Below are 288,358 nucleotides of genomic sequence, written 5' to 3' on the forward strand. Positions count from 1 at the left end.
CTCGTGGTGTGGCCAAAAAATAAAATAAAAATAAAACACTTGCTTAAATAAAACAAAAAATGTAGTGATAAAAAAAATTATTAAGAAATTGAATCAATAATAACTTCTCAAAAAAGGAAGCTTCAGGACCAGATGGTTCACTGGTGAATTACACCAAATATTTAAGAAGAAATTATACCACTTCTCAAAAATAGAAGCAGAGGGAATACTTCCTAACTTATTTTATGAAATCAGCACTGCCCCAGTACCAAAACCAGACAAAGATATTACAAGGAAGGAAAACTACAGACCAGTATTCATGAACACGGATACAAATATCCTCAAGAAAATATTAGCAAATAGAATCCAATGATGTATTGAGTTGACCAAAAAGTCCACTCAGGTTTTTCCATAACAACTTACGAAAAACCTGAACGAACTTTTTGGCCAACCCAATATAAAAAGAATTATAGGGCTTCCCTGGTGGCGCAGCGGTTGAGAGTCCGCCTGCCGATGCGGCGGACACGGGTTCGTGCCCTGGTCTGGGAAGATCCCACATGCCACGGAGCGGCTGGGCCCGTGAGCCATGGCCGCTGAGCCTGCACGTCCGGAGACTGTGCTCCACAACGGGAGAGGCCACAACAGTGAGAGGCCCGCGTACCGAAAAAAAAAAAAAAAAAAAAAAAAAAAAAAAGAATTATACACCACGACCAGGTGGAATTTATTCCAGGTATGCAAGACTATTTCAACATTCAAAAAATCAATTAATGTAATTCATCACATGAACAGGCTAAAGAAAAAAATGACATGAACACATCAATAGATGCAGAAAAAGCATTTAACAAAATCCAATACTCAAGATAAAAAAACTCTCAGCAAACTAGGAATAGAGAGGAACTTCCTCAACTTGATAAAGAAACCTACAAAAGGCCTACAGCTAACATCATCCTTAACGGTGAGAAACCAAATGCTTTCCCCCTAAGATCAGCAACAAGGCAAGGATATCCCCCCTCAGCATTCCTATTCAACATCATACTAGAAGTCCCAGCTAATGCACTAAGAGAAGAATAAAAGGTACACAGATAGGGAAGGAAAAAAATTTTAATGGTCTTTATTTGCAAAAAACATGATCAACTTTGTAGAAAATCTCAAGAATGACAGAAAAACTCCTGAAACTAATAAGCAATTATAGCAAGTTTTCAGGATACAAGATCAATATACAAAGTCAATTGCTTTCCTGCGTACAGCAATGAAAAATTTGAATTTGAAATTAAAAACAATACCATTTACATTAGCACGCCCCCCAAAATGAAATACTTAGGTATGAAACTAACAAAATGTGTACTTTCTCAGGTGAAAGAAATCAAAGAACAAAATAAATGGAGAGATATTCCATGCTCCTGGGTAGGAAGGCTCACTACTGTTAAAATGTCTGTTCTTTCCCACTTGAGCCATAGATTCAGCACAATCCCAGCAAGTTATTTTGTGGCTATTGTTACCAAACCAGGTTCGTTTTGCCGAGCACACAGCAAGCCAAAACGCTGACAGGCCGAGGTTTACCTGCAAGGCAGCCACGCGAGGAGATCGGAGGACAAATCTCCAATCCGCCTTCCCGAAGGTACTTATGAGATAAAGAATAGAAGCAGGGCACGGGGGGCGTGGGGAAAAGTGATTGGGAAAAGGTGCAGTAATTATCATTCTGCACAGGTGTAACTAGGCTATGGGCCTCAGCAAGTTTGGAGGGTGGAGTTTTCGGCCCTATGATGGCAAAAGGAGCCGCTCGCGCATGCCCAGTTAAAGGGTTGGGGAGTCCTATCCAGTCTTAACCAACTCAGCTGGAACTAGAAGCAGCTGACTCCAAGTTCCTAGACAATAACTCAGGCAAACATCTTACTGTGTAGGCTGTGTGCCACTTGGAGGACAGGCACGTCTTAAAACAACCTTGATTAGTGAAGGGAGGTGAAATGGATTAAACCCAGGAACGGCTTCAGTATCAACAAACTGATTTTAAAGTTTACATAGGAAAGCAGAAAACCCCGAGTAGCCAACGCAGTATTGAAGAAGAACAAAGTCAGAGGACTGATACTACCCACCTTCAAGACTTACCACATTGAAGACAGCGTTGTAGTGGCGACAGAATAGACAGAATAGATCAATGGAACATAATGGAGAGCCCAGAAATAGACCCACTGATCCTTGGCAAGGGAGCAAAGGCAATTGCACACAGAAAGGCTCGTCTGTTCAAAAGATGGTGCTGGAATACTGGACACCTACATGGAGAAAAATGAATCTAGACACAGATCTTACACTTCTCACAAAAACAATTAACTCAAAATGGATCTAGACCAAAATGTAAAACACAAAACTGCTACAAGATAACAGAGGAGAAAATCTAGGTGACTTTGGGTTTGGCATTGACTTTTTGGATAAAATGCTGATAGCACAATCCACAAAAGAAAAATTGATCAGCTGTACTTTATTAAAATTAAAAACTTCTCTGTGAAGGGCACTGTTAAAAGAGTGAAAGGCAAAGGATTCCCTGGTGGTGCAATGATTGAGAGTCCGCCTGCCGATGCAGGGGACACGGGTTCGTGCCCCGGTCCGGGAAGATTCCACATGCCGCAGAGCGGCTGGGCCCGTGAGCCATGGCCGCTGAGCCTGTGCGTCTGGAGCCTGTGCTCTGCAACGGGAGAGGCCACAACGGTGAGAGGCCCGCGTACCGCCAAAAAAAAAAAAAAAAGATTGAAAGGCAAGTGACAGGCTGAGAGAAAATATTTGCAAAACACATAGCTAATACAGGACTTAAACCCAAAATAAACAAGGAACTTAAGTCTCAGTGATAAAAAAACCAGACAACCCAATTTAAAATAGGCAAAAATCTGAACAGGCACTTCAACGAAGAAGATATACAGATGGCAAATAAGCAGATGAAAAGTTGCTTAATACCATATGTCATCAGAGAATTGCAAATTAAGAAAACAATGAGATATCACTATACAGTTATTATTATAGAATGGCCAAAATCCAAAACCCTGACAGCACCAAATGCTGGCGAGAATGTGAAACAACAGGAATTCATTCATTGGTGGTGGGAATGCAAAATGGTGCAGCCTCTTTGGAAGATGGTTTGGCAGTTTCTTACAAAGCTAAACATACTTTACCATCCAGCAATCATGCTCCTTGGCACTTATCCGAATGAGCTAAAAAATTATGTCCACACCGGGCTTCCCTGGTAGTGCAGTGGTTGAGAGTCTGCCTGCCAATGCAGGAGACATGGGTTCATGCCCGGGACTGGGAAGATCCCACATGCCGTGGAGTGGCTGGGCCCGTGAGCCATGGCCGCTGAGCCTGCGCATCTGGAGCCTGTGCTCCGCAACGGGAGAGGCCACAACAGTGAGAGGCCCACATACCGCAAAAAAAATAAAATAAAGAAAAAGATAAGGGAGGAGGAGGAGGAGGAGGAGGAGGTGGGGAGGGGGAGGGGAGGGGAGGGGAGGGGGAGGGGAGGGGAGGGGAGGGGGAGGGGAGGGGGAGGGGAGGGGGAGAGGGGAGGGGAGGGGAGGGGGAGAGGGGAGGGGAGGGGGAGGGGAGGGGGGAGGGGGAGGGGAGGGGGGAGGGGAGGGGAGGGGAGGGGGGAGGGGAGGGGGAGGGGAGGGGAGGGGGAGGAGGGAGAGGAGGAGGAGGAGGAGGGGGAGCGGGAGGGGGAGGAGGGGAGGGGGAAGAGGGGAGGGGGAGGGGAGGGGGAGGGGAGGGGGAGGAGGGAGAGGAGGAGGAGGAGGAGGGAGAGCGGGAGGGGGAGGAGGGGAGGGGGAAGAGGGGAGGGGGAGGGGAGGGGGAGGGGAGGGGGAGGGGGGAGGGGAGGAGGAGGAGGAGGGGGAGCGGGAGGGGGAGGAGGGGAGGGGGAAGAGGGGAGGGGGAAGAGGGGAGGGGGAGGGGAGGGGGGAGGGAGGAGGGGGAGGGGGAGGAGGGGGTGGAGGGGGTGGAGGGGGTGGAGGGGGTGGAGGGGCAGGGGTGTGGAGGGGGTGTGGAGGGGGGTGTTGGGTCGGGTGGAGGGGTGTATGGGAACTCTGTAATTTCCACTCAACTTTTCTGTAAACCTATATAGTCTATTAATTTTTCTTTTAAGTAAAAGGGAGTCAACCTAATGTCTCCCGAGTATACAAAATCCCTCAGGTATTTCCCACTCTTCTAGGTCTTTTAGTAATCCCTTCTTGATATTCTGCAATCTATATTCTAAATTAGGGGTCAGCAAATACAGCCTGTGGGTCAAATCCGGCCTACCGCCTATCTATATGGCCCTTGGGCTAAGAATAATTTTTACATTTTTAAATGGCTGAAAAAAATCAAAAGATGTACTTCCTCGGCTGTCCAGTAGTTAAGACTCCATGCTTCCACTGCAGGGTGCATGGGTTCGATCCCTGGTCTGGGATCTAAGATCCCACATGCTGCGAAGCATGGCAAAAAAAGTCAAAAGAATATTTCATGAAAGTTACACAAATTCACATTTTAGGGCCCACTCTTGGCACCCAGATACGATCGCTCATTCGTTTATGAACTGTCTGTGGCAGCAGAGTTGAGTCACTGCAACAAAAATCGAGTAGTTCTCAAATCCTAAAATACTCGCTATGTGGCTCTTTTTTGGGGGGGGGGACGTTGAAGAGTTTTTATAGTTTTGTGTGGCTCTTTACAGAAAAAGTTTGCCGACTCCTGTACTAAATGACAAATTTAACCACAGCCAATATAAAATAATGAGGGGAAAGGAAAGAAAAGAAAATTATTTAAAATATAGAAATGGATGCACGACATATCCAAAAAGTAAACACAGGTAGAGGCTGCGGTCCTATTTTATTATAACCAGTCAAAAGGCCTCGGTTGACTTTATTCTTCCCTCCTATGTATGGCATCTATTTTAATGCCATGCATAAGTAATACCTCAGTGAAGCTCATTTTTATTGTTGTTTTTTTTGTTTTTGTTTTTGTTTTTTGCGGTACGCAGGCCTCTTACTGTTGTGGCCTCTCCCATTGCGGAGCACAGGCTCCGGACGCGCAGGCTCAGTGGCCATGGCTCACGGGCCTAGCCGCATGTGGGATCTTCCCGGACCGGGGCACGAACCCGTGTCCCCTACATTGGCAGGCAGACTCTCAACCACTGCGCCACCAGGGAAGCCCGAAGCTGATTTTTAAAAGGAAGTTTCTGCAGGCCACCTGTTATCAAGCTACAAAACAATCATTATGTTCCTAGTGCATGAGGACGCCAGCAGGAGCTGGGGGACCTGCTTGGACGATGGGCGAGCATCCAGGCAATTCAGGACAGCCGGCAGCAGATTCCAACCTGCTGGTGGAGGGGGAATCTAGTTCCCTCAGGTTCGGTGAAAGGAGCATGGCACTGCCTCCCCAAGATGCTCTAAGATGGGGGACTCCCCCAAAGTAGAAGTGGGAGGCTGGGAGGAGGGCAGTCAAACAACCACAAATTTCTGCTACACATGTTCAAAATGCGGTGTCATGACCTGAGGAGGATTCAAAGATGAACCAGAGGTGAACCAGACACGGGACTTGTCTTCAAGAAGCTTCACAACCTAAGTGTCCATAAACAGATGAATGGATAAAGAAGATGTGGCATATATATACACACACACACACACAATATATATATATACATATATGTACAATGGAATACTACTCAGCCATAAAAAAGAACGAAATTTTGCCATTTGCAAGAACATGGGTGGACTTGGAGGGCATTATGCTAAGTGAAATAAGTCAGACAGAGAAAGACAAATACTGTATGATATCACTTATATGTGGAATCTAAAAAATACAATAAACTAGTGAATATAACAAAAAAGAAGCAGATTCACAGATAGAGAATAAACTAGTGGCTACCAGTGGGGACAGGGAAGGGGGAGGGGCAAAATGGGAGTAGAGGATTAAGAGGTACAAACTATTATGTATAAAATAAGCTACAAGAATGTATTGAAGAGCACAGAGAATATAGCCAATATTTTATAGTAACTATAAATGAAGTATAACCTTTAAAAATTGTGAATCACTATATTGTACACCTGTAACTTATACATCAACTACAGTTCAATAAAAAAAATTTTTTTTAAAAAGCTGCTTCAAGAGTTACAGAAAGCCTCATTTTTAATGCTAAAATCCAAATTTAAATTAATCCAGCTTTGTTGCAGGAGTACCAGCTGTATGAGGCAAAAATCCCAGGACTTGAAATGTAGGACGTTTCATTTCACCACTAACATGCCAGGCAAATCAAAGCAAAGCAAAGCCACACAAGAAAAAAAAAGAAAAGAAAAAAGAAGCAAAGCACCTGCACCTCTTGGTGTGGACCTGCCGGGAGTGTGCATGTACAGGACTGCCCTTAGCAGCTTTTAACTGTAAGGGCCAAAAACTATAAACAGCCCAAAAGTCTTTTCAATAGGAAAATCAACAAGCCATGGCGCGTTTCTGTAACAGAGAACCGCGTGAATGAAAATGAACAAACTACAAACGCAGATGAATTTCAAAAACTAGAAAAGCCAGACACACGAGCACGACTTTAACTCCACGTATACAAACCTCTACAACAGGCCCAACTACACTGTAGCTCTTTTAAAAAAAACTAAACTATAGCATTAGGGGTCAGAAGAGTGTGTACTTTGGGGCGGAGGGAAGAGGGGGTGATTGTAAAGGGCCTTCTGGGGGCATCCCTGGTGGGGATCAGATGGGAGTTTGCTTTAGGAAAGTTTACAGAGCTGGACCTTCAGGTTTTATGCACATCCCTAGAGATGTGTTATATTCACAATGAAAGAGTTTTACCAAAAGGCAAGTGGAGACAATCGGGTCCTATGGGAATCAAAATTCCTAAGACAGAATACTGATCCTTAATTCACACTTTCCAGGAAACCAGAACCTGGGGATATTCCTAAGAAATGCAAATTAGAACAACCAGCAGGTACTGCATCCCACCTGGTATCTATTATGAAACCCAGGGCGGCTGGGCTGTGATTCTGAGTGGGCGCAGCCAGGATGTGGGGAATCACCGGGAACTGGGAGTGAACCTGGGATCCCCACTCCAGGGCATTCATCCTGAGGTGACAACTCAAAGAAAAGAGCTCCAAGTGCAAAGGTGTTTATACTGGTGTCATTTATAACAGGAAGACCGGTGGGAAGCATTCAAGCCCAACCACAGGGGACTCACCACACCCAGGGTCCTAAGTCCCCTCTGGGGCCATTCTGCAGCCCCCCAATCGATGAGCAATTCCCTCCCCCAGTCCTGAGTTTACTTCTATGAAAAATCTTACACAGGCTTGGATATCAAATATCATTCAGTGAATCACCTTTATTGGTAAGGCTCGAATTACTTGAAAAGAAATGAACAATTCATGACCACACACATCGGTGGCTGCAACGTGATGCTACCTTTGTCATTTAGCCGCCATTAAAGTTGACTGTGGGGTCTTTCAATGACCTTTTAGTCATCTTAATGTTTTTCCTCAAGCATCTCTTGGCAAGAAATCTGAAAAGTCTCTCAGAGGATCAGTGGTTCTTCCAAACCAGAAACTTGTGCCAGAGCCAACAATGTCACTGTCGCCTGGCGAGGGCTCCAGGCAGGGGCATCTTAGCCTGATGGCTGGAGGTGCTGGTGCCCCAGTGAAGAAACTCTGCCGGGACCTGTGACTATCTGAGGACATTTTCTTCTCCTCCTCTTGGCTATCTCTTCTTTACTAGAATATGATTTGGGACATAAGGCTCCTGGGAGATATCAGTAGGAGACCAAATGAATGATTTAATGCTGCCTCTGTGCCAGCCACAGGCCAGGCTCAGTGAAGGGGGTTACACATGTCAGGTCACCAGCCCTGTAAGGTCAGTATGTTGTCTGAATTTTACAGATAAGAACATCAGAGATTCTAGGAAGGGTGTGACTCTCACTACCTTCTTGCTGTGTGACCTTGGACAAGTGATTTAACCTCTCTGGGCCATAGTGTCCTCATCTGTAAAATGGAGGTAATAATTCATACCCCTATCTCCCAGCTCAGTGTGGAGGACTCTGAAGTCAGACAGATGTGGCCTGGCATTGTGCCATATGTTGTGACTGGGGGGCGGGGGGGGGTCATTTCACCCCAGAACCTGGAAACAGGAAATAGTGCAGTACCTGCTACACCTGTAAGGGATGAGGTCAGTGGCCTCACACCGGCCTGGTTTAGTGCTCAGTGACTGAGTGGTTCCCTCCACCTCAAGTGCCTTTCCTTCCCCTTCGAAGCTCACCTTACACCAGCTCCTCCATTGGGGCTGCCTCCTCCGGTCCCCACCTCCCTGCTTGGAGCCTTGAGGCTGGGGAGGGAGGTGCGGGCAGTGGGGAAGGGCACTGCAGCCAGCTACGTCCTCCTCTCCTCATCTGTAAAGTGCGCGGTGAAGCTGCGCTGATGCGGATGCCCCTGGGGCGAGCTGCTCTCTGCACCCCCTGTGCAAGTGAGGTGAAGAGAGGCGGACAGGGCACTTGTAAGGGAGGGAGCGCCCTGGGCCTTCTGTCTCCTCTGCAGTGGGGAAATAGTCACCATAAACGTCAAAGGATGTGCGACCTCTCTGATGAAAAAGCCAACTTCTGCAGGCCTGGGCTGCATGCCCGAGCTAGGGACCCGGCTAGGCAAGCGAGGGGCTGGGCAGGAGCACAGCCAAGCCCCGGGCAAGTAGTCCAGGGCCAGAGTTTGGGCTGAGACCAGGCAGTCCTGGGGTCCTGCCCAGCTCTGTCGGTACCATTTCGTGTCTCCGAGCCGATTGTAGGGCGGGGACGGGCTAGTGATGCCCTCACTGGGCCGTTAGGACATCGCAGAGGCTCCCACGCCGGGTGAGTCTGACTCCACCCTCCGCCCCACGCCCTCACCCGGCTTCGTCCCCAATGGTCCAGCCACGCCCTTTCGTGTCCTCCCCCTCCCCTGACCTCCCCGGGCGGAATCCTTTATGTCGTAGGCAGCCTGCGGTTTGCAGGGAGCTCATCCGTGAGGACCGAAGCCCGGCGACCCCAGGTTCCCGATGAGGGCCCGAGGTGGACACCTGCGCGCCCAGGATCACCGCGTGGGGAGTCAGCGGAGAGGCGGGATTGGGCCCCCACTTCTCTGCTCCACGTGTGGCAGCGCCGGGACCCGCAGGGGTAGCCGGTGGCCTGGGTGCAGTGCCGGGACCTCGCCGCCAGGAGGCGCCCACACAGGCCCGCCGCATCCAGGCTTCCCGGAGCAGCCGGTCCAGCGGCTCCCCGGCTCCACTGCGGCGTCTCCTACATGTTTCTCATCTCCCCTCTGCCTCGGGCCTAGGTACCAAGCCTTCCGCACGGCTCGGAGGCAGAGGATCGCCCCCTAGAACTGGAATCCTGCCTCACTGAGATGGTGGAGGGTGAACTGGGGTGCCTAGACTCATCATTAGGCTGTGTAACCTTGGACATGTCACTCACCCTCTCTGAGCCTGTTACTTTATTTTGACAATTTACAAAGCATTGCATTCAAGATCTCTGGATTCTGGCACTTGACCCCATGTTACAGACAGAACTGGCACCAGTCCAGGGTTGCAGTGCAGGGGTGGGAGAAACTGGACCATATGATCTGAGAGCCTGAAGAGCCGCTGTCTGCAGGACTGGGGTGACTGATACGTAGATGGACAGACAGAGTCCCCACTGGTCCCTGGCTCTTCTTGGCACAAAGGGTGGGAGGATGGCTGGCTGGGCGTGCTGCCATCCCCAAGGCTCCCCTGACCAAGGGGCCTGCCCTGCAGGAGTCTCGCCTTGAATCCCAGGCTCCAGAGGGGCCAGCCTCTGCTCCCTACCCCCACTACCGGTGGTGTGGAGCCACTGCCTCATCTGTAGTGTGATCTGTCACCAAATGGAGGTGCCACGTCCCTGCTGCTCCTGTGGCAAGAACTCCTAGCTGTCTCCCAATATCCACTTCCCAGCCTCCCTTAGAGCTGAGTGTGGCCATTTGCCCTGGGTCTGGGCTCTGCTCTAAATCACTTCCTTCTCTATCTTCCTTCACTCCTGTCTCTGAAAGAGGTGAGGAGGGCCCCAGGGGACTACGCAGGGATAAAGCAAGGGAACTGGGAGGGGTCAGGGTGGGAGGCGGCCAAAGCAGCTGGCTTCGGAAACTGAGCCATAGGACCTGGGAGGTAGGGGACTGCTGTTTAGAGATCCTTTTTCCCATGGCTGCCACGGGCCTCATCTCCCTCTGTAGGTGGTAAGTTTCCCAACCCTACTCTTGGGTCAGCCTCGAGCTCCACATCATGCCACTGCTCTTCCGTGCTCTCGGAGAAACAATTCAAGGTCCCATACTGACAGTTTGTAAAGTCCTTCCCAGGTAAATACAGGTCAAGCCACTCCTCTGCTTTAAAACCTCCCATGGCTCGCAGTGCCAGGGGCTTGAGCCCTACATCCTGAGTCTTGTGTTTGAGATGCTCTGCAGTCTGGCCCTGACCCCCTTTCATCCCATCCCCCGCTCCCCCTCTAGCGCCTGACCCCCTGTCCACTCCTCCAGGTTGGCTGCATGCTGCCTGGAATATCTTCCCGCTCTGCAGCCTGGAAAACTACCCTGACCCTGAGACCCAGCGGGAATACTCCCTTGTCCAATACTCCCTGCTGCCTGCCCCCCACCCCACATGGAATCAGCTGCTGCTTCCTCAGCTTTTGGTGGATGGTCTGTTTACCCCAACCCCTGAAGCATCTGGATGAGGCCAGGGCTGAGTCCTCTCTGGTCCCCAACAGCCAGCCCAGAGGAGGTGCTAAAGAGATACAATCGCTAGCCTCAGCTTCACATTTTATAGGTGCAAGAACCAGCTAAAGGCCAGAAAAACCCTAGCATGGGGCTCCATCCTCATTATAGCCCTTTGGAGCTGTTGCTACCATTGTCCCCATTTTGTAGAGGAGGAAACAAGAGCCATAAAGAGGTGAACTGACTTGGCTGCAGTCACAGGGCCAGTGGGAGGTTGTGTAGCATTGTGGTTAAAACCCGGTTCCATCCCCGGCTCTGCCATTGACCAGCTGTGTGACCAGTGGCAAGCCTGGACCTCACTGAACCTGTCTCTGTACGTGTGACATGGGGTGACAGTGGCGCCTCACTCTCGTGGCTGCCTTGCACACTTATGAAGGTAACGGGTATAAAGGGCCTGGTAGCCAGGGGGAGCTCGGCGTGATGGTGACATTTCTGCTGTTATCCCTCTGCCTAGGGGCTCAGGTGGGAGGCTGGCTTTGCTCTGTCCCCAGGAGGGTCTCAGCTCCCTGCCCTCCAAGTGTCACCCAGACTCTTCTCTGGGCTGCAGAGGGCAGTGGAGACGGGGAGCTCATTCTCCCTTAGTGGCCCAGAGACACACAGTGAGAAGCCCAGTTGCCCAGCTGAGAGCTTCCATGGGTTAGAGGAGATGGACTTGGGGTTTGTATCCCAGAATCCTCTGAGGGCCTGAGCCCCAGTGGGACCTGTGACTGTGGGGCTCGAAGCCCAGCTCTGCCATTTACCAGCTGGGTCACCCTGGTCGAGGTACCGCCCCTCTCGGGCCATTGGTTTCCATCCGTGTAAAATGGGGCATCAGCACCGGGCTTCTGGATTCTACCTGCCCATCGGTTCTCACTGAACTGGCACACCAACCCTTCCTGAGAAGGACATGTTACAGTGGCAGGGGCTGTGCAGGAGTGCTGTGATGTGGCCAAGGGCACCCAGCAAAGGACTGAGCAGCATAGTCAAACCTGGGGCCCAGAGCCAGGCTCTCGCCTCTGAGCCCGGGTTCTGAATTCTTACTGAGGTCCTGCTGCAGGGGAGCCACGCTGGCACAGGGCTATGATGGTTTTAGAAACCCCTGGGGCTTGGGCAGGAAATCCAGGGCAGCCCAGCCCCAGCCAGCTTGGCTGTTCCTAAAGTGAAGATGAGAGAAGACGGATTCCCAGGTCCTGCTGATCTATGGCCCCAGGGTGGGGCTGCGACATGCAGAAGGTGACAGCTGCTCCCTCCCTGTAGTGGCTTCTGGAAAGGACATGGAGCCTCAGTTAGGCAGGGACCTCAGGGACCTCACTGTGTCTGGTTCCCTACCTTCACAGAGAAGCTTCCGGGCAGCATGCTGACCACCCTGGTCCCTAGGGGACAGCTCGTCCAGGCCCCTCCTGGTTCAGAAGTGAAGGGGTCCAGGTCACACAGAGGCCAGAGCACATTCAGGAAGGGATCAGTGTCCCAATATTGAGACACTGGCTGTCTACACACCTGCACATCCACAGGGCCAAACCACCAGAGGACGTCCCTCCGTGGAGGATCAGGGGGCACTAATCAGTCTGGCTGTGTGTCGGTGTTCAGGTCTCTTTACCTCTCTGAGTCTCATCTGTAAACTGGGCATAACATTGACCTCCCAGAGCCCTCAAGAGAATTAAAAGGGGTTATGACTAGGAAAGGGGACCCTTCTCTCCCCGATCACCCCAAATGACCAGGGAAGGTTTCTACAGCCCCCAAGCACTGCCTTGTGGGCCTGATACCCATGGTCAGAGGAGGGAGTGGCTGTTCAGTGGACATCCACTTTGTGCCGGATGCTGACCATGGGTACTCTAAGCTTGAAAACAACACTGGGAGTATCACTCCCTGCTCTTCCACAGATGGGAAAAGTCCTCTTTACCTCCTGCTGCCAGAGCCGGGGCTCCAGGGGTGGGAATTAGGAGGGGCTCCAGGGGTGGGGGAGTCGAGGGCCGGTTGTGGGCCAGTTGTGGGCAGGCACTGAGCTGGGCAAAGGGCTCCAGGGGTGAGCAAGACACGCCGAGTCCTGCCCTTCAGAGTTCATGGCCATAGGGAACACAGGCAGGAAACAGACTCAGATCCCAAACACCGAGTTCAGTTCACCTGTGCGCAGTGCTGCTGCGGGGGGGCTCATGTGCAGGAAGGCTCGTGTGTGTGTGGGGTGTGATGGAAAGCTAGAGGAGGGGCTGGTCTGGGGGCCTAGAGAAAGCCCAGGGCAGGTCTGAAGGGTGAGTAGGAGCCAAGGGGATGAGCAGGGGAGTAGGTGCTCGTTACAGGAGGCAAGGCAGGTGCCAAGGGCAGAGGCCAGAACACAGAGGGTTGGGGGATGGAAAGAAGCTCAGCTACCCAGGAGGCAGGAGTGTGAGAGGGCCAGGGCCAGGGCCAGTTAGTGGAGGTAAGAAGGGATTTAAACTCCACTTGGACAACACTGGGGAGCCACTGAGGGATTGAAGCAGGGAGTGAGTGATGGGTTCAGATTCCGTGTAGAAGGATGCTTGGTGCCTCCCTGTGGAACTGCGAGGAGGGCCTGCAGAGGGACAGGGGCCCTGGGGCGGGAGAAAGCGGCTAATGCGAGATCCCAAGAGCAGGGTCCACCGGACTCGATGGATTAGACAGAACGAGGAGAGAAAGGAGCCTAAGGTGACCCCCGGTGTAGTTGGCCTTAGGGTGGGGGTGGGGCCGTTCACAAAGTGGGGGGAACGGAAGGCGCAGCAATGGGGCTGATCACGGGGCCCAGGGATATGGCTGGCTGCTGGAAGCGCGCCGCGCCTCGTGGCCCAGGATGGAAGAAACCCCAGCACTGGGGAGGGCAGAGCGCTGAGGACGAGGAAAGCCGGGAGGGGCAGGCGGGAGCAGCAAGTGGTAAATGCCAGGGCAGGTGGAGTAGGGGGACAAGGACCGGGAGACCGTCGGGCTTTGGCCTCTAGCGTTGGTGTTTCCCAGGAAGAGCAGTGAGCGGGGAGGGGCAGCGGTGTCGGGTGGGGTGCTGGGGAAATGCTGAGAGGGCGGAGGTGGGGTCAGTGTGTGAGGAGTAGACCAAGTGCAGAGCGAGGAAGTAAGGGGTCTCCAGAAAAGAAAACAGCGGAGGCAAGAAGTGGGAGGAGGCAGAAAGGAAGCCGCTGCCTCAGTGGAGCCCAGGCAACAGCCCGGACGCGAGCTCAGGCCGCAGGAGCCCTGCGTGCCGCGCGGGCGGCAGGAAGGCGACCGCGGCCTCGCTCTCGGACCCGCAGGGATGAGGCCCCGGGCGCCGAGGCTCGACCCCACCCACTGTGGCCTCCTCGGGGACCCTGGCATCCTCGCGGTCGGCCCACCGGAGGCCCCGCCCCCAGCGTTGGCCTCGGTCACTCCGGAGGATGTCCGGTCGCCGGGAGCTGGCAGAGGGGCTCCCGGGGTCGCTGATGCCACCCCTGGTCTCCTCCGCCGAGCCACAGGGCCGGAGCCTGGGTTCGAGGCCCAACTGTGCAGTGTGGCTCCGGGACCTGACTCTGCCACGCGCAGTGGGGCTGGGTGGCCCAGGCCGGCGACTTCCTCGAGTTCCCCCTCCCCGCCCCGGGCGCACAGCAGGGTCTCATTACCGCCCATCCCCCTCCGCTAGCGCCCCGCGTGCCGGGGGGTCTCCGCGGCCGGGGGGAGGGGCGGGTTATAATGAATCCCAGGCCGGAAATTCCTCCCGAGGGGCCCGGCTGGGCTGCGGGAGTGGGGGGGGTCCGGCGCTGAGGCTGGCAATCTGCCCGCACCACCCCTCCTCCTCCTCCTCCTCCGTCCCCCGCATCATGGAAACTGGGCCGCCGGCCGACCCCCCTGGCTCCGCTCCACATTCCTGCCTCTGGGGGCGGGCGGGGCACGAAAGCTGCGCTACCCCCTTCGGGCCGGTCCGCAGGGGGAGCCGCGGACCTCCGAACCCTCCTTATGATTTGGGACGAGCACCGCCTCCCCATTCCAGCTTGGGCAGATCTTCGGGGAGGTTAGGGAGACCGGCAGGACCCGCGACACTCCATTCGATTCAATCAACTCTGAGAACCTGGTTCATCTCTAGTTACCCTCCCCCCCCCCACGTGATTACTCTTCATTAAGCGCTTGTGGGCTTACCCCGGGCTGCGCCCGTATTGTGCGCCCAGCCCTCAACGCCGGATTTTCACCTCTCAGCATCTGGCGAGGCAGACACCATTATGCCCATTTTACAGGTGAAGGCAGTGAGGTTCAGACAGAGGAAGGTTCAGATAGTAGGGTCGGGTGGAGCAGGAACTCCGGCCACCTCCTCCCGGAAGCTCCCCGGACGGCGCTGGGCATCTGTAGGCTCTCAGATGCCCCCAGATTCCTCTCCGGGGCGACTGGAAGGAGGGACTCTGCGAGACGGGGGAGGGCGTGCGGGCTTCGAATCCTGTCTGCTCGCTCAGGCTGTGGGGCTGGGTCTCAGTTTCCGCACGTGGGAAGAGGGCGCCCTCCCAGGCCTTCTGAACGACGTTAGCGGGGGACTCGAGCCCCCGGATCCTCCGAGTCACCGGGCGCGCACACAGCGCTTACCTGCGAGCCTCAGACTTGAGTCGCTGCCTCCTTCCAGCCGTGGGGCCTGGCCGGGCCCCGGCCAGACTGTCCCTGGGGCTCCAGGAGGGCGGGGCCAGGGCAGCGCTAGGCGGGGCCGGGCCAGGGGGCGGGGCCGGGGGCCGGGATTCCTAGGAGACCGCGGCAGTGCCGCGAGCCGCGGCGCGTGGACTCGGACCCGGACCCAGCCGGGTGCGGAGGCGGCAGGTGAGCAAAACTAGGAGCCTGGGGTTCGTCCCCCACTTTCCCCAACTTTTTGTTTAGCCTCTCCCTGCAGATGGGCGCTGAGTGGGGGGTCGGGAGCCCGGTTCCCCCTTTCCCCGGAGTGTGGACGCGCGGGGAGGCGGGACCCCGGAGTGTCCGGGATCCAGCCCCGAGCAACTTCCCGAGACATGGGACCTTCGGACTGTGTCTCCAAGTTTCTGCCTCTCAGGGGTCCCCAGCGTCGACCCACGCCCTCCAGAGTCTCAGGGTCTCTGAGCATGTCCCCATCTCTCTGCAAGCCTCCGCTTCCCTTCCCGCCAGGACCCGCGGTGGCTCAGGGGTGACCTTTCCGGAGCTGGGGCCGGAGCGCCAGCTCTGGCCTGGGGCGGGGTGGTCATATCTCCAGTTTGGGGCTGGGGAAAGGGCTCCACACTCAGAGACCGGGGTGGGGAACGGGGCTCGCCTCCTCCCAGGACGCTCCCGGGTCTGAGCAGAGAAGTGACCAGCGTTGGGTCCTAGTAGAGCCCCCGTCCTGTGTGGCCTATGACCCTGGCAGGCCCCTCCGCCTCTCCGGGCCGCAGTTTCCCTCTGTGAACACCAGGCTTTGGACGCGGAAGACGCCGGGGCTCTATGCTAGGCCCTGGGCCTTCAGCGCTCCTGTCGGAGGCAGGGATGGGGTGTCCTGCTTTGAGCTTCGGGGGTGCGAATGGGGAATGAGTAGGGTAACAAGGCCTCCTTCCTGGGGCCTCGACTATGGGTTCCAACGTTGCAGCTGTGGAGAAACCAGACTGGGGCAGTGAGGATGCACCACTGGACAGCGAGGTGCTAACCCTCCTCTCCTAAGGCCGGAGCGCCCCGGCCGGGGCACGGTTTCCTCCCACATCCTCCCTTCCGTGGGGGCCACACCACACGCAGCCCCGCGACTCCTGCCCGGCCCGGATTCACTCCTCAGGTCGCAGGCCAGGCCGCACCAGCAGCCGGGAGGGGCTTAAGCAGGGCGGCCCAGACCCTGCGGCAGCCAGAGGTGCAAGGGCGGTGCTGCTCCGGCCGGGACGCGGGCCACTGAGGCCTCGGGCGGTGGAGGCCGGAAAGGAGGCCAGGCGGCTGGAAAGGGGGATGTTTCATCCCGAGGAGCCCGAATTGGAAACGCTGCAACCTGGGGGAACAGCGTTGCCCGGGCTGACAGGAGAGACAGGAGGGGAGCTCACTTGGCAAGGCCCGGCGCCCGGCACCCGCAGCCCCCTGCTTCCTGCCCTGGCGTTAGCCCGGCCGCTGGAGGAGGGGGCGGCCTCTTCTTCGCGGAGTTTAAAGAAATCCTGGGCCAAATCTGCCACTTGTTTTGGTCAGAGCAGTCTTCTCGGAGTCTAGCTCAAGTCTCTCTTGCTGCATGCAGCTTCAGTGCTGACTGAGGAGGTCTGGAAGGAGGAGGCGGGCAGGAAGAGGCTGGAGGCCGCGACACCCACTCCTTCCTTCCCTGCGGTACTTGAAGCGCAGCAGAGGGGAGGTGGGGCCCGCGAGCGACCCCAGCGGACCCGGGCGGCTGAGTGCCCCCTCCCTCCTTTACTACGGTGCAGCCACCTGCGGGGGTGAGCTCGAGCTCGGGCGGCACTTACCCTGGAGACTCCGCTGCCGGGGGCCCCACACCTCCCGAGGCCCGGGACCCGCAAGCTGGCCAAGAGGGCGCAGGCGGCCGGAGCCCCGCAGCCAAGGATGCGCCAAGGAGCAGCCCGCGACCCCCTCCCTGGTCTCCGCCCGCGGGCCCGGCCAACTCTGGCTTCTGCCGCGCGTCCCTGGCTCGGAGCTCCGCTGCGGAAAACCCGAGCGGGGGCGGCTCCCCGCCTCGCAGCCCGGGAAAATCCGGGGGTGGCCGCCAGGGATCTCCAAGCGTCCTGGGCCAGGCAGCCCCATCTTCCCTCCCGGATGTGGGCCCCCGACCTGGCGCTCCGACCGTAGGCCCGTCGGTTCAGTCCCTGCCTCCCACCTTCTCTCCGCAGAGCGCCAAGACGACTGAGAGATGACGGCTGGGAGCCCCGGAGACTGCGGGGAGGTGCGGAGGAGCCCCGAGGGCCGCGTCTCCCGCCTGGGCCGCCGCCTGGGCCGCCGCCGGCGCCCGCGCTCCCCGCCCGAGCCCCTGCGGGTGCGGGCGCGGCTGCGGCTGCGATCGCCGTCGGGGGCGTTCGCGGCGCTGGGGGCGCTCGTGGTCCTGGTGGGCATGGGCATCGCAGTGGCCGGCTACTGGCCGCACCGCGCCGGGGTCCCGGGACCCCGGGCTGCAAACGCCAGCGCGCCCCCGCTGAGCGAGCTGCGGCGCGAGGGTCGGGGCGCCGGCCGGGCCCACGGCCCGCACGAGCGGCTGCGACTCCTTGGGCCCGTGGTCATGGGCGTAGGCCTGTTCGTGTTCATCTGCGCCAACACGCTGCTCTACGAGAACCGAGACTTGGAGACTCGACGGCTTCGTCAGGGGGTGCTGCGGGCTCAGGCGCTCCGACCCCCGGACGGCCCGGGCTGGGACTGCGCTCTCCTCCCCAGCCCCGGCCCCAGGACTCCCCGAGCCATAGGCTGCGTGGAGCCAGAAAGCTGGGACCTGTCCCCGTGTCGGGGTACCTCACCAGTCCCATCAGTGCGGAGTCTGCGTTCAGAGCCTGCTAATCCTCGCTTGGGGTTACCTGCCCTGCTCAACAGTTACCCGCTGAAGGGCCCAGGGCTGCACCCACCCTGGGGTCCACGGACCCAGACTGGCCATGTGATTATCACCGTGCAGCCCTCTGGTTCCTGCATTGAACATTCCAAGTCTCTGGATCTGGGCCTTGGGGAGCTCCTGCTTAGGGGCCCAGCAGCTCGGGACTGTGCTCACCGAAGCTGGCCACGGCTGGACCGCCTTAGTCTGGGGGGTTACGCCAAGTTGGGAGGAGGAGGGGACTTGGGGGCCCGGGTCTGAGGAGCAGGGGACAGCCTGCTATGAGGCTGCAGCATGGACCATGGTACCGGACTAGGATGGGAGTCCCAATGTCTAGTAGATGCTTCAGTCACATCCCAGACTGGGGACGGATGCTCTGGCCCCAGCAGCTGCTAAGGCATCCTGACTTGCATGTCAGCAGAGAAATGCCAACTGCACAAGGGTTCAAAAAGCCGGAGAGAATGTGTTTTAACGTGGAATCTGGAGACCAGCATGACTCAGCCTTAGGAATTCCTTCAGCCTCCAAAAGTGGCCTTAGCCCTGGACAGGTACCTGAGGGGGCTGGAGGTCCAGGCCAGGGTGATTGGGAGATGTATCTGGTGTCTTGGCAAACCCAAAGTGGTGGGCAAGGACCCTAAGACTTGGAAGGTAGGTTGTGATGTTACAGGCTGGGACAGGCTCCCTCCAAGGTGGCACTAGTGATAGGGTTTGCGCCTCTGGGAAGACGGGCAATGGGGTGGAGCTGAGATGTTCCACCGCCATCTGGGATGGAGACTGAGCCTTTAATTCCTACCACGTCAAGCCCTCCCCCCCTCAGCCATGCAGGGTATATCCCACGAGGGCTACACTACTGCCAATGCCTTCATACTGAGGGTCTGGCCCCTCCCTTAAAGAGGTCTGAGAAGCCCCCTTTCTCTCCTTTGTCGTGGCCTGTGCCACAAAATTTCCCTCCAGTTGGCAAAAAGCATATGCCAGTTCCCAGAAATCCTTTTATATGTTGAAACTGCATTTTGGTCAATGTGGACACCTTTAGAAAATGGCTTGGATTTGGGTCTTCCTGTCGCACGTTTAATTTTTCCCGAGTTGCCGGTAAGAGAAGAGAACTTTAAAAGTTGATCAATCTTCACAGAGTCCTTTTTTTTTTTTTTAAGTTTATTGAAAAATGCAATACAAGAAGAAGCAAGACCAAACAGTATCTAAACACTACCACCACTTCTCTAACTACAAAAGGCCAAAACGGCAGACCTAATTATTGCCTATTTAATCTAAGGATTTTGCCAATTTGATTCGGCTGGCATAGTTCCTATTTTGTCAAGAAATGTAAACAACTACTTGATATGATTCATAATTTTTCTTTTTTAATTTACAAAGCTCCTTCATTTTTGTCACCAAAATAAAACATTTGAGAGAGATCTGTAAAACCAACCAGCCTGGGGCTAAGATCCTGGACAGGTATTTCCCACGAGCCTTCCTTGGTGTTGGTCAGGCCATAGCCCTGGCTCCATTTCCCGAGGTGGACTGTTGCTCCCTCACCCTCAGCTGCCCCGCAACACACGGTGGGGGGCTGGGGGCGGGCAGAGGCCCTGACAGGTCCCTGCAGCCAGGCTCTGTGGGCCCTCAGCGGATAAATTCAGGTCCTGCTTTGTGGGTGGGTTGGGTAGGTGGGTGGCAGAGACCTCACGTGGCTTGGAAGAAATCTTTGTTGCTGAAGTGAGATAAAAATAAAATTGCAGTGAGAGTTGTTCCTGTGCTGTGTCTGAGTCACTTTAGGAAAACTGCCAAGTTGTTGACACTGGAAATGAACTCTTCTCCCCTCTTCACCATTTCCACTTGGACAGTCTGTTTTTCTTCACACACACGCACACACACAGTGGCAGAAAGAAAAAAAAAGATCCAAACAATTGCCAGACCCCAAGTTCTGTAACCAGAGAGGGAGGAAAAGGAAAGAGGCTTGGAAGGACACCCCTCGTGTTGGCTTGTCCGAATCATGGCTTCTCAGCGCCAGAAGGGCACTGGAGATCTTCTGGTCCGACTTATAGACAAGGAAGCAGGGTGAAGTGAGTTGGTGACAGATTGAGGGGAAGTTCAGGCCCCTGATTTGTGGTCCTAGGCAGTGGAAGTGGCCACACTGACCTGGATGGCACAGAATACTCAGTGTGCCAGGTTCCTGACGTGCATGCTGTGCCCTCTTCCTTTCCCCATCTTCATTCCACAGGTTGCAGCTCTGCAAGCTCCGGCAGCTCTTCCAGCAGGACAGCTGGCCATTGGCAAGTGAGCTCACATCGCAGGCCTATATGATGTGAGCTGGATTTCCAACCTCACCACCGCTCTGGGCAACAAAGCTCGGGCTTGGGCACGGCCTGGAAAAGCCCCATCGCTCCAGACCGTATGCCCCAGGCTGTCTGTCCCTGAGACAGGGCACTCTCCTTCCCCCCGAAGCCTGTCACATATCCCACCTGAGCTCTTCCTGTCCCTGCCCAGAGAGAGCTACCTGTTGGTTAGTAACAGTCTCAAGTAAGTACTAAGAGAAAAACGCACACTCGTGAAAACAGTTCAAACCAACTGAGTTTGTCTAAACAAAGGTCAGCCAGCAGAGACTCCGGAGACGTGCTGCGGGCTGGGAGCAGAGGCTGTAGACTTCTCTCCTGCTCGCCGCCCTGGAGCCCCCAGCCACTGCTGACTGGGACCCACTGTCCACCTCAGGAAGCTCACTTTCTGTCCTAGAATCAGGATTCTAAGAACTTGTAGGTAGATCTGTTTGTGGGAAGCAAGCTGGAAGATCAGAGAGGCCCTACTGAATAAAAATGTCCCCTAATCTTTACCAGGAATAGTGGGATTGGGGACATCAGTCCTCATTTTCAAAATCAAAAACAAAAAATTAAACCCAAACCCACCACAAACATCAAGCCACAAAACCTGACAGACCTCAGATGGCAAGTGGGGATGAGTGGAGCTGGTGTTTGTACCCCTTGTCAAGTGGGGTTTTGTGGGGAGCGTGGCCCCTAAAAGCCAATTCCCACGCTCCAGAAGCGTCTCTGCAGGCAGGGGCCGGTCTGGACCACGATCGCCTCCTCTCTCAGTCACATCCTCTCTCACCCCAGGATTAAAGAGAGAGGCTCAGGGATGTTCTCCTGGAAATACTTCTTAGCAGGATCCAACTGAGGTAAACTCCACCACTCCCCTGTGTGAAGTGCACATTCCCAGAACTAGAAAACCTTTAAAAAAATCTCGTCAACTTTCTTTGTCCAAATCACCACTAAAAATGTGCGGTCAGTGCTTTTGGCCCAAAGTGCCTATTTTTCTGTGAGTTTTGGTCTCTCCTGAGATGGGAGGTGGGGGGAGCACTTAGCAGAGCCACTGCTTCTGATGAGGTAAAAGGGGAGGGAGAGCAGGAAGGTGAAGGCCACGGATATGTTCAAACATTCACAGTATCAGATATATCTGAAGCAACTTCTTATGTCTTTGATCTAAAGAAGCTCCAAAAAGAAAGCACAGGAGAGAGGAAGGAAAACAATACTACATTCTTCCAGAGGCCTCTGCCTCCCCACACCACCCTCAGCAAAGGGACAGGGACATCTTCCTGGGGTCTCTGGATCAGGGCAGCCGCCCTGCCTGACATTCTGATAAAGTTACATCACTGGCTCTGAGAAAGGGCTGGTTTATGAAGTTTCTGCTGCCATCTAAAGGGTATAAACTAGGGGAGGAGCAGGGAAGCCCCATTAAGCTGGCTTTGTCCCCCAGCACAGCTGACAGAGTCATTGGAGGATTTCCCGAAGAATGCTGGGGACCCTGCCCGTGTAAATGGGGAGAGGCTGGGCTGAAGGGGTTACAAACCACCCCATAAAAAAACAAAAGGCTCTTTAAAAACAGTCCAAAGAGTGAAAAGTTGAACAATTTCTGGTATCACAATATAGAAAAATGTATTCAAAAGGATCAGTGATATCTAGAAGACTTTCTTGGTATAAACTCCAAATAGAAAATGAAATTGCTTTTCTGGTGGTTTAGAATCAATCATTTTAAAAGTCTGAAGTCTGACTATTGCAGGTTAGCTTCTTTATCATTCTGCTGGTTTTCTCTGGGACGGGAGATGGGCAGGGAGTCGGGGGAGGGGGGAGGGTAGGACAGTTCCTAGAGGAAAGAAAAAAGCAAAGTTTTAAAATCCCGCAAAGGAGACTGCTACCCAGTCCCAGTGCCAAGTTCTTGTGGCCACAAGTGACAGTCAGGGCCCGAGCGGTTTTACAGGGCCCCGTCCTACCTGGTGATTGATGGCTTCTTCACGTTATTTGTAAACTACTTGTAGGCATGACTTTGTCTGGAACCCTGGCTCCCAAAAAGCAGCTATCTTGCTTCCAACTCTCTAGTCTGGCCCCAGAGCTTCAGCCCTTTCTTTCCTATCCCCCAAACCCTCATTTCCAGACAGCTAGCGCTGCTTTTCTTGGTTTTGTTCTTCTCCTCTGGCCCTCCCAGGTCTAGGCTCAGAGAGACTTGTGACAGCAGAGAGTAGAGCAGCAGGGAGAAGTGGGGGGAGGTGAGGTGGAGAAGCTGGAGGATGCATGAAGATTCAAAAGGTGGGTGGGATTTACATCCACGCTTGGTGTATCTCTTCCACCCCATCACTGCCGGCACCGCTGAGGGCAGGAGGAGACCTAGCTGCTTTAGTTGGAGCCAGACACTTAATGACCTCCCACATCCTCCTCCTCAGCCTTCCTCTGCCTTCGGTTTATCAAGTCCCAGCGTGGACACCTCTGGGAGGATGGCTCCACTCCACAAGCACGGCCCATACCTGAGCTCACTCCTCAGAGATCTCGGTTTCCTGATGGACGACCACCTTGGTCACTGACATGTCTGGGTGCTGCTCCTTTGCCTCCTTGATGGCCTGTACGAGGACCTGAGAAAGACAGAAACAACGTCCATCAGGCAGAAAGCAGCCTGGCTGGTGAAAAAGGCAGGGGTCATAGGACACCATTTCTCTGGCAAGTTCAATCTTTCTGTCTGCAGAGCCAGAGCAGCATGTAGGCTAAGCCAAGCTGACGATGGCCGTACCCACCCTATCCTGCTTAGGGAGGCTCCTGGACTGAAAACACAGACACAGGGAAAGCTTAGAGCTGTCTCCAAGGAATCAGGGAGGGCCTTGAGGGCTGACAGCCTCGGTGGCTCTGGGAAGATTCACTCAAGAAAGGGAGTCTGAAGAACAAAGGGAAATCTGTGTTCAGCGTAGGGTAACCGGGAAGCTCAGGACAGGAGAGGAAACTAGCGAAGCAGCTACAAGAAGGAAGAGATGTCTCTGGCTAAAGTAGAGACAAGAAAGGAAGAAAGAGTGGGAGGGCCCATGACACGCCACATACTGGCCTAAGTACATTACTTATTATGATTTACTTGATCTTTACAACAACTCAATGAATTAAGGCAGGATCCTTAATTTCATATTTTAGACGTGGAAACCGAGGTTCAGTGGTTAAAGTGCTTAACGTTTCACAGCTAGTAAGTAACACAATGGGGATTTTCACTTAAGTCTATCAGACTTTCCTCTTTGCCACACTGTTTTTTAGTTTCAGAGGGAGGTGGAGGGGATGACGACCCTATTTTAGTATCTGGAGGAGTTCTGATCATTTTAGAAAAGCTGAAGGGAGCAGAGGGAAAGTCAAAGAAGAACAATGACACGACTACTCCCCTTGGGCTGCAAGTCGCTGAGCCTCAAGCTCAGAGCACCCCAAGGTGGAAGAGCCCAACACAGACTTTGGGGGATGGTGGCATGGGATTCTCAGTGACAGGCCTCCATCGAAAAGGACTCTAGCTAGATTTGACCAGCTGACTGTTAACCCTGGCTGTTAAGACTACTTCTAGGAGGGACGGGAAGAAGGGAGATCCCTCTTTTGGTCTCTTGACTCCATGAAAGCCGTTCTTGGCACCGCTACCTCTACAGGCCCCTGCTCATCCTCTCAGCTTGTTTGCTCAACCAGTCTGCTCACGCTTCAAGGCCCAGCCCAAGCCCTCTCTCTGGTTACTCTGGCCTACACCCCTCTCTCTCTGACAGCCTGCACCTTCTTAAAGTGCCCACTCCCCATCCAGAGTGCACCACATCTTATCTCTTCCACATGTCCCTCATGTCTCAGAGACTGAGGGACACTGGAGCACCTCTCTGAGCTATCAAGTATGCTTGTCCTTTTGTCCCAATAACCCTGAAAGAAACCTATGATAATCTTTATTTTACAGAGGGCAAAACCACAGCTCAGAGAAGTAAAATAACTTGCTCAAGGACACACAACCAGTAAGTTGCAGAGTCAGGATTCAACCCAGGTCTGTCTCACTCCAAAGCCAAAACACCTTCCTATGCCATCTAGCACAGATGAAGCACGTGGCAGGGGCTCAGATCACATCAGGCCGCGTAGGTGAGTGCAGGCTGGTAACACAGCAGCATCCCTTGCGCTGGGGCAAACAGACTGCAAGGCCTCCCACTTGGGCTTTTTGCAGCCTTGTTGCTGGGACCCTCAGCCCGGTGTTCTCAGCTGTAAGTCTCAACCCTGCTACCAAGGGAACTGTCAGCACTGCCGCTCAGTCTATTTCTTCTTTTTAAGGCACTCAGCATATCAGCATAAAGGCCACAGAACTATTGCTCCAGCACTCCTGTCAATGATTCCAGAAGCATTTACATGCAGTCTCTTCCACCCCCGCTTCTCTGTAGCTTTACTGTTCTAACCTCACCCAGCAGAGAATTGGGAACATTAATCCTGACCTTATTATTTGCTAATTGCTCGAAGCACACAATTAGCACCTAATTAACATAAAAGCATAGAATTTTAGCACTCAGAGGGCCCAGAAATTAGCTAGATCAACCTACTCTCTTTTAGGAGAGAACAAAAAAAAAATATATGGGAGGTAAAGTGATTTGCCCAGGGTCATACAACAAGTTAGTGATAGATCTAGGACAGAAATTAAGTTCCAGGTCTCCTGAGTTCCAGCCCCATGACACTGTGTCCCTTCTAGCTCGCCCCTCTGAGGGTAGAGACTACATGTTGGTTTGATATCATCTACTGTCTCCAGCACAGGTTTGGGTACATGATATCCACTGAACAGCAACAGCTCTATTTACTTGGAGCCCACCACATGCCCCACAATGTACATCTGTATCTCACTTGATTCTCACAACCTTGAAGGAAGATGCTATCTTATAGATGAGGAAACAGAGGCCTAGGGAGTTAGGGCTAGAATATGGTAAGAACTAGGATTTGAGTGTAAAGCCCATGTTCTTTGCATTACACTTCCCTGCTTCTCCAATCTATGGCCCCCATCCCACAGGCCTCAGTGATCCGACTCCCTTTGTCCTTCTTCTCGATTAAGAGCTAGCTAAGGAGCCCCCTTGGAGATAAAGCTGTTATCTTTTTTTTTTTTTTTTTGGCGGTACGCGGGCCTTTCACTGTTGTGGCCTCTCCCGTTGCGGAGCACAGGCTCCGGACTCTCAGGCTCAGCGGCCATGGCTCACGGGCCCAGCCGCTCCGCGGCATGTGGGATCTTCCCGGACCGGGGCATGAACCCGTGTCCCCTGCATCGGCAGGCGGACACTCAACAACTGTGCCACCAGGGAAGCCCCGTAAGCTGTTATCTTTTGCAAGCCAGTTTCGGTGTCCATCAGTGATCCTTCCCCAGAACCTCTCCCATGCCCAGGATCTCAGCATTCCCACCTGATCATGGTCAATATCGGCATCTCCTGTGATCACAATTCGCTTTTCAATCCGGGTCTCTGAAATCCCACCTTTTACAGTCTGAAACAAAAGGGAGGTGACCATATGAGAAAGAAAGAAAGAAAAACCCAAACAGCAAAACAAAACAACAGCAAGAAATTAGTCTGAAAACTATACTCCAAATTTTAATCTGCTGCTGGGTACTGAATAGGGGAGCTTTCTCACACACTTGTTCAAAATCTTGGCTGGACCTGCTAAAATGAGCACACGCCTATTCCCTAGTATTGCTAAAACCTTTAATAAGCTAAACAGAAAGTCATAATTCTCTATTATTTATTTTTACCTTTTTGTTCCTCCCAAACACCAAAGAATTTCTGTGAGTAAACAAAACAGGTGTTCCTGTTTGCTCTTTTCCTATATATTTTGATTGTTTTCAAGAGGCAAACAAATCAGAAGACTATGAACAAAAAATGTCATGAAGCTTGAAATTAGGCTCTTTATTTTAAGACATTTTCATATTACTGATGTCAAAAGGCCCTCAAATAATCCCCCCAGGGTAGGCAGGTTTCCCTACTTCACCGATGAGGAAACCATGGTCTAGACATATTAAGTAACTGGCTTCCAGCCATCTGTGTGTGGATGATGGAGCTTGGTCAGCAATCTAGATTTCTTATTTACAAGAAAATGCTTTTTCATCTAGTGCTACCGCCAACATGGATTGTCTCTGATTTTCTGGGAGTAGTCCCAATTTTAGATACTTTGTCCCTCTTGCCCCCATAAACAATATTCTAATAATTTCAATATTTTAGCATCCAAACTACAGTTCCCATGGCCTTGATCCTGGACATGACATAAAAATTCTTCGTGAGACCCTGAGTTCTGCTATTTGGCTTGGAAAATATGGTTGCTTAATAATACCAACAACACCTGCCCTTAAACGGACTTTTTTCTTAATAGATCTTTATTGGAGTATAATTGCTTCACAATACTGTGTTAGTTTCTGTTGTACAACAAAGTGAATTAGCCATATGCATACATATATGCCCATATCCCTCCCCCACTCCCTATCCCACCCCTCTAGGTCATCGCAAAGCACCGAGCTGATCTCCCTGTGCTATGCTGCTGCTTTCCACTAGCTAACTAGTTTACATTCGGTAGTGTATATACGTTGATGTTACTCTCACTTCACCCCAGCTTCCCCTCCCCCACCGCATCCTCAAGTCCATTCTCTATGTCTATGTCTTTATTCCTGCCCTGCCACTAGGTTCATCAGTACCATTTTTTTTTTTTTTAGATTCCATATATATGTGTTAGCATACAGTATTTGTCTTTCGCTTTCTGACTTACTTCACTCTGTATGACAGACTCTAGGTCCATCCACCTCACTACAAATAACTCAGTTTCATTTCTTTTTATGGCTAACATTCCATTGTATATATGTGCCATATCTTCTTTATCCATTCATCTGTCGACTGACATTTAGGTTGGTTCCATGCTCTGGCTATTGTAAACAGTGCTTCAGTGAACACTGTGGCACATGTCTCTTTTTGGTTTTTTTGTTTATTTATTTATTTATGGCTGCATTGGGTCTTCGTTGCTGCGCGCAGGCTTTCTCTAGTTGCAGCCAGTGGGGCTACTCTTTGTTGAGGTGCGTGGGCTTCTCATTGCGGTGGCTTCTTTTGCTGTGGAGCACGGGCTCTAGGCACATGGGCTTCAGTAGTTGTGGCACATGGGTTCAGTAATTGTGGCTCAGGGACTCTAGAGCGCAGGCTTGGGCTTAGCTGCTCCGTGACATGTGGGATCTTCCCGGACCAGGGCTCGAACCCATGTCCTCTGCATTGGCAGGCGGATTCTTAACCACTGCGCCACCAAGGAAGTCCCCGTGTCTCTTTTTGAATTATGGTTTTCTCAGGGTATATGCCCAGTAGTGGGATTGCTGGATCATAGGGTAGTTCTTTTTTTTAGTTTATTAAGGAACCTCCATACTGTTCTCCATAGTGGTTGTATCAATTTACATTCTGACCAACAGTGGAGGAGGTTTCCCTTTTCACCACACCCGTTCCAGCATTTATTGTTTCTAGATTTTTTGATAATGGCCATTCTGACCAGTGTGAGGTAATACCTCATTGTAGTTTTGATTTGCATTTCTCTAATAGTAAGTGATGTTGAGCATCTTTTCATGTGCCTCTTGGCCATCTGTATGTCTTCTCTGGTGAAATGTCTATTTAGGTCTTCCACCTATTTTTTTAATTGAATTGTTTGGTTTTTTTTGTATTGAGCTCCATGAGCTGGTTGTATATTTTGGAGATTAATCCTTTGTCCATTGTTTCATTTGCAAATATTTTCTCCTATTTTGAGGGTTGTCTTTTTGTCTTGTTTATGGTTTCCTTTGCTGTGCAAAAGCTTTTAAGTTTACTTAGGTCCCATTTGTTTATTTTTGTTTTTATTTCCATTTCTCTAGGAGGTGGGTCAAAAAAGATCTTGCTGTGGTTTATGTCAAAGAGTGTTTTTCCTGTTCTCCTCTGAGTTTTATAGTGTCTGGTCTTACATTTAGGTCTTTAATCCATTTGGAGTTTGTTTGTTTGTTTGTTTGTTGAGTTTATTTTTGTGTATTGTATTAGGGAGTGTTCTAATTTCACTCTTTTACATGTAGCTATCCAGTTTTCCCAGCACCACTTATTGAAGAGACTGTCTTTTCTCTGTTGTATGTTCTTACCTCCTTTGTCAAAGATCAGGTGACCATATGTGCGTGGGTTTATCTCTGGGCTTTCTATCCTGTACCATTAATCTATATTTCTGTTTTTGTGCCAGTACCATACTGTCTTGATTACTATAGCTTTGTAGTTTAGTTTGAAGTTGGGGAGCCTGATTCCTCCAGCTCTGTTTTTCTTTCTCAAGATTGCTTTGGCTATTTGGGGTCTTTGTGTCTCCATACGAACTGTAAAGTTTTTTGTTCTAATTTTGTGAAGAATGCCATTGGTAGTTTGACGGGGATTGCATTGAATCTGTAGATTGCTTTGGGTACTATAGTCATTTTCACAATATTCATTCTTCCAATCCAAGAACATGGTGTATTTCTCCATCTGTTTATGTCATCTTTGATTTCTTTTATCAGTGTTTTATAGTTTTCTGAGTACAAGTCTTTCGCCTCCTTAGGTAGGTTTATTCCTAGGCATTTTATTCATTTTGTTGCGATGGTAAATGGGATTGTTCCTTATTTTCCCTTTCTGATTTTTCCTTGTTAGTGTATAGGAATGCCAGACATTTCTGATTTTTTTTTTACATCTTTATTGGAGTATAATTGCTTTACAATGATGTGTTAGTTTCTGCTTTATAACCAAGTGAATCAGTTATACATATACATATGTTCCCATATCTCTTCCCTCTTGCGTCTCCCTCCCTCCCACCCTCCCTATCTCCTGATTTTTTTTTTTTATGTTCCTGATCTTAGCAGAAATGCTTTCAGTTTTTCACCATTGAGTATGATGTTTGCTGTGGGTTTGTCATATATGGCCTTTATTATGTTGAGGTAGTTTCCCTCTATGCCCATTTTCTGGAGAGTTTTTAATCATAAATGGATGTTGAATTTTGTCAAAAGCTTTTTCTGCATCTATTGAGATGATCATATGGTTTTTATTCCTTAATTTGCTAATATGGTGTACCACATTGATTGATTTGCGTATACTGAAGAATTCCTGCATCCCTGGGATAAATCCCACTTGATGATGGTGTCTGATCCTTTCAATATGTTGTTGGATTCTGTTTGCTAGTATTTTGTTCAGGATTTTTGCATCTATGTTCATCACTGATATTGGTCTGTAATTTTTTTTGTGATATCTTTTTCTGGTTTTGGTTTCAGGGTGGTGGTAGCCTCGTAGAATGAATTTGGGAGTGTTCCTTCCTCTGCAATATTTTTGGAGAGTTTGAGAAGGATCGGTGTTAGCTCTTCTCTAAATGTTTGATAGAATTCGGCTGTGAAGCCATCTGGTCCTGGACTTTCGTTTGTTGGAGGATTTTTAATTACAATTTCAATTTCATTACTTGTGATAGGTCTGTTTATATTTTCTAATTCTTCCTGGTTCAGTCTTGGAAAATTGTACCTTTCTAAGAATTTGTCCATTTCTTTGTGGTTGTCAATTTTATTGGCATATAGTTGTTTGTAGTAGTCTCTTATAATCCTTTGTATTTCTGTGGTGTCAGCTGTGATTTCTCCTTTTTTCATTTATTTTATTGATTTGCATCCTCTCCCTTTTTTTCTTGGTGAGTCTGGCTAAGGGTTTATCTATTTTGTTTATCTTCTCAAAGAAACAGCTTTCAGTTTTATTGATCCTTGCTACTGTTTTCTTCATTTCTATTTCATTTACTTCTGCTCTGATCTTTATGATTTCTTTCCTTCTACTCACTTTGGGTTTTCTTTGTTCTTCTTTCTCTCATTGATTTAGGTGTAGGGTTAGGTTGTTTATTTGAGATTTTTCTATTTCTTGAGGTGAGACTGAATTGCTATAAACTTCCCTCTTAGAACTGCTTTTGCTGCATCTCATAGGTTTTGGGTCACTGTGTTTTCATTGTCATTTGTTTTTATGTATTTTTTTATTTCTTCTTTGATTTCTTCAGTGATGTCTTGGTTATTTAGTGACACATTTTTTAGCCTCCAAGTATTTGTGGTTTTTACAGTTTTTTTTCCTGTAGTTTATTTCCAATTTCATAGCATTGTGGTCAGAAAAGATACTTGATATGATTTCAATTTTCTTAAATTTTCCAAGGCTTGATTTGTGACGCAATGTGATCTATCCTGGAGAATGTTCCATGTGCACTTGAGAAGAAAGTGTACTCTTCCACTTCTGGGTGGAATGTTCTATAAATATCAATTAAATCTACCTGGTCTATTTTATCATTTAAAGCTTGTGTTTCCTTAGTTATTTTCTGTTTGGATGATATGTCCATTGGTGTAAGTGGGGTGTTAAAGTCCCATACTATTATTGTGTTACTGTCTATTTCCACTTTCCTGGTTGTTAGCACTTGCCTTATGTATTGAGGTGCTCCTATGTTGGGTGCATAAACATTTATAATTGTTATATCATCTTCTTGGATTGATCCCTTGATCATTATGCAGTGTCCTTCCTTATCTCTTGCAACAGTCTTTATTTTAAAGTCTATTTTATCTGATACGAGTATTGATACTCTGGCTTTCTTTTGATTTCCATTTGCATGGAATATCTTTTTCCATCCCCTCATTTTCAGTCTGTACGTGTCCCTAGGTCTGAAGTGGGTCTCTTGTAGACAGCATATATATGGGTCTTGTTTCTGTATCTATTCAGCCAGTCTGTGTCTTTTGGATGGGGCATTTAATCCATTTACATTTAAGGTTATTATGTATGTTCCTATTACCATTTTCTCTTTTTTTAAATTTATTTATTTTATATATTTATTTTTGGCTGCGTTGGGTCTTCATTGCTGCGCACAGGCTTTCTCTAATTGTGTCAACAGGCTTCTCATTGTGGTGGCTTCTCTTGTTGCACAGCAATGGGCCCTAGGTGGGCAGCCTTCAGTAGTTGTGGTGTGTGGGCTCAGTAGCTGTGGCTCGAAGGCCCTAGAATGCAGGCTCAGTAGTTGTGGCGCACGGGCTTAGTTGCTCTGCAGCATGTGGGATCTTCCCGGACCAGGGCTTGAACCCGCGTTCCCTGCATTGGCAGGTGGATTCTTAACCACTGCACCACCAGGGAAGCCCCCTATTACCATTTTCTTAATTGTTTGGGGTTTGTTTTTGTGGGTCTTTTTCTTCTCTTGTGTTTCCCACCTAGAGAAGTTTCTTTAGCATTTGTTGTAAAGCTGGTTTGGTGGTGCTGAATTCTCTTAGCTTTTGCTTGTCTGAAAACCTTTTGATTTCTCCCTCGAATCTGAATGAGATACTTGCTGGGTAGAGTAATCTTGGTTGTAGGTTTTTCTCTTTCATCACTTTAAGTATATCCTGCCACTCCCTTCTGGCCTGCAGAGTTTCTGCTGAAAAATCAGCTGATAACCTAATGGGGATTCCTTTGTGGGTTATTTTTGGTTTTTCCCTTGCTGCTTTTAATATTTTTTCTTTGAATTTAATTTTTGTTAGTTTGATTAATGTGATTAATGTGTCTTGGTGTGTTTCTCCTAGGGTTTATCCTGTATGGGACTCTCTGTGCTTCCTGGATTTGGGTGACAATTTCCTTTCCTATGTTAGGGAAGTTTTCCACTATAATCTCTTGAAATATTTTCTCAGACCCTTTCTATTTCTCTTCTTCTTCTGGGACTCCTATAATTCGAATGTTGGTGCATTTGGTGTTATCCCAGAGGTCTCTGAGATTGTCTTCAATTCTTTTCATTCTTTTTTCTTTATTCTGCTCCTCGGCAGTTATTTCCACCATTCTGTCTTCCAGCTCACTTATTGATTCTTCTGCCTCAGTTATTCTGTTACTGATACCCTCTAGTGTATTTTTCATTGCAGTTATTGTGTTGTTCATCTCTGTTTGTTTTTTCTTTAGTTCTTCTAGATCTTTGCTTAACATTTCTTGTATTTTCTCAATCCGTGCCTCCATTCTATTTCCGACATTCTGGATCATCTTTACTATCATTACTCTGATTTCTTTTTCAGGTAGATTGCCTCTTTTCTCTTCATTTATTTGGTCTTGTAGGTTTTTACCTTGCTCCTTCATCTGTGACATATTTTTTTGCTGTCTCTTTTTTTAGTGGTGTGCGGGCCTCTCACTGTTGTGGCCTCTCCTGTTGCGGAGCACAAGCTCCAGACGCGCAGGCTCAGCAGCCACGGCCCATGGGCCCAGCCACTCCACAGCATGCGGGATCCTCCTGGACTGGGGCATGAACCCACGTTCCCTGCATTGGCAGGTGGACTCTCAACCACTGCGCCACCAGGGAAGCCCTGCTGTCTTATTTTTTATTTTCTTTTTTTTATGAGTGGGATTGTGTTCCTGTCTTACTGGTTGTTTGGACTGAGGCTTCCAACACTGGAGTTTGTAGGCTGTTGGGTAGAGCTGGGTCTTGGTGCTGAGATGAGGACCTCAGGGAGACCTCATTCTGATGAATGTTCCCTGGGGTCTGAGGCTCTCTGTTAGTCCAGTAGTTTGGACTCAGAGCTCCCACCGCAGGCACTTCAGCCCAACCCCTGGCTCATGAACCAAGATCCCACAAGCCCATGCCAGGCGGCAAAAAAAAAAAAAAAAGGAGAACAATAACAAAGTAAAAAATAAAATTAGACGAGGTAACTAACAGATATGTTAGAAAAAATATAAAAATAAAAATATAGATGAAACAACAACTGGAAGGTACAACAGAACCATAATAGTAAAAAAGAGGAGAAAAAAAGTGGAAAAAGGCCTTGGCTGTGGAGGGCGGGCCTAAGCAGGGGCGAGGTTTGGGTGGTGGGCGGGGCCTATGCTTAGGACCCACAGGGCTGGAAAAGGCCCTAGGAAGGAAGGAGGCATGGTGGGGCCTAGGCTCAACAGAACAGAAGGGGCCCAGTGCCTCCTGCCTCCTGCCTCTGGTCTCAGAGGGCAGTGAACCCCCTTGGCTTCCTGGGCTCGAGTGGGCGGGACAAACACCCTTTGCTCCTTTCCTGCTCCTCCGGTCCTGGAGGGTCCCTCCCACCTGCCTCTCCTGTTCTCTCCTGGCCTCCCTCCTACGACCCCAGGACCAACCCAGCCCAGAGGGGACCTCTGAGGGCGTAGGAGCCACCCAAGAGCCAGGCAGACTTCCCCGGCCCATTGGGCAGGGGAAACGCTGGGCATGCTCCCCCCTGACCTGAGACCCCGAGGGTCCCTCCAGGCATCGGAACCCCTCCCCCTTCTCAGCCACCCCTCAGGGGCGCTGGTCCTGTCCAGCCTCCACTTCTCCTCCCCCCTCAGTCTCACCACATCCTACCGGTTCGCTTGGGGGTTCTTCCCATCTCCTTGGGCATCAGGGTCCCACACCAGCATTCGGCAGGCACCCTAGTTGTGGGGAGACGCGAACTCTGCGTCTGACTTTTTAAACTGAATTTTTAGGCTGACCTCCACAGCCAGACAGGGGACTCACTGACCAGGGAGACAGATGAATGTGTAAAGAGAACAACCACATGTGACTTTAATGAGACCATGAAGTAGACAGGGATGCTCAGGGTCTCCCTGGGTTTATTGCTGGGGAAAGCAACAGGGCCTTTTCACCAGGGATACTGGGAAAAATTTGGCTCAGTAGGGAAGAAGCTGAAAACCCTTGCTTATGGACCAGGGTTCTTGCAGAGAGGCAGCAAGCTTGGCATGCCACTGGATTTCAGAAGGAATTTCTAGCTGTCTGTTACCTTGGTAATTTGAGTTGTGGTGGTGCTGCTGGTGGTCTCAGATGTGATGGTCTGAGCTGTCAGCAAGACTCCTGGGTCCAAGTCCCCGTTGCTGTCGTCAGTCTGCAGAAGGAGACACAAATCGTCACCATGCCCCTTAGGAAACCTCATGGGCAAATGTTGTAGATGCAGCTTTGCTCTGCAGCTGCACGTTCTAAAGCAAAAATCCAATTCCCTTACAGTAATCTCTTAATTAATAAAATTAATCCTCTGGGAACAAAGCTCCTTCTAAAATAGTTGGACAAGTCCAGTTTCCCCAGCATTGGGTCAGTGACAGGAGTGGATGAGAAAAAGGAGGCAGGAGTGTAACCACAGGTTCAACAAGAGTGACAATAGCTATGCACATGTATACAGCATTTTATAGCTCATAAATGGCTTTCAAAACTTTCTTTTTTGATGCTTACACAAGCCCTATGAATATAAATAGAAAAGGCAGAAGCTTATTAGCACTCCCAGGTAAGACTCAGGCTCAGAGAAAGCGAGTGATTTGCCCAAGGACTCAAAACTACTGGTATTGTACACTGACTCAGAGGGGCATTTAGAGAATTGCGATTATTTTCATAAAGAATTCTGCAGCAAGCAATGTGCTAGGTTACCATCCTTCTCCACCTCTTTATATAAGTCATTTGCATTATAAGCAGAGGCCTCCAACTTTTTTATGAGCAGGGCCACATTTCATTGAGGCAAAACTTTGAGATACTGTGGGGAGGGCAGAAGGAGGAGAAGAGAATTAGAAAAGAGAAGAGTCCCTGGCTGGATTCACTTCCAGGTAGGAATATGGACAAAACAAAGAGAGGGAACATGATTGTGTCACCTAAGTCTTTCATACACGTCACCCTCATACCAGGCATATTATTGGCTAGTTTACTAACACTTTCTTCAGCCCAGACATATTTATCTACCTTAGATTCAGACTCAGCTAACATTTATTGCACTTGTACTATATGCCAAGCACATAATGCAACTATTACCTCAATCACACCTCTCAGTATCTGAAGTAGGTACTCACTGTATATTATTATACTCACTGTATAGTTCAGAAAAGTGAGGTCCAGAGAGGTTAAATAATTTTCCAAAGGGATTTCCCTGGTGGCCCAGTGGTAAAGAATCCACCTTCTAATTCAGGGGATGCGGGTTCGATCCCTGGTCAGGGAACTAAGATCCCACATGCCACAGGGCAACTAAGCCCGTGCGCCACAACTACTGAGCTCATGCACCTCAACTAGAGAGCCCACGTGCAACAAACTACAGAGCCCATGTGCCCTGGAGCCTGCACACCACAACTAGAGAGAAGCCCATGTGCTGCAACAAAAGATCCAGTGTGCCACAACTAAGACCCAATGCAGCCAAAAACATAAAAGTAAATAAATTAATTAAATAAAAAGAAACCTTAAAAAAATAATAATTTGCCAAGGTTCTATGCTAATAAGTGCTTGAACTAGGACTGAGGGCAAAGACTTCCTGTCTGAAGATTGGGGTTCAGGTCCCAGCTCAGACAGTGGCTGGCTGTGGAACCTTGGGCAAGTCATTCTGACTTTTCTGAGCTTTAGTTTTCTCATTTTTATAACAGGCTACCCTGTAAGATGTGCTCTGCCTCCACTGTAGCACTGCTGTGAAGATCAAAAGAGATTTTAGAAATAAAAGCACATTATAAGTTGTTATTAAGAATTTGTGTGCCAATATATACACAATGGACTATTACTCAACCATTAAAAAGAATGAAATAATGCCATTTGTAGCAACATGGATGGACGTAGAGATTATCAAGTGAAGCAAGTCAGACAGAGAAAGACAAATACCATATGATATCACTTATATGTGGAATCTAAAAAAATGATACAAATGAACTTATTTATAAAACAGAAATAGGCTCACAGACATAGAAAACAAACTTATGGTTACCAAAGGGGAAAGGGTTGGGGGGAGGGATAAATTAGGAGTTTGGGATTAAAATATACACACTATTATATATAAAATAACCAACAAGGACTTACTGTATAGCATAGGGAACTATACTCAATACCTTGTAATAACCTATAATGGAAAAGAATCTAAAGAACAGATATATACATGTATGTATAACTGAATCACTTTGCTGTACACCGAAACACAACATTGTAAATCAACTATATGTCAATAACAATTTTTTTAATCCAAAAAAAAAAGAATTTGCGTGCCAAGAGGGCTAAACCTTTTTGAAAAGCTCCTTCTCTACTAACCCTAAGAATCTATTTTTTTCTACCTCCCTCCCACCCCCTTCCTCCTCCTTTTCTGTCTCTGAAGAAGGTGGAAGAGGGAGGAGACATTGTTATGATTTCCAACTTAACACTCTTTCCACATGGGGCCTCTTTTCTTACCAGTGTTTTCTCAAAATGGTACTGTAGCTTTCAGTTGCTTATAAAGTTAACCATCCCTTTATCCTATGACACAGCAGTTCCACTCTTAGGTGTTTACCCAAGATAAGTGAAAACATATGTCCACAGAAAGACTCGCACATGAATGTTTAAAGCAGCTTTATCCATATTTGCCCCCAACTGGAATCAACTCAACTGTCCATCAACAAATGAAAGGATAAACAAATTGTGGTATATTCATACAATGGAATACTACTCAACAATAAAAAACAGTGAACTATGGATTCATATAACATGGATGAATCTGAAAAACATGTTCAGACACAAAAGGGTATGACTGTATACTTCCATTTATATGAAGTCCAAGAACAGGTAAAACTAAGCTATGATAACAGAAATCAGAGCAGTGGCTGCCTAGAGGGATAGGGATGGACTGGCAAAGGCTATGAAGAAAGTTTCAGGAGTGATGAAAATGTTCTGAACCCAAATGTGTCTTGGTTACACAGGTAGATACATTCGTCAAAACCAATAAAAAATTGAACTCTTGGGCTTCCCTGGTGGCGCAGTGGTTGAGAGTCCGCCTGCCGATGCAGGGGACACGGGTTCGTGCCCCGGTCCGGGAGGATCCCACATGCCGCGGAGCAGCTGGGCCTGTGAGCCATGGCCGCTGAGCCTGCGCGTCCGGAGCCTGTGCTCCACAACGGGAGAGGCCACAACAGTGAGAGGCCCGCGTACCACAAAAAAACAAACAAACAAAAAACTGAACTCTTAACGTCTGTGCATATCACTGTATGTAAATGTTACCTCAGGTACACATACATGCACATATATGCAAACAGTAAAACCCTATTCTGGCTCCCCACCTCCTCTCGCCATGTCCCAAAATGTAGGAATTATGGATGGATTAAAAAAAGGTTCTCAGTCCGCCTGCCGATGCAGGGGACACGGGTTCGTGCCCCGGTCCGGGAAGATCCCACATGCCGCGGAGCGGCTGGGCCTATGTGCCATGGCCGCTGAGCCTGCGCGTCCGGAGCCTGTGCTCCGCTACGGGAGAGGCCATAACAGTGAGAGGCCCGTGTACCTCAAAAAAAAAAAAAAAAAAAAAGGTTCTCAGGTTTACTTGTCTGGAAAGATAATAAAAACACAAGCAGAAATAATTATAGTAAATAAACAATAACAATAGCAAATAATTATCTGGTGCTTATTATGTGCCAGGCACTTTTTCTACAAATTATTTACAGCATACTGCACTGAGCTTTTTCATTTACCAGTTTATCACGTAGATATTCCCAGCAGAAGCTTTTAAAAATAACTGTAAAGCATTACCTTAATGGGATGTACTATAATTTATTTAACCTGCTCCCTATTGAAGGACATTTAGATTGTTTCCATGGTAGTGACAACTTAATTTGAAATGCACATTGTGAAACTCACATTTTATGTACATTAACTCATTTATTCCTCTCAACAACCCTATGAGGTACAACTATTATTAGCCTCATTTTACAAATGAGGAAACTGAGGCACACAGTGATTCAGTAAATTGACTGCACACTAGTAAGTGATGGAGCAGGTTCAAACCCAGAAAATCTAATTCCAAAGTCAATACTTTTCCTCACTATACTCCACTGTCTAGTCAATAAGAAGTAATTTGTATCTTGGCTGACTGTCTTAGATGTATAACAATATAATATCTACCATTTTGGAATAGCCACTATGTGCCAGGCAAATATTATCTTTATCTCAGTGACCTTAAAAAGGTATTTTTCAGAAGAGAAGGCTAAGGCTCAGAGGTTAAGTGACTTGCTGAAGGTCATGAAACTAGCAAGTGTTGGAATGAAGATCCAGGTCTCTCTAACTCCAAAGCCCACATGCTTTATCTTGTACTTCATAATGCCTCTGTATTTCTCTTACATGCTAGGATATTTTAAAATGACTGCTTCCTTTCCCTTTTTTGTAGGGGCTATACTCAAACCAAACATGGGCTTCTGTGGTCAGGATGGCCCTAACAACTTTTTTAATAATTTACTTTGAACGATTAAAAACATTTTTTTTTGATATGCACATGCTACAAAATTTTAAATCTTTAAAATGGAGATCAATGAATTGTTGGTCTCCCTCCCACTCCTAACCACAGCCTGCATCCCAGGCCTCTTCATCCCAGGCCACCACTGGTGCTTTTTTGTTTTTGTTTTTCTAAGTACCCATTCAGAGTTAGTATATTCACATATAAGCCTATTCATACATAGCTGTACATACAACCCTTTTCCCTCCCATAAACAGTAGCATATTATTTATACCATATTGCACTGCATTTTTTCATTTACCGATTTATCACGTAGATTATTCCCATCAGAAGCTTTTTTTAATGGCTGCACAGAATTGCCTTAATTGGATGTACCATAATTTACAAACATGTTCCCTACTGATAGACAGTTAGGTTGTTTCCATGGTAGTGACAACTTAAAGGGTTCCCTCCCATCTGCAAGTACTTCTTTTCTAAACATCCTTGGCTCATTGTGTGCACAATCTTAAAGGAATGTCCCCAGACTTCCTTTGTAGTCCGCTTCACAGCCAAGTCCTTTTCATCCATCAGTGTCTCTCCTGACGCAGCTCTTTCTTCTTGTTTCCTCAGGCTACACCTCAGTTCTTCACAAGTAACCCCCCAGACTTCCCGTAGCCCTATTCCTGTCTCTAGGCAGCCTCTCCTTTAATAGGTGCAGCATACAGCTTTAGGAACCATCTTCCAAAACCATTGCTTTAATTAGGCCACTTTATCACCACTGCCAGAAAACTTGAAGCAATTTCTCATTATTTACCAAACTCAAATTCTACACTCTGGACCACAAGAGAGAGACACGGGAAGTATACTAATGTTAACTGAATGTCTATGAATGCACCAAGCGCTTTACTGACATCATTTCACTCCATCCTCCCTCAAATCTTGCAGTGGTATGTCGTATTATCCCCATTTTACACACAGGAAACAGAGGCTTACAGAGATGAGCGATTTGTTTAAAGTTATCCAGCTAGTACATGGTCGAGCTAGGATACAAATTCTACTTGTCTAATTGCAAAGCAAGTGCTTTTAATTGGCAAGTTACATGGCTTCCTAAAGGTGGATATCATCATCCAGTTTATGGTGATGTGAGGATTAACTGAAAGGATTCATGTGAAAACACCCAGCCAGAGCTCCATGTAGCTGTCTCCTTCCCATTATGCAGGCTTCAGCTAAAATGTCACTTTCTCAGAGGGGATTTTCATGACTATTCTAGCCCCAAAATAGCAACTTTTCATGTTATTCCACATTGTCTAACTCTTGATCCTATTTAATTTCTTTATAGCACTTATCACTGTCTGAAATTCATACATTTATGTGTTTTATTGCCTGTCTCTCCTGACTAGAATGTCAGTTCCAGAGCATAGGGCCTGTGTCCACCCTGTACACTGCTTTGGCCTAACATATAAATGCTCAACAAATACTGGTTGCAGTAATGAATTAACAGCTCAGTTTATAGAAGGAAAATTTTCTCTCAATTTTGGCATCTGTGAATAAGAAAGACAAGAAAAACAACTCAGAGGGCAGGCAGCAGAAGCAAGAAGAACAACAATCCTGCAGCCTGTGGGACAAAAGCCACATTCACAGAAAGACAGACAAGATGAAAAGGCAGAGGGCTATGTTCCAGATGAAGGAACAAGATAAAACCCCAGAAGAACAACTAAATGAAATGGAGATAGGCAATCTTGCAGAAAAAGAATTCAGAATAATGATAGTGAAGATGATCCAGGACCTTGGAAAAAGAATGGAGGCAAAGATCGAGAAGATGCAAGAAATGTTTAACAAAGATCTAGAAGAACTAAAGAACAAACAAACAGAGATGAACAATACAATAATTGAAATGAACACTACACTAGAAGGAATCAATAGCAGAATAACTAAGGCAGAAGAATGGATAAGTGACCTGGAAGACAGAATGGTGGAATTCACTGCTGCGGAACAGAATAAAGAAAAAAGAATGAAAAGAAATGAAGACAGCCTAAGAGACCTCTGGGACAACATTAAATGCAACAATATTCGCATTATAGGGGTCCCAGAAGGAGAAGAGAGAGAGAAAGGACCCGAGAAAATGTTTCAAGAGATTATAGTTGAAAACTTCCCTAACATGGGAAAGGAAATAGCTACCCAAGTCCAGGAAGTGCAGAGAGTCCCACACAGGATAAACCCAAGGAGAAACACGCCGAGACACACAGTAATCAAATTGGCAAAAATTAAAGACAAAGAAAAATTATTGAAAGCAGCAAGGGAAAAACGATAAATAACATACAAGTGAACTCCCATAACGTTAACAGCTGATTTCTCAGCAGAAACTCTACAAGCCAGAAGGGAGTGGCATGATATACTTAAAGTGATGAAAGGGAAGAACCTACAACCAAGATTACTTAGCAAGGATCTCATTCAGATTCTATGGAGAAATCAAAACCTTTACACACAAGCAAAAGCTAAGAGAATTCAGCACCACCAAACCAGCTCTACAACAAATGCTAAAGGAACTTCTCTAAGTGGGAAACAAAAGAGAAGAAAAGGATCTACAGAAAAAGCCTCCAAACAATTAAGAAAATGGTAATAGTAACATACATATCGATAATTACCTTAAACATGAATGGATTAAATGCTCTAACCAAAAGACATAGGCTTGCTGAATGGATACAAAAACAAGACCCATATATATACTGTCTACAAGAGACACACTTCAGACCTAGGGACACATACAGACTGTAAGGGGATGGAAAAAGATATTCCATGCAAACGGAAATCAAAAGAAAGCTGGAGTAGCAATACTCATATCAGATAAAATAGACTTTAAAATAAAGAATGTTACAAGAGACAAGGAAGGACACTACATAATGATCAAGGGATCAATCCAAGAAGAAGATATAACAATTATAAATATATATGCACCCAACATAGGAGCACCTCAATACATAAGGCAACCACACACAGCTATAAAAGAGGAAATCGACAGTAACACAATAATACTGGGGGACTTACCTCACTTACACCAATGGACGGATCATCCAAAATGAAAATTAATAAGGAAACACAAGCTTTATATGAAACAATAGACAAGATAGATTTACTTGATATTTATAGGACATTCCATCCAAAAACAGCAGATTACACTTTCTTCTCAAGTGCACACAGAACATTCTCCAGGACAGATCATATCCTGGGTCACAAATCAAGCCTCAATAAATTTAAGAAAACTGAAATCATATCAAGCATCTTTTCCAACCACAATGCTATGAGATTAGAAATCAATTACAGGGAAAAAAACATAAAATCACAAACACATGGAGGCTAAAAAATACGTTACTACATAACCAAGAGATCACTGAAGAAATCCAAGAGGAAATCCAAAAATATGTAGAGACAAATGACAATGAAAACACGATGATCCAAAACCTATGGGATGCAGCAAAAGCAGTTCTAAGAGGGAAGTTTATAGCTATACAAGCCTACCTCAAGAAACAAGAAAAATCTCAAATAAACAATCTAACCTTACACCTAAAGGAACTAGAGAAAGAAGAACAAACAAAACCCAAAGTTAGCAGAAGGAAAGAAATCATAAAGAACAGAGCAGAAATAAATGAAATAGAAACAACAGCAAAGATCAATAAAACTAAAAGCTGCTTCTTTGAGAAGATAAACAAAATTGATAAACCATTAGCCATATTCATCAAGAAAAAGAGGGAGAAGACTCAAAACAATAAAATTAGAAATGAAAAAGGAGAAGTTACAACAGACACCGCAGAAATACAAAGCATCCTAAGAGACTACTACAAGCAACTCTATGCCAATAGAATGGACAACCTGGAAGAAATGGACAAATTCTTAGAAAGGTATAACTTTCCAAGACTGAACCAGGAAGAAACAGAAAATACGAACAGACCAATCACAAGTAATGAAATTGAAACTGTGATTAAAAATCTTCCAACAAACAAAAGTCCAGGACCAGATGGCTTCACAGGTGAATTCTATCAAACATTTAGAGAAGAGCTAACACCCATCCTTCTCAAACTCTTCCAAAACATTGCAGAGGAAGGAAAACTCACAAAAACTCATTCTATGAGGCCACCATCACCCTGATACCAAAACCAGACAAAGATACTACAAAAAAAGAAAATTATAGACCAATATCACTCATGAATATAGATGCAAAAATCCTCAACAAAATACTAGCAAACAGAATCCAACAACACATTAAAAGGATCATACACGATGATCAAGTGGGATTTATCCCAGGGATGCAAGGATTCTTCAATATACACAAATCAATCAATGTAATACACCATAGTAACAAACTGAAGAATAAAAACCATAAGATCATATCAATAGATGCAGTAAAACCTTTTGACAAAATTCAACACCCATTTAAACTCTCCAGAAAGTGGACATAGGGGGAACCTACTTCAACATAATAAAGGCCATATATGACAAACCCACAGCAAACAGCATTCTCAATGGTGAAAAACTGAAAGCATTTCCTTTAAGATCAAGAACAAGACAAGGATGTCCACTCTCACCACTATTATTCAACATAGTTTTGGAAGTCCTAGCCACGGCAATCAGAGAAGAAAAAGAAATAAAAGGAATACAAATTGGAAAAGAAGAAGTAAAACTGTCATTGTTTGCAGATAAAGAATCCTAAAGATGCCACCAGAAAACTACTAGAGCTAATCAATGAATTTGGTAACGTTGCAGGATACAAAATTAATGCACAGAAATCTAATTAATGCACAGAAATCTCTTGCACTCCTATACAGTAATGATGAAAAATCTGAAAGAGAAATTAAGGAAACACTCCCATTTACCACTGCAACAAAATGAATAAAATACCTAGGAATAAACCTACCTAGGGAGACAAAAGACCTGTATGCAGAAAACTATAAGACACTGATGAAAGAAATTAAAGATGATATCAACAGATGGAGAGATATACCATGTTCTTGGATTGGAAGAATTAATATTATAAAAATGACTATACTACCCAAAGCAACCTACAGAGTCAATGCAATCCCTATCAAATTACCAATGGCAGTTTTTACAGAACTAGAACAAAAAATCTTAAAATTTGTATGGAGACACAAAAGACCCTGAATAATAGCCCAAGCAGTCTTGAGGGAAAAAAATGGAGCTAGAGGAATCAGACTCCCTGACTTCAGACTATACTACAAAGCTACAGTAATCAAGACAGTACGGTACTGGCACAAAAACAGAAATATAGATCAATGGAACAGGATAGAAAGCCCAGAGATAAACCCACGCATCTATGGACAACTAATCTATGACAAAGGAGGCAAGGATATACAGTGGAGAAAAGACAGGCTTTTCAATAAGTGGTGCTGGGAAATCTGGACAGCTACGTGTAAAAGAATGAAATTAGAATGCTCCCTAACACCATACACAAAAGTAAACTCAAAATGGATTCGAGACCTAAATGTAAGACCGGGCACTATAAAACTCTTAGAGGAAAACATAGGAAGAACACTCTTTGACATAAATCACAGCAAGATCTTTTTTGATTCACCTCCTAAAGTAATGGAAATAAAAACAAAAATAAACAAATGGGAACTAATGAAACTTAAAAACTTTTGCACAGCAAAGGAAACCATAAACAAGATGAAAAGACAACCCTCAGAATGGGAGAAAATATTTGCAAATGAATCAACGGACAAAGGATTAATCTCAAAAATATATAAACAGCTCATACAGCTCAAAATTAAAAAAAAAAACAACCCATCCAAAAATGGGCAGAAGACCTCAACAGACATTTCTCCAAAGACATACAGATATCCAAGAAGCACATGAAAAGCTGCTCAACATCACTAATTATTAGAGAAATGCAAATCAAAACTACAATGAGGTATCACCTCACACCAGTTAGAATGGGCATCATCAGAAAATCTACAAACAACAAATGCTGGAGAGGGTGTGGAGAGAAGGGAACCCTCTTGCACTGTTGGTGGGAATGTAAATTAATACAGCCACTATGGAGAACGGTATGGAGGTTCCTTAAAGAACTAAAAATAGAATTACCATATGACCCAGCAATCCTACTACTGGGCATATACCCAGAGAAGACCATAATTCAAAAAGGCACATGCACCCCAATGTTCATTGCAGCCCTATTTACAATAGGCAGGTCATGGAAGCAACCTAAATGCCCACTGACAGACGAATGGATAAAGAAGATGTGGTACATATATACAATGGAATATTACTCAGCAATAAAAAGGAATGAAATTGGGTCATTTGTTGAGACGTGGATGCATCTAGAGACTGTCATACAGAGTGAAATAAGTCAGAAAGAGAAAAACAAATATCGTATATTAATGCATATATGTGGAACCTAGAAAATGGTACAGATGAACTGGTTTGCAGAGCAGAAACTGAGACACAGAAGTAGAGAAAAAAACGTATGGACACCAAGGGGGGAAAGCGGCACGGGGTGGGAGTGGTGGTGTGATGAACTGGGAGATTGGGATTGACATGTATAGACCGATGTGTATAAAATGGATGACTAACAAGAAAAAATATATATATATATATATATATATATATTAAAAAAAAAAGAAAACTCAACACAAGCAACCCGAGCTCATTCAAATTACTAACAATGAAGGAGAAATATTACTAAAAGTAGGAAGTAAACAAAAATTTTAAGTACTAAATTCTTACATGATTTTAAATTTAATTGTAATAAATTGATTATAATTATTATAGCTGTTTCTTATTTACACTTTCAGGCGTGGTGCTCAAGTTGATTCCATACAGTACTGTATTTTATATAAGCTTTACAACAGAATCATCAAGTAGATACTAACATCATGTGGGTGGAGGTGGGGTGGCGGGGGCATCAGGGCTCACAGACATTCAACCACTTGTTTAAGTTAGCAAATGAAGAAGCTGGGACCTGGGGCTTCCCTGGTGGCACAGTGGTTAAGAATCCACCTGCCAATGCAGGGGACACGGGTTCGAGCCCTGCTCCGGGAAGATCCCACATGCCGCCCTGGTCCGGGAATATCCCACGTGTCGCGGAGCAACTAAGCCTGTGCGGCCACAACTACTGAGCCTGCACTCTAGAGCCCGCGAGCCACAACTACTGAGCCCACGTGCTACAACTACTGAAGCCCACACGCCTAGAGCCCGTGCTCCGCAATGAGAGAGGCCACCGCAATGAGAGGGCCGCGCACCACGGCAAGGAGGGGCCCCTGTTCACCACAACTATAGAGGGCCCGTGCACAGCAATGAAGACCCAACACAGCCAAAAATAAATTAATTAATTAAATACATTTTTAAAAAAGCTGGGACCTGAACTCAGGTTTGTTTGACCCAAAGCCCATGTTATCAACCATTACACTAGTCTGCCTTCCCTAACTGAATTGGGTGGATATAAGCAATCAGATCCAAGATAATGTTGCTTTTGAAAAAGTATTTTGGGACATCTTGAGATCAGTAATCTCTTCTGAAAAGAACTGCCCCAGAAAAGCCTAGCATTATTTGCAGGAAGTGATTAGCAACCCTGTGAAGAAAGGTTATTTATCATGTTTACTGTAGTCTTTGGTTCTGAAACATCAAAGTGTGTCCTACCTGGGGAGCCTCATAAGTGATGGTCTTGGTCTCAGTGTGGACTATAGGGACGTCTTTGGTTGGAATTTCACTTTTCACAGCATTGGCAGTGTCTGAGATGGTGACGGTCTGAGTCTTCACCAGGGGAGGCTGTGAAGCAGTAAAGAAACAGAGTTACCGGAGTCTTCCGAAGGCTGTGGAGAACTAACCTTCTGACATTGAGCTGATCAAAGTGATTGCTCTAATCAAGCAAAGGGCTAGCTCAATCTCTGCCCAAGACTTGGACACTATTCCAAAGTAGCCCTGACAAGGTGTCAAATCATGAAAGATATTAAAGAACAGCATTACGATAATCACTTTCATATGCTTAATGGAAAGCTATGATATCAGACAGTTACGATTGGTGACACAAAACACTTCAGACTGACCTTCAGAATTTGAATATAAAGCTACTTGCCAAATAGCACTCACTTTTGTTTGTCCTTGTGACTGTACCATCAAAATTAAGAAAATCAGCCACATTTCCTCCTCTATGTACAAATGGTACAGGAAATAGCAGTGGCTCGGAACACATTACCCTGGAATTCATTAACTTCTTTCAAATCAATGTCAGACATTCACTTTGGAGTTATTGAAAAGAAACAGTATTTGGAAAACTGGAGAGAAAATAATCAGTTCTACCACCACCTGGTGATTAATCTCAGAATTTCAGAAGAATGAACATGAGCGAAATACCAAAGGTTTCTTGTCCATCAGCTCACCTTCCCCAAGACTATAAATCACCCTAAAACTACCATTTGATTGTGGTAAAGTTAATTACGGCCATCCACCTTAGCATAGGAGATTAGTACCTACAATCATGGAAGCTCCCGTGAGCGGGGTCAGTGGGAGTGGTGGGCTGCGCTATGTGGCTGCAATATACAAAAAATTATTTGGGGCCTGACTCCTTATTTAAAAAGTCAGTTACCCCTTGTAATTAAGAGTATTTGAATTTTTTGGGCTGGGTCTCAGAACACTGAGGGCTCCTCATCACAGAAGTCTCAGAAATTCACCTCTTTACACAGCCCATACTTGAGCAAGGAAAAGAGGAACATACTTACACCAGCTTCATAAAGATAAACAGCTGTAGTTTACCCCCAAGAGTTTTGTTAAGTCAACAGGGGAGAGAGCATTTCTAGCCTTGGTGTTAGTGACTCTGAATAAATTTCTTTGTAGTAATCAAGGACTTCAATTATATTCTGTGATTTTGAAAAAAAGCCAAGAGGCTACTACCCTCACCACTGCCACCACCACCACCTCCTCCACAGAATAGATTCTGGCCCTCTCCCAAAGTGAGTCATTAGATCTGCACGATTGAATCAGTTACTACCTGGAAACTTCGAATGAGGGTGGGGAACTGGTTACCCACACGAGAGTCAAGAAATGATCCATTTTGCTCTCCAACAGGCTCTCCTGGTATAACATGTTCTTCACTACTCTCTGCTTTTTTTTCAGCAAGTTGCAGCTGAGAGGAAGCTGGTGATATTGAGGACTTTAAGGCACTGGCCTGTTCCTCCACTCCTACACATTCCCCACTTGGACCTCTCGACATTTCCTTAATATCAAGATAGCCAGTTGCCCCCTGCTCCTTCTCTTCCGTCTCCTTGCTGCTTATAGAGAGGGAGCCAAAGTCAAAGTTTTGTGGAGACTCCAACGGGGTAGTCATTTGGCTCTTACTAGGAATTATTGAATGCTTGGGGCCCTCCCATTCAGAGTCAGGGTTGGTAGATGGCCCCTTGGTCATGGCTGCCACCTCCTCTGTGCGAATGCCATTTATATTCTACAAATGAATGAACACATACAAAAGCAAGATTAGGAATTCGTGGGGAATACAGTGAACTCTGAGAATCAACAATGATTTCTAAGAGGCCTCAAAAATATTAATACTGGGCTTCCCTGGCGGTACAGTGGTTGAGAGTCCGCCTGCCGATGCAGGGGACACGGGTTCGTGCCCCGGTCCGGGAAGATCCCGCATGCCGCCGAGCGGCTGGGCCCGTGAGCCATGGCCGCTGAGCCTGCGCGTCCGGAGCCTGTGCTCCGCAACGGGAGAGGCCACAGCGGTGAGAGGCCCGCGTACGGCAAAAAAAAAAAAAAAAAAAAAAAAAAATTAATACTAATATAAACCAAGAATCTTAACTCCTGAGGTGGTCAAAAGGAAGAATTACTGTTCACTAAACATGTCAGCAGCTTAAGTGATTCCAACCTCATTTTGGTCATATTTCTACAACATGGTTAATCTGAGAAACGATTTCGATGTGCCTCACAAGCACTTCATATTACAAGCATTTCGTATTACTATGGTGTTCTCTGTATAACACATATTCCTAAATACCTAACTCATTACTATGCACAGGACACAATGCAATTTATGAGTCAATAAAACATATTCTTGAGGAGTCTGATCAGATTGAAAAATATTCCACATATCTCCAAGCCATATGTATCACCATGCTGGCCCATAATGGAGAAGCTAAAATCTAGACTTTGGTTGGCAGAGATATGGAAATTGAGTACCTCCAGCACAGACTTAATCCAATCATCGTCAAAGAATTAACTATAATATCAAAAATAGTGAAACATTTCTTTGTAAACAGAATAAATGCAACTGAGCAGCTGAGAAGTATTTCTCCACAGATGAATGACATATCTCCAACCCCTAAGAGAAATAAATCCTGGAAACACAGAGTTCCCTCCTGGGCTAAATGCCTCACATCACAGGGAAAATAGATCTAAAATAAGAACTTTCAAGAGAATGTGGAGAGAAGATAACATCACAGTAGACCTACTCCTAAAGTTTAAAGAAAGGTGCTGTAGGTGGAAGAAAAGTAGGAATTCACACTATTAGGAAAAGAATAGGAACCATTTGAGAAATGAACAATCTAATAGAAGCCAAATGTCAGGAAAATCTGCATGTGCTCACCAGAGGGCTGTACATAAGCCACTTAGGTCTGAAATTTTGGTAAGATCAATTTACCATATTACATGCTTGCCATAAAGGAACTTAGCAGAAAAGGACTCTTTTCAAAAGGTGTTCCTGGAGTAGATGACGTACGCTTGGAGCAGCCTACACGTTTTAGTGCTCACATCACACTACACATATTATACTTCTTAAAAAATCGCTGCTGCTCCTTAAGTTGTAAAACAGCCTACATTTTGATGAATATAAACCAGTGGCCAAGAAAGGTAAGAAAAGATGCACTGCGCTCAAGAACTCCAGGCCAGCCTTACTTCTAGAAACAGTCAACTCAAGAGCATCTCAAAGTGGTACAAGTTGAACTCACATTAGGCAGGTCTTTCACTGACTGATCATGAGTATTACTTAGCACATGAAAAGGTGGAATTGAGAGATGACAAGAGAAACTGTCTCTGTCTGCAGAGGTATCAGAGATACATAAACTACTCTTGCTAAGGGTATATGAATTTCCTCGTGTTTAAAATGAGAGTAATACTTGGTTTGGCTCACAGGGCTCTGAAGATCAGATACAATAATATATATGAAAGCATGTAAATTCTGTAATTGTCAATTACCATTAGGTTCACTTAATTCAATCAACATTACCTGAGCACCTATAATAGGCTAGGGCCTGGAGGACACTAGAATGAGTTTGTTGTTATGTTATTAACACACTGTACTACTTTCTAGGGCACTTATCTCACCATTTCTTTTGAGTCAGACAAGCTGGTATGGAGCTGCCCAAAAATAGACCAGCTGGTAATAAACAAACAGGCTTTCTCAAATTGCTATATGCTAGCGCTAGCGCTGTGAATAGCATATCCCCACCCACTCACATGGAGAGGCACTTCATGGCTTCTCCAAATAATTCTGTCACAAATGAGAAGGCTGATTAATAACCAGGGGAATACCTAAGATAATCAAGTAAGAGCCAATTTTATACCAGTCTGCTCAAGTGATAAGTAGTGGTCTGTCATCAAGAAGCCATTTGTGAATTAAACGTTGCTTAGGCCAGCACCACCTGGCCCAAAGTTGCCTACTGCTGAGTAAAATTAGATAGATCAATCATGTTTTTCAAAGCAGGAACAGACGAGACCAAGGGTAAAAGCTGTAGCCACAGTAATATCAATTCAGCAAATATTTACTGATCACCTAATATGTATTAGTCACTGGAAATGAAAGGAAAACTGATAACAGTTGGGTTGGATTACCACTTAGAACACTCCCACATATGGTCAAATCAGCCGCTCCAGTTGGCTCTGTTGTCCAGATCTCTTGGACAACACAGCCAACTACTTACTGGACACTCTCCCAGGCATATGGAACACAATATGCCCCAAACTAAACTCATCTATTCCACTTTAATATCTCCCTTATCTGTCTACTCTTCTCTATTCCCACACTTACTATCTTCATTCAGGCTCTAATAGTGCCTCACCCCACTTACTACTAATGCCCTAAACAATTTTTCTTCTTTTCTTTCTTCCTTCCTTCTTTCTCACCTCAAACCTTCCCTGAACACATCCTATATTCTGTCATGAAAATATTTATTTCTAAAATGAAACATTGAAAATTCCATTTTTCAGGTTAAAATCCTTCAGTGGTTCTTCATTGCCTTCTGGATAAAGTTCAGGTCCTTTATTAAGACATAGAAAATACTTTAAAATATGACTCCTACCTCTCTCTCCAGCTTCACCTTGCTATAACTTCACATACATCCTTCTCTCCATTAATTCAAGACAATTTGCAGTTCCTAGAACAGAGCATGCTTTCTTTTGTCCCCGTGCCTTTGTCAATATAGTATTGTTCCTTCTGCCTGCAAGTCCATACTCAGCTCAGGTCAGTTCTTCTAGAAGTTTCCCCCAACTGCCTAAAGTATATTTAGATACCATGCCTCTTTTGTTCCCATTGTACCCTGTCATTATTGGTTTACTCATCTGTCTTTTCCATTAGACTGATAAGAACTTGCTATGTTCCTTAGCTCTGTTAATCTCTCTTGCACAGTTTTTGGCACGTAATAGATGTTCAGTAAAAACTTGTTGAAATTATACCAAATAAATCCAGGAACCCTAAGAACTGCTTTGACTTGTGCTATTCAAAAATTAAAAAGGCTTGGGACTTCCCTGGTGGTGCAGTGGTTAAGAATCCGCCTGCCAATATAGGGGACAGGGGGGTTTGAGCCCTGGTACGGGAAGATCCCACATGCTGCAGAGCAACTAAGCCCGTGCGCCACAACAACTGAGCCTGCGCTCTAGAGTCTGTGAGCCACAACTACTGAGCCCGTGTGCCACAACTACTGAAGCCTGCGCGCCTAGAGCCCACGCTCCGCAACAAGAGAAGACATCGCAATGAGAAGCTCACACACTGCAATGAAGAGTTAGCTCCCGCTCGCTGCAACTAGAGAAAGCCCACATGCGTCAACGAAGACCCAAGGCAGCCAAAAATAAAAAATTAATTAAGTAATTTAATTAATTAAAAAAAACCCAGAGATGCTCTTTCAAAAAAAAAAAAATTGAAAAGGCTTGTTTACAAAGAACATAAGAAGTGGCCCACTTGACCAGACCAGCATTCTGGTCCATCATTCTATCTCCTACATCAGTAAAATAAGAGGAAAACTAACATTATTGCATGTTCACTGTGTGACAGTCACTCTAACATGTTTTCTCATTTAATTTTTCACAACCTCACTATGAGGTAGTCACTATCTCTATTTTATAGATGAAGAAACAGAGAGGGTAAGCAAGTCAGACCTAGGAAGTGATGGAACTAGGGTTTAAACTAAGGTCAGTGTTTGATTCAAAAGCCCATTTCTTCCCATGGCAAAAGAAAGTATCTCAAGTAGGCCCAAAGGACATGTCCTATTATGTTCAAAAGAATATACACTAAACCTGACTATTCTTTTGGGAAGCACAAAGTTGTCCAAAGTCCTTAGCAGAGTCTGGTTTTAGTGGCCGACACCATACTTTGAAATATAAGGAGAAGGCTGTAAAGCCAGAAGAAAAGATTGGGTCAAAAAGAAGATCTAAAATCCCCATGACATAAGACACCCACAATTTGGCATCTAACGTGAGTGAGGAATTTTAACTGACAGTGCTGTGCCTTTGGCTATGACCATCAGTATGGACCACTGGATTATATAAGATTCTGCACAGCTGCATATACCAAACTGGCCTGGAAAATTTAAAGGGATCTTCTCAAGGATATGAATAAATATATGACTGCGTCTGCACCACCCACAGTAACAGATAAAATTGAGATCTGATGTGTTGCTTGTCTGGCCTGATGCAGGATCTATAAGAAGGATGCTACAATACAAAGACCAGTTGCCTGTATAAAGTACCACAAGGCTGTCTAGTTGGTTTCAAGAATATGAGAAGGGGGACTTCCCTGGCGGCGTAGTGGTTAAGAATCTGCCTGCCAATTCAGCGGACACGGGTTCGATCCCTGGTCTGGGAAGATCCCACATGCCGTGGAGCAACTAAGCCCGTGCATCACAACTACTGAGCCTGTGCTCTAGAGCCCGTGAACTACAACTACTGAGCCCGTGCGCCACATTCTCATTGTAATGAGAAGCCCGTGCACCGCAACAAAAGAGTAGCCCCCGCTCGCCACAACTAGAGAAAGCCTGTGCTCAGCAACGAAGACCCAAGGCAGCCAAAAATTAATTAATTAGTTAATTATTTAATAAAAGAATATGAGAAGGAAGAATGTTAGACCAATATTTAAGTGAGCAGGAACATTATTTGATTGAAAATTCTCAATTTTACTTAAAACGTCAATGGTTCCTGCTAAGTATGATAATCCAGAAATCAAGAGATTTTTTTTTTCCCCCTAAAGGCTTTCTCTTGAAAATGACTTATTCAAATGGATTATGTCACAGGATCATCAAATCCTGAGTATGTATGTGACTTTGTGAGTTATAAATAACCTCTCCCTTGACTTAGGGATTACAGATATTAAGAGCAGGATATGGGTGTTTTATAGGTATTTTGCTGCTACTCCATTAAATGCAATCCAGAGTCTTTCGTTTTAGGTTATTTTTGAAGGAAGGGATTTATATATTTGAAGAGACTATTGAGAGAAGTACAGTTATGCTGACAAGACTCTCTTATCCTATAAGCAACACAATGAAAATAAATCCTGAAAATCTTTCTAAAATTTTGCTACATAAGCAAGAGCCATATAAGTTTTTTTCTGGAGGGCCTATGTGGTAATTTTCCCCACACACATTTTGTCCTTGTTCCTTGCTTAATGAAGTCCAATTTTACCTTTAGATGGCAATAGGAAAACAATTCCTTTCTCTGTTAAAAAAAAAAAGAAAAGGAACCTGCTATTGTCTCATTTTAGCTTCCTATACATTAAAATCCTGGGTAGGCAGTTAAGGACCAAATGAAGAACAGCAGCTCTTTCCCTGGCAACCTTGTCATATGATTTCAGGGTCATACTTTCATTTCAGGACCATGATTAGATTGTTGGAATAAGGGAAGAAGGCAAAAATGCTAACTTCAAAGACTAAATCCCCCTCTTAATAATATATGCTATGTTTTATTTCTTACCAATTTAAAAATTATATTTTCCAATGTGTGTAATTATATACACGAAAAAGATGTCAAGGTATACTAAAATATCAGTAGGGGTAGGACTGCAAATAATTTGATTTCTTTCTTCGTGTTTTTCTGTATTTCCCAACCTTTTTAAAATGAATATGCATTACCTTTGTAATAAAAATGCTATTAAATAATTTTTCTTATGCAGGCTTTTACACGGGTTTCCTAATGAAGTGGTCTGTAAAACCCAAAGAGTCCGGTAAACAATTTATGAAGGAAGTGCTGATAAATCCTTAATATACTCCAAGCCTCTGAAAACAGTTAAAAATAAACCTTAATGGTTTCCTAAATGAAAAAGTAGTTAATGGAAAGAATGATAAGAAACGTCAGTAACTGGTAAGTAGTATAAAAATTTTCTTTTATATGGAGAATATAATATAAAACTGTAGTAATTTAGTGAGTGGATTTTGAAAGTCAAAGTCAAGGATGATGGACAATCTATCTGAGTGGAGAAGAAATAGCTCAAATTTAAGGTGTAGCTTCATTACATTTTGTTTAATGCTTTCTGATTTAGAAATGGCAGGGATATTCTCAGGAATATGACTAAAAATATGGTTGTATCTGTGAGTTGTCACAGAGTTTCTGTGAATTTCTTATTAGACATCTGCTTCTGAAACAGTAAAGACACTTAAGGAAAATTATCACTCTCTTGCCAAAGTCATGATAGCAACTGGGAATATAAAATATTAAAGTGTCCAAGACCTGATTTGAACATTGACTCTAGATTAGTGATATAGACTACAGATAAACACTATCATACTTCACATCAGAATGCTTTATATTCCTTGTGTGTGTGTGGTTTTTTGTTTGTTTGTTTTGGCTGAGTGCCCTACACCTCAGGCTGAGACCTTCTTTCACTGAAATTAAGTATAAGACAGCAGAATGAAATGACCAAATTCCATAAAGAGTTGTTTAATTGCCACCTCAGAAGAGAATCCTCTTTTAGGTGCTTTTGAGATAAATAAAAGAAGGCAGTGATCCATTTTCCAGGGTACTTAGATTTAGCTGAATGAAGGTATTAACAATGATATGTACAGATAGCAGTTACATATATCTGCATAATAAACAGGGCTGTGTGGTGGTTGGGCAATGGTGGAACCCTGGGGAGAAAGCAAACTTTTACAGTGTCTTGTTATTTTTTGTGCCTTCTCAGGTATTATAACATTACACTAAACACTGGAATAAGCCAGTCAACAATGTTACTGAGTCCACCATTAGCAGAATTAGACAGCTGACAGGACAATTTTAAAAGAAGGAAGAAAATACAGTGATATCAGTTACAAAGCTAACTTCTAATGAGAGTCTTGGAATCAATATATGTTTAATATTAGGTTTTCAGGAAAACCCTTTTTCTTCTTATTCTACTCAGTATTTTCAAAGATCTATTTTTAGAATATCTGTGAAAATTTTATCATCATATATATATGCATGTTTAAACAGACATTATAGACAAATTAATAAATATGGGTTTTCTTACTTGCTGAAATTATACAAGACAAATTTTAAGAGAAGGGCAATTAACATGCTAAGGTGACATTTTATTTTATCAAAATGACTAAATTGAGAAGCAGGAAACACAAATGATGACTGCAAAAGAATTTTCTTAGTTTGGCCAGACCAAAATACAAATTCTCTCACTAAATTACAGAAATATCCTGTCTTAACCCACTTTACCAGTGCCATCTTAAATAGTCTCAAACATTCCCTTCCAAATCAGCAAGAGTTTCACTTTTACATAAATATACTTAGAGGCTCGAGCACAGAAAACCAAAAATACTTTCTTTGATGAAGAACAAATAATTATTAGAATTATAAAATGTCATTTGGTTTGATGACAAGGTGTTTTTGGTTTGTTTGCTTTTGGACACCAATCTAATTTTCCTCAGACCTGGTACTTGAGGTTTGATTTAATTAATGGGAATTTGAACTATTGATCTATTTAAATATCCCCAATAAATACATAAAGGAAACAACTATTTTCTTCTAAAAAATTCAATTCTTTTTATTGAATGATTTTTAAACCAGGAAACAGATTATCCCCAAGGCCAAACAAAAGCCCTGAGACTCTGTCTCAACAGTAGGAAAGACCTCATTTCTTACTCCCATCTTCTGGTTCCTACTGACTGAAAGATCCTATTTCAGGTTCTGGGACATTCTGTGAAACAACCTGAGGGATTTAAGGCAAGTTAAGGGCAGTCCAGTATTAATAAACCAACTCATTAGTGGTTTGGGGATCTTAGAGCACCATTGTTAATACCTAGTTTTATAAGTCATTAGAGCCTCACAAATTCCAACCCTCTCCTTAATTCACTTTCTGTAACTCTCATCACATTTTCACTTGGGGACTAAGCGACTTAGGATATAGCTGTGTCATAACAGAATATCACTGGACTGAAACATGAAAGACCTGGATTTAGCTCCAGTTCTCTCACTTAAAAACTGCTTGTTCTTAAGTAGGTCCCTGAGCCACTCTGAGACTCAATTTTATCACATAAAGCAAGAACACCACTACCGGGGCTTCCCTGGTGGCGCAGTGGTTGAGAGTCTGCCTGCCGATGCAGAGGACGCGGGTTCGTGCCCCGGTCTGGGAGGATCCCACATGCCGCGGAGCGGCTGGGCCCGTGGGCCATGGCCGCTGAGCCTGCGCGTCCGGAGCCTGTGCTCCGCAACGGGAGAGGCCACAGCAGGGAGAGGCCCGCGTACCGCAAAAAAAAAAAAAAAAAAAAAAAAAAGGAACACCACTACCTACCTGATATGGTTACTGTGAGGGTTAACTGTGCAGAGTGTTCAAACTGAGGTGCTAAGCAAATACTAGATATTATTTGTCATTATACTATATTTCTTAAAATATTACTTTTTGCAAAGAAACATGAACCAGAACCAGTCCTTATGGAAGTGTTTCTTGAGTATCCAAATTAGCCAACCCTATGGATTTAACTAAGGCTGGTCTTTCAGCTAAGCACGTTCTGAGCCAGGTTCTCACTATATTTTAGAGGACATCACCAGGTAGAACTTAGAAAAAAACTGTGATAGAAGATAAGAACTAAAATTGATACACTATGAGGATATTTAATTATTTCTGAGCCAGGATTCTCATGAATAACACTGGATAGGCCATTTTTAATAGTTTTGAGAACATTTCTGATTAGTCACAAAATTTACAATCATTTTAAAGCTTAATAGATTTATTGCTGTTTCTAAGCCCAAAGCATATCTTTTTATGCTACGACCCACAGATTCTGCTTCCAGAAATTCCTAAATTTTCTGTAAAAAGAGACTCTGAGATTTAGCATACTATCTCTATAGTCACTTTACCCAATGGAACCCTAAATCCACCACATCTATTAAACTACCATTGGTTTTCACATTCTCTTCATTCTATTTTGCCATTCAATCAAGTAAACTGAGAGTTAGGACTAACCTTGGAAATACTGCTTAACGGTATAATCAACTCTGTAATGTCACCATCATCTCTGCAATGACTCTGTGGCCTATTGAAATGCAAATACTTCAGGGAAGGTTAATACATTAAACTTTTATCAGCGTTCCTGTATGTCAGGAAAAATGGGGGTTTGGGGATTCGTTAAGCTTATATAATTAAAAAAATAAGTTTTGATAAGAAAAAAGGAGTGAGCAGAAGGTGGCAGTGGGATTAAGGGGGAGGGGTGTGCACAGACACACATACACCCACAGAGCACATTACCCTTGCTTTGCAAACCCCGTAAGAAATGCTTTGTACTGCAAATGCCCACAGAACCAGCAGGAATCGAGGTTATCTTGCTAAGCACAGAAGGAAGATACCCAGCAGAAGAGTCCAGCTCCTGGTTCTTAACTAAAGTAAACGATAAATATTACAGTCACTTAAATTATCAAGATGTATTTAAATAATACCCCCAAATGGTCTGCAACATGCAAACTAAAAAATGTAGTAGACTCCAATCCTGATAAGATCAGTTAATTGCGAGTGCTTTGTTTCCACATACTTCTCTCTAACAAAACATGGCAAGTTTATGTCTCAGCAAAGAATGGCTTTAAGTGCCTTGGGGAAAAGCTCTAAAAAGCGAAACACATGTCTTTATACATTTACTATATTATCGATATTTGCAATCTTATTCCTATTTTGAAAAATTAGTAATATCGGTGTTTCCCTTGGTTATAAAATAACGCTAGCCTGGTGATTTTTTTTTTAATTTGTTAAGTTGAAACAAATGCTTTTAAAGGGGCACTTGCAATAAGAGATAAATCAGATGTGGTAATGGCTTCTTTTGTAAAAGCCATGTGTAAACAGCACATAAAGATGACAGGTCAAGCAGCAGCAGCCCATTCTTCAGCCGAAAAAGGAAACAAACGAAGAAAGGAGAACAAAAATTACCAAAAAGAAAAACATCCCCTGGCCTCTCCACCCCCAAAACCTTCATAAATAATAGTTTTGATACACTTTCGGTGGAAAACTCACGTCAACTGGCAGTTTAGAAAAGGACATTAGAATCACAAATGCTCAAGATGGGGATAAACTAACAACAGAGTAACCACGTGGCTAGCAAAAGACGATTTTAAAATTCTATCTTTCCTCTCTAGTGTGTCATTCTTAATCATGCAATACATTTCTCTTCAGCCTAAATTTTCTCTCTTGGCTATATCTTCCCCTACATTTTTTTTTTTTTTAATAAAGTTGCTAGGCTACTGGTCCCTCCCTGGCTAGAAGTACATCCTTATAGTGCTCACTAGCTTCTCCACAAAACTTGAGTCATTTTCATTGTCCATTGCTATTCTCTGGCATATAAAAATTACATCTGGATAAAGGAGCTTACTTAGGAAGACACTGGCCTTTATTAAATTACGGTTGGTAAAATTGCCTATTGTACGAAAATCAAAATCATTCTATAATGCAGCCTTTTACAAATGCCAGCAAATGGAATTTGGCAATGACAATTATCCTTCAAACATAGTTTTCATCATTTCCTAAATAGTGCTGTTATTAGATTATCCCCAGAATAGGTGAATGTAAAAGCAAACAGCTGTAAAATCGGTGCCTGATGCAAAATTTTAACTATTAAATAATAGAAAATTTTGCCTTAACACTGCACTCACCAGCAAGGACTCCACAGATCAAATGAGTGTTCTCAAACCTGAATAGAGCTATAGAAATCAAAGTGATTGAGCATATATGAAAGGTTACACTAAACATGTCTAGGAGACCAGACGTGACCAGTCAAGTTTATTTCATTATACTAAGAAGGGTTGAGTTGAAGAGTTGAAGAGATGGAGATGGAAAGGAAGGGGCTATAACCAGCACAAAAACTCTGATCATTTAGTATGGAACACAATTTAATACACTTGGCAAGATTTCTCAGAAGTCCCAATTCCAAAAATGATTAAAGCCATAAGCACTTAAGGAAAATATTATATCCCAATTTGATATCTAGAAAATAGCACCTTGATTCCACAGAACTATATACAACAGAAAACGATGACTAGATATTAATTAGCTGTGTCTTCTCTTCCCCAAAAATCCTATAATAATGAAATGGTTTTCCATGTTAACATTTTCAATAAATTCCTAAAAGGAATGTGGCTTTGGAGAAACACTACAAAATTTTGTATTACTCAGACATGGCAACAAGGTACATACTTTGTGCTAGTAAACAGACCACTTCAAAATGTGGAGTGTTGGTTTTAAGTAATCACCTGGATGATACAACAGAATCTAGAACTGTGAGAGTAAGATAAGAGACAAGATTCACCAAGGTGAAGTAAGAGATTAAGCAGTGGACCTTCTGTAAATTCCACATTATAGGAGCAGCTCTCCTCATGCCCACACATCCACACCCACTCCATCCTCACTCTTCAATATGATCAGAGAGGCATTAATAACTACTAATTTGTAGAGTGCTTCCTTTTAAAACAAAACAAAACAAAAAAAGACAAATTCAGCATATTAAAAATGCTTCTAACAGATGTGACAATTACATGTGTTGTAGTGACTGGTTAAATGGGTTAGAAAAAAATTATTTTTAAAACTTCGTATAAATAAGTCAAATAGTTCCAAAGCTGGTTTAAAACATTAATATTCTCAGAAGTGAACGCATGTGAATAAGTTATCTCTGTTTTAGGACTGAGCATAAGACAATTACTGGGCCACACAAAAGAGTGAAAATATGGGAAAAACAAGAGAATTTTTCTAGAAAGACTGGCTGACAATACCTCTTGCTGATCTGCTGAAGCAGAGGTTCCTTCCCCCCCTTTTTTGGTAGTGGGTCTGTCTACGTGCAGCATTACTGACTCATTTCCTTAATGATTAGTAGCAACCAGAATCAGATTTGCAATAAGATTTATTCGTAATAATTTTACATATTAACAAAGCAAATAACATGAGAAAAATATCAAAGAAAGTGTTCCAAAAAGAGAAGTTCTTAGCAGATTTCTTTAGGCTTAAATATCTTGCTCAACTGCTAATGGATAAACAATTTATTCAACCGTGAATCATAGCTAAAGGATCCTAGACCAGGGGGAAAGGAACATAGATTGAGGAATGTGTTAGAAAGCACCTCCCAAAGCTAATTACAGACCAAGGAACGCTCCAGAACACAACCAGTCAACTAGGGAGCAAAGACACCTCTGAAAGCATAGAATTTTATTTTATTCTGACTTCTTGGTAAATACTGCCCAAATCAGCCCTGAAGTAGGGAACTCCTCTCAGAGAAATCTTTATTTTGAAAGAGGAACCCTTCTAAAGTGTTTCCCTTAGATGCCCAACCTTAAATTTATACACTATGGTGTACCAAAAATTTAGAGTGAAAATCTTCTTTACCATGTTCATTAGATATCTCTAAAACCCGGCTAAAGAGAAGGTGAATTTGGGATTTGTTTCTTTATTCCTTAGGGGGAGATAGAGGCAGACCCTTAAAAACCAAAAAGAACAAAGGGGTTAGCTGGATTTGTCGCTGAACATGTTAAGAGCACAGTTAACACAGAACAATTTGGAAGCTGACAGAGGCAGGCATGTTGTGGTGGTAAAGATATTTTAGATTATTGTTCAGGTGTACCCTGGCTGCCAGATAAATAGGAATGAGTGCCTTGTCTTTTGTTTTCCATTTCTAATCATAAACAAGACCAAAACCACTTCAACACTGAATGAAGATGTTAAGATTTTGACTACAACTTTTCGAAACAGTACAAAGGCAGAAAATCTAACTGATCAGTTCTGTCTCTCTAGACCTATGTCGGGAGTCAGCAGCCTACAGCCAGCAGCCAAATCCAGCCCTTTCTTTGCTTCTGTATGGCTATGAGCTAAGAATGGTTTTACATTTTTAAATGGTTGGGAAAGAAATAGAAAAATATTTAGTGACACATACAAATTATATGAAACTCAGATTTCAGTGTCCACAAATAAAGTTTGACTGGAACATATTCATGTTTCTTTATTTATCGTCAATGCTGCTTTCACTCTACAATGGCAACGTGGAGTACTTTTGACAGAGACTATATGGACTGCAAAGCCTAAAATATTTATTATCTGGTCCTTTACAGAAAAAGTTTGTCAACCCCTGGTCTGACATACAAAACTCTTGATACCACAAGAGTTTGATGTATTTGGTGTTTTTATATCATATAAAACACAAGACAAATGTAACAAACTGCTCTCTGAAATGTATTTTAGATAAACGCAAAATGTCAAATAACAGGTTCTCTTCATGATATCACACTCCCAAGATGTATTTACACATATAAACAAGTACCCTGGTCTCGATAATACATTCTATAGTGAAAATAGTTGATTATTACTGTGGTAAATGGATAAGAGCTTTTAACTGAATCAAATTACAAGACATTAACAAGAGAGACTGACACCTATCATAGACGTATATGTAGATTCTTTGAATAAACCAAGGACCATACTACAGGATTAATAGGAGAAACAGTGGCTTCCGGGCCATATATGGGTTTTTTGGGCTACCTGCATGTACTGATTGGGCACAGGGTGATTACTTTGGCACAAACTTGTGTCCTAATACAAGAGATTCTAAGTGAAAAGTTAGACTTTATCTGTTACCATGTTACTAATTATTTAATTCAATTTAACAAATATTAATTATTCATTATATATCTGAGATACAAAGGTGTCTCTGGCAAACAAAGATAGATAAAACAAGGCTTCACACCTCAGAACCTCACAGTTTTGAGGAGACAGGCAAAACTAAAAGACATGGATTAACATTTCAAATTTTTAATATCACTTTTTCTAGTGGGGCTCTAAGTCAAAACAGAATGTTAAACAGAAAGTAAGGTTCCATCACTGTATCATATCAAAGTAGTATAAATCAAATCATGTGAGGGCTATTATAGAGGATGTAAAGGTTAGCCAGGCTGTCAGAGAAGGCAAGCAAACTTAGAATGCAGGCTCTGGTGGTATGCTGCTTCAGGATATAATGGCAATACAATCTTGTCAACAGATTCTGCGCTACAAGAAGTTTCCAAAGCTACAAAACTATCCCACCCCCTCCCCCCCAACTCCTTTATCTGAAAAACAAACCAAAAACCCCAAGTGCCTGTGTGATCTATGAAGAAGCTAGGATTTCCAGGAATTCCAAAATGTTCTTTTAGAGAGGGCAAGTCATTGGGAAGGGACATAAAACTGAATAAACCATAGGGAAGCAACCAATGGGCAACGGAGCCAGAAAGAAAAAGAGCTGATAAAACAAGAAAAGCTAGAAAAAGAAAGGAAGAAAGCAGAAGGATAACATGCTAGGAGGAAGACTGGGACAGAACTGGATATCAGATGGTAAGTTATCTGAGGGCAAGAACTGTGACTAATTGCAATGTGAGAGTTACTTTTAACTATGGTGAAGACCTTATAATGTGGAGGATAGAAAATTCTTCAGAATGCCTCCATTTAGAACCAAGAAGTGAAAGCTACAGGGAAACAGACTTTGACTTAATACATGAATGATTAATATCTAAAAATTTGGGATGTCGAAAGACATAATGTGCTATATCTTGGGAGATGTTTAATCACAGGCTGGGAGACCACTTGGTCTCTGAATCTCTAAATGATACTGTACAGAAGAATCAAGCATTGGAGGGGAGAGGAGTTGGATTGGGGGCCTATCCAATCCTAAAATTCTGATAATGCTGCCTCTTTGAAACCCATCCCTGCGATACATTGATTGCCCTAGAGGGCAATGAATAAAGAATGGATAGAGTAACCATGTTTTTCCTTTAATTCTTATTCTCTGTGTTTTGTTGAGATAGGATTCTATACATGTGGAGACTCTTCTTTAAAGAGACAGAATTAAACTCCGTCCTTTATTGATTTGGGGGACCTGAAAAGAGAGTTGGGACTCTATGCCTTCCCACCTCCTTTAATCTTTAAGATTAGATTTATTCTGTTATTTACCCCAAACAGGATTTTGACTATGATAAAGGGGAGGGCTACCCTCTAGGATATCAATCACAAAAGATTAGAAAAGCATTCCTAACATAGATGTTTCCTCAACAATCTGTCATCTGTACATTTGGTTAGGCTATTATTAAAGTTATTTAGCTTTCAGCCTTTATTTCTGATCTGTGGGAGTAATAAACTACTCTACTTTCTCTTCTCTTTATTTTTCAAGTTCTAGTATGAAAGGAATTTCGTTTACAACATGAAATACTCCATGAATTTGTAATCGCTGATCACAGCTCCCCCTCTTCCTGTTCCAGCCTAACTTTATATGGCTTTCTTACTTTAACAACAACTTCTTAACCATTTCAGGTGTCCATTCCTAAGGTCCACACCAACATGTTTCTTTTTGCATCATGTTCTGATGCAGTAAAAAGGAGATCCAAGGGCATGAGGGATAACAGCAGCAGAAGTGAGCCAAGCTTACTGATACTATTCCCAACAGTGTAGAGGAGGCAGATGGAGTTATCCCACAGATAAGAATAAGGAGTTGTCTCCATTTCTACTACCAAAATTACAAGCAACAGGGCTCATTTGAGTGCAGTGAAAAAAAGCAAAACTTCTATGTATAATAGAAACAATATAATAGTCTTCCGCAATGTGATAGAGAATGCTGTAAAAAAGTTTGGGATTTTATAATTTCTATGAAGATGAACAGAAGAGAAGGAAACTTGGTAGAAAAGTTCTATATATCTTTACTGTGCTCAATACTCTTGGCAAGAAAAAAGCAACATTGAGAAAGTGTCTCATATTATCTTTGAATTTTCTGTCTTCCTTTTGTAAATACATGATCACTAGGTAAAGCCTAAATATAAATTTTGATTGGTAATGCCTTCAAAAAATAACCAAACCTCTAATGTGTAGGATGTCTTATATGCTTTTCTATAGGAAATATTACAGTAATGACTTTGGAATGTAGGAAGAAATGAATTGGCTTATATCCACAGAAATTTCGGAGTAAAACTTACAATAATATCTAATAGAAAGAAACGTACTAGGATCTAGGATGGCAACGAAATCTAGTCCACACATAATCACTAGTCTCATGTTAGTCAACAGAGTCAATATCTTCTCCCTTCAAAACTTTTACCAAAGATATAAACAAGTAGTAGAATTGACCCATGCAAACTGAATCTCCTTCATAATCCATGCATTAGCATAAGAATATGGCTAAAAGACAGGTCCAGAATATAGAGGCTGGATTTATCTTCAAGTATGGTCCACTCTAAAATACCATATGGGTAAGATGAATTGCTTAAGAGTACAAGGAATTTTTAACTTTAGTAGTTTTAAGTGTTTGGTCAAATATCAATACAGAGTAGATGGAAATCAACACAGCTATTTAATTGCTTACTTTTATTTTTAAAGATCCAGGAAGTTAATGTGTTTGTTTTTTAATTTCCAGTCCCCAAAAGACCAAGAATTTAATGACAACCAGAGCTTCTGGTTACTGGAACATGTTACAGATTCATTCTCATGAGGTAGGTTTGTCTCTACGTTACTAGGTGGAAATCTGGGCACCAAGTAGTTAAGTGAACTTCTCAGAGTTACCCTAGAAATGACTAATAGCAAAACCAAGGCAAAACCCCCAGACTTTTTACTGGTCTGTATTGATACCTTTAGTCCAAATTGTTTTTCACTCATCAACCTGCTGTTAAGAAGCTGAACCAGGGTAAAACCAACACACAGTTATTTGGATCTGTCTCTGGTACCAAGAATGAAATGAGATGCGAGAGGGAAACCAAGACTATTTACAGCTTTATGTTATACATATTGGCAGCAGTGAAAAATATTTTTCCTCTGATAACTGTGATGGGCATGTCTTTTGAGCCTGCATTGGCCAGCTTATTAGTCCAATACGAAGTAGCAGCCCTTCCCCTCTCAACCATTCTCACCCTATTAACAGAAGAAAGGGCCTCTCCTTTGACCATCAGTAAGGACCTCTGAGGGCTCCTGCTGCACTTCAGAAAACCGAAAAGTATTCTTGGCTTACAGTAGACTTTTAATGGACGTGAAATAACTCCAATACAAAGAGAAACAAAACTCAAGGGGACGTTTACAATAATAATTAATAAAATGCTATGTACATGGATGAAAACTGGAAATATAATCTGAAACAGTTATAAAAGTATCAACAAAATCCTAAGATTATTTCCTTTTTAGTTTCTTGAAAAAAATTCAGAAGAATCTAACCAATACCATAGTTCTGTTATTTCATAAGGAAAGCTCTCATATCTCTATTTCACAGATAAAGGGGAGTACTGAGGTTGATCACTTTCTGTGTTAAAGAATGGTTCTGCAGGGCTTCCCTAGTGGCGCAGTGGTTGGGAGTCCGCCTGCCGATGCAGGGGACGTGGGTTCAGTGCCCCGGTCCGGGAAGATCCCACATGCCGCAGAGCGGCTGGGCCCGTGGGCCATGGCTGCTGAGCCTGCGCGTCCGGAGCCTGTGCTCCGCGACGGGAGAGGCCACAACAGTGAGAGGCCTGCGTACCGCAAAAAACAAAACAAAAACAAACAAACAAAAAGAATGGTTCTGCAATATTTCAGGTTAATTTGAGGTCTCTTTTTTCTTATTATGAGTGAATCAATAAATATGCTTAATTACAAAATATTTCTTATAAACAGACATAGCCTGTGACATGAAAGATATACTCATACAAGATTTTAAATTTTAACCTGCTTCTCACTTCTTTCCCATCTTTTTGGATAGCCTATAATAACAGAGTAGCAGTTTTCAGGAAATACCAGAGAATTATTTCTACATGTCTCCAGAGAAGATAGAATAATAATAGTGGGTGTTGAAGGACAAAAAATTCTTGGCTTTAGGGTTCTCTTTTTTTGCTCTAAGACAGCGTCATCTTAAAAACAAAAAGTCTTGTTTAGAAGTTACATCAGCTGGAAGTGTTGAGAAGTAAAGTGCAATAATCTCAATTTGATAACTCTATGAACTCAGCTTTCAAAACAAATATTTGAGACAACATTAACCAAATCATCCATATTGGTACATTCAAACGCCACAGAAAGCAAGCTACATGCAAGATTTCATTAATACTGAGGGGAAAAAAAAAAACAGGTTAGGTATCTGAGTTGTGTTGTGAAGAGAGAGCACACGCATATTTACTTCAGGTAAGCCTTAAAAATCAACATGCAAACAGAAGACACATACTTGTCACGACAGAACCTTAGCTCACAAGGCCATCAATGAAAAACAATTGATTTCAACACACATGTAAGAATAAACAAGTCCAAAGTCTATCAGAAAAACAAAATATATCAATATCTATTTTAAGCTTATCATAATGGCTAAATATTGCTTCTAGCAATATAATTACTTAACTCATAAAGAAGTAACACAGTATTTTAATTCAGAGAAGGGTATGTTTATGTACAGACCTTAAAGAAATTTGTTATTTCAGGACTTTTAAAGATGGGCAGAGTAGTCTGGAAAATTCAGCCCTGGCTGGAGGCTAAAGGGCACCAGCACCATTTTCCTTAAACCATCAACATTATACTTGTGAAAAATGCATTTAACCTTTGCAGATCTCTTCTATACACCAGGCAGGATAAAGTTGTTTGTCCCTGTACGTCTCAGAAATACACATAAGAAGGCCACAGAAGTCAAAAGCCCTTTTCCACAAAAGGCCTTTGTATATATTGGTTTGATATATCAAGAAAAGGAGTGGTTATAGATTCACAGATTAAAATGTATCATTTTAAGGCTTTTGAAAGGTTAGCAACTTGAACTTTTTTCTTAAACTACAGAGCCCATGCCCCACAAATAGCTATCGAAGATTAGGAAAATATTCCATCAAATGTTTCTACAGGATATCCTGCTTTCTGTGAAACACTGGAGAGGAGTACATAGCAACAGTGAACAATAAGAACATGCTGGATAAAAGAGTTAAAGCTTTTGGGGAAAGTACCAACCTACCATATGCTTAAATCAGATTTGCCTAAATTTGTTAAACTTTGGTGAGGAAAACTGGCTTGAGCAATGCATTGCTACTCCTTTGTACCCCATGATATATATTCTACAAAGAGTAACATTTTATTGACAGAAAAATGATCACAGGCTCTCCCCTAGGACAGTGAACTACCAAGATCAGAGGGCATCACACAGGAGATAACACAGTAGAAGCGAACAACAAAGTTCAATGGTTTTAGTCTTGACATTTCAGGTGAGCACCCTGTTTTCCGATCACAGAAAGACCAACCACCAGACAGCTAATGCAAGAACCACGAGAAAAGACATCACAAAAGGAATACGAGGAGATGAAAAAGTACTAGAGTAGAGGTGGCACTTTTTGAGAAACTTGTGATCCTCAGGGATTGGAATAGAAACCTTGGGAAGAATTTCTTCATTTTCTTGCTGGGGCAAGGCGCTTTCAGTAGATCTCTCTTGCCTCTTAATTTTCTCTTCATCCTGCACTAACAGAGCACGTTCCTGTGTCTGCTTTCACGGTAGAAGATCAAGAAAGACAGAGAAAGATGAACAAAATGACAGATGAAAAATGCTCAAAAATGATACTTGGGGATGTGCAAAGGATTTGGGAAGATCTTTTGGAAACTGTATTTTACTTTACTTTGGCAATTATACTGGCAAAGTTTCTATAACACAGTAGGGTACTCAATAGGTAATTGAATGAATGAATGAAGAGTAGAAGTCCTCAAAGTTCAAGGAATCACTGGACTTCCTTAGTTATAGTATTTATTCCTCCTTTAAGGATATTCACACAAATTTTCGGTCATTTTTCATTGCTTTGGTGCTGCCAATTTTCCTTAGATCAATTGGGCAAAGCCAATAATGAAGCATTCTTCTTGCCATCAGAAAAGTTACTTTTATTACAAATAGAATGGCAGAATATAAAATGTTATCCTCATATCTCTTCATATGGACTTAGAAAACTGCAAGAGTTCATTCAGTATGGCAATTAGCTTTTGCTCAAGGGAATAAAAATCCTAATCCTATACATTTTTAAGACTGCAAAAGAAAAACGGAAGTATAAAAGTTTATATGAGCCTCCAAGGTCTACCAGAAAAAAAAACCCAAAAACCATAAACCAAACTCCCACAAATCTCAACAATTACAAACTCCCTCCCCCCTTCAGAATCATGATTTAAAATAATAATAATGACCATCATGAAGGTTTATACAACACATTAAGCAAATGGTTTTGATACTTTTAAGGAAAATTATTTTTTTCCAATTGTCCAATTGAGAAATTTTCTCCCCTGGCAATTTCTGTACTCTGCCATCCAGTCAAGACAGATGTTTTCTATGAAAGGAAAAACTTGGCTCTAAGTTCTCTTAGTTGAGCCAGCCTTCTCTGATCTGTTTGGAAGTTCAACACTGGTTCTTTGCACACCCCTAAGTGATACGTATCAGGGAGAAAGTAGCTGGGGGACTGGTCAGCAAAAAAAGGAAAAAAAGGAAAAGAAAGGATGCAAAATTATAATGATTTTTAAAAGAAAATAAGGGGGAGAAGAAAGACAACATAAAAAGAATAGGGTACAATTAAATTCGTTTTTCTCTCCGAATACATATTTATATCTTCATGCAGCTTTTCAACCAGCCATGCGCCGAAATAAGCAAATTGAAAGCTGCAAAATGCAGCAGCGAAAATGTTATGTGTTAGGTCAAAAGGCGGTGAGTGTGAATTTACCAGTATAGCCAAAAGAAAAAAAAAATCACTGAGCAGCTGCTGTTCAGTTCTGGGGGAATTATCTGCTTAGTGCCATGACAAGAGCAAATTCTGATTGAGAAGCACAAGTCATAACAGCAGCATTACCTCTGGCCCACCAACCTTTCTTTCCGAGGGAAGGACAGAGGTTTTCTTCACCTGGTCATACACAAATTATATAAAATTCAGTTGCCTTGCAATGTAACAACAATGCTGTCAAAGGTGGAAGAGGTATCCCCAGAGAACAAAAATATTGTCCTAATTATTAAAGAAAAAGTAAGATATGCCAGGAAGTAGAATTATCCTATATAAAAGGTTATCACAATATAGTTCTTACTTATTGCATTATTCATTTAGAGGGGTAGTATCATAACCCTAGAGCTAAAGTACTCCCTATTGATCTAATTTAATTTATAAAAGTCATTTCTTTAAAGTCCACAGAATGAAACAGCCATTCCCAAAACTAGCCCTAAGATCGTTTCTGAAGGGTTTCTATTAAGACACAAAATATTTTCTGGAAATGGAGACTGGTTCAAATTTACCAAACCTCATCCAAGAGGGTACTAAGTTACTTCTCCAAAGCAGCTGAGTATCTTTTATTACTTGCACAAAATCAAAAAGAAAACTTCTAGAAAATATGCAGTTATGGTTTGTAGATAGGGTTAGCCAGGCGTGGCAGCAACAAGTGCTTTATCAGGGAGCCATAGACTTATAGAAAGCAGTCACTGACTCAGTTCAGGGTATATGCTCCAGATTTGGGATACAGAACTAATGTCCACTTAGACCAGAGAGTGGAGGCTGAGAGGACAGTGAATAAGAACAACTGCATCCTATCAACCCTGGTAACTCTCTCTCCCTGCCCATCATTCAGGAATTCTCCAGCCTTCTTGGTGAAGCTGGTTCAACTCTATTTGGAGAACTGTTAGCCAATTTTAATCACATTTTGAAAAATATAAAATGTATCCTTTGTGAACCAACTTTTATTATCTTCTCCAGTTCCAGAAACTAACAGTAAGTTGGATAGTTTACCATGAACTCTGAATATAAAAACAAATTTTAAAAAAATTATTAAGACATCACTTTACCTTTCTTAACTAGAATTGCTATTGTTTTGGGAGGAAACAAGCATATAATTTTAAAATCATTACACTCACTCACTGAGTCACTGTGACTAGTTATATACATACTTAACCTGTATAGGGTAAAGGTTAAGTAAAGAATTTTTGAATATGTGCTCAAGGTAACTTTTAAGATATTCTCATTACACAGATTCAGGTGTAGGATCTCTAAAATGGGTAATGACAACAATTATAGAAAACGAACAGCCTCTAAAAGGTATCTCTTCCTCTAATTGTGACTATCTCATAAAACAGTGTATTAAAAGCTTGATGTTACTCATAAAGATAAAATAAATCATCAATAGTTCTTCTAAGACTGAAATACAATCATTAATACTTGGTATTCTGCATTCTCTGGCTGAGGTCTCCTTGGTTTATTATATAATTGTGGTCAACCATTCCAGACATTTCTAAGTTGTGCAAACGTTCAAAGTTTTTTAAAAATGCCTATCCCTTTCCAAATTTTGACCTTACTAAATTTAGTAAACTCTCTGGTCCCTGAAGTCACAGTTTGAACATAAAGTTCCACTGGCTTATGGTCAATTTGTAAACATACACTAGGCAGAAGCATGCAGCTGCAGAGACAGTTCTCAGGGCCCAGTCATCGACTGGTAGCTCCAAATGGTCCCCATAATTGGACTGAGTAATCTACATGACTTAAAACAAGTGTTTGATGATGAATGCTTTAAAGCTGGAATGAATTGGTAAGACACCAAAGCTAAATTTCAGCTCTAAACTTTCAGATACAGATTATCAATATACAAAAGCATTTATCTCACTCATTCTCACAACTGGTCACATGGACAAAGTACTCACTCCTTCTCCTGTAGGGATCTGCCCATTGATGTTAAGTGTTCGAAAGGGAGAGTGAGTGGATAAGCGTTTATCCCATTCACTAGGCTGTGGTTCTGGTACAGATTCCATGAAGTTCTTTTTCAGCTCACTGATGCTGGCATGATGTTTTTTGATATCTTCTTGACTTTTGTCTAAATCCTATAGTTGAAAGGACAAGATGCAAAACAATAAATATTCAGGGAAAAAAACAACACCAAGGGGAGCCCATCATAGACTATGGGCACTGGTAGAAAATACACCACATCCAGGATAGATGTTGTTAATCCATAAATTACATTCAAATTGTAAATATACAATATGGTATATTTGCTTTTTTTTTTTTAACACAGTGCTTTTCTTGGAAGCAGTGAAGCATCGTAACCCTATAGCTCTTAGCAGTTATATAACCCATAAAGAGCTCACTCCTTCATTTTACAACTCTTCTTCCCATTACGACACAGCACTAGATCTCCAACTCCTCATCCCAAGCAGGTAATCCCACAACTCAATTAGCCTCAGCTTGATAGGAACTGATTTAGGCTCAGCTCAGGCAGGATGGAGATAGCAATAGAGAAGGAGAAACTGTTAAACGAAGGACATGGTGAAAGTTTCAACTCCCATCATGGGTTGCCTTGCCTTGGTGAGTTGCAACTGTACAGTATCCCTCTATTTCTACCTGGAGATAGTTTTGCTTTCTTACCACTAGGTGACTGTTGCTGGGTTTTGGTAAACAGGAATAGCCCTTTCTCGATACAAAAATTTATTACTGAAATTCCTGGCTCAAGCCTCCAGAGCAAGTGGTTACTATCTCTGAATAATTACTCAGGGGTATATAATATAACGGATTTTTTTTCTTTGTCAATACTATCCACACACACTAAAAGCCTTATGTTTTGCAGCTCTGACAGCTTCACTTCATCCCTCAGTACCATTCAAACTAGGGACCATCTTCCAGTAACCATCAATGGATGGGGAGTGATTTAATAAGAACTTGTCAAATACCTTATACGTCTCCCTGACAACTTAAAATAACTAAACCGTTCCAGCAGATGTGACTACTGGACAACTAGGGGGAAACTCTCACAGGCGATATTCCAGGGAGAAATGATCAAAACTAGGCTAATAAAGCTGTAAATAATATGAGAAATAACATTCAAGTTTATGTAACAGGAGGCATAAACCAACTTTCAAGAGACTTGGCCAGAAATAATCTGGGAAATACAACGTGAAGACAAAAACTCAAATGTTCTTGGTCCAACATATTTCTTCAAAAAAACCCTCAAAAGATCTATGCTTGAAATCAAAACATGTGGGAGCCTGTCACTTGATGACTGCTAAAAATTCTGTGTTTATTATATATCAAGGCAGCTCTGTATCCAAGAAAAGCATAATACTAAATATATCTCCTAATATGCTGTGTGAATTTGGGGATTAGACTTTTTTTTTTGGCTCCGTGGGAAACAGCCTCATTTGGTGTTGAGGGTTGGGGGGAGGAATTCATTTAAATAAAAAATTGTTTTCAAAGTTTTTCCTGGGGCAATATAGGCTGCAATTAAGTAAATTTTTTTCAAAAGCAATGTCAAAGAGAAAACAGTATAGGAAAAAGAATCAGTGAGGCATATGACACAATTTTGATTCTGGAGATATTCATTCAGAAAATTCATTTAATAGTCTATTCTTTTTATTTTTGCAAGACTGAATGATGTTTCTGTGCTTTTAGATCAGTCAAAGAGAAAACTAACCCAAAAAGGGCAATCCTGCAGCTCCCCCATAAGAGTACCTCTTGCCTGCTGGGATGGAATGTGAGTATAGCTCAAGAATATGGGCTTCACCATGGGGAAACAACAGTTTGCACTTTTGTTCTAGCTGAAAGCAAGAAAAGCATGTTTACTAGCTAAAGAAAAGCAGGAACAAGGTCAGTCAAAGACTCAGTAGTAGGCTGAACAACTGAGACCCATCAGGCATGGAAGGCTCTGTGACCTAGCTCCTGACAAAATCAAATCTGCTGGGGCCAAGAACTAAACGTATTAGGGAGGGTTAAAGGTGAGAATGGAGCAAAAAAAAAAAAAAAAAAAATGATTGGGCTTCCCTGGTGGCGCCGTGGTTGGGAGTCCGCCTGCCGATGCAGGGGACACGGGTTCGTGCCCCAGTCCGGGAAGATCCCACATGCCGCGGAGCGGCTGGGCCCGTGAGCCATGGCTGCTGAGCCTGCGCATCCGGAGCCTGTGCTCCGCAACGGGAGAGGCCACAACAGTGAGAGGCCCGCGTACCACAAAAAAAAAAAGAAAAAAAAAATGATCAAGAGAGGCTATGATAAAACCATAACTCTCTGGGTTATTAGCCTCTTACTATAAAAGAGTGGTGATTTGTTACTTGTCCTGCCTAGCTTTTGATTGGCTTGGAACCTGAGAAAATAAATGTTCCAATAAAATCAGCAGCTTCTGAGGGAGCTTTCTCCATCCTTCTTAGCTGGCTCTGTTGGAAACCTGTGAGGGCACAGAGTTAAATTAAGATCTCAAAGGGACCTGCTCCAAATAGAATTTGTCACAGAAACTTGCAACAGGTTCTCACTGGGAGATGGAGGAGGAAACAGTAGATCTAAAAATGAACTCGACCTTATTTGTGCCAGAACAAAGCATTAGTGGGGGTGGGGTAGGAGTAGGGGGAGGAGGGAATGCTTAAAAAAAAATCTGCTAGAGTGACAGATAACTTGAGAGAACTTCCCTAAGCGGGGGAAAAAAACTTTTACAATACTAGAGAATGATGGTTAGCCAAACTACTTGGGCTGTTTTCAGATTAGACACTTTCTGATGCCTATCATCCTATAATTTTAGCAGCAATCAAACCAAACATTTAATTAAGTAGAAAATATTCTCAAAAGATAGTTAGTAGTTTTAATTTTCAAACACACACTTATTTAGAAATCCCCTCTCATGGCTGTCAATGGAATACTGGGAAAAACGTATCACACACAAGGACTTTGTGAGTCTCAGAAGCCATAACACACCTCATTGAACAAAGGACAAATATATGATTGGTACTGCAGGTTCCAGTTAAGAGGCAGAATTACAGATGGACAAGTCAAGAAATAGGCATGTTTGGAATTGGGAGATGTTACATTGCTGAGTATAAGGAGATCAACTGATATCTGTTATTCTCCCTAATCTCAGAAGTGGAACCATTCAGGTCTAGTTTCAGCTATGCGCTAAAGCAAAGAGATCTAGTTACCAAGTTTGAAACATCCTAGGGTCCAGCCTAAGAAAACTTCATGTTACATGAGGTAAACATATATAAACACTTGGTATTGTGCCTACCACACAGTACATGATTAATGAAAACTGGCCATAATTTTTATTTTTATCAAAGTATCTTATACCTAGCAGGCGCTCAAAATATATGTATTGACAAAGAATAGATGACGTTAAGTAATTACTGGATGCTATTAGAGTTCTATCTAAAAAAGTTGCTTCAAACATCCACTTTAATAATATTTACCATTACATATGTCCATCTTTCAGGTCTCAGCTTAAGTGTTACCTCTTCATAGACAACTTCCCTGTCCATCTTATTTAGAGCAGGTCCTTTTTATTAGCACAGCATACTATTTCCCCTTCATAGCTTTTATAATAACTTGTAATCATTTTATCAGTATTTGCTTACTTATTTATTGTTTCTCTCTTCCATTTGTCCCTACATTGGATGCTTCCTGAAGGCAAGAACGATTTATCATCTTCCTATATAGTTACATTTCCTTTATACTTGAGTTAAATCTCTGATGTCAGAATTTATACCCATTTCTTTTGGTTCTGTCTTGAGTGGAGTTGTAAGATAATTAGATCATTAGCTTCCAGGTAAGAGTTTCTGAAGTGTAAACATGGCCTGTTTCTGTACAGAATAACTCCAATTTCCTTAATTTTTCCTCATAGAGTTCCTCTAATCTTCTAGTTAGTTTTTTCCTTATCCCGTGTGGAGCCTGACACTAGATAAAGTATACTAATATAGGCTTGGTGAAAATCTGACCGATATTAAATACAATGGGAAAATGACCTTACAATTCCTACTGCACATAGTATGTTGCTCTTTCCGAATGGGAAAAAAAAAAGTGTAGTTTAATAGAGTTAGATGGACCCTAACACAAATCCTAGCTTTACTGATTTACCAGCTCTATAACCACAAGGAAATTACTTAATTTCTCTTAGCCTCAATTTTCTCTTTAAAATAAAAATCCCATACCCATAGGCTTGTTTTATAATTAAACTATCTAATGTCATACTAACTACTCATTAAATGCTAGCCTCCCTTCTTTCCTTCCTGTATCTTACTTTTTTTTCCCCCTGATTATTCTTCTGTCATTTTTTTGGTATCCTCGAAAAGTTAAGTCCATTTTGAATTGTGATCATTTCTCCTATTTTTCTACATTCTCCTGATTCAGAAGATGAAAAAATTGTATAAATTTGATGCTTGAAACATACAGGAGTTTATACTCTTGGGCAATTCAAGGAACTTTTAAACAGTGATGTAGTTCTTTCTAAAAGTGGGTAAAACAATGGAACCATGGGATGCTGAGGTAGTCCCAATCATATATTTTTTAGATAAGTATGAGAGATGGAAACTAAAGAGTCAGAAGTAGAGATGGTTGCATATCTTCATGTTTACCAACATGCAAAAGCATTTTAAACCTAAAATTCTCTCATGCAATGGCATGCAAAACCAAACGCAGCATAGAAAGAAGAAAGGGAATCAGCAAAGAATGCAGAAGGTTACAGGCAACCAACTGAAATAAGCTTCAAGTTCATACAAACCTCCAACATTAAATTGCTATGTCTGATATAAATGTTTTCACCATCTAGTCTCTCTCTCTTTTTCTGTGAAAATGAAAGAGGGAAAAACAGAAAAGCATAAAAAATTAAAATGTTGTTCTTGCGCGAAAAAACTGCAAATTGGCAAACCAAAAAAATATTAAAAATTAAATGTCCATAGCGCAGCATATGCCAACATGAAATGGTCACAGAACCACAAGGACACACAGAGGACACGATTACCACTAGAAAATGGATGACATTGTTCATGAATGATGGAAGAATGCGACGATGTTATTTAAATAGACAGTGCTCCTGGCTTCATTGGCTTCTTACACAACAAGCTGCTTTACGTTCCTCTGTGAGCTGTCTGAGGGTTACCTTAAAATGCATGACTTTAAGAAGCCTTGACTCTCCGTGTTCCATGGAGTAGGGAAATGCTTTAAGACATTATTTAGCGTTTTGGACATTATTTCAAACTTAGTAATACTGCAGGTACGTACGGCTCTAATATCTTCCATAAGAAAGATCTAAGGGCATTTTATACATGGTCAATCAATATTCTATTCAGCAAGAATTGATTCATCCTACTCTATGGTTGGGAAGAATGAGACACAGAACAGCCAAACCCATAATTATTAGCAATACTGGGAGTTGCTGCTATGATGGTTTCCATAATAAATATGCATAAAATACTGTCAACAATTCCAAGCATATGGTACCACTGTGAAATATTTCTTATAAAGTTTAAATATAAAGGATAGATTTGGCCTTCACTAATTATTTCATTCTGTTTAAAAAGATATTTTTCTACTGGAAAGTTTATTTTAATGAAATTTTTCAATATATAGTATAGGATTATAATTTCTTTGGTATACATATGTGTGTATGTATATGCATATATATACATAACATGGGTATATGTATACCTGCTATTAGAAAGTAATTTCGGATTAAGAGAAATCAATGAAAAGAATGGATCACTGTCTTTTTAATGCACTTTGAAAGTCAGCATGGGTGATGGTAAAGTGATTTTGTGAAAGTGAAAAATGGCTAACCTTCCTCATTCTTATCAGATCTTCATTTTTTTCTGCAAGCTTCTGTTTTGCCATTATTAAAAAAAGAAAGAAAAATGATAAAATATTGGCTCATTGAAGTTTTTTTGAACCTTCAACTTATAATTTTTTTGTAAGAAGCAGGGAGTGGGAGGGAAGAAAAAATTGGGGAGGGAGGGAAAAGGAATAAGTGGCCTATTGGCACAAACCTGTATTTGGTCACCATTTGAGGTGGGTACTGTGACCTCGATGTGGGTTTTTTCCACCTACATTTAAGAAATAAAGTGGTAAAAACATTTCAGGTTAGTAGGTTTCTATGAATAGCGTCATTTCCAAATCAGCTGCATCTTTAGGCTGCTTGTGAAATAAGCTGATATGTAATCATCATGATGCAGTCTTACGGGGGTATTACAGGCAAGGACACTGCTCTCAAGAACAATCTGTTAGTTCACCATCACATTCTCAAAGCTGAAGAGGTAATATGGACAACCAAAGGATCAAAAAAGAAAATTAAGGTAATTATTCTATTCATGAAGAGAACATATTTATACTTATTGATTAAAAAGTACTTATTAAAAATAATAATTTAGACTTTAAAAAGTCATATGTTTTTGTTTTGCTTTTTAAAAATGATGTAGAAGTATCTTAAATAACATAAAAACAAATTTACAAATGAAGATACCAATGTATGACATACATGACAGAAACAAAAAGAACATCTTTACAGTTTAGAGCACACATAAAATAAACCACATATGACACCAAGCAAGTAAATACAAAAAATTTTGTTAGTTGATCAATATATTTAAGGAGGCAAGTTTAACCCTTGAGTTTATTAGACAACAACACATCAAAATAAACTCAATCCAAATTGTTACTGATGCATGCAATTACTTCCAAGGCTGATTTATAAATAAGCACACACAGGGCTCAGCTGCAACATTCAACACACTGTAATCTCCTCTCCAGGGAGTTGGAGCCCATGTGTTCGGTGGATGGAAAAGATTCATCCTTAAGAACAGGAAGAGAATAACTAAGGCCTCCTGCCTGGCTTTGAAATACCTTTAGCAGCAGTCATTTTATATACCCAAAATGGAGGAAGCATAAATTTAAAAACCAAGAGTGATCAATGCCTAAAGCACTGGATATATCAAAATGAGAAAAATGTTTTTATTAAGCGTCAAATCAATCACCCTGTATCATTACGTTCTTTACAGAACCTCATTAATCTGTGGTTTTGATGTACTCTTTCTTTCTTTTTTTCTTTTTCTGGCCGCTGTGCAGCTTGCGGGATCCTAGGTCCCCAACCAGGGATCAAACCTGGGCCCTCAGCAGTGAAAGCACATAGTCATAACCACTGGACCTCCAGGGAATTCCCTTGACACATTCTTTTTAATCACACTTGGGAGCATTACCTCAGAATATAATGTCATTGTGCTGTTTTCTCTAGGACTGAATGTAAAGAACATAAGATGATACCAACCTTTGTGACACTGTCAAATCATAAGCACATCTGGCTACAGTCCTTTTAACTACTGGGGTAATTAACAATTTGGGTTATTTCTACTCTGAATCTCAGTAGAAATAACTGGGATTATTCTGGGATTATTGCTGTGTTGCCATTAACAAGTTATTTCACCTGAGTTTTAAGTTTTTTATTGATAAAATGGAGATAATATCTTCATAGAGTTGTGAATGCTTAGCAAATGGAAGTTTTCAATTATTCCGTAAAGCTTAAATTACTTGTTTCAATGAATGATGACTTCTTGCTTTGGGTCCTTAGCAATCCAACAGCAAGAAATTGAGAGCCTCTACTTCAATCTAAGAATGGAGACCAAGTAGCAACAGTAGTTCTATTTAAGCTCCTACAGAGACTATCAATGGAGATAAAGATGTACATGAGGAAAGGTACTATCTCCACACCTGCAAAGTAGGTCTTGTCAAATGACTCAAGATGCCAAAAAGCTATCTCTATCGGGCACCAACTTAGTGTTAGGCAATGAGATTTCCACAATTACAAGGCTACTTTATATAGTAAATACAGCTTCAGGCAAATTCCATAATTATTTTCTAACTGCTACAAATAAAATCAACTCAGAGTCACCCTTAACTCCGTCACTACTATTACAGTAACAGAAGGTTATCAGAGGTGGCTTTCAGTCTGATCTCAATACAAGTATCTCAAAATTTATTTATATAGAATTAACTGGCAAGAAGATCCCCAACTGGCACTTAAATGGTGAGCATATAACAGGAAGTGATCTCTCCACTCTGCTGAGGTCCCAAGAGCAAAGGGAACCTATTCTTGAAGATACTTATGTCTGTCACACAGGCAAAAGAACAAATAAGTTAGCAGAAAGCCAAAAGAATCTTAGCCACCAAAAAGATTCCCTTGCCAATTCCAGTAATCTAACACTTTTCAGTTAGTATCACAAATGGAAGGACAGTCAAAAGTGCCAGGTGAGCTACCCTAACATTAAAAACTGAAGTAGTCTAACATTAAAAAGGCATTGTTGATACTGAACCTGGTGGTCAATGTCATGCACATTTGGCTAGATACAAAAATGCAAACACCTACCATTCACTCTGGATTCAAGTTGGTCTAAAAGGACCATAAAAACTATATGTCATATTGAATAGTTTTTTTTTTTTTAATACAGTCAAAACAGAGCCAGATTGGCCACTGCTCCATAGGTAAACTAGATATTGAACTGGCTCCAAAAGAACAGGATTAATCCATCTGCCAAGGGGAGAGCACTTACCAAGGTCTTATATGGTTTTAAACTCCTTAACAGACATATAAAAATGTAATTTTTCTTATAAAGACTGCTTCTATTAATTCCTGTTGTCAACAGTGAGACTCGTATTTACTTCAATAAATCTGAACTGACAGCTCAACTCCATCACTGTTTAAATGTATTTTAAAAAGCTTATCAACATATAAAAGATCAGTCCAGATACTGTTACTCCTGGGAAATCTACTAATTAAATTGGTGATGTTTCAACAAAGTTCCGTGACTGTGGGTACAATCAACTCAGAACTGTAAACAACCCAGTAGCATAACCTCCCCTACATAATGGATCTTCCCCTTTTTGTAAAGTTTCTTAAGATTTGAACAACCATATAGATGTGCTTTATATAATATCTGGATATTCTTTGGGTATGTTACACATATATCCATTTTAGGAAATCAAATTATATTTTACTCATACTAGCAGAGCTTACTCTTAAAAAGGAATGTGGAAATTCCTTCTGGATGAGTAAAAATTATTTTTAAAAACAGATGATCACAGTTCTGGTGTGTTTTACAGACTCATTTTTTAAGATTTAAGTTGGGTAAAGCTGTAGGTCACCAGAAAACTGGGATAGCTTACAACTACTTCATGACATAATTCTATGAAAATATTTTACAGGTTAATGGGAGATATCTTCTTTCCGAAAGAGTGAGGAAGAAATAACTTTGTTAGGATCCGACAAAAAACAGTGCTTTGAGAATCTTCCTGGTCAAGGAGTCAACACCTCTGAACCAAAAAGTGAATTAGCTAGACATCTGGGCTTATGACATACCTTCCACACTTCTGTGAGCTCTGGCTCAGGTTGCTCAGGTGGGACTTCTTCCTTTTTCACTTCAACCTGCACTGTTTCCTTCGGTGTTTTAGAAACCACTGCTTTTTTAACAGGTGCACCTGGGACGCTGCCTTCTGCGGCCTGACTCTGAGCAATGGCCGGTGCAGAGGTGGGCCGAGGACTTCGGTCTGCTGAATCAACGGCTGCTGCTACGTGAAAAAGGCACAAGTGAAGGATAAGTGAAGGCAAGAGTCACTGTACTACTTCACAGCCACCAGGTGAAATAACTGTGACTCCAGGACACATACGAGTGGTACAGTGTCCAGTGGGCTACCATACAGAAGGTAAAAAATAAATTATTAGTGCTCTGGCAGGTAACTGATGGCAATAATGGCAATAAGAAAGCTAAAATTACCCTAACAGAAAAGCTAAAATGTCCTGACGATAATGTTCCATAAAGGGTGGGACAGGAGGTGGGAGGTGGGTGGACGTGGACACAGAAATATATGAAAAAAAAAATGGAAAACTCATTTTATTAAAAAGTTGGCAAGATTGTTTAACCTTGTAATCTATTAGTTTCAAGAACCTGCAAGGTAGTCTATGAAGGAAAAAATGGGTTAATTAAGTCTGATTTCTTCTATGAAGGCCTTTTGAAATAAAGATCCATTTATTTATAGGTGGTTTCAGGAACCTAAAAATATATTCTAGGAAAAAGGATTAAGTCTGATTTCTTCTGCTAAGCCTCCTCAGAATGATTACAAAATAGCTTGATAAAGGAATCTTCTTATAAGACATGTACATATTTTGATGCTTCTTTAAGCTTAAGGGCAAATCTTTGAATCAGACACTTTCCTTTTTAATTGTTTGATTAAAAAATAAAATTCAATCCATTCAGCCATTCTATGTCCTTTGGTTGGGGCATTTAATCCATTTGCAGAACACTCTCTGACATAAATTGCAACAAGATCTTTTTTGATCCACCTCCTAATGAAAATAAAAACAAAAATAAACAAATGGGACGTAATGAAACTTAAAAGCTTTTGCACAGCAAAGGAAACTATAAACAAAATGAAAAGACAACCCACAGAATGCGAGAAAATATTTGCAAACAAAGTGACTGACGAGGGATTAATTTCTAAAATATATAAAAGTTCATGCAGCTCAATATCAAAAAAACCCCAAACAACCCGGGCTTCCCTGGTGGCGCAGTGGTTGAGAGTCCGCCTTCCGATGCAGGGGACGCGGGTTCATGCCCCGGTCCGGGAAGATCCCACATGCCGCGGAGCGGCTGGGCCCGTGAGCTATGGCCGCTGAGCCTGCGCGTCCGGAGCCTGTGCTCCGCAACGGGAGAGGCCACAACAGTGAGAGGCCCGTGTACCACAAAACAAACAAACAAACAAAAAAAAACTACAATGAGGTATTACCTCACACTGGTCAGAACGGCCATCATCAAAAAAATCTACAGGGCTTTCCTGGTGGCGCAGTGGTTGAGAGTCCGCCTGCCGATGCAGGAGACGCGGGTTCGTGCCCTGGTCCGGGAAGATCCCACATACCACGGAGCAGCTGAGCCCGCGCATCTGGAGCCTGTGCTCCGCAAGGGGAGAAGTCACAACAGTGAGAGGCCCGCGTACCGCAAAAAAAAAAAAAAAAAAACACTACAAACAATAAATGTTGGAAAGGGTGTAGAGAAAAGGGAACCCTCCTACACTGTTGGTGGCAATGTAAATTGGTACAGCCAGTAACATACAGAACAGTATGGAGGTTCCTTAAAAAACTAAAAATAGAGCTACCATATGATCCAACAATCCCACTCCTGGGCATATATCTGGAGAAAACCATAATTTGAAAAGACACATGCACCCCAATGTTCACTGCAGCACTATTTACAATAGCCAGGACATGGAGGCAACCTAAGTGTCCATTGACGGATGAACAGATAAAGAAGATGTGGTACATATATACAGTGGAATATTACTCGGCCATAAAAAAGAACAAAATAATGCCATTTGCAGCAACATCAATGGACCTAGTGATTGTTGTACTGAGTGAAGTCAAACAGAGAAAGACAAATATCATAGGATATAACTTATATGTGGAATCTAAAAAAATGGTACAAATGAACTTATTTACAAAACAGAAATTGAGTCACAAATGTAGAAAACAAATTTATGGTTACCAAGGAGGAAAGGGATGGGGAGGGATAAATTGGGAGATTAGGATTGGCATATACACACTACTACATATAAAACAGATAACTAATAAGAACCTACTGGATAGCACAGGGAACTTTACTCAATACTCTATAATGACCTATATGGGAAAAGAATCTAAAAAAGAGTGGATATATGATTATGTAAAATTGATTCACTTTGCTACACAGCAGAAACTAACACAACATTGTAATCAACTATACTCCAAAAATATTAATTAAAAAAATGAAATAAAATTCAAAACCTTTGGCCTTTAGTCCTTAAAAAAACCAAAACAACCCTTTGAGTTCTACCCTATCCTCTTCCAGAGTCTTATCAATTTGCATTATTGTTCCTATTCTCTAATATATTTAGGGCAGCAGTTCTAAACCAGGGGTGATTTTGACACCGCAGAGAACATCTGGCAATGTCTGGAGACATTTTTGGTTGTCACAACTGAGGAGTGAAGTAGGAGGGGGTACTGGCTCTAGTGTGTACAGGACAAGGTTGCTAGGTTAAGAAACCCTGATTTAGGGCAAAGACTGTATATAGACTATACAGACTGTTTTAGAGGGAATATACAATATAAGCTTATGACAAAAGCTTTATCTTTTCACAGAGTTAAGAGTTGTTTTGGTTTGGATTACTGGGCATCTAAGTTTCAGATCACTCACTTAAAAACAATCACTCATACCCTTTTTATGATTTTTATCTTCATTCTTTCAGGAACTAAAAGAAAACATCCACATACTTCGTAGTAAGACCTCACTTACCTGGCAAAGTCTAGGTATGTAGTGTGTTTCCACATGATTTAATATTTCTGATAACAGATCATTATCCTTCATGTGCTGAGACTTTTAAATTTTAATTATCTTACATGGAAATCTTTATGATTTTTATTACACACTTTCCTGCCTTTTTTTTTTTAACATCTTTATTGGAGTATAATTGCTTTACAATGGTGTATTAGTTTCTGCTTTATAACAAAGTGAGTCAGTTATACATATACATATATCCCCATATCTCTTCCCTCTTGCGTCTCCCTCCCTTCCACCCTCCCTATCCCACCCCTCTAGGTGGTCACAAAGCACCGAGCTGATCTACCTGTGCTATGCGGCTGCTTCCCACCAGCTATCTATTTTACGTTTGGTAGTGTATATATGTCCATGCCATTCTCTCACTTTGTCCCAGCTTACCCTTCCCCCTCCCTCCCCGTATCCTCAAGTCCATTCTCTAGTAGGTCTGCGTCTTTATTCCTGTCTTGCCCCTAGGTTCTTCATGACCATTTTTTTTTTTTTTTAGATTCCATATATATGTGTTAGCTTACGGTATTTGTTTTTCTCTTTCTGACTGACTTCACTCTGTATGACAGACTCTAGGTCCATCCACCTCACTACAAATAACTCAACTTCATTTCTTTTTATGGCCGAGTAATATTCTATTGTATATATGTGCCACATCTTCTTTATCCATTCATCTGTCGATGGACACTTAGGTTGCTTCCATGTCCTGGCTATTGTAAATAGAGCTGCAATGAACATTGTAGTACATGACTCTTTTTGAATTATGGTTTTCTCAGGGTATATGCCCAGTAGTGGGATTGCTGGGTCGTTTGGTAGTTCTATTTTTAGTTTTTTAAGGAACCTCCATACTGTTCTCCATAGTGGCTTATCAATTTACATTCCCACCAACAGTGCAAGGGGGTTCCCTTTTCTTCACACCCTCTCCAGCATTTATTGTTTCTAGATTTTTTGATGATGCCCATTCTGACTGGTGTGAGATGATATCTCATTGTAGTTTTGATTTGCATTTCTCTAATGATTAATGATGTTGAGCATTCTTTCCTGTGTTTGTTGGCAATCTGTATCTTCTTTGGAGAAATGTCTATTTAGGTCTTCTGCACATTTTTGGATTGGGTTGTTTGTTTTTTTGATACTGAGCTGCATGAGCTGCTTGTAAATTTTGGAGATTAATCCTTTGTCAGTTGCTTCATTTGTAAATATTTTCTCCCATTCTGAGGGTTGTCTTTTCGTCTTGTTTATGGTTTCCTTTGCTGTGCAAAAGCTTTTAAGTTTCATTATGTCCCATTTGTTTATTTTTGTTTTTATTTCCATTTCTCTAGCAGGTGGGTCAAAAAGGATCTTGCTGTGATTTATGTCATAGAGGGTTCTGCCTATGTTTTCCTCTAAGAGTTTTATAGTGTCTGCCCTTACATTTAGGTCTTTAATCCATTTTGAGTTTATTTCTGTGTATGGTGTTAGGGAGCATTCTAATTTCATTCTTTTACATGTAGCTGTCCGGTTTTTCCAGCACTACTTATTGAAGAGGCTGTCTTTTCTCCACTGTATATTCTTGCCTCCTTTATCAAAGAAAAGGTGACCATATGTGTGTGGCTTTATCTCTGGGCTTTCTATCCTGTTCCATTGATCTATATTTCTGTTTCTGTGCCAGTACCATACTGTCTTGATTACTGTAGCTTTGTACTATAGTCTGAAGTCAGGGAGCCTGATTCCTCCAGCTCCGTTTTTCTTTCTCAAGATTGCTTTGGCTATTCTGGGTCTTTTGTCTTTCCATACAAATTGTGAAATTTTTTGTTCTAGTTCTGTGAAAAATGCCAGTGGTAGTTTGATAAGGATTGCACTGAATCTGTAGATTGCTTTGGATAGTATAGTCATTTTTACAATGTTGATTCTTTTCCTGCCTTCTTAAACTGAGTATTCTGAACTTAACTTTTCCTGATAAATTTATATGTATAAGCAGTAAAAATTAGGTCATACAAAGGAATTCCATGAATCAGAACAGATTAAAAATTGAAATTCACAACTACTTCATATACACAACACCAAGAAAAAAATGCTTGACATTCTGTAATGATGTCCAATGAAAGAAATAACTCCTCAGAGGATACACAGGAAAAGCAACAGAAACACAAGGATCTACTTTATCTTTCCTTTTTTTTTCTTTTTTAAAATATTTTATTGAAGTATAGTTTATTTACAATGTTGTGTTAATTTCTGCTGTATAGCAAAGTGATTCAGCCATATATATATTCTTTTTCATATTATTTTCCATTATGGTTTATCACAGGATATTGAATATAGTTCCCTATGCTATACAGTAGGACTTTGTTGTTTATCCATCCTATATATACTAGACTGTATCTGCTAATCCCAAACTCCCAATCCTTCTGCCCCCCATCCCCCTCGAGGATCTACCTTATCTTTCAATGAACACTCTGTAGCCTCTTGCAAGTCCCTGCTACTCATGAGTGCTCTAAGCCAGTCAGCGCAAGAATGGCAGATGGCAGACCAAATCTAACAACACAGGGGAATGTGACAAAATATTTTGCTCACAGTTGTGTTAAAGTATCATTATACATGTGTATTCACACCTCCTCTCAAAGAATTAATTCGTTTCTGCCTGGCATCATAGAAACATAGCCCATGCTTTCACCATGTGTTATTTTGCCACTTGCATTTGGTTTTAATCCAGTACTAATATTGCAGAGCCAAATAATTTAAGTCTTCAGCATTTCTAGCCCTGGAAATCTGTACTATATGTGGGAAAGTAGGTATAGGTGTAGAAACCGGCAGTTAGAAACAGAGGCAGAAAGTTGCATCATTTGTAAAATGTGGAAGATATGAACTCTACAGGATGGTTGGTATACTCAGTGGATATAAAATCACTTTATAAATCCTACATATAATAACTTTTAATGTCATACCTAAGCCTTTGTATTTTTTATGGGTTAATATTATTTCAAGAGTATGTTGGGCAAAAACTAATAATGCACACATTGAAATGCAGTTCAAGTGAAACATATCACCTAGCAGCTATGGAGAGAGGCAAATTTCTTTCCTTTTCTCCATTAGAAGGCTATAAAAACTATGGATCACCCCAGAGAATCATGGTAGTTGACTGGTTCTTGTCTTTTTAAACAGCTCTATTGAGCCATAAAACACACCCATTTAGACTATATAATTCAATGCTTTTTAGTATATTCAGTGTTGGAGGTAATGGTTACTTTTTAAGATGTTTTGGTTTTTCAGTTTTATGAATTCATTTGTTAACTATTAAAAGATTTTGATACATAGATAGAGAACACTTAACTTTAAAAATTCAATTATTTCCCATTATTGAAGGTCTAGGCAAGGAAGAATGCTGGTTGTGATCATCTTGTGGACCAATTAACTCCAGTATTATGTTGCTCTTATCTGACAACAACAGAAACTTAGTTATTTATTAGAGCAGAGAAGTGTAAAACTCAAAACCATCACATTGTGTAAAAGGAGTCTTAAATTCTAGTTCTAGCTCTGTTACTTACTAGCACAATTTCTGCTAGTACGGTATAGGTACAATGGGTATGCAGTGGATCAGTGATCCCATTATCAGAGGGCCCACATGAATCATCTACGGATCTTGAAAAACAAACAAAAAACCCAGCTGATGCTCAGTTCCACCACAGACAGATGTGGTATGTAAGAGTGAGGCCTAGGTATTTGTTTTGTTTTAAAGCTCCAAAGATGATATGGATGTATTCCCCTGGCAAGAATCACTGCAACCACTACTCACTGGATGGATGAACAGCTTGGTTGTGTGATCCTAGGAAGTTATATAACTTTTCTTGTACCCCAGTTTCCTCATGAGTAAAACAAGAATTCCTAAATGTTTCTTGTCTGCTAGGTTGTTGGTACCAAAGAGGAATATATGGAAATGGTTTGAAAAGCAAAAAGTGCAACAAAAATATAAACTGAAAAATCCCTGCCGTCATTATTAGCTTATCCTTGTGACTTCCCCCTTATCGTATGAACTAGGATTGGAACCAGTTTTAGTTCTTCAGCTGGTGAAGCAGATGCTTTGAGCACCAGATAGAAAAGAGAAAGGGAATGGTCATTAAAATGAGGCCCCTTATAAAGCATTTCTTATTAAAGTTTCCCTAATACACCATCTCTAGCTTAGAGGACTATATTCATTAAAAAAAAATAAAAGAGGGAGAACTAATAGGGGAAAGTCTCTCTTTTAAGAAGAATGGAAAAGGATCTAGGAAAAGGAGGGAAAAACAGCTTCCATAGAAATGTTTCCAGTTCTTATACTGAGAAGACAGCACACAGAGAAAAAAAAAAGACACTTAAAAACAGAACTACAAAAGATTTGTCCTACTCAGTTTATATGCAACTCAGATGATTAAAAGATAATATATGTAAAATGTTTAGAACAGTGTCTGGAACATACTAAGTGCTCAATGAATACTGACTAGTGACATCTTTCATTCTCCTTCTTCTACAAAAAAAGAAGTCATCATGGTGAAGAATAAAAAAACGCAGCACTGGGAGAACAGTTCTAGATTCTACTTCTAGCTCTGTCACTGACTAACTATGTGACCTTAGGCAAATCGCTTGAATTCTAAGGTCAGGTTGTTAAGAAATAAGAAACATCAATGGGGGTCTTCCCCGGTGGTGCAGTGGTTGAGAGTCTGCCTGCCGATGTAGGGGACACGGGTTCGTGCCCTGGTCCGGGAAGATCCCACATGCCGCGGAGCGGCTGGGCCCGTGAGTCATGGCCGCTGAGCCTGCGCGTCCGGAGCCTGTGCTCCACAACGGGAGAGGCCACAACAGTGAGAGGCCCGCGTACCACAAAAAAAAAAAAAAAAAAAAAAAGAAACATCAATGGGTATCCTTTTAAGAAATTAGAAAAAGAACAGTTCAATAAAAGGAAAAGGAAAATAATAAAGATACTAGCTGGCATAAATTAAATTAAAAATATATAAGAAGAGGGCTTCCCTGGTGGCGCAGTGGTTGAGAGTCCGCCTGCTGATGCAGGGGACACGGGTTTGAGCCCCGGTCCGGGAGGATCCCACGTGCCGCGGAGCGGCTGGGCCCCTGAGCCATGGCCGCTGAGCCTGCGCGTCCGGAGCCTGTGCTCTGCAATGGGAGAGGCCGCGACCGTGAGAGGTCCGCGTACCGCAAAATAAAAAAAAAAAATTATATATATATATGTATATGAAGAAAACAAAACCAAAAGTTGGTTCTTTGGAAAGAGTAATAAAATTAATAGATCTGTAGCAAGACTCTTAAAAAGAAAAGGGGGGGCAGTAGGTTCACAAATTACCAATATCAGGAACATAAAAGTACTAGAGATCTTATAGATATTAAAAAGATACACAATTTTATGGCAATAAATTTGAAATTTTAGATGGAATGGACATTTCCTAGAAAAACACAATTACCAAGAACTAGAACATCTTAATAGTCCTTTCTAATAAAGGCGTTGACTCTGTAAGTAAAGAACCCTCTCACAAAGGGATCTTTAGAATCAACTGGCTTTATAGGTGAATTCTTCCAAACATTAAGGAAGAAATAATACCAATCTTACATAAAACTCTTCCAGAGAACAGAAAAAGAGGGAATCCTTCTCAAATTTATTTAATGAGGCCAGCATAAACTTGATATTAAAACCTGACAACATTACAAGAAAGGAAAATTACAGGCCTTTCTCTCTCATGAAAATCATTGCAAAAAGCCTAAAATGACATAAGAAAAGTATATTATGATCAAATTGAGTCTACTTCATGAATGCCAAGAAGGCTTAACAATGGAAAGTCAATCCATGTAATCCACCACGTAACATAAGAAAGGAGAAAAATAGGACTTCCCTGGTGGCACAGTGGTTAAGAATCCGCCTGCCAATGCAGGGGCCACAGGTTCGAGCCGTGGTCCGGGAAGATCCCACATGCCACGGAGCAACTAAGCCCATGCGCCACAACTATTGAGCCTGCACTCTAGAGCCCGCAAGCCACAACGTGAGCCCACGTGTCAAAACTACTGAAGCCCGCGTGCCTAGAGCCCATGCTCTGCAACAAGAGAAGCAACCACAATGAGAAGCCCATGCACCGCAACAAAGAGTAGCTCCTGCTTGCGGCAACTAGAGAAAGCCTGCACGAAGCAACAAAGACCCAACACGGCCAAAAATAAATAGTTAAATTTTTTTTCAAAAAAGGAGAAAATCATATTATATCCACCAATGAAGTGAAAACACTTGGTAAAAGTCACCATTCATTCATGATAAAAACTCTTAGATATTTCCTTATCTGATAAGAGGTAGCTACATAAAACCCAAAGCAAACATCACATTTAATGATGAAATACTGATGCTTTCTCCCTAAGACTGGGAGTGAGACAAGAATATATAAAGAACCCCTACACATTAATAAGACAGACAACTCAATAAAAATATGAGCAAAAGATCCGAATAGGCACTTCAGAAATAATTATATGCAAATAGCCTATAAACTATGGAAAGGTACTCAGCTTCATTAGTCACCAGGATTTGAGTGAAGATTTTTTTTTTTAAGTACTTTTCTTCCGAGCAGAGAAATTAAACAGAGGGACAAGAGTTGTAACAGGAAATTCTAATGCACTTAAAATATCACATAGGAAGTGTGGAACATAAAAATTGTGCTCACATTCAACTAAATAAGAAAAATAATCATCTTATTTTCAAAATTTATTTGTTAAGCACTTACAATGCAGCAAGTACTGTGGTAATTATCAAGACCAACACCACTTAAGATCATGCATCTTTAAAAAGTTTTCAAACTGTAGAGATAGGAAGAAGGCATCATGGAATAAATCAAGGAAAAAGGGATTGATCTGGATATCAGAAAATGTGAATTCTGTCTTAAATTTGCAGTACAAAACCAGGTTAACTTTGGACAAATTACTTTTTTAAGCTTCACACTCTACTTCTATAAAATAAGATGGCTGGAATAAATTATTTCAAAATTCTTTTTCTGAGAGGGCAGACAGCAGAAGCAAGAAGAACTACAATCCTGCAGCCTGTGGAACAAAAACCACATTCACAGAAAGATAGACAAGATGAAAAGGCAGAGGGCTATGTTCCAGATGAAGGAACAAGATAAAACCCCAGAGAAACAACTAAATGAAGTGGAGATAGGCAACATTCCAGAAAAAGAATTCAGAAGAATGATAGTGAATATGATCCAGGACCTTGGAAAAAGAATGGAGGCAAAGATCGAGAAGATGCAAGAAATGTTTAACAAAGACCTAGAAGAATTAAAGAACAAACAAACAGAGATGAACAATACAATAACTGAAAAGAACACTACACTAGAAGGAATCAATAGCAGAATAACTGAGGCAGAAGAACACATAAATGACCTGGAAGAAAGAATGGTGGAATTCACTGCTGCGGAACAGAATAAAGAAAAAAGAATGAAAAGAAATGAAGACAGCCTAAGAGACCTCTGGGACAACATTAAATGCAACAATATTCACATTATAGGGGTCCCAGAAGGAGAAGAGAGAGAAAGTACCAGAAAATATTTCAAGAGATTATAGTTGAAAACGTCCCTAACTTGGGAAAGGAAATAGCCACCCAAGTCCAGGAAGTGCAGAGAGTCCCATACAGGATAAACCCAAGGAGAAACACACCGAGACACACAGTAATCAAATTGGTAAATATTAAAGACAAAGAAAAATTATTAAAAGCAGCAGGGGAAAAATGACAAATAGCATACACAGGAACTCCCATACGATTAACAGCTGATTTCTCAACAGAAACTCTACAAGCCAGAAGGGAGTGGCATGATATACTTAAAGTGATGAAAGGGAAGAACCTACAACCAAGATTACTCTACCTGGCAAGGATCTCATTCAGATTCGATGGAGAAATCAAATGCTTTACAGACAAGCAAAAGCTAAGAGAATTCAGCACCACCAAACCAGCTCTACAACAAATGCTAAAGGATCTTCTCTAAGTGGGAAACACGAGAGAAGAAAAGGACCTACAAAAACAAACCCAAAACAATTAAGAAAATGGTCATACATATCGATAATTACCTTAAACATGAATGGATTAAATGCTCCAACCAAAAGACACAGGCTTGCTGAATGGATACAAACACAAGACCCATATATATGCTGTCTATAAGAGACCCACTTCAGACCTAGGGACACATTCAGACTGAAAGTGAGGGGATGGATAAAGATATTCCATGCAAATGGAAATCAAAAGAAAGCTGGAGTAGCAATACTCATATCAGATAAAATAGACTTTAAAATAAAGAATGTTACAAGAGACAAGGAAGGACACTACATAATGATCAGGGGATCAATCCAAGAAGAAGATATAACAATTATAAATATATATGCACCCAACACAGGAGCACCTCAATACAAAAGGCAACTGCTAACAGCTATAAAAGAGGAAATCGACAGTAACACAATAATAGTGGGGGACTTAAACACCTCACTTACACCAATAGACAGATCATCCAAAATGAAAATCAATAGGGAAACAGAAGCTTTAAATGATACAATAGACTAGATAGATTTAATTGATATTTATAGGACATTCCATCCAAAAACAGATTACACTTTCTTCTCAGGTGTGCACGGAACATTCTCCAGGATAGACCACATCTTGGGTCACAAATCAAGCCTCAGTAAATTGAAGAAAATTGAAATCATATCAAGCATCTTTTCTGACCACAATGCTGTGAGATTAGAAATGAATTACTGGGAAAAAAACGTAAATAACACAAACACATTTGAGGCTAAACAATACTTTGCTAAATAACCAAGAGATCACTGAAGAAATCAAAGAGGAAATCAAAAAATTCCTAGAGACAAATGACAATGAAAACACGACGATCCAAAACCTATGGGATGCAGCAAAAGCAGTTCTAAGAAGGAAGTTTATAGCTATACAAGCCTACCTCAAGAAACAAGAAAAATCTCAAATAAATAATCTAACCTTACACCTGAAGGAACAAATGAAATAGAAACAAAGAAAACAATAGCAAAGATCAATAAAACTAAAAGCTGCTTCTTTCAGAAGATAAACAAAATTGATAAACCATTAGCCAGACTCATCAAGAAAAAGAGGGAGAGGACTCAAATCAATAAAATCAGAAGTGAAAAAGGAGAAGTTACAACAGACACCGCAGAAATACAAAGCATCCTAAGAGACTACTACAAGCAACTCTATGCCAATAAAATGGACAACCTGGAAGAAATGGACAAATTCTTAGAAAGGCATAACCTTCCCAGACTGAACCAGGAAGAAATAGAAAGTATGAACAGACCAATCACAAGTAATGAAATTGAAACTGTGATTAAAAATCTTCCAACAAACAAAAGTCCAGGACCAGATAGCTTCACAGGTGAATTCTATCAAACATTTAGAGAAGAGCTAACACCCATCCTTCTCAGACTCTTCCAAAAAATTGTGAAGGAACACTCCCAAACTCATTCTATGAGGCCACCATCACCCTAATACCAAAACCAAAGATACTACAAAAAAAGAAAATTACAGACCAATATCACTGATGAATATAAATGCAAAAATCCTCAACAAAATACTAGCAAACAGAATCCAACAACACATTAAAAGGATCACACACCATGATCAAGTGGGATTTATCTCAGGGATGCAAGGATTCTATATGCAAATCAATCAATGTGATACACCATAGTAACAAATTGAAAAATAAAAACCATATGGTCATCTCAATAGATGCAGAAAAAGCTTTGGACAAAATTCCACACCCATTTACAATAAAAAACTCTCCAGAAAGTGGGCATAAAGGGAACCTACCTCAACATAAAAAAGGCCATATACAACAAACCCACAGCAAATATCATTCTCAATGGTGAAAAACTGAAAGCATTTCCTTTAAGATCAGGAACAAGACAAGGATGTCCACTCTCACCACTATTATTCAACATAGTTTTGGAGGTCCTAGCCACGGCAATCAGAGAAGAAAGAGAAATAAAAGGAATACAAATTGGAAGAGAAGAAGTAAAACTGTCACTGTTTGCAGATGATATGATACTATACATAGAGAATCCTAAAGATGCCAGCAGAAAACTACTAGAGCTAATCAATGAATTTGGTAAAGTTGCAGGATACAAAATTAATGCACAGAAATCTCTTGCATTCCTATACACTAATGTTGAAAAATCTGAAAGAGAAATTAAGGAAACACTCCCATTTACCATTGCAACGAAATGAATAAAATACCTAGGAATAAACCTACCTAGGGAGACAAAAAGACCTGTATGCAGAAAACTGTAAGACACAGATGAAAGAAATTAAAGATGATACCAACAGATGGAGAGATATACCACATTCTTGGATTGGAAGAATCAATATTGTGAAAATGACTATACTACCCAAAGCACCCTACAGATTCAATGCAATCCCTATCAAATTACCAATAGCATTTTTTATGGAACTAGAACAAAAAATCTTAAAATTTGTATGGAGACACAAAAGACCCCAAATAGCCCAAGCAGTCTTGAGGGGAAAAAACGAAGCTGGAGGAATCAGACTCCCTCACTTCAGACTATACTATAAAGCTACAGTAATCAAGACAATACGGTACTGGCATAAAAACAGAAACACAGATCAATGGAATAGGATAGAAAGCCCAGAGATAAACCCATGCACCTATGGTCAACTAATCTATGACAAAGGAGGCAAGGCTATACAGTGGAGAAAAGACAGTCTCTTCAATAAGTGGTGCTGGGAAAACTGGACAGCTACATGTAAAAGAATGAAATTAGAACACTCCCTAACACCATACACAAAGAGAAACTCAAAATGGATTAATTAGAGACCTAAATGTAAGACCGGGCACTATAAAATTCTTAGAGGAAAACATAGGAAGAACACTCTCTGACATAAATCACAGCAAGGTCGTTTTTGATCCACCTCCTAGAGTAATGGAAATAAAAACAAAAATAAACAAATGGGACATAATGAAACTTAAAAGCTTTTGCACAGCAAAGGAAACCATAAACAAGACGAAAAGACAGCCCTCAGAACAGGAGAAAATATTTGCAAACGAATCAACGGACAAAGGATTAATCTCAAAAATATATAAACAGCTCATGCAGCTCAATATTAAAAAAACAAACAACCCAATCCAAAAATGTGCAGAAGACCTAAATAGACATTTCTCCAAAGAAGACATACAGATGGCCAAGAAGCACATGAAAAGCTGCTCAACATCTCTAATTATTAGAGAAATACAAATCAAAAGTACAATGAGGTATCACCTCACACCAGTTAGAATGGGCATCATCAGAAAATCTACAAACAACAAATGCTGGAGAGAGTGTGGAGAAAAGGGAACCCTCTTGCACTGTTGGTGGGAATGTAAATTGATACAGCCACTATGGAGGTTCCTTAAAGAACTAAAAATAGAATTACCATATGATCCAGAAATCCCACTACTGGGCATATACCCAGAGAAAACCATAATTCAAAAAGACACATGCACCCCACTGTTCATTGCAGCACTATTTACAATCGCCAGGTCATGGAAGCAACCTAAATTCCCATTGACAGACGAATGGATAAAGAAGATGTGGTAGGGGCTTCCCTGGTGGCGCAGTGGTTGAGAGTCCACCTGCCGATGCAAGGGACATGGGTTTGTGCTCCAGTCTGGGAGGATCCCACATGCCGCGGAGCAGCTGGGCCTGTGAGCCATGGCCGCTGGGCCTGCGCTCCACAACGGGAGAGGCCACAACAGTGAGAGGACCGCGTACCGCATAAAAAAAAAAAAAAAAGATGTGGTACATATATACAATGGAATATTACTCAGCCACAAAAAGGAATGAAATTGGGTCATTTGTAGAGACATGGATGGATCTAGAGACTGTCATACAGAGTGAAGTAAGTCAGAAGGAGAAAAACAAATATCGTATATTAATGCATATATGTAGAACCTAGAAAAATGGTACAGATGAACCGGTTTGCAGGGCAGAAATAGAGACACGGATGTAGAGAACAAACGTATGGACACCAAGGGGGGAAAGGTGCGGGGGGGTGGGGGTCGTGGTGGGATGAATTCAGCAATTGGGATTGACATGTGTACACCGATGTGTATAAAACTGATGACTAATAAGGACCTACTGTATAAAAAAATTAAATTAAATTTAAAAAAAAATGTGACACAGACACTAAGTAAGCAAATGCTGTTGGGAAAATGGCGCCAATAGACTAGCTCCACGAAGGGTTGCCACAAACCTTAAAAAAAGAAAAAAACAAAAACTTTTTCTAAGCTCCCAAAACTCTGTGATACTAACGGTAAAGCCACCAAAGCTCTGACTGTCTCCCTTTAGAATTGTTTTACGTGCTTTAGTTTTGGAAACTCAAACATTGCTACAACATTTGAAGACAAATTTTTGGAGATTTCCCGCCAGGAACACAGTGTATAATTTAATATAACTGGCCAATATTAGTCAATTAGACAGAGACATCAAGGTTTTTTAAAATCTTGAATTGAGGGCTTCCCTGGTGGCGCAGTGGTTGAGAGTCCGCCTGCCGATGCAGGGGACACGGGTTCGTGCCCCGGTCCGGGAAGATCCCACATGCCGCTGAGCGGCTGGGCCCGTGAGCCATGGCCGCTGAGCCTGCGCGTCCGGAGCCTGTGCTCTACAGCGGGAGAGGCCACAACAGTGAGAGGCCTGCATACCGCAAAAAAAAAAAAAAAAAAAAAAAATCTTGAATTGAACTGTGAGGTTTCTACAGCTAGAAAAATAGAGACAGTCAACATGTTATTTCTACAAGTAACAGAAGCATCTTTATAAGTAAAGCTTTCCTCAGCCATAAAAAGAAACGAAATTGAGTTATTTGTAGTGAGGTGGATGGACCTAGAGTCTGTCATACAGAGTGAAGTAAGTCAGAAAGAGAAAAACAAATACCGTATGCTAACACATATATATGGTATCTAAAAAAGAAAAAACAGTTCTGAAGAACATAGGGGTAGGACAGGAATACAGACAGAGACGTAAAGAATGGACTTGAGGACACGGGGAGGGGGAAGGGTAAGCTGGGATGAAGTGAGAGAGTAGCAGGGACACATATACACTACCAAACGTAAAATAGATAGCTAGTGGGAAGCAGCCGCATAGCACAGGTAGATCAGCTCGGTGCTGTGTGACCACCTAGAGGTGTGCATTAGGGAGGGTGGGGGGGAGACGCAAGAGGGAGGAGATATGGGGATATATGTATATGTACAGCTGATTCACTTTGTTATACAGCAGAAACTAACACACCATTGTGAAGCAGTTATACTCCAATAAAGATGTTAGAAAATAAATAAATAATTTCTAATTTGTTCAAAGTACCAAAGCTCACTAACCCTTGAATTGTTGGTTATTTTTGCTATTAGAAAGAAAAGCTACATCAGGCATAGTATCTATATAACAATGAAATTTCATTTAGTGGAAGAAGCCATATGGTATCAGACAGACGTGAGTTTTTGTTCAAGCTTTGGAACTTACTAGCTGTGAGATCTTGAACAGATTGCTTAAACTTTCCAGCCTTAGTTTTCTCACTGAAAAATGGGGATAAAATAATAAGAATAATAACTCCCCAAAACAAAGATAAACTGGAGGTAGGGTGATTTACCGGACAAGAAAGCGATGCCTGAGGTTGTTATATGAATATGGCAGATATGAGGATTGAGTGATCATACCTCAAACTTAACATGTCCAAAAGAGAAGTCTTGATTTCCTACATCCCCAAACTCTGCTCCTCTCTCAGACTTTCCCATTGTAGTAAATGATCAAGCCTAGGAATAAACCTTGATTTTCTTTTCCTTACCATCTCCAACACTTAATTTACCAGTAATTCTGTCAGCGCTACTTCTGTATTGTATCCCTGACCAGTTTTCACTGTCTTTAACGCCAATACTCAAGTCCAAGCTGTTGTCATCTCTCACTCAGATCCTGCAACAGACTTCACCAAGCTTCTCCTTTACTACCCCTGTAGTGGAGTAGATCTTTGTACTAGCCATGTGTGACTATTTAGGTTTAGTTAAAATTGAGTTCCTCAGTTTCACAGTCACATTTCAAGTTCATATGGCCACATATGGCTACTGGCTACCAAACTAGACATCACAAAATAGAAAATTTTCATCAGCATGGAAAGATCTATGGGACAGCACTGATCTAGACGCATGCCAAACTCACATCTACCTACAGGTCTTTGTACTTGATACTCCCTTTTCAAGAATGTTTATCCCCCTAAATTCGGGGATGGCTGGCTCCTTCTCATAATTCAGGTTTCAGTTCAAATGAAGCTCCTCAGAGGAACCTTCTAAATTTAGAGTGGACCACTCAATTTGAAACAGCTCCCCAATCTCCCCATCCACAGACACTCTCCATCCCATTAGTGTTTTATTTTCTTTATAGCACTTATCACTACCTGAACTTGTTTCATTTTATTTCTGTTTCTACCCATAGAATGTAAGCCCCATGAGGGCAGAACCATGTCTGTATGTTCACAGCTGTATCCCCAATAACTAGAACAATACCTGACACACAGAAGTTTAAAATAGTTGAACAAATCAGTAAATAAGTATGGATCTGGCAGAACATGGATTTTGGAGTTAAACCAACCTATACTCCAATCCACCAGCTATCATATCTTAAGAAAAGTTATTTAATCTCTGAGCTTAATTCCTAGTGTTGTGATGAAGAGTAAATAAACAAAGCCTACAATCTGCCTTGTAGAGAAACATCAGAAAGAAAGAAGCATGACTCGTGGTACGGAAGCACAAAAGTTCTACTGCTTAGGTGATTTCTTTTCCAAGTGTGGCTGACCCATTCCTGATCCCTTTAAAGTGAGCTAGGTATTTCTGATATATGCTCCCATAATGCAACAAACCAGAATACAGCAGCATAGTTCTGGATGATACAAAACAAAATAATAATGCTGCGGCTAGAATATTAACAATATTTTAATAACAGCTAATATTTTGGGGTCACATTAAGTGCCAGCCATTGTGCCAAGCATATCATCTCATTTATTTTCTCATGAAAATTCTTTGAGGTAATATTATATTATCATCATACCCATTTTATGAATGAGAAAACTGAGACACTGAGTAAGTAACTCACCCAAGAAGATAGATCATAAATGCAGTGGTTGAGATTGGAACCAGGTCCGACTCCAGAACCGAAGCCTGTAACTACTGTAACATGCACCTTGCTTTTACAATAGATAGTATAGAGCTGCAATCAGCAATACTCTATTTTGGTTACTGCCTTCTGAACTTTTATTTATTTGCCACCTCTTTCTAGCTGCATAAAGAACTGAATATGGCTTGGGAATCCCCTGGTGATCCGGTTAGGACTCGGTGCTTTCACTGCTGGCGCCCGGGTTCAATCCCCGGTAGGGGAACTAAGATCCTGCAAGCCACGTGGCAGGGCCAAAAAAAAAAAAGAACTGATTGTGGCTTTTTACGTCATTTCAGTAATGCTAATGCTCTCAAATCCTTGAGACTAAACTTAGAAAAACTGAAACAGATCTTCTGTCAGTATATACAATTATGAAACTTATTTATTTCCTCCCTCTTTTATTTAAACAAAATTTGGACACTCCAGTAATAGGATTGTTTTTTTGGTCTATAATTGACACATGACAAATGATCTAAACTTTTTCAGTGATTGCGCTAGTGACGCAGACCTCTTCCCTCTTTTCTACTTGAAAAATAACTATTTAAAAATGTTCAAGAGGGGTTTAGTTCAGTATACTACATTAGGTGTCACCCTGTGGTAGAGATTCTGAATTCTAATTCCAATTCTAGTGGTGTTCAATCCACCACTTCCCAGCAGTGGGACCTTGATCTAGTTACTACTCTCTCTGAACCTCTGTTCTCCTTTTCTTAAGATGATTCCACTAAATTCGACAATTAGTGAGATCCATTTCGTTTTATCACTGAGACTCTTTAATTTGATTCTCTTATAGATAACTGCACTTAGTTTGAATGTACCCGACCACATCTGATAACCATTCTTCCTTTATCTCTCTCTAAAGAGTTAGGATAACAAGAAATCATTAATATTCAATACAAACCTCCATCAAGGCTTCGGGATGCCCGTTTGCTTGCTGTACGCTCAAAGTGTGGGGCAGGCCTGTCAATCAGAGCACTAGCTTGCCTGGTCTGAGCCTGAGTTCGGCCACTGTATCGAAATTTGGATCCCAGGGCAAGAAATTTGCTTTTAGGAATGGTGTCTGTAGATGTCAGTCTGGGGGGAAAAACATGATAATCATATATTATATACATCATCTCACTCTAATGAGGTTGTGAGATTAAAGACAAAATCAAGTATTAAAAAGTTTCACAATTCTCACAGCTTCCTTATAGTTACTAAGACAAATTTCCAATCAAGCAATCATTATTTTAATTGTCATTTCTCAAAACAATATGTATAATTTATTTGTGGCTTATATTAATGATATAATCTTATATCTCTATAGGTAGGGTCTTATGGTTTTCAAAATGCTTTTATAGCACTGTACTATTTTCACTATACCCCTGTAATATTTTCATCATTTTATAGATAAAAGAAACTGAACCTCAAAGAAGGTTACTTGCTTAAGGTCATAGCTGTTAAGAAGTTGGGCAGTCATAGAATTCAAGCCCAGAGCTCTTTTCCCCTCTCCTAGAATAATAATTTTGTCAAATGCACTCCAAACTCAATGCCTGGTATTCAATGCCTATTAAATCCTATTTAATAGGATATTTGGTGTATTTTCAACTCAGTTAGGAACCCCATCCTTTCTAAGCAGTACCCTGTGCTCTCTTTTGTCATGGCATTTACTACACTGAATTGAAACAATCTGTTTATGTGCTGGTCTCCACTATGAGACTGTGAGCTCTCTTTGGGTAAAGAATAAAGACTATGACTTATTCATTTTGTGTTTTCACTTCGGGCATAGTGCCTGGCATGAATCTGGCATTCAATAAATATTTGCTGAATAAATGCATAAATTGCTACATCAAATACTACCAAAAAGAGAGTATTTTTTTCTCTTTGGGGTAGTTTAATTCAGCAAATGCTTTCTTTTATGTAATGAAGAATTACATGTTAATATATCCTCTTATTTTGATGCAATGGATTTAAATATGCTATCCTACAAGTAAATGCATTGGCTGCAGCTGAAACCTATACATAGATATTAAACATTCAAAATAACTCTTTTTTTGGGGGGAGGGAAAAATTAGGAGTTTGAGATTAACATATACATACTGCTGTATATAAAACAGATAACAACAAAGACCTATTATATAGTACAGGGAACTATACTCAATATTTTGTAATCACTTATGAGGGAAAAGAATCTGAAAATATATATATGTATAACTGAATCACTTTGGTGTACACCTGAAGCAAACACAACATTGTAAATCAACTATACTTCAATTAAAAGAAAAGGGAAAAAACCCTCTTTTTACTCTTCCTCACCCTCTTTTAAAACTCTATTTTCTTGGTTTTAAAGAAGATGATGAAAACATAAAGAAATATCTTAATGCCAATAATTAAGATTCTTTAATCAAATATAAGGTGTAGCCTCATGTTTTATTTGAAATGAGAACTGAAATGTTATTTTCCCTGACTTGTCTTTCTGTCCAGTGTTCTTTAGTGCTAAGTATGATATGAAATTACAAATAGAAGAAAAAGTTATCGTGGTTCTCTCTCTTGAGAGTCATTCATAAAGAGTCAAGTTTATTTATGAACAACATGGCATGAAGTCTAGGATTTGCTTCAAAATAATCTGAGAAGTAGTAGGAAGGAGTGAGTGGGGATATAGATAAAGCAAGATTGACCTTGGGGTGATAATTGTTGAAGGTGGAGTTTGGGACCAGAGGAGTTCATTATACTATTCTCTTCATTGTGCTATACATGCAATTTTCTATAATAGAGATATTTTCTTAAAAAGGCAAACTGACAACTAGCTGGCTCTCCTTTCAACAGAAGTAATTATTTGTCTGCTAGATTTTATGTTCCATCAGGACAGGGGCTAGAACTATCTAGTGATATATTCCCAATGCCTAGTACAGTGCCTATACAAAGGGTAAGCACACAGAAAATGCTTGGTAAATGAACACAAGGGGTTAATTATATGTCCTCTTGAAAAGCAAAGGAGATGAAACTTTCTTCTGTCTTCTATCTGATACAACTGTGCTGCAAAGATAGTTCTCTGTGCTCCCTTTCTGGGGTTGATTAGAACCAAAATAACCATCAGCTTCACGTCTTTAACCTTCCAGTATAAGAGCCCCACAGAAGGTAGTTAAGCACTCCTTAGAGAAATTCCATGTGGAGCTAAGTCAGGGTACCTCTTCCTGACAGGACTGGTTTTAGCTCCAGTTAGGGCAATCACAGAGCCTCTAGTAAACACAGGTTCCTATTTCTCATTTCCCTCATCCTTCTACCATACACAGAAAGGTGCTCTGGGAATGTTAAGACAGTGTTTTTCAACCCAAAGAAGGAGAACTAGACTCATTTTATCTTGCTTAAGATGATCTCACCTGAGCTAAATAAAAGACAGCCAGCCATGCAAAGAAGGAAATTTCAATAGCAGGTTTAAAATAGAAGCATGCATAAATAATTTATCCTTGAAAAATACTTAAGTGAGGACAATACCTGAAAAACGTGTGATGCTCTACACAGACTTTCCATAATTTCTTAGCTGCTCGGTAACTGGGAAGTTTGAATCCGATGGTACTTTCATACTGTTCTTGCTATAAATACACAAGCAAACACGGAACATAAAGTATTATTCAACTACAGTGATACAGGACCAGAGAAATATGGTGCTGCAGAAGAGATCAGTGTGAATAAAAAGAAAGTTACTAGTCTAAGGACATAAAATATCATCTGAAATTTTTTCCTACTTACCAAAAGAAATTTACTCACTGAGAGTGGTTTTTTCCACAGCAAGGAAGCCAGGGAATGCATCTTATATCATTTACACATGTTATTTTGTTCAGAAACACACACACACACACATATACACTGTATATTATTCTGAGACACAATTAAGTCACATTTTGATTGTCCAGACACTGCTCTTCCTTAGTTACTGTCTGCATTTAGGATACTAGACTACTCAATAATCAGGGAATAGGATAGCAGATGATTCCTCCAATCAATGAATATTATTATGCAATCGTTTTTAGTAATAGGAACTAAAGATTGTGGCTCAAACCAGATTATTGAATTATTAAATGCCTTTTTTTTTCTTTGATTGATCATTAGTTTATCTAGATACTTCTTTGACTGAAGTAAACCACATCCTGCCAGGGCTACTGGAAACACTGTCCTGCTAGTCTCTTGCCTCTTTTTTTCTGCCTTAAGCATACTTTATAAGATGGAAAGGACACTGACATTTACTTCTAGTGCCTATTATTGCCAATAACACTATGATCAGACAGTATCATCTGTATTTTTATACATGAAGAAACTGAGGTCAGAGAAGTCACCTGCTTAGTCTCACAGCTATTAAGTGGCAGAACCAGAATTTCATGGTTGCCACTACACCACGCTACTTCTGAATCATCTGTTGTAGTCACAATACTATACTCACTTCTCAAAATCCTATATACACTTCTATACTATATACACTTCTCAAAATCCTACTGTTGTACTTTATTGCTTTCTTAAGTAAGAATTTTGCATTTTTAGTATATATTATATATAATATATATAACTATATATATTATATAGTTAACGTTTAAAGAAACCAAAGACTTCCCATTATCATATATATATATATTTTTTTTTCTTTTCTGCTTTCCCACATTAAATTGTAAGACTGTTGAGGAATGGACTTGAGGACACAGGGAAGGGGAAGGGTAAGCTGGGACGAGGTGAGAGAGTGGCATGGACTTATATATACTACCAAATGTAAAATAGCTAGTGGGAAGCAGCCGCATAGCACAGGGAGATAGGCTCGATGCTTTGTGACCATGTAGAGGGGTGGGATAGGGAGGGTGGGAGGGAGGGAGACACAAGAGGGAGGAGATATGGGGATATATGTATATGTGTATAGCTGATTCACTTTGTTATAAAGCAGAAACTAACACACCATTGTAAAGCAATTATACTCCAATAAAGATGTTAAAAAAAAAAAGCTTGTTGAGGGATGGACTCTTCTATTGATATTTACTGTTCCTAGCCCCTAGAATAGTGTCTCACACAAAGAAAGCCATCAATAAATATTTATTGACTGAATGACTCTTGGATTTGAAATTCTTTGACTTTTGCTAGGCACAGGTAAATAACTATGGTATAAATAAATGCTTCAATGATAATCCTTATCCTAAATTTTAAGGCTGCACATTCAGTATTTCCATGTTCAAATAATGAGCCATTTTTCACCAGCAGATGGTGATATATACACAAAAAAGCCTCTTTCCATTAGTATGATGCTTTCCTGTTCAGAGCTTTTACCTCTGTCATCTCATTTGATCTTCAAATCAACCTTGACAGAGCAGGTATTATCCCCCTTGAATGGTAAGGAACACTTTAGATTTATCCAGGGTCTTTTACTTAGTAGGTGGCAGAGTAGGCACTAGAACTTTCTTTTTAAATTTAATTCCTACTTGAACAATTTTCTGCTATACCATGATGGCTCTTTAATATAAAAGTTAAATTTGGCCAGCATTAGTATATTCTGAAAATTGATCACCAACTAGTAACTGAGTTATCTGGTACAAAGTTGAACATCCAACTCTACTAAAAATCTAGAACTTGACCCTAGGACACATTCCCAGTAACTACTAGAACCTACCTATACAAATAATTATATAAGGTAAGGGACTGGTGGTATAAAACATAAGTAATTTAACCCCACAATTTAAAAGTCTCATGCTACTTAATTTAAAAATATTTTCCATCAAGCTTTTACCTGGAGTAAACAAGGAACAAGTTTATTATCCAAATTTCACTTTTGGCCATGGTACATTTACCTACATGAAGAGAACTGTCCAGAAAACAAATAGGAAGGAAGAGAAGAAGCATCACGGGACTGATTAGGAAACAAAATATCAACACCTAAATAGTTAGCTAGAGAGAGACCTCATAGATGACATAACAAGGAAAACAGGAATGAAGAGATGTTTTAGATATGGTCTGTGTTTGATTCAGGAGGAAAGGGAAACACGAATTCTGTACCTCTCCAGGGCGAATCTTAATGAAAAAGCTGCTACGTTTGTAAGAAATCTTCAGCACTTTGGGCCAAGGAAAGCGGTTAATTCTCAGCTTATCTTTGTAAACCAGAAGGCCACTAGAGCAGACACCTAGGATGATATCCACTCCCTCCAAGTCCTGAGGAAAAAAAGCGTTAGCGTTTCAGTCTTGAGCAAAGTGCTCAGCATAGTCGACTATTATTAGACAATCTGAAGATATTAACAACCAAATACAGTTACAAAGAATACAATGAAAAATAAAGTTTAACCTAACAACCATAACCCATGGGACTATTTGGTCTATGTAAAAATGTTGTTACTATACTACATTTAAAAATCAATGTTATTACCTACCACAAATATCTTTAAAATGTCCAAATCAGACTCAGTAATTCTATTTCTATAATCTGTTCTAAGGAAATAATTCAAATCACAGAAAAAGCTTTACACATGATAATGTTCAGAATGTTATAAGAGTGAAAAACTGGATATAACCTGAGTATCCAAGCATTAGGGTTAAATTATTGTTCATCCATATAGTGAAATACAATGTGGCCATTAAAACAGTTAAATAGAATTTGGGAGATAAATGGGAAAATAATTATGTTGTAACATTAAGCAAAATAAAGCAGGATAAAATTACATACATAATTTGATTCCAACAATATAAAAAATATACATAGAAGAAAGATGAATACACCAAAATGTTAATAATGACATTCTTTAGGTGGTACAATTATGAACAATTTTTCATTTCAGTTTTCTATACTTTCCAATTACAATAAACATGTATTATCTTTTAAAAAGTATCCAAATATGAAAAAACTAACACATGTATGTAAGAAATTCAAACAATACAGAAATGTGTAAAATTTTAAAAAAATCTACCCTCCTCCTCCCACACTCTTTAACAGTAACCAGTACTGATTTGATAATTTCCAGGATTATCCTATTTTCTAGGCACATACAATTATGTATGGATTATATATATATATATATATATACACATATATTATTAATATATCACCTTTATAATGAGGAAAACAACTAGAAAAAAATTAAAATTCAGTGCTTGAGGGTGGAAACTGTATCTAAATCATTGCTATTATCACTCCAAATTCTGTTATTGACAACATGCTCAGTAAGTGTTTACACTGAGTTTGTTACCTGCCCACATTATTAATCATAACTTATTACGGCAAATATTAGTAAATTCTTTGCTTCAGATTTATAAAAATCTTGATTCATGTAGGTTGATAAATTAGGAAATTTCAAGGTATTTTAGTAACAACATACACTAAGCTTAAACCTTCAACCATTACTACCAATTATTTCGTTCATTATTAGTGACTGAGGGAACATCTGCTTTTCTTTTTTCCAAGAAACATGGACATACACACATCTTACCCACTGAAGGAATCGACTGCTATGAGGAGTAATACAGCCACCATCACCACCCCTCAAAGCCACTGTGAAATGTCACTCGGCTTGCACCTCATCTACCTTCACAACACTCCTCTCATAAAACTGAGCCTCTGCAGCCTCCAGAAAGACTTCCCTGGGACTTCCCTGGTGGCGCAGTGGTTAAGAATCTGCCTGCCAATGCAGGGGACACGGGTTCGAGCCCTGGTCAGGGAAGATCCCACATGCCGCGGAGCAGCTAAGCCCGTGCGCCACAACTACTGAGCCTGCGCTCTAGAGCCCGCGAGCCACAACTACTGAGCCTGGGTGCCACAACTACTGAAGCCCGCATGCCTAGAGCCCGTGCTCCACAGCAAGAGAAGCCACTGCAATGAGAAGCCCGCACACCACAACGAAGAATAGCCCCTGCTCGCCGCAACTAGAGAAAGCCTGCGTGCAGCAACGAAGACCCAACACAGGCAATAAATAAGTAAATGAATAAAAAAAATTTTTAAAAAGGCTTCCCTTAATAATTCAAAAAGAGACACTAATTTATTTTCACCATGCCTGTCTGTATATGAAAATCCTAGGGCAGGCATTTTGGTCTCCCAGTTCTGAAGTACTCAAACCTATCATTATCATAGTCAGCAAATAATTACTATGGTAGCTATGGTAGCTGCATGTCGTATACATGTATGTTTAAGTCAGCAGACCACCAGGACTTCCTGGAGGCCAGGGCATAGGGCTATGTATACTACCAAATATACATGCACAACTATAATTCTTGTTTTTCTATGATAAAGTGGTCATCCCTCCAAAAACCATGATAAGTATAGGAGTTGACTCTATTCCTTATAAACTCAGTATGAGAGAACTCAGATTTTTATAATTACTGATGTTAAGTATAGTAAGTTTTTTTTTAAGTATAGTAAGTTATAACTATTATCCTCAGGTCAAAAAGGAACAGTAAGTTACCAATAAAGCCATATTTGCATGCCTCTTTATTAAAGAAAAAATTTTAATTAAATATATAATATTAATCATCTATGTCTGTAATTCAAGGAAAATAAATTTCACCTGAGTTAATCTCTACAGATAACCATTTATTTAGATAAGTAATAAAAGACCTGAGTTCTATGCTTCTAGACTGCTCCTTTTCCCAAAATGAGTATAAAGAAACATATCAGTGCCTACGTGTGTTATGTACAAGCACAATAGAGAGAAGAAATTATATTCAGCTTCAATTCGATGACTACATAACAAAATTTCCCAGAAGATGTCCCCTTAAGTTTTTAAAGGCTGTGGATACAACTACATCTCTCTTTTAACTATATGTTTTGGAGAAACAATTTGCTTTACAACATTTGCTGTAGAAATACGCTGCCTGACTCCTCATGTAATCCTGATAATTACTGAATTGACACCAGCCTCCAGCAGAAATTGAGAAGCAAAACCTAACAATTTCAGTTCTGGACCTGATCTGATCTTCCTACCAGCTACTTTTGAGATTCACAGAAGTTACAGTACCCAGCCCCAAACAATCCAGAGCAACATCCTAAGAAAACTCACTAACATGCAATGAAATTTTATTAGTTACTAGAATGTAAATAAGGAAGAAACCTCAGATACAGATATTCAGGTTGGGAGAAACCTGAAAGGTCATTTTAGTCCAATCACCCACCAAATGTTTGAATGTCCTTTTCTAAATTCCTACCAAGTGATTATTCTGCCTAACCTGGAATATCTCTAGTGATAGACGACTCAATTCCTTCAGGTAGCCCATCCCATCTTTGAAATAGCTCTGTGAGACAATTTGTCCAACTGGACTGAAAAGTATTTCCCTGCAGTTTTCATTTTACTGGCTCTAGTGTTATATCTTGGAGCCATAGTAAAATGTTTACTTCACAAGTTAATCCTTGAAATCCATGAAGATTGACATTATATCTTTCCTAAACTTTCCCTTCTGTGGGTTAAGTATCCCTATTCCTTTGCCTGTTTCTCACTGGACATGGTTTTGATTCCCCATCACGCATCCTAGTTAAATTTCTCTAAATGAACCTCAGGTCATCCCTTGAGCCCTTTCTTTCTCTCACAAACTCCTCAACCTCCCCAGACATTTCAGTAGCTGAAGATGAGAGAAGTCAAGCGACATCCCTTAAGTATTCATTGTGTTAGGTTGTATTAGGTAGAACTAGGATGAAAGCTCAAGTTTCCAAATCCCTAACCCAGTGGTTCTCAAATGAGCCACTGTGGTTCCTCCCCTGTGCATTAGAGTCACCTGGAGAGCTTGTTAAAACAGACTGCTGGGCTCCACCCACATAGTTTCTGATTCAGTGAGACTGGGATGGGACCTGACATGAGCATTTCTAACAAGTTCCTAGACGATACTAAACGCTGGTTCAGAGACTTTGAGAACCACTACCTTACGCCAATGATTCTCAGATTCAAACATGAAGGAGGATCATTTGGGATATTCATTAAATCTGGAGACTTAGCCTCTCCTCCAAAGTAATTCAGTAAATCTGGGAGAAGCTCAGGAATCTGCATATTTAATAAACACCCCGGGTGATTCTGATGTAGGTGATGTTGTCTGTGAAACATGCCTCACTGTCACTCTATATTTTCAAGTGTATCTGCATTTTAGGAAATTATCATTTCTTTTGCTCTCGTTGCTATATCTTTTGATCCTTATGGTTGCTTAGGTGTGAAACTTCGCTCTGATGGTGGAATTGTAAAAGGGCAATTCAACTGATACACTTAATACACTTGACTGGTTCAACTGATAGACTTAAAATTTCAACAAGAATTACTATCTCCTCTGAACGTTTTGTAATGCCCCAGATAAAGGTTGGTAAGAAATATTATATGACACAGGTCTGATACATGCATATTAATAAAGGCCAAAGTTACCATTACCTTTGCTTTATGAAGGTCAACACCATACATAGACAACTTTTTGGCATTCTCAAGAAATTCCAGGTCAGCCTGAGCTGGAGTCATGGACCTTTGATAGAAGAAAAACAAAAAGACGTTCAGTGTCACAGTGTCAACATTTACAATAATAACATTTGTATATTACTTGTACTTTATATAAACATATACATACCAATATGTATGTAGATATATTTCATAGTCCTAAAAGTAGACTATTATGTATGGAAAAGGACTCTTATCACTCCCTGTGTCTAAATAATTGAAATATGCCTTGGAAAAAGAGACCTTGGAGAAACCAAAAGTCACCAAAAGCTATCAGAAAAAAAAAGTTAAAAAATAAAACCTTCTAAATTTCTTTAAAGCTACCTCATCCACCATCAGTTCTGCCCCTCCCTCTCCTTAGGCCTTTTCTCCAACACATGTAAACTCCTCCCACTAATTTATCTTGCCAAGGAGGTGACCAAATTAAATCCTCTGAGGGCATGGTACAACTTACAATATCCTCTTAGCTGCCTTTTTCTCTCCCTATCCCTGAATTGAGTTAATATGGAAATTAAACAGGAGGGCAGCTGAAGTTGCTTAACTGGGGATTCTTAATGGGGGCAGGCTTGATGAAAAGAAAATTTCTGGTAACAGATGGTGTCCTGCCCACTGACCTAAACAAAATAAATTGGTTAATAGAGGCATGTAGATAATGGGGCTGTTTTCTCTGTTATTAAGATGTCTTCATTACTAGGCATATAATGAATTAAATTTGTTTGAAAACAATCAGCCTCACTGTCTAAACACTCACTGTGACAGTCTTTCCTTCTCCTTTATAACTTTCTTCTCTTTTGAAAAGTGCTCATGAGCTGTTATGTTGAGCTTTGAAGAAAAAAATATTACTCCTAGTGCTGTGCAATTCAAACCAATCAAACAGAAATTCATAGTAACAATAAAGCAGCCATACCCCCAAAGAAAAACCATGTAAATGCCTATTTCCCATAAGACTGCCAGCCTCCAGCTATAAAAAGCAGCAGTGACCTATTCATTTAACAAGAGAAAGTCTCTTCCAAACCCATCTGTCTTTATCCTCATCAAAAAGAACAAAGCGTTCCCTGGAATAACACCCCCCCCATAAAAAAAAAATCTCAGGAAAGAAACTGCAGATTTGTTAATGACTCAGCATCTCAGAATAAAAACTTCCTTCCACAAGCGCTAAACCATCATACCTGAATGCTCTTTATTAATGACTCTGAAATTGAACACAAAAAAGGAGAATGGGAAAATAAACACATACGCAAGTCTGTATATTCAAGTCATTAAAAACATCTCAGGAAATTTTTGTAGTTTTTTTTTCCTCATATAAATTATATACTTTTCTAGTTAAGGTTACTCCCATTTTATGGGTTTTTGGTTTTTTTGTCTTTGTTGTTGTTAGTGTTAGTATTATTGATGGCTTGAATTTTAGGATTCGAAGCTGGAATGGATCTTGAAGATTATAGAGTCCAACACTTTCACTTTGCTGACGAAGAAACAAGCATGGAGGGATTACATGGTCATAGGCAAGTTATGACTCAGTTTAAGGTAGCAGGCTTTAGCCGGGACCCAAGTCACATCACTGCAGCTGGAATCCTAGCTCCTGCACTTAAGAGTGGTGACCTCAATCTCCTAACCATAAAGTAAGAAGCATAATAATACCTACTTCTTGAGACTAGTATAGGCAATGATTTTTTTAATCTTTGATGAATGAATGAATGTGACTAGTAGGATAAAATGAGATAATGCTTGTGAAACTGCTTTGTAAAGTATAAATGTTTATTATTATTGCACCCTTAGGTTTCTGGTACAGTGGTACATCATAAGCAACTCATAAAAGAGAAATAATTTTTTTTTTTTTTTTGCAGTACGCGGGCCTCTCACTGTTATGGCCTCTCCCGTTGTGGAGCACAGGCTCCAGACACGCAGGCTCAGCGGCCATGGCTCACGGGCCTAGCCGCTCCGCGGCCTGTGGGATCTTCCCGGACTGGGGCACAAACCCGTGTCCCCTGCATCGGCAGGTGGACTACTCAACCACTGAGCCACCAGGGAAGCCCGAGAAATAATTTTAATCACTTTAATTTGAAGACAAGTTTTAAGACATTAAATGAAGCAATCATGATGAAATCTTCCCCATACTTCTCCAACTCTAAGGGACATTAACGGGGTCAATCAATTTTAATACAGATTTAAATTTCAAACTATGTAGTAAATGATTTTCTAATAAGTAAGCATGCTTTAAAATTGTATTAAGGGCAGGTGGTAAGAAGAGATCTTTAAAACTATGACTTTCCTTGTTAGTTGAAAATAATATTTACATTTGAGGTTTGGCTGATGCTTTGCATTTAACATTTTTTTATATAACTAAAAAAATTTTGAAACACGCTTAAAAGTTACCTACAATACAAACAATTTTTCCTGAACCATTTGAGAGCAAATTGTCAACCTGATGACCAATCACTCCCAAGTACTCTGGTGTGTAATTCCTACAAACAAGGATATTCTCCTACATAACCTCCACAGGGCTCTGAAAACAAGGAAATAAACAGTAATACATTACTGCCATCTAATCCTCAGACCCCATTCAAGTTTACCCAGTTATTTCCAAAATGTTCTGTATGGCAGAAGAATCCAGTTTAGCCTCATGGAGTTTCATTTAGTTCATCTCTCTTGCGTCCTCTTCAGTCTGGAAAAGTTTCTTAGTCTTTCTTTGACTTTCCTAATCTTGAACTTCTAAAGATTATAGGCCAGTTATTCTATAGAATGCCCCTCAATTTGGGCCTGTCTGATGTTTCTCCACAAATTGACCTCATAAGTTATACATCTTTCACAGGAATATCACAGAAGTGACCCTGTGTTCTCACTGCATCCTATCAGGGGGAACATGATTTCAATTTGTCTCTTCCAGATGTTCGTTTTGATCAGTGATGTCTGCCGGGCTTCTCTTCCATGAAATTCCTCTTTACCTCTTTGTAATTAATAAATATTCTGTGGGAATGTATTTGGAAATAGTCTATTCCTTGTCAAACTTTTAATCTATTCCCTCATTTATATCAGTATGGACTCAGGGATTCTCAGCTTATTCAATGTAATATAATCAATTATTTTCCTTATTTATTTTAGTGCTTAAATCGTCCCAGATTTGGTTAGTGGGAGCCTTTCTAAGCTGGATTCTGTGTCCCTCTGACCATTTCCCATCATTTTTTTTTTCTTTTTTTCTTTTTTTGCGGTATGCGGGCCTCTCACTGTTGTGGCCTCTCCCGTTGCGGAGCACAGGCTCCGGACGCGCAGGCTCAGCGGCCATGGCTCACGGGCCCAGCTGCTCCGCGGCATGTGGCATCTTCCCGGACCGGGGCACGAACCCGTGTCCCCTGCATAGGCAGGCGGACTCTCAACCATTGCGCCACCAGGGAAGCCCTTCCCATCATTTTTTGAGCACCTCCTTCTGGCACAACGTAGAGTCAGAGTATGTGAGTATGCGTGTGTGTGTGTGTGTGTGTGTGTGTGTATACCTATTTACATCTCTATCTATCTAACATCTATCTATCCATCCATCTATCTATTGGAAACAATGAGTTTACACTGAAACCTCCAGTTTTAATGCAACACCACAGGGTTCATTTTAATTTCTCTCTCACTCTAATTTGTATCTCCCTTTACTGACAGTCAGAAACCTGGCTCCCATTATCCTTAATACGATACATTGACTCATTTGATCAACCCCCTGTACATAACCAATCTCTCTTTGCTGCCACTGACCCCTCCTCCACGTGGGTGCCCTCTTCACTGGCTTAGACTCTGAATTCCCCATGCTAGGCTGCTCCCCGCACATGTTCTCCTTACCTCACTCAGGTTCTGACTCCTGGTGTTAGGCTACCCCTTCCATAGACATCTTCTTCACCCGGCTTGGGCTTCAACACCTGTATCAGGTACCATCCCATAGGGATGCCCTCTGCAGGCCTTCACGACTCCCTTTTCATCCTATTTGAGCTCTGACTTCTCCTGCCAGGATGGCCCCCCACAATGAACATTCTCCTCACCCTGCTTAAGCCCCAATATCCCCAGCCAGACTGCCTCTCAGCATGGATGACTATCTTGCTCTATCCCACCTAACGGCTTTAGGACACAATTGTTTCAGGAAGCTTTTTCTGATTATAAAAATCAATAATTCATTGTATAAAATTTGGAAAATATCTTTAAGAGCATAGAAAAAAAAAAAGAAGAAAATCTCCCATAATCCCACCAACCACAGATACCTGTGCATAAATACAAACATATATTTTACAAATTTAAATCACAAATTCAACTTAAATTATTTTCAGCTTAACATTTTAAAGACTATGGTTTTTCCTAAATGTTTGAAAACTCTTGAAAGTACTAACAAACTATCTGGGAAGAGACTAGACAGCTCTAAACCATTAGGAGTACTGTCCTGAATTTATTCAGTACCATCTAATAATTTACTACTTGAAATTACTGCAACTTACAGAAGTACCTAACCAGGGAGCTTTGGCACTGGTTAACTTTTGCTCATTAAAAAGAGAAGTTATAACAAAATTTCCCTGTATTTATTTTGAGCAAGTGGAGTCAGGATATAGAGCCATTCAGTGAGTTCCAATGTTATGTGACAGCCTTTTTTTTTTTTTTTTTTTTAATGGGAAAAGTTGCTTTATTCATGAGGCCAGCAACCTGGGAAGATGGTGGATTAATGTCCTAAAACGAACTCCAAGTTGCTGGTTAGGAGACAAAGGTTTTAAAGGCAGTGTGAGGGAGGGGGCTACAGGGTGCATGATCAGCTCATGGACAATTCTCTGATTGGTTGGCAACAAGGTGAAGTTTCAAGCATCACCCATCTTCTGGTTTCAGCCAATTTGGGGTCTGCATGCTTGTGGTCAGCAGTTTTCATCTGGCGGGGTTGTGACAGCCTTTTAATAATGTTGTTGCATCTTCTAATTAAGGACTGTGGTTTCAAATAATTAAGTGGGGGACAACTGACAACTTTACATACCATCTTAGTCCCCATAAATGGAGGATAATTCGTTTTAAAGCTTGATTTGCTATTGTAAACTTAGTGTTAATTATAGCTTCACGGTCTCTGTCTAGGCAAAGGGCCACTACTAAGAATTCCATGTACGTAGGCTATCTTCTATTTATCTGAGGAGCAGAGTAGTATTTACTTGTATTTTCCAATGCATAGTAAATGCTTCTGCCTAAGCAGAAGTCTCTTTGGACTGGTTAAAATGTCACGTTGTTGGACATAATTAAAATTCCCATTTGCTTTCTGTTTGTGAGGATTGCCAATCTTTCCAAAAAGGAGCTAGTAAATTCCAAGATGACAGACCTCTAAATTTTCTAATCATGGAGATCGATTATTGCTCAATTTCTATCTGTATACCTCACAGAACATCAAGTGGACCATATCCACCTGTCCTCTGAGATCGTTTCACCTATTTGGGTTTAAACTCAGTTAGTTCCAAAGAGCATTTCTCTAAACCCAGACTTCCATTCATTACTTGTAAAATGGAATAAGAATCATTGTGCAAAGCACTTTACATGAATTTCTAATTTAACAATCACAAAATTCACATCATCAGCCTTATTTTTCCGATGAAAAAACTGAAACTTAGAGAGTTTAAATAACTTACTGAGTCATAAAGCTAATAAGGAATGGAGCCTGAATTCAAAGTAAGACAGGTGGACTCCACAGCCCAGGTTTTAGTCTTACTGCCTAACTCAGGGGTTCTCAAACTTTTTGACCTCAGGATCCCTTCACTCTCAATAATTACTCAGTTTTTTTAAGAGGTTTTTTTAATGTGAGTTATTTCTATCAATATTTACTATATTAGAAATTAAAACTAATAAAATTGAAAACTATTGATTAAATCTTTAAAGAACAGTAAGTCCCCTACTTATGAACCTTCAAGTGCAAACTTTCAAAGATGTGAATGTGGCTTGCATGTCCAATCACGTAAGTTAGTTCACGTGTCTGGCATACATTGTCACGTGCTTGCATTCTCTACAAGTGGTTGTGCTTTTGTGTACTTTGTACAGGACTGTAGAGTATAGCAGTAGAGTGTCTTTATTTCAAGCCCAGGATGTCCAGAAGCAAGCGTAAAAGCAACAGTATATAGCCGATTGTGTTAGTTGGGTACCTAGGCTAACTTTGTTGGACTTAGCAACAAATCGAACTTACGAATACTCTCTCCGAACGGAACTCATTTGTATGTAGGGGACTTAATGAATAACAATAGACGACTCATGTTTTAACATGAAAAATTTTTTGTGTGAAAAATAACAGTATTTTCCCCAAATGTAGTTAAGGAGTGACACTGCTTTACATATTCACAATTTTTTTTTTTTTTTTTTTTGCGGTACGCGGGCCTCTCCCTGCTGTGGCCTCTCCCGCCACGGAGCACAGGCTCCGGACGCGCAGGTTCAGCGGCCATGGCTCACGGGCCCAGCCGCTCCGTGGCATGTGGGATCTTCCCGGACCAGGGCACGAACTCGTGTCCCCTGCATCGGCAGGCGGACTCCCAACCACTGCGCCACCAAGGAAGCCCTACAAATTTTATTTAATGTGTGGCTTAGAAGACAGCTAGATTTTCCTACCTGCTTCTGTATTCAATCTGTTGCAATATTTTGTATGGTTGTAATATATGAAGAAACCTGATCTCACACAGATATGTAGTTGGAAAAGGAAGAATTGATGATTAAAAATATTCTTCTTTAATACTACACCAAAACTTAACAATGGCTGTTTCCTAAAGGTTAGTTGCAGTGTGAAATCTGAAAACATATCAGTGAACTTTTTGTACCATATTACATTAAAATCCATTGGTCCATCTTGCATTTTGAATGGGTCTTTTATACAGATGCATGATTTTGTAACATCATGCATTTCATATCTGAAAAATACTGGTTGGCTGAGTAATGCAAGTTTTCCAAATGTTGACACATTTCATTGTATGATATTAAAAGAAAAGAATCACATTCATTAAAATAATCACCAACTTCATCAGAAAAGTCGTTTAAGTATTTGGAACCTGTCAAGATCATGATGGCAAATACAAATTTTCCAAAATTCTAATTTTCATTTGAAAGCTTGAATTTTGTCATTAGCAACAAATACTATCAGTCATTTACCAATCCTTAAAGGACTGGCTCATTTCACTTTTGAGGAAATGTATGCCAAATAACCAAGTCTGAATAATCAGTCACTTTTTCAAGTAAAAAAGGAGTTGCATTAAAAAACTGGCTAATGCAGCTGAGAACTCAAAACAATTACACACGTGCTTTTCTTCAAGACAAGTACCTCAGTATGCAGCAGAAGTGCTTTCTGTGTACTTCCCATTAAATCACACAGAATATTAAACAGGATGTATTTCAGATTTAATAAAATCAATACTCTTTACTGCTTCATCATGAAAATTTTTAAGTGAATTGGCAGGTTTAAAAATATTTTATTTTACTTTTTAATTTTTAACTGCAAGTTAAAAAGTAAAAGTGTGGGACTTCCCTGGTGGCACAGTGGTTAAGAATCTGCCTGACAATGCAGGGGACATGGGTTCGCGGCCTGGTCCGGGAAGAGCCCACATGCTGCGAAGCAACTAATCCCGTGCGCCACAACTACTGAGCCCGTATGCTGCAACTACTGAAGCCCTCATGCCTAGAAGCCCGTGCTGTGCAACAAGAGAAGCCACCGCAATGAGAAGCCCGCACACAGTAACGAAGAGTAACCCCCACTCACCACAACTAGAGAAACCCGTGTGCAGCAATGAAGACCCAATGCAGCCAAAAATAAGAAAAATAAATAAAGCCAATTTTTAAAAAGGGCTACAATGGAAATTTTAAATAAATAAATAAATAAAAATAAAAGTGAATGTTGGTGAAGCATATAATGACTAGTAGTACAGTCTGGTGCCATTGCTTTGATTTGTGCTCCACCATTTCAACACAGTGAAATGGCCAAATAATATCTTAGTATTATTATGAAAATAATTTTGACCTCATGGACCCCTTAACAGAATCTTGGAGACTGGGCTACCCTGGTGGCGCAGTGGTTAAGAATCCACCTGTCAATTCAGGGGACACGGGTTCAAGCCCTGGTCCAGGCAGATCCCACATGCCGCAGAGCAACTAAGTCCGTGTGCCACAACTACTGAGCCTGCACTCTAGAGCCCGCGAGCCACAAATACTGAGCCCACGTGCCACAACTACTGAAGCTCGCATGCCTAGAGCCCATGCTCCACAACAAGAGAAGCCAACACAATAAAAAGCCCGCGCACGCTCCGCTCGCCACAACTAGAGAAAGCCCATGCACAGCAACGAAGACCCAATGCAGCCAAAAATAAATAAATACACGGAAAAAAAAAAAGAATCTTGGAGACTGCCGGCAGTCTGTAAAACAACACCATATGAAAAGAGCTGGCCTGGGACTTCCCTGGTGGTACAGTGGTTAAGAATCTGCCTGCCAATGCAGGGAACACGGGTTCGAGCCCTGGTCCAAGAAGATCCCACATGCCACAGAGCAACTAAGCCCGTGCGCCACAACCAGTGAGCCTGTGCTCTAGAGCCCGGGAGCCATAACTACTGAAGCCCATGCGCCTAGAGCCCAAGCTCCGCAAAAAGAGAAGCCACTGCAATGAGAAGCCCGTGCAGCAACGAAGAGTAGCCCCCACTCGCAGCAACTAGAGAAAGCCGGCGTGCAGCATCGAAGACCCAACACAGCCAAAAATAAATAAATTTATAAAAAAAAAAAGAAAAGAGCTGGCCTAATTCAAAGGGTGATTATAAAAGTTAAATATGGTATTATACATAAAGTGCCTAGCATAGTATCTGGCACATAATAAGAGACACACAATAATTAGCTGCTTATAATGTTATGATGATTATGTAACAATGCTAAAAAGGAGAATCAAGCATTGCATGAGATTTAGACTATAAAGTCCTCCCAAACCTGAAATTCTATTATGATCAAATAACCATTAAAAGAATCATCAGATATTAAAGAATTAGTGTTAATTTTGTTAGGTGTGATAGTTGTATTGTGTTCTTAAAGTCTGTATCCTGGTAGATACTTAAGTTTTTATGGGTGAAATGATATGACTTGCTTTAAACTACTGTCGGGGAAAAATATGGAGGGGAATAAATGACTGAAGAAAGCTACAGGGGTAATAACTGTTGAAGCTGAGTGATAGATAAAACTGGGGCTCCTTAAAAAAAAAAAAAAGGGCTTCCCTGGTGGCGCAGTGGTTGAGAGTCTGCCTGCCGATGCAGGAGACATGGGTTCGTGCCCTGGTCCGGGAAGATCCCACGTGCTGCGGAGCGGCTGGGCCCGTGAGCCATGACCGCTGAGCCTGTGCTCCGCAACAGGAGAGGCCACAATAGTGAGAGGCCCGCGTACCGCAAAAAAAAAAAAAAAGAAAAAGTCAGAGACAGAAGTTAGGTATCAATCATAATCTGATACCACTATTTTCTGCTGTTTTGCTCCACAGCAGCAGTAGAATATTTTCTTTCACCATTTTATTGATTGCTCAAAGATTACACTACCAAGAAAAATTATTTTTAAATTATTAGAAAAAAAAACATTTCCCTACAATACTGACATTTTAACAAATCAGATTATTTTAATTGATTGCTTCTTTCCACTACTTGCTTTTGCATATATATGTATGTAATTATATATTTTATGTATATATATAAATTCCTAGAATCGTAATCAGAATATAAATAAGTATATTAAAAACATATTTAAGGACAATACAACATGCTTAAGTTACAATCATCAACTAGTTGAAAGTGATATATTAGTGGTCTTAGATAGCAGAGCATTGTAATGTATATGCTCATACTTGAAAAGCAAACCTCAGCAGTTCTCTGTAAAAACAGTGTGACCTCAGGAGAGTAAGGTGATAGTTATAAGACTATTGCTATGTAGGTTGTAGACTTTAAAGTCCTCATTATGGTTCTTATGACTGTGGGACCAGAACCTGCAGGCGGAATAAGGCAACCAGAATTGGGGCACCTTAAGTTCAAACTCTCTCATTTAAGGCATCTCAATCCATGCAATCCTATTGGAACCACTCTAAGGAAAATAAGATGGCTCAACGGCCAAACAGAATACTTGTTCCTACCATGAAAAGCCTACTAAGACCACTCTGGACTTCTCAGCAGTATGACCCTTTGGGGCATCCTAGCCTAACTCATGCTAACATAATTCAGGGTACCAACTCAAGGCCAGGATCAGTCTCCTTAATATGCTAAGGCAGCTTGTAAAATTTAGCTGTAACAAGTCACTCAAATAACAATGGGATGTTTGGTAGCAAGAAACACAAATTTTTCTGGGACTTTAATATTAGCTAACATTTATTGAATTTTTACTACGTAAGACATTGTATTAACTTTTTACACATATTACCTTTTTTAATCCTATGGCTCACCCTATTTCCTCTGAGGTAATGATCTCTATCAGACATATAAGGAAACTGAGGCTCAGAGAGATTAAGTGAATTACCCAAGGTCACAGGCCAGGACCAAGCAGAGCCAAGAATTCAACCCAGCTCAGTCTGAACTTGTTCCTGATCACTGTGTTATACCTCCCAACATTAACAAATTATTTCCATGAAAAAAAAAATTAGTGAATTCAATAAAGACTTTTAAAAATACCTTCAGGGGTTTCATGGGCCCTCTGAAGTCTATCCATGTACATAGACCCCAAGTTAAGAACCTCTGCTCTAAAGATCTCAAGGCATCTAATATAGCATAATACATTTAAAATCTGGAAAAAAAAAAAAAGGTAAGGCAATAATAATAATAGCTACCATTTATTGAGCACCTACTATGTGCCAGATACTGTGCTTAGTGCTTTACATATATTACCTCATGTAGTTTTCATCCAACAATGCAACACCTATTACTCTGATGAGAAAACTGAGGTTCAGAGGGTTTAAATGACTTGCCCAAAGAATTGGGAGGGAACTGAGCTCAAGCTGACTCTTTCTATGGCACCAGTTCCCACTAAGGCAAACACTGAATCAATCCCAGGTCAAGGGTTTAAACTTACTGTCAAAGTAAACACAGAACAAATCCTGGAGACATATTTACCTGTATGACTTATGCAGTTCCATGACCTTCTCTTCAAGTTCCTTGGTCTGATTTGGGGCCAGTTTAAAATCACTAACATAATCTGCACCATGGAGTTCTGGGTCATAGTCTCCCAGCTCAGACTGGATGGTATAAGAACCTAATAATGCTAAGGTTGCAAATGAACAGGGCAGTCGTCCTGCAACTATGTCCTGCCGAAGTTGAAGACATAAATAATACCTACAGCCAAAGAGAAAAGATGTTACCATGTCAGCAACAAAAACAATAACAAAATACAGAGAGAGAAAAAGGAAGAAAACGGGAGAGAGAGGTAGGGAGGGAGAAAGAAAAAGAATGATTAAGTAAATATGAGATAATATTAATAATTGTTCAGTTAGGTAGAGGGTATATGGTTGTTCATTGTACTATTTCAATATCAGATAGTAATAAAGGCTGCTTGGTCCCCAAATTGGGTCCTTTCTTTTCTATCACGTTGCTTTGCCAAATGCATAGATACTGCCCTTCATATACAGATGACATTACTGATACATTTTCACTAGGATATGAACGTTCTTTGGTATGTTTTTCCTCCAAGATGGGCTTAAATTGCATGCAGCCTTCCACACACTATCATCTTGTAAGACCGATTCCACCTGTATGCTAAACTATAGGGAATTCAGATGAGGGTAGAAACAGTTAAGTCCAACAAACTGAGTGACCCTACATATGTCAGACACACCATATGGTATTCACACCCATGGCCATGACCTCCTTAGCCCTTGTTCTGACTGGGTTAACCAGTTCAGACTCTTTTACCAAACAGGAAAGCTGGGAGGTATGATTAAATTGAAAACTCCTATATTGATTAGAATCATATCTTTGACTTGACCATAAGTAGATGCTGAACAACATATGCACCAGCAATCATTTTTGCTATCTATGATTAGTCACTACATACATCTTTTTTAAAAAGTCAGAGCAATGCCAATCAAATCATAAGAATCTTAAACTCTTCTAAAATGTAGTAATTAGTACAGATTTTTAGGGATTTGTTTTGTTGTATATATAATAAACCTTAATGAAGAAAGATGAATAATTAGCAACTCTAAGAGACAAATATTACCTGTGAAAAAGCAATAACCAAGACAATTTTTTCAGGCAGAGATATTGCATCTCAACTTCAAGAATGTACTAAGGATAACTGGACAAAGAATAATTTTTTCAAATGGCACAGACATTTCACAGTACTTAACAAGCAGACCTTTTAATAGTCTTATGCTATTCTTATTTGAGAGAGATGAAAACTGAAGCCTAGAGAGTATATATTTGTCTGAAATCAGATAGTTGACAGCAAAATCAGAATTAGAAAGCAGTTTCTCAACAACCAACATTCAATTGAACAAACATTTGCCAAATACATACTACGTATAAGGCTCTATGCAAGATGCTATGGATATACATATGTAGAGTAGTATTCTTTACTATATACTGTTTTTCCTTTTTGCTTTTTTGCTAATATTCAGTATTTATATAGAATCCAATAAAGGCCACTTTCTTAAAAAGGAATCAGTAAGCTATTTTTAAACAGTACAAGATTTATTTCATAAATTAAGTGGGCTCAAAAATTACTGAGGGGGCTTCCCTGGTGGCGCAGTGGTTGAGAGTCCGCCTGCCAGTGCAGGGGACACGGGTTCGTGCCCCGGTCCGGGAGGATCCCGCACGCCGCGGAGCGGCTGGGCCCGTGAGCCGTGGCCGCTGAGCCTGCGCGTCTGGAGCCTGTGCTCCGCAACGGGAGAGGCCATAACAGTGAGAGGCCCGCGTACCGCAAAAAAAAAAAAAAAAAAAAAATTACTGAGGAATGTTCAGTTCACGTACCTAATTATACAATTTAAAAGGGGAATAGGAAGAAAAAAATAGTAACACTGAGACTTTAGTTTTTTTGATCCCTTAAGGAACAGCATGGTGTGAGAGGAGTATTTAAAACAAACAAAAAAACGGCAGAGCTGTTTTGCCACTGTATTTGTCTCTTGTCCTTTGGAGGACAGTATGGTTTATAGGTTCCCTGTCCACAGCATGGCACAATACCCATGATAAGCAAGGTTAATTCCCTACCAATTTTCTCCAGGCGAGTCACAGATATTTGAGGCTTTTAGGATCACTTATTTGCAAGCCTGCCTTGAAGTGACCAGAAACTTTTTATCTTAGGTTTAATAGCTCATCATTTTTCTTCAATTCTGAATGGAGAAATTCCCAGAGCTTACGATAATGAGATTACTTATTACATATTTAACTATTAATAAATTATTTACCTTGTTATATCTTCTGTTAACTGTGCTGGGTCAGGTGGATAAAACTTTACATTAAATGTGAAATTCCAAGGGACACCTGTAAAAATAAACACAAAAGAATTGTATGCTTATGCCTAAGTTTCTGGTTGTTAGAAATACCTAAAAATATTCAAAAAAATCTTTTTTTTCTTGAAGTGTCCTAATACTTTCATGCTTTGTGGGTGAAATAGTATTTTTATTTAAAAAAGAAAAAGAAGAAAGTTGTCTAGACACCATCTATCTCATTTTTTTTACCCGACTTAATAGTTTTGTTTATAAAACATTATAAGCAAAATAACATAAAGGAAACCATCCTATAGGTGAACATGTTTGTAGCAATGGTTTTCAAAATGTGATCTATATACCACTCTGGGTCCTCAGAGGTCATTCAAAGTGATCCATGGATGTTTTCTTCTGGTGTTGGCATTATTTATTTGTGACATCTCTCAACATTATCTCAAATAAACAAAAGCATTCTTCCCATTAATATGGGTGAGAATATGGGTGAGATTAGGAGATTATTTTAGAAATAAGAAGGAAGAGGCAATATAGGTGGCTCTTAGAAACTATAGCTCTAATGAAAATATTTTAGGTATGAAAACTACAAGAATTTAATCCTAAGACTCATACAAGTGTTTCATATTTTTTATCTACAATGAAAGTCAGAGATTGTGAGTAAAAGTTAAGTGGAGAATGCATTTCAATTTTTCCAGCTAAGTGCTATCCCTTCAAGGTTTTTCTAACATGACTGTTAGTTTCTCAAAGAGTAGGGCCTGGTCTCAGTTATAAATAAGTTATGATTGGGCTTCCCTGGTGGCGCAGTGGTTGAGAGTCCGCCTGCTGATACAGGGGACACAGGTCCGTGCCCCGGTCCGGGAAGATCCCACATGCCGCGGAGCAGCTAGGCCCGTGAGCCGTGACCACTGAGCCTGCGCGTCCGGAGCCTGTGCTCCGCAACGGGAGAGGCCGCAACAGTGAGAGGCCCGCATACCGCAAAAAAAAAAAAAAAAAAAAAAAAAAGAAGTAAGTATGATTGGTTATGATGCTAAGAGATACATTTTGTTCAGTACTTATTGCATGCCAGATACTAAGCTAGCCCTCTTACATACAGGTAGGTGCTACTATTAGTTCATTTTATTTATGAAGAAACAGAGGCTTAAGAAAATACATAGCTAGTGAATCCAGGGTTCTCTTACCCCAAATCCCATGCTTTTAACCATTGGACTCTACTACCCTATAACAAACATCTGTGTTTCAAACATTGTTCTGTTTTGCATTCACAGCATTTCATCTCCAAATATCATTTTTATTGCTATTGGCTGCCAATGACCATATGCAAATTAAAATTTGAAATAGTTTAAATGTCTTAAAGAATATGCAGTTTTAAGCATGCTAAAATATTTAATACAGGAGTCCCTTGGAAATGGTTGATATTTTCCTTCAAAATTTGAACTAAAAGGCAAATTCCAGACAATAAAACAAACTTGTCTCAAATCTACTCAATCCTAATGTTTACCATTAACTCACTTCTAATGTTTCACATCCCAGAAACTTTAAATGGAACTTAGGAAACCAACCCCATAATTGTTTCTCATAAAAAAGGGTAAGGGGATGGGGAGGCAATATTTACAGTTCAAATACTGTAAAATACCATCTGTTGTTACGATTACGATATGTTAATAATCTAATCACTGTTAACTTATAATTCCCATATAGACATTAAAAAAAGATGACTTCTATGCTACCTATAAAAAATGTATTGGCTAGAGGGCTTCCCTGGTGGCACAGTGGTTAAGAATCCACCTGCCAGTGCAGGGGACACAGGTTTGAGCCCTGGTCCAGTAAGATCCCACATGCCGCGGAGCAACAAAGCCCATGTGCGCCACAACTACTGAGCCTGTGCTCTAGAGCCCATGAGCCACAACTACTGAAGCCCACGCGCCTAGAGCCCATGCTCTGCAACAAGAGAAGCCACCGCAATGAGAAGCCCGCACACCACAACGAAGAGTAGCCCCTGCTCGCTGCAACTAGAGAAAGCCCACGTGCAGCATGAAGACCCAACATAGCTATAAGTAAATAAATTTATTTTTAAAAATGTACTGGCTAGAGCAAATCAATATGGGAAAAAAGACAGCTAAAAGAATGTTCAATAAATGTGAATTCAGCATTTAAGAACTTTAAACACAAATTCAGTTATTTCATAACATATATAAATGGCAATTTTTTAATAGTATAGGAAGACTAGCATTAAAGAAAGCAAATCAACAACAGTTTACAAAGTGTGATTTTTTTTTCTCTTTGAGCTAACTGATATAAAAAGCTTGATAACACCCACGATTGGTGGGGAAAATAAGCACTTTCTTCTATTGCTGATGTGAGTGTAAACTGGTACAACACTATGGAGAACAATTGAGAATATCTATCAAAACATAAAATGTATATACTCTTTCACCTAGCAATTCCACTTTCATAAATGTATCTAAACATACACTTAAACGTGGTCAAATGATACAAGTATAAGATATTGTTTGTAATAGCAAATGTCTGGAAACAACCTAAATGTATTTATTTAGCAAGAAAAGATACACTGCCACTATACACTGTTAAGTGAAAAAAAAAAATCAAGGCAAAGAACAGCGCATATAGAAAGCAACTGTGAAAGTTGGGGGTAGAAAAAAGTGGCTATTGTGAGTGGCGCTGCTACGATGCAACTTACTATTAAATGGTTCAGAAAAAAGGTTTTGTGTGTGTCAGTGTGTGTGTGTGTGTGTGTGTGTGTGTGTGTGTGTGTATAAAGAGAAAAGATAAAATAGTAAAATATTAACATCTGAGGAATCTGGGTGAAGGGTACCCAGGAATTCTTTGTACCATTATTTCAACTTTTAAGTCTGAAATTGTGTCCAAACATTTTTAAAATTAATAATTGAAAAAAACTTCCTGCCTTCTGGGTACACAGGAAAACAGGAACTATCTCATACACTATTGGTGGGGATGTAAACTATTACAATCAATTTAAAGGAGAACAATTTGGCTATATCTGGTAAAACTAAAAATAAACATACTCTATAATCTAGCAATTCCACTTTAAGCCTAAATCAGTGGGGTGTTTTTTTTTAGTTAATTAATTTATTTTTGGCTGCATTGGGTCTTTGTTGCTGTGCGCGGGCTTTCTCTAGTTGCAGCAAGCGGGGGCTTCTCTTGTTGCAGAGCACAGGCTCTAGGCGCCCGGGCTTCGGTAGTTGTGGCACTCGGACTCAGTAGTTGTGGCTCACAGGCTGTAGAGCTGTGGCACACAGGCTTAGTTGCTCCACGGCATGTGGAATATTCCTGGATCAGGGCTCGAACCTGTGTCCCCTGCATTGGCAGGCGGATTCTTAACCACTGCACCATCAGGGAAGTCCTGGTAGGGTTTTTAAACTGTGGATCATGATCCATTGTGAAATCAGTTTAATGGGTCAAAATCAGCATTTTAAAAATGAAACAGAATACAAGAGAAAAAGGTCAGAGGAGGAATTCCCTGGCAGTCCAGTGGTTAGGACTTGGCACTTTCACTGCCAGGGCCCGGCTTCAGTCCCTGGTGGGGAAACTAGGATTCCACAAGCCGCACAGTGCAGCCAAAAAGAAAAGAAAAAGAAAAAAAGAAAAGAAAAAACTCAGAGGATATCACTGTGAAATTTTCTTTTCAACTGAGATGAATTCCAAAATCATGTTTATAAGAAAAGCTAGTCATGAATGATTAACTGTTATATAATTCAATTTATATGATGTCCAAAAAGGTAAAACAATATTTTTAGGTATACATTCATACATTAGGTAATTTTTAAAAAACATTAAAAAATACAATGGAATCATTAACACAAAATTCAGGGCAGTGGTGACTTCTGCAGGGGAAGGAGAGGAGGATACATTTAGAAGGGGCATATCCTGGGCTATAGAATTTCTTAAACACAGTTTGTGTTATTTTATGTATCAGTATTTTTCAGAAGGTATAAGGATTTCTTGCTTTTGCTCTGTACTATTCCAGAAGGAGGTGGAAGTTGCTAGCCTGGCTCAGCAGGGGAGATCTCTCTTATTCAGAACCAAGGAAGTTAAACAAAGCTAAATATTAAGCTGGGAGAAGGGAGAGAGACTGATAAACCATAGAAGGTTCAAATGGATTGTTAGGTCCGAGGGAAATTTCAAAAATACAGGCGAAGCAATACTATCTATTGTACATGGGTATGGATATATGAAGGAAAAATATAAAAACATGGACTGACTCACCTCAAATTCATGAAAATAGATATCTACGGATAGGGAGAGAAGGGGATGGGACTAGGAGATAAACCTTACCTGTACTGTTCTATTTTAAATGTAAAAGTTAACACATGTTAATTCTGGGTGATGGGTACATGGGTATTTGTTATATTAGCCTCCATTCTTTTCTATATTTTTTGAAATATGGAAAAAATCTTGCTGGTGAATATCTATTACAAATTTAAACATTCATACTTTTTTATTCTACTTCTAGCAATTTACTACAGATACATCTAAGTGCACATATACATATATATTCAATACATGTTTACTGCAACCCAAAATATCCATCAGTAAGATTGGCGCGCTCTCTCTCTCTCTCGCTCTCTCTCTCTCTCTCTCTCTATATATATATATATACAGTGCTACAACTTTATAATCATTAAAAAAATTTTTTAACAAATGAAATAAATTGATATATGTTAATATAAAGAGTATACAAATTATGTTAAAGATTGCATATGTATATTAAATACATACAGAACATACATATTTATATTAAAATATATTTATAAAGTATATTATATATAAAATATAACGTATGCATTAAATACATATTTATATTAAAATGTATGTCTATATACACTCAGAACACCTCTGGACAGAACACAAGAAATTAGTTAAAGGACAGGGGAAGAAGGAAGATTGACCTTGTATTATATTCATCTGTATCTTTTAATTTTATACCTCATATTTATATCACCTATTTTAAAAATTTTAAAACCACATATGACATAATATACAGAAGATACAATATATAACAATGTATAACATAATTGTATTTTTGAAAAACAAAATTTATATATGCCTAGAAAAAATCTTACAGATCATACCAATTTAACAGTGATTATATCTGGAGGATAGGATTTACAGGCTTTTTATTTGCTTCATGATATATTTTCATAATGCTTAATTTTTCACAATGGGTATATATTACTTGTATGATGAAAACTATTTCTTTTTAAACTCAAGGGCTTTTTTTAAAAATAAATTTATTTATTTTATTTATTTTTAATCTTGGCTCTGTTGGGTCTTCGTTGCTGTGCGCAGGCTTTCTCTAGTTGCGGCGCACAGGCTTCTAATTGCAGAGGCTTCTCGTTGCGGAACATGGGCTCTAGGTGCGCGGGCTTTAGTAGTTGCGGCACATGGGCTCAGCAGTTGTGGCTCGTGGACTCTAGAGTGCAGGCTCAGTAGTTGTGGCACACGGGCTTAGTTGCTCCACAGCATGTGGGATCTTCCCGGACCAGGGCTCGAACCCGTGTCCCCTGCATTGGCAGGCGGCTTCTTAACCACTGCACCACCAGGGAAGCCCGTGAAAACTATTTTTAAAAAACCCCAAATCTTTGCAATAGATAAATGTCAACCTTCTCTTTGGCTCAATGAAATATTTACATTTTGATGTTAAAGTTTGTGTTACAGACATGGTTTTTCTTTCCCATGTTGAAGGAAGAGGTTTTATTATTTTGTAAATTTTTTTTAAACGACAAACACTTAGGTTATTTTTCTTAGCGAGAGTTTTTTTTCTCAATAGCCTGGAAGATAATCTACTAGACAGTCTTCTCCACTCATCATAAACTCTGTTTTAACTTTTCTTCCTAAAGAGTCTTCTTGTACAATCATTTATTCCTGAGTAATATTGAATATTAAAAGTATCTTCATTGAAAGGGGCTTGGAATCATGTTTTTTGTTGTCATGTCTCAAATATTCTGAATACTTTTTACTCTGATTTGCATTTTAAAACAAGATTTTATAGGCAGAGAGCAAATATGGAGAGTTGTCAGGCCAAAGTAGTATTTTGTTTCTCTATCTTAAGAAATATAAATAAATAGGGTCTAAAAGAAAACATTTCACCATAACAAAAGTGTTTTCTTTTAAGAAACAAATGAAAAACAAAACTTCTTTTCAGGTGATACAGTTAAAACTTACTAATCATGACGAATAACATCTACTGCAGTTCCTACAAGTTTCCTCAAAAATAAACTAAACTAAAAGGACATCTAGTCATAACTGGGGGGGTGGGGGTGGGGGGGGTGGGTAAAGTCTCTACCCTTTAGCCCATTGGGCCTGAGGCTACAAAATACTAATCTAGACTTTTATCAACCTAGAAAAATCTATCCCAGGACACCAGTCTGAGCAGGGTGTTCAGCAGTAATATATGCCAGAGGGCTTGGAGCTAAGAGAAAGCCACAATGACAGAAGGGTCACTGGCAAGGAATTTCTTCTATTCTTTTTTTTCCTTCCACAGTTCCTTACATACTTCAATTTGGAAGAAGACGGTTGAAAAGGGACAAAAAAGAACTATAGAGAAGAAAACATGGAGAAGGTTAGAACTCAATAGTCCAGAACAATTTAAATGGAACAGGATCAGGCAGCAAACTCCCAATCGTAAGCTACTACAGTTTCAATCACTACCATTGTGAGAACTGACTCCCATATCCTTTTCTCTTCTATTCTTTGTTTGTTTCCACCTTCTGTTTCTCTCAATCATTCCTATCTTCCCCCACTTTGCCTAGTTGTAAAAAAAAATCATCAAGATCTGACCTACATCTCAATAGTGTCTACCTCTGCTGTATCTTTCTATTATGGAATCTCTACCTTCCAAAGGAAGGCTTTATCTTAATTTCAAAGCCATCTACCATAGTCAGAATTCTAAAGTGACTCACAGCCAGAAAAAGGTTGGAAATCCTCTGACCTACTAAAAAAAAGAAAGAGCTAGAAAAAGGGCTATATTCACTTACCACGAACCTGCTTTTTTATTTCTTTGGCAGAATCCAGCCATGTCTGTAAAAAGAAGAAAAGGCATTCACACAGAGCTCCAAAATACATAAACCACAGAGTACCAGAAGCAGGATTACTGACCATCTCCAATAGTGTCTCCAGGTCAACCTACATTTCCAATATTTTTTGCATTAGTTTCACACAGCACAGTAATTTTGAACAGAGAAACAGGGAGCCAGACAGTTGGGCTTGAATCCTAGCTCTACTACTTCCTAGGTGAGTGACTTTAAGCATCTTTGTACTTCAGTTTCCTCATCTATTAGAGGAAATAAAATGAGATATTAGCAGTAGGGCCTATCTCAGGGTTACTGTGAAGATTAAAAGGTAATATATGTAAAGCTTCAGCAAACAAGAAATGCTAAATAAGCACTTGCTATTTTTATTATTCTGTAAAGACAAATAGAGATCTATAACCAGGATTATTGATCTATAACCTAGATCTTATTTTTCCCTCCAACTCTGACCTCCAGTCTCATTCAAGTTTTCTGTGTCAGCAGAGCACCTGGTAGATGGTTCATGCTCAGTTAATGTTTACTGAATGAATAACTATTTTGTTTTTCCTGACTACTCTTGCCCACACTAATTTCTCCCTTCACCATTCTCCAACCCCACTTAAAATTTGCACACCACAAGGGCAAGGTTCCTCAACCCATAGCAGACCATGCAAAACTAATGGCACTTAAAAAGAGCCTCACCATTAACATCTTTCATAGGCTCCTAGAGAAATGTTTAAAGACAGAAATTTCTAAATTGAATTGTCTAAAAGATTTTTATTGACATAAGACATATACAGAAAAGTACATAAAACATACATATAGATCAATAAATTATCAAAGTGAACATATAAGTATAACATTACCAGCACCCCAGGAGCCCCTTTCATGCCTGCTCCCAATCCCCCCACCCCATTCCCCCTTCCAAAATGTTTAAAATTGAATTTTAGTTGTATTTAGAAAAGAAGAGTAAGGGGGGATTACTCCTCACCCTGTACCAACAAGGGCAAAGTTCAAGATGACCATCCCATTTGCCCTACCCAAGGAGTGGGCCTGAACACCACAATCTTACATTTGATTATATATTACACTAACCATTATATAAAGATAGTCACCACAACAGATAATAAGCAAAGAGTGAGGACAAGTTTCCTTTTCTCTCCCCTGCCCCTGCAATTAACACAGATGATTAAGAAATGTATGTTTTTAAAAATATCACTTAATACAAAATTATTCTAAAGTAGAAAAACTAAGTACATACTTGCTTAAGTCCTGTCAGAAAGGGCAGGGGGTAACCTGGGTGTTTCTCCTTCCTCTCTCATTAAGACTAAAGAACTTTAAGTTGTTATAGGTCCAAAGGCAAAAGAGGACTTTGAAAGCGCCAACGGATAAGTTTTGTGGAACCTCTGAAAGCTTGCAATCCAGAACTCTTAACAAAGACTACTTTCTATCGCTGTGGAATGAACACTTCCCCTACAGAGTGAGGCGACTCCATATTTTCCCTATTTTTAAGAGAAATCTGCCAAAGTAGCCTGAAGCTGCCAAGTTTCTTCCGGGGATTGCATGAGCCGTTCTATGACTCTAAGGCTAGAATTCCCACCGACCTGACATAGAGGGGGCAAATCCAGATTTGTGCCAATCACATGGGACTCCAAGGCATAAGGTACCTTATAGAACAAAGTATTATTTCTTCAGTATCTAGACCTCCGAATCAAAGTCAAAATCAAAAAGTGTGTACAAGACAATAAAAAACCAGTGTGCATAACAATAGGTACTTTATGCTCAATTTAAATTATTCAATTCAGAGCATTTTATTTAGCCAACAAGTATTTAGGAATGCCTCCACGTGCTAGGCACCGAAGTTCCAAAAGGGATTTAAAAATAGTGCTTGTAGGGGCTTCCCTGGTGGCGCAGTGGTTGAGAGTCCGCCTGCCGATGCAGGGGACACGGGTTCGTGCCCCGGTCCGGGACGATCCCACATGCTGCGGAGCGGCTGGGCCCGTGAGCCATGGTTGCTGAGCCTGCGCGTCCGGAGCCTGTGCTCCGCAACGGGAGAGGCCACAACAGTGAGAGGCCCGCGTACCGCACAAAAAAAAAATAAAAATAGTGCTTGTCCTCAAGGAGCTGTCAGTCTAAAGGAAGAGCTGAGTAGTAAACAATTTGTCTTTTCTTAGAGGCAGTTAGGAAATGTTTCTCAAAAGAATGTTTTTGGGGAAAAAAAGGTAAAAAAAAAAAAGAATGGGAGATCTAATTTAGGGTTGAAGAACAAATAAGAGTTAGCCAGGCAAAAAAAGAAGTGGAAGTAATTAGAAAGGCACAGGGTATATAAAGAGAACATGATACATCTGAGTTGCTGAATGTAGTTCAGCAAAGCTGGAGCACAGAAGTGAAGAGGAGAGATGTAAAATGAAAAAGAACAGTAAGGGCCAGATCATAGAGGCCATAGTATTCCATGCTAAGAAACTTGGACTTCATCAAGTTACAGGCAAGGGAGAATCACTGAAGGATTTAAAATAAGAGTGACACAAATTTGAGGTAGACAGGGAGACCAAATAAGAAGCTGTTGTTGAGAATGATAATAGTCAGGATTTGTGACTGAGTAAATAGGGTGGGCTGATGATGAGAGGTGGTAAAGTACAGTAGTAAACAAAAGTTCCTGAGTTGCTGGCTTGGGCAACGGGTAGATGTGGTACTATTCACTGAAACAGAAAATGTAGGAAAAGGAATAAATTTTCATGAAGAAGAAAACAATTGCAAAAAACTGAAAACAACCCAAATGTCCATCAACAATAGAATAAATAAATTATGGTATATTTATATAGATACACGTTCAAGGTGTCTTTGGAAATCCAAGTAGAATATTTCAGTAGATAGCTGGATAAGCAGGTCTGGCACTCAGAAGAGTGATTTTAACCAGAGATATAAATTTGGGCACTTTCCCCATATAGGTGGCAAATGAAGCCATGAAAGTAGATAAAAATAATCCAGGGAGCATATAATAGAGTTAAAAGAAAGACACTAAAGATAAACCTTGGGGAACATTTACAGTTAAGGGATGAAGAGAGGATAAAGAGCTGAGAAGTAAACTGAGAAGAAGTGACCAAGTGGTAGGAGGAAAACAGGAGAGACTGGTATCACAGAATCCAAAGGAATAGAACATTTCAAGGATGGATAGGCAAGCTCGTCAATGCTGCAAAATGGACAAGGGACATGAAGATGAAAAACTGTCAGATTTATCTTGGCAAGGGCAGTTCAGCAGAGTGGTAAGAGCAGAAATCAAAATGCAGTGAGTTATACCAAGTGCTGGTGAGAATGTGGCACAGCTGCAACCCTTAGTGCTGGTGGGAGTGTGAACTGGTAGCACCACTTTGGAAAACTGATAGTATCTACTAAAGCTGATCATATATGTGTCATCCACAACCCAGCAATTCCACTTCTGGGAATCCAACAGAAATGAATATGACAAGATATGCACTAAAAGACATGTATGAGAATGTTCCCAGGAGCAGCATTCATAAAAGCCACAAACTGTAAACAAGCCAAATGTCCATCAACAGTAGAATGCATAAATAAAGTGTGGTATAGTCAAACAATGATCTATTATACAGCAGCAAGAATCGATGAACTACTGCTACTCGCCACAACATGGATGATACTCAAAAACATGATATTAAACAAAACAAAAGAAGCCAGACCTAAGAGCACATACTGTATGGTTTCGCTTATGTAAAGTTTAAAAACAGGCAAAACTAATGATGTGATAGATGATGATAGACAAAACTAATGATGGTGATAGATGTTAGGAAGACATCTGTTACTTTTGACAGGGCCTGAGGTAGGAGTACTGATTGTTGGGGGCTGGCGGTAGTGACTGGAAGGGGAAACAAAGTGGGATTCTGGAATCCTCCAGAAAAAAATCCTTGATTCATTCATAAATAACTTATTCCAAGCAGGAATAAAATCTAGGAAGCAACTATTGGGTTGGCCAAAAGGTTCATTTTGTTTTTTCCGTTAAGATGGCTCTGGTAGCACTTAGTTGTCTTCAACTTCATTTGAAACAATTTTGTTAGATTATATGTGACAGCTGTCATATCAACATGCATTTAAAAAAAGACTTATCAAAATTGGTGAATTTTTGTATGACATTTTAATATTGAAAATGGAAGGAAAAAAAGCAACATTTTCGGCATATTATGCTTTATTATTTCAAGAGAGGTAAAAATGCAACTGAAACGCAAAAGAAGATTTGTGCAGTGTATGGAGAAGGTGCTGTGACTGACCGAATGTGTCAAAAGTAGTTTCATGCTAGAGATTTCTTGCTGGACGATGCTCCATGGGCTGGTAGACCAGTTGAAGTTGATAGCGATCAAATCGAGACATTAACTGAGAACAATCAACGTTATACCACGGGGGAGAGAGCTGACATACTCAAAATATTCAAATCAAGCACTGAAAATCATTTGCACCAACTTGGTTATGTTAATCACTTTGATGTTTGGGTTCCACATAAGTTAAGCAAAAAAAACCCTCTTGACCGCATTTCCACATGCAATTCTCTACTTAAATGTAATGAAAACGTTCTGTTTTTAAAACAAATTGTGATGGGCGATGAAAAGTGGACACTGTACAATAATATGGAAAGGAAGAGATCGTGGAGCAAGTGCAATGACCACCAACAACCACACCAAAGACTGGTCTTTACCCAAAGAAGGGGATGTTGTGTATATGGCGGGATTGGAAGGGAGTTCTCTATTAGGAGCTCATTCCGGAAAACCAAACAATTAATTCCAACAAGTACTGCTCCCAATTAGACCAACTGAAAGCAGCACTCGACAAAAAGCATCCAGAATTAGTCAACAGAAAATGCATAATCTTCCATCAGGATAATGCAAGACCGCACGTTTCTTTGATGACCAGGCAAAAACTGTTACAGCTTGGCTGGGAAGTTCTGATTCATCCACCATATTCACCAGACATTGCACCTTGGGATTTCCATTTATTTAGGTCTCTACAAAATTCTCTTAGTGGAAAAAATTTCAATTCCCTGGAAGACTATAAAAGGCACCTGGAACAGTTCTTTGTTCAAAAAGATAAAAAGTTTTGGGGGACTTCCCTGGGGACTTCCCTGGTGGTGCAGTGGTTGAGAATCCGCCTGCCAATACAGGGGACAGGGGTTCGAGCCCTGGTCCAGGAAGATCCCATATGCTGTGGAGCAGCTAAGCCTGTGAGCCACAACTACTGAGCCTGTGCTCTAGAGCCTGCGAGCTGCAACTACTGAGCCCACGTGCTGCAACTACTGAAGCCCGCACGCCTAGAGCCTGTGCTCTGCAACAAGAGAAGCCACCACAATGAGAGGCCTGTGCACCACAACAAAGAGTAGCCCCCGCTCTCAGCAAATAGAGAAAACCTGCGTGCAGCAGCGAAGACCCAATGCAGCCAAAAAATTAAATAAATGAATAAATAAATAATTTTTTTAAAAGATTCATCACTGTGAATCTCAGAACACTAAAGAGAGAAAAAGAAAAGGAGGGAGGGAGGGAGGGAGGGAGGAAGGGAAGGAAGGAGGGTAAAAGATTCTACTAGCCTAATTCCACACAGGGCAAGAGAGAGGGGAGATCATACAAAGCATCACAAATCAGAATGGCTTTGACCTTCTAAATAGCCAACATTAAAAGCTAGAAGACAATGGAGCAATGCCTTCAAAATTATGAAGGCAAATCATTTCAAGCCTAAAATTCTATACCCAACCAGACTAACAACCAAATACTACAGTGCAATAAACACATTTTCAGACATGTTATGTCTCAAAAAGATTACATCCCATATGTAATTTCTCAGAAGGAGTGCTCTATCAAATACCAGGAAATGCTAAGATAAAGGCGAAACAAGAGAAACATCACAGGAGAGATGTACAACAAATCCCCAGGATAATGGTGATGGGAAATACCTGGGTCAACTATATACAAGACAGAGAGAGCAACTCATCCAGACTGGAGAAGTATGACTCAAAGAGATAGCATATTGAAGAAGGACTGTCACCATCACAATGGCTTTTGCTACTGTATTGTCCCTTTAACCTGACAATGCTAAGGAAGTCTTCTCCAAACTCATTTTTGTACAGGATTTACTTGGGCCATGTGCAAATGAAGTTCCTGCTTTCCCTTCTATGTTCTACTTGTTCTACCTGAATCAGCTAAAGACCTTCATTTTAACCCAAAGGAAAACTCTGCTTTGACCTATTTCCGAGAGCTGGAAGTTAGCCATGATGAATTTAGAAGCAGAAAATATAGAACAGCCCATTACCCCAACCATATCCTGTAAGAACCTGGCCCATCAGACCTGCCAGATGCCCCAAATATGATAAGCCCTATGTTTCCCAGGATTCACTTGTCCACTGACTTCCCCAGAAGGGGTTCTTATAAACAATCAGAGAAGTTGAAACTAGATTATGATTCAGAGACATCAACTTTTTTTCCCAGAAATATTTTATCTAAGGGGGACAATAAAGCCCTTTTTAACACAGCCAGATTTGTTGTTTGCTGTACAATCAAATTCAGCTTTTATATTGGGCACTTTTAACATCACTTTATACAGAAATATATCAATGAATATAAATAAAGCAATTTAATATTTTCTCATTAAAAAATAAATAGGATAGTGAAAACTACTATACGGAAATAAAATTTGCTGATACGATAGAGTATGGATGACACCAACAATAGCAAAAAGTTTTCAAAGCAACTGGAAGGTTTTTACCAATGTGAGCACTGGAAGCTCAACTGCAAGGTGAAATAATTTCCTCCGCTGAATGCCTTTAGATGAGCCAGCTCCCAGCAATTTAAGTATACTTGTTTCATAGAAAAATTATAACAGTTACATTAAACAAGTAGGTACTGGTACTCAGTGACTTCATTTATATGCCAAATTCAAGTATTCTCAAATATTCTAACATAAACCTGAGTGGGGTACACACACACAATATAAAAACATTCGATTTTATCTCACTGAGCTTGTATAACATAAAATACTTTTCAGAGTATTTTCCTCGATTCATGGGAGGACTTTCTAACTCACAGTTGCAGAAAGTTTTTCACTGTAGTATTAGAGGTGTTGTTTTGTTTTTTAATTACCTTCAATCTTTCCTTACTACGTACGCTGTATCTCGGAGAGGCAGGAATAAATACATTCTTAACAACAGTAAAAGAATTAAAACAATTTTGGGGGGTCGGTTTCTCATATTACAAGCAGTCTTCTCACCTTAGAGGTTGCATTATCCCAAATGGCTAGACTAAAGTAGTCTTCTTCCAAAAGATTGAGGTGCTCACATACTCGTTTAAGTAAATCTTGTCCCTTAGCATGTTTCTGCAAAGATACACATACTTTAGTTGAGGTTTCCTCTTATTCCTGCATTTATCACGAAATACCATAAAATGTCACTTTCCAATTTTCTCTTTTATCCTTGGTTACTAACACTTTCAGGTGGCTGCACAGTGCAAGTAGAACGAAGTGAGTAACAAAAATCCTGTTTCTTAATTTGTCAGTTTAAATATGCAACACATTTATAGTTGCTTGGAAATGCTGCTACAAGTCAAAGCAAAATTCCATCAAGCATCCCCCACCTCCATCCTAAACATTACATTCTTTATTTTTGGTGTATTTCCTGAAGCCTGCTATGGGTCGCTGTCAGTCAGCATGAGCACCTGACTTAACTGAATCAGCTGTCAACACTGACAATTAACAGTGGCTATGGAAATCATTAGACTCTCTATCATTCCCAGACCAAATGTCCCAAGACAATGAGCTAGGTCTCAAATCCCTGCAATCTCTTTCAGAAAAATGCATAAAGTATAAGATCTTAGATACCCTCCAGACATTACCTGTTGCAGTGGTTCTTACAGTTGTGCTACAAATCATTTCTTAATGTTTCTCTACCCAGAAAATCAAACCATTACCAATTTGGGGGACTTGTATTCCTGTTTATAGGGAGGAAATGCCATAACTTAGGGACCGAGATTTAGAGTGAAAAAGTCCCTGCTTTTTCATTTACTAGCTAAACAACCTGAGTCAATTTCTGAACATTAGCTTTCTCATCTGTAAAGTGATAAGAAAATGTATACCTGTCCTACCTAACTACTGGAATTGTTGAAAAAAATTAAACATGCTGGACTTCGCTGGTGGCACAGTGGTTAAGAATCCACCTGCCAATGCAGGGCACACGGGTTCGAGACCCAGTCCGGGAAGATCCCACATGCTGTGGAGCAACTAAGCCCGTGAGCCACAACTACTAAGCCTGCACCCCACAACTACTGAAGCCCACGCGCCTAGAGCCCGTGCTCCGCAACAAGAGAAGGTGCAGCAATGAGAAGCCTGCGCACTGCAACGAATATAGCCCCCGCTCGCTGCAGCTAGAGAAAGCCCGCACGCAGCAATGAAGACCCAATGCAGCCAAAAATAAATAAATAAATTTATTTTTTAAAAAATAATAATAAAAACTTTTTTTTTTTTTTTTTAGGAAGGTGAATTTACCTTCTTTTTTTTTTTTTTTTGGCGGTACGCAGGCCTCTCACTCTTGTGGCCTCTCCAGTTGCGGAGCACAGGCTCCAGACGCACGGGCTCAGGGAAGCCCCAAAACATTTTTAAATAATAAAAAAAATTAAACTTGCTAATGTCTTCTGAGAAATACATTTTTAAAACTTCCAAGGGCTTCCCTGGTGGCGCAGTGGTTGAGAGTCCGCCTGCCGATGCATGGGACACGAGTTCGCGCCCCGGTCCGGGAAGATCCCACATGCTGCGGAGCGGCTGGGCTCGTGAGCCATGGCCGCTGAGCCCGTGCGTCTGGAGCCTGTGCTCCGCAGCAGGAGAGGTCACAACAGTGAGAGGCCCGCGTACCGCCAAAAAAAAAAAAACTTCCAAAAAATTAGAAATCATTTTTTGGCACATACACATGACATGTCCTTTGAGAAACATGTCTGAGCTGAGCTATTTTTAATGACTATTAGTAATTCACATAGATGTTAACTCATTTTTAGACTTATCCCATCTACATTATATCATTTTCTTCATTTTCTCCCTTCTATGTTTTCACTCTACATGACAGAGATGATTAGGGAATTTTTCACATACAGGTCCCTACTCCCTTATTTATAATTCCAAAATTCAGAAGTTCTAAAAAGTAAAAGGTTGGGCTTGTTTATTTTGTTTTTGTTCAAAGCTCATCTGAAGGCAAATTCTGACCTGAACTGTTATGGGCTATATTTTATCTTTATTTATCCAACTTAGAGTGAATCTTCATATATTTTACCATAGAAATAATGTGTTTGATAATGTACCTACTGCTACACACTCTGCTGGGAACATTATGAAATTTGCAGAATATGTACTTGTTGCTTTTCTAAAACCCAAAATATTCTGAATTCTAAAACCCAAAATATTCTGAATTCTGAAACACATCTGCCCCCAAATGTTTCAGATATAAGGGACCCATATCTAGATTTTGGTCTGAATGGGAAGACTGAGTGTGGAATAGCTTTCCCCATCTCTAGACTAGCTAGTGGTGAGAAGCAGCAAGAGCAGACCCTAGGTCTTCTCCAGTTACCAGGTGTAGTAACTATTTTAAAAATGCAACAGTGTATTTTTCTTGATTTCTATTTCAAAACTTGGAGAGAGAATTCCTATTAATAAACACAGCATAATATTTTAGACTACTTATTTGTGTTTTGATATATTTGCATATAAATAATTCAATTTCAAAATAATTTTTTACACACCTAAGATACAAGCATATGTGAATTATATGTTTTATCAAAAGGCTATTATTAGTAATAATCACAATTGCTTTTTATCAAGCATATCGTAATTGGCAATTACTGCTCTAGTTAAAAAAATAGCTGATAGGGCTTCTCTGGTGGCGCAGCAGTTGAGAGTCCGCCTGCCGATGCAGGGGACGCAGGTTCGTGCCCCGGTCTGGGAGGATCCCACATGCCACGGAGCGGCTGGGCCCGTGGGCCATGGCCACTGAGCCTGCGCGTCCGCAACGGGAGAGGCCACAGCAGTGAGAGGCCCACGTACCGCAAAAAAAAAAAAAAAAAAAGCTGATAGATTTTTAAGGACTTTTAACTTGTCTTGAAGAAGCAAAAGAATAACTGAAACGACTCTGACATTTTTATTCAATCTTGATTCAATTATTTATTCTTTCTGGAAATAGAGAATTTTAATAAATGGGATTACTTAATTTAAGTTTTTTATATACTATCTCATGGAGCTAAAGAAATACACTAAATAAAGCTCATTAAGGTTTAGATCTGGGAGAGCAGAAATGAACAGATAGTAAATTTTTTTTTTGATAAATACAATTATGGGTACTGCTAGACCTAGAAATTGAGGCTATCCTGGGAAATCTAGTCGTGGAAGATCACTCTATAAATAACAAACCAATTTTTTCCTTAAACAAAATTATTTTGGATTATAAAAGTAACACATGCTCAATTCACAAAATTTGGCAGATATAGAAAAAGCTGGAGAAGAAAATAAGACTCACTCATAATCCTTCCACACCTCCACCTCCAGAAAATCACTATTAACATTTCAGTCCATAGAAATATTCATTATACTGGGTCTTGGGCCACGGCACCACTTACCCAACCCTACATGAAACAATTTGTAAGCGTTCTAACCACTTGAGATTGAAATGCGCTCACCTCCACAACACATTCATAAACTGTGTCATCCAACAAAGAAACCTTGCAATGCATATTTCTGTGTCTTCTGATCGATTTCTGGGAAGCTTTTAATTCTCTTTCTGCTACTGACTCAGGACTTTCTTCTTTTACTTCTGTTTTAGAGCAGTCTTCAAGTCCTCCTCCTTCCTCAGTCTGAAAATCGGGATCTTCTCTGTGTTCTTCCTGAGCAGGCTACATACCCATGACATCACCAAGTCAGTAACAAAGACATTTCACAAAACATGCCGTATACACTTTTGCCTATAATATTGCTACCAATAAAAGCACTAACTGAAGAAGAAAAACTGTTAAAACAAATACAAGTGATATTAAGATTATTTTTCTGTAAAAGATATTATGATCTCCCAAAAGATCCACAGACTCTGCTATTCTCAAAACTTTATGATAGAAGGTAAAATCCCATCTTTCAAATCAATAAATGAAGGTTTCAGGTAAACCAGAGGACAGCAATCTGTTGCTCTCAGCACTATATTTTCTCCCTGACTATACCATTGCCTATTATTAAAACCTATTAAAACTTAAACATCTTTGCCCCATGCTCCTCAATTTTAGCGAGGTAGCCTTATGAATTGCAAAACGAGTTGTGATTTTTCATGCAATCTAAATTTTATGAATGCGGAATTCCCTGGTGGCCCGGTGGTTAAGACTCCACGCTCTCACTGCCAAGGGCCCAGGTTCAGTCCCTGGTCGGGGAACTAAGATCCCACAGGCCTCGAGGCGCGGCCCAAAAACAAAAAAAACAAAATAAACCCATAAATTTTTTTGAATGGCTAAGAGGGGTTCTTGGGACCTTTTCAGAGCATAAGGCAACAAATGTATAGTAGGTTAACAACTGTAAATACCAACTAACTCATTTTTACCAGGTATCAACCATGATAAATGCAAAGAAGATTCAAAGAAGCAAGAGACAGATTGAAACCTGGATGTCCTAGGGCAATCATTAAGTCACCTCAAAGTAATACAGGTAAGTGAAACAACATTTTGGCATACACTTACTCACTTTCGTCACAATAAAATTGCTGAAAGGTTCTTAACTAAACCTCACTAATTCTTTTCTTTCAAAAAAATACGTAGTTGGGGCTTCCCTGGTGGCGCAGTGGTTGAGAGTCCGCCTGCCGATGCAGGGGACACGGGTTCGTGCCCCGGTCCGGGAAGATCCCACATGCCGCGGAGCGGCTGGGCCCGTGAGCCATGGCCGCTGGGCCTGCGCGTCTGGAGCCTGTGCTCCGCAACGGGAGAGGCCACAGCAGTGAGAGGCCTGCGTACCGCAAAAAAAAAAAAAAAAACAGAGTAAAATAAGCCTCTGCTTTCACAGTATGAATGACAAAAGTAAACACGTAGTACAGATTTCAAAAACACTTTAGAGTTTTTTATTTTCAAAGGTTAAAGAAAAGAAAAACTTCATTATGATGCTGGTAAAAAGATAGTACTACTTTACAAGCATTGATTAAATATCAACTATTCAAAAGAAATATAGAGGGCTTCCCTGGTGGTGCAGTGGTTGAGAGGCCGCCTGCCGATGCGGGGGACACGGGTTCGTGCCCCGGTCCGGGAAGATCCCACATGCCGCGGAGCGGCCGGGCCTGTGAGCCATGGCCGCTGCGCCTGCGCATCCAGAGCCTGTGCTCCGCAACGGGACAGGCCGCGACAGTGAGAGGCCAGGCCCGTGTACCGCAAAAAAAAAAACCGTAGTTGACATTTAGGAGAAAGGATTTAATTATTTGGCTCCTGCTCCTCCTGCATTAGATATTGGAGGTGTCTACAAGTCTCCTTCCCCTCCTTCATGACCCTCTTAAATGTTACCTCTTCATTAAGGCCTTCACTGGGTATCCTACCTGGCCTATCCCCACTCTACTAGTATTCTTCATGTTAGTACCCTGTTTATTGCCTTCATAACATTTATTACAATACATAATTAATTTGTATTTACAACTTTTTTTGTCTCTTCCATTAGACTATAAAGTTATCAAGAGTAGGGATGTTTGTTCAATAATAATAATATTTAATAATAATAATGAAAATAATAACAAACATTTATATAGAAATTACAATGGGTCATTTACTGTTCTAAAAGCATTACTTACATGAACTCATTTAATCCTATGGGGAGGGTACTATTATTATCCCCCCTTGACAAATAAGAAACTGAGGCCAGAGAAGTTAATTTGCCTAGGATCATACAGTCAGTAAGTCACATACCACTTTGACTCCAGAATTCATGATCTTAAACCTCTTTGCCATATTATAGTTTTTATTTACCAATGTATGTCCAGCTTAGGACCTGGCACACACAGCAGGTTTTCAGTAAATTTGTTGAGTAAATAAATATTAAAAAATGACACATGGCTTCCAAAAAATCCAAGGTACCCTAGATGAAGGTTGGTGCAGTCCTACAATGCAAACTCACTTTTAAAAAATCTGGTATAGAAAAGGACCACTCAAATGAAATTCTACTATGAAATCAATGAATGGGATTTTAGTTAAATCTAAAATTAACTTTGTCATCTGTTTCAACTTCAGTACAAATGTTATGATCTTTAGACAAAACAGACTAGCCCTGATTCAAATGCTAATTAAAACAAGATATGGATTTTTCCATACATAAAGCAAAGGAGAAAAAAAGCAATTTAGAACCTCTTGAAAGTACCAGACTTCCTGAAAGATAATGTAATTTAACTCTTTTGGTACTCCTAAAATTAAATTAAATTAATGACATTAAGATATGTAGCTTCTCTGCCTTTACTGTTCATGTTTATTGACTAAGTAATAATAACTAACATTTATTGAGTGCTTATAATATGTCAGGCAATGTCTTAAGAGCTTTACACGTTTACCTCTTTTAATCCTCATAATGGCCAAATAAGGTGAACATTATTATCCTCATTGTACAGAGGAGAAAACTGATAAAGCAAAAGTGTCACTTCTCTACACCTGAACCCTCTAGTCTGATTCCATAGCCTCCATTCTTAACTATTATACTATAAATAAAATTTTGTTTTCAACCTTGTTTCACTATAGCAAGTACACAATAACAACTTTATCCTAAACTTTACTCTTAGCACTTCTGATGTATAAGTAATCATTCTAGAAATACATATTTTTTTAAGTCTAATGAAACTGTATAGCCTAAACCTGAGACCTATAATAGAAACATACAGGACTTACATTTTTTACAATGCAGATAATGCCCACATGCTTCAGAAAAAAAAAGACTTTGAAAATAACTCTTAATTTGTAGTTCAGTAGGCCTGAAAATAAATGGGATTCCTAGAAAATAGTTTGAGTTACAGTACTAATATTTTCTCATGATTTTTGGACAGATGACCACATTCACAACTCATATTTAGTTTACACTGTGACACAATTAAGGCTCCACCCAACTACTATATATTACAAAGGTGATATAAAGAGCTAACTTTCCTCATCTATATCCTACACTCTGTGGGAATATGACCTAGTTGGAGAAAATGATAAAGATAAGGCAGACACGGTTCAAACTTATCACACACCTCTGGGTGGTCCGAATCTATCTCATGACTTTTATAAAGACTTCCATAAAAGGACCATGTTTGCTGATAAATTACCCCATTTCTAATAATTCCACCAAAATAAACTCTAAACCACTTCACTTTCTCCCCCCCCCCCCGCCTCATTAAAAATCCTGGACTTTTTGCATTATAATAGCAAAATGTAAATTCGTTTGATACATTTCTTTTCTTTCATTTTCTTTTCTTTGATTTATGCCGTGTAAGTATCTTTCTAAAAATCAAGTTACCACTGACTACATGAATTTCTTTAGAGCAGAAACTCTGAAGCATCATGTTACTTATCACTAACAACTGGCTAGTAAGAAATAAAACCAAATGTTCTTAAATGAAAAGTAAAGTGTATAACCTCCCTTCACCTCCCACACATTCGCACACCCTTACCTGTGTTTCTGCACTGCTTAATGAATGAAGATCCAAGGATGGGTCTGTTTTGAGCTCAGGCTCAGGAGCTGCAATCGGGGCCTTTAAAATGATCTCTTCGTCAAGACTGGCTCCAAATTCTATCTCTTTATGACCTTCACCTTTCTCTTTCGCTGACTCTACTTCTTTGCCTTCCTCCTCAGAGACCTGAGATTTAGGCCTTTTGAGAAATGAGGAGAACAGCCGTGACAGGCCCCTGTTTTCTGATGTCCGCTCCTTGTTCTTGGTCAAATCTTCATGTGTTGGAGTGTCTCCATTGGATGTTTTCAGCTTCTGCTCACACTGATTATCTCCCTCGGCTGCTGCTTGAGGAGCCTCTTCCAGCTGAGTTTCCTGTTGACCCGAGTTTGTGGCTCCCTCACCCTCTTCCTTCTGTTGTTGCTGCTGTGGATTTTCAGCCTCAGCCACTAAACTCTTCTCTGTTGTCATGACGTTGCTATTAAAAAGAAGATGGAAAAGGGGAGCTCTTAGGAGCAAAACACATTACTGAAGGCAAAACCCTCACTTAGGTCAAGTGTGCAAGAATTAATATTTTTAGGTATTTAATCAGCAACAGACAGTACTCCAGTCCATTAAACATAAGACTTTCCATTAAAGCACAAAAATATCTTACCTATACATCCTGGATAAATTATTAATGCCTTGACTTGCTAAAGTTATGACATAGAGAAATTAGCTTAAAATAGTACCCTCTGAAGCCACCTTAGTGAAATGTATCATATTTTAAATTCAAAGCTCAGAACTGGACATAGCAAATACATTTTTATCCTTCCTAAAAAAAAAGATGTTATTTATACACTGTCCTTTGAGGGTATCAGTCTTCAGGTGCTAGATTTGCAGGAATTATATGCAAAATTCTCTACACCCCAAGAGATAATGGGATTAAAAGGTTCCCCAACTCTTTATTATTCTATTTCTTTATATTTCTCAGAATGCATAGACTTCATATTAAGAACAGAAATGTAGAATTCTGTTCATTTGTTATCAGACTTGACAACAGCAATGAGAAGTATACAGTTAAAATAATCACAAAAGAATTCCTTAGGTTTTCGTGTTACAACAGTAAATTACAGCCTCTTGCAGAAGAATACAACTTTAAGTTCTTTAAGACCTTCCTTCCTTCTGACAAATATGATTTTGAATGCTCATCATTTTTAAGAGTAGCAGTGAACTATTACAACAGAGGAAACCAGAGAAATAATAGAGAAAAAGAAACAAAATAGAGAAGAAAAATTTAGAAAGCAAATGTTGATTCAAGTATAAGAGAGGAGAAGGCAGGCTGTAGACCTCACATATTTCAAACTTATTGGTTTCTAGCCTCCTGATCTCAAAAATCCCAGTATTATTAGTTAAGCCACATAATAATGGCAAAGAGCAATCTCACACCTAGTTTACTAAAGGATAACCAACACACAAGGGAACTTTTGAGCAATTTGACTACTGATGGCCTTACACTTTGATTCACTGCTATACCTAAAAGTACTCCACTCAAAAAGCAGCATTTACATTGTCTCTGCTTCTGCTCCATACTATTTAGATGAAGTAATTTCATTTGGATGTTAACAATCCGAATTAATGAACCATATTTAGCTCATTCCCTCCTCAGGCCCTTTACACTTGCTGTTCTCTCAGCCTATGATGTTCTTCTCCTAGATATTTGAAAGATGGCCCTCTCCTCATTACTACTTCTGCTCAGATGTCACCTCTTTAGAAAGCCCTCCCATACACACCCTATCTAAAATAATGGCCCTTACTCCTCCAGATGGCCTCACAGCACCTACTGTACTTATTATTATTTACGAATATGTTAACTTTTTTGTTTACTGGTTTATTGTCTTCCATTCCCCCAGCTAAAATGTAAGTTCCATGAGGACAGAATGGTCCCTGGCACATTATACGTATTAATAAAAGTCTGTTGAATAAATTAATTTCAATTGAATATACCTGACAAATAAACACTGCAAAGGTGTTCTCTAAATTATTCGAGTAAATTTACTTCAAATGCATAGGTCCTATGCTAGGTGCCTGGGATACAACAGTAAACAAAACAAAACAAATAAGGTCTCTGTCATCATGGAGTTTATATTCTTGATTCAACTTTAACCAGTATAATGAAAGAAAATTTAAGAGAACTCTTATTTACAATATGAGTGAAATCTAAATAATTATGTGTAAATGGAACAAAACAGTGAAAACAACGGAAGGAAGTTAATGGTACTGAGAGCTATTTCCGTGTCAGGCCCCGGGTAAGGGATATTATCTACATTATTTAAATTAAGCCTTTCAACAACCCTGAAAGGCAAAGAGGAATTGCTTAACCTCATAGTTGAGGAAACTGAAACTCAGAAAGTAATTGGCCCAAGGTCACACTGCTAGTAGGTGACAAACCACTATAAGTGGTATTGAAATAAATAAAGGTATATTAATAAAAGGAAAAGCCTTTATGTGAGCTCTTACTGCTGATCTACTTAAATTATTTTATTTTGAGCATTAAAAATATTTTAAGCAATAAAAATATTTACAAAAGCATATTTTCTAGTCTCATCTATTAAGTCATCAAAATTATTCTGCGCTAATAAAATATACAATTCAGTCTTTATAACATCACTTAAACATTTACCAACCAATACACATTCTGAATTTGCTACCCTTGAGTGAAGTACACTTGTACTTAAAAGAAATAAGCTTGTTTTCAATTCCTCCTTATATTAGGAGTAGGCAATTGATTTTTCCAAAATTCTTTTTCTTTAATCTCTAAGTAATCAAACTTGACCCAGAAAGAAAACTTGGATATCAAACCACCAGCTATTCTAAAAGAGTAATGATTTGATTTGAGAGCACCAATTTACTTCATACTTCCTTTGCAAAAATAAACAGAGGACAGGCTGAGAACTGAGCACTATTTTCCATGGATTTCGGATATGACTTTATTATTCACCTTCCTGAAAAGACACAGAAACCATTTCTATATTAAAATTTTCCTATACAACAGACTTTACAACAAGGTCTCATAAAGATCCATTAAAAAATTACAAATCATTTGGGAACATTTTAGCAGATATGAAAATCACTCAAACCTTACTTCTAACAACCTTGTACTTGTACCTTTCAGTAAATAAAGAGTATTTTTCTTGTGTTTTCAATATTTTCTTATCATTGAAAAAAGAAAAAAGATCTTCTAAGGATATTCCTATAATTGCTTTCACATGAAAGGGTGTCATCTCTAAGAAAGTAGCTGAATGAGTACTCAGTTGTTTAAAAAATACACACACACAGATGGTAACAATCTGTATGCTTGTTAAATTTTAATGTGCATCGAATCACCCAGTAATCTTGTTAAAATATAGATTCTTATTCTGCAGGTCTGGAATGGGGCCTGAGACTCTGCATTTCTAACAAGCTCCCAGATGTTGTCACTGCTGCCGGCCCACTGACCACACTTTGAGTAGCAAGGCAGAGAAAATCATTATTTCTTTGGAAACATACTCAAAATACCTGAGAAACAAAGATGGCAAAAAGCTACTTTCAGAAAGTGGAATATGAACAGTGAGAAATACTTGACACACAAATGCTCAACAAATGCTTGCTGAATTAATGAATGAAGCATGGGCTTCCCTGGTGGCTCAGTGGTTAAGAATCCGTCTGTCAATTCAGGGGACACGGGTTTGAGCCCTGGTCTGGGAAGATCCCACATGCTGTGGAGCAACTAAGCCCATGGGTCACAACTACTGAGCCTGCGCTCTAGAGCCCAAGAGCCACAACTACTGAGCCTGCATGCCACACCTACTGAGGCCTGTGCACCTAGATCCCATGCTCCGCAACAAGAGAAGCCACTGCAGTCAGAAACCCACGCACTGCAACAAAGGGTAGCCCCCGCTCACCACAACTAGAGAAAGCCCGCACACAGCAACAAAGACCCAACACAGCCAAAAGTTTTAATAACAATAATAAATAAAATAAATTTTTTAAAAATGAATGAAGCAAAGAATGCAACATATTATTAAATGTGGAAGCTGACAATTAATGTTTTTTTAGAACTCGTTTAGTGCTTAATCAAAAGTTAATTGAAATTTTTAACCACAGATCTGTGGCAATTTCAAGTTGTCTATGCAGAAGTGACACTTGCCTAGAGTCAGTTTCTGTGTATCTCTATTGATATGCTCTCTTTGCCACATTTAGGAAGGAATGATCCAGTCATATGAATTAAGAATTAAAGAATAACATCTATCAGTGCAAAACCAATACATTTTGCCACATACCTGGACATATGTAAAAAACAAGCTGAATACAAGTGAAAAAGAGATGAGAACACAATATAAGGAACAAGCAGAAGGGCAAACAAGTTCTCCCAGAACATATAGAAACCAACCTCAGGTAATATAAACGCAAGAAAACAACCAGGAAATAAGACAATGCAGATTCAGCAGATATGCTACAATTCAGTCTATGCAAGGAAAAACAGATAAAAATGAATTATTACGGGCAGTTTTCATGTATGTTCTTTCCAGCCATGTGCACACATGGGTAGCAATGCATTTAGTAAGAGTCACAAGAGCAACAGGAGGTGGGGTGGATGGGGGATATAAAAAATGAAACTGATAAATCAGGCAAGTATCCCCAGTTAACTCTGAGACTGATCAGAAATAAACAAAAAATAAATAGCAAAAAGAAAAAAATCCTATGAGCCATTTACTAAAAGCTCAAATAAACTCATCCTGACAAATCTGTTACACATGCAGCCAAGTTCTCCACCTTACAAAAGATAGGATGGGTAACCAGAAAAAAAGGCACAAAGAAGTCAAGCAGCAAAGACAGGATAAATGCTCTACAAACAGGCCCTTCCTTTGTAAATGAGACTATTTTTCATTCTGGATCCAAAATCCAAAAGGAGGTATCTATTTACTTAATGGCAGAAAGAGGTCTTCTGATTTAAAAAAAAAAAAAAATCAGCACAGCCATGAAGACAAAGTGATGAGTTCCCATTCCATCTCAATCCTAATCCTCCAAACCCTAGGAATTATACCCCATCTGGTATCAAAGATACACTTGTTTTAACAGTGTACATCTGTTGACTTCAGGCAAATCAGAGCTTTAAAAACCTGATACTGAGCAGATTGCAAGGGCCAGATGATATCTTTCAACTTTTTTGTATCTCTTTCTAACATTACTATGGTCAGTTATCCACTAATGTTTAAGTGGAAAACTTGGTGAAAAAAAAAAACAAAACACTACGGGTTTCCCTGGTGGCACTGTGGATGAGAGTCCGCCTGCCGATGCAGGGGACATGGGTTCGTGCCCCGGTCCGGGAAGATCCCACATGCCGCGAAGCGGCTGGGCCCGTGAGCCATGGCCGCTGAGCCTGCACGTCCGGAGTCTGTGCTCCGCAACGGGAGAGGCCACAACAGTGAGAGGCCCGCGTACCGCAAAAAAAAAAAAACAAAATAAAAAACACTACAGTTTGGCACCACTAAGAAAATTTCCCTTACAATCACCATTTAGGGATAAAATTTAATAATTTAATTTTTGGTAATACTCCTCAAATTAGCTCACTGAACATCTATCAGTGTTTACTGGGTGCTAATTATGTATAAGGTTTTGGCTCAGCTATTTGAGAGGGACCCAAAAAGGATAATATACAATTCTTAAGGAGATAAGACATATATACAAATTACTAAAACACAAGGCAGTACCTGGTGCTTAATCAGACAGGGCCTCATGAGTGGAACCAGTTAAACACTAGAGAAGTACAAAGTAAGTACTTTCAACTAGAGTGATCACAAAAGGCCATGTGGAAAGGTCGCTTTTTAAGTTATGCTTTGAAGGATGAGTATAAGATGTCAATACAAAACAACCTAAAGTGTAAAGGACAAATGAAATTCCAGATAAGGGACTGAACTGGCATTAGTACAATACTGTAGCTATTCAAGAATTAGCAAGTAGTCCAGACTGGGTGATATAGGGCTACAAAAGGGAAGTAGAAGGAAATAAGGTTAGATTAGTTGCCATTTAAAATTAATTCTAACTGAAATAATAATAATAGTAGCTACTTTTATTAAGTACCTACTAAACACCATACATTATTCTACACACTTTACCATGTTATCTTAGAACCATTCTATAAGGCAGGTGTTTTCATTTCCCAGATAAATATCAATAAACATGTTCTGGGAGGTTAAAATTTTTGCCTCAGATCATAGAAGTAAGCCCATGTTTTAATGAAACTATTAATATACTACAAGCTGGTGATTCTATTGTAAATTCCCAGTATAGTGTCTGTCTTTCCAAATCTTGGTATTTCTACCCCACTGTTCTCTGCTAAAGAAAACCCTATCTGGAACCCTCCTACACTGTTGGTGGGAATGTAAATTGGTGCAGCCACTATGGAAAACAGTATAGATGTTCCTTAAAAAACTAAAAATAGAGCTACCATATGATCCAGCAATTCCACTCCTGGGCATCTATCCAGAAAAGACAGAAACTCTAATTTGAAAAGATACATGTACCCTAATGTTCATAGCAGCACTATTTACAATAGCCAAGACATGGAAACAACACAAGTGCCCATCGAGAGACAACTGGTTTAAGAAGATGTGGTATAAATATACAATGGACTATTACTCAGCCATTAAAAGAATGAAATATTGCAGCAACATGGATGGCCCTAGAGAATATCATACTAAGGGAAGTAAGTCAGACAGAGAAAGACAAATATTATATCACTTATATGTGGAATCTAAAAAATAATACAAATAAGCCTATATACAAAACAGAAACAGACCCACGGACAAAGAAAACAAACTTATGGTTACCAAAGGGGTAAAAGGGAAGTGAGAGAGGGATAAATTAGGAGTACTGGATTAACAGATACAAATTACTATACAAAAAAATAGATAAGCAAGAAGGATTTACTGTATAACACAGGGAACTATATTCAATATCTTTTAATAACCTATAATGGAAAATAAGCTGAAGAAAAAAATATATATATAACTGAATCACTTTGCTGTACACCTGAAACTAACACAATATTGTAAATTAACTACACTTCAAAAAGGAGGAGGGGGAGGGGGAGAGGAAACTCCTATCTGTTAAGAATTTATGGACAGGCTTTCAATCTGGCCAAGACCACCTCTATTCCCACCAATTTCAAGTCCCCAATTCATGTACATATTTCTCTTCCCATGGAGTGTATGTGAAGATGGAATGGGGAGACAGGGAAAGACAGGCAAAGAAAACAGATTATGAAAGGACTTGAATATCATGCTAAATAATCAGACTTTATCCTGAAGGCAGTGGAGAACCACTGAAGGCTTTTAAACAGGGAAGTGGGTAAACAAAGTGAAGGCAGGACAGACTAGAAGCAGAGAGAAACTCAACAAACGACTGGGTAAATTCAGGTTATCAGTGAATAAATTCACAATGGGAATCCCTAGGGAAGCTGAAACCAATACTGGGCAGAGAAACTTGAAAAGCCTTGCAACCAAGGTTTAAGAGCTACTGTTGCCCTTAGTTTCTCTAGCTTATGCTCATTAGCATGTTTCTCAATAACACAGTCAATTTCATGTCTCAGCCCAAAGGTATTTTTATAACATACTTCCTTGACCCACTCTGATAAATGGCTTAGTAAAAGAGGTCTAGCAATAGAACCAAAGTAGAAAAGAGAAGGGAAGAGAGACGGATACCTCACAGGCATCTCGATACATGTCCAAAATTAAACTCTTGATTCTCTTTTTCCTATCCCATTAACTGGCTTAATCATACCATCTAGTAGCTCTAACCAGAAACCTGTCATCCTTGGCTCAGCCTTCTCCATTTCACTTCCCAATCAAATCCATCTGTTAATCCTATAACCTCCAAAATAGAATTAGAATCAGTCTACTTTTCACCTTCTATACCACTACCATGTTTGTGCAAGCCTCTTTCACTTCTCCTTGTATGCTCTCAACACCCTCACCTTGTTCCACTTTCCTCCTAGCCTCTATCCTATAGTCATACTAGCCAAGTGCTCTCCTGGCTTAAGTCATTTGTGCATGCCATTTCCTTGGACTGGAATACACCCCCAACCCCTGCAATAAGGCTGGTTTCTTCTTATACCTCAAGATTCAGCTTGAATAATTCCTCCTCAAAACAACCTTCCTTGACTGCCCTAATATCTACATAAGTCTCCCCGTAAGTCCCTTCCCCAGTTCTCTACCCAGTACCTATTTATTTCCTTCACAGTACTTCTCTCAATGTATATGAACATACGTGTTGTTTACCTGTCAGTGTCTGTCTTCCCCAATCCACCACCTCCAACCGCACTGCAATATCCATGACAGAAGGACTGTTTTCCCTTCCATGGTATACCTAGTACTTAGAACTGAACTTGTGCTGCTACCTAGCACAGAACCTAGTATCTAGCACAGAACACTGTAGATATTCAATAAATATTTGTTCAGTAAATGGATAAATATAAGGAAAAAGAATAACTTAGGTTTAACCACATCAATTATACATATACAGGATGGATGTTATTCAATTTCACAACAGTTCATAAGAAAAGAATGTTAAGGTCTTGAGTGAACACACTCCAACAGAGATAAAATTCTAAAACAGCTAACAATCTTTAGCTGCATTTCTAGACTTATAGTGACCAAAGCACTCATTTGACTCTTCAACATGTATTTTCTGAGAATGTTACAGTGTTCTAGGCAATATGGTAAGCAGTAGGGCTACAACAGTGAGAAAGACAAACATAGTCCCTGACCTCCTGGGCTACACTCTCCATCCAGAAGATCATGGAAAGTAACAATCGCTCAGTTCTCATTAGTTATATTACATTTTAAATCTTACATTCAGCTCTGGGCAGTTTATTTTAAAGCAGCGGTCCCCAATCTTTTTGGCACCAGGGGCTGGTTTCGTGGAAGACAATTTTTCCACAGACGAGGCGGGGGTGGGGTGGTGGGGGGGGTGGAGAGCGGGAGGATATGGTTCAGGCGGTAATGTGAGTGATGGGGAGCGATGGGGAGCGGCAGATGAAGCTTCCCTCTCTTGCCCACCACTCACCTCCTGCTGTGCAGCCCGGTTCCTAACAGGACGGGGACTGCAATCGGTCCACAGCCTGGCGGTTTGGGGACCCCTGTTTTAAAGAAACCAGAATCTGTCCAAAGAAGAGATATAACATAATGATGGAATTTGAAACCATGTCATAAGGTAAATAATTGAAAGGTATTAGGATGCTTAACCTAGAAAAAGAGAACAGAGAACAGGGAAGTGATTGTTGCCCTCACAAATTTCAAGAGCTGCCACATTCTATGTGATTCCTAAGAGCAAATCTCAGATTAGTCAGTGGAAATTACAAAGACACAGTTTTCATTTCAAAATAAAAGGAAGAAATTCCTAATAATTCGAGATATCTAATAATTTAATGATCTTCTTGGGAATGAGTTTATTATCACTGGAAATATTCAGTCAGAAGCTGAATGACCATTTGTCATGGATGCCAGAGAAAGGGTTCTTCCATTAAGTGGGTCCTTGCATTAAGTGACCTCTAAGGTTCCATGCAATGCTAAGATTTTACAGATAGGAAGGAAGGTAAGGAAGAAAATAAAAGGGACATTAGAATAGTGATGCAATTGGGTTATTTTTTAAAAGGCTGTAGTATAAAGTCAGTTACCATTTGGGTTAGGAGAATAAGGGGGAAAAAAAGGATAAAAGGCCATTTTACTTCTCTAATCAGAAAACAGAATCCAGTAACATTCCTTCAGACAGAAAGAAACAAGTGTTCAAGTATTGAAGTCTCAGAAAATTAACTAGAAAATAGTTTGTTTCCCAGTAAAATCAATCTCCTCAAAATGCAGGAAAGTGTCTTTCCATCGTAACTCAATTTAAGTATGCTAATTAGCACTTCTAGAAAAACAGGATAACCATCTATGTAAAATATACAAATCGTAGTTTAAAATACACAAAAGAGCTTCTTTGTGATTCTCCCTTCATCCTCCCAAAATGTTTTGGACCTTAAACTACTCCTTATGTGGACTATTAAAGAATACTTGCCATACTGAGTGAATCAGGAATGTCACTCAGCATGAACATGCTGTTTTCAACAACTTGATTTTTAATTTAAGTCATTTCCATGGTGACTAACACGATTGAATCAACTCATTCAAAGATATTTTTAAATAAACAAACTCTTACTCATCTCCTTCTAAGAAGACCAAAATACTGTATGCTGTCTACTTCTCTACAGAATTCAAGCTTGGACTTAGACGATGTCTAGACATACCCTGAAAGTATACCACCTGGGCCCTCCCAGAAGAATGCACTATCCCCGTGATTAATAGGCATCACTGAGGAAGATGTGAGACCAAAACATTCATTTCCCACAGAACTGAGTTTTACTCTCTTTAATTGTCAAAATGTGTTAGTTTAGCCATCCTGAATAGAAACCTTTATTAAATGGATAATGTGCTTCCTTGATTCATTTAAAAAACCTATAGAACATATTAAACCTTTATTGACTTAGTCATCATTATGAATCTCAATTACTATGCAGCGCTAATGTCCTCAAGGGCTATTTTAAAGTCTATAAGGATGGTGAGCTCTGCCACATGGATTCCTGAGTACTGCGGGGGTTGTGTGTGTGTGTGTCTGTGTGTGTGTATCTGCCTTTAATAGTTTTCCTGTTTGTTCATCTGCAGAATTAGCTTATATTTCTTGCTGATGTCAAGATGGTCTGCCAATGAGTAGCTTCCAACATCTCCTTTTCTAATCTGCTGTTTGTTAATCTACCATTGACTAGGAAGACAAATTGCCAAGTGTGTTAAAATTGTGTCTAAAATAACAGAAGTGCAAAGAAAGAGTAAGACTAATGCTTCACATTATTCACTGGAATAATTTAACACGTGGATTTTGTGAAATCTATTTTAGCCCTTCAAATATAAGCCACTTCCAGGTTCCCATTACATTGTAACTAGTTGAGACTGTTAGATAAGTGACCTTCAGATAAATCACACCAATATAATGACCATTCTCTTTCTTTACAAGTAGAGATCAAAAGCTTTAATGCTGTTATTCACATAAAGTGTTGTATTCATATAAACTCTTTTGGAAAACCAAAAACAAAGTAACAGTTTAGTCTGAATATGTAACAGAAAAGGAGGAGAACTATTTAACAGCATCAAAAATCTCAAGGTAAATACAAATAAAACCTGAAAATTTCTAGCTACCCAGGGAGTTTAGCTAAGCCTATGGAACTTTTCTTACACTCTTGTTTCTATTTTATTATCTTAGAGCCAATTTTATTTTATTATCTTAGAGCCAATTCAATCTAACAATACTTACTAATTTTAAACTCAAGAAATTCCCTAAGATTTATTATACTAGTAAATTTCACTTTAACCAGAAAACTATGGTATAATAATTAACATCCGATTAGAGTATAAATATGAATAGAAATTAACATTGGATCATGGGTTGCATTAGCAGACATTGTGAAGACTGGAAAATAGGCTGTGGTTGTCTCCCACTATTGTTAAATGTGAAAAATACACTACAGTCTACCAGAAGATAAAATGCTTTCTCACACTGTTTGCCACAGAAACAAGATTCAGTTAATGATGGACTATTTCAAATAACCTACTATTTGCTAAAAGCATTCAATAAAATTATTGACTATGCTTGATGACATTTTTGTCTCTCAAAAAGGATGTGTCCTATTATTGTGTACTTAATTCTAAGCAATAAAGAATAATTTATTGGTGACATGAATGTATCAGGAAACTTGGCAGAAAATAATAATTTCACAAAGTTGGTGGGGGTTTTTTTGTGGGTTGTTTTTTGGCCGCCCAATGCAGGCGGCTTGTGGGATCCTAGTTCCCCAACCAGGGATGGAACCTTGGCCCCTTGCAGTGAAACTGCGGAGTCCTAACCACTGGACTGCCAGGGAATTCCCCACAAAGTTTTTATACTGAGAAAAGAGGTAGGTCATAGTCAAATATGTAAGCTTATAATAAACAAATTTTTTAAACACTTAAACAAAAGTAAGGCATGATTGCACGGTCAAGGATTCTACAAGCATATAGAACTTGTAAGGATAAGGCAATTCTAGAAAGTGAAGTTCATTCGTTACATTTCACATATATATATCAAGTGCCAGATTCTTTTCTAGGCTCTGGGGATACGGCAGTGAAATTTTCTCTACACAATCAGAAATTTTTAGAAAACATGAGGAAAGTATTAAAGACACAGTCATAAACAGCAGGGAGATTATAGGAATATATGATGAAATTTTTAAAATAGCATTCCTGGGCTTCCCTGGTGGCGCAGTGGTTGAGAGTCCGCCTGCCGATGCAGGGGACACGGGTTCGTGCCCCGGTCTGGGAAGATCCCACATGCCGCGGAGCGGCTGGGCCCGTGAGCCATGGCCGCTGAGCCTGCGCGTCCGGAGCCTGTGCTCCGCAACGGGAGAGGCCACAACAGTGAGAGGCCCGCGTACCGCAAAAAAATAAATAAATTTAAAAATTAAATAAATAAATAAAAATAGCATTCCAAAGGACTACTTACAAAAATGATCAAAAGGCTGAAGCCTGCCAAAGGATGGAGAAAAAAAAAAAAACCCAAAGCAAAACAAAACAAAACTTCTAAAAATGGCAAAAAAGAAAGGAGGGGGGAGGAAAGAGAGAAAAAAAAGAAGGTCAAATTCAGACTACAGCTTGAGAGAAAAACAGAATAGTGTTAAGATGTGTCAGAGACAAAATTAACTGCGCTCTCTCAAACCAAACAATATAAGGAAGGGTTTATAATCAAAGATAATTCAGGCTAGTAACCTCACATGTTAAAATGTGTTTATTTCTTCAGTCCCAGAAAAATCTTATTTCAAAGTTCAGAAGTAACTTGCCAAATTGGATCTAAGATTCACTAATAAACCATGGGTCCTTACCAAATTCACAGCTAGTATGATTGAATCAGAGTTCAAAAATATGTCAAGGTAGAAAGATGGACCAAAACCAACAAGGTGAAATTTAAAAGCAAGGTAAGGTGCCCACACTGAAGCTTGAAAAATAATTACAAAGAAAAAAAGGTGGAAATGAACGGCCATAAATCAGAGAACAGATGAAGTAATTAATAATAAATTCATAGGATGGAAACTACAGCAGTGAAAATGGACTAGAACTACACGTACGAACATAGATGAATGTCATGTTTGATGAAAAAAGCATATTAAAGAATACATTTTGTGTAAAACTATTTACATAAAATTGAAAAATATACATCATATAAACTGCTTAGAAACACACAGATAACAAAAGTATAAAGAAATGCACAATCACAAAATATAAAAGAGTGGTTACTTCCAGAGACAAGGAGAGTAATGAGATTGGAGAGAGGTACCACAGGAACTCTCAGCTGTATCAATTATGTTCTATTTTGTAAATTGGGTAATGTTTATCTACTTCTATTTCTTAAATGTTTTACAATAAATTTTAAAAGAATTACATAATTATATTATGAGAGCAACTTAACTTGGTAGCATTATTTTTTTAAATTTCTTATGAGCCAAAAATGCAATGTGGTTTCTAAAAAGGTTAACATATTTTGATAAAAGTGTGGTATCCAGATTATGGAAATAATAGAGCCACCACACTCCTTATAGTTAACCACAGAATACTGTTTCATTCTGAGCACTACAATTTAAGCAGGACATTAACCAAACCGAGTGTATCCAATGACTAGAAGGATGAGGAGTCTAGAAACCATAACATTTTTTTAACATCTTTATCGGAGTATAATTGCTTTACAATGGTGTGTTAGTTTCTGCTGTATAACAAAGTGAATCAGCTATACATATACACATACCTCCATATCTCCTCCCTATTGCGTCTCCCTCCCATCCTCCCTATCCCACCCCTCTAGGTGGTCACAAAGCACCGAGCTGATCTACCTGTGCTATGCGGCTGCTTCCCACTAGCTATCTACTTTACGTTTGGTAGTGTATATATGTCCATGCCATTCTCTCACTTCGTCCCAGCTTACCCTTCCCCCTCCCCGTGTCCTCAAGTCCATTCTCTATGTCTGCATCTTTATTCCTGTCCTGCCCCTAGGTTCTTCAGAACCTTTTTTTTTTTTTTTAGATTCTATACATATGTGTTAGCACACGGTATTTGTTTTTCTCTTTCTGACTTACTTTGCTCTGTATGACCGACTCTAGGTCCATCCACCTCACTACAAATAACTCAATTTCGTTTCTTTTTATGGTTGAGTAATATTTCATTGTATATGTGTGCCACATCTTCTTTATCCATTCATCTGTCGATGGACACTTAGGTTGCTTCCATGTCCTGGTTATTGTAAATAGAGCTGCAATGAACGTTGTAGTACATGACTCTTTTTTTTTTTTTTTTTTTTTTAATTTAAAAAAAAGAGAGTATGGGCTTCCCTGGTGGTGCAGTGGTTGAGAGTCTGCCTGCCGATGCAGGGGACACGGGTTCGTGCCCTGGTCCGGGAGGATCCCACATGCCGCGGAGCGGCTGGGCCCGTGAGCCATGGCCGCTGAGCCTGCGCGTCCGGAGCCTGTGCTCCGCAACGGGAGAGGCCACAACAGTGAGAGGCCCGCGTACCGCAAAAAAAAAATAGAGTATATTACTAATATTAAAAAAATATATATTCTAAAATTACAGTGTTTTCCAGAAATCTCTGGGAATATGCAAGCCACTTGGGGACAAATACCAGGAGGAATAGTAAGTACCTCTGGCTATTTGCTCTGACCCTTGGAAAGAAAGTGTAGGTGCATGACTCTTTTTGAATTATGGTTTTCTCAGGGTATATGCCCGGAGTGGGATTGCTGGGTCATATGGTAGTTCTATTTTTAGTTTTTTAAGGAACCTCCATACTGTTCTCCATAGTGGCTGTACCAATTTACATTCGCACCAACAGTGCAAGAGGGTTCCCTTTTCTCTACACCCTCTCCAGCATTTATTGTTTGTAGATTTTTTGATGATGGCCATTCTGTAGAAACCATAACTTTAGATAATCCACCAAAAGAAGTGAGGATTTTTTTTTTCAGGAGGATAATGAGACTGAAGGGAGAAACTATATAGTTATCTAAATATAAAGGCAAGAGTAAGAAGAAGGGATAAAATGTGGTGTATATATGCAATGGAGTATTATTCAGCCTTAAAAAAGAATGAAATTCTGATATATACTAGTATGACATGGATGAACCCTGAAAACATTATTCTAAGTAAAATAAGGCAGACACAAAAGGATGACTATTATATGATTCCACTTATATTAGGTACATATAGTAGTCAAATTCATGGAGAGAACAAGTAGAATAGTGGTTACCAGGGGCTGGGGGAAGGGAGGAATAGAAAAGTTATTGTTTAATGGGTAGAGTTTCCATTTGGGATAAAGAAGCTCAGGAAATGAACAGTGGTAATGGCTGTGCAACATCAATATACTTAATGACACTGAACTGTACACTTAAAAATGGTTAAGATGGTAAATTTTATGTTATGTATATTTTACCACAATTTTAAAAAAGGAGAAGAGTACGTTTTCTCTGACTTTTCAAGTCCTTGCTAAGTATCCCTCTTGTGTACCCTTGTGGTTTAATATTTTCATATATATTACACTGTGCTATATTATAATTGCTTGCTTAAAATGTTTTACAAAGGCAGCAACTATATCTGTCTTGCTAATCTTTACATCCTTTGCGTTTATCACGATTGATACTCAAGTAATTTTTGAATAAATAAAAGCACTTTCTAGATACTTCAGGGGATACAAAAACGAATAAGACATAGTTCATTCATGCCTTCAAGGAGTTTACGATCCAACAGAGGAATATATTTTTTGTTTTCTGACTGATAACCCAGTGTTACAATGGCTATCCCTTCATTTCAGTTAGTTTGGTATCACTATTAAAATCATGTAAATCTACAACTGAAAAATACCTTACTTATCAACTATCTTTCATTGAAATATGAGGTCACTAAGGTTCAAAAAAGATAAGCAAAGTCATTTACCTAAGGTCACTCAGCTAATAGTGACTTTAATAACAAACAACTTAATAACTATTAACTCGGCTAATAACTAAGCCTGGGAGGTAGGAACATAGGCATTAAAACCTTCAGGCCGATGTTACTTCCGTCATAAGGCCTAATCCCTATGAACTAAATCAGAGTTCCTCTGGAGCTGGGGATAACAATGCACATGATCTTAGCTACAATGACCTCAAGCTAACACCGAATATCCTGAAAGATGCTTTTAATTCAAACACCATGGTCTACCCAAATGGAATGGGAAATCCCAGCCACTGTCCCCAAAACCCTCCAGTGACATTTCATATCATTCAGGAAAAAAAGCCAGAATCTTTCCCAACACCTCCCCTGCTCCAGCCACACAGTCTTCCCACTGTTCCTTAAACATGCTGGCACACTCTGCCTGTGGCCTTTGTTTTTGCTGTTCCCTCTGCCTGGAAAGCTGCTTCCCAGGTAGCCACCAGGCTTGCTTCCTTTGGGTCTTTACTCAAATACCACTTTCTCAGTGAGGCTCTACTCGACCACCCTACCTAAAACTGGAGCCCCCACTGCACTTGGCTTTTCCTTTTTCTATTTTAGTTTTCTCTGTAGTAATTACTATTCCTTAAGGACATACTATATAGTTTTTACTAATTTGCTTTTTGGCCATCTACCCCACTACAATATAAACTCCACTGGAGCAAAGAAACTGGCCTGTTTCGTTCATTGCTGCATCCCTGGCACCTAGAATGCTGCGCCAATAAATATCAGTTGAAGAAATAAATGAGCAAATGGAAGAAACTTGATATTGATATGCTTAAAGGCCAGAAACTACTTTCCTCATGATAAAAGATGTACGCACATCATTTGGTGAAGGATAAAGAAATTAACAGACTCCAGACACACTCAAGAAGAATACAAAAGGCTTATTTACATATACTTATTTATTTTTGTCTGCACTGGGTCTTCATTGCTGCGCGCAGGCTTTCTCTAGTTGCGGCGAGCGGGGGCTACTCTTTGTTGCGGTGCGCAGGCTTCTCATTGCGGTGGCTTCTCTTGTTGCGGAGCACGGGTTCTAGGCCGTGGGCTTCAGTAGTTGCAGCATGCAGGCTCTAGAGCACAGGCTCAGCATGTGGGATCTTCCCAGACCAGGGATTGAACCCGTGTCCCCTGCATTGGCAGGCAGACTCTTTTCTTTTTCTTTAAGCTTTCTTTTTTTTTTTTTTAATCTTTATTGGAGTATAATTGCTTTACAATGTTGTGTTAGTTTCTGGTGTACAACAAAGTGAATCAGCTATAAGTATACATATATCCCCATATCCCCTGCCTCTTGAGCCTCCCTCCCACCCTCCCTATCCCACCCCTCTAGGTGGTCACAAAGCACCGAGCTGATCTCCCTGTGCTATGTGGCTGCTTCCCACTAGCCATCCATTTTACATTTGGTAGTGTATATATGTCAGTGCTACTTTCTCACTTCGTCCCAGGTCCCCGTCCCACCATGTCCTCAAGTGCGTTCTCTATGTCTGCGTCTTTGCTCCTGTGACAGGCGGATTCTTAACCACTGTGCCACCAGGGAAGGCCCTGTATTACTCTTCTAAAGTTTCTTTTACTTACAAATACTATTTTAAAGAAAAACATTTGCTCATAGGAAAATGTTTTTGTAATTTAATTACAAAACAATCAGCCAAATTACTGTGTTGCTGGGACTTCCCTGGTGGCGCAGTGGTTAAAAATCCACCTGCCAATTCAGGGGACAGGGGTTCGAACCCTGGTCCAGGAAGATCCCACATGCTGCAGAGCAACTAAGCCCGTGCGCCACAACTACTGAGCCTGTGCTCTAGAGTCCACGAGCCACAACGACTGAAGCCCGTGCGCCTAGAGCCCGTGCTCCTCAACAAGAGAAGCCGCTGCAATGAGAAGCCCATGCACCGCAATGAAGAGCAGCCCCCGCTCGAAACTAGAGAAAGCCCCCACAGCAACGAAGACCAAATGTAGCCAATAAATAAATAAATAAATTTATTTATTTTTTAAAAAAGAATAACAACTAACTTTAAAAAAAAATTACTGTGTTGCCTAGCAGCAGAAGGAAATTAATATGCCAAAACCTTGAAAATGCTCGTTTATTCCAAATATTTTCTTGTGTAGTCCAGATAGTCTCTAACAAAGGTAACACTCTAAGGACATCAGAGTGATGGGGATCAATGGTAAATGGCAATGACCTCAGATTCCCTAAGGGTATGTAGTTCTGGGTCAGCTCCCAGGAGTCTGAGTCCAGAGACAGGCAGACCTAGCCATTCCTACCTAACCTCTAGGTCATTCTTCATTCATATGTGTTCTAAAAAAACTGAGGTTGTGTGTCAGCGCTGCCAAGAGGATCATGAACCAAATTAGATATCCAGAAACACTGTTAACTCACTCTATACCTACATCTGATTCATTCATCTTCTTCCCTTTGATACAGTCTCTGGACTAAGACCTATTCTTTTAAGTAATATTACCCTATAAAAAACCCTATCAGGAAATCACTTTCCAAAAACTTCTTTAAAAAGTAAAAGTAATTATAAAGTGCTTCTCTGTATTATTTATATGAGAAATTTTAAACAGTATTATAAAATTCTCATTGGAGGCCAATGAGATTTACAATATCGAAAACAGGGTTTTTTCCCAGAAGTAAGTAACTAATATTCTAGGAACCATGCTGAAAACCTAGATGTGCCTCCTATCCTTAAAGAGTCCACAATCTATTTTAAAAAGACAGGCAAGAATAAGCACTAATGTATTTAGTAACATATGCAGAAAGTAAGCAGAGCAGATAAAAGTCCTTTAAACCAGCTATCAGGAAAGTCCTTTTGGAGACACCCTGTGCCAAGTCTTAAAGGATGAGTAGTAGCAGGTAAAGAAAGGAGGAAAAAGCACGATCACCTGGATGAGCACCGAGAGAGCATGAACACCTGAATGGACAACGATAAGCAGTTTCCTACGAGTATAAAATACAGGATGACAGAAGATAATACAATAGTCCCCCCTTATCCTCAGGGATACATTCCAAGAGCCCAGATGGATGCCTGAAACTGTAGATAGTACCAAAACATATATATATATATATATATATATATATATATACACACACATACACACTATGTTTTTTCCTGTACATACCTACCTATGATAAAGACTAATATATAAATTAGGCACTGTAAGAGATAAACAACAATAACTAATAATAAAATAGACAATTATAAAATAAAAGTTATGTGAGGGCTTCCCTGGTGGCACAGTGGTTGAGAGTCCGCCTGCCGATGCAGCGGACATGGGTTCGTGCCCTGGTCAGGGAAGATCCCACATGCCGTGGAGTGGCTAGGCCCGTGAGCCGTGGCCGCTGAGCCTGAACGTCCGGAGCCGGTGCTCCGCAACGGGAGAGGCCACAACAGTGAGAGGCCCGCGTGCCGCAAAAAAAGAAAAAAAAAAAAAAGTTATGTGAATGTGATCTCTCTCTCTCTCAAAATATCTTATTGCAGGTATTTTCCCACTGCAGTTGACCGCAAGTAACTGAAACCGCAGAAAGCAAATGGTGGATAAGGGGAGACTACCATAGAGGATGAGACAGGCTTGCAACTAGGTAGGGATAGATTAGGGAAGACCTTCCTTTACAACTTCAAAAATTTATACCTTACTCTCCGTAACACAGAGAGCCATTAAAAAATTTTAAACATGGAAGTACCACAGTAAAAACTGCTTTAAGAGAATTTTCTTTGGTGAGTGAGTACAGAAGATAGGAGGAAACAGAAACAAAGAGACTAGTAGGAAACCTCATAACAGCCTTGATGAAAGATCATTATAGCCTGAGACAAGATTGTTGAGACAGAAAAGGTAAATGGATTCTAAAACTACTGGGAAAGACAGTTTGACAGAGTGGGTTACAACCAGCTTAGGGTCAGAAAAACTACTCACTGGCAATATGACCTTTGGCAAATTAACTTATCTAAGCCTCAGTTTCTCCATATGTAAAATCTTCCCTACTTCGTAGTGTTTTGCAAGGATTAAATGAGAAAATGTAAATCACTTAGTACAGTAATTGCTCTTGGTAAATACTAACTTTATGGTAGCAACTATTTTTCATAAAGTAATGTGACCAGGCCTTGGTGACTGAATGTAAGCCATGAGAGAAAGGAAATCAGGGTTGACGCACAGGTTTTTACCAAAGCAATAGATGGAAAAAGTACAAATTTAAAAGAAGAAATACGTTTAAAGTGAAAGATGGTTATTCTGTGTTTAGACGTGTTAAGGAGTCTACAGGACAACCAAAATAGTCTAAAGCCGCTAAAGTCATTCTGAGTTTTCAAAAACAATCTTGAGTGTAAACACAACAAATGTACGTACTTAACCTTGGATATGTAAACTGATCTAACCAGGAGTATAATGAAGCATCAGAGAATGTTAAACCTCAATCAGAACTCATAAATCATCTAGTTGAGTGATTCTTAATCTTTTTGTTGTTATGAGAATCTGATGAAAGCTATAGACCTCTTCCTCAGAAATCTTCAAAAACAAAACTTCCGGGCTTCCCTGGTGGCGCAGTGGTTGAGAGTCCGCCTGCCAATGCAGGGGACACGGGTTCGTGCCCCGGTCTGAGAAGATCCCACATGCCGCGGAGCAGCTGGGCCTGTGAGCCATGGCCGCTGAGCCTGTGTGTCCGGAGCCTGTGCTCCACAATGGGAGAGGCCACAACAGTGAGAGGCCCGCGTACCACAAAAAAAAAATATATATATATACTGCTTCAGAATTCAGTATATTTTAATACAGTCTACATGAACAGATTAAGCAGATATCAAAATAACATAAAAACATTTAATACCAAATAAAAAGAGATAGGGTTTCAAAAGATTATCAATTCTAGTTACTGACAAACATAGCATAATATTTGTATTTGGAGTTCAACAATGACAGGCCAGTGGAACAGTATGGGCCTAACTCTCTCAAGACCAGTCAATATACTTTATTATGTATCAGTAACATGTCATTCTTTCCTGTTCATGAGAATACAAAATAGAAACATGACTTGCCTTTAGCTGATGATTTATGTCAAATAAAAACCTGGATTTTTAAATATCTTGGTATTATTAACAGAGAGAAAAGCTGAACAGAAGTTAATGGCGTGCAAAAGTAAATAGCCATTTCTCATTATAACACATTTCTGGTAGTATCTTAGAATCTTTTAAATATGTGATTCCTATATGTTTAGTGATAGAATAACTGCCCCAAGAATAATACAGGATATCCACATGCAAAAGAATGGATCTGGACCCCTATCTCACACCATACACAAAAATTAACTCAAAATGCATCAAATCCTAATATAGAAACCAAAACTATAAAACTCTTAGAAGAAAACTTGGTGTAAATATTCACGACCTTGGATTGGGCAAGGGTTTCTTAGATATGACACCTAAAGCACAAGTAACCAAGGAGAAAATAAATTAGACTTCCTCAAAAGTTTTACTTTTGTGCTTCCAAGGACAACATCAAGAAAGTGAAAAGACAACCCACACAATGGGAGAAAATATTTACAAATATATATCTAATAAGGGTCTAGTCTCCAGAATATATAAAGAACTCTTACAACTCAACAATGAAAAGAAAAATAAACCAATTTTAACATGGGCAAAGGATTTGAATGGACAAGTCTCCAAAGAAGATATACAAATGGCCAACAAGTACATGAAAAGATGCTCAACGTCACCAGTCATTAAGGAAATGCAACTCAAAACCACAATGAAATACCACTTCATACCTACTAGGATAGCTATTATAAAAATAATAAAATAAATAAGTAAACAGAAAACAACAAGTGTTGTTGAGGATGTAGAGAAACTGGTGCCCTCATACTTTGCTGGTAGGAATGTAAAATGGTGCAGCCACTGTGGAAAACAGTGTGGAAGTTCCTCAAAAAGTTAAGCACAGTCACCATGACTCAGCACTTCTAGGTACATACCCAAGAGAACTGAAAACATGTTCACACAAAAACTTGTACATGAATGTTCACAGCAGCATTACTCATAATAGCCAAAAAGTAGAAGCAATCCAAATGTCCATCAACTGAGGAATGGATAAACAAAACGTTGTATGTATATATCTATACAGTGGAATATTATTCAACAGTACAAAGAAATGAAGTACTGATACATGCTACCACATGGGTGAACCTTGAAAACATTATGCTAAGTGAAAGAAGCCAGACACAAAGGCAACACATTATATGATTTATACAGAGGTGGAACCAGTCTGCTCTCCTCACAAAAGAAGAGCAAATTGATGAGAGTTTCCTCTAAAGATTTAAAAGCACTCTCAAGATATACTGAACTCCTGGATCTGGATCTGGATCTGGATCTGGATCTGGATCTGGAAAGGGAGACTCGAACTTGAGTATTTAGTAGTTTACACTAGTATAAAGTTGAATTTTTTATTTTTCCTTCATGAAAATATGTCATGACGTAAACATTAATATACATATTCTTGAGAAGTGTATTACACATTAACACACACATGGAAGGACACAACTTCAGCAGTCAACAGTGTTACGTCACTTCATCCTATGAAGCAGATAGAACACATATTATCCCCATTTTATCTAAAAAGATAATCTCAGAGGAGTAACATGACCTATTCAAGATCCTAGGATGGTAGAGCTGGGACTATAAACCAGGTGCTCTGAGTCCTAGCCTGGTTTAAATTCATTAAATCAGTGTTCTCTAGCTTTAGTGTGCTGCTATCTCCTTCATTCAACAAGTCTGTCACTCAACCAATTTAACACGTTGTTTACGGGAAAAGAAAACTAATCTCCAAATTATGGTTTTATTAATTATTTATTAAGGTATAACCTATTTATAAACCAGGATACTCTGTAAATATAGAAAATACTTCAAGCACATTTAACACCTTATTCACCTAAGGTCTTCATCTTAAAACCTCAGACACCATAGGAGTTAAAACAAATAGCACTAAACCCACACACATATGGCCACCTTATCTTCGATAAAGGAGGCAAGAGTATACAATGGAGGAAAGACTGCCTCTTCAATAAGTGGTGCTGGGAAAACTGGACAGCTACACGTAAAAGAATGAAATTAGAGCACTCCCTAACACCATACACAAAAATAAATTCAAAATGGATTAAAGACCTAAATGTAAGGCCAGACACTGTAAAACTCTTAGAGGAAAACATAGACAGAACACTCTATGACATAAATCACAGCAAGAGCCTTTTTGACCCACCTCCTAGAGAAATGGAAATAAAAACAAAAATAAACAAATAGGACCTAATGAAACTTAAAAGCTTTTGCACAGCAAAGGAAACCATAAACAAGACAAAAAGACAACCCTCAGAATGGGAGAAAATATTTGCAAATGAAGCAACTGACAAAGGATTAATCTCCAAAATATACAAGCAGCTCAGGCAGCTCAGTATCAGAAAAACAAACAACCCAATCCAAAAATGGGCAGAAGACCTAAATAGACATTTCTCCAAAGAAGATATACAGATTGCCAACAAACACATGAAAAGATGCTCAACGTCACTAATCATTAGAGAAATGCAAATCAAAACTACAATGAGGTATCACCTCACACCAGTCAGAACGGCCATCATCAAAACATCTACAAACAGTAAATGCTGGAGAGGGTGTGGAGAAAAGGGAACCCTCTTGCACTGTTGGTGGGAATGTAAATTGATACAGACACTACGGAGAACAATATGGAGGTTCCTTAACAAATAAAAATAGAACTACCATATGACCCAGCAATCCCACTACTGGGCATATACACTGAGAAAACCATAATTCAAAAACAGTCATGTACCACAATGTTCATTGCAGCTCTATTTACAATAGCCAGGACATGGAAGCAACCTAAGTGTTCATCGACAGATGAATGGATAAAGAAGATGTGGCACATATATACCATGAAATATTACTCAACCATAAAAAGAAACGAAATTGAGTTATTTGTAGTGAGGTGGATGGACCTAGAGTCGGTCATACAGAGCAAAGTCAGTCAGAAAGAGAAAAACAAATACCGTGTGCTAACACATATATATAGAATCTAAAAAAAAAAAAAAAGGTTCTGATGAACCTAGCGGCAGGACAGGAATAAAGACACAGATGTAGAGAATGGACTTGAGGACATGAGGAGGGGGAAGGGTAGGCTGGGATGAAGTGAGAGAGTAACATTGACATATATACACTACCAAATGTAATAGCTAGCTAGTGGGAAGCAGTTGCATAGCACAGGGAGGTCAGCTTGGTGCTATTCGACCATCTAGAGGAGTGGGAGGGAGACGCAAAAGGGAGAGGACATGGGGATAGACGTACGCATATAGCTGATTCACTTTGTTATACAGCAGAAACTAACGCAACATTGTAAAGCAATTATACTCCAATAAAGATGTTAAAGGAGGGCTTCCCTAGTGGCGCAGTGGTTAAGAATCCGCCTGCCAATGCAGGAGACTCGGGTTCGAGCCCTGCTCCGGGAAGATCCCACATGCCACGGAGCAGCTACGCCCGTGGGCCACAACTACTGAGCCTGCGCTCTAGAGGCCGTGAACCACAACTACTGAACCCACGTGCCCCAACTACTGAAGCCCACGCGCCTAGAGCCCATGCTCTGCAACAAGAGAAGCCACCGCAGTAAGAAGCCCGTGCGCCGCAACAAAGAGTAGCCCCCACTTGCCACAACTTGAGAAATCCCGCTCACAGCAACAAAACACCCAACTCAGCCAAAAATAAATAAATAAATAGATAAATAAATAAAGTTTAAAGAAAATTTTTAAAAAGAAGTTAAAGGGGGCTTCCCTGGTGGCACAGTGGTTGAGAATCTACCTGCCAATGCAGGGGACACGGGTTCGAGCCCTGGTCTGGGAAGATCCCACATGCCGCGGAGCAACTGGACCCGTGAGCCACAACTACTGAGCCTGCGCGTCTGGAGCCTGTGCTCCGCAACGAGAGGCCGCGACAGTGAGAGGCCCGCGCACTGCTATGAAGAGTGGCCTCCGCTCGCCGCAACTAGAGAAAGCCGTCGCACAGAAACGAAGACCCAACACAGCCAGCCAGCCAGCCATCCATCCACCCATAAATAAATAAATAAATAAATAAATAAAATAAACAAAATTAAAAAAAAAAAAAGATGTTAAAGGAAAAAAGAAAATAAATAAATAAAAAATAAATAGTACTCTATCATATAGGAAAGCCTCTCTTGGCCCTTATTCAGAGTCCATTACCTTCCTTTTCAGCCTAATTCTAATAAGCTTATTTGTCTAATTAAAGGTAGAAGTTATGATTCTACTAGATGTACATACTGAAAGTAAATAACAGTGTATAACGAGGAAGGAGACACACAGAAAATTCAAAGGTATAGCAATCCTGACCATTTGTAGGGGTAATAAATCCTACACAGCTCAAGGTCTTTATTATTGCTCATAATAATCCACAGTCGCCAATAAAAGGATGACTCAGTTCCATATACAGCTGTCCCTCAGTATCTGCGGGGGATGGGTATCCCATGGATACCAAAATCCACAGGTGCTCAAGTCCCTTATATGAAAGAACAGTCAATCCTCCCTGTCTGCAGGTTCCATATTTGAGAATATGGAGGGCCATCTGTACTTTCTTCAAGAAGGCAGGGAAGAATGTAGCTCTGTTTTCTCAAACTCAAAACCTTGGATTCTTCTATTCCCCTTTTTGTTCTCAATTAGTTAAATCCAATCAGTTGACAAATCCTATTGATTCTATCTCCACAACTATTTGTTTCCATTTTTACTGTCCTGGCTCTAATTCACTCAAGAATATGACAAATAGCCCGCCACTATTTCCAGCCCCTCCTGCTACAAAAGTTCATCTTCCTAAAAGAAAGATTTAATCATGGCATTCTTTTATTCATTTATTTCATTAAGTTGAAAGATCAAACTTTTAAAGGCTCCATGGTTGCTACACTATAAAACCCAAACTCCTTTCCCACAGCACCTCAGCCTGCCTGTGATTTGCCCTCACCCTACTAGAGTGACTAGAATACTAGTCTCTTTTCCCACAGGTCCCACCTGCAACTACTTGTTATTTCCTAAAAGAACCTGCTCTTCCCTGCTTCTGTCTCTGTAATACCCTATACCTGCATCTCCACCTACTGAAATTCTAATCCTCCTTCAAGGTCCAGCCCAAATGCCATGTTTTCCATCAAAATTTCTCTAATCTGTCCAGTCATAATCAATCCCTTCACCTAAATGCCTTTATTTACTTAAGATACATTGGACATTTTTTTCATAAATATCCAGCTCATTAATTTTAATAGCTTCACAGTATTCCACTGTATACATGTCACAGGTTTTACTCAAAGGTGACATATATTTTTTTTTAAGCATTAGTTTTTTTAATATGAAGAAAATAAAAATAATCCTGTATAATCCCACTGACTGGATAATACCTGTTGACTTTAAAAATAAATAAATAAAAGCAATACATGCTCATGGTTAGAAAACAGCACAGAAAGGTATTTGCTAGAATTATAATGGTAACTTCCACTATGTAAAAGGTTAAGGTAATCAAACTAGAGGAGTATGAAGAGGGTGTGAAGAATGGAAGGAACAGCACAGGTTCATTAACTGTCAGTGTTCACTGAAATTGATTCTTTTTTCCCCATAGTGAAACGGGCTATTTTTAAAGACTCATTCTTAAAACCAATAGCCTGTTATAAAAATGTTCCTGTTATGTTTCTGTCAGGCAGATTGAACATTCCTTTCTTCTTTTTCTTTTTTTAATTTTGACAGTCTCTCCATATAGGAGAGGGAAAATGGATTATCCAGAAGCAATCAGTCATTAGCAAAATCAATGTGCATACCCAGAAGATGTCTAGAAACTATTTCAAATGTTCTCTAACTTCCCCTGCATAGCATCCCTCGTGAAAAAGGCTTTTACCACATAGTGTGGTTCTATCCTGCCAAAATCTGATCTGACAGACCTAAGCTGTAACTGCAGGATACACTGCCCACACCAACTCAAGCTTTAATGCAAAAGTCTCCTAATAGGGATGACTTATTCCAGATTCAACCACACTCCTATCCACTCTTCACACTACAAACAATCTAATCTTTCTTTTTTTTTTTTTTTTTTTTTTTTTTGTGGTGCGCGGGCCTCTCACTGCTGTAGCCCCTCCCGTTGCGGAGCACAGGCTCCGGACGCGCAGGCTCAGCGGCCATGGCCCACGGGCCCAGCCACTCCGCAACATGCGGGATCCTCCCGGACCGGGGCACGAACCCGCATCCCCTGCATCGGCAGGTGGACTCCCAACCACTGCGCCACCAGGGAAGCCCAATCTAATCTTTCTTAAGCAATGTTTTCTTCATGTCTTGCCTATAGAATTCTCACTGCTATTTCAAGGCCAAACTCAAGTTGCAGCTCTTCCAGGAAATCTTCCCTAAACTCTAGCCCTCAGTAATCTCTCTTCCTCTTTTTGGAATTTAGAGAGCTCATTTATATCACATTATCCAGCATTTCATTAAATTCTGCTTTGTCCTCTATTATTTCATGTATATAACTAGACCGCAAACTCCATGATGGCAGAGTTTATATCCTAAATGTCTGTATATCCCACAGTACCTAATCAGAGGAACTGCACAGTAGGTGCTCAATATTTTTTGATGATTCTTACTGTGAATTACCTTATAGTAATATAAATATTAAACCTTTACACATAATTCTCTAATTGTGGAATTCCTAAAGTTTATTTGTGGTTATGTGTTGTATAAAGGCAATATTAGTAATTCTGATTGCAACCCAACACAAAGATTAATCTGTCAAGCAACTTTTCAAGAGACAAATAGATCAATCTGTGACAGTTCTATAGTTTCCAGAAAAAGTCCTTGTTCTTAGATCTGCTGAATGAGCCAGCAGTTATTTACTTTCAATTCCTCAAAACTAATTTTTCCATACAGCTGTGTTTACTCACACCATGGCTCATTTATGCAAGAGGTGTAAAACAGCAAAGCCCAGATCTCTCCCTCTTTTCTCTATATTTTCCCTCGCCTTTGTTATTTGCCTTTCTGCAGCTTGCTAGCCAAAGCTGTAATTAGTACCCCACAGGGATCTATATTTTTCTAATAAAGAACAGCCTACAGCACAATGACATGTATACACACACAGCCATGTGTGTTCCTAACAAATGAGAAATATTTTGCACGTGCAAGTCTTCAATAGCTAAATTGAAGCACTTTACACAGCAGCTGCAACTGACTCACAACACTTAAGGCAGATTGATTCATCCCTTTCTCTTACTCCATACACATCTAATTTCAAGGAGTGAGACAATCTATTTGAGACTAAGTAAAATTATGAATATAGGTCCTAAAGCAATCCTTAGTAAACTACATTTGTCAAGGAAATTTCTTCTCAAGTTACTACAAAAGTTGTAGTGTTTGTTACATAACAGTTTACAGTGATTTTTCTATAAAGTCATCGTTTTCAGTCAAACTGATTAACTGGTGCTTCTTAAGACAGTTAAGCAGACAACATATACATGCAGGATCTCTGGATCCTGTTCTACATTCTCATTCCCATCCAGTCTCCTCTGACTCCCACCCAGTATCACTTTTTACTCAATCTCCACAGCTTGTCACTAACCTTGTCAAGTTCCCACCCATACCCATGCAGAAAATGGAGGAGAACCAAGTACAAGAATAAATCATCAGACTGTAAAGAAAGAACAACTCACTCCTTAAACACTTAATTTACAAGTATAAGTAGGAAGAAAAGATTTGCCCCTTCTTCACTATGGCAATAGGAAGGAGAATTCCTTCATTCTTGTACAAATACCCATTGTAACTGTGCCTGCATTAGCAAGTGTTATTACTAGTAACAATAATAACCAACTTACTTCATTGAAAGTAAAGGCCCCAAGGGCCCTCGGAGGTTTTGGAGTTTATAACGAGGAGTTCAAAAAGCCATATGCACCACTATTGACTGTAGACTAAATAATGGCTCCAATATATACTACTGTTTTTCAAATGTATATAGATACTGCTATGATTAATAAACTCAAACTATACTTAAAAGATTTACTAATTTGTAAAGTTTTGTCATGTATTTTTGTTAATCAAGAATTACTAAAATTATGGCTAGTATCACACGAAGATCCTCTAAAATGTTTCACCTAAAAGGAGTCTACATAATTAATGGTTATTAATTGAGGTTGAAAATTAAGGTTGAAAATAAGGGTTAAAAATCTTAAGATTGAAAATCATTTCATGAGGCTCTTCCCTGGTGGCACAGTGGTTAAGAATCCGCCTGCCAATGCAGGGGACAGGGGTTTGAGCCCTGGCCCGGGAGGATCCCACATGCCACGAGGCAACTAAGCCCATGCACCACAACTACTGAGCCTGCACTCTAGAGCCCACGAGCCACAACTACTGAGCCCGCGTGCTGCAACTACTGAAGCCCGTGCGCCTAGAGCCCGTGCTCCACAACAAGAGAAGTCACCGCAATGAGAAGCCCATGCACCACAGGTAAGAGTAGCCCCCACTCGCCACAACTAGAGAAAGCCCGAGTGCAGCAACGAAGACCCAACACAGCCAAAAAATAAATTAAAAAAAAGAAAAAAATCACTTCATGAGGCTGGGCTCCTTGAATTGGAGGTAATAACTCATTTTTGTTGCCGGTGACACATAGGAGTTATTTAATAAATGCGCTTTCGAAATAAATTGAACGTGGCCTTAAACATGGGGACTCTGAATCACACTTCTGCATGTTTTTTCAAGTTGGTGAAAGATTTTTAAGCTCTAAAAGCAGGAGATCTGTGAAGTGTAAAATAGAAATATTAGTATATTGTATGATATTAGAGCCTTTCCTTAGAAAATGTTACTCAAGAACTAAAAATATCTTAACACACTAACCAGCATGTCTAATCTGTAAGAGTCTACTGCAAATGTGATTGAAATGACATCACTCACCACTGGCGCACACACACACACACACACACACACACACACACACACACACACTGGTTAATGGAAAGTTCAGAATCTAATGCTTTTTAAAGTGTACTTATCTTTAAAGAAATACCAAACTATTACAGATAAAATTACATGTCTTGGATTTACTTCATAATTAACACAGGGGGAAGAACAGCAGGTGGATGATAGAGATGAAACAAAATTGGCCATGAGTTGGTAACTGTCAAAGCTGGGTGATGAGTACCTGGGGTTCATTATACTACACTGTTAATTATTCTATTATATATGTATACTGTTAACTATTCTATTATATATGTTTAAAATTACCCAAAAATTTTATAAGTTTTTAACTAAATGAAGTTAAAAGAGACTGGCAAAGCTGTGACAGTAACATTTGTTCCAAGTATTGATATTACCTGAAATACTGAAATCAGGAAAAGACTCAAAATAAGTATATTTAGGACTTTTAGAGCTTAAAAACACAAATCTAAATACTGTACTTTGCAATTTAAGGAAAGAAATGGCTAAAGTACATAGCTCAGCCTTCCTAAGTCTTTGTAATTCTCTAAGAAAACAATGATATGACCAGTATTGTCCCATGCCAGTGTCTAGGTCCATACAGATAATTATGTAGATGACCTCAGCTGCCCATGGCGTTATTAAGTGGCCATAGTGTGTATACATATGCTCCTTCTTCCCTTGAGCCACTCTAACAACTTCTTCCTAAATGGGGTGATAGAGAAACCACAGCTGAGATCCTGCATGAAATCTGTCACATTGTTTCCAGGAAAAGACAAGTTATATCTTTATCTTCATCCTAATTTATACAAGAAATATATTAAAAAGAAAAAATGGGCAAAAGAAGAAAAAAACTTCTAGAGAGCAGCCATTATCTGTAAATACTTCCTTCTGAAATGTACATAACACACATAATTGATAACCTAACACCAACATTATGGATATAGTAGGTTTAAATATACTATTGAAGAAATGGTGGTTCTCTTTCTGTGAAGGGATGTTTTCCTTTCCCCTTTCTTGTATTTTCCAGATTTATCATGATGAGCATGTATCACTTTGATAACTGGAAAAAAAAAAGTGTCCCTATAGCCAGGAACAGAAGAAAATTTCTATTACCACATTATGTAGTGGATTATAAGTCCCATTACACAATTCAATTTGGCCCAGTTTAATACAGGCTACAATTTTGTTTTTCTTCTAGTCCTACCCTTGCTCATATCCCCGATATGAACTGGACATCTTTTTCTTTGTTCTCCTCATGAGTAAGGAGACAAAGTCATCTCTGTGTCTCCATAGGTTGACTTCAAAGGGTAGGTAACATTAATCTTCATATCACTTCCGAGTTTGAAATCTCCCGATTTCAAGAAATATTCAGAAACTAGTGTCTTTTTTTCTAGACCACTTCTGTCTGCCTGGGCCATATAGCTATCCTCTCATTTCAAGTTTTTTCTAACTGATTTGTTTCTGCTCTATTATTGTACTCCTTTCAGTCTCTTGCCTCAATTCCTCCAAATAACTCAAATCACTTCATTTTTTGGTATCTTTTTTGCTTAATACCTGCTCTACTTCTAAGCACTAATACACTGGGATAATGTAAAAATAAAATTTCTTGAGTCAACCTAATGTTCAACCTGATGTCAGGTTCAACCTGATTACTAATTAGATGTATAGAAGTAGGTTTTTATAAACACATTTTCTCAATAATTAAAAGCAACATCTATAATACCATCCTTAGTAAATGGAAGAGGGCTGTATTTCTTCACTTGGCCTTGATATACATGTGCAAAAACCGCTAGGTGCCTACCCTAGATGTCTCTCTCTTTTTCTTATTAACAAAATCCCCATATAATTAAAGGCAGAATGTGCCCAACTAAAAGGCTACATTTCCCAGCTCTCCTTACAGATAGAGGCAGCCAGTAGGATATAAATGGAAGTCATTGCCCTTTGGCCTTCTCCCCTTCTCCCCATTGCCTTCTTGCCTAGAACACAGATGGCTGGTTAGGGTATAAGTAATCATCTTATGACCTTCAGAATAGAAGCCATATGTTAAGGCTGGTAGAGCATAAATTTAGAAGACTAGGTCCCTCACTTCATGGGTCCAAGAAAGTTTTTTTTTTTTTTTAATATACACATAGGTTTTACTCTCTAAAATAGATCCATGACTTAAACATTCACACTAAAAAAGCATCCCGTTATACCATATCTAAAACCTGATTATGGACACTTACCATAGAAAGGCAAAACAATTTTTCATTTAAGAGTCTGGTTCTAAATCAGACAAACGTGAGTCTGAACCTGTTCAGCCAACTTGCTACCTATGTGGCTTCTTGGACACATAATATCTCTAAGCCACTGTTTCTTTATTAAACTGTTGATAGTCATGCATTATTCTATTAAATACTAGTTCTTAGTACCATACCTGGCATTATCTTGTAAGGCTGAACATGTATGCCCTATGACCCAGCAATTCTAAGCATCTACCCTAGAGAAACTTTGAGGTGCTCATACACGCTACATATCCAACACACACACGAATACCAGCGGATATGTAGAAGAATGTTCACTGCAGCATTGCAATGTCTACCGTCAGGAAAACGAACACATTGATTGTGCGGTAGTTACACAATGGAATATTATACCGTGGTAAAAGTGAATCAACTACAACCACATGCAGTGACATAAGTGAATTTCTTAGAAACAATGTAGAGTGAAAAAAGCAAAGAGCAGAAGAATTCAAAATACACCATTTACATAAAGCTCAAAACAAGCAAAACTAATGTTATATTTTTAAGGATATATATAGTAAAATTATTCTTTTTAATTAATGTAAAATACAAAATGCATAGCAGCAGTTATCTCTGAGGAGAAGGCAGGGGAATCCATGGGGAGAGAAATAGTACTGGTAATGTTCTAGCTCTTAAGTTGGATATTAGGTTCACAGGCATTCCTTTTATTATTATACTTCCTAAATTACATTTTATTTTCCATATATTCTTTTAATGTATCAAATGTCACATGATAAGCACATAAAAATAGTGTGAAAGGATACTAAGTGCTGATTTAAATCATTAAAAAAAGACATCCCATTCTTGCTCCACTCAAATAGCTGCTGTTTCAGAGTTTCAATAACTAATTTTCACCACTTAGCACAAGTAAATATAGTACTGTCCTTCCCAGCTTTCCAAGAACTGTTCATTTGCTTTGCTTTCTCTCAAAAGTACGTGTCAAATTTCTCTCGAAGAAACAAAATTTCCACATTATCTGAGACATACAAAATACAATTTCTACAGTATGAATAGTATAAAAGCTAAGATGTGACAATCTCCACAAGTATGTTTTGTAAGGAATCAGGAATGTTTAAAGAGAACATGAAAAAAACACATTTGTAATTATTAAATGACTTCAACTTGTAGCAAACCAAAATGCCTTCTAGTCAGTATACTAAAACAATTTAAACAATTTAGTTAACCAGAATAAATACGAAATATCCTAAAATTAAAAATTAAGATCTCCAATCTATTCTGTGGAATATAAAATTAACTGTATTTTTAATGGCATCTAAACACTGGAAGAGTCCCTAGTTGCATCTTACAAAAAGAAAGCCATTCATCCTCCAGGGATTAAGAGGCCTATTTAAGACTCATAATTAAGCAAAGAATTTAAAGTTACACTCATCCATTAATTTGGCCTCCCCTTTTGCACAAATCCGCAGCTGCTCTGTGCCCACTCCTGAATAATCATGCATCCTCCCTTGTCTCACTTTTTGTTGTTCCATCTCTCTCTGCATGTTCTCTCCATACCCAGGATCTTTCCTTTCAGCCATGATGTAGGCTTCTCCACCTCTCACCTTTTGTGTGGGTTTACTTTACTGCACATTAAAAACATAAAACAGGGCTTCCCTGGTGGCGCAGTGGTTAAGAATCTGCCTGCCAATGCAGGGGACACAGGTTCGAGTCCTGGTCCGGAAAGATCCCACATGCCGCGGAGCAACTAAGCCCGCACGCCACAACTACTGAGCCTGCGCTCTGGAGCCCGCGAGCCACAACTACTGAACCACGTGCCACAGCTGCTGAAGCCCACGCACCTGGAGCCTGTACTCCGCAACAAGAGAAGCCACCACAATGAGAAGCCTGTGCGCCACAACGAAGAGTGGCCCCACTTGCCGCAACTAGAGAAAGCCCGCATGCAGAAATGAAGACCCAACGCAGCCATAAATAAATTTATTTAAAAAAAACATAAAACATCTGAAGTATTCACTAACACTCAGTTTGCCCTTATAAATGTCTTTAATATGTCAAGAGCACAAATGAGGCCAGTGAACCCTTGGAGAGCCCTTTGAGATTTGAACCAGCTAGCCATCTTCTTCATTACCTGATTTTTATTGATCAAAGTTATATGCTGGATACCGGGGAGAGGCAGGAGTACAGGCAGGAAACAAAACACAGTTGCTACCATAATGAAATGAAAAGTGGAGTCACTACTGCAAGTGGAAGTCTAATCAGGTATTATTCAAGCTGCAATTACTCATAGATTACACAAATCCCAAAATTTCAACCAGTGGAAATCAACAGACCAAAATAAAAAGTGGGTTCTAAAATATCAAATATCCAAAATTTTCACAACATGCCCAGTTACACGAAATTGCTTATTGTCCACATTTTTACAAGTTCCAATCCAACTGTCTATGGATAGGTAAGATAGAAGAGAGATTCCTATTCTGAATAAGAAGTTGAAATAGATAAACTTCAAGGTCTAAATTTCAATCATAAAAATATTATTTCTATTAGTAAAAAAGCAGCAAACATTTAGTAAAAATGTTTACTAAACATTATCAAAAACCCAAATCAGTGTCAGCATCATTTTTTTTCTTTTGCTGTGTTGGGTCTTCTTTTCTGTGCGAGGGCTTTCTCTAGTTGTGGCAAGCGGAGGCCACCCTTCATTGTGGTGCGCGGGCCTCTCACTATCGCGGCCTCTCTTGTTGCGGAGCACAGGCTCCAGACGCGCAGGCTCAGTAGTTGTGGCTCACAGGCCTAGTTGCTCTGCGGCATATGGGATCCTCCCAGACTAGGGCTCGAACCCATGTCCCCTGCATTAGCAGGCAGATTCTTAACCACTGCGCCACCAGGGAAGCCCGTTAGCACCATTTTTATTCTTACATTTATTCACAATATCTATTTGAGAAACAGAAACTCAACTTCTTTAAAGACAGATTGTCCATACATCATACCCTGTCCATTCCTCTGTCACAGTTGGGTCATTCTGACTGAGTCACAGGTATCAATATAATGGCAGCCTGAGGCTATCTTGCAAAACAAGATTATATTTATCAGCTCTACCACAACATCTCTGGCAAATCGTGACTAATTTTAGATGCCAATCTAATTCAGCCAACCCAACAAGACGTGTATCATTGAAAGCAAATTTATTTTCTAATTTTGCTACCAAATCTATTAAGGAACCCTAATAAAACAGACAATAATTAATATGGGTAACATACAGCTGTTAACAGATAGTATTCTTTTTTTTTTTTTTTTGTGCGGTACGCGGGCCTCTCACTGTTGTGGCCTCTCCCGTTGCGGAGCACAGGCTCCGGACGTGCAAGCTCAGTGGCCATGGCTCACGGGCCCAGCCGCTCCGCGGCATGTGGGATCTTTCCGGACCGGGGCACAAAACCGCGTCCCCTGCATCGGCAGGCGGACTCTAAACCACTGCGCCACCAGGGAAGCCCCAGATAGTATTCTTTTTTTTAAAAAAAAAAAAAAAAAAAGAAGGTTTTTGGGGGATTTTTGGCTGCACACAGGCTTTCTCTAGTTGCAGCGAGCAGGGGCTACTCTTCGTTGCGGTCTGCGTTCTTCTCATTGTGGTGGCTTCTCTTGTTGCAGAGCACAGGCTCTAGGCACTTCAGTAGTTGTGGCACACGGGCTCAGTAGTTGTGGCTCACGGGCTCTAGAGCACAGGCTTAGTAGTTGTGGTGCATGGACTTAAATGCTCCACGGCATGTGGGATCTTCCCAGACCAGGGCTCAAACCCCTGTCCCCTGCAATGTCAGGCGGATTCTTAACCACTGCGCCACCAGGGAAGCCCAACAGATAGCATTCTAATGATAACCTCATAATGCACATCAATACAATAACTATAGCTTTTTTTTTTTTTTTTTTTTTGTGGTACGTGGGCCTCTCACTGTTGTGACCTCTTCTGTTGCGGAGCACAGGCTCTGGACGTGCAGGCTCAGCAGCCATGGCTCACAGGCCCAGCCACTCCACGGCACGTGGGATCTTCCCGGATCGGGGCACGAACCCGTGTCCCCTGCATTGGCAGGCAGACTCTCAACTGCTGCACCACCAGGGAAGCCCTATAGCTCATTTTTTAACTTAAAGAAAATAAAAGAAAAACAGAACATTAAATACCTATACCTGATACATTCTACTGGTCCACAACACCTTTCTTCCTTTAGATTTATGAAACTCCCCTTTTTCCTTTAGAGTGCTGCTATGTTACCAATGTAAAAGATACCTTCTTCCATCTATTCTCACAATATTTTGGGTTGGAGAAATAGCTCCTTTAAAAACCATCAGTTTAAAAACTGCCTACAAGTAGTCATTATCATAAACAAACATTAACTAAACTCATATTATGTAACAGGTACACCCTTAAAGATGTATACACCATCTTTATCAATATGAAGAAAAAGAAGGAGGAGAGGGGGACGGGAAAAAGGAGGGGGAGGGAGAAGGAGAAAAAGAGAAGGAGAAGACGACTTATGTCCCAGATGCAGTTCTCCTCAGGAACACATATTATACAAAGAATTGTCTCCATGTGATTATCACCTGATAACTAACCAAGTAACAATAGGGACTGCATGGACATAAAGCCATTTACAGCATAATCAGAGACAATTTAGTCCATATCATCACTACTAAGAACTATTTTTATTGCCCCAAAATTTATAGATTTATAAATAGAATTATATTCTGGTTCTACAAATTCATTTTGAAATCTTGGTTTTCTACCTTAGAATCAAGTGAATTGTTATCTTCAAAAGCTTTTACCAAGCTAACGTCAGACTTTCTTTGTTTGTTCCATTGACCAGGGCTGAAAGCTATACTCTTAGCATGTAAGTAGGGAAGGAATTTCTCTTTTCTCTTTTCTTCCAATAAACTGAGTCTCCTATTATTATTCTTATTATAATTTAAAGAACAAAGTAAGACTTCCCAATGAAATCAGTATGAGAGGGGTTGGGGGGATGAAATCCAAAAAGCTCCATATTACCTCAACAAGTGAAAATATAAAAGGCCAGAGAGAAATACCATCAATATGTTTATAGTGTTACCAAGGTTTGATAAGATTATGGGTAGTTTTTAGTTTTGTATACTGCCCAAATTTTCTAAAACTCCACAGTTATTACTTTTAAAATTTAGAAAGATAATGCATTTTAAGTCATTTATTTCTATGGATCTTTGCAGAAAACTATCTCTGCTGATAAATTAATACCACGGCTTAAAAATAAATGAATAAGCAAGCTATTGATACTTCAGGTCCCAGAAGATAAGTAATTAGCTGAAATGTAAAGGTAATTAGATAAAATGTACGGTTATTTACCAAGGAGTGACAGTGCTGTTAACTTTATTTTTGCATAAACATATTGATTTCCCTGATACAAACTATAGTAACAATAAACAGAAGTATATAACTTTAAAAAAACATTACCATGGCTTAGGTAACTTTTGACAAGTATCTCTTATAACTCAGTACAGACTCATTAAAAAACAGGTTTTCCTCCAAAGAACACTCATCTAATAAAACCTGCCTATAACCACCTTCAACTCATTCTTCCTCATCATTTGTCTCCACAATAAAAGTTATTATAATCTGGTATTCTATCAAATACTATGAAATATTTCTAAAAGCCAAAATCACCATCTAGTGATTTTCTTATGTGCTTTTCATATCCCATACCCCTGGGTAATGGGTAATTCATTAAGACCTTCAGATATGAAAAGTCTCCAGTAAGAAAAGTAAATGTCATGCTTTCATTTTCTTATCAAGCAACACATTGAATATCCAAATACATATTTCTTGGCATATCACATGTCAGACAGTTGTAAACATTTTCTTTTAGTTACACAACATACAACCAATCTCTGGATATTTTGGTTTCCCTACTTAGGACTAGAATAACTCATCTCATAATTAAACATAATTGGAACCAGACTAGAACAGTTTCCCCAACAAACTTGACTCCCAAAAAGAACGCTAATCTTTGAACCAACCAAACATAACGTCAAAACTGGTTATTTCAATTATTTCACAAGAAATATTTTGCTCTCTGATTTCAGGTGATATATTTTAATGTTAGTTACCTAAGTTTCATCAGGGCATTTCCAAGAATTATTCTGAAAGTAATGTCCAAAACAGGAAAGAACAGTTTAAATTCAAGATTTAAGCTCTCCACCCAATTTAACAGTTCTTTAAGAACTATGGTAGTTTGGCTACAAAGATAGCCACAAACTCTTCCTATCAAGTATTAGAGTCACAATATAAGGCCCCGTCTTCCCAGCTAGCCTCCAGATGATGAACCACCCCAGTTGAGGCATCAGACATGAACCTAAGGCCATCTTGTATCCTCTAGCTCCAGCCCAGCCACTGGTAGTTACACCACATGAAGTAGAGACAAGCTGCCCTAGCCCATAGCACATGGAACAGAAATGAACCATTTTCACAAAGCCCTGCCCAAAACCCTTGTCCAGAGAATCATGAACAATAAAAGTTATTATTTGAACTCACTAAAATTTGAGGTGATTAACATGTAGCAATAGATAACCTGATACTAGGCCTTCTGAATTAAAAATATAAGAAAAAATCAAGGTTTAAACGCACTTACAGGGCTTCCCTGGTGGTGCAGTGGTTAAGAATCCGCCTGCCAATGCAGGGGACATGGGTTCGAGCCCTGGTCCAGGAAGATCCCACATGCCGCGGAGCAACTAAGTCCGTGTGCTACGACTGCTGAGCCTGTGCTCTAGAATCCGCGAGCCACAACTACTGAGCCCGCGTGCTGCAACTACTGAAGCCTGTGCGCCTAGAGCCTGTGTTCTGCAACAAGAGAAGCCACCACAGTGAGAAGCCCACGCACCACAATGAAGAGTAGCCCCCACTCGCTGCAACTAGAGAAAGCCCACGCACAGCAACAAAGACCCAATGCAGCCAAAAAAAATTTTTTTAATTTTTTTATTTGAAAAGATAAGCAAAATTGATAAGCCTTTGGCTAGGCTGACAAAGTAAAAAAGAGAGAAAACTCAAATTACAGAAATCAGGAGTGAAAGAGGGGACATTGCCACCAACTTTACAGGGGGGGAAGGGTTATATGGGAACACTATAAACAAGTGAACAACTCTATGCCAACAAATCAGATAATCTAGATAAAATGGAATATTCCTGAAAACAAACTACCAAGAAATAGAAAATCTGAATAGATCTATAATAAGAGATTAAGTTAATATTCAAAAACCTTCCCACCAAAGAAGTTCACATGCCTTCACTTGTGAGTTCTACCAAATGTTTAAAAAATAATTGACACCAATCCTTCACAAACTCTTCCCAAAAAAATCTAAGAGAAGGATCATTTCCTAACTTATTCTATGAGTCCAGTATTACTGATACCAAAACCAGACAGACTTCACAAGAAAAAAAAAAACTACAGGATCATATCCCTTATAAATATAGACACAAAAATCCTCAACAAAATACTAGCAAACCAAATCTGGTAACATATAAAAAGGATTATACACCATTACAAAGTGAAATTTATCCCAGGAATGTAAGGTTGGATCAGCCTTGCAAGTCAATCAATGTAATACACCATATCAATAAAATAAAAGACAAATTCTTCATGATCATCTCAATAGATGCAGAAAAAGCATCTGACAAAACCCAACACCATTCCATGACAAGAAAAAAACAAAACAAAACACTCAACAGACAAGAAATAGATAGAAACTTCCTCAATCTGATGAAGAGTATGAAAAACCTCCAGCTAACATCAATACATCCCATACATAGGGAGAAAGCTTTCTCCCTAATAGCCCTGAGGATGTCTGCTCTTACCACTTCTATTCAACACTGTACTGAAGGTTCTAGCCAGGGTAATTAAGCAAGAAAAAGAAATAAAAAACATATAAAAAATAGTAAAAAAAAATCAATTATATTTCTATACATTAGCAATAAACAATCCAAAAATGAAATTAGGAAAACAATTCCATTTATAATAGCATCAAAATGAATAAAATACTTAGGAATGAATTTAACCAAAAAAAATAATAATAATAATGACTTGTACAAAAAACTACAACATATCAATGAAAAAATTAAAGACCTATTAGGTGGGCCAAAAAGTTCATTCAGGTTTTTCCATAACATCTTATGGAATAACAGAATAGCATCCCATGTTCATGGATTGGAAGAATTAATAGTGTTAAGATGGCGATATTCTCCAAATTGATCTACAAATTCAGTGCAGTCACTATCAAAATGCCAACTGCCTTTTTCTGTAGAAATGATCCTAAAGTTCATATGGAAATGCAAGGAATAACCAGAACAGCCAGAACAATCTTGAAAAATAAGACCATAGTTGGAGGACTCACACTTATTGATTTCAAAGCTTACTACAAAGCTATAGTAATCAAAACACTGTGGTACTGGCATAAGGATAGACATGTAGATCAATGGAACAGAATTGAGAGTCCAAAAACAAAACCATACATTTACGCCCAGCTGGTTTTCAACAGGGTGCCAAGACAATTCAATGCAGGCAAAAATGCATTTCTGGGACAACTGGATAGACACATGCAAAAGATGAATTTGGACCCTTGCCTCAGACCCTATAAAAAATTAACTCAAGATGGATCAAATATATGAATGTAAGAGCTAAAACTATAAAACTCTTAGAAGAAAATGTAAGCGTAAATATTTATAGTCTTGGATTAGGCAATGATTTCTTAGATAGGACATCAAAAGCATGAGCAACCAAAAAATTTTGAGAAACTGGACTTCTTCAAAACTTAAAATGTTTGTGCTTCCAAGGACATCATCAAGAAAGAGAAACGATAACCCCAGAAAGGGAGAAAATACTTGCAAATCATATATTTGATGAGAGTTTAGTCTTAAGAATATATAAAGAACTCTTACAGCTCAACAATAAAAAGACAAATAACTCAATTTAAAAATAGTCAAAGGAGGGGCTTCCCTGCTGGCGCAGTGGTTAAGAATCCACCTGCCAGTGCAGGGGACATGGGTTCGAGCCCTGGTCTGGGCAGATCCCACATGCCGTGGAGCAACTAAGCCCATGCACCACAATTACTAAGCCTGCGCTCTAGAGCCCGCGAGCCACAACTGCTGAGCCCACGTGCCACAACTACTGAAGCCCACGTACCTAGAGCCCATGCTCCACAACAAGAGAAGCCACCGCAATGAGAAGCCCGCGCACCACAAGGAAGAGCAGCCCCCATTCACCACAACTAGAGAAAGCCCACGCACAGCAACAAAGACCCAGTGCAACCAAAAATAAATAATAAATTAATTAATTAACATTTTAAAAAAATAGTCAAAGGACTTGAGTAGACATTTCACCAGAGAGGATATGCAGATATTCAATAAGCACATAGAATATTCAACATCATTAGTCATGAGGGAACTGCAACTCAAAACCACAATAAGATACCATTTCACACTCACTAGAATAGCTTTAATGTTTTTTTAACAAAAGGAAAAATAACAAGTGTTGGTGAAGATGCTGAGAAGTCAGTAACCTCATACAATGCTGGTAGAAATATAAAATGGTACAGCCACTATGGAAAACAGTGTGGCAATTCCTCAAAAAGTTAAACACAGAATTATCATATGACCCAGCAATTCCATTCCTAGGTATATACACAAGAGAACTGAAAACAGATAATCAAACAAAAACTTGTACATCAACGTTCATAGCAGCATTATTCATAATAGTCCAAAAGTACAAACAATACAGTATCCATCAACTAATGAATGGATAAACAAAATGTGGTACACCCATATGGTGGAATATTATTCATCAATAAAAAGAGTAAAAATAAAAAAGATGCTGACACATGCTACCACATGGGTGAACTTTGAAAACATTATGCTAAGTAAAAGAAGCCTAACACGAATGGCCACATATTATAGGATTCCATTTACATGAAATGTCCATAATATGCAAATCTACAGAAGTATAGTGGTTGCCAAAGTCCACGGGGAGGGAGAAACAGGGAGTGACTGCTAGTGCGTAAGAGGTTTCTTATTAGGGTAATGAAAATGTTCTGGAATTAAATAATAATGATGGTAAATATATGAAAACCCACTGAATTGCACATATTTAAATGGTAAATTTTATGGTATATAAATTATATCTCAAATTTTTTAAAAGGGATATTGGGGGAGTATTTGCATATGAGGAAAAGAATACTGTACAAAGTGAGATAAAGCCAAGGACCAAATTCTGTCTCTGCCATGAATTGGTCAAGTCACTCACTCCAGATTTAGGGGCCAGATCTCCTTATCTCTAAATGAGAAGATGGGCCAAATGATTTCTGGAGTCTCTTCTGTATTTGATTTCTAATTTTGACTATTAATTACCAAGTACAATAAACATGCAAGTCTAATAATTCAAAAACCCAAAACACACAAAGATAAGAATAAGGAAAGTGTGAATTACACTTGGAATGTTAGAGAAGAAAGGGCCAAGGTCAGAACAGCACAAGAAGGAAATGAGAGATAAACCCTTAAACAAATGAGAAAAGTAAATTAGGTGAGGCCAAGAAAGCTAAGCTAAAGATAGTGTTTGATCAGATCAGCAGTAGAGAGCTATAATAACTCTTAAGGAGATAAATCACCTACTCAATGGAAGTTCTATTTAAGGAAGATAAATATGGCAGGATGAACTGGAAAGGAAAAAGACCAAGTGCAAGAAGATCAACTAGGTAGTTAATGTTGGTCTTGGTTTCTAATACCATTCTCCAATAAAAGGAACAGGGTTCCCTAGAGAAATAACTGATTCCAGGACTGGGACAGTAATTATACAAAATAAGCATGGAACATCCTGTAGTGCCAGAAAGTAAGAAGGTGTTAAAACACACACACACACACACACACACACACACACACACACACACACACACACACACACGTACACTGATGAGGGTATGTCTAAGGAACCTAGAGGCCAACTAAAAGAGCTCCCAATGGCCAAAGCTGGAACAATTTGAACAACAAAATAAAGTAGCATTGAATTATAATCTAAAATATATATAAATACCCATAAATAAATGGTTGAATAAATAAATGGAGAACAGATAAATCCCTGGTGCAGAACTCCAAATAATTGAGGTAGATACTTTGCCCCCAAGGAAATGGAGCATAACGCTCCACTCCTTAAGTGAGTGCTGTGCATAGTGACTTCCTTTCAAAGAGTACAGTATGGAAAGGACGGGGGAAAAAGAGAAATTTTACGGTGGAGAAAGATGACAAAGTACCTCAAGTCAAGAGCAAGGTCAATATCAACAGTGATAAATCATATTGATAGTATGTACCCTTGTTAGGATATAATGAGAATAGCACTTTACCTTTGTGGTTTCCTCCCAAAACCCTGTTATCCAAATCATGGGGAAAAACATCTAACAAATCCCATTTGAGGTACATTCTATAAAATAGCTGACCAGTAATCCTCAGAACAGTCAAGACCATCAAAAATAAGGAAAGTTGGAGAAACAGCCACAACCAAGAGAAGCCTAAGGAGACACTGCTCCTAAAGGTAATGTGTATCTTGGATGAGATCCTAGAACAGAAAGAAGGACATTAGAAAAAACTGAGGAAATCTGAACGTATAAAGTATGGACTTGGGAATTCCCTGGCGGTCCAGTGGTTAGGACTCTGTGTTCTCGCTGCCAAGGGCCCGGGTTCAATCCCTGTTCGGGGAACTAAGATCCCACAAGCTTCGCAGCACAGCCAAAAATAAAAAATAAATAAAAATTTGCTTTAAAAAAAAGTATGGACTTTAATAATAATGTATCAATATGGTTAAATAATTTTAACATATGTACCATACTAACATAAGATATTAATACTAGGGGAAACTGGGTGTGGGGTATACAGGAACACTCTGTACAATCTTCGCAGTAATCTTATAAATCTAAAACTGTTCCAAAATAAGAACTTCCCTGGTGGCGCAGTGGTTAAGAATCCGCCTGCCAACGCAGGGGACACAGGTTTGATCCCTGGTCCAGGAAGATCCCACATGCTTCGGAGCAACTAAGTCTGTGCACCACAACTACTGAGCCTGTGCTCTAGAGCCTGTGAGCCACAACTACTGAAGCCCACGCGCCTAGAGCCCATGGTCCGCAACAAGAGAAGCCACCACAACGAAGAGTAGCCCCCACTCGCGGCAACTAGAGAAAGCCTACGCGCCGCAACGAAGACCCAACACAGCCAAAATATAAATAAATAAAATTTAAAATAAAATAAAACTGTTCCAAGATAAAAGTTTACATATAAAAAAAAGGTTAACACAATTTAGCCTTGGTCTGAGTTAGTGCTTTGTCAGCAAGAATGCAAATGAAAGGACAAATCCAAGACATATTAAAATGAAAGACATAAGAGAACTTGATGACAAAGAGAATATGATGGGTGAAGCATATAAAGAAGGAAAATATTAAACCACGGTTTCAAGTCTGGGGAAGGGAAAATTACTGTTGCTAGTATAAAAAAACAACAACAAAAAAACAATGAAAACATCCTACATTTAACCTGTACTGGTCAATGGCAGCACCATTTACTTCCTCATTCATCCATTCACACAGTACGGCAGGCAGTAAACTGGTCACTAAGTATTTGAAAATCAGTAACACAGATATGGTTCTTGCCTTCAGAGTCTTATAGTCTAGCAGGGAAGGTAGAAATTAAACAAGAAATTACAATGGTACTGAGTATTACAGAGAAGTGCAGAACACTAAGGTTATGTAACAAGCAAACCTAATCATAAGCCCTGTCCTACAAACAAAAAACCTGAGTGTCAGCCTTGCTTCACACAGTCAATGCATCTTCAAATGAAATTTAACCTAACTCCTAAATATCTCTTAACTTATCTTATCCCTTCCACTGTCACTGTCTAGGTTCAGGCCCCAGTAATCTTTGTTCTGGTTTAACATAGCAGCCTTTTATTTCTTCTTCCTGCCTCCAGTTTCAGTCCTCTCGCATTCATCCTCCACAGAGCCACCAGAATAATCTTTCAATAATATAATCAGCTCATGGCTCACCATATGCTTCAGAACAAAGTTTAAATCCCTTAATAATGGCATCCATGATTCTTCATGATCTGATTTCTCACTACATCTCTCTCCACATGATGTACTCTAAGGCAGAAAATTACTCAAAGTTCTCCTAACTTGTTTCTCCTTTTTGTGCCTTTGCATTTACAGTCCCCTCTATCTGAAAAACTCTTCACACACACTCCTTTCCAATTGGACTGGCTAATTCTCATGTGTCCTTCAAGAATTTACTCAGTCACTTCTTGGAAGCCTTTTCCTCGGCTACTCCCTTGTCCCTAGTAGAATTTTCTTCTCTTCCTTGGTTTTCCTTCTCTGTAATCCCATAATATCCTGTGCATATCTCCTTACAGAGCTATTCCACTTTTACTGGTAGTTTCTTTGAGGGTAGGAATTGTGCCTTGTTCATCTCTGAAATCCTGATTTCTAGTACAGTGACTAGCAAAGAATAAAATACTGGATAGATGAATGGTGAAGAGAGGTGATGACATAAAATACCCAAAAGGAGTTATCCATAGACAGTGAAAAGACAGAAATGGAATATGGGTGTCAAGATTGGAAAATGTAGATCTTAGAGTCAACTGCTTCAGGTAGTAATAGAATTTCTAAGAATAGATAAAATCTTAGAAAAATAGAAGATGAAATACAGAGAAAAAGGCAAAGAGTTTCTCAATGTGTAAAGGGTTACTTTTCATACACCAAAGTAAAACCAGTCTATCTTGGTCACAATTTTCACATAGAAAATTGTCTCTGATGAGAATCAACGACCTACCATTTGTTATACCTGCTTTTCTAGATAATTTAAAATAAAGTAGAAGAGATATCTAAATGAGAAATCATTTAGTTATTTTAAAGTTTAGCGGGACTTCCCTGGTGGCACAGTGGTTAAGAATCCGCCTGCCAATACAGGGGACATGGGTTGGAGCCCTGGTCCGGGAAGACCCCACAAGCCGCGGAGCAACTAAGTCCGTGCACCACAACTACTAAGCCTGTGCTCTAGACCCCACGAGCCACAACTACTGAGCCCGCATGCCACAACTAACAAAGCCCTCGCACCTAGAGCCCATGCTCAGCAACAAGAGAAGCCACCGCAGTGAGAAGCCCGCGCACTGCGACGAAGAGTAACCCCCACTCGCTGCAACTAGAGAAAGCCCGTGCACAACAATAAAGACCCAACGTGGCCAAAAATAAAGTAAATAAAATTTAAAGAAAAAAGATCTCCTATCACAGATCTTGTGTACTATCATTACCAGGTACAGTAAACCAAGTATGGATCAAATTTCAGTAGAATTTTATTTAGAACTTTTATTTGTAAAACTATATTCAGCCAGAGAGAAAGATAACAGGTAAAAAAAGGTGATGAAACAGAAAAGAACATTTCATGGATATGTGGTATAATCTATATAAAAACAGATTCATTTGCAATGACATTATTTAAGCAAGATGGGCTACAGCTAAACAGTAAGAACATAATCAAAAATAATTCATGGGGGCTTCCCTGGTGGCGAAGTGGTTAAGAATCCACCTGCCAATGCAGGGGACACGGGTTCAAGCCCTGGTCTGGGAAGATCCCAAATGCCGCAGAGCAACTAAGCCCGTGCGCCACAACTACTGAGTCTGTGCTCTAGAGCCCGTGAGCCACAACTACTGAGCCCACGTGCCACAACTACTGAAGCCCGCGTGCCTAGAGCCCGTGCTCCACAACAAGAGAAGCCACCGCAATGAGAAGCCCGCGCACCGCAAGGAAGAGTAGCCCCCGCCTGCCACAACTAGAGAAAGCCCGTGCACAGCAACGAAGACCCAACACAGCCAAAAATAAATAAATAATTTTTAAAAATAATAATAATTCATGGACTTCCCTAGTGGGGCAGTGGTTAAGAATCTGCCTGCCAATGCAGGGGACATGGGTTCGAGCCCTGGTCTGGGAAGATCCCACGTGCCGCGGAGCAACTGGGCCCGTGCACAACAACTACTGAGCCTGCGCTCCGAAGCCCACGAGCCACAACTACTGAGCCTGCGTGCCGCAACTACGGAAGCCCGTGTGCCTAGAGCCAGTACTCTGCAACAAGAGAGGCCACCGCAATGAGAAGTCTGAGCACCACACGAAGAGTAGCCCCCACTTGCCACAATTACAGAAAAGCCCACGCACAGCAACAAAGACCCAACGCAGCCAAATAAATAAATAATTCAGTAAGCTGTTGGTAACTAACAGTGAAGATGGCTGACAGAAAACAGAAGACCATGCAATCAAAGAGGAAAAACATGATTAAAACCAGCCAATGACAGTTCCTCAAAATGTTAACACAGAGTTACCATATGACCTAGCAATTCCACTCCTATGTACATACTCAGGAAAAATGAAAACATATGTTCACACAAAAACTTGTGCGTGAATGTTCACAGCAGCATTATTCATAATAGTCAAAAAGTGGGCTTCCCTGGTGGCGCGGTGGTTGAGAGTCCGCCTGCCGATGCAGGGGACACGGGTTCGTGCCCCGGTCCGGGAAGATCCCACATGCCGCGGAGCGGCTAGGCCCGTGAGCCATGGCCACTGAGCCTGCGCGTCCAGAGCCTGTGCTCCGCAACGGGAGAGGCCACAACAGTGAGAGGCCCGCGTACCGCAAAAAACAAAAACAAAAACATAATAGTCAGAAAGTGAAAGCAACCCAAATGTCCATCAGCTGATGAATGGATAAATAAAATGTAGTACAGCCATATAATGGAATCTTACTCAGCAATAAAAAGGTATGAGCTATTGATACACCACCACATGGACAAACCCTGAAAATGCTAATTGAAAGATGCCAATCACAAAAGGCCACATATTGAATGATTCCATTTATATGAAATATCCAGAACAGGCAAATCTATAGAGACACGAAGTATTGATAGTTAGTGGTTGCCTAGTGCTGGGATTGCAGGGTGGGGAATGGGGATTGACTGCTAATGGGTACGGGGGTTCTTTTTGGGGGGACAAAAATATTCTAAAATTAGATTGAGATGATGCCTGCACATACTAGAAAACACTGAATTGTATACTTTAAATGAGAAAATTGTTAATTAATTATATCTCAATAAAGCTGTCAAAAAAAAAAAGCCAAGGTCAGAATATGTATAAATCAGAGAAGATGGATTTTAAAGAAATGTCATTTAAAATAATAATAATAATTATTTCCTATTCATTAATTGTCCACTGTGTGCTGGCACTACATTAAACATATTACATATTATTTCTAGTCTTTTCAGCAGTTCTAAAAGGTAGTAATGTCATGTCAAACGTTACACAAATTTAACAAAGAAACTGAGACACAAGGAGGATAAGTAACTTGCCCAAATACATACAGCTAAACAGTATCAGAGCCAGGATTCTAAACCAGGTCTGTGGCTCCAAAGGTCTTTGACTCTATTATACTTTTTCTATCTTAAAACAAGCCAGGAACCTTGTAGCAATAGCCAAGTTCTATATCCCCTTCTGGAATTAATAGTCTGTGATACAAAGGACACTTCTTTTAGCATTTAAACTTAGACTGCTCAGAGCACCAGGTGTTCCATCTTGATCACACCGAGTGATGTTTATCACCACTGTCCTCAGCCCAGCTTTGGACCTGATTAAGGACTAGGATCTCTTCAAGCAAAACTCTGAGATAAAATTCAACAAGTTTAAAGGACAGCTCCTTAGGTATCAAATGGGGTTAAGAATCAAAAAATGGGGAGGGAATATTTATTGAGAGCTATTTTGTGCCAAATTACTGAGTTATAATCAGAGATTATATAATCTGGGGTAAATGGTTAAAAGGAAGCCTCCCCCTCCCACCTTTAGCCCCAAACCCCTCTGTTTGTTTTTTTCTGTGAATGCTAATCAGATATTCTATGAGTAACGGTGGTTTCCCTTAAAGGTTGTATAGACCTGGTGTTGATCACAAGCAAGAAGTGGCTCCTCTCTCAAATATAACCAAAGGCTGGCAAAAACAGAGAACCTCTTTTTTTTCTTGGCCTTCTCCTCTGGGTTTAGGGCAATCTGTATACGCTGTAGGCACTGCCGGGTAGAAGCGTTAATGGAAATGGCTTCTGCCACTGGAAGGCAGACATGTGTGTTGCAATTAAGAGGGGAGCCATCCCAAAAGAAGACCACCAATTAAAGAGGAGTTTTATCTTGTGAGCCAGATTATATAGAAGCATCCTAGTAACTCTCAGCTTATTTCCCTTTTGTATCTCCTAGCCTTTAGTAAAGTACTAAATGTTCCAGCCTGGTCTCAGCTGTGTACTAAAGGAGTATTAAGAGAAGACTCACCTCTGGGACAGAAAATTAAAGGAAGGCAACACTCCCTGAGGTCAACAAGGGATTCCCCCAGGGAAAGGTGAATCTTTGGGAACAAAAGTTCTTGCTGGGAGTTCCAATTATCCTACTCCATGTGCAGAATCTCCTCCTAAAGCCAACTCTGGAGGATCCTGGCTTTTACTTATTAAGATAGAAAGCAGTTTCTTCCTGCCAAAAACAACCTTACTGTAAACCCAGGTCTATCTGATTCCAAAATCCATACCGTTACTCACTGCTACATCACACTGCCTCCAAATACTATTAATAGAAAACTGTTCAGCAAAAGTATGGGAGAGAATCATTTAAGAGAAGGAGTAGGAAAGAAGAAAGGGAGGGAGGGACGGAAAGGGAAGGAGAAGGAGAAGGGAAAGAGGGAGGGATTTCTCCAAATCAATAAAAACAACTCATGGATTGAATGTCAAAGATGGAAATATTTAAATTTAATATATGCACTTAGTTAGCATATACGAAGAGCAGTACCTGCTATATAGCTAACATTTCATATGTGTTCATCCCTTTCCTCAGAAACAAAGACAAGAGCCAAGTAGAAAAATGCTGTCTTAAGTTTTGGCTTCTGAAGTTCAAGTGTAATGATACAGATACCCAAAAATAACAAAAAGCTCTACATTTCCTTATTGAGAAAGTATTCCCCAGGTAAAAAGAACCCAGAATGGGGGTGACTATGAAGTCACACATCAGTTCTCTGTTTCAAACAAAAAAAGGAACACACTATCTCACTTCTCTAACATGTTTCAACACAGAATTATACGCAAATTCACAAATTCATTCAACTGCAAAATCATTTGCTTTTTTACTTACTCTATGACAATAAGGTATAGTATCTTTTTGTATCTGCTAAAATGTCAGGAAGAGTCAAGGCACTTCAGACTTCAGGTGGCTTATGTACAAATTCCCCTGCAAAAATACCCTCCCAACGAACAGCAGCCAAACCCCTTCCTGTTTTTCAACCTTGTATGTTTACTTTCACATCTGCCGAAAAAGATAAAAGCAACAATTGGGACATCAACCACATGATCGTGTCCTACCAACCCGGAAATGAAGCTCTGAAGCCAGAGCTGCTGTGAAACAGGTCTTTAGAATACTGACACACAGGCTTAAAAATGTTACAGTGTAAGTCTGAATCAAATCCAAAGGCAGACAAAACCATACACATTTCTATACAGCTGTATTTATTTATACATAATAATAATATAGAAACATAGATGCCCAATTTAAGTAGAAAAAAGGTATGGGTCAAGATATAAAAATTCTTCTCCTTAACCAAAGATTATTTGTCCCCATTTTCACGAGGTCATATTTTATCATAGGTAAAAGGGAACTAACATTTGCTGATTATCTGTAGATGGTGGGCACACTGCAAGGTTTGTTTTTGCTTGTTATTACTATGTATTCTGTGTAATGTGGGTATCATCCTGATTTTATAGAAAACTGAGGCATAGAAAAGTACTTTCACAAGATCACAATCATTAAGAAATCATTATCTCTGGCAGAAGGCCTGCATCTCTCCTTCCTAACATGTTCATGGTTCTACTAAGTAAAGGTGTAGCAGTAAAGAATTCGGCTTTGAGGCCAATTTTCACTTGCTAGTTGTACAACTTTGGACAAGTTACTTAATTTTTAACCTGCTATTTAAAATGTAAAATGGGATGACTCACACCTACTTCATAGGGTTGTGGTGAGGCTTAAATGTAAAAATAATGGCTAACATTTATCTGGTGTCAGACACTGTTCTAAATACCTTGCATATATTAACTCATTTTTCATTATAGCAACCTTAAAAGCTAAGTATTTTTTATCAGCCACATGTTACACAATGAGTAAATTGAGGTACAGAAGTAATTTGCCCAAGGTCACCACCAACCAAAGAGTGACATAACGAGAATTTAAAACCAGGCATTCTAGCCCTGGAGCTCACACTCTTCAACACCTATGTCATCCCTACAAAGCACACAGCCCAGACTGTGGCTCATAATAAGTCATCAATAAACAGTAGCATTACTATTTTACCAGGTATATAATACCACCCAGTAAATTGTGGCTGAAATGTGTTAAACCAAGTAGAAGAGCCAGAATTTTAACCCAGGTCATACTCTGTGCTCTTCCTATAACTATATGCCCTTCCAACACAGCGCCTCTATTCCTAAGTTTTTGGTGCATGCCCAGTGATTTCTAATACTAGATCACTAAACTTCCTTAGGACAGGGGTCATGTCTTCTACATTTCTGTGACCACATATACGCACAAGGTCCTGCTCATTGTGGATAATCAATTAGTATGTATTAATTAAATGATCATGCCATACCTCTGCTAAAATCCTCTCAAGAATTCCCATCTCAGAAAAAAAAAGCAAAGTCTGTAGCATAGCCAACAAGGCACCACGTGAACTGCTCCTCCCGCCTACAACCTCTCTGAACTCAACTCCTAACATTTCCCCGTAGATCATCTTGACCCTGCAATGCTGGCTTACTCAATGTTTCTCAAACACACCAAACACGCTTAACCTTTGCACATGTTGTTCCGCCTGGAATGCTCTTCTCCAGATACCATTCAGGACTCTGCTCAAAAGTCACCTTACCAGAGAGGTTGTTTCTGATCACCCTACAGAAAATATCCACCCCACTTCCCTCACTCTTTGTCCCCTTATCCTGCTTTCCCTGATCCTCACTAAAATCTTATATATTTTATCCCTGATTTGTATACTTTATTATTTGTCCTCTCCCACTAAAATGTAAACTCCACAAGAACAGACATTTCTAATCTACTTTTTTCACTGTTATGTCCCAAAGCACTTAGGACAGGACCTGGTGAATAGTAGATGATCAATAAATATTTATTAAATTAATAAATGGTAGGTGTATTAGTTGTCTATTGTCATACAACAAATTACCTCCAAAACTTGGTGGCTTAAAACAACAAACATTTATGATCTCAGTTTCTGTGGGTCAAGAATTCAAGCATGGCTTAGCTCGGTGCCTTAGCTCAAGGTCTCTCATGAAGTTGCAGTCAAGCTGTCAACCAAGTTTACACTCCTCTCAAAGCTCAACTCTGCCTGAAGAATCTGCTTCCAAGCTCACTTTCATAGTAGTTACTAACAGACTTGGTTTCTCACCACGTGGGCCTCTCCATAGACTGCCTGAATGTTCCTAGGTTATAGCAGCTGGTTATCCAAGTGACAGGAAGAGGGCCAGAGAGTACCCAAGATGAGAGTGCCCAAGACAGAAACCACAGCCTTTTGTAACCCAATCTTGGAAGTGACATCCCACCACTTGTGCTGTATTCTATTCATTAGAAGTTAAGTCACTGGTGGACCTCCCTGGTGGCACAGTGGTTAAGAATCCGCCTGCCAATGCAGGGGACACAGGTTCAAATCCCTGGTCCGGGAAGATCCCACATGCCGCGGAGCAACTAGGCCCATGCACCACAACTACTGAGCCTGAGCTCTAGAGCCCGCGAGCCACAACTACTGAGCCCACGTGCCACAACTACTGAAGCCCGCGAGCCTAGAGCCCGTGCTCCGCAACAAGAGAAGTCACCGCAGTGAGAAGCCTGCGCACCACAACGAAGAGTAACCCCCACTCGCCGCAACTAGAGAAAGCCTGCGCGTGGCAACGAAGACCCAAGGCAGCCAAAAATAAATAAATTTATTAAAAAAAAAAAAAGAAGTCACTGGGTCGAGGGCACACTCAAAGGGAAGGGATTACACAAAGGCATGAAAACCATGAGGCAGGAATCACTGGAGCCATCTTAAAGGCTGCCTACCACAGTACACATAATAAAAATCTAAAAACAAAACAAAAACACGATGCCCTTTGGAAACCTGATATATTCTTTAAGATATTTATTTAAATATGATGCTCTGATCATTATGCAATCATTCACCCCAATGCTAGTCTTTTCAATCTTATGAAACACCAAAGGGAGTACATTAACTATTAAACATTTCCTGCGAACCAGTGTTCACTAACAGTCATATTAGAGATAATACAACTAGCAAAGAGAAGTCAACAAAAATAGCATCTGAAGAAAAGAAATTATTGGATGAATCTTTCTGAGTAGATGACATCGATCTTTTTAAAATATAGACTGGATATTCGTTGTTATTATGTAAATATTGTTAATTTTCTTATGTATGATAATGGTATTGTGACTAACGTAGAATAATCTTTATTCTTAGGAGATACTGAAGTATTTTAGGAGTAGTTTGTCATGATATCTGCAACTTACTTTCCAAGAAAATATGATACACACACACAGAGGCAATCAGAAGCAGTCAGAATTATAACCAGGCTTTAATCTTAATTATCCTGGAATTCACATTCTCACTACAATTCTACATGTCTATGTCACATATCTAGCTACTGTACTAAGCAATATCTGTTTGGGAGGATGGGGAGGACAATGAAAGACACGATATTGACCCTCTGCCCTCCAGAAGCTGACAACCTTATTGGGAAACACCAGTGTCATGTGCAATATAAAGCAACACGTGACAAATTTGGTATGAAACAAATAAATGCTGCAAGAGTTCAGATGAGGATTCCAATAAACCTTCAGAGAATAAAATATCTCTGAAACATCTTTCTTCCAACAGTTCTCTTATTCTTGGCATCCTTTCCCTTAACTATTTCTCCTTTACTTTATCTACTTGGCAACAACTGACTGATTATTTCCTACTAACAAAATTATCTGGAAACAATCTAAACATAAAGCACATGTTTTGCCTGTTTGGAACACAGGATATGATTTTTTAAATAAAATACTATTCACATTTTCACTGGAAAAAAAAACCCACTAAATATATACTATGTGGGTTTTCTTGCCTTCAAAATCAATTGTGTTATTTCAAGTGTTGAGGATGCCAGAAAGCTTGAAGATTTAAAAATAACCTCACAAAGAGCTCATTTCCAACACCAGATGGAAAGAAATTACTCTAAAGACACATGTGTGGGAGGACATATATACAACATCATATGACACCACGCAAACGGCTTATATAATTATATAATACCATCAAGATTCGCAGAACATTGCAGGTAGTAAGTTAGCAACAGTGTCGATTTTCTGAATCATTAAAAATGATAAAAGAGGAAGAAAGTGCAAGTGGGTGGCAGCAGTAAAAAAAAAGAGCCTTCACTTTAAACTGTCTTCCATGTGTCCCTACTGCATGATGAAATGGCTGGCAGGTAAAATTTGAGGGCTTAAATCCTTGAAGCTCTTGACAGGTCTGCCTGTGTCCATATGGTCAAAACCAGCAGTGTAAATGAATTTCAAAAATCTGTACCAAGTGTATTATCAAGGTGAAACACTTTTCACTTGAATATATGTAGAATTTCAAACTGGTTAATTGAAATACATGCCTGGGCTTCCCTGGCGGCACAGTGGTTGGGAGTCCGCCTGCCAAGGTAGGGGACACGTGTTTGATCCCTGGTCCGGGAAGATCCCACATGCCACGGAGTAAATAAGCCCGTGTGCCACAACAGCTGAGCCTGCACTCTGGAGCCCACGAGCCACAAGTGCTGAGCCTGCACGCCACAGCTGCTGGGGCCCGCGTGCCTAGAGCCTGTGGTCCGCAATAAGAGAGGCCGCGGCGGTGAGAGGTCCACGCATCGCAACAAAGAGTAGCTCCCACTCGCCACAAGTAGGGAGGGCCCGCGTGCAGTGACGAAAGCCCGGCGCAGCCAAAAATAAATAAATTAAATAAATAAATTTGAAAAAAATAAAAAAATTTTTTAAAGAAGTCTTTAAAAAAAAAAACATGCTTGACATATAAATTAAAATAGCATTTCTTTATAAGATGATGTACTCAAAGACATACTGTTAAGATCCCATTGTGTTAAAATGATTCTAATAGGGTTACTGAATTTATGCAAGCATTAACTAATAGTTAAATAGCAGTCACAACTGAACCTTGGCATACTACTACATATTCATAAATTACCAAAAGTATACATTTCTGTTACACTTGTTGTGGGTCACAGGCTGAAACTTAACCCATTCAAAATAATCCCATGCTTTAATGTTGTTAAATCACAGAGTTGCTCACTCAGTAACGTTATAATGGTTTAATGCTATCAAAATATAATATTAAAGTGTCTAAGTGAATATTAACATAGAAAGTAACTAAACCTCAGTCTATGTTGGGTCCAGTGTTACAATTCAGCCATATAAAGGGCCTACCAAAAAGTTTATCTGGATTTTTACAGAGGATGGTAGACACAAGGAGCAGGCAGATCACATTTATAAATCACAATTAACTACAGGAGTATATATTATACCCTATTTTATTTTATCTTATTATTTCCACCTATTTCCAAAAAGAAACTGATGTATTCCTGTCCCTATTAATAGCTAGTATTATTAGATAATACAGTTGACCCCCCAAAAATAAATAAATATTAGGAAAAAAAATAAAATCTTCATGGAGGGAAAGGATGATTAGGAGAAAATGTCTCAAAAAGTCTTCTGGGGACTTCCCTGGCAGTCCATTGGTGAGGACTCCAGGCTTCCACCGCACAGTTGACCCTTGAATAACAGGGGTTTGAACTGCGCAGGTTCACCTATACACAGATTTTTTTCAATAGTAAACACTACCGTACTACACCATCCAAGGTTGGTTGAATCCTCAGAGGCAGAACCACATACATGGAAGAACCACATATATGAAGGGCCAACTATAAGTTACACAAGTTCAACTGCACGGAAGGTCAGCACCCCTAACCCCTGCATTAAGGGTTAACTATAATCTAGAATTAGCCCATGCACCTAGAGCCCGTGCTCTGCAATAAAAGAAGCCACCGCAATGAGAAGCCCGTGCACCACAACGAAGAGTAGCCCCCGCTTGCTGCAACTAGAGAAGGCCTGCACGCAGCAACGAAGACCCAATGCAGCCAAAAGATAAATTACTTAAATAAATTTATTTTAAAAATAAATAAATAAATACTAATCTAAGCCAGTGTGTACACCAGAGTATTTGTTACACCACATTTTACTGAGCACACCATGAACCCACTCATAAAAAGGACACAAAGTAAGCTACCAGTGGCATACCAACAAACTTAAATAAACAACAAAAACTGACATATATATTTGGAATCTGGCTCTTTTCTAACTAAAAGCTATTACAAATGCAATGAATCAACTACCTTCCAATAATTCTAGATACTCTGCATAAATAAGACCTGTAACTGATCAATTCAGAGGCCTCTCTTAATAGTTTTTAAAAGTTTAATCTTTGGGGCCTTTATTCACAGAAAAAAAGCAAAGTTGTTCATAAGAAAAAAGATGTTAGAATTATTATTGTTTAGCTCACAAATAAAATAAGGTGATTCTATGCTCAAGCAGTTGGGGAAAAAATAAGTCCTTTAGAGGTAGCAATGAATCTGCATTTGAATATACATGTGACCAATCACGAATTTGATGAGACTCTTGGAAAAGTACACTGGCAGCACCTGCACTGACCTGCTTCTTAGATAACAAGGAAACAGACTGATCTAAATATACACTCCTATTGATTTCAGAACCACATTTAGCCCCTGATAGCCACTGATATTCTAAAGTTATAAAATCAGATCACCAATATTAAATTAGATTTGGACATTCAGAAAACAGTATAAGCAAGCCCTATAACTCACATCACAAATCACACACTGCACATTTTAAATCACAATCTACTGATAAGCATACCAAAGTACCTGCAGAGAATTCAAGAATCCTGTGACTTTTAGGCAACGCTTCTGACAAGCTTAACTCTGAAGCCTTCTTAGGAGCAGGAGGAAGGAAACCAAACAGCCCTGTAAGCACACTATCTCCCATGAAATGAATCTGTTTAAAATTAAGACCATAAACTAAGGAATAAAATGGAAGGCTGGCTTTGTAGTTTCCAAAAATTTTAAACTCAAGCTGCACACAAGAAAACATCACACTGGTGAATTTTAAATGTGAGGCACAAACCTGACAAAAGAGAATAACAGGGCTTCCCTGGTGGCGCAGTGGTTGAGAGTCCGCCTGCCGATGCAGGGGACACGGGTTCGTGCCCCGGTCCGGGAAGATCCCACATGCCGCGGAGCGGCTAGGCCCGTGAGCCATGGCCGCTGGGCCTGCGTGTCCGGAGCCTGTGCTCCGCAACGGGAGAGGCCGCAACAGTGAGAGGCCCGCGTACCGCAAAAAAAAAAAAGAGAGAGAGAGAATAACAGGAAAAATACATAGGTCATATCTCAACAAAATGACACACCATTTTTTTTCAGAGGAGACAGAAATACTTTAAAATCATTTGTTAATTTAGATATTAGCTTAGAAATGTTTCTTAAGAGAAAAAGAAAGGATACAAGTACTTTTAAAACGAAAAGAGAAAGATTTGTGTACTATTCTCTTACTATTATATAAAGTATCACATCACGTTATTTTATATATTATATTGAGGATGAGCCTACTTTAAAACATAGGCTTGGGGGTTCCCTGGTGGTCCAGTAGTTAAGCCACTGAGCTTCCAATGCAGGGGTCACTGGTTCAATCCCTGGTCAGGGAACTAAGATCCCACATGCCTTGAGGCGCGGCCAAAAAATAAAATTAAATAAAACATAGGCTTGTTTACCATATCTAATACTTGGATACAATAAATATGATTTGAGTGTTTAACCAACATTAAGGACACGCTGACCCTTAGACCACCAAGAAAGAGATGTAGAAAGCAAGCAGAAATCCACCTAAAATGTAAAACTTTCTTCTATTAGTTTAGTCTATTTGTTGACAGCCAGAGTTTCCAAGTGTTAAACCTGTCAACTGGTAGAGTTCTTAGCTCTGAGGAGAATGGAAGCCTAAGCGGTTTTCTTAATCTACCATCAGCCATCATCTACCACTAAGGGCTACACACATTGATGGGGCACTTAGGACCTAAATCTTTTTAACAAACACCAGTTAAAATTCAACTGGCTGGGGCTTCCCTGGTGGCGCAGTGGTTGAGAGTCCACCTGCCGATGCAGGGGACACGGGTTCGTGCCCGGGTCCGGGAAGATCCCACATGCCGCGGAGCGGCTGGGCCCGTGAGCCATGGCCGCTGAGCCTGCACGTCCGGAGCCTGTGCTCCGCAACGGGAGAGGCCACAACAGTGAGAGGCCCGCGTACCGCAAAATAAAAAAAATTCAACTGGCTGGCCATATTAATGAAGCTCAAAGAAAACTCAGAACAAAACAAAAAATTCCATCAAGTTCCTTTCACATAGGGAAATTTTCCCCACACTTCAAATTACTAATATGGGACATTTTTAAGAGAACTCAAAACTATCAGAAGGAATATATATGACAAGTGTAGATGGAACCTCATGGCCAAAGGTACAGAGATAGGAAAGCATGGGTTATTACTGAGCAGTTCTTTTTGGTTGGAAAATACAAGTAATAAAGAGAATAAAGGTAGAAAGGTAGATTGGGACCACATTGTGCAAGGACTTACCTAAAAGATATTTGGTTATAAAACACTGGTATAAATGTTGGAAGAATTTCAGTGAGGCCTAAAGATCAAAATCATTTATTTGTAAGCCTGAATTCAATTATACAAGGAAAAAAGTGTAGTTTTGTTACTAGAAGAAAGAGGAATCAGAAGGTTAGCATGCTGCTGCAGGTAAGTTCACTTTTAATAGTGGCAAAGATATACCGCACTTCGGTTTCCCCAGGGATACGAATAACACCTATCTTTACCTTAATTATAACCTTCCTGTAGAAGGCAGTCTGAATTAGCACCTTGATACCAAGGCGATCTGATGTTCAGGCATTATATCAACTTTTTTTAATCTGTCATTTATTGAGTGCTTACTGTGTCACATATTCTGCTATGTACTCCATATGGATTATATTAATAACACCCCAAGAAACTACTTTATAAAACCAAAATTGGTCGGCTGGCAAAGAACTTATTGTTTCCAACTTACAGAAAAGGAAAATGAAGAGTACATCAAGTTTCCACAAAAAGTAAGAGTTAATGCTACACAAAATTGAGATAAGAATTATATAAAGATATTTATAATATATATAGCATGTATATAAATATATTTGATTTAAACGGTAAAAAATACTGCCGAGACTGAGATATAGAAAACAATAATGAGCAACAGCACTGGGTACAGTATATATCCTCCAGAGAGTATAAATTCACTATAATAATATCCAAGACAGAGACATAACCATTTCTTGCAACCTTCCCTAAAAACAGAAAGAACAGAATAGCAGCTGTGAAATCACCCAGACTACTAAAAAAAGCTCGGCATCTCTTTAAAAAAAAAACTAACTCCTAATCAGCAATACATGCCAAAAAACGACAAGTCTCCACAGACTAGGCATTTATGGTTGGGTACAGTTTGAGAAACAACAGGATGACAGTCGCTATCATGTGGCCAGAAACCTATCCGTCAGCAATTTGTTTCACGTGAGATCACTTTCTCTCTCAAGAGAATGCCCGTTTCTGGGAAGAAAAAACCTCTTTTGGCAAACCCCCACCAGGACTAACAGCCTGGGGATGCATCTCGGAGGGCGAGTCTAGATCCAGCCTCTCCACAGGTAAAGGCAGCCCAGCAAGCAGGAGGAAATACGTCCAAGCCGACAGATGCGCGAACTGAAAAAGGAGGTCACGACGCTGCGAGAATCGATTTAACCCTTTGGTCCCTGGGACCCGGGAAGACTCAGCGGGAGAGCATAGAGCCCTCGGGTTTGGGGAATTTTTCTTAATGATGTGGGTGTCTATGGCGGGAAGGCCTTAAAGTCCTTGCAGGGCTCCCTCCACCCCTCACATTGTGCCTGACTTCTCCAGACCGCCCAGCTACCTCTTCACCGAGAAACCTCTCTGCGGCTGCACCCCACACCTTCGCCGCCCGAAACCTGCAACTCGCCCCCATCTGGTTTCCTTCCAGGGCTCCTGCCCACTGTACAATGACTGACAGACCAGACGGTACCGATTTCCCCTCGTCAAAAATGCACCCTGAGCCTAACTTTTAAACGCTCCCCCAGCGCCACCCCCGCCTCTTTCCCCTCAGGCCGGCCGCGTCCCCGGCTCCAGCCCCTCGGCCACCGGCGTGCCGAGGGCGTGCGGAGGCCGTGGAGCGCGCGCCCCCGGCCCGGGCCTGCGGGGGGCTGGAGACAAAGAGGCTTCGGCGCCGCCGCGGCCTCCAGGACCGTCCCCTCGGGGACAGCTCCGAGCCCCCCACCCCAGCTCCGCTCGCGCGCCGCCGCCACCTAGCCTCACCGCTGGCTCCGGGGCCCGGGCTCCCGTGCCCGCCTCTGCAGCCGCCAGACGAACAATGGCAGAAGGAGGCGCCGGCGTCCGAGGCTCGGCCCTCTGCGGCTCGCTGGCCCGCGGGCTGCTGGCGGGCGGACTGACTGACTGACTAACCCACCGGCGGAGGGAGGGAGCGAGCGAGTGAGGGAGCGAGCAGGCGGCCCCGGCGCGCGCCCTCCCGCCTTCACTCAGCAAAGCGAGGCCCGCCCGGCCCTTAGCCAGCCCGCCCCGCGCGCCCTCCCCCTCTATTCGCCACAACATTGTAGTAAATTTCTATTGGGTGGCGCCGCAGGGAAGTAGTGGGCCGGGCCCGCGGCCCGCCAGCCCATTGGCTGAGGCCAAGTTCTGGCTCCTCTCATTTCCCCCCCTCCCCTAGGCCGGTAAGTAGCAGGGAGGGGAAGGAAAAAGAGGGGAAAAGGCTAGGGGGCTGGCCGCGTGTGCGCAGGCGCAGGTCGAACCCGCTCTAGAGTCCGTGCTTTCCCGACCCCTGAGGTACCCACGTGGGGAACGTAGCCAGTGCCCTGGACGAAGGTGACGCCCTTTCCCACCCCACCCACCCCAAGGAGGGCCAGGTAAGGGTCTGAGATTTGGAAGTTGCTCCCAAGCTACCCACGCTGACTGTCCCCCAAATGGACCTAGTGACCTTGGGTAAGTCATTCAGCTTTTCTGGGCCTCAGTTTCCCCATCTACTAACTTGACGTCTCTAGGCGCCATTCCAACACTGACATTCGATGAGACTTCACCTCTCCGGGCAGCTGTGTAAGGCCTGAAATGGATGCTGAGTGTTGTGGCCACGCCAAGATTTCAGCTGTCTTCTGCATTTACGGGTCTCCTAATTCTGCCCTGGCTGCCTCAAAATCATGAAAACTTAGCTTCGGAAGTCTGGTCTCCAGCTGAACTTAGGGTTGCTCTGACAATTGCCTGATGTGCTGTTATTTCCTTTCATTAGTTTCAGAGGCCCCTTGGACCTTCACACTCCCTGCCAGGCTGGTGTCTGAACAGGCGAGCAGAAAGAAGGCTCTGTTTTAAGCATGGTCCCTATAAGGTAAGATAATTCTGGTATTCCCATTTTCCAGATGAAGAAACCCAAGCAGAGAGGCTTAGACCTGCCACGATAAGAAGCCAGGCAATCTGACATCGGAGCCTGTATATGACAGCTAGACCATCTCCTCGTATCTAATCACAGCCCCCTCACAACTCAGCTCAGCCTCTAGAAACAGACTACCTGAGTTCAATTCTGTCTCCCTAATTGTTTGCCCTACTCTGTGCTTGTTTCCGACCCATAAAAGGGGATAATAACAATTCCTACCTCATAAGAGTTATTGTAAAAATTAAATGAGTTAAAATAGGTAAAGGGCTGGGACTTCCCTAGTGGTGCAGTGGTTAAGAATCTGCCTGGGGCTTCCCTGGTGGCACAGTGGTTGAGAGTCCGCCTGCTGATGCAGGGGACACGGGTTCGTGCCCCGGTCCGGGAAGATCCCACATGCCACGGAGCGGCTGGGCCCGTGAGCCATGGCCGCTGAACCTGTGCGTCCAGAGCCTGTGCTCCGCAACGGGAGAGGCCACAACAGTGAGAGGCCCGCATACCGCAAAAAAAAGAATCTGCCTGGCAATGCAGGGGACACGGGTTCGAGCCCTGGTCCAGGAAGATTCCCACATGCCGTGGAGCAACTAAGCCCGTGTGCCACAACTACTGAGCCTGCTCTCTAGAGCCCATGAGCCACAACTACTGAGCCCATGAGCCACAACTACTGAAGCCTGCATACCTAGAGCCCGTGCTCCGCAACAAGAGAAGCCACCGCAATGAGAAACCCGCACACCACAATGAAGAGCAGCCCCCGCACGCCACAACTAGAGAAAAGCCCACGGCAGCAACGAAGACCCAATGCAGCCAAAAATTAATTAATTAATTAAAAATATATATATATGTAAAGGGCTTAGAACAGTGCCTAGCTCACAGTAAGATCTACCTAAGTGTTAATTACTACTGCTATCTGGAGACTAAAATATGGACTGAGAGGTGTGGGGCTCGCTGACATCATAATATATTTGGTAAGCACTCAATTGCCTGCACCGAGCTGAGCACATTACATGGTTATCTGTTTGAAACATCATAAGAGACCCTTGAGGACCGCCTGACTACCCTATCTAAGACAGCCTCCACTTACACACCCTTGCCCTGCTTTAATTTTGTTTCATGGCACTTCTACCTGACTTTCTACTACATATTTACTTATTTGTCCCTCTCAATAAATTGCTGCAGTTTAGACTCACTAGACTGCAAGCTCCAGGAGGGCAGGGACTTTGTCCTCTTGCTCATCTCCCAAAACAGTGCACACTCAATAAGTATTTGCTGAACGAGTGAATGAGTTATCCCCATGTTATATATAAGGAAGCTGAGGCTTAGTTAGGTCAGGTGACTTGGCCCAGGTCATTCTGTGTACTAGGGGTGAAGCATCTGTTCTTGAATATTCTGGTCCCCTGCCTCAGGTCCTCAGGTTCGGGAGCTCTAGCTCTACCACCTCTGTGCCTCAGAGGCTTCCTTCACCTATCAGACCTGGAAATCTGGTGCCATGAAGGATAAATCCTGAAGATCAATCACAAGACAGCTCCCCACTACCATCTCTGTGTTATCCAGCAAATACAGGTTCATGAAAACCAAGATTCTCTATGCCATGAAGTGCTAGGCAGTGACACACTGTACTTAAAGAGGCTTCATTGGAGTGTGTAGTATTTAATAATCATCACCCTGAAAAAAAAAGTGGGGATCTTAGGCTAGCAGAAAACAGCCAGACATAAGGCAGATGTAAACCACTCAAATGCAGAGTGCCGTGCAACACCGCACCAGAACTGTTGACACAGGCTTTAGAATCTTAAAGGTTTCAAATCCAGTCCTGGCTTTTCATTCTTAGCCTGGAGATGAAAGGGCTTTGTAAACTGTAAAGTACTCTCCACACATGAGGGACTTTTGTTATTAGTTAGGCACACACCATCACCTGTTAGGCTAAGTGCCAGATGCTTGAGTGTAGCAGGGCCCAACACATAGTAGGGGGTGAGAGGAAAAGTAATGCCCAACCCAAAGGCAGAGAAACTACCCTTACTCCTGTGCCCATCTGCCCTCTCAGAAGAGGCCTCTACAAACCAGACATCCGGTCCCAGCTCACCCTGCAGAGACTGCCATTGAGTACAGGGTAAAGGTCCCAAGCACCTTCTCTGAAGCTAATTTCCTAGGAAGAAACTCAGCTCCCTCCCTGCCTGCTGCTCCATGCTCACATCAGGGTGAGGGCTGTGCCATGCATGCTCCAAGCCCCAGGATGGGGTCTCTAGGGGCCATCTCTATCCCGCCTGCCAGCTGAGCCCACCTCTGCCTCCCCCACCACCCCTCCTTTTCCTTCCTAGGGAATACAGGCCCTGCAAGCTGCCTCTCAGACCCTGGAGCGGTCAAGGGCACTAAGGGAAAAAAAGAAAAAAGACAACATGAAAGGGTCCTAATCCTTCCCCATTGCAAACTGAGCTCCAGCAAAAAGCAAACACCAGCTGCACAGAAGAGGGTGAAATTAGATGGTGAAATTAGGTGGTGACCAGGGGGGAAGGCCAGGGAGAGTAGATGGGGCCTCCAATGACCTGGAAAAGATGAGATTGGAAGAAAGCGGGGGTGGGGTGGGGGAACAGTTGGAGTCTGAACCATTCCCAAATCTGGGACGTGGGCAGATTAGGGACACAGCTGGCCTGAAGCCCCAGTGGTAGGACTCATGGAAAACATTTGTCGGTTGTGGGGAGTGGCAAGAGATGAAGAGGGCTTTGAAAACCTGGGCCCAACAGCAGTGTTCTGAACAGTCACTACTGAATAAAAACCAATCCTGGTACCAAAAGTACATGAAGAGTAGAGCTTTCCGGGCTTCCCTGGTGGTGCAGTGGTTGAGAGTCCGCCTGCCGATGCAGGGGACACGGGTTCATGCCCTGGTCCGGGAGGATCCCACATGCTGCAGAGCAGCTAGGTTCGTGAGCCATGGCCGCTGGGCCTGCGCGTCCAGAGCCTGTGCTCCGCAACGGGAGAGGCCACAACAGTGAGAGGCCCGCGTACGGCAAAAAAAAAAGGGGTAGAGCTTTCTATCCGGCCCATGGTAATAAAATTGCAGTCATTTTAGACCTTTTAAACACAAATGATAAATCAAACAAGCTATAACAAGGTGGAAAAATTGCTGTTATACAGTGGTATATCTTTCTAGGGGATTATTTTCAGTAGTAGTGCTTGCATTATTCACAGAAAATATAGTTAAGAAAAAAAATTTTAATCAGCATAAAGCCATCAATCAGAAATAACTACCATCAACATTTTGGTGGGAGATTTCCCTTCTAGTACCTCTCCTAACAGATATACTTTTTTTTTTTCTTTTTTTTTTTTGCGGTATGCGGGCCTCTCGCTGTTGTGGCCTATCCCATTGTGGAGCACAGGCTCCAGACGCGCAGGCTCAGCGGCCATGGCTCACGGGCCCAGCCGCTCAACGGCATGTGGGATCTTCCCGGACCAGGGCACAAACCCATGTCCCCTGCATCGGCAGGCGGACTCTCAACCACTGCGCCACCAGGGAAGCCCCCAGATGTACATTTTTGTTTATATATATTAAGTCATATGAAATTGCTGATTTTATAGGTTAAAATGGTCAAGTATCAGCAATTGCATATGGTTCAGCCTAATGCTTTTTTAAATTTTAGATCATATTGTTTCAGAACCAACTTTTTTCTCCTAACAATATATTATGACACCCACAGTGCCCTCAAGTGGATGTACCATAATTTAATTAAACCTAAATGTTATTAGACATTTAGGTTATTTCCCATTTTTCTCTCTTTTTATTTCTTTTTTCTTTTTCTTTCCCTTTTTTCCCCCCATTTTTCTCTCTTATATACTTGACAAATATCTTTTTATCTAAATCATACCCATGATTATTTTTTAGAACACACTGACTGCAGCATGTATTTTTTAATTATAACCTACACAGCTGCCTGTGCTGGTCATTTTTTGAGATAAAAGCAAAAGAAATCAGCAAATGCAATGAAAGACAATACCATGAATGAATACTCTTTCACATTTGAAAACACAAGAGCATGTTTTGACGTCTTTGATAGAATGCACTTTGCTTACAAAAATTGCATTAAGCTCTGTTTTAAAGAGTTCCCTGTGCACAGTAAAAGCAAAAACAGCTAAGTATGATTAAAATCCATATATTGGCATTGGCAAGTTACATCCTTTCTGCTGTGAAGACACTCCAAGAAACAAGGGACAGAAGGGAAGGAAGTCAAAATTGTAAAATAGGACCCAGTGGACCGTTTAGTAAGGTATTCCTTTAGGCCTCTAGATTCACAAAATGTTAGAACTGGATAGGCCCTTAGAGATCATCAAGCCCAAGCTGATTTTAAACATATTGGGAAATGGGCCCAGAAACTGGAAGAGACTTGCCTGAGGTCACATAGCACAGGGGCGGCAGAGCCCAAACTTGAACCCAAGTTTTCTGACCCCTACTCCAGATTCTGTTCACTGCCTTCTTCTAAGTGCAGCTACATTTCTCGTCCAAAGCTGGAGGCCAAGCTAAATTGTACAGCCACATAACCTAGGACTGTCTGAGCCGGAAGGGACCTTAGAGATAATTTATTATTAAAAATAATGACCAGGCTTCCCTGGTGGTGCAGTGGTTGAGAGTCCGCCTGCCGATGCAGTGGACGCGGGTTCGTGTCCCGGTCCGTGTGGTTCCCGCATGCCGCGGAGCGGCTGGGCCCATAAGCCATCGCCGCTGGGCCTACGCATCCAGAGCCTGTGCTCCACAACGGGAGAGGCCACAACGGTGAGAGGCCCACGTACCACAAAAAAATTAAAAATTTAAAAAAAATAATGACCACTACATTTATTAGATATTTACTATGTGCCAGTCACGTACTTTATGTGCATTAATGCACTTAGCTGCATAGCAACCCTGCAAAGTGTTATTAGCCTCAATTGCAGTTGAAGAAACTACAGTCTAGAGACATTAGGTGATTTGCCCAATGTCACACAGTTTAAACGAAGTCCATCTGCTACCACTGTCCTCTGCTCCACACTGCTTTCATATCACTCTCAGGAAAGCACTTTGGAAATGAGATGAAGGAGCAACATCAACATCTGTCCCAAGACCCCAGGGAAAGGCTGTTGTGGCTGCTTCTGATTGGAGCCCTGGGCCATTCAAGGAGGGACCCAAGAATCTGACCTCCCATGACCCTCCCCAACCCCCTTCTCTCACCAGCTGGGGTATGCCTAATGTCCCTGATCCAGCCAAGCCTCCAGCTCACTCAAGCTTAACCCACTAATTCTCTATCCCCCAGGCAGGCAACCCTCTAGGCCCAGAGGGTTTCCCAAGAAACATGGGAACAGGCTCAGTGCCACCAGCTAGCTGAGCCCCTTCTAAACCTGCTAAAGTCAGCCTGGCCCAGCCCTCCCCTGGGAGAGGGCAGAGGAGGAGCTATGGGGAAGCAGGAGGAGACTGGGTACCCAGAAATGGCCAGGTTTGACTTGCCCTAAGATCCTCCAAAGCTGCTGTGGCAGGACAGTTCCTGAGCTGTCTAGCATTTAGCTAGTCTCCATTTCTAAGCCTTCCAGTGACTGGGAGTTTTTCCACGGGGAAAAAAGAGAGAAATGACTACAAATAAGTCCAGCCTCAGCTCTGCAATAAGTTCACTGTGTGACTGTGGGCAAGTCACTTACCCTCTCTCTTAGCTCGGTCTGCCTTAACAAAATGCCATAGACTGGGTGGCTTAAGCAACAGAAACTTATATTCTCACAGTTCTGGAGGCTGGAAGTCCAAGATCAGGGTGACACCCTGGTCAGATTCTGGTAAGAGCTCTCTTCCTGGCTTGCAGACAGCCACCTCTTCTCATGTCCTCACATGGCAAAGAGAGGGGGAGCTCACTGGTATCCCTTCTCATAAGGACACTAATCCCATCATGAGGGCCCCTCCCTCGTGACCTCATCTAATCCTGATCACCTCCCAAAGGCCCCATCTCCAAATACCATCACATTAGGATTAAGGCTTCAATGTGAATTTTGGGCAGGACGCAAATTTTCATCCATTACACCCTCTCTGGGCTCCCATTTCCACACCAATCAAATAGAGGTACCCACCCAGGATATCACCCAGGGTAGCAAGAAGGATCAATTATGTGGGAGGTGCAAAAGGTTCTTCAGATTACAAGCCCACACCTGTGCTAAGTATGATTTTTATTGTTTATTTTTATTCTGCTATCAACCAAGCAGAAAAAAATCCTCAATCCCAAGGCAAAAGACTCCCTGGAACTGAGGACATGCTGGTCCCCCCTTTCTTCATCCAGCAGACATTACTGAGCACCTCCTGTGCGTAGGCACTGGGTATCACAGGATGAATGAGATGAGGCCAGTAGCACCAAGAACAAACACCCTCATCATCGTCCCATATTTGGGTGATGGCAAGAAGAGATAAAAGGATTGGGGGCTTTAAGGTAAGCAGACCGAGGTTCAAATCAAAGCTCCACCGCTGAGATGCTATGTGAGTTCAGGCGAGTCACTACTCCTCTCTTCCTTATCTATAAAATGGGGATGACATCTGCAAGCCATTGTACCAAGTACTCTTTATGCAACACGTCACTGAACCTTTACAACAGCCCCTTGAACACGGTATGACTCTAATTCCCATCGTACAGATGAGGAAACAGAATCTCAGAGAAGTGAAAAAGTTACCCAAGATCACCCAGCTAGTAAGAGTCAGAGTTAGGATTCAAACCCACATCTGCCTGGCTTTATTGCTAGTACCGTCTTACAGTTTACAGATGGCCTGCATTCCTGTAATGGTCATTATAATAATACCAGCGTGAAGAGCACTCTCTATGTGCCTAGATCCTTTACCTGCGTTCCCTTATTTAGTTGTCACAACAACCCTATGGAGTGGGTACTATTTTAACCTCCTTCTTTAGCTTTGGGAACTGAAGTCAGAGAGGTAAAGCAATTTGCCCAATGTCACACAGCTAAGAAGGGGTATAGTGGGGAAACCAAGTGTGTCTGACTCCAGAGCCCTATCCTTGCCCACTACACTAACCTGCCTCTCTTCCCTGGTGAAGCCAAGCAGGTGTCTATCTCTTTATCTCTGTTTGACAAATGAGAAAGCTGAGGCCCAGCAAAAGGTACTGATGTGCCTATGGGGACCCAACAACTCAGCAGCTAAGCAGGGACTTGAACCCAGGCTCCTGAGTCTTAAACATAGGGTTATTTCCTCCACCCATAATACCTGAATCCTGGGCACCAGAAAATGGCCCTGTGAGCTGGACCTTTGGGAACTATACCTCCCCCAGAGGCATGGGGACCCCCCTCTAAACCAGGCTAGGCATGGAGAGCCAAGCATGTGCAGGAGAAGAAAGTCTGCAGAATACTGCCTGGGGAAGACAGCGATTGAGCTGGTATGCAGGTGCCCCTAGCTTTGGGCACCTCTGTCTTGGTCTTCCTAAGCCATGGACCCATAGCTGGGAAGGGGGTAGTTATAGAGGAAGCCACTCCAGGCCTGGGCCCCTGCTGGCTAGCACAGCTCTTTGCTGTGATTTCTGCTGAAAAACAAAAAGCTCAATCCTCTGGGCCTAAGTGCTAATTACCAATAATGACATAATAACCATGTGGGCCCAACAGCCAAAGAGTCCCAACTAGAAATTCTGCATAGCTCAGACTCAGGAACAAAAGATTTGGGCAGTCCAGCTGAAATGATGCCCTGGCAGAAAATGTCAGAAGCTAAAGGGCTTCAGGGTTGACCCAACCAAGGTATTATCTGGCAGATGGAGATGATGACCACTCATACAATTATTTATTGAGAATCTATTGTGTGTGTGTGTGTGTGTGTGTGTGCTCAGAATAGTGCTACACCCAGAGAGGAGAGGCTTCATTTATTCACTAATTCACTCCACAAATATTTACTGAGCACCTACTATGAACCACACACTCTTCTAGGTACAAGGGATATAACATTGAACAAGACAGACAAATATTACCATCGTCACTGAGCTTACATTCCAGTGGGGGGAGTCAAACAATGAGCAAATATTCTATAAAATATTGTATGTCAAAAAGTGATAAGTGCTGTGGAGAAAAATAAGCCAGGAGGGAGGATAGGGAGTGTTGGTGTTGTAGTGCCACAGTTAAATAGAGTAGTCAGGAAAGGCCTTACTGAGCAGGTGACATGTAAACAAAAAAAATTAAGGAGATGAGAGAACAAGTCATGAAAGGATCTGGGGGTAGAGTGTTCCAGGTCGAAGGACCAGCAAGTGCAAAGGCCCTGGGGTGGAAGTGTGGTTGGTGGATTCAAGGACTTGCTGCCTGAGATCATACCTCTAGTCATTAACAGAGCTGGGAGAGAAAAGGCATCAGACAGACTGATCACCCACTGTGTACCTGAACTCTCTTGCATCTTAGGACAATTCTGGAGGTAAGGATTATGCTCACTTTTCTCACCACTTTACAGTTGAGGGAATGAGACCCACAGAAGAGAAGTAATGATCCCACATCACACATCTAGAATAGGCAGGTCTGCTTGCCTCCAGCTTTCTCCAGCCTCCCTGCTCCTCTTCTCTATGCCCTGTCTGTGCAAATCCTAAATACGTATGTGTTGAGTGAATGAATGAACAGATGAATCCTGCACATTCTCAAGCCCTGCCTTCTCCGTGAACTGCTTCCCAACTGGCCTTGGCTGATTTCTTCTTGCCTCTGCTAATCTAAGAATAACAACAAAAATTCCAGTGTGCCAGCTACGGATGGAGTACTCTACCTGAATTATCTAATTTAGCCCTTAAGTACCTATGAGAAGGTGCTAATATTTTTCCCCTTTTGTAACTGAGAAAACTAAAGCTCACTGAGGTAAAACAACTTGCTAGAGGTCCCACGGCTGGTCAGTGATGAAACTGCGACTCAAACTGAGCTCTGTTGGCCCTTCTTTTAATCCTGTAATGTTAGGAGAAACCTCTGACATCAATCCATCCCCTTCCTTTTAGAAAACAGAAAACAGAGGCTCAGAGAGGTCAGGAAGAGCTGGGTGAGGGCCGCAGCCCTCCAGCCCCCAGTCTGGTGGTCCTTCTACTCTTCCACATTTGGGGCTGTGGACCAGGTTTGCCCTTCTAGGCCTATTTCACGGCCTCTGCAAAAGTCTTAGTGTCGTCTTAGCTGCCTGAGGGCAGTTCCAGGGAACTCAGAGTCCACCTCTGTCCCCTCAGCCCTCAACTGTCTCCACAGTAAAATCAGCTGAGGCCTGGGTAACCAAGACCCTTCTGACTCTGCTTTTCAAAGTACTGGCAGCGGCATTTGATCAGAGGAGGCTGCGGAAGGGAAACTCTGTCCTCATGTGGCTCCTGGAAGAGAGACCATGCAGGCTTGGTGCCAGGAGGGCAGAGATGGGCAAGGGGCAGAGGCCAAAATCAGGCCAAGGGTGAGGATAGAGTGTTCTAGCCAACTAGGAAGGGGGAGGTGAGGGATAGGGGGCAAAAGATGCTGAGCCTCTGGCTTTAAAACCAGTTTATTGGGTGTCATCAGTTCAATAAGAAACTGTATCAAATACTCCAGGTTCCTAGACTGGGAAGAGGTAGGGCAGAAGAAGGTTCTCAGAGGCAGCAGTTGTAACAGCAGTCACAGTTGCTACCTACCACTGAGGCCTCAGAGTGCTGAACCCTGGCCTAAGTGCTTTATCTGCATTATGGCCAATCCTCACAGGAAAATCAGCCCCATTCTACAGCAGAGGAAACTGAGGCTCAGGGAGGTGAAATGATAGCCAGCGTCAAAACCATTCACAGGATAGTGCAAAAAGGGTCCGAAGACCTAGGTTCCTGCTGCATGACCTTCTGCCATCAGCCACCTGCTCTGATCTGAGGTTCCTGCATCTGTGCCAAAAGGGACTTGGTCACCAGCCTTTGCTATAAAATCCAAGAGGCTCAGGGATCCAGTTCTGCCCAGACTGTGGGGCCTCCCACAGATACGGGACATCACTCTGCTGCTGGCTTTGGCCTCTAGCCCAGGAGGGGCCTCTAGGGTGGGGAGCTGGGGAGAGCCCTGCCCTCAAGGCTGAGCGTCCTTGGGCCTGAGGCCAAGGGGGGGCCAGGGGTAGGAGGGAGCAAGCTCGGCAGTGGGCCAGGACCCCTCTGGAGATTGGGCTTGTTTCTTAATCCTTTCCTTCCTTTGTTGGCCAGCGCTCACTGTCAGGAGAGGCAGGGGAAGCAGTGGGTGGGACCAGAGAGACCGAGGAGTCCAAAGCATGATGATTTAGGTAGAGCTGCTTTTGATGGGTGCACGTTACATTCAGACACTGTACAAGGCCATTCATGGGGATTACCTCATTGAAGCCTCCACCCTTCCCTGTGAGGAAGGCTGCTGTCCCCATTTTACTGAGGTGGAAACTGAGGTTCAGAGAGGGCAAATGACCGAAGGCCACACAACGTATAAGTGGCAGAGCCAGCAGGGAACCCAGGTTGTTAACTCCTGAGAGAGGCAGCCACTGGGTGTGACTAGAGTGGGCGTAAGAAGGGACAAGGAGGGAAGGAGGGGGGATGGGAGAGGAGGAGGGTGGAAAGGGTCCTGGCAGTCTCTATGAGGGGATCAGGCAGTTATGAAGATGCAGGAAGGAGAGAGTAGCAAGCGATCATCTCCAAAGTGACCATCTCCAAAGCCCTGCGTGATCTAGGTCTGCTTCCCTGTCCATCCTCACCTCCCATCACCACCTACCTCTCCCTTTTTGCTCCAGCCATACCAAACTATGTACTTAGGACCCAAGCACATTGTGTAGGTTCAAGCCTTCACACACGCTCTTGCCTATGCCTAGAAATCTGTTCCCTCCACTGCCCACCTAGAGAGCTGTTATCCATCCTTCAAGTCCCAGCTTAGCTATCTCTTCCCCTGAGGCCTAGAGTTAGGCACCTGCTGGGCTGGGCTCCCTCTGAAGTGCTTCATGCTTCCTGAAGGGTAAGAACCCCCTCTGAGTCATCTTTGTGCCCCCAGAACCTAGTACACAGTCCATGCTCAATAGATGTATGGTGTCTATACTTGTATTTTATCACTGAACCTTTGAGGAAGGCAAAACAGGTTTTCTTGTCCTCTCTCTCAAGGCGCGGACAACAGGGCAAGAGAGGGAGTGACGTCCAGGGGCCACACAGACATTCAGTGACACTGGCAGGGCTAGAACCCAAGGCTTGTCTGCACCTCACAGCCCCTGTCCAGCCTCCACCCCAAAGAGCTCTCTTCCCTGCTAGACCTACCAGGTTCACCACAAGGGACCCCCAAGGCAGAAGTAGGGGGCATGGGCCCTAGGGAAACTGAGGCAGAAGGTGGCAAGGAGCAGACAAGTGGCTTTTACCCCCTAACCCAGCTGTGTCCCTCAGCCAGAGACCCCAGCAGGCCCCATCACCCCCAGACCTAAGACCTCACTCTCACCCCTTCCCCCTCCTGCCTGCCCACTGCAGTTTAGCTCGCCCTGCTGGCTCTGCCTCCTGGACAGAGCTCACAACCCCCCGCTGCTCCCCATTCTGCGGCTCAGTCCCAGGCCCCATGCCTCAGCATCACTCACCTGGAGGGTTGCCCCTGCCCCTTCCCTCCTGTCTGTCCTCCGCACAGGTGATCCTTCCGAAATACAAGCCTGGCCACGCCATTCCCCTGCTTCACACCCAATGGTCCCCCATGGCCTCTGGGCCAAGTCCCCTAACTCCCCTGAGCCTGTCTCTCCAGCCGCATCCCCCCAAGTGCAGGTCACGGCTCAGTACCTTGGCAAAGCAGTTTTTCCACTAGGAATGCCCTTTCTCCTGGCCTTTGCCTGAGGAGATGTTCACAGTTCACACCTTAGTGCTTCAATCAAAGGTGGAGTTGGTAGTTTCTGTGTCCTCCTCCCCAACCAGACTCTGAGCTCCCAGGCAAGGAGGCAGTTGGGGGCAGAGGTGACACAGATTCACCTCTGTGCCCCATGCCCAACACAGGGCCTGGCACAGAGTGGGTATGAATGAAAGCAGATGGCTAGGAAAGGGAGGTACATTCCTACTTCCAAGAGGCCTCCTCCCTCCCTATATGCAGGTAACTTTCAGAACCTGTTAGATTGGTTACTACCTGCCTGCCCGCAGCGGGTTCCTCCCAGGCCTGGTCTCCACTGTCTCAAGAGGGATATCTTTGTAATCCCAAAATAATACTCATAATTATAACTATAATAACAATAATTACTATCATTGAGTACTCACCATGTGCCTTATGTGCATTATCTAATCCTCATAAGAACTCTTAAGAGGTAGGTAGTTTCTTTTTCTATCCCCATTTTACAGATACGCAAACTAAGTCTCTACGAGGTTAAATGTCTTGCCCAAGGTCACACAACTAGTAAGAGATAGATGCAGGATTCAAAGCCAGGTCTGTCTGACTCTCAACAACTACACTGGCAGGCCTTCTCCTGCTTTCTGTTCTCTCCTTTCTTGAAAACTCTTGGAGCACCAGGCTGGGTGGGGGTACTGTGCATGTGTGTGTGTGTGTGCGCGCGCGCGCGCACGTGCGTGTGCGTGTGTGCGCCGTGTGTGTGTGCGCGCACGTGCACATATGTGAGTGTGTGTGTGTGTGTGTGTGTGTATCTATATATTCAGCAAACAGCCCAGCAGCCCCCACCAGTACTGTGCTGGGCAATGGAGATGGACAGAGAAGACCCAGACCCAGCCTCTGCCTCCTTTGGGGAAGTAAGAGGGTTTCACACTAATAATTGCGGCCTTAGGGTGAGCAGATTTGGGTCTGAGCCCCAGCTCCACCCCTAAATAACTATGTGACTCTGGGTAACTCACTTGATTTACTCTGCACCAATTCCCTCATCCCTAAAGTTGAGGCCACAATGCCTACCTCATAGAGTCACTGGGAGGACTAGATGAGATAATGTGTCTAAAATAACGTATAACAACCAGCCCAGCATATGAAAAATATCCAATAAGTGGCAATAGTACATATGATGACTAGAGAGTCTCAGGATCCCTCGGCCAAGGTGGGATGCAATTCTCCAGGGCCCTCCCTGGAGCCTCCTCAGCCAGGGCCAAATAGTAATAGTGATGATGATTCCTACTCCACCCATTCGCTCACTGAATAATCCTTCAAGGGAAGTATGCTTTATTAACCCTATTTTACAGGTGAGGTAACTGAGGACCAGAGAAGGTGGTTTACTGAACCAAGTCACACAGCAAAAAATGGCAGAGCTGGGACCTCCACTCAGCTACTTCCACACTGGGCAGAAGCCAGCCCTTATCCCTGGGCCCTGGCCAGCCTGCTGGGGAGTCTGGGGTTCCTGACTCCTAGAGTCTAGTTCCACCCAGGTGGGAAGTTAAAAGTAGGAGAAAGGAGCCAAAAAGAGAAACACTTTACTTAGTCCTCTCCCAGAATAAGCCCAGGCCTGGGAGAAAACCAACAGCTACCAAGCAGGGCCCTGTGCCCCGCACTTCTCACTGGCTCCTTCCCACGCCCGAGTGGGGCAAGTGCTATGATATGCATGTCGCAGATGAGGTCTCCAAGACTCAGAGAGGTTAGTGACTTATCCAAGATCACACAGCTAGGAAAGTGGCAGTCCTAGGAGGCAGAGTCCCTCCCCATCCCTCCCTCCTTCAGCCCCAGACCTCCCCAGCCGACCCACCCTTCTGATGAAATCCAGAGGCTCTGCCACTCCTTCCCCAGGCCTAAGCGGAGGCCCTGAGTCTTGCTGCCTAGGCCCCTCTCTCTGCTGACTGATGCCTCCTTGGTACTTGATCCCACACTCAGTTCAGAGGACCCAGAGCTCACTTAACAGAGACCTGGCCCCCAAGGAATGCACAATCTTGGGAGCAAAGAGGGGACTCATGCTCACTGAGCCCCTATAAGGCTGGGCACTTCATATGCATTAGCCATTTAATCCAATACACAGCACAATGACGGGTGCACAGTGATGCTGAATTAATATTTTCTTTCATTCAGAAATATTCATTGCGTACCTACTATGAGCCACTCTATCCTCGGTGCTGGGATACAGCAGTGCACAGGTGAACAAACATCCCGGCCCTCGTGGGGCTTACGAGAATAAAAGAATAAACATACTTGTGTCAGGTAGGTGTTAATATTCCCACTTTACAGATGCAAAACGGAGACGCAAAGAGCCACCCATCAGTGGCTAAAACCAGATGCAAAAATCACTGCATCAGTGTGTCAGGAGTCTGGAAAGAAGTCAGCTGGTTGTGATAGGATCCTAACTTCAGAGTTAGGATCTTCCCTCAGCTCTTCCTCCCCCACCCCGGGCCTCCCTTTACACCTCCCAGTGGCCTCAGAGCCACAGGACGCGCATTAGAATAGAGCCCATGTGGCAGTTACTTAGCCAAACCAGTACTCACCCAGAAGCAGCCATGGGATCACGCAGCCATTGGGGGAGAAGCCGTGGAGTCATCGCCGCAGTGGCACATGGAAGCAAAGGACAGCAGTGAGATACAAGCACAGCCAACAAACAAGCCTTTGGGGCCCCTCTTTGGCCTGAGCCTGGGCCCGGGGCAAACCCTGCCCTTCCCTCTGCCTCCGGGGCTCTTTGGGGCAGATACTGTCTTAGTCAGCAGTCTGATAATCTGATAATCTACCCTGAGCTCATCGGGTCTCCATGGGCCCAGCCCACTGGAGGCAGCAGGATCCCTGCGGACAAACATTAGCTGAGTACCTACTGTGTGCCAGGTGTTGGTCCCTGCCCTCATGGAACCTACAGTCAGTGAGGAAGCAATCTTATAAATAATAACTGAATTACAACTGTGATGAGTGCTTCAAGGAGGAGACTTGAGAACTTGGGGTCATACCCTGGCTCTACCATGTACTAGCTTGGTGACCTTGGGCCTATTTCTTGACTTCTCTGTGTCTCAGATTTTCATCTGTAAAATGCAGAAGGTATTAGTACCCACCTCCAGGGTTGTTGTGAAGATTAAGTAAGTTAATATATGTAAAACATTTTGAACAATGCTTGGCACACAGTAACACAGCAAACTTCATAAATGTTAGCTACTGTTATCACAGGGAGCTGTAAGCATGGGTTTCAGAGAGATCTGGTGTGGGTCAGGCCACCATCTACCTGAGAAGGCAGAGACTAAAGGAGACAATGAGAGGTGAAGCTCTGAGCCCAGTGCCTGGTGTATGGTAACAAATTACTCAATGAATAGTGGTGACATTCTTAGGGTTGTTCTCCAGTGCATCACCCCAGGGTGAAGCATCTCAGCAGCGTTGCTGTCAGAAATGCTCCCTCCCCACAAACACACACCCAGAAGTGCAACTTTGGACTGAAGAATAACCAGCACCCACATTCTCACCTGATTCCACAAATGCCGCATCTCCTTTGACCTTCACAATGACCCCGGAAGTGGACAAAGGCAAAATTATTACTATTCCCATTTTACAGATGAGGACAGTGAGGTGAAGGGACTCCTCTCTGTGTGTTCTTGGCCGCTCACTTCACATCTCCAAGACTAGTTAAGTGGTCAAGCCAGGATTCCAACTGGCATCTGCCTGGATGTTGTTCTCCAGGTCTTCCCATCCATTTTGCCCTTCAGTCTCTGTCATACTAGCTGTCCAGCCCCAGACAAGCCTTTGAACCTCTCCAATCTCAGTCCCTTCATCTAAAATAGTTGCTGTCAAACAGCCAGCCCAGGATCCAAGCTGTTCCTGACCCAGATTCTCCCTCCACAGGCTCAGCCACTTCTACCCAACCCCTCCTCTAACCCTTGACCCCATCACCAACCTCAGCCACTCACCCACAGGCCAAGGAATGTCTGTACTCAACTACTCTAAACCCATGCTTTACAGATGGAGAAACTGAGGTCCAAATTGGCCACATACCCAGGGTTGCCTTTCAGTGCCCAGCTCTTGCACTGAGCATAGGCAGGTGGGGCTGGCCCTCTGGAGAAACTCCCTGTGAGGCCCTGACCCCCAAGTTGCTCCTTCTGCTTCTTTCCCCCCTTACTGGAACCAGTGGGCACCCACAGAGCCTGTCCCCCACCTCCCCAGCCTGAACATCCCAGAGCTCTGAGCTCACCCAGCAGGGGTCAGGCAGGTTCTGCAGGTAAGGGCTAAGCAATGTGGGCACCTCAGTACCTACGGGTGGAGTCTCCCTCTTTTAGCCGAGTCTGGGCTTTGGAGGCAGACAGACCCGGCTTAGAATCCCAGCCCAGCCACTTCCTAGCTGTGTGACTTTGGTCAAGTCAATTCACTCCCTGAACTCCTGTGAAATAGGGATAATACCTATTCCCTCACGAGGATGTAAGAATTATGAGGAATACGTAATGTTGCATATTAAAGGCTTGGCACAGAGCGCCATGCACTCTGTAAGTGCTCGAGCCGCTGCAGTTCCAACTGTGATTCGAGAACACAGGCCAAGAACAGGATTTGGGGGCCCATCACACTCAAACTTGCCCTTGCCCCATTCTCTCCCCCTCCCCTCACGTGGGGTGAGGGTAGTCCCAAACCAGGTCCCGGAGGCTGTAGTAACAGGCGCCGGAAGATCCTTAGAGACTCTAGGCTCATCTGGCCTTCTCATTGCCCAGAAAGAGAAACTGAGACCCAGGGAGAAAAGTGACTGCCCACAGACTATCAGGGAGTGGAATCCTGCCCCATTAATATAAATCTTAGGCCCCGGGGAAATTCTGAATGCCCCATCCCCCGGGGACTATCATAAAGGTCCACTCTGCAAATCCCCAACAAATCTCAGGCCACCATGACCTCTATGGTGAGTCTTTCATGGGTATCCTATTCAGCTCTTTGGCCAGCTGACCCATATATGTCACACAGTAGGTGCTCAGGAAAGGCTTAGGGAATAACCACATGAAATTACTCTTTGGTTCCACAGCTCTGCTCAGGCTCCCCCTCCAGAGGTCTCTTCTTGCATCTCCCTTCCTCACTTCCACCACAGCCCGCTTCTGTCTCAGGTCCTATCAGCTGTACCCAACTCCAGCCAGCAGAGCTCTGCGCCTCCAGAGGCCTGTACTGTATCAGCATCTTCCCAGCCAGGCTGGGAGGTTCCTGCCCAGCAGAGTCAGCCAGGCTCCCTGCCAGGGTCCACTCTGCAAAGGGGGTGCTGGCCTTGCCCTGCTAGGGGCCCCACCCCCACTGGCCTAGGGAGTGGGGCAGCCTGGGAGCTTCTATTGGCACCTGGGGCCTTCAGGAGGGAGGCCAGCCTGGTCTAGGCAGTTCAGGGATGGGCTGAGCAGGAAACACATGCGTGTCACCCACACACCCAGGCACTCCTCCTGCATCCCACATTGCTAGGAACTGGCAGGCTCTGCCTGTCTCTCCTATATACCCAGAGGAAACCTCAGGGCTTCCTCACTCTATTCCCTTCTTAAAACACCCCTGTTGGCCTGTTCCCAGAACAGTTACCATTCTGGTCACCGCACATGCTTTGCCTCATTTGATTCTGCTAATGCCTGTAAGATCTGGATTATTGACTAAGGAGGAACCTGGGGCTCAGAGAGGTGAAGTGATTCATGCAAGGTCACATAGCAAGGAAGTGGCAGGACCAGGATTCAAACCCAGTTCTGCTGCATGTAAAGCCTACAGGGTACCAGAAGTCCCCTCCTGTCCCTCCTCTCTGCTCCCTACAGCTTCTGGATGCCCTTCTTCCCAAAAATTCCACCCCCTCTGCAAAGTCTCTCCTCCCCCATTCCTAGTCAGAATTAACAATTACCACCTCATAGCTGCTATTAACACCTTGTTTACATGCACCCGACGACAGCAGCCAGTATGGGAGTTATTTCTGAGGTGTCTGTCTCTCTGACACTCAGGAGGGACCTGAAAGCAGGGAGTGATCCCAGTAAGTGCTCCTTAGACCTGAGAGTCTGTCACTTCTATCTCCACCTTCCCCGCCCCCCATGCAAAAGTCCTCTGGCCTCCTCCTGTTGATCGCCTGCCCACGCGAGTCCCCAGGCCTGTAACTGGGGTGAAGTTGGGAGCATGCAGTAACATCAGGGGCTCTGTGCCAGTGCTCTGGCCCCTCCCCGGCCCCACCCTCTTCCCTTCAGTAGCTGAGCAGCTAGCCTGACCTGACACCAGGCAGTTCTCACAGGGACTCCCAGCTTCCCTAAGCCCAAGCCCAGGTCAGGCTCTCCCCAAGCCTCCTCCTGGAGAAAATGACTCCAGAAGCAGAGAGGGGTCTGCCTTCAGCCCTAATCCGGGAACTTAAGGGTGTCACATTCAGCCACTCCCTCCCAGAAGAAGCTGTGGGCCTCGGAGTAACCTCCCCCAGTCCCACGGGGTAGTCCTCCCCTCCCGCCTTCTGGGGCAAGCTAGGGCTGAGGTCGATCTGGACAAGTCCCGGCCCTCAATTTGTTGGAGGGGAGAAGTCCCATCCTACCCCCAAAGAGGTGGGGTCTCTCTTTGGGGGTAGGATAGGAAAGTGTAGGCGAGGGCAGAAAACTCTCGGAGAAAGACAGAGGACAGGGACAGGGAGAGACTGGGCCACACAGAGGAGATAAGAGACACAGGGAACCGCGGGCAAGCAGGAACCAGAGCACGACAGAGAGACCCGGCCGACTGGAGACAGAGAGAAGTCTCCTAGACCAAGCCTAGAAGGGAGCGTGTGCGTCCAGGGCGGCGACCGGAGAGCCACCCTGGCGGGCAGAGCGTGCGCCCCAGCTCACGGGTCCCTCAGTTCGGAAACTCAAAGTCAGTTACGTAAGGGCCGGAGGGGCCCTGGGCCCGGGTGCCCCCTCCCGCGCTGCACGCCGCCCGCCCGCCCGCTCCGCCGGCGCTGCAGCTGGCCCGGCAGGAGCACTCGGGGCCCGACAGGGCGGGGTTGGGGGGGAGGGCTGGGCTGCAGCACTCCTTAGAGACACGCCCGCCGGCACCTAACCCGGGACCCCCGACCCAGACAAGCCCGGGACCGGCTGGGACCGCCAGCGCCAAGAGTCCATCTCCGGACGCGAGCTCTCGGACCCGCTTCCCGTCGCCCCTGCCCCTCCCCACACTCCGAACTTCGAGACGCCCAGGCCCCTCTGGACCCCCAGTTCGGAACTTGGAACCCGGGACCCCTAGAGCCCCCGATCCCGACCCCTAGCACCAGATCTCTCCCCACCCGCGGGACGGCCCGGGCCCTAGGGAGTGGGTCCATCCGTCTCTCACCCCGTCCCTCCCGGGGTCGGCCCCAGGCGGTCCGGGCTCACCTGGGCCGGATGGGGCGGAGACCTGGCTGGGCCGGGCCGGGCCGCGTTCTCGCCCTCCGCCACTCTCGCCCTTTAAGAGGTTCCTGCCACTTTGCCCCGCCGGGGGCCTCCACCTGCACTGACAGGGCAACTCCGGCTTGAGGCCCCGCCCCCGACCCGGGGCGCCTTCTGATTGGCGCAGGCAACTGCCAGTCAGCGGGGCGGCGTGGGGGAAAGAGCCAGGCACTGTGAGCGTCGCAACCGGGAAGGGGCGGGGGCTGCAGGTGCGGCCTGACCGGACGCCTAGCTCTGGGCGGCAGGGTGCTGACCCTTTGGGTCTGGGGAGGATCGGGCAGAGAGCTGCTGGATTGGCTGGTGTGGTGTCTGACGTCATATGGCGAAAGTATGGTGCAATTTGCCACGTGGTGCTACCCTTAAGGCTGGAAGGGAGATAGGGAGTTGGTCCTAAGGGACCTAGGAAAGTGACCCTGGCGAGGACCCCTTGGTGGCCTGTCCCACCTGTGTGACCTCGAGCGAGTCACTTCTCTGAATCTGAATTTCCTCAACTATAAATCTTACAATGTTTTCCTGAGAATTAGCGATATATGTTAAGTGTCAAGGGCAGGTCTGTCACACAGTTGGTGGCGTTCAGTAAATGTGGGTTCTCCCTTCATCCCCATCTTGCCACTCTTCTCAGAGACTTTCCCCCTCCTGATTGTCCATCCCATCAGCGCTGGAAGGGGCTTACATAGTCACTGGTCCAAGTCCCCTCCCCTCTTTACCTCATTTCAGACCTGTTCTCACATACTTCCAATGACAGGAAGCTCACCACCTACCAGTCAGGCCGCCTTCATTTTAAAAACGTCCTGAGACTTCAAAAGCTCTGCCTAAAATTAAGGCCAGCTCTGCCCTTTAGGAGTCCTGCCCACAGAGAACAAACCTAATCCCTCTTCCCTGTTGAATCAAAGAATAATAAAATCATAGGATATTTCAGGTTGGAGAGCCATGGAGAGCTAATCACTTCTGGGGGCAAATGGAGCATACTGAAGCTCACTGAGGACTAGTGACTTCCTATGACTTCAGTGGTCTTCCTATTAGGTGGACTCTGGAATCAGACTGCCTTAGTCTCAGAACCCAACACTGCTACTTACAAGCTGTGTTGTTAAATGAAATAATCCATGTAAAGTACAAAGAACAGTGCCAGTCTCAGGGTAAGCATCCAAAAAGTGTCAGCCTTTATTATGATTATTGATGTTAACGTTATATCAAAGTTATAAATTCATGGTTTGCTCCCCCAAATTCACTGAAGCCTCCTCTGAGCCAAGTCTTGTTTTGGTCCCCGCCTTCAAGAGGCTCACAGTCTAGCAGAGAAGGGTCTGAGCCCCTAGATCTAGGGGATACTTTCTGATAAAGGTGCACAGGCTCCAGTGCACCACAGAATCTCTAGTTCCTTTAACCAGAAATCTGGACACTTGAGACCCTTTCAGTCCTTCGCCCAGGGGACCCCACAGGGAAAGCTGACACACACAGGTTCCCAAGCCTACTGAGGCACCTTTCACTCGTCCACATTCTCACCTGCCCACCAGGTGATATTGCCCAGTGTTACGAGTTTGGGATTTGGAGGCAATCGAGTCTAGGCTCTTCATCTTACCAGCTTCGTGCCTCTGGGCAAATCACTTTCCCTCCGGATTAATAAGAGCCCCAACTTCATATAGAACTGTTTCGAAAATTAAATGAGAGTATGTGAAAATACATAAGCAAATACCCGGTAATGGATCCAATGTTAGTTTTTAATTGCTCCCACATGTGTTCATTCACCTGGGAGAAAGCAGGCTGTGAATGCCTAGATTTAGCCTCGGCAAAAGGGGTTTCCTCCCCCTACACCCCCCTCTTCTCCGCTCCTCAATCGAAGGAGCCGGGCGAGGAGAATCCCGCAGCGGCCCGGACTAGGCTATTCTAAGTAGCTGCCGCAGGCCCCGCCCCCTCCCGGATTGGGGCTGGCACTTGGCTCCTCCTCTGCTAGGCAGGAGCTGCTTGGGGGTGACTCAGCAACGCCAGCGCCTGCCCTGGCCTGATAACTGTGTGGGCCTGGGAATGCGTGTGTGGTGGGGGAGGCCTCTGTGTTTCCGAGTTCGTGCGCGGGACGTCTACGTGGGAGTGTGCTTGTGATCTTGACCTTGTGTGTGTCTCTCATCTCTGTGTATTGGGGGCGGGGTGCATTTATGGGTGTGACAGTGTGCCCTTGTTGGTGAGTTTGCACAGAGGGTGTGACTCTGTGTTTGTCTCTCTCTGTGTCATATAAACTGGGCCCCCACCCCCACCCCGGCCCCACCTCCCACCAGGCCCTGGGGCCCTAGAGAAGTCTGCCCTGCCCAGGGCCCTCTCTGCCTAGACAGCCTGGGTTTCTTGCTGAGGTGACTTGTGCACTTGTGTCGGGGGTGGGATGGCTGAGTGCTGTCACTGCCTGGACTCCTGGCCCCCTGCCCCACTGCCCCTGCCTGTGAAGTCTCCACCTCCCTCCCCTGACTCAGGGAGTAACTTGTTCCCTGAGATGATCCCTGTGGGGGAGGCCTCCAGAGGAGGCGATCACTATTATTTTATGTGCATTCTCTCATTTGATCCCATTGAATCCTTACAGCCAAAAGTGTTCTAAAGAGGGTCTGAGAGCAGAAGCGACAGCCAAGGTCACACAGCTCATAATAGAAGGCATGAAGGTTACAGGTGGGGGGCAGATCTCTTCCCCAGACTGAGCACCGAGTTTGCCTGGGGCCTGTGGGCGACTGATAAGCTTGGGGGAAGGAACCTGTTTGTGTCTCCCCCTCCTCCTGCGTTGCCTGGGCCTCCAGCCAACTCCCTATCCTGCCAGAGCCTGGGCTCTGCCATCAGCCCTGATTGGGTTTTGAGTTGGATGATAATGAGGCCAGGGTATGGGGCAGGGCCAATATGGGAGCGTCTGTTCCTTCAATAAAACTTAATTGAACACATTATTCAGAACTGACCAGTACCCAGTCTAACTGGGGAAGGGTGTCACAAGACCAGGCCACAAGGAATGATGGAGACAGAGTGGAAAGCTCAGGCCTGAGGCAGGGGATGTGGCTGGAATCTGCTGCAGGTTTGAATCCTGACTCCACCATTCACAGGGTGGGTGTATGACCTGGCCAGTCATATTTCTCTCCTAGCCTGTCTCCTCAACAGTCAAATGAGGTAATGGCACTCATCCTGCCATTACCTCACTTTCCTGACTCCAGGACATCATGACTCTAGGGTATTAGACGGGATTGCCATTTGTAAACTGAAAGTTGCTCTCCATACATAATGGATGTTCCTGTTGTGATTCACGGCCTCCTGTGATGAAGGCCCTAAAGCAACTGTATACCCAGAGCCCAGAAAAGAAAAAGGATCCCATCTGAGGGATTAGGGAAGATTGCCTGGAAAAGGTGACCTTCCAGCTAGACTTTTAAGGATGAATTTTCTATATGGAAATGGAAGAGGGCATTCCAGGGGGAGGGACAGCCTGCACAAAGGCCTGGAAGTCGAATAGTGAAGGTGTACTTTGGGAACAGAAAATGGTCTGGTATATTTGGAGCACAGAGTGAATTGTGCGACCACATAGTGGAAGGCCTTGAATGCCAGGTTAAGACCAGGGCAGGTGGGACTTTCTTGGTGGTCCAGTGGCTAAGACTTTGCGCTCCCAATGCAGGGGGCCTGGGTTCGATCCCTGGTCGGTGAACTAAGATCCTGCATGCCACAACTAAGACCCGACGCAGCCAAATAAATAAATAAATATTTGTTTTAATAAAAGAGCAGGGCAGGTGGTGGGGGAGAGGGCAGATACTGACATTTGGGGATCAGCCAGGGAGGCTTTGAGGTAGAGACAGCCATGTGCTGGCTGGGGTGTGGCAGTCACTTGGGGGACATCTGAGGTGAAGAGAGAGAGAACTGGTGAGAAGTGGTTCAAGGAACCCTCCCCAGGAGGATCCATTTGAAGCCTGGGGAAGATCCCCAGGATGACATCAAGGTGGGCAAGACGCTGCAGAGCCCCCTCCAAGGGAGAGATGGGGATTGGTAGGGATGGAGAAAAAGCCGAGTCAGATGCCCCAGTCCAGGGAGGGATGCATGTGTGGGCACAGAGGGTGCCCACCAATAAACACCGAAGGTCTCTGAAGACCCTGCTGCCCAGCTTTGCTAGAGTGGGGAGGGGGCCAATCCCACCAGGAGAACCCCTTGCCAGGGAAGGTGTCACCTCCAGAAGCCCCTATGCAAACAGCAGTGGTTGCCAATGATTGGCTTTTTATATATCTGCCAGGTACTTCACTAACCTGTTCCCATGAGATCCCCCTATTTTATCTGGGTGAGGTGAAGTGACTGCTTGCGATCACACAGCCAGTGGCAAGGCCAGGACTTGAAGGCAGCACTCCCCGTTTCCTGAGAGGGCAGGAAAGAGCTGCTGGAGGTGTTTGGTGGGAAGGCTAAGATTCTGGCTGTTTGGGGCCAGGAATCTGGAAGGCGCAGGCTTCATGGAGAAGGAAAGATGGTGTCTGCCGCCACCTTGTGGTCATAGCGCCACTGGGGTGGCGTAGAGCTCAGCCGCCCAGGCTGCCGTAGGGGACCAGCGCCAGGGGCTGAACCTGTCATGGGGGGGCTGCTTTGGGCGCATGGGGGTCAGCTCTGAGGCAGGGGGTTGTGGTGTTCCTCTCAGTGCCTTTGAGAGGATTAAAAGAGATCATCTTTACTCCTGTAAAGACCCTTCACAGCCTTTACTCTATCTTTACAGTTGGGTAAACTCAGGACTCAGTGGGCAGGTCTAGGATTCTGGGGCCTAAAGATTATTTGGAGCCCTCTCTAAAAACAAATGTAAAGTTAAGAATAAAAAATGGAGAACTATATTCAATATCTTATGATAAACCAAAATAGAAAAGAATATTTTAAAAAAGAATATATTAATATATATCAAGATATGTATAACTGAATCACTTTGCTGTATAGCAGAAATTAACACAACATTGTAAATCAGCTATACTTCAATTAAAAAATTGATTAGAAAAAATATATATCATGCAAAACAACACCAAAAAAAGAATAAAAAATACCTGTAGCCACTCAAGGTCAGAGGACACAAGTGGGAAGGAGGGAAAGTCAGAGTGGAAAGATGCAGTGGTCTCAACCAATTGAAGTTCATGTAATTCTTTTTTTTGAATTTTATTTTATTTATTTTTTTTATAAAGCAGGTTCTTATTAGTTATCCATTTTATGCATATTAGTGTATACATGTCAATCCCAATTTCCCAATTCATCACACCACCACCACCACCACCACCCGCGGCTTTCCCCCCTTGGTGTCTATACGTTTGCTCTCCACATCTGTGTCTCAATTTCTGCCCTGCAAGCTGGTTCATCTGTACCATTTTTCTAGGTTCCACATATATGCGTTACTATACAAGATTTGTTTTTCTCTTTCTGACTTACTTCACTCTGTATGACAGTCTCTAGACTAATCCACGTCTCTACAAATAACCCAATTTCGTTCCTTTTGATGGCTGAGTAATATTCCATTGTATATATGTACCACATCTTCTTTACCCATTCATCTGTCGATGGGCATTTAGGTTGCTTCCATGACCTGGCGATTGTAAATAGTGCTGCAATGAACAGTGGGGTGCATGTGTCTTTTTGAATTATGGTCTTCTCAGGGTATATGCCCAGTACTGGTATTGCTGGGTCATATGGTAATTCTATTTTTAGTTCTTTAAGGAACCTCCATAGTGGCTATATCAATTTACATTCCCACCAACAGTGCAAGAGGGTTCCCTTTTCTCCACACCCTCTCCAGCATTTATTGTTTGTAGATCTTCTGATGATGCCCATTCTAACTGGTGTGAGGTGATACCTCATTGTAGTTTTGATTTGCAGTTCTCTAATAATTAGTGATGTTGAGCAGCTTTTCATGTGCTTCTTGGCCATCTGTATGTCTTTGGAGAAATGTTTATTTAGGTCTTCTTCTGTTTTGGGATTGGGTTGTTTGTTTTTTTAATATTGAGCTGCATGAGCTGTTTATATATTTTGGAGATTAATCCTTTGTCCTTTGATTCATTTGCAAATATTTTCTCCCATTCTGAGGGTTGTCTTTTCGTCTTGTTGGTAGTTTCCTTTGCTGTGCAAAAGATTTTAAGTTTCAATAGGTCCTATTTGTTTATTTTTGTTTTTATTTCCATTACTCTAGGAGGTGGGTCAAAGAAGATCTGGCTGTGATTTATGTCATAGAGTGTTCTTCCTATGTTTTCCTCTAGGAGTTTTATAGTGCCCGGTCTTACATTTAGGTCTCTAATCCATTTTGAGTTTATTTTTGTGTATGGTGTTAGGGAGTGTTCTAATTTCATTCTTTTACATGTAGCTGTCCAGTTTTCCCAGCACCACTTATTGAAGAGACTGTCTTTTCTCCATTGTATATCCTTGCCTCCTTTGTCATAGATTAGTTAACCATAGGTGCATGGGTTTATCTCTGGGCTTTCTATCCTGTTCCACTGATCTATATTTCTGTTCTTGTGCCAGTACCATATTGTCTTGATTATTGTAGCTTTGTAGTATAGTCTGAAGTCAGGGAGTCTGATTCCTCCAGCTCCAATTTTTTCCCTCAATATTGCTTTGGCTCTTCGGGGTCTTTTTTGTCTCCGTACAAATTTTACAATTTTTTGTTCTAGTTCTGTAAAAAAAATGCCACTGGTAATTTGATGGGGATTGCATTGAATCTGTAGATTGCTTTGGGTAGTATAGTCATTTTCACAATATTGATTCTTCCAATCCAAGAACATGGTATATCTCTCCATCTGTTTTGTATCATCTTTAATTACTTTCATCAGTGTCTCATAGTTTTCTGCATACAGGTCTTTTGTCTCCTTAGGTAGGTTTACTCCTAGGTATTTTATTCTTTTTTTACAATGGTAAGTGGGAGTGTTTCCTTAATTTCTCTTTCAGATTTTTCATCATTAGTGTATAGGATTGCAAGAGATTTCTTTGCATTAATTTTGCATCCTGCAACTTTACCAAATTCATTGATTAGCTCTAGTAGTTTTCTGGTGGCATCTTTAGGATTCTCTATGTATAGTATCATGTCATCTGCAAACAGTGACAGTTTGACTTCTTCTTTTCCAATTTGTATTCCTTTTATTTCTTTTTCTTCTCTGATTGCCGTGGGTAGGACTTTCAAAACTATGTTGAATAATAGTGGTGAGAGTGGACATCCTTGTCTTGTTCCTGATCTTAGAGGAAATACTTTCAGTTTTTCACCATTGGGAATGATGTTTGCTGTGGGTTTGTCGTATATGGCCTTTATTATGTTGAGGTAGTTTCCCTCTATGCCCATTTTCTGGAGAGTTTTTATCATAAATGGGTGTGGAATTTTGTCAAAAGCTTTTTCGGCATCTATTGAGATGATCATATGGTTTTTATTCTTCAACTTGTTAATATGGTGTATCACATTGATTGATTTGCATATATCGAAGAATCCTTGCATCCCTGGGATAAATCCCACTTGATCATGGGGGTGTTGATCACTTAACATCCTTTTAATGTGTTGTTGGATTCTGTTTGCTAGTATTTGGTTGAGGACTTTTGCGTCTATACTCATCAGTGATATTGGTCTGTAATTTTCTTTCTTTGTAGTATCTTTGTCTGGTTTTGGTATCAGGGTGATGGTGGCCTCATAGAATAAGTTTGGGAGTGTTCCTTCCTCTGCAATATTTTGGAAGAGTTTGAGAAGGATGAGTGTTAGAGCTTCTCTAAATGTTTGATAGAATTCAGCTGTGAAGCCATCTGGTCCTGGACTTTTGTTTGTTGGAAGATTTTTAATCACAGTTTCAATTTCATTACTTGTGATTGGTCTGTTCATATTTTCTATTTCTTCCTGGTTCAGTCTGGGAAGGCTATACCTTTCCAAGAATTTGTCCATTTCTTCCAGGTTGTCCATTTTATTGGCATAGAATTGCTTGTAGTAGTTTCTTAGGATGCTTTGTATTTCTGCAGTGTCTGTTGTAACTTCTCCTTTTTCATTTCTAATTTTATTGATTTGAGTCCTCTCCCTCTTTTTCTTGATGAGTCTGGCTAATGGCTTATCAATTTTGTTTACCTTCTCAAGGAACCAGCTTTTAGTTTTATTGATCTTTGCTATTGTTTTCTTTGTTTCTATTTCATTTCTTTCTGCTCTGATCTTTATGATTTCTTTCCTTCTACTAACTTTGGGTTTTGCTTGTTCTTATTTCTCTAGTTCCTTTAGGTGTAAGGTTAGATTGTTCATTTGAGATTTTTCTTGTTTCTTGAGGTAGGCTTGTATTGCTATAAACTTCCCTCTTAGAACTGCTTTTGCTGCATCCCATAGGTTTTGGATTGTTGTGTTTTCATTTTCATTTGTCTCTAGGTATTTTCTTATTTCCTCTTTGAGTTCTTCATTGATCTCTTGGTTATTTAATAATGTATTGTTTAGCCTCCATGTGCTTGTGTTTTTTATGTTTTTTTCCCTGTAATTGATTTCTAATCTCATAGAAATCAATTACAGGGAAATTTTTGTGGTCAGAAAAGATGCTTGACATGATTTCAATTTTCTTAAATTTACTGAGGCTTGATTTGTGACCCAAGATGTGATCTATCCTGGAGAATGTTCCATGCGCACTTGAGAAGAAAGTGTAATCTGCTGTTTTTGGATGGAATGTCCTATAAATATCAATTAAATCTATCTGGTCTATTGTGTCATTTAAAGCTTCTGTTTCCTTATTAATTTTCTGTCTGGATGATCTGTCCATTGGTGTAAGTGAGGTGTTGAAGTCTCCCACTATTATTGTGTTACTGTCGATTTCCTCTTTTATAGCTGTTAGCAGTTGCCTTTTGTATTGATGTGCTCCTATGTTGGGTGCATATAAATTTATAATTGTTATATCTTCTTCTTGGATTGATCCCTTGATCATTATATCATGTCCTTCCTTGTCTCTTGTAACATTCTTTATTTTAAAGTCTATTTTATGTGATATGAGTATTGCTACTCCAGCTTTCTTTTCTTTTTTTTTTTTTTAATTAATTCATTTATTTATTTATATTTTTGGCTGTGTTGGGTCTTTGTTTCTGTGCGAGGGCTTTCTCTAGTTGTGGCGAGCGGGCGCCACTCTTCATCACCGTGCACAGGCCTCTCACTGTCGTGGCCTCTCTTGTTGCGGAGCACAGGCTCCAGACACACAGGCTCAGTAGTTGTGGCTCACGGGCCCAGTCGCTCCGTGGCATGTGGGATCTTCCCAGACCAGGGCTCGAACCCGTGTCCCCTGCATTGGCAGGCAGATTCTCAACCTCTGCGCCACCAGGGAAGCCCTCCAGCTTTCTTTTGATTTCCATTTGCATGGAATATCTTTTTCCCTCCCCTCACTTCCAGTCTGAATGTGTCCCTAGATTGGAAGTGGGTCTCTTGTAGTCAGCATATATATGGGTCTTGTTTTTCTATCCATTCAGCAAGCCTGTGTCTTTTGGTTGGAGCATTTAATCCATTCACGTTTAAGGTAATCATTGATATGTATGTTCCTATTACCATTTTCTTAATTGTTTGGGGTTTGTTTTTGTAGGTCCTTTTCTTCTCTTGTGTTTCCCACTTAGGGAAGTTCCTTTAGCATTTGTTGTAGAGCTGGTTTGGTGGTGCTGAATTATCTTAGCTTTTGCTTGTGTGTAAAGCATTTGATTTCTCCATCGAATCTGAATGAGATCCTTGCTGGGTAATATTGGTTGTAGGTTCTTCCCTTTCATCACTTTAAGTATATCATGCCACTCCCTTCTGGCTTGTAGAGTTTCTGCTGAGAAATCAGCTGTTAACCTTATGGGAATTCCCTTGTATGTTATTTGTCATTTTTCCCTTGCTGCTTTCAATAATTTTTCTTGGCCTTTAATTTTTGCCAATTTGATTACTATGTGTCTCAGCGTGTTTCTCCTTGGGTTTATCCTGTATGGGACTCTGCGTTTCCTGGACTTAGGTGGCTATTTCCTGTCCCATGTTAGGGAAGTTTTTGTCTATAATCTCTTCAAATATTTTCTCGGGTCCTTTCTCTCTCTCTTCTCCTTCTGGGACCCCTATAAAGCCAATGTTGTTGCGTTTAATGTTGTCCCAGAGATCTCTTATGCTGTCTTCATTTCTTTTCATTCTTTTTTCTTTATTCTGTTCCGCAGCAGTGAATTCCACCATTCTGTCTTCCAGGTCACTTATCTGTTCTTCTGCCTCCATTATTCTGCTATTGATTCCTTCTAGAGTAGTTTTCATTTCAATTACTGTATTGTTCATCTCTGTTTGTTTGTTCTTTAATTCTTCTAGGTCTTAGTTAAACATTTCTTGCATCTTCTCGATCTTTGCCTCCATTCTTTATCCGAGGTCCTGGATCATCTTCACTATCATTATTCTGAATTCTTTTTCTGGAAGGTTGACTATCTCCACTTCATTTAGTTGTTTTTCTGGGGTTTTATCTTATTCCTTCGTCTGGTACATAGCCCTCTGCCTTTTCATCTTGTCTATCTTTCTGTGAATGTGGTTTTTGTTCCACAGCCTGCAGGACTGTAGTTCTTCTTGCTTCTGCTGTCTGCCCTCTTGTGGATGAGGCTATCTGAAGTTCATGGATTTCACTTTTGCCAATTTTACGGACACATATGACCTTGTGAACACAAGGCCATGGTCCTTCCTAGGGCCTATGCAAGTGTGAGGCCTTGACTGACAAATAAACCCCGTGGTGAGTCCACCCCTAGGCCTGGTAAGGTCAAGTATGAAATGCCCATGGGAGATTTGGGAATTCTGGAGGCAGAGCAGGATCTGGGTTCATGTCTCCCAGCCAATCCCCTCCACTACCAACCCCACTCCCGTGCCTCACAGGCAGGCTTTCACCCAGATCTTCCAGAGCTTCCTACCTGTAACTAAGCCCATACTCAATGTACCTTCTGTGTGGCCACCTACTAACAGTTAGGTTGCTCCAGCCAGGACTGCTCAGGGATCCTCTGTTCCATCAGTTGAATCCTCCTTTGCTTTCCAGGCTTGGAGGTCCAAGCCCATAAGCCCCAGGAAGCCTTCTCTGCCTGCCATTGCCTCCCCAGACAGTGCCAGCACTGTGCTTGGCACCAAGGCCTTTGGTCAGTACAGAGTTGTTGTCTGAGTCCCTGCAGTGCTGTCAGTCGGATATCACCCATGTGTGGTCAGTCTAGATGGACACATCCTAAGCCCCTCCTCTTACAGCCAGGCTGGGGCATGGAGGGTGGGAGACAGAGAGAGAGAGGACTCAGACCCAGAGACAACACCTCTGACATATGGGTCACTACCGTAACAGGGGGCTTACATTGTTTTGCAGGAATTTGGAATCAGCTCCTGTCCAGCGCAAGCTGGCTAAGACTGGTCGGGGCCGCTGACCCTAAAACTGGGCCTGCACAGGTGTCTGATGAATGACCTTTTGACATCAGAGGGCCAAAAACTCCACCTCAGATCATGCTAAGCACCTCCGTTGTTGAACATGCATCCTATAAAGAAGCCACGTCACTCAGATACACCTGTGCAGAACCCTGATTACCTCACCCTTTCCCTACCGCTGACCACCTTTCCACACACGTAAGACCCTGCTTCTTCATCCCCCACCCCTTGCCTTTGGGGAGGCAGATCTGAGATTTGTTCTCTTGTCTCCTCACTTGGCTGCCTCGTGAATAAACCCTTTCTCTGCTGCAAACTTCGGCATCTCAGTGTCTGGCTTGCCATGTGTCAGGCAGACGAACCTGGATCGGTAACACTAGGTCTGCCTGACTCAAGGTGTCAGGCTGTCTTTGCTCAACCTCAGTACTGGACCGTCCAGGCTGAACCACCCCTTCCCACCCCTGACCCACATCTCCTTCCGCTCTCATTCTGGATTCTCCATCCACTCAGTACAACCAGGATGGTGAAGAGAAGCTCAAAGGGGTCCCAGGGGCCCATGGGAGTGGAATAGCAAGGAAGGGGCCCTTTTGGAGCCCCACACTGTACAAGGGGAAAGACTGGACTTTCATCTGTTTATTCACTGCTTATCCTCAGTCTGAGCACAGATCCTGCCACACTGTGCACAATAAATATTAGTTGAATGAATGAATTTGAGGCAGCAGCTCAGGGTAGGGGAACCTTCTTGGGTGGGGAAATCATCCCTCCAGGTTGACCTCATTCACCTCTGGGTGCTTCTCCTGGTCCTCTGGGGGTGGGGATCTGGGCTGGGTTTCCTACAGTTCTTTTTTTTCATATAAATTTATTTATATATTTATTTTTGGCTGCATTTGGTCTTCGTTGCTGCGCATGGGCTTTCTCTAGTTGCGGCGAGCAGGGGCTACTCTTCCTTGTGGTGCGCAGCTTCTCACTGAGGTGGCTTCTCGTTGTGGAGCACAGGCTTTAGGCGCGCGGGCTTCAGTAGTTGTGGCTCGCGGGCACTAGAGTGCAGGCTCAGTAGTTGTGGCGCACAGGCTTAGTTGCTCCGCTGCATTGGCAGGCGGATTCTTAACCACTGCGCCACCAGGGAAGCCCCCTACAGTTCTTAGTAAATATTTTCAACTTTGCTGTGTCTTCCTTCTCTTTCTCTCTGGAGCAACATCCTGACTATCAGAGGAAGCTGCTGTGTGAGTTTGGCAAGTCACTTCCCCTCTCTGAGCCTCCAGCTCCTCATTTGTTAAAAATACTCACTTTCAGACTTCCCTGGTGGCGCGGTGGTTAAGAATCTGCCTGCCAATGCAGGGGACACAGGTTCGAGCCCTGGTCCGGGAAGATCCCACATGCAGCAGAGCAACTAAGCCCATGTGCCACAACTACTGAGCCTGTGCTCTAGAGCCCGTGAGCCACAACTACTGAGCCCACGTGTCACAACTACTGAAGCTCGTGCGTCTAGAGCCCGTGCTCTGTAACAAGAGAAGCCACCGCAATGAGAAGCCCACATACTGCAACGAAGAGTAGCCCCCACTCACTGCAACTAGAGAAAGCCTGTGTGCAGCAACGATGACCCAATGCAGCCAAAAATAATAAATAAATTAATTTAAAAAAAATTTTTAAACTTACTTTCAAGGTTTTAAATTATTCAATTGAAATATTTATTATGACTTTTCATGTGCCAGGCACTGCATAAGACCCATAGATTTAAAGACTGAAGGCGATAATAGCTTTAAAGCACAGCAGTGCCTGACACATAAAGAGTGGTGTCAGTTATAGTTCTCCATGCTCACCCAGTATCTCCCAACAGAATGCCTCCCTCATTTAGGACCCTCTTTCAGAAACCAGTTCCAGTCCACAATTTCCATGGATGAGGAGAAGTCTGGGCCAGTGGATGAGCTGTGGACAGCAGAACAGGAGAAAGGAATAGGAACCAAATAAGGGTGCTAATGTCAGACATGGCCAGTAGATGGCAGCAGCGTCCGTAAAATGAGCTTGTCCTCCTGCAGCCTCTCCTAAATTTCTCCCAGACCAGGCTGCATTCATACAGTGAACACATTAGTGTGAACAAGTGTGTGTCCTGGTGGGAGGTGTGTGTACAAAGAAGTGTGTGTGCATGTGTACGTCAACAATACGTGTACAGGTGCCAGGAGTGAGTCTGGGTGAGAGAACAGAACGTACCCAGCAGTGTGGAGGGGTGTGGTGGGAGGAGGTTCGTGCACCCAGTCAGGTATGTGTACGTGTTGCCTCCGGGTCAGTGTAGGTCTATTTGCATGTGGCTGTGTGGTGTGTATGGACTCCCCCCGAACCCCCAGAGCAGCCTCTTAACCTTTTGGGTCCTGGAGCCCTGGGCACCCAATGAATCCCGTGGCAAAGCACATACTTGACACAGAGTGCATACCCCATTTCAGAGGGTTCTGGAATCACTGTGAACCCCCTGGGGGTTCCCCTGGGTAAGGGATTACATCCAAATGTTAATAGAATGGAGAACTATGGATGACGTTTTGCCCCTTCTTTTCAAGCTTATTCTCAGTTTCTATAATGAGCATTTTATAGTGACCATAAACATCACTGAAGAAAAAAAAAACCCCTGTGTTCCCTTCCACCAGTCTTTCCTTCCCTCTCCTCCCAACCCCTTAGGAAGCAGCTGGGTTCCCCTATGTCTGGACGAGCTGTAGGGCCCAGCAGCTTGCTGAGAGAGGGCAGGTCTTGCTCAGTATGGGGGTGCTCTGATAGCAGCTGCGGGATACGCAGGCAGGGCCAAGGGTCAGCACAGTGCAGTCAGAGAAGGCTTCCTGGAGGCAGTGGAAGCGGCACTGACTTGGAAGTGTGAAGAAGCTGGCACCTGAGAGAAGTCTGCCCATCCCGCCCCATTGCTCGGAGAACCGCCTGCCCTTGGGCTGGGCCTCAGCAGTCCCCTTCCGGTAGAGGGTCCCCCTCTCTCTCCAAGGGATTTTGAGGTGGCAGGCAGGAAAGATTGAACTTAGACTCCTAGCATCCTCTATTGGGAAGGAGCACGAGAGGTCATCTGGATTTTTCAGGCAACTGGAAGCTACTGAAGGTTAAAAGCAGAGTGTGTTTCCCCATTAATAATAAGGTGCCCTCGTTACATGCACAGCTGTTGTCTTGCTGGGTCCTCAAGAGAATCCTGGCAAGTTAGTTACAGTAATTGTTATCCTATTTTACAAAAGAGGAAAGTGATGCCCAGAGTGGTCCTGCAGATGCGCTTTTCCTCAGGGCAACTCCAGAGGTGAATTAAAAAATCTCGACGGTGCACATACTCACATAAACGCCTAATGCTCTGGCACGTGCTTCCCTCTCCCCACTCCCCTCCTCTCCCTCCCCTGCCCGCCTCACCTTCAGAGCTGTTCTTCCCAGTCTCAGTGGGAGTTGGCTCTGGGCAGAGCTGCGGAGCCTCTGGGAGGTCTGGACTTGAGCCGCTCCCTGAGTAGACTGAGGCCAAGCAGTCAAGGCCCTCCCTACCCCCCTGCAGCCCGGTAGCCCTGCCTCCACCGCTGCCCACACAGTCTGCAGCTGGGGGTGGGGTGAGATCCCAGTCTGGGTCAGGGCACCCACCTGAGTTGGAGCTTTTCACCTTGACACAGCAGGGCCCAGGTGGGCAGCCCAGGGCTGGGGCTCGAAAGGGAGGTTGCCCCAGAGGGGAAGAGGGGCTCTGTGCCCTGGTGCTCTCTTAAGGACCCAGTCACACATGGTGGGGAGGCACATCCTGGGCAGGAAGTTCCCGTTACAGAGTTATTGAGTAACCAACCATCAGGGCGAGGAGACCTGGGGTTTCTATGACCAAAGGCAGGGTCACGGTAGGGCAGGTGGGAGGAGGGTGGAAGCGGGGAGGAAGGTTAGTGGGGGCCCCAAGAGGCGTGTGGGCAGGGCTCTGAAGGACAAGGGCCTTAGATTAGGGGGTGGGCCACAGCGAAGAAGGAGGAGCCAGTCTGGAGGGGTGGGGGTGGGAGACGCTCTAGGAAGTGGCTACAGCTGCCTGGTGTGTCTATCTCTCCCGTCAGGTGGGGTTCTTAAGGACAGTGTAGCATCTCCCTCTGAGACAGGTCCTGAGGGTAGGGCTACCCTCTCCACTCAGTGTAAGCAGGCAGGTCTATGTCACCCCCCAGACTGGGGCCCCCTCATGAGCGGACCACAGAGGGTGAGCAAAAGAAGCAGCCAGAGGGCTGCTCTGGTGGCGCAGTGGTTGAGAGTCCGCCTGCCGATGCAGGGGACATGGGTTCGTGCCCCGGTCCGGGAGGATCCCGCATGCCACGCAGCGGCTGGGCCCGTGAGCCATGGCCGCTGAGCCTGCGCGTCCGGAGCCTGTGCTCCGCAACGGGAGAGGCCACAACAGTGAGAGGCCCGTGTACCACAAAAAAAAAAAAAAAGAAAGAAACAGCCAGAGATGTGGACACTGAGAATAGGCCTCACTTTATTGGGAAAACAGAAGGTTGGGTCCTTGGTCCCAAAATGGGACCTGGGAGAGGCAAAAGCCAGGTGTTTAAGTCAAGTTCATTTTGACATGCCTGCCTCCGTCACCCCCAAAGGGGGGCAGCTCCAATTACAAACACCAGGCCCCCAGGGGATCTCTGGTTTTTCCCAGTCTCTGGGCAAATGCCCAGGGGATTTTACCAATAGATGTCTGCTTCTGGGATAAAGGAACATGAGGGAAATGTCTCTTTCTCTCCCAGGACGGCAGCACACTCAGAACCCATCAATTCCTGCCTCTGCCCCTCCATTGTGCAGAGGCCCAGAGAGGGACAGAGCCCTGCCCAGGGGCACACAGTCAGCAAGTGGAGGATGGAGAGTCAAACCCACATGCCCTGTGTCCTGGCTTGGGACTCATTCCAAGAGGAGATTCTAGAAGATGAGCCCCACTAGATGGATGTCACCTGCACCAACACCCGCCAAGGGACCATCCCCATGACTCAAACATGCAAGCCAAAAGGCCCAGGCCAGTGCCACCCGGGGACCTTTCTTCCCTCCCAAGTTGTGCCCCAATCTCAGGTCCCTGGGCGGGCAGCCCCGGTGAGGACAAAAGGGGACAGCTATGTAGAAGGTACTTGGAGAGAAAACATCCTCTTGAAATTTGCTTCTCCGATGCATGCTGTCCCCGCTTCTGAAACTCAAGGAGATGGTTAAAAAGTAAAGTTCTTTGCTCCTGACCCACCTATAGCACTTAAGAGACGGGGGTCGGAGCAGGTATAAGGTGTCACGTTAGATGACATTAAAAAGCTCCATTTGTTGAGCACTTACTATGCACCAGGCATAGTGTTACCAAACCAGGTTCCTCTGCCTGACACTCCTTCACCCACTCCGTAGAATAACTGCCCTGTGCCAGTTGCAGTGTCAGTTGCCGAGAACACTTGTGTGACCCAAACAGACAGGTCCTTCGCTCATAGCCTCTTTGTAAATCTTCACAACTTCTTACCAGATAAGCGTTGTCTGTCAGCCACGATGGAGGAAATGGGCTCAAAGAGTGAAGTGACTTTCCCAAAGTCACACAGCAAAGACATGGCAGGCAGTCAAAAAAAATCACAGAACAAGCAGGTCTTCCAAGGCAGGGAGAAACTGGAAGGGAGAGCGACCTGCCAACGTCACAGCAGTTTCTTGGATGGCTGGCCTGTGCCCCTGCTGCCAAGGCGATGAGGCACGGAGCCTGGCAGGAGGATGCTCAGTTCACACCTGTCAGCCGGACACAAGGGTCTCCCTAGTACCACCAGTGTAATCACAGAGTGTCCTCTTGGGAGCCAGGAGGAGGAAAGCCGAGGAAGTGCACTCGACAGACCCAAAACAGCATCCTGGCTGGCCCAGCCATGGACAAGCCGTGTAGCCTTGGGCAAGTCATTCCCTTCTCTGAGCCTCAGTTTCCTCATCTGTAAAATAGGGGTAATAATGCCTACTTCACAGTCATGCTGTGAAGATGAAATGTGACCCCATGTAAAGTGCCTAGAACAATGAAGGGCCCTGCATGCTGTATTATCTGTTATGCTTACACTGGCCTCGCACTGAGATCTATGCCTGGGAAGAGCTGCGCACAGGTGGGGCTCATGAAGGTGGTGCTCATGGAGCCAGAACCGGAGCGACCCCCAAGCCTAGCGCTCCACTCCGTCAGGAAGGCACCTCACCAGCCCCTCTCTGGCCCCCATTTTGAATTTCCAAGCTGCCCACCACCAGAGCCACACAGCCTGCTATTCTAGCCCCTGCTAGAGAGTCCTGACCCTCTCCTGTCACTCCCCCCAACACCCAGCACTATGTGCTCAGTGCCCAGAAATGACATAAAGGAAGACATGATGATGAGAATATAAACGATAAGAGAAAGGAGTGTGTGTGTGTGTGCGAGTGAGTGTGAATGCTGGTGCCAGGATCCGGGGGGATCACTTCCTAGGTGTTTTGGAGCCTCCAAGCTGGCTCCCAGCCTGGATCTGCAGTAGCTGCCAGGCGGGAAGGCACGCCGAGGCCAGGCTAAGGATCTGCTGCTGATGACAGAGGGGCTGGTCTTTGGGCGGAGGCCCAGCAGGGGCCCAGCCTGGACTGTTGTTCCTTGAAGTCCTCTCAGGACATAGTGACCCCTCTCCATCTTGGGGAACGTTTCAAGTTCCAAGCCAAACAAACCTCCTTAGACAGAAGCTTCTGGCACCCCCATTATTATTATAGGATAACCCTGTATTGGGGGGCTACTATGTGCCAGGCAACATGTCTATCCTTCAGAGAGAGCGCTTGGAAGTGAAGGGACTTGCCTAAGATCACACTGCTAGCAAGTGGCCAATAATCCAGCAAAATCAGGACACTTACTAGAAACTGAGCATCATATTAGAGACTGACTCATTCCCTCGTCTTTAATCTAGGAGGAAACAGAAGCTCAGAGAGGGCAAATCCCTTGCTGAGGTCACACAGCCAGCCGGTTAGCATCACAGCTGAGATTTGAATCCATTGTTGGGGCTTCCCAGGCCATGCAGAAGACTGAACTTGAGGGCTCTGGTTTACTCCCATCACCCTCCTGCCCTCCCCACCCAACCTCTCTTACATTACACTTGACATTATCCATCACTCTCTCCCCCTGGGAACGCCCTCCTCCGGTTTCCATGGCAGCACATTCTCCCCCATCCTCCTCCTGCTTCTCTGGCAGCTTCTCACTCTCCATGGTGGCTCCTGAGCCTAAGATGCAGGGGGATCCCAAGTCTGGGTCCCCCATCTCTTCTCTTCATCACTACCTCTGAAAGCTCATCTCCTTTTCCGTCTAGGTCTCTAGCTCTGCCCTTACACTGCAGCTCCACTTTTAAGTAATGACGGCTACTTACCACGTGCTAAGAACTTATGTGCTGGGCCCTATACATACATTAATTCATTAAATCCTCACAACAATCCCATGAAGGAAGTCCATTCTACGGATGAGGAAACTGAGGCACAGAGAGGGAAAGCCAAGGTCTGACTCCAGCCTTAATTAACCACTACTTCTATTACAAGGAGAGATATGAAATTGTAGGACATTTTGAAACCAGAGGCAAAAACTTTCCTCCCACCTCTTGAAAAGAGAGGAGTGGAAATTCTGGAGGAAACCAGACCTACTCCATGGCTTTGAGAGTTCTGTGATGATCCGGAACTACACTGTCAACTTGGAGCTTTAACATGCAGCATGCGCAATACACTTTGAAACATGAAGGTTTGGAAGGCTTCAGGAGGAACGAAAGTGCATGGAAAATCGCCCCTTTCCCTCAGACTTTTCCATTTAAGTCTTAAGTCTTCAAAAACCTCATCCCAGGATGCCAGCTACTAAGGCTCTTGGACCCCGTTGTTCCACTGACTTGAGTTCTGCCACCACCAACGAACGGGCTCCGTGACTTAGGTGTAAGTAGCACCACCAACGAACGGGCTCTGTGACTTAGGGGTAAGTGGCTTGACCTCTCTGAGCCTGACTTCTTGTCTAAAATAAGGGCAATGCTGGGGCTTCCCTGGTGGCACAGTGGTTAAGAATCCGCCTGCCAATGCAGGGGACATGGGTTCTAGCCCTGGTCTGGGAAGATCCCACATGCCGCGGAGCAACTAAGCCCGTGTGCCACAACTACTGAGCCTGCGCTGTAGAGCCCACGAGCCACAACTACTGAGCCCATGCACCGCCTCTACTGAAGCCCGCACGCTCCAGAGCCCGTGCTCCACAATAAGAGAAACCACCACAATGAGAAGCCCGCACACCGAAACGAAGAGTAGCCCCCGCTCGCCGCAACTAGAGAAAGCCTGCGCGCAACAACGAAGACCCAACGCAGCCAAAAATAATAAATAAAAATGAAATAAAATAAAAGAAGGGCAATACACTTGCCCCACTGGGCTGTCATGAAGATCAGAGGGATAATGTGCATCGAGTACGTGGCATGGGGCCTGGCACACAGAAGCGTTCGGCTAAGCCCCACACTCTGGCTACACACAGCTTCTTGGGTTTGCCAAGCACTTGAACATTTCCAGCTTTTGCACACGCTGTTCTCTCTTCTCGGTGGTCAACTCCTAGTCATCCTTGAAGGCCCTCTGACCCTTTCCACCTCTTCCAGAATTCCTACAAATATAGGTTTCAGCAAAAAGCTGGGAAAGGCACTTCCCTGTGACCCCCCGCCCTCCCTGTCACGGAACGCATCACACTGAGATGCAAAGATCTGTTTATGCTCGTCTGAGCATGGGCTTGAACTTTCTGAGGGCAGGGCCGTATCTGACTCATTTCCGGGTCCCAGTGCCCAGTGTGCACAGGAAGCAGTCAGCCCCTGATGACTCCAAGACAAATTTATATATAAGAAGTGGTAAAGAACAAACAAACAACAACAACAAAAAACAGGCAGATTTGTCACAGCCACAGGAAATGGCAGTGAGTGGATCCAGAGCAGCCTCGAGACAGGCCTGTCCTAGGAGGGGTTGAAGGGGACAGTCTTTACACGGAGAAGAAACAGCCCTGGCTCCAATATCACCTCCTTCAGGAGTCTTCCCCTGTTCCTAAATTGTCCCCTTTCTATGACATCTCCACAAGGCACTAGCAGGAGGGGTCCCAAGTGATAACAAGTGTCCAGGAGTGTGTCCCCTGCCTTGCTGACACCCCACCATTCAGACACAGAGATCTCTATAGTCCAAGGATCCATTTGGATGGTGGTCTAGGTGGGCTGGGACCCCAGGCCTTGGTAGCTTATCAGCCTGGATCTGAGCGCTGGGCAGGGTCCCACATCTTCCAGGGTCCTAGTAGAGCCATTTCCTGAGGGAGGAAAATTCCCAGGTCTGGGGCTTCCCGAGAAGGGGACTATGATTTGCCCACTAAGGGCATCCCTACCCCTAATGTGTCCAAAGCCCACCTTGGTGCCTAAGTGCCAAAGCCCCTGAATGCTAGCTCAGCCCCTGCTAGAGTGACAGCCTCCCAGACAGCAGAAAGGCTTTTGTTCCAAGGAAATGACTGTCAAAGGGAGAAGAGGTATATCATTTCTTTTTTTTTTTTTTTTTCTGTTTGAGACAAAGACGTCAATTTCTTTCCATCTGTCCCAAAAAGGGAAGAAAATTAAATTTGTTTTTACAAAGATGTCAGCACACTGCTTCAGTGGGGATTCAGCGGTGTGTGATAGAGACAGTGCTGGGGAGAGAGGGGAGAGAGGTGGGGAGGTGGGGAGATGAAGCATGGGGGAGGCACAGGGAACAGGCCAGACCCTGATGCTGGGGGGAAGCAAAGACCTGGCAGTGGCTGAATAAAATGCCAAACAAACAAAGAGAAAAACTTCTATGCCTAGCTCTGGTGGACCTCGCCCTTTGCAGCTTGAAGGGGGCAGCTCGAGCAGGTGGGGGGCCTGGGGACGCACACTGATGCTGGCACTGCGGTTATAAAAATCTTCTTCCCCCCAGTTCCTTCAAAGTCAGGTCCCGGGCAGGGGATGTGGTTCCAGTTCACTGGACATGTCGGGTGCAGCCAGATGTTGGGAGGAGGGAGAGAGGATTTCCCGGAGGTTCTTATCAAGGCGCCAGAGACTGAGAGAAGGAAAATTCCACCCTGGTGCTTCAGATGCCCCCACCCAGTCCCAGGTGCCACCTACATGCACGGAGCTCTAACTAGTGTGGAGCTCTGTCCTCCAGCACCTGGGCCACAGAAGCCAGGACCGTGGGGATCCCCAAAGCATCTGCCCTCCAGCTTGAGGACCTAACCTCAAAGCAGAAGCCCCCTCTCTCTGCCACCCCCACCAGCCCCTGGCACAGAGGCCGACTGGCAACTCTGGTTTGGGATCCGCAGGCCCTCCCTACTCCTTCCTGTTGGGGCCCTACCCCATCTGAGGCTACCCTATCCTGCAGCCTCTGTCCTTGCTCCACTGTCTCAGCCCAAACCTCACAGGGACACAGTGCTGGAGACACTACTTCGATGCGGGGCATCTCTGCCCATTCCAGGGAAACGACTGTCAAGGAGAGAAAAGGTAGAGTGTTTCTCTCTATTTTATTTTCTCTTTGTTTATAAAGATGCCAAGTTGGACCTGGAGCTCGGCAAGCCCCGCCTCTTTCTGGAACTCGGGGTTGGTACTCTACCGCAAATTGAGGCCCCATGCCCTGCACACAGGCCCTATCTCGTGGCCCGATCTGGAGCTGTAGACGCAGCCTCGCTGTCCTGTCCTTCGACTCACCCCCAGAAGGGGCCCCTCCCCACCACAGAGAGGCCCAATCTTGAAGCTCAATTCCACCGTCCTCACCACTTCCCCTCCTTGGTCCTGGGCCCGGTCTCGGGCCCAGACCCCAATTCCTGCAAGCGCAGCTGCAATTAGAACCCGTGGCTGTCTCGAGGTTGAGGCCCCGCCCCCCGCGCGGGGGCCCCGTTTAGCCGCCCAATCCTAGAGCAACAGGTCCCACTCCCCTAGGCTCGCTAGCTTCCCCAGCCCAACCCAAAGCCTTTGACATTGAGCTCAGCCTAGAGGCACCACCCTATCATCCTTCCCCCCCGCCCCCACCCCGCCTTCCCCAGACCAGAGGTCCACCCCACTGCAGGGGCCCCATCTCCAGACCAGCGGCCCCCTTCCGCCCCACTCCGCGTCGTGGCCCCCGCCCCCATTAGAACTCGGCATGACCGCCAACGGGTCACTCCGGAGGGGTGCGCGGCGGGCCGGCCCGGCGGGGTCAGGCGGCGGCACCACCGCCGGGACCGTCGGACAGGGTGCAGGCGGTGACCCGATCGCGGGCCGTAGCTTCGCGGGCGCGGCCGAAGCTGCCGGGTTCCGGGCGGCCGCAGGGCGTGCGGCAGAGCTGGCGGAAGCAGCGCTTGAAGTTCTCGTCAAGGAAGGCGTAGAGCACGGGGTTGAGGCTGCTGTTGGCGTAACCGAGCGCGATGCACAGGTGCAGCGCGGCCACCACGAGCGGGTCGCGGCGGTCGATGTCCACCAGCGTCCAGACGATGACAAAGATGTGGATGGGGGCCCAGCACACCACGAAGGCGCCCACCACCACCAGCACCATGCGTGTGATGCGCCGCAGACTGCGGTCCTTCTCCTTGGAGCCAGAGAGCAGGCGCACGCTGCGCAGGCGCAGCAGCATGAGGCCGTAGCAGACGGTGATGACGAGGATGGGCACAACGAAGGCGAAGAGGAACACGCAGATCTTGGTCACCGTGTCCCAGTACCAGCTGGGGCTGGGGAACTGGAGCATGCACACCACTGCCCCGTCTGGGCCGGGGAAACAAGGAAAGACAGTGGGTGAGGGGCTCGTGGGCCTAAGGACCTTGTCCCCCTGCTCACCCACCCTTCTCAGCTTAGTCAAGCCCCACGGCCTCCTCCTGGCCTTTTCTCAAGGTGATTCTTCTACCCGGAATGTCCTCCATCACTTCTGCACTTGGTGAACTCCTACTCATCCTTCAAGACCTCAGTAGGATTGGCCCCAACCTAGGAGGTCTGCTTTCTATATTCTCTCCCAGTCCCTTTATCAGCCTCTATGTACATGGGCAGCAGTGATATAATGATAATGATATAATTTAGCCCAAGCCCACTAAATGACGGTCATTATGATAATGAAAATACCCCACACATTTCCAAAGTAGCTCCAATGGGGAAAATATTGCTAGGACTGACTTAGAGAGCATGAGTTAAGAGCAGGACTCAGGGCGCCCTGGTGGCGCAGTGGTTGGGAGTCCGCCTGCCGATGCAGGGGACACGGGTTCGTGCCCCGGTCCGGGAGGATCCCGCATGCCGCAGAGCGGCTGGGCCCGTGAGCCATGGCCGCTGGGCCTGCACGTCCGGAACCTGTGCTCCGCGACGGGAGAGGCCGCAGCAATGAGAGGCCCGCGTACAGCAAAAAAAAAAAAAAAAAGAGCAGGACTCAAGCCCTGCTGTGTGATGTGGCCTTGGGCAAATTATTGAACCTCTATCAGAGCTCCCATAAAGTGGGACTAACAACGGTACCTAAACTCATAGGGTTGTTGTGAGGATTAAATGGGCCATGGCATGGGAAGCATTTAGCACAGCGGGGTTCAAGCACTTGGTGCGCTCACAGGGCCGAGGGCAGAAATGTATGGGAGTCCGGGGGTCAGAACTAGGGCCAAGGAGGCAGATGTCAGCTTAATGTCAAGAACTTTCTGACTGCCACCACTTGTCCCAAGATAAGAGGGGCACCTAGGATGGAATGAGCTCCCTGTTCCAGGAGTGTGGCCTTGGGCTGGATAAGCACCTCAGGGGATGTTATGGGATTCAGATACAGGGCTGAGGCTGGCCCAGGGGACTTCCAGGACCTCTTGGGATTCTGGAATCTGAGGACCCACCCAGTGGACTTGGAGCCTGAGAGATGTAAGAAAAGGGCTGGGATCCACAGACAGAGCGGGTCCACGGGACATCAGGCTGGCAGGACCCCCACCAATGACTGAACCCAAGGGCTTCATTGTACAGATGGCAGAAGCAGGCCCAGAGAGGAACAGCACTTGTCCAAGGTCACACAGCAAGTGGCTTACAGAACTGAGTGCCAGTGACACACACTGGGGGAGTGTATGTGTGTGTGTAAAAGAGTGTGTGTGGGGGGGGTTGGGGATGAGGGGGCCCATCTGGCCTGGCCCCAGAAGGGCTGCAGTTAATGGCCTGTAAACTGAAGGCTGACAGTGAGGAATGGGGCCCAGCTGGTGAGTCAAGTCTAATCACACAGAGACTATATAAGGCACCAGGAGCTCTACCCTTGTGAGAGTGGAAGGTGGCCAAGAAACCTCCCACCAAGCCTGTTCCCTCTCCTACCACAACACAAACCTTCACCCCAGCAGCCAAAAGGAGCAACAGATATGGGGGCAGGAACCTTGGGTTCTAGGCCGATTCTACCAAATGTCTGGCTATGTGACCCTAAGTAAACCACCTGACCTCTCTGATTGTTTTCTTTCGGTCCTATGGAAGTAGGAGTCCCTGCCTTGTCTATCTCACAGGCTTAATCATTCTGATAGCTGCTACTTATTGGGCCTTGACAATGAGCCAGGCCTTGTCCTAAGTCTTTTACACGTATAACCTCATTTAATCTTTTCAACACTCCACGATAGAGTGTGGCTCAGATAGGTTAGTGACCAGTGTCTTTGGCCCCCTGCTAAACTACTTTTCCCACTTACATCAAGTAGGGGTCATGTGACCAGCCATCACTAGGAAGTGATGCGCCCTGACATTTAAAAGTGGTTGTGCTTTCTCACCACTCCCATATTCATCTGCTGGCCAGATGCCAGCACACTGCATCCAAAACCATCACTTGGAGACTGGATCCCTGAATGACTGTGTGGAATAGAGCCCCTCCTCCGCTTACTCACATTGGATTGCAATGTGAGTGAGAAACTTCTACTGTGTTAAGCCTTGGAGCTTTGGAGATTGTTACAGCAGCCATCCTGACTGATACAGGTGGTTACTGTACTAATTACCATTTTACTCTGAGAAAATGCACCTGTCATTCTGTGCAGGCCATTCTCTAGGCCTTGCTTTGGTCATCTGGGTCAACGGGGTGGAAGGGAATTTGGGATGGGATTGCAGATCTTGTGGCCTGCACTGCTCACTGGTCAGTGACACCCTCACCCCACCGGCTATCCATCCATCTCCCTAAAGGTCAGCCATCCACACATCTAGCCATCTGTAATCCCATTTATAAACTTCCTTTGGCCAGCTACCCATATGACCACCTCACAACAGTCCACCATTCACGTTCCCATTGGTTGCCTATTCACAGTCCCGCTGGCCAGCCACCCATACTTTCATTGATCAGCAATCCATATTTCCATTGGTGAGCCACTTACACCCACCCTGGTAAGTGGCCTGCAAACCCACGGAGGCCCGTGAGCTGCCTCCTGTGGTCAGTGACCTGTACCAAGGCTCCCTCCCTCACTCACCCCGGGGGCGGGTCACGGCCATGACCATGATGGGTACACCAACAACCGAGGCCAGGACCCAGATGCAGATGTTGATCAGCTTGGCCTTGGCAGGTGTACGTAAGTCCAGGGCCTTGACAGGGTGGCAGACGGCGATATAGCGGTCGACACTCATCATGGTGAGCGTGAAGATGCTGGTGAACATGTTGTAGTAGTCAATGGAGAGCACAGCCTTGCAGAGCAGTTCCCCAAAGGGCCACGTCTCCATCAGGTACTTGGCACTCTGGAAGGGCAGTGTGCTGGTGGCCAGTGCGTCTGCCAAGGCCAGGTTGAAGATGTAGATGTTGGTGGCCGTCTTCATCTTAGTGTACCTTAAAAGGAAGTGCATTTGTAATTTTTCCATTTCACAGATTTCAGTTTCACATGAAACTCAGGGAGGGGAAATGACTTGCCAAAGATCACACAAAAGGTCAGGGGCAGAAGTGGGACTAGAACCCTGAACTATCTGATTCAGCATCGCTCCTTTCCACTATAACAGATGCAAAAGGAGTTCTCTGGCAGGGGGTAACTTTGGCAGGAGGTATTGAAGGAAAAACCCTTATCTTCCCAGGGGTTCTAAGCAATATGGTTAAAGATAAAGCTGGGCTCCAGAGGAAAACAGGTCTAGGTCCTAATTCTGCCTCTACTGTTTATTAGCTGAGTGACTCTAGACTAGTAACTTGAATTCTCTAAGCCTCAGTGTCCATAAGTGTAAAAAAGGGGTGATACTTTTACCAACCTCATAGGGTTGTTATAAAATTTAATGAGATGATACAGCATTTAGCACTGAGCTCAAAGCACGGTAAGTGCTCGGTATGTGATAACTGTTATTATTCTTCATATATAAGAGTGAAGCTGGGGGCTAGACCAGAGTGACCTGACCCTCTGGCCTCTGCCACTGATCTGGCCTTTTGGGAATATGACTAGCCAGCTCCAAGGAAGCCGGGGCAAACTGGCTGGGGCCTTACACTGCCTGGATATTCTCCATGGTAGACCAGGGCTCCCAGTCTATGGTCCCATCCAGACCATCTTATCCCCAGGTAGCTGGACTCACCCAGCTGTGGGGAAGGGGAGCAGGTGACAGAGTCACACATCTGACCCAGGGTGTGAGCCCAAGGGTCCAAGCCCGATGTCTGCAACAAGCTGGGCACCCAGAGTTCTGCAACGTCCCTCCATGCTCTACGCTGCCGCCCAGCTGCCTGCACTACAGCTGACCCCTTGTCGGGCCAACATTTATAGTCAAAACGCCTCTGTACCAGGGCCTGGGCTGGGCACCGGATAGCCTGCAGGAGGCTAAATAGACTGCAATAGACCATTCCCATGCAGTGTGATCATCACGGAAACACATGCACACTGAGGCAGGGGTAAGGATGCCTTTCATGCCCCTGGAATGATCTCAGAAACCCAGGGAAGCGTTGCATGAGGAACTCCTCAAATTTCAGAGCAGGAAGAGCCCTGAGAGATTGACGGGAAGTGGTTTTGCTACCATGTGGTCCAAGGACTCCCAAAGGAATTACCGGAAGAGCCTGTGAGAAGTGCAAATTCTTGGACCCCACCCCAGACCTTCTCAATACTTTTTTTTGGAGGGGGGGCCATGCGCAGCATGTGGGATCTTTGCTCCCCGACCAGGGATCGAACCCATGCCCCCTGCATTGGAGGCGCAGAGTGTTAACCACTGGACCACCAGGGAAGTCCCTTTCTCAATCTTAATCTCTGGAATTCAGGCCTGGGAATCTTCATCTTTAACAAGACACCACACACACACACACACACACACACACACACACACACACACACACACACACATACACACACACGATTCTCACGGAGTTTAGTTTGAGAAACAATATGTAGCCTAAAGCCCACACGGGGGAGAGATGGGAAACTGACCCAAGGTCACAGAGCGACAGCGGCGGAACCAAGGTGAGAACTTGGACCTCCCGGCTCCCAGACGGTGCTCTCTCCACCCTCCACCAAGGGTGGAAGCACGCTGTGTGCCTCTGCTCCCCGGGCCGGAATCCCCCTGACACCATGCCGAGCCCGGGGCACCCAGGATGAGCGCACCCAGTGTGTTCTGCATGACTGAACAAACTCACATCAGCTAAGGCTGTTCCTTCATGAAGTAACTGATTTTTTTGGTTAAAAAAAAAAAAAATTGACTCCTTCATGGTCCTTCAGGGCCAGCATCTGTCCCACTCCCTCCCAAAATAATTATCTGCCCTGGGCTGGAGAAGCAAAAAGTTTTGCTCGGAGACAGCAGAACTGCAAGTCTCGGGAGGTCCGCCTTCAGCGGGTGCAGGAACAGCTGTGTGGGAGGCCGCCTCAATCCCGCAGCTGACTTGTCTAATTTCACTTCTTTTGCGCAGAACAATCAGAGGCTGTTCTTTGCCTGCTATTTTGATTTGGAAAGGATCCTTCAATTCCCAGAGGGGGCTGGGACGCTGGGAAGAGGGTGATGAAGCTGCTGTAGCTGGTCTGGGCAGGGCTGAGGCACAGCTGACTCTGGCAGGCGGGGCCCCAGCAGAGGGAGAGGGAGGCCTCTCGTCACAGGCCCCCCCACCACTCCCACGGCTCACCGGCTGTCAAGCCCCGTCCTCTTCACCTCCTCAGACAAATCCTGCCACTCTCTGGCTCTCAGCCCCATAGGGGCCCCCCAAAGTTCCTCCACATTCCACAAACTGGCCCTGACCACCTCTTGGGTCTCAGCTCCCAGAACCTTCCCCCGATGGACGTGCCCCCCACCCCTCATCCCGGCCTCTCTGCTGTTCCCATCCCACCTCAGGGCCTCCAGACTGCTGCTCGCTCAGCCTGGAACCCTCATCCTCCAAATTTTGCCTGGCTTGTTCCTTCGCGTAATTCAGGACTCTATTCAAATATCTCCTCCTCAGAGAAGCTGCCCTGCCCTCTCTATCTTAAGTGCCCTCTCTTCCCTCTCTTTACGCTGCTTCATTCTTTACAGCACGAACCACCACCCTGAAGGCAGGGCACTTTGCCCATCTCGTTCGCTGCTGTATCGTCAGGCCTACTAATGGTACCTGGCCAAAAGCAGGCTCTCAGTAGACATTTGTGGTACAGATGTCTTAGTCCAAGCCTCCTCAGTTCTCACGGGAACCATCACAGCAGGCTCCCTGCCCCACACTTCATCCTCCACATGAAAAGGTAGATTTTCGCAGGCAGATTCGACTCTACCGCTTACAATCCTTCCATGGCTCCCCACCGCCATCTGGATAAAAACCAAACTCCTCACACTGGCATTCCATCTGGGTAGCCTCCTTTCCCACTGTGCCTGCCCATCACATCCAGCCACATCTGTGGTTCCCTCAGATGCTCGTTCACTCTAGCAAGCCCTCCCTCCTAAGAGACAGCCACTGTGATGGTTTGGCAGGAATCCTTCCAAACCGCATAGGTGTGGTTTCTGCCAATGTAATACAATTACCTAGTGTTACAGTACTATAATGGAAACACTTGCCCCTCTGCCCTACCCCATCCTCACTTCTCTGTCCTGCTCACCAGAGGCAACCGCTTTTAATGTTTTAAATTATTTTTCTAGTGATTATCTCCAGAATTCTAAATAATATGCTTAAATGTCTATTTCTTGATGTATCTATTTTAGACAGTATCTGTTGAAGTTTGTATTCGGTTAAGCCAGGCTATGCAGCAGTAACAGACAATCCCAAAATCTCAGTGGCTTAACACACAAAAAAGCTTCAGTTCTTACCCTTGCAGAATCCATTCAGTGTCTCCAGCACAACCATATTCCATGAGGCATTTCCAGCCTGCTTCAACCTTGTGGCTCTGCTATCTTAACCCAAGGCCTCCTTGGTCACCACAGAGGGAGAAGTGACAGCCACAGGGTCATCTAAGCTTCATTCTAGCTGCAAGACAGTACTTTCGCCTGAAGCTGACTGACCAGAACTAGTCATATGGCCCCACCCAATTGCAAGGGGCTGAGAAGTAAGTTGTCTTTCATGTGCCCAGAAGGAGGGAGAACGAAATATTAGTGAACACTACTAAGATCCTCCACAACTCTCTAAATCTGGTAGATGAGAATTAACTCTCTTACACTACACAACTTCCTCTCTCCATCCTCCCAATATAGTTCTACCACAATTTTTAAATTTTTAGCTAAATTGATATTCAAGGTTTACTTCTTTTCAGGGTTTATATTCTTTTTTTTTCTTTTAAGCTTTTTTTTTTTAAATTTTTATTTTAGGCTGTGTTGGGTCTTCGTTGCTGTGTGCAGGCTTTCTCTAGTTGCGGTGGGGGGGGGCTGCTCTTCATTGTGGTGCACAGGCTTCTCATTGTGGTGGCTTCTCTTGTTGCGGAGCACGGGCTCTAGGCGTGCGGGCTTCAGTAGTTGTGGCTCACGGGCTCAGTAGTTGTGGTTCGCGGGCTCTAGAGTGCAGGCTCAGTAGTTGTGGCGCACAGGCTCAGTTGCTCTGCAGCATGTGGGATCTTCCCTGACCAGGGCTTGAACCCATGTCCCCTGCATTGACAGGCGGATTCTTAACCACTGAGCTGCCAGGGAAGCCCCACAGGGTTTACATTCTTATGACTTTGTAGATACTGTCCACTGAGCCAGATGGTATACTATAGTTACACTTATTTTCTAGTACTGATTTTTGTTTTTCCTGGAGTTAATAATTGCTTCTTTTTTTCATTTGCTTAGTTCTGGGTACATATTGATAAATCTCTTCAAACACTCCAGCAGATCCATAAAATGCCTTTTCCATGCAGTCACATAATCTATCAGTTCCTTTTGTTTTTCTAGTGAATCCACTTCCTGGAGCTTCCCTCCTCCCCTTTCAATCTGGGACTGGTTACTTTCTAGACAAGCTGCACACCTGTTTCCTGGGTTACAAGTCTTCTTATCTTGGTTTATGCCCTTATTTTAGTGGAGCATACCCTCTAGTCACTTCCTAAGAAAGGGCACGTAGAAAGTAAAAATTTTACACCCTTGCATGTCTGAAAATGTCTTTCTTCTATCCTCACTTCTGATTTCATTCATTCTACATAAAACAGTAGATTGGAAACCATTTTCCCTCAGAAAATTGAAGGCATGGCTCCCTCATCTTCTAGTTTATAGTGTTGTCACTGAAGTATCTGAAATGATTCTGATTCCTGATGTTTTGTATGCAATCTGTCCTCCCCACCCCTGAAATTTTTAGGACCTTCTTTTTATTCCCAGTATTCTGACATTTGTGATGATGTGCCTTAGGATGGCTCTTTTTCATTTTTATTAGGTCTTCTCAGTCTCAGGTTTATGCCCTTCAGTATACAATGTCCTCTCATCATTTCTTTGATCACTTCCTCCCCTCTGCTTTCTCTGGAATCCCTGGACAATCTGGTAGTCAGATATCGGGTCCCCTGGATTGATCATCTAATTTTCTTATCTTTTTTATTTTCCAACTTTTTGGTACATCTTCTGGGAAATTTCCTTTTCATTACCTCTCAACCTTTCTACTGACTTTTTAAAACTTTGTTTTGTCTCTCATGTTTTATTTTCCCAGCGCACTTTCTTCTCTTATTGTTCCTTTTTATATAGCATCTTATTTCTAATATCTTCTCTACTCTCTCTGAGGATACTAATAATTTTTGTTTTGTATTTTCTTCTGCTCTCTGCATTGTCTATCTGCTTCGAACATTTTTCTTTATTTGTCTGCTTTGGCTTCCCTCTTTTACCCTGGAGACTTCCTTCAAATATCTGGTGATGTGTGACTAAAGGTTGGTCTTTGAGTGAAGCACTCATTAACTAATTGATAGCTCTTGGGGTGGGGGGCTGTCAACTGTTTGCTTCATTCTACGGGGATTGAATGAAGATCTGGCTTTTACACTAGGAGTACTTAAATATCAGTGTCTGTAGGTCTCTTCTTTGGGGCCTTCAGAAGAGAATCCTCCCATTTCCTGCCTGGGGAGCACACTTCTGGCTGTCAGGATTCTGGTAGCAGAGCTGGAGAAGGGGTCTGAGAAACCTCCATTTTTCCCTTTGGTATCTCACTCTGACCCTTTCTGTGTCTATTGGTCCCAAGTTCAGTTCCTCCAGGTTAACTTCTCCAAGGAAAAAACCCTGGCCTCCTGCAGAGTGGAGGGGTGGCCACCTGGCTATGCAGGGAACAAGGGATGGGGGACTAAGGGCCTCACTGCTCTCTCTATAGGTAATCAGTTCCCTGCCCCTGTTTTCAGCCCCACATCTCACCCCTTCTTAGCCTGTTCCTCCTCTTTGAATTGCTTTTCATCATCCAAGTATGTGTTGCCATACCTTAAAGAACATAAACTGAGACACAAGAGATGAAGTGATTTTGCCCAAGGTCACATGGCCATTAAGTGGCAGAGCTGGTATTTAACTCAGGAAGTCTAGTGCCAACACCCGGCAATGACTTTGCTATTCTGCCCCTCCATGATTTTTACCTTCCTTCCTCCTCCACTTCCTTTGTCCCCCATATTTCAAAAAGTCAAGGAATGTGAGCTTATTATAAGCTGAGGTTTGTTCACTCATCCAACAGGTATTAATCGAGCAGCTGGTATGTGCCAGGCACTGAGTAACGGATATAGGAGTAAAGATGGCAGTCTGACGTCTTGAAATTTATGGTCTCAGGGAGGGGGCAGACACTGAACAAATTGCTGCACTGTTTAGGCAGGGGAGTGATGTGATTTGATTTATGTGTGTTTCTCAAAAGATCATTGTGACTCTCCTGTGTGGAGGCTAGTTGTAGGGCAGAGCAAGAATGGGTGAGAGAATGAGTTTCCTAGGAAGATAAATTATTTATTTCCCCACATCTCAAAATCCTACTGTTGGTCTCTAATTCCCTTTTTCTTTTTCCTATTTCAAAAAGTTGTAGATGTGACGTTGGATCCTTATATTATACCATACTTAAAAATTAACTCAAAATGGATATAAGACCTAAATGTAAGAGCTAAAACAATAAAACTCTTAGAAGAAAATATAGAGGGAAAGTTTCATGACACTGGATTTGGCAGTGACTTCTGGGATATGATACCAAAAGCACAGGCAACAAAAGAAAAAATAGATAAACTGGACTACATCAAAAGTCAAAGCTCTTGGGGCTTCCCTGGTGGTGCAGTGGTTAAGAATCCACCTGCCAAGGCAGGGGACATGGGTTCGAGCCCTGGTTCAGGAAGATCCCACATGCCACAGAGCAACTAAGCCCGTGCACCACAACTACTGAGCCTGCACTCTACAGCCTGCGAGCCACAACTACTGAGCCCGCATGCCACAACTACTGAAGTCCATGCACCTAGAGCCCATGCTCCGCAACAAGAAAAGCCACTGCAATGAGAAGCCTGCGCACCTCAACGAAGAGTAGCCCCCACTCGCTGCAACCAGAGAAAAGCCACGCGCAGCAACAAAGACCCAACGCAGCCAAAAAATAAAATAAAATAAAATAATTAAATAAATAAATTTATTAAAATAAAAAAGTCAAAGCTCTTACGCATCAAAGGACACTATCAACAGAGTGAAAAGGCCATCCACAGAATGGGAGAAAATATTTGCAAATCACATATCTGATAAGGAGTTAATATCCAGAATATATAAAGAACTCCTACAACTCAACAATAAAAAAGCAAACAACTAGATTTGAAATATGGGTAAAGGACTTGAACAGACATTTCTCTAAAGATATTCAAATGACCAATAAGCACAATGAAAAGATACTCAACATCGGGCTTCCCTGGTGGCGCAGTGGTTAAGAATCCACCTGCCAATGCAGGGGACACGGGTTCAAGCCCTGGTCTGGGAAGTTCTCACATGCCGCGGAGCAACGAAGCCCGTGCGGCACAACTACTGAGCCTGCGCTCTAGAGCCCGTGAGCCACAACTACGGAAGCCCGCGTGCCTAGAGGCCATGCTCCGCAACAAGAGAAGCCACCACAATGAGAAGCCTGCGCCCTGCAACGAAGAGTAGCCCCCACTCGCCACAACTAGAGAAAGCCTGCGAGCAGCAATGAAGACCCACCACAGCCAAAAATAAATAAATAAATAAAATTAATTTTAAAAAATCATATTAAAAAGCTATAAAAAAAGATACTCAACATCATTAATCATTAAAGAAATGCAAATCAAAACCACAATGAGATACCACTTAGGATGGCTACTATTAAAAAAAAAAAACAGAAAATAACAATTGTTGACGAGGATGTGAAGAAATTAGAACCCTTGTGCACTGTTGGGGGAATGTAAAATGGTGCAGCCACTGTGAAAAATAGCACGGCAATTCCTCAAAAAATTGAAAATAGAATTGCTATATGGTCCAGCAATTCCACTTCCAGGTATATATCCAAAAGAATTAAAAGTAGGGTCTTGAAGAGATATCTGTACACCCATGTTCAAAGTAGCATCATTCACAATAACCAAAAGGTACCCATTGACGAATGAATGGATAAACAAAATGTGGTCTATACATGCAATGGAACATTATTCAGCCTTAAAAAGGAAGGAAATTCTGACACACGCTACAACATAGATGAGCCTTAAGGACACTGGGCCAAGTGAAATAAACCACCCACAAAAAGACAAAAACCTCTATGATTCCACTCATATGAGGTACTTAGTCAGTCATAGCAGCAGAAAGTAGAATGGTGGTTGCCAGGGGCTGGGGGAAAAGAGAAATGGGGAGTCATTATTTGATGGGTACAGAGCCTCAGTTTGAGAAGATGGAAAAAAAGTTCTGGAGATGGATGGTGGGGATGGCTGCACAGCAATGTGGATGCACTTAACGTCAGTGAACCGTACACTTCAAAACGGTTAAAATGGTAAAGTTTATGTTATGTGTATTGTACCGCTATCAAAAAAGAAGCTGTGGCTATAATCAAGTGCTCGCACTGTGTCTGCTTTCTAAGCTAGAGAGTTCGGTGAGGGAGTCCTTTAGAGCCATTTGGATCTTAGCTCAACATACTTAGCTGTGTGATCTTGAATATATCACTTCACCTCTCTGAAGCTGTTTCCCTCCTTGGTAATTTCAGTGTACTCATGCTTTTTAAGGGCCAACACATGTGAAAGTGTCTAGCTTATTAGCCAGCACACAAACAAGAATTAGCAGCCCTTTTGCGTTTATTTCCCCTGACAATTTTTGCTTTTTTTTCTCATAGAATTCAATCCTCCATGGATTGGACCTAACCTTGGGGGTGAACTCTACTGTCTCTGCAATGCCTTGGGAAGCTCTTTGGTTTTCTTCTAGATCAAAATCCCCTTTAAGCTCATCTTGAATTCCATAGCTGCTGGGGAATTTGCTCCCAACCATTCTTCTCAGACCCCACAGAGGCTACCCTTATATGAAGCACCATGTTGGTTTCAGAGCCCTAGATCCAGTCCGTCATCTGTCCAACAGGCCTCCCTGTCAGGGAAGAATACAGCCACCTCCATCCATTTTCCTTCAATTTGATGGCGACTGGGCATGTTCTCTGACTGACGTACAACCCGGGCCACATTAAATCCACACACGCTCCTGGGTCTCTGGAGAGCTGGGCTTCTCAACCGACAAGGAAGCTCCTAGTAAGAACTTCCTCCCCCAGGCAAAGCCAGGGCAGCGTGCTGACATCTTAATGCCCGGTGCCCAGAAGAAGGCTGAAACAGTCTCCCCTTTCTAACAGTCCCTGTTAGACCAGGGACTGGTCTAACAGCTTTGGGCGGGTCGTTTGTTTTCTTTAAGCAATATTCTCTGTCTTTTCTTTCATGTACCAGGCACTATGCCAAAAGCAGTGAATGCATGATTTCATTTCATCGTCACTGCAACCCTGAGTGTTAAGACCATGCATGGAATGTCCCCATTCTACAGAGGAGCTAAGTTAGACGGCTCATACAAAGACACACGGCTAGGATGGCAGCATTCAAACTCAGACCTGGTTTCCAGAGCCCACACTTATAACCACTCGAGTCTGTACGTCACTGTTCACTGTCTCCCCACCACCCTGCGCTAGCTTATCACATGTTGGCCATGGGGAGGGGGCCAGTCTGGAGGCCGGGACCAAAGGGAGGGAACTGGTCCAGAGGTGGGCTGCCTCCAGAGCCTTTGCCTGTTTTCACACATTCCTCAACTCCGCGAGGGTTTGGAGAAAATCTGCTCACAGCCCAGGCAGGGTCGGGGAGAGACAGACTTATAAACAACAGAACAATGTCACAGGCACCGTGACAGGGCTCAGTGGGGCAAGGAGGAGAGGTCAATTCAGAACAAAACGTACACCTCTGGTCACAAGGGGGTGGCAACCAGTATTGTGGTACAACAACTACGTGCCAGGTCTTTCTCAGGCATGATTTTATGTACTTCTTACATCTGTGTTTTGTTTTTTTAATGGATAATAAACAGTTGTTGGACACTGACTCTTTGCCAGGCACTGGGAAAGCATTTTACATCATTTAATCTTCCTAGCACCCCTACAGGGTAGACAGTATTTATCATTCCCAATTTATAGAGAGCAGTAAAGGAACTTGTCCACGGTTGCAGTCAGAGGCTGAGCAGAGATCCAAACCCCGTGCTCTTCCCCGAGACTCCGGTGCCTTCCTCTGGACTTCAGTTTCAGCTTCTCCCCTGACGACCCAAATTGTGTGCCCCTCACGTATTCTTTTTTTTTTTTTTTTTTTTTTTTTGCAGTACGCAGGCCTCTCACTGTTGTGGCCTCTCCCGTTGCGGAGCACAGGCTCCGGACGCGCAGGCTCAGCGGCCATGACTCACGGGCCTAGCCGCTCCGCGGCACGTGGGAACCGGGGCACGAACCCGTGTCCCCTGCATCGGCAGGCGGACTCTCAACCACTGCGCCACCAGGGAAGCCCACGTATTCTCTTTGACAAGGAAAACATAAGGTACCGAAGGCGTGGCATTGTCTTGGTCACCACTGTGTGCCTGGGACTTCCAGCAGCGCCCAGCTCAGAGCAGGCGCTCAAAACACATCTGTTAGGGAGTTCCCTGGTGGTCCAGTGGTTAGGACTCGGCACTTTCACTGCTGGGGCCCAGGTTCAATCCCTGGTTGGGGAACTAAGATCCTACAGGCGCAGCCAAAAAACCAAAAAAACGGAAAACAAAAAAAACACATCTGTTGAGTGAATGAACATCGACGTGTCTGTCCTCCACACTAGACTGGGACGTCCTGCAGGCAGGAACCGTGTCCCCTTCATGCTGTGCAAAGGGGACATAGTGGTTACTGGAGGACTCCCTGTGGGACAGAGAGTCAGGAGCCCTGATTCTTGGAAGTAACCAGCCACAGACCCAAGAGCTTTGGGACAAATTAGGACAGCTCTTCCTCCCGCCTCCCCCCTCTCTCCCTTCCTCCCCTCCTCCCTTCTATCCTTAACCTGGACCAACCCAGGTCCCCTGAAGGACACCTGGGCCTGACCCTGTCTGCCCTGAATCTGCAGTGACTCAGCTCTGCCACTGCAAAGGGAAATGTTGTCAGATCATTTACCCAAAGCAGCTAATTTGTTTTTAACTAAACTGAGGGGTATTTTTTTTTCCCTTAGGCACAAGAGCTCATGGGAGTCAAAGCCAGGGCAAGAGACCTAAAAACAATAACAGCAACAGCAACCAGCGAAGAGCACCAACCCTCTGTCTGACCGACCTTACGGCACCTTAGGAACCAAATCAAACAAAATGCTTGAGCCTAGATCAAAACTCATTTGGTCCCAAACAGCGTGGACTGCTGGAGCATTTAGAGTTAATTTTATTCCCCAATGCTTTGTGAGATCTCAGAAATAACATCTGCTCCCTATAAAATGTCCAAACAATACAGAATCACTTCATAAAGAAAATTTAAAAACCAACATCAATAGTACAGACGATCATTAACAGACAACAGGCAAACACACAGGCCCTGTTTTATATAAATGGGATCTGGTTCTAACATTATTAAATAACCTGTTTCTTTCTTCTCAAAAATATGCTGTGACCATCTTTCTATATCCACAGATACAAATTAATATAATTTTTGGTGACCGATTGTTATTCTAGTCTAGAGGTCAACAGGCTTTTTCTGTAAAGACCAGAGCGTAAATATTTTAGGCTTGGGAGGCCGAATACTTGGTAGGCCTGGATGCATATTCTTCTGTTTCTTGCTTTTGTTCTTTTTTTTTTTTTTTTTTACAAGCCTTTAAAAGTGTAAAAACCATCTTTAGCCCAAGGACCACACAGAAACAGACTACAGGCTAGAGCTGGTCTCACTTATAGACACTAAAGTTCCTGAATACAGTTACTTAATAAATCCCCCTTTAAAAGACATGTAGGTTGTCTCTGCCTTTTTGTTATTATAAATAATAGTGTGATAAACATCTTTGTGCACACGGATATCTGATGGTTTCCTTGGGGAAAATTCCTAGAATCTCAGAGATAGAAGGAAACTTCACAGTGAGGGCATTCCCTCTGTAGCACTCCAGACAAATGGCTACGCAGCTTCTGCTTGAGTATATCCAGAGATGGGGAACTCACCACCTGTAGGCACAGTCCATCCTATTGTTGGAACCACTCACAGGATAACAAGTTCTTTGTTTTATTTGAGCTGAAAACTGCCTCCTTCTCACCTGGCACCATTTTTCCTGGTTCTGCTCACAGAATCACAGAATCTAAACCTAACCCTTCTCCCTTCCACGTCTTGGAAAATGAAGATATTAACAGTACACAGGGGCTTCCCTGGTGGCACAGTGGTTGAGAATCCACCTGCCATTGCAGGGGACACGGGTTCGATCCCTGGTCCGGGAAGATCCCACATGCCACGGAGCAGCTAAGCCCGTGCGCCACAACTACCTAGCCTGCGCTCTAGAGCCTGTGAGCCACAACTACTGAGCCCACATGCCGCAACTACTGAAGCCCACGCTCCTAGAGCCCGTGCTCCACAACGAGAGAAGCCACCGCAATGAGAAGGCTGTGCACTGCAACGAAGACCCAATGCAGCCAAAAATAAATAAATAAAATAAATAAATTTATTAAAAAAAAAAAAAACTATACACACTTCACCCAGCTATGATGAGACCTGAGTTAGTACAAGTGCTCAGTATGCGTTAGGGGTTCTGCCCAGTTGGTGAGCTGCCTTCTCACGCCGTGTAGCCATTCCTTGGAGCCCTCATCTCGGTTGGGCCTCATGCATTCAAGAGTGTGATTATCTGAGTAAAGATGATACCACGGGACTTCCCTGGTGGCGAAGTGGTTAAGAATCCGCCTGCCAATGCAGGGGACACGGGTTCGAGCCCTGGTCCGGGAAGATCCCACATGCTGTGGAGCAACTAAGCCCGGGCACCACAACTACTGAGTCCACGTGCCACAACTACTGAAGCCCGTGCGCCACAACTGCCAAAGCCCACGCGCCTAGAGCCTGTGCTCCACAACAAGAGAAGCCACTGCAGTGAGAAGCCGTGCACCTTAACGAAGAGCAGCCCCCACTCGCCACAACTAGAGAAAGCCTGTGCACAACAACAAAAACCCAACACAGCCAAAAATTAAATAAATAAATTTATTAAAAAAAAAAAAAACAGATGATACCACCATCTAGGTTAAGGGAGGGCCCAAGATGATGCAGGTAAATCACATCACAGGCACTCAGGCCAGGCCTTGTCCCATCTCTCCAGGCAAGTAAGGAAGGCCAAATCCATTTTCTGTGGGATCTATAACCTCAAAGTCATTAATGTAGACACATGTCACAATAGGAAGGGTGGCCTCTGTGGACAAGTTTTCAGGTTTCCGCCCCATGGCTGGCTATATTCACCATACCCAGATGTGGCATGGGGTGGGGGTGGGGGGGCGGGGAGGGTTCTTTTTTTTTCTTTTTTTACTTGTTTTTCTTTTCTTTTTCTTTTTTTCAGATGTGGTTTGTGTGTAGTTATTACCTCACTGACATCACTGCTGGTGGAACACCAGCTTAAGCCACACCCCCTGTCACTCATGGTCCCCAGACTGGCCTCCTTCGCTCACAACTTTGTTCCTCTCCTACATTTTTTTTTATTTGCACCAAGCGGCAAGCAGGATCTTAGTTCTCTGACCAGGGATCAAACTGGCACCCCCTGCAGTGGAAGCACAGAGTCTTAACCACTGGACCACCAGGGAAGTATCCCTCTCTTTTCTACTTCTAAGCCGTTCCAGAAATTCCCCGCTCCCTGCACCTCCAGCAGATACTGTCACCACCAAGGCTTTAATAACTGTAGTGGGTTGAATGGTGGCCCCTAAAAGACAAGTCCACGTCCCAACCCCCAGAACCTGTGAACTTCGTCTTATTTGGAAAAAGGATCTTTACATATGTAATTAAGTTAAGGATCTTGAGACCACCCTGGATTATATGGGTGGGCCCTAACTCTAATGACAAGTGTCTTTGTAACAGACACACAGCACACAGGGAGAAGAGACGGCCATGTGAAGATGGAAGCAGAGATTAGAAATAAGAGCGATGCAGTCACAAGCCAAGGACTGCTGGCACCACCAGAAGCTGAAGAGGAAAGGAAGGATTTGCCCCAAGGGCCTTCAGAGGGAATGCAGCCCTGAATACACTATTTGGACTTCTGGTCTCCAGAACTGTAAGAGGGTAAACTTCTGTTGTCTTAAGCCATTAAGTCCCGCTAATGTGTTACAGCAGCTCTAGGAAACTGATACATTAAAAGTGCAGCCAAGGAGAAGCATGGACTTTGGCACCAGACACACCTAGATTTAAGCCCCAGCTCTACCTCTCACTGTATGACCTTGGGTGAGTTCTAACTTCTCTGAGCCTCAGTATGCTCCTCTGTGAAGTGGGTATAAGCATCCTACTGCTTGAGGGGGTGGTGAGTGTGGAATGAGTTCATGCCTACGATGTCCCTAGCACACTGCCTGGCACACTCATATCATAGTGGCTTCTCTTCTTGTCCAGATGAGGAAAATGGGCCCAGAATGACACCTGATGAGCTGCCCTGCGGTCCCAGGCTCCTGACTCCTTTCCTGGCCCTTGGTAACCTACTACCATTGGGGTGGGACACAGAGTCCTGTGCTGGAACTTCAATACTAGAAGAGGCTCTGATCTAACACTGAGTTCCAACCTCCTCTCCCACTTTACAGATAGGGAAACTGAGGCCTGGAGAGGGAAAGACAATTGTGCAATGTTACACAGGGTATCAGTTTCCCTGACTTCTGAGAGCCCAAGGTCTTTCTACTTCTCCAAGCTGCCCTCCCAGGAGCTAAGTCTCAGATGAGGATTCAAGGTGGCTGAGGCCAAAAAGAAACAGGGGCTCCTATCCGAGGCTTCAGAATTCCTGACAAGTCCCTGGCCTACGTTCTATGTCCCTGTGTCCAGTGATTAACCAATGTAGGGTGGGTCCATGGATGGAACTGTTCCCATTACTGTCATCATCTTTGCCACCATCTCCATCACAGCAGCTACACTGACTCAGTGCTTACACAGGCCTGATGTATTCTATTGTGTCCTACCATGACATTTACATAGATTATCTCATTCAATCACTCCAACAACCTTATGAAATTGCTACTATTATCATCTTCATACAGAGGAGGAAAGTGAGCCTTGGAGAGCGTACTGGGTTGAACAGTTGCCCTCAAAATTCATGTCTACTTAGAACCTCAGAATGTGACCTTATTTGGAATTAGGGTCTTTGTGGATATAATTCATTAAGATGTGGTCATACTAGATTAGGGTGGGCCCTAAATCCAATATGATGCAGAGACACACACAGAGGGACATGGCCATGTGAAAACAGAGGCAAAAATTGGAATGATACAGCTGCAAGTTCAAGGGATACCAAGGATTGCCGGCAACCACCAGAAGCTGGGCGAGGAAGGATTCTTCCCCAGAGCCTTCAGAGGGAGATGGCCCTGTTGATTTCTGACTTCTTCAGCCTCCTGAACTATAAAGAAAACATTTCTGTTGTTTTAAACCACCTAGTTTATGGTAATTTGTTATGACAGCCCTAGGAAACTGATACAGAGGGGTTAATCATCTTGCCAGCCATGGCCTAAAACACAAAAGCAATGTCTGTTAAAATTGCTCCACTCCACAGCTCTCCCAACATAACAACTTTTTTCATCAGGAATACAGATTGTTGGCACTGAAAGGAAAGATGGCTGATTTACTGAGCATTTACTATGCGCCAGCTGCCCTGCTAAGGGCCACATGGGTGTTCACTATCCCACTGAATCTACACAACCATCACAGGAGGTAAGCATTATTCTCCCCATTTTACAGGTGAGCAATGTTGAGGCTCAGAGGGATGAAGTAACTTACCCAGAGTCCCGCAGCTGGGAGTGGCAGGGCCTAGGTTAGGCCTGGGTTGACTCCAGAACCCAGAGTCCTGACTTCTACCCCATCTTCTCCCTGTCTGTCAAGTTCAACCCCTTTGTTTTACAAATGAGGAAACTAAGGCAGAGCTACAGCAGGGATCCCAAAGGCTCTGCCCACGCTAGGGGATAAGCAGTTTAAATAAAACTGGGTCCAGCTGGGGCTCCCTCTATTTGTAGACAAAGGGTGGCTGCTCTTCTGGCTGGCAAAACAAGCAGGGCTGGGCAGCAAGCGCTGGGAGCTACAACCCTGCCCACCATTCCACGGGAGCGGCGAGAGGCCAGAAACGAATTAGCCATCTCAGTTTTGGCAAACCTTGAGGAAGGAAAGTGCTTAATTATAACGAGGCCCAGCGAGTGTGTCACCAAGAGAAGATTAAGGACTGGAACATGGCTATACAGAGCTCCTGAGCCGCACCTGAGCGGGGAGGCCGACCAGGGCGCGCTCAGCAATAAACAGGGCAGACACCTTGTTCGGTTCAGTTCAAGAACCACAACATGCTCATGGGATGCAGGGAAGAGAAGTTCTTCTCCATCACCCTGGCTCTGCTTCCGGCATAAGGATGGCTGGACCAGGGCGTGGGGCAGCCAGACACAACAGAAGCCCTGGAAAAGCAGATTTCCTTAAGTGTGGCATGTCGGCCCATGGGTCTCTGGAAATAGGACATGTCCCTCCTACAAACATGTACTGACATGCTGCATGAGTGTCAGACCCTAGGCTGGGGTTCCAGCTACAAACAAAGGATGCTCGCTCCACCCCACACCCCCTCATTCGGGGAGAGAGAGAGAGAAATGAGCGATCAGCGGTTTGAAAAGTGTATGGTCTCTGATGGGGGACACATAGGACACTGTGGGAACACAGAGGAGGCATCAAAGAAGGCTCCCTGGAGGAAAGACTTACTAAGCCGAAAAGTAAGGGGTTTCTCTAGAGGAAACAGAGGCCTGAGGTTCCTACATGTCTGCTTTCCCTCTTGTAGTTGGGGGATTTTTATTATAGATCCCAAGAACCCCACAGAGGGAATTTCATTAACAAAGTGCCAACTAGATATTTAAGAAACACTCAGTGATGCCTCCTTAGAGTCAGGGATTGGGCTAGGAAACAGGAAAGAAGATGAAGGGGATACAGTTCCTGCCCTCCAGGAGCCACCAGTCTAAAATGGAAGTCAAACACAGGAACAAGCAATTACACTACAACTAGAAAACATCCATTTCAAGACCATCAATGTTTGTGTGCATCTCCCCTCTTCCTATATGACAGGCACTGGATGAAAGTACTTGATTTACATCATTGCACTTAATCCTCACAACAAATGACGGTAGTAAGCACTATCACTGCATTTGGCAGACAAGGGGACTCTGAGGCTCAGAGAGGCAGATAAACTTGCCCAAGGTCACACAGCCTATAGGTTGTAGGACCAGGACACAAGCCCAGGTCTGTCTGACCCTGTGATGGTAATTCATTTTATGTGTCAAAGTGGCTGGGCTATCGTACCCAGTTATTTAATCAAACACTAATCGAGGTGTTGCTGTGAAGGGATGTTGTAGATGTCATTAACATCTGCAATCAGTTGACTTGAAGGAGATTATCCATGATAATGAGGGTCTGCCTTAAGAGCAAAACTGAGGTTTCCCAGAAGAAGAAGAAATTCCTCCTGCCTGAGAGTTGCCAGCCTGCCAGCCCACCCTACAAATTTCAGACTTGCCTAGCCAGACCCCACAATCGCATCAGCCAGTTCCTCAAAATATATCTTACTGGTCTTTTTTCTTTTCTGGTAGGACCTTGACGGATACAGACCCGAAAGCCATGCTCTAGGCTAAGGATGGCGCTGGGAAGCCGCACCATCTCCTCACCCGGAAAAGGACAATGACAACTGCCACCACGCTGGGTTGTTTCAGGGGTCCAGTGTGAGAGGCAGCGTGATCCAATGGAGAGGGCAGGCCCTGCAATCACTTACTAACCTTGGGGTCCTTGGGCAAAAGTCTTATATCCCTGAGCCTCAGCTTCTTCATCTGAGGTAGGCAGATGGTTCCTACCTCACAGAAGTGTCGTGAAGATTAAGTGAGATTTTGCACGGACGGTCTCCTGTATGGAGCATGGTAATAGGGCCAAAACGGATGCTTGGGACTTCCCTGGTGGCACAGTGGTTAAGAATCCGCCTGCCAGTGCAGGGGACACAGGTTCGAGCCCTGGTTTGGGAAGATCCCACATGCCACGGAGCAACTAAGCCCGTGCACCACAACTACTGAGCCTGTGCTCTAGAGCCTGTGAGCCACAGCTACTGAGCCTGCGAGCCACAGCTACTGAGCCCACGTGCCACAACTACTGAAGCCCAACATATTGTATGATTTCATTTATAGTAAATGTCCAGATTTGGCAAATCTACAGAGACAGAAAGTAGATTGGTGGTTACCCAGGTCTGGGGCAGGGCGTGGTAAGGGAGTGACTATTTGTGGTTATGGGGTTCTTTTTGAGGTGATGAAAATGTACTAAAATTGGTTGTGATGATGGTTACACAACTCTGTTGCTATACTTTAAATGGGTGAATTGTATGGTATGTGAATTATATCTCAATAAAACTTTTATATTTAAAAAAGGTAAAAAAAATAATAAAACCTACCGAAGCCCATGTGCCTAGAGCCCGTGCTCCGCAATAAGAGAAGCCACCGCGATGAGAAGCCCTCACACCGCAACGAAGAGCAGCCCCCGCTCTCCTCAACTAGAGAAAGCCCGTACAGCAACGAAGACCCAATGCAGCCAAAAATAAATACATAAATAAATAAATGTATTAAAAAAAGAAAAAAACGCACGCTCATTTTTGCCACAGTTGTAATGGGTGAATTCTTAATTACTTTGAGTACTTACCATTGCCAAGTAAATGTTCCAATCCCATAATTCCATGTAAAAAATTGCCCTCAGGTTTTGCATTCTTAGTGGCCTCATATGGATGCTACAGTTTGCCTAATCTGTACCCTCCCACCCCGCCCCACGCCTCACCCACCAGGGCCACTCCTTGAGGACAATGGGCAAGGCAGGCCCCATGCAGACCGCTTCACACACATTCTCTCCTTTGACTCACACCCACCGGGAAAAGTGGGTATCAATACATTCCCATTTCGTTCACAGAAGAAACCTATAGCCCAAAGAGAAGAGGTGCTTGTCCAGAAGCGCAGGGTGGACAGAACCACGGTCTAAAGTCATGTGTTCTGAAAAGCCCAGGCTTCCCACCTCTAGGCCTTTGGCCATGCTGGGCATCACTTATACTTCCTTCTGCCTGACACACAATAGAGTTTCATTTTTGTTTTATTAATTAATAATTCAGTATTTTATTTTATTTATTTTTTTATTTTTTGCAGTACGCGGGCCTCGCACTGTTGTGGCCTCTCCCGTTGCGGAGCACAGGCTCCAGACGCGCAGGCTCAGCGGCCATGGCTCACGGGCCCAGCTGCTCCGCGGCATGTGGGATCTTCCCGGACTGGGGCACGAACCCGTGTCCTCTGCCTCGGCAGGCGGACTCTCAACCACTGCACCACCAGGGAAGCCCAATAATTCAGTATTTTAATAACGATAAATCAGTCCTGCTCCATGGCCTCTCCCAATCCCTGCGTGTGTGACAAAGTCATTTTTCCACATTTGGGATCAGAGGGTATCATGAGTTTGACCTTCTTCACGGACGTTCCTTCTTGGACACTGCATGAGTGGGCTCCGGGAATCAAGGCGCCTCAGTTCAAGGCTGATTCTGCCATTTACCCAAGGCTGATTCTGCCCTCAGCAACTGAATTATCACCTCTGAGCCTCAGTGGCCTCATCTGTCAAATGGAGAGAAACATGGTACCAAGCTCAAAGAATTGGGAGAATTAAATGAGATCATTTATGTGAGGCGCTCAGCACAGAGCTGCCCACCTTGTCAGCCCTCAAGAAAGGTCAGCAGTGCTATTTTTGGTGTTAAGTCCGACAAGTCAATATGCCATTCTTTGCTGTTGACCTCTCTCGTACCTGGGATGACCAGGCCTGAGCCTGTGGAGGAAGCGTCTTGTGGCCACCTGCCCCTCCCAGCAGGACAGCCCTCTGACCACGTGTGGGCTCTGCTCCCTCTTCACTGGGAGGAATGGAAAATCACTAGATGTGGGGCATTTCCTAGCACTTCAGGAAGATGAGTTTTTGTAACCAAGGGAAACAAATTACCTCCATCTGTCCTGCAGGGGCATCTGGCCTGGCCGGCAGAAGCAGTTTCTTTCCCTTGGCTTAATCCTTGCCCCTGTTCCCAAGTCCTAGGCAACCAGCCAAAAGGCATCATTATCACCAACAATTTCCTGTTATGGGCCAGGCCCTGTGCTAAGGCCATACATCATCTCCCTTAACTTTTGCCCTCACTGTTCCCCCTGCTAAAACACTTCCTCCTAGCAACTGACCTCTGCTCAATTGTCTCCTCCTCCCCAACCTCCCCATCTACATCTGCAGCCCCGCCACTCTGTCACCATGCTTGTTTCAGTTGACTTCATTGCCTATAGGCCTTACATCTATTTCTTTATTGTCTATCTTTTCCCCACTAGAATGTCAGCTCCATGAGGACAGGGACTGTGTCTTGATCATTGTTGCATACCTAGCACCTAGAACTCTTCCTGATACTTAGGAAGAGTTGCTGAATGTATGTTTACCTGCAATGTAGGTGTTTTTCTATCATCCCTATTTCACAGATAAGAAAACAGGCTCTGTGAGGTGAGCCTAAGGGTGGAAAGCCAGCAAGAAGCAGACTGGATTGGAATCCAATCTCTGAAGGATATGGCTGCTTCACTAGATGCTGGCCTTGCCCCAGGGAACTTGGGTTCGTTGGGCCTCTTAGGTGTTGTCAGTGGCCCCCAAGCTGGACTGCCTTGTGTAGGAACTAACATCTCATGCTCCCAGCTACTCCTATTCCCAGCCACCCTTTGGCTCTCCCTTAGCCCAGGTAATCCCAAGCATGGAAACAGATGCAAGAGAAGGCAAGGGGTTAGGAAAGGCAAGTTCCAGTCCTGCCTTGGCCACTGACTCAAAAGACACAGAATTTCTCCAGGCCTCAGTTTACTCATTTGTAAATCAGAGGGGCTAAACTTGATATACAAGATGGCAGAGGTCAGGGCAATGGTTAAAAGTGCGAGCTCTACTATGTACAATAGCCAGCCAAGACTTAGAAACAACCTAAACGTCCATCGACAGATGAATGGATAAAGAAGACATGGTACATAAATACAATGGAATACTACTCAGCCATAAAAAAGAATGAAATAATGCCACTTGCAGAAACATGGGTGCAACTGGAGATTATCATACTAAGTGAAGTAAATCAGAGAGAGAAAGATAAATACTATACGATATCACTTATATGTAGAATCTAAAATATGACACAGGGCTCCCCTGGTGGCGCAGTGGTTGAGAGTCCGCCTGCAGATGCAGGGGACACGGGTTCATGCCCCGGTCCGGGAAGATCCCACATGCCGCGGAGTGGCTCGGCCCATGAGCCATGGCCACTGAGCCTGCGTGTCCGGAGCCTGTGCTCCGCAACGGGAGAGGTCACAACAGTGAGAGGCCCACGTACCGCAAAAAAAAAACCAAAAATAAAATATGACACAAATGAACCCATCTATGAAACAGACTCACATGATACTATACATAGAAAATCCTGAAGATGCCACCAGAAAACTACTAGAGCTAATCAATGAATTTGGTAAAGTTGCAGGATATAAAATTAATGCACAGAAATCTCTTGCATTCCTATACACTAACACTGAAAGATCAGAAAGAGAAATTAAAGAAACAATCCCATTCACCACTGCAACAAAAAGAATAAAATATCTAGGAATAAACCTACCTAAGGAGGTAGAAGACCTGTACTCAGAAAACTATAAGACACTGATAAGGGCTTCCCTGGTGGTGCAGTGGTTGAGAGTCCGCCTGCCGATGCAGGGGACATGGGTTCGTGCCCGGGTCCAGGAAGATCCCACATGCCGCAGAGCGGCTGGGCCCATGAGCCATGGCCACTGAGCCTGCGCGTCCGGAGCCTGTGCTCCACAATGGGAGAGGCCACAACAGTGAGAGGCCCGCGTACCACAAAAAAAAAAAAAAAAAAAAAAAAGACACTGATAAAAGAAATCAAAGATGACACAAACAGATGGAGAGATATACCATGTTCATGGATTGGAAGAATCAATATTGTGAAAATGACTATACTACCCAAAGCAATCTACAGATTCAATGCAATCCCTATCAAATTACCATGGTATTTTTTACAAAACTAGAACAAAAAATCTTAAAATTTGTATGGAGACACAAAAGACCCCAAATAGCCAAAGCAATCTTGAGAAAAAAAAACGGAGCTGGAGGAATCAGACTCCCTAACTTCAGACTATACTACAAAGCTACAGTAATCAAGACAGTATGGTACTGGCACAAAAACAGAAATATAGATCAATGGAACAGGATAGAAAGCCCAGAAACAACCTAAACATCCATCGACAGATGAATGGATCATGCACCTATGGTCAACCAATCTATGACAAAGGAGGCAAGTATATACAATGGAGAAAAGAGTCTCTTCAATAAGTGGCGCTGAGAAAACTGGACAGCTACATGTAAAAGAATGAAATTAGAACAGTCCCTAACACAATACACAAAAATAAACTCAAAATGGATTAAAGACCTAAATGTAAGACCAAACACTATAAAACACTTAGAGGAAAACATAGGAAGAGGACTCTTTGACATAAACCACAGCAAGATCTTTTTTGATCCACCTCCTAGAGTAATGGAAATAAAAACAAAAATAAACAAATGGGACCTAAGGAAACTTAAAAGCTTTTGCACAGCAAAGGAAACCATAAACAAGATGAAAAGACAACCCTCAGAATGGGAGAAAATATCTGCAAATGAATCAAAGGACAAAGGATTAATCTCCAAAATATATAAACAGCTCATGCAGCTCAATATTAAAAAAAACAAAACAACCTAATCAAAAAATGGGCAGAAGACCTAAATAGACATTTCTCCAAAGAAGACATACAGATGGCCAAGAAGCACATGAAAAGCTGCTCAACATCACTAATTATTAGAGAAATGCAAATCAAAACTACAATGAGGTATCACCTCACACCAGTTAGAATGGGCATCATCAGAAGATCTACAAACAATAAATGCTGGAGAGGGTGTGGAGAAAAGGGAACCCTCTTGCACTGTTGGTAGGAATGTAAATTGATATAGCCACTATGGAGAACAGTATGCAGGTTCCTTAAAAAACTAAAAATAGAATTACCATATGACCCAGCAATCCCACTACTGGGCATTTACCCAGAGAAAACCATAATTCAAAAAGACACATGCACCCCAAAGTTCACTGCAGCACTATTTACAATCGCCAGGTCAAGGAAGCAACCTAAATGCCCATCGACAGACAAATGGATAAAGAAGATGTGGTACATATATACAATGGAATATTACTCAGCCACAAAAAGGAACAAAATTGGGTCATTTGTTGAGACGTGGATGCATCTAGAAACTGTCATACAGAGTGAAGTCAGAAAGAGAAAAACAAATATCGTATATTAATGCATACATGTGGAATCTAGAAAAATGGTACAGACAAACCAGTTTACAAGGCAGAAATAGAGACACAGATATAAAGAACAAACATATGGATACCAAGGGAGGAAAGTGGGGGTGGGGGTGGGGGGGTGGGATGAACTGGGAGATTGGGATTGACATGTATACACTGATGTGTATAAAATAGAGAACTAATAAGAACATGCTGCATAGCACAGGAACTCCACTTTGCTGTACAGTAGAAACTAACACAACATTGTAAAACAACTATACCACCCCCCCGCCGAAAAAAAAGAACAGACTCACAGACATAAAGAACAGACTTGTGGTTGCCAAGGAGGAGGGGGGTGGGGGAGGGATGGATTGGGAGTTTGGGATTAGCAGATGCAAACTATTATATATAAAATGGATAAACAACAAGGTCCTACTGTATAGTACCGGGAACTACATTCAATATCCTGAGATAAACCATAATGGAAAAGAATATTAAAAAGAATGTATATATATGTATAACTGAATCACTTTGCTGGACAGCAGAAATTAACACAACATTTTAAATCGACTATACTTCAATTAAAAAAAAAAGTGCAGGCTCTGCGATCAGAATAACCTGACTTCAATCCGACTCCAGGACTTCGAGCATATTATATCAAACATTCTCTGAGCCTCGAGTTTCCTCATCTAGAAAATGGGGGCAACTGCACTCACCTAATAGAGGTCTGTGAGGATTAAATAGGATAATATACATACATCTCTAAGCAGAGTGCCTGGCACAAAATAAATGTGCAATAAAGAGAATAATCATCCGTGATTCAAAATTCTACGCCCTAGTGAAAAGGCTACTTCGGCAGGGGAGGGGAGTGAGGCCATTTCTACCTCTCCCTGTGTCATGTTTATTGAATGGGACTCTTTGACCTCACAGGACTCTGAAGTTTGAGTTCCTTCCACTTATCAAGAAAGACTTGGGAAGCTACAGAAGAAAAAATTCTTGCTGCACACACCCACCCCGGCCAGAGACAAAGCTGCTGATTTCTGCAGCTGAACTGGGAGCTCTAAATCAATAGAACACAACGCAGACACCCCACCCCACCCGATGCCGCCCAGATGGTACTGGGGCCTCTGCAGCCTGCAAGATGATAAATCGCTAATTTAAGCCGGGCTTTCTGCTCTACGCCACGATTATCCCTCTTCCTGTGCATGTTATGATGTCTGGGTAGCCAATTAGATTTCGAGGTCCCAGGACTCCGAGGTTAATGAAATCATGCCTTGCCCTTGCATAGCCCCCGTCCTCTAAAGTTCAGGCGTCATCCTCCAGGAAGGGGAGAAGGGAAATCTGAGATCACAGAATCTGAGAAGCATTCTTCCTCCAGTCTCAGCTGTGGGTAAAGGAGCCTAAAATTACGTATGTCTACCTTTTCTCCACCCAAACCTCCACACAGTGGTTTGCCAGTGCCCTCTTGCATAGCTTCAGGGACAGGAAACTCCCTATATTACACAGCAGCCCATACCTTCCTGAAGAGCTCTGTTAGAAACTTTCTTCTAGAAATAATATGAGATGTGCACAAACATATGGGTTCAAGAACATTCACAGACACATTATTTAGACTGGCATGATATGAGAAACGATGTAAGTCCCCCCATATAGAAGACATTCATACAACGCAGCCGTCAAAAATCATGTCTTCAAAGAATGTTTGATAACATGAGAATACACTCATAATGGTATGTGAAAAGGCAGCTTACAAAATATTATATATGATGTGATCATTATTTCAATGTAGTATGATATAGATGTCATTAAAACACACACACACATACAAACAAACACAGAGCGAGAGACACAGAAAGAGATGGGAAGGAAATACACCAAAATGACAAAGCTTTTCTCTTTATGGTAGGATTATGGGTAATGTTTGTCGCTGCCTAATCGTCTCAGTATTTTCTGAAATAACTACAGTGTTACTTGTGGTGATTTATGATACTGTGTTTATTGTAAAAAAAAATGTCTAGTATTGAGCTGACAAAGTTTCCCTGTAGCATCCACCCAATAATTCTAGTTCCTCTGGGGCTCGATAAATGTCGATCAAATGAGTGAGAAGCAAGTCTCACTCCTCTTCTAAACAGACATAATAATAGAAAATGTTTATAGAATATTTACCAAGTTCCTGGCTCTGTGCTGAAGTCCTTCACATGAACTTCATGAACTTCTCATGAACTTCTCATAACCACCCTATGAGGGTCTATTGCTACTCCCATTTCACAGATGAGAAAACTGAGGCTCAGAGAGGTTATGCATGTATCTCCCAAGCTCACTCTCTTGGTAAATGTGATCCCAGGTCAGTCTGGCTATGACGTCCAGACTCCCAAGTGCTGTCACCCCACACAGAGGCCTCAGAGGTTTGCAGACAGCAATCTGCCCTCCTCCCCAGCCCTGGTCCTCCCTCCTCTAACTAGACAGTCCCAGCTCTCGCCTCCATTCCCCATGTGTCCCATGGATGGCAGTGGCAGAGTGGACGTGGAGGGGTTTGGGAGTCAGAAAGACCTGGGTGTGCCTCCTTCTGGCTGTGAGAGGCTCCCTCGGAGCCTTCCCGCCCTCACCTCTCATACCCTCGCAGGCCTGTCATGCAGCTTGGAGGAGCCTCTGGCATGTGGCAGGAGCGCGGGACTGACTCCTCTGGATTCTCCCCGGTGTGTCTGTGAGTCACACATGTTCCCCAGGGAATGAACCCAAGACCTGGGAAGCTAGGCCCTGGGGCAGGGCCAGGAGGCTCGGGGACACCATCCAGGGCTGCTGCCCTTCCCACTCGCCTCGCCAGAGCTCATCTGGCCCAGCCTCCTGCCTTCTGCAGGTCCCACAGCGCTCCGGCTTAGAAAGGAACAACCAAGGCCAGGGTTTCTGGGGCCTGTCCCAGGTCACCCAGCTCTCTTCCATCACCCTGAGCTGACCCCTTCCAATCCACCCCAAGCCCACCCACAGAAAATTAATCTTCTTGAACTCCATTCTGCACAGACTGCTCCAAAGTCCTCTTCCCCATGGCCTGTGACCAAAAGCTCCTTCACTTCCCAGCATGGCTGCCTTACCATGGGCCCCAAGAACCTGTCTAGCACAACTCGAGCCACAGCACGGCCTCTGGCCCCTAACACAGCCACGCTGGGCCGGAGTCCAGGCCCCTCCTCCACCCTCCCTCCCCACCCCCCCTCACCAGAATGACTCCCTCCAATTCCCTGGGGCTGGTCCATGGAGTTCCTCTAATATTTGCACCCTCCCCCAGGAATTCTGGAAGGTCGGTGGGTGCATCACTGGCCCCAGGGCCTGGCCGCAGCTCAACACACAGCAGGCACTGCTGACAACCACGGTGAGGAGGACACCTGTCTGCAAGGCCTTCCCTGCTTTGGTCCTTATGGCCTCTGCAGCCTCACAGCCAGCCCAGCCCCTGGCTCTCTCCATTCTGCCACGGTGAACCTTCCTGGCCTCTGCAGCTCTGCCATGCGATCATCTGCTGAAGCTTTCTTTGCTTGTGCTGTTCCCTCTGCCTGGAATGTTCTACCCCCCTCTCCGTGGAGCCAACTACTGCTCCTCCTTCACGACTCAGCACAGACACCTGCTCTGGCTGGGTCAGGTGCCCCCCTGGCCTCCCTCAGCTCCAGGAAGCTGCAATTGTCCCTGGAGCTGTAACTAACTAGGGGGTCCTGGGGGTACATCAGAGGCCAGAGGCCACGCTGAAGCTTAAGCTGAGAGTCTGGTCAGTGGGAGCTGAGGTTGGACGGGCCTGCCACGGGTCAGCATCAGCAAAGGCTTGTTGAATGAGTAAACATGCAGACGATGCAGGAAACAGGAAAGGACCCAAGGTGGAAAGTGTAGACAGTCAGGTCTCATAGCCACCAGCTCTGCAGGGGTGCCTGTTAATCTCGGCATTTGACACATACTGAAGGCCTACTATGTACCAGGTGCTGTGCTATGACCTTCACATTCATGATCTCACTTAATGCTCCCAATAATGTATCCTGATCACCCCAAATTTGCAAATGCAGAAATGGGGCTCAGGGGAGTTAAGCTGTTTGCCCAAAGCCACAACACTGGGACATGGTCGAGCGGGGATGGAGACCAGCATGACCTGACCCCCAGCCATGAACCTTCACCACTGCACTGTGTCACCTCACTGGGATCTCTCCTGGCCCAGGAGCCCTGCATCCGCAGACCCCAATCAGGACAAGAGAGGGGAGGGAGACAAGAAGGCAAGGGCTTCACGCTGCGTCCCCAAGAGCAGGACGGGGACTCAGAGCTCTCACCCTGAGCACTTGTCCCAGCAACCCCTGGCACCTCGGTAGTAGACAGAGGGGACACCCAGAACCCTTACTCACCTGTCACGGCCCTGCCCCACACTAGGCTGCCAGGCCCAACCTCCCCTCCCTGCTCTGTGCCGCAGTCACCTGGGACGGGAGGGAACGCACGACGCTCTACCAACGTCATCTTGTCATCTTTAAGATGAAGGTGCCTCTGAGGCAGGTGCTACGATCCACATTTTATAAATAGAGAAACTGCGGTGCAGAGTGGCCATCCACCCTGCTAAGGATCTTAGCAGGTGGCAGAGCTGACATTTGATACAAGAGTCAGAAGAGACGCCGGCCCAGGAAGAGCTCAAGGGGCAGAGAAACGCATAGTCTGAAACAGTCATGAAGAGGCAGGCCGGGCTGGTAAGAGGCAGGGAGGCCCGGCGGGGCTGATGGGGGTGGTGAGAGACACAGCAAGGTGCAAACCTGCCGAAATCAGGGTCAGGGAGAGGTGGAAGCCGGGGACAGGGCAGGCGGACAAGAGACCAGGTGGAGAAGCATTGACTCCAATCTCCTACTGGATTCAGGACAGGCAAACTGGGAAGCCCTGAGGCACGTAGAGGGAAGATGGGGTCACCCATCAGAGATGTGGGGGTCCTTAAGCCCTTCACACTCCACCCTGCCTAGAGGGCCGCCAATGGGGACTCTGAAATGCCAGCCCTGCTCAGGGTACGACTGCACCCAGGAGGAGGGGTTGTTGGGTGTCTGCTCTAAAGACCCAACAAGTCAGCACCCCTGCTGAACTCACCCTGCAGGGGTCGGGAGTGTCTGCCTGGGGACCACACATCCCCGGAACTCCTGCTCACACTTCATGGAACGCTCAGGCACCACAGGCTGTTCGCTCAGAGTGCAATTTCCAGAGGCCCCTCTCATGTATCCAAAAGGATGAGTGGGCTTCTCAGGCGGGTCCGTGGATCAAGGAGAGGGTCAGAGTCGCGGGGGGGAGGAGGGAACGGAGAGTGCTTTGTGTCTGGGATTCTGAGATACCCGTGCTCTGTTTTTTCAGCCCCTCTTCCATGTCAGGCTTCCCGTCACAGGCTCTTCCCTCACCTTTTTACTTAGTTACCCCCTCCTCATCCTTCAGCTCCTCGGAGGCCTTTCCTGAACTTCCAGACCAGGTGAGACCCTCCCCGCTTCGGGGGCTCCCACAGCTCCCTCATACTCTTCCACGGCCCTCACCACGGCTACAAACTTAAATCCATTGGCTGGCTGGCTGATGAATGTCTATTTCTCCCAGACCTGAGCTCCATGAGGGCAGGGACGGGGGATTTTCTTCCCCACCATCATCTCAGCATCTAGCAGAGCGCATCCATAGGATATATCTTGAATGAGTTAATTCTTTTCGTTCCTTCACATAGAGACCCTCCCTGTTCTCAAAGGGCTTAAAAGGCTCAGACACAACGTGTTATTTAATCCTCGCCACAAGCCCAGATGCATTGCTGTTACTTCCACTTTACGGGTGAAGAAATGAACTTCCGAAAGGTGAAGTCACTAGTCCAAATACACAGCAAGTAAGTGGCTTTGAATCAGGATTTGCCCATTGATGCCCGTTGATCTGACTTCAGAGCGCCAGCTCTGCCACTACATCTCCCTGCTTTTCTGCCTCAACGGTCCTCTGGATCTTCCTTTGCAAACCTTCCCCTGCTCCCCAGATAGGTTCAGCTCAGGACTGACAGGCAGAATTCATTCATTCAATCACTCATTCATTCAACCAGTCAACTGAGTAACTTATTGGTGGGGCTGAGCTCTGCATGGGGTGTCAGGGAACCACAGATACACCAGAGGCTTTTCTCCATCCTGGCTCCCCTCCCTGCACTGCTCTTGGGACTTTTCCAGCAGAAGCCAAGCCCCAGGCAGCTGCCCCGTCCCTAGCCTCCCCTTCAGTGGGGAAGGACTAAGTGCAGGGGCCCGTCATTCCCCTCCCCAAGGACGGCAGCCTAAAATACGTGTGCTGAATAATGTGTAGGCTCATCGTCCTTTTGTCTCCATCATTCTCTGAGAATCCTAGGACAAGAGGAGGAACAGGATCCTGCCCCCGCCTTCCATGCAATTCTTTGTCCCCTATCCCAGGCAGCTCTGGAAAAAGTTCTGGACAAGACCAGGGTTCTACTCTGGGTCTGGAGCCAGCTGTGGGACCTCAGGGGGACAGGCCACCTTGCCTCCCTCTGAACTGCAGATTCCTCACCCGTAGAATGGAGGTGACAATGAAGGGGATGCCAATGCCTATCCCACAGGGTTGTAGGTGAGGATTAAATCAGTCGGGCCCAGAGATACAGTGATCACATAGATGGTTGGCCCAGGAAATGTCTTAGCAACACAGGGACCTGAGGGGCCAGCTCTGCTGCTTCCAAGATGCATTTGACAATGTGATTTTGGGAAGCTTGGTTGGAGTACCCTAGCAGGCAGAGCCCAGGGCCTGCCCTGAGTGGACCCTCAGAAGTGAGAGGCCCTCCCCTGGCTCAGTGGTAGTGCGGGAGCTGTGCTCATCAGCCCACCAGCCAGAGGCCCCAGGAAAGAGACCGGAGATGGAACCGAACACACTGACACTCAGCTTTCCCCAGATCAGAGCACTTAGAGCCCCCCTAGAGAGCGCAAGTGCCAGGAACCTGGGACTCCCTGAATCAGAGCTACTCCCAGGCCCACCTTAGGACAAGCGCCCCCTCACTCTCCTCTGTCGTAGGCACTGGATTCTGAAGAATCTGGAAAGTTGCTCATCCGCATCGTACACACAGCTTCCACTTATTGGGTCCAGGCACCACGCCAGCTGCATTATATATGCTCACTCAGTGACACCTCACAAAAACCCTGAGGAAGCTTCTATTATTCCCCCATTCTATAGATGAAGAAACTGAGGCTCAAAGAGACTAAGTGTTTTACCCAAGTCACAGAGCCAGTTCGTGGCTGGGATTAACACTCAGGTTGACCCAAGTCTACATGCCACGCTACTTCCGAAGGTAAAGGGGGGAGCATCCCCGACAAAAATGCAAAGCAAAGCTCAATCCTGCCTGTGCTTGGGGGAATTTTCCCACTGTGGCTCGTGATGCGTCACTGAAAGCACAGGACGTTCTTGTGCCCTCCACTCTTCTTGGGGGAGCAAAGTTTCCCCTGGAGTCATCGACGCCAAAGCTCCCTCAACACCCACACACCAACGCAACTCTCCTGTATGCTGCACCCTGCCCGGCAGAGACCCCAGACTCTGGAATTCATACTCCCAACTGAGGAGGTTGGGTCTCTATCCCTCAGACAGGGAAACTGAGGCAGATGGGGCAGATGGTGGGGCAGGGGGAATGGGCCCCCAATGTGATAGGCATCAGCGACTGCACCAAGACCACAGTTCACATCTCCCACCTCAGAATCCACAATCTGCCCTGTGCCTTCTGCCCGGCTTGGTGACACCAGAGCCCAGAGATGTTCAGGGTTGTACTCTTGGTCAACCACCGTGGATGACCCATTTCCAACTAACAGTAAATACCCGGGCATCTTTGTTGTTATAAGGATAGGCGTTTCCTTTCAATTCTTTTTGCCAGTGTCTGCACTGACAGAGCTGGGTCAGGAAGGCTCCTTTTGGACAAGCCAATGATGTTTTAGACTCTCTGAGAAGGTCCCCGCACTGAACGTAGATACCAAGAAGCAAACTTCACTTCCTCAGATGAAAGTACAAACTTCACTCCAGCCCAAACAAATCACTTTTGTCTTTTCCATAAAACAAAAGACTGTTAGAGGAGAGGAGGAGAAGGTGAGAGGGAGCATTTGTGAGGAGGATCTGAGGTCTCTCTGAATCACGTCCAGAGCCATGGACTAGAGGGCCACTGGGGAAGGAAGCAGAGAGCGACTAGCTGGCCCACTGTACCCAGGAACCATGGCTACCCCTTAACAAACGCACACACAGGTGCACAAACACAAGTGTCCAAAGCCACTCTAGATGCTCTCCTCCTCCGAGGGTTTCAGGGGTCTGACAAGAAACAAGTCACACTGTCACGTGCTCCTACAGAGAGAATTACAAACTGACAGTGTGAGACAAGCACACACACCAACACTGGGACCCCAGCAGAAGATCCCCGAGTGTGACTTGGTGAGTGCCACCTCCGCATGATGCGGTCACACAAGCGCTCCTGTGCCCTCACCTGTGCAGTCAGCCCACACACTGCCGTCTCCCCAGAGGCCCACGGCACTTCCGGCATCTCTGCCCACCCCTACCAGGTTTTTGGAGGTCCAAACACACATCTGTACTGTCACAAACAAAATCACGCACTCACAAACTGTGACAGACACACAACTGTCGCCAAACTGTCCCACATAGATTGATAGAGAAATAGGGGATGCCAACAGATGATCAAATGTTATTAGTTAAACGCGGGAGCGCACACACACGCACGCGCACGCGCGCGCGCGCCAGCGTCCCCCTCGAGATGGAAGTGGTCTTTCCGCTGAGGCCCGGGCGCTCCCTTCAGGAAGTGCGGAGGCCCCGGGAGTGCGGGGTCTGAGGTCAGGGTCCCAGGTCCGTAGTCCCCACCCCACCCCGGGGCATAGCCCGACGCACCGGCCCGCAGCGCACTCACCGGACGATGCCGAACATGACGAGCACGTTGCCCAGCAGCCCCACGGTGCACACTGCCGAGTAGAGCGCGGTGATGGCGATAGCCAGGGCGAGGGACGAGGCGCTCCGTGCTGCCGGCGGCCCCGACGCATTGGCGCCCGCGCTGGGGAAGGCGTCCGACGCGTTGGCGAGGAGCAAGGACCGCAGCTCGGCGTCGGGGGAGGGGGCCGGTTCCATGGCGGCCAGGCGGCCGGCGCCGCGTCCCTGCCCGCCGTGCGCCCTGGGCGCAGAGACCCGGTGCGAGCGGCGCGCCAAGGGACGAGGCCGCGGCCCCGACGCCGCCGGCTGCTGCGCCCCGACAGCCCGGCTATCTCCGCGCCCTGTCCGCCCGCCTCGCCGCCCGCACCGGCCCGGCCCCCAGCTCCCGCCCGCTCTCCGAGCCCAGACCGCTCTGAGCCAGGAGCCGCTGCGGGCTCCTCGGACGCGCCCGCCGCGCGCACCACGTGGCCCGGAGGCGGCAGCCAGTCTGCGCCCGCTACCGGGGGCCGGGCATTGCACCACCAACTTGGAGTGGAGCCAGGGAAGCTACCCACTCTCTCCCTAGGGATGTTCTGCCGGCTCGGTTGCGCGCCCACCCCAGCCGGGACTCATTTCTGCATCCTCTGCCGCTTGCGGATTGGAAGGACCTCTATATGAATCCCACCTCCCACTCCTGCACTAACAGAGTGACCTTGAGCAAGTCACTTAACCTCTCTCACCTTCATTTTTCTCTTCTGAAAAATGAGGATAATCGCACCACCTCCTTCAGAGGGTTGTTGGGGAGATTAGTAAGATGATGCGGGTAAAGAACTTAGCTCGGTGCCGGGTACACAGTAAATGCTTCGTAAATAACCATTACTATCCATGGCTTTCTTTTACTCCATTCATTTGCTCAACAGATCTTTTTTGGGTGCCGAATATAAGAACCAGGTACTACTGGGGAGCCACTAGTGCATAAAACCAGATGCGGCCCCTGCCTCCTTACAGCCCAGTGGAGGAGACAGACATCAATCCCAGGACCATACTGATGAAGATACAGTTACACACGGAGGAAAAGTGAAAGAAAGCAAGGCATTCCTGTGGCAGGACCTACAAAACCCAGGGGTCAGGACAGCTTCCCTGAGGAAATGACACCTAAGGTAAGATGTGAAGTGTGAGGAGGGACTGACTTAGGGAAAAACTAGGGAAGAGCATGTCAGACAAAGAAGCCACATGTGCAAAGACCCTGTGGTCAGAGGGATTTAAAGGCCAGGAAGAGGAGAAGGCAGAAAGGGAGTGTGAGGAGAAGGGGATGAGGTGGTGGGCAGGGTCTCAAAGACCACCTTACAGATCACTCTGGCTGCTGTAGGTGCAGATGGAAGGGGGCTATTTCTGACACCTTCTCCCTAACCTGACCAGCCCAGACCCAGAGCCATCCTCCTTCTTGGGACTCCTGTCCTTCCCAGAACATTCTCCCTACTGTTCCAGCACTGTGCTGAGCCCTTTATCCATGCAGCAACACTTTGGCGTAGATTCTATTATTAGTGTCCCCAGTTTACAGAGGAGAAGACTAGACTAAATTATCCCATATGGTAATTATTTCTATCCAAGTTTGTTTTCTCCTTCGGAAGACCAGACCTGATTGATCCCTGGACCCAGTGGAAGGCTGGGGTCATAGTGGGTGCTCAGGAAATACTTGTTGGCTGAATAAAAGTCCCAAGGGGAATGGAATGGGACAATATTGGGGCTCCTGGGCTCTGGGGTGACACTCTTGGCCCTGTGAGTGGCTGGGCAAGGACCCCTCATTCACATCACTCTCTGGCTTGAGTCATGTGTCTATGTGCAAGGCCCTTACCCTTTCCCAGAGAGAACAAAGACAGAATTCCCAAGTTCACCCTCTGTCCATTCTCTTTGCCCCTCCCAGCTGCTGTCCAAGCCCCTCTACAAGCTACAGCAGACTCCCCACCCCAAGGCTGTCCCACCCAATCATCTAAGGACTCGTCAGACTGGTGATTTTTGCTCTGTGGTCACATATGCTGCCAGAACTCTCTCCCTTGTCCCAAAGGGGCTGCTATCCACAGAGACTCTTCTGGTGCCAGGGGAGAGACATTGAGACAGGAAGAAGGAGGGCTATTTTACTAGAGTCCTGGCCCCCTCCCAACCCCTCCAACAAGCCAAAGTTTTTCCAACTTCAGGACATTTGCGTATTCTATTTCTTCCACTTGGAAGGCTCGGCCATTTCCTCAGGCTAAGTGCTATTCATCCTTCAAGTTTCAGCTTAAATATCACTTCCTCCATGAAAGCTTCACTGACTGCCCCCCCACCCCCCCACACACATGCAGTTAGACCAGGTGTCCTTGTTATTCTCATAGCGTCCCGTACCTCTTCCTTACAGAATTTCCCACATATTTATCTGGGCAATCATTGGATTTGTGTGTATTACGTCTACAATAGGTCTTGTGCACTTCCGTACCTCCACCTTAGTGCTTGATGCGTGGTTGACTAGAAAGCTCAGTTCCGACTTTGGTGAGCTGCCATTCTGATGAGGGAGACACAGCATTTATAGCTTCATATAGGACCTAGGAATTCTTTTAAGCAACTAAAACCCTTTGCATCAACTCTGCAATCACATCTTATTTGGAACTGAAGTGCAGATCTTCCTCGATTACAATGGGGTTACGTTCCAATAAACCTAACGTCAGTTGAAAATATCATGGTAAATCAAAAATGCATTTAATACACCCAACCTAACGAACATCATAGCTTAGCCTACCTTAAACATGCTCAGGACACTTCCATTAGCCCACAGTCAGGCAAAACCATCTAACATCAAGCCTGTTTTATAAGCAAGTGTTGACTGTCTCATATAATTTATTGGATACTGTACTGAAAACCAGCATGGTTGTGTGGGTGCGGGATGTTGTAACTGGTTATTTGCTGTTGGGATTGCCTGTCTGACTGGGAGCTGCGGCTCGCTGCCACTGCCCAGCGTCACAGGAGAGAACCATACCGCATATCACAAGCCTGGAAAGGATCAAAATTCAAAGTATGGTTTCTACTGAACGTGTATCAGCTTTGCACTATTGTAAAGTCAAAAGATCATAAATCGAACCACCGTAAATCGGGGACCATCTATACTAGTTCCCTGCTCCACCACCCCCCACCCTTGGCTTCTGGCTGTCACCAAGCAAGTCTGCCCTCACCCCTTTGGCGTTGCATTTGGGGCCCTCCCCAGTCTGGTCCTAACCAGGGTTTATTGCCGCCCTCTTCTGACTCCACCCCTAACCCCATCCTAATCGCATACCCCAGCCATACTGGGCTGAAGAGAATTTTTTTTCATTGTATTCCACGATGTTTTTGAGTCCCTCCTGGGTAAGGAAATGCTATGGTGGAAAGCCATAGCTATGGTGGAGGCAAATGACAGAAAAAGAGTTTCCCTTAACTTCTCTGAGCCTTAGTTTTATCATACATAAAGTAGAGAAGGGCAGGATTTGGGTGAGGATCTGGTGAAACGACAGATGCTCTTCCCACTGAGAAAGGGCTGCATGAGCACGAGTTACGAAACCAGGAGCATGAGTAAGACCATTGCTCTCTTAAAGGAGCTCGCAGTCAAGAAGCTGTGACAGATATGTAAATGACCAAGTAAAGAGCGACGTCATTGCTAAGAAAGCACACGTGCTGTCATGGGCTGTGCCTTTTCAGAGTTTGCTTGCCGAAAGGCAGCAGTCTGCAGCCTGGAAGAGGTTTCTCACCAGAGCCCAACCCTGCTGGCACCCTGAGACGTCCAGCCTCCAGAACTGTGAGAAATAAATGTCTGTTGTTGATGAGCCACTCAGTTATGGTACTTTGTTATAGCAGCCCCAGATGGCTAAGGAGCTGAATTCCTCCCCCCACCCGGGACATTGGAAGGACACGTGGGAACTTGAAAGGCATCTAAAGGGGTTTCCCCAATGGCCTCCCAAAATGAATACTTTGAAGAGATCAACCCTTACCCAAATGTGAGTGTTCTAGTCTATTTATCTGTTGTTTTTGTTTTTTTTTTTTTTTTGCAGTACACGCGCAGGCTCCGGACGCGCAGGCTCAGCGGCCATGGCTCACAGGCCCAGCCGCTCCGTGGCATGTGGGATCCTTCTGGACCGGGGCACGAACCCACGTCCCCTGCATCGGCAGGCGGACTCTCAACCACTGCGCCACCAGGGAAGCCCCTAGTCTATTTATCTTTAAAAGACAGTCTCATTTCTGTGGTCACAACTCATAAATAATCCTGTTGGCTACCATTTAGAGAGAACTTGCTGTGTGCCACGCACGGGGCCAAGTGTTCTGTGGCTTATCTCATTTAATTCTCGGCAGCTCTACAGGTGTGAGGTCTTTCTACTGTTATTCCGTTTTGCAGAGGTTAGGTTACGTGCCTACGCCACAGCAGGGATGCCAAGCCAGGTCTGTGTGACCCGCCCAAAAGCCACTCCAGACAACCACACTACTACCTCTCAGAGCAGAGCCTAGAAAGTCATCACCCCAAAACACACCAGAACCCATGGCTGCTGTCTCTGTTCAGCAGTTTCCCCGTTGTGGAGGGCGATGAGTCACGTGAACTCAGGAGATTCTTGAGTCCGTCCCTGCTCTTGGTGGAGCAGAGAAGATGCAGCCCTCCATGCCTGGGCTGCCAAACGCTTCCATTTTCCTCGACCCCATCCTTGACTTCAGATTAGAACAAAAACAAAAATGGATGGGGAATCCTGGGCCAACCCAGGGCATCAGAAGGCGTCAGTGGTAGAGAAACA

General features: G+C 43.1%; 3 protein-coding genes across 11 annotated transcripts; 1 reads left to right on the top strand and 2 right to left on the bottom strand.

Annotated features, from left to right (window-relative positions):
* Positions 1 to 17,481: 17,481 nt before the first annotated feature.
* TMEM200B (transmembrane protein 200B) lies at positions 17,482 to 18,467 on the top strand (the record flags this gene model as incomplete). The annotated part of the gene is made up of 1 exon (XM_082670283.1): positions 17,482 to 18,467. One exon carries the CDS (start codon positions 17,482 to 17,484, stop codon positions 18,403 to 18,405), a length of 924 nt encoding a protein of 307 aa, XP_082526409.1. The 3' UTR covers positions 18,406 to 18,467.
* A 3,670-nt stretch (positions 18,468 to 22,137) lies between these two features.
* On the bottom strand, positions 22,138 to 221,356 carry EPB41 (erythrocyte membrane protein band 4.1; the record flags this gene model as incomplete). Of its 9 annotated transcripts, XM_082670202.1 has the most annotated exons (24): positions 22,138 to 22,272; positions 22,928 to 23,032; positions 25,824 to 25,904; positions 34,144 to 34,245; positions 46,189 to 46,317; positions 47,537 to 47,986; positions 67,551 to 67,658; positions 68,998 to 69,048; positions 70,824 to 71,000; positions 75,644 to 75,706; positions 76,699 to 76,740; positions 76,905 to 76,961; positions 80,264 to 80,469; positions 99,346 to 99,518; positions 101,919 to 102,016; positions 104,451 to 104,603; positions 108,782 to 108,869; positions 119,921 to 120,139; positions 122,209 to 122,284; positions 129,261 to 129,303; positions 136,551 to 136,655; positions 139,991 to 140,203; positions 143,962 to 144,436; positions 204,901 to 204,994. In XM_082670202.1, the coding sequence occupies 22 exons, from the start codon at positions 144,427 to 144,429 to the stop codon at positions 22,934 to 22,936; spliced, it is 3,201 nt and encodes a 1,066-aa protein (XP_082526328.1). In that variant the 3' UTR covers positions 22,138 to 22,272; positions 22,928 to 22,933. The 9 variants fall into 9 exon arrangements, with proteins under 9 accessions (XP_082526328.1, XP_082526321.1, XP_082526320.1 ...); XM_082670195.1 differs by lacking the exons at positions 47,537 to 47,986; positions 67,551 to 67,658; positions 75,644 to 75,706; positions 76,699 to 76,740; positions 204,901 to 204,994 and adding an exon at positions 221,275 to 221,356 and having other exon boundaries at positions 69,013 to 69,048; positions 80,264 to 80,472; positions 143,962 to 144,419; XM_082670194.1 differs by lacking the exons at positions 47,537 to 47,986; positions 67,551 to 67,658; positions 75,644 to 75,706; positions 76,699 to 76,740; positions 204,901 to 204,994 and adding an exon at positions 221,275 to 221,356 and having other exon boundaries at positions 80,264 to 80,472; positions 143,962 to 144,419.
* A 26,286-nt stretch (positions 221,357 to 247,642) lies between these two features.
* OPRD1 (opioid receptor delta 1) lies at positions 247,643 to 283,796 on the bottom strand (the record flags this gene model as incomplete). The annotated part of the gene is made up of 3 exons (XM_082661966.1): positions 247,643 to 248,184; positions 250,854 to 251,203; positions 283,582 to 283,796. 3 exons carry the CDS (start codon positions 283,794 to 283,796, stop codon positions 247,643 to 247,645), a joined length of 1,107 nt encoding a protein of 368 aa, XP_082518092.1.
* Positions 283,797 to 288,358: the final 4,562 nt, after the last annotated feature.

Source organism: Grampus griseus, assembly GCF_964374135.1.
Source record: "Grampus griseus genome assembly, chromosome: 1".
Lineage (NCBI taxonomy): Eukaryota > Metazoa > Chordata > Mammalia > Artiodactyla > Delphinidae > Grampus > Grampus griseus.